Genomic DNA, 286,224 nt, shown 5'->3' with positions numbered 1-286,224 from the left:
TTTTTTTCATGGCATCCATGATTTCAGTAGATGCTGGAAAGCTACATACCTTAGAGGATGTCAGCCCTAAGGCATGAAATCATTATGGCATGTGTTTAGGAACTGAACTCTCCTTCAAGTCAATGGATGTAAACTCTGAAATGCCTTCAAATCTGACATATGGGCTTTGATCGCTTCTAGAAATAGAACTCGAGTTTCTAAATCACTTAGACGCTTGAAAATTAGACTGAACATGAACTCGATTGATGGTGATGTTTTCAACTTGCTGATTTAAACGGTTACTCTAGAAGAAAAAGGAATTTCTGTTTGCAGAAAATAGGACGGATGAGCTTGGAGAAAAGGGCCATAAAACAAATTAACACAAGGCCCCCAGGCATTGGCTCAAAACATTTCATTCCTTTGAGATGAGGTACCTTTGGGGAAACAGAAGCAGCAAAACAAACGACAAATGGAAGCCAAGGGATGCAAATGATAAAACAAGAATGCTGTAAAGAAGTTAGACAGTATTTGAGGACTGGATTTTTGTTTTGTACATTATCCAATTCTCTGTGCAGAACAAGACTTCAGACAAGTCCATCTAAGCATTCATACTGGAAGTAGTTCTTTTTTCTTTTTTTTTTCTTTTTTTACAGGACTATATCAGATGGGGATATTGTCACACACTGGAAGCAGTGCATTACAGAATGGGGAATGCCCTGTAGGCCTTGATACCATCGCAATTTGCTGCTCTGGTCCTGCTTACCAATTTTTGTGTTCAGTGAGAAGTAGGGAATATAAACACTTGCATCTACTGGCCATGCAAGACTGAAATCTGCAGAGGATATATAGGAGAGACAATAGGAACACCAAATCTCTGACTAGACCTTTCTCGAGGAGCAAATTGACACTGCAATCAATATGAAGTGCACAGACGTGGCACTAGCATATCCAGCTGTGAGGGACAGAAGCCCAATTCAGAGTTGAATTCAGAAATCCAGAGACAACATACTCCAATGGCTCAGCGTGAAATAAACTAAGTCCCTGCCTAAGTTCAGCCACGGTACTAGGAAGCCTTGCTTTGCTAGTGATGGAGAATACTTTTTTCTACGCCATTGCCGCACAGGAGCAGGCTAATGAAGACTGCCTTCGCCCTGCCCAGGCCTGCACCGGGTGAGGCACTGAATACAGCTAGCTGCCACCGTCCCCTCTGCTTAGAGAGGACTAACAGCCCAGTTTATTCTTGCATCCTCTATTAGAGCATTCAGTCCTTATACAAAGGGTGGAAAAGGCACAGGCCTAATCTTAAATGGGAAGGTAGGTGGGATGGGCGGTTAACAGCTAACCCTCAGTCAAAGGAGGAAGTATCAGGTGACAAAATTGTGAATCACCTACAAAAAATGTAGATCACAGCCACAAAAAAATATCCAAAAAACACCCTACAGGGAGTTTGAGAGTATGAAGAGTTCTGGGAAGCATCTCTTTATTCAGATTAACTAATAAATAAATTTCCTAAGTAATGCATTTAGCTAGCATAAGTCTCCTGTGGCTGGTTACGTCATCTCTTACTGCCTCTATAACTCATTAACTTGCAGCTTATCTCTGCAACCCTTTCTGTGCCCCTAATGCCAGGCAGTGTGTTCTCCCATAATATTCACTGGGCTGAGCGCGATGTGCCAGGCACGGCTGAACTGGAGAAACACAGCGGTCCTGGGCTGTGTCAGGGCTACGTAACACCCACCAGCCCCCTCCTTAGAGGAGTCCCGCTGGCCTGAAACCTTTTACCAGCACCTCAAGTGCCACCTTCCCTAACGGGCGACCCTGCTTTACATATTGAAGCAGAAGACGCTTGAATGGTTCGAATGCTGCAGCACAAATACGCAAGCAAAGAGTAAAAGCAAAGCTTAGAGTATAAATGGGGAACAGAAAAAACAAATCTGCATCAGTAAGGGAACCCCCCTGCCTCCCAGCTACAAACACATTAATGCGCTGCTATGCTTTCCGTCAAAGGTTCCCGTCTGGTATAAACCAGCACTGCTCTCTCGTGTCGGCAGAGCTTCACTGTGTTACAGCCCTCAGCCCAGTAGATAAGACACTTCCTAAGCACTTCTTGAACTAGTGGTGCAGCAGAGGATGTTTTTTTAGGCACTTCTCTTTGTAGCCAGCCTGATAAGTACCCACCCAATCACAAGACAGTTTGTTCAAGAGCTTCCAAAAGCAACTCCATTGCTGCGACCACCCCTACCACCCACGCTCCAACCTGGGTGGGAAAGCTGACCCCAGGGGAAGCACCGCTAGCCTTCCACCCTCCACATTTACAACACACCCCAGCGAGCAGGGCTTATCACGACATCAGTTCCGCATCCTCAATTGTGGAGAACTGTGCAGCCCTTCAAAACGACAAGGTCTTTTCCTAATTCTGACAATTGGGAGGGGAATAATATAGAGGCAGACACTGATTCTTCAGCTTACGTTAATAGTTCAAAATAATAGGCTCAGTTTCTTTCCAAAGCAGAAGATAGGAAACTCTTGCGACAGGTCACAGCTCAGTGGTCCTTCCTCTGCTCTGGTAGGACTGAAAACAACGCGGGGGCCTGGCTGGAATTTCATTGAGGATTTATGCAAAATGAACAAGTGTCTTGATCTCAGACCATGCAAGACTGTATGTTATTTTGTTTATTTTTAAGGGGGATAGTGGGAGGAACAGGGAAAGGGAAAGACAGGTAACAGGAAGAAATGAGCATGACCCACAACTGATAAAAGAAGGTTGAGCTGCGCAGAATCCAAGAGGGTTTTTCTTTTTGTTTAGTTTCTTTGGATTTTTTTTTTAAAACACCTTGAGGATTTGTTCCATTATGTTCAGACTATTTTCTATAAAAGATTTTAATATTAAAACAAATATTGCTGTGCTTATGCCTTCATTTGCAAATAAAACTCAGAGTTACTGTAAATCATAGAAAGAAGCTGTGATTCAAGGCCATACTATTCAAATTACTTTTTGGTTATGAAATGCTGATCACTGAGCTTAGATTAGTTCTGATGGGAGCTGTTGATATTCTGTTGCCATTTCTTCCACCTACTGTCTTTGTTTCAGAGACACCTGACAGGATATTAATGTTTAGTTATGCAAAGTGTACCCTTATTTCCCATGTTAATTATTAGAGCCACTGATTTCCTTGATGACTTCTCAAAGCAAAGTTAGAGAAAGATATTCACAGGAAGACAAGTAAAACAGGTGAGATTTATGTCCTTTCACTGAAGGTAAAAGTTAATCTCTCTGCCCCTGTGAGTTTAAAGATAGACAACGTTCTATTGACTTTTAAAGCAAGGAGTTAAATATTGTAGAACTTGAAAGCTGTGGCTATATTATACCCCCTGGAGACATTTACCTTTGCATTTATGGCACTGCTACTAAGGTTTTTTTGGTTCCCTTTCCCTCCAACCCCCTGAAGAAGAGCCTCTGCTGTTAGTGGGAGGTGAACAGGTGAAGAAGCTAATTCCGCCTCAGAGACCAACGCTTCAGTGCTTCAACATCCACACTACCTGGTTAAATATAACAGTGCTACCAAAACTGGACCAAAGCATCTCAAGCGTTCCCCTTCACTCAGACACTTCAGTGAGATTTGCCTTATTCAGATCTACTATATATGTTTCTGAGCATTCCAGGTGCTATTTATTCAGTTCTAGCAGCAATTCCTTCCAAAATGATTACATGCGTACGACAGCCAAGTGTTAAGTATCCAGACTAGTCCTATGAAAGAGGTGATATTAGGTAGGGTGATAGGGACTTCAGGGGTTTGGGTTGTTTGGGGTTTTTTTTGCACACCTATCTTTTGGGTATTCTTCAAGTGGAGCAGGAGAAGTGAAATTCACTGAAAATGGAGATCATGTATTTTAAAAATTCATTAGCAATAGCTAGATCGCAGTCTTTAAATCGCTTTCGCCCCCTCCCCAAAGACTGGGTGGCTTCCTGGCCCAAATATTTGGATCTGAGCTCAAGGCTGTAAGTCCTGGCTACAGGCCAGATGTAGGTTCAGCTGCCCCTTCCCCACACACCAAAACAGTTTCCAAATATTCTGTCTCAGTCTTTAAAAGTCTATCATGGTTTGAACGTGGCAGAAATAATCACTCCATGCTCACATTTCATGGGTCCGGATCCAACTTCTACTGGCATACCGCTGTTGATTGATTCCAATGGCCCAACACAACAGCGTTACGTGAACAAAAATAACCAAACATCTGGCTCCATTCTAAAAGAGTGCACACGGGAAAGTAAACCTAGGTAAGGCAGCTGCTGTTAACTCCACCGCTACAATAAACTGCAGCAAAGGGGATGATTTAATAACCAAAGGAGCAGAAGATAAGAAATCTTCAACTCCCATCTAGTCCTGCAGTGTCATAGTCGGGAGAGTGCCTAGACCACAGTACCCTGAGAGGGACTGGGAAGAGAGAGGGGTGGAGCCCACACCATGGGAAGCAGTTTTAGTCTGCTTCATGTTCTCTATTCACAGCGACTCAGGAGTTAACCAGCTGTAGGCGCCTGCACCTTTTATTTGCCTTGGATTTGCACCAAGTTTGAGTCATCACGTTCAAACAGGAAAAAAAAAACAAACAACCAAAAAAAAAAACCCAACAAAAAAACCCCCCCAAGCTTCGTATTCCAAAAAGGACATTCCCATACCAGGGCACTTTCAAGTTCTTACCGAGGAAAGAAGCCTTTTTGAATTAAGGTGGGTACATGCCTGTCTCCTCCTCTGAAGGAAAACCGGGATCTGTTCAGAGCACTAAATAATCACAAACACAATTTAGATGCACTGGAGTCTAAATGAGACAGGACAGGACCTCTAGATACACTATGTCATATCTGCCTCTACAGAAAGATTTAGCTTTCCTGTAGCTCCCTTAAACTCATACTGTAGGTGGGACTGAGGGCTTTTATAGTAGCAGGCTATCAAAGGAACGTAAGGAATGCAGGGTGTAAACAGATTAGATCTTTTCCATCTCTTATAGAAAGACCTAGATTTTTTCCCTTTCCTCTGAAGCTTTAGAAATTTAAATGAAACACTGAAGCATGCATGTTACTCAAGTGCACCCTGTCCTCAGTCCAGGATTCAAAGCCAACAAATCACAGGTTTTTCCTGTTTAATCAGGGGTTGTGCAGGAACTTAACCAAGCTTTGGAACCGGATTCACTGGCAGTTTGGGTTGAACTGGAAAAAAAAAAATTGACCTACAGCACATTAACCCCTCACTTTGTTATTTCACCCTTACTGAAGTGTTTACCCTACAGTTACCAATGATATCCACTGGTCATGTCTCCACTGACTGGGTTTACTATCCTAATGGTATAGAGTTTGCTGCACTGGATAAATAACAACAAGGGACCAAGGGCCAGGCTTGCATCTAGAGTCAGTCTGGATTATTCTAGGAACCTTTCTCAACAGAAGCTACATCAGCTGACATCTCACCTCAGTTATATGAACTATTTCACTCGTGATTCAAATAACAGTCTTAGGGGAGCTAATGCACTAGCAGAAAAGGAATACATGAATCACTAAAGAATTATTTACCCATCCTCCATTTCCTGTCTGTACTGGACTCCTGTCATTGCTTGATTGGAGGTTCACGTTCAAATGTCTCGCTGCCTTTCCTAAATCAGTATTGCCAAAGGTTTGGCCCTTTACATGTGATATGTGGGATTGGTTTTCTCATTTTTATACTGCAATCCTAAACCTACATTCACATGTAGAGGCAGTCAGCCTTTCGCCAAGATGGCTATGTCAGTCGAGGAGAGACCAAGGACTAGCACATGAAAAACGCGTGTAAGGTATATACCTCAGATTCAGAGATGTACTTGAAGTTCAGCAGGAGAAAGCAGGACTACTTTAGACTAGGAACACAGTCCTTCCACAGAGCTCAATTAAGACACAGGAAGGAGGTAGCAGATATGTTTAATGCAAGAACCGAGGCAGACAGCTGTATCTGCAGGTGAGAGTTAAGGACAGCAGAAGTAATGCTAACCACGATGGAGATATACTGGCAAAGCTGTAGCTAGGTGGAAACCTAGAAGCTAAATTTCTTAGCTAATTCATCCAAACGTTCAACTGGAGACTGCCTGCAACATCCTTTGTATGAACAATGCTACAAGAGCTGAAGTAGGTGGCCAATGAGTGAATAAGTCTGACAAGATTAACTCATCTGAAAACTTACCCCACTAAGAAAGATCATTAGCACATATATTCAAAGCAAAGCAATTGCCTGGAAAAATCAAATACATACCTAATGAGTTAGAATATTAACAGAAATCTAGGGAATTATAACGGTAGTAAAATCAAAGGTCCCATCTGAAGAACCTCATTATCATAATTTTTGAACCACATTCATGTTGCTCTTTTGCACATTCGACAGCACTTGACATTAAGTAGTGAATAAGTATTAATTAGCATTCCATCCTAATCAGGGCAAGAAGGTTAAACACTATGCTGTCTTCATAACTAATCTTTAAAGAAAACTAAGAATTGCCTGAAACTCTAAAAGGGGAAAGATTCCAAGTGTGTATCCTGGTAGTAGAGATTGGAAAAAGGAACGGTGTGAAGCCTTCCTTCACTTTTCTCCTTTCTGTGTACAACTGGGGGTAAACTTTAAGCCCACTGAAATATCATTTAATTGGGAGGGACTGAGTAGATACTTCATGTCTTCTGTTCTCATTCCGGGAAGTTTTTTAGCTAAGGATTCTTGAAAGCCTGCATGAATTTCCCTCATGTACTTGTTTATATATTCTGCCCACATCTTCATAACAGAGAGGTTACACACGGTCTCTTGATCCCTATTCTTAACATGAGCACCCCACTTAAGAACTAATATAGTCTAGGGTTCCTCAGCTCCCCGATACAACTGTTGTTTTAACTGAGGATCAGGGTAGAAATTCCTATCAGCACTGCAAACATGCACCATGAAATCAGACAAAAAAAAAAAAATCCTTTGTCAGACCCTCCCTCTCCCTCCTCTTCTCCAGGGAACAATTCAATGGAGGACTCTATAGGGGAAGCTTCTGTGAGTTTGTTTAGCTTTGTTGTCTTCCTGGGAGTTTTGCAGCACATACTTTATTCTGCTACACAGTTCAGCAAATGTTTAGCACCTTCAGAGGGTTAAAGGGGCATTTTCTCAAGAGCCAAAGCCTCTTTTGTTTTAGACAAATTGATTTGGTGTTAAAAGCTGTTGAAAATTGAAGTTGGAAAAACAGACGCTGGAGCAAGAGAACAAAAAGTTTGAAAGTTTGAAAATGCTCGTGATCGCTGGAGCCAGTTCTCACACATCTCAGTCTTTTTAACTGCTTGGCAGCTGGGCAGAGAGCTTCAGAAGCCGATCAAAGCAAAGAATACAGCCTTCCACACCAGATTCTTTCCCCAAGGCCTGTAGAACCTCTCCCCATAGATGGACTAACTGGGAACAAGAAGAAATGGAAAATTTTTTTTTTTCCTGTTTCAGCTATAAAAATCAAAATTTACATACTCTACCCAGAGACTTGAGCCAAGCCTGATTTCTCTGTATGCTGATGAGAACAGACATTTCAGAGAGAATCCCTGCCTCCATCACGGGCTGCAGGGAATCAATAAAGTGCTTCAACTATCTTGTTTTCTTGAATTTATGTTCCTTACCAACATGCAGAACAAGCATATCTGGTTCAATGCAGACTGACAGGAGGCAAAGCAATTGTTTGGGGGCTATTCAACACCATCAGACCTTGTAACAAACCTATGGTGTATTTTCATTAATGAGGTTTCAGCAAAGGCTGCATTAAAAAGCAGTCCCAAAGGTAGAAGATACAGAAGGATTAATTATATGATGCAATCTTTGCCTAACTCAGTCCTGCTACTAGGTTCAAATCCAGAGCAGACACTAAGGTAGGGAAAAGATGCCTTTAGAACATTTGTTTGCCCAGTTACCTAAATGCAAACGCTGTAAGGTTCGTGTGAGTCACTGCAATCTATCAAAAGGGCTAGTCCCACCAGGATAACGCAAGAGCAACCTGAATCCAGTAACCTCGGACTGAGAGTGCAGATCTATACAATCAGGAGGAAGAAACCAAGTGAACTAATGCTCCAAATTGCACATCCCTAGCATGAATCACCAGAGATTCAGATCAGTGTTTGCCATAGTCAATCCCTTCTCCCTAAGTCTGCTTCTCCTACGGCAGACCCAGATTTACATGACCAGCATGAAATCAAAGCATCCCTCAATCTACATAACTTGAAAACTAGGAGTGACTTACTGTAATGAACTATTCCGTTAATATAGCACCACACTCGGGTTGCTTGAAGTGCAGATCAATAGATACAAAATGGGAGAACTTTAAACCTTTGATGCCATTCCCAGAAAAAGGAAGTTAGGCCCAGCTGGCAGCCCATGCAAGCTGTTAATTCCAGAAAACCTATGTGCACGCTTAGTTTCATACTGCCCTGTTTGTGAAACAGAGAAAACATACGCTATACATGTTATTTAAATATTGCTGTATTCCAGGTCTTACATGAATGGGAAGCCTTTACAGAAGCTCGAAGTTTGCCCCTTAGTATCACAACTTTTACCATTCTTGTCGTTTGCAATGCTCCTTATCTCTCAGGAAAGGAGCATCTCTATAAAAAGATGAACCCTTGTTTGTTAGCATTCTGAGCTGGAAATTCCTCTAAAAGGCTGATGAGATTCTGAAGAAACAGGCAACACATATGTAACATATAGTGCCACGAGTAGTTCTGATACCGTGACAGACCCAAAAGTAACACCCTGGCAGACAGGTGCTCGTAGATAGGGAAGGATGTGGATTTTATTCGTAATTGCAAACTCCATCCTATTATATCTAACTACATCTAAGAAACAAAACTGTCCTCATTCTTCATTATATTACTTGAGCTTGTAAAACCAAAGACTATTTTGTTTTTAAGTACTTGGGTGCAGATTAGAGTTATTTTGTATGCTGTTGCAATATTTTACAACAATAGTCATTTCTGAGTTGATAAAACAGTGTTTCGTAGAGGAACTTCTAAAGCTTCTCTGTCTGGGCATCCACTTTCATTTTGATTTCTAGTTACTTTATTTTATGATTAGATTAATCTTATGGCAAGTTTCACACTATTATCTCTCATGACATATATTCTTCTCTTTTTTCTTTTTATAGAGCGTCTGCCACTCATGATCAACATCAGCTTAAAATATCACAAATGCTCTTTCCAGCTGTGATTCATGTGTTCTGAAGCCTTGTTTCTTCCTGCTGGGGGACGCTTCCCAAAAGAAGGGATTAAAATATGATCCAGGCATAAGAGGGCATGCATAGTAACGTTTTTCCTTGGGAAGGCAGAAACTGCTGGTTAAGGTTTTAATGGGTAGCTGTAAGAAGTAATTAAAAGCAGAGGGGTCTATGAAATACACAAATCTACATTTGTGCACAGAAGGAAGAGAGAGTTCTCAGGTTTCTAAATCTCTAGGATTTGGGCCAACGAACTGCTCAGCTGAGTGCACATCACATAACTACAGTGATTTGCATTGGCCAAGAAGCTGTTACAAATATTCAACCTGCTTTAGGTACAAAGAGGCAAGCCTCTGCACTAAAAAAAAAAAAAAAAAAAGCCTTATAGCTGAATTTTAATAATAAATATCAAAAGGTGAAAAACTTCTTAGGTTGCAAACATTCAAAGAAGAAACATGTACCTGTTCTTTGTAAGGAAGGAGTACTACTTATGAGGCAACTACGGGTGCTTCCTGCCCACCAGCGCTGGGTTTCACACCAAGGCTGCTGATTCCGAGCAGACACGCATGTCCCTGCTATTGGCTGGCCACTGGGAAACATGAACTACACCAGTGAGTTATCAACCAGGGTGGAGGAACGTCTGAGAGACAGAAGACTAGGTTTTTAAGGCAGTTTCCTCACGTAGTTTCTTTAACCCCTGAAGGACAAGCAGCAACAACCTGTTTCTATACCCTGCCAGCACAGCACAAGAAAGACTGCTTAAGATGTTTTATAGCGCACCAGGTCTCTCCCATTGCTCCGTGGCCCGCCAACAACAGCAGCGGGTAGCGGTTGTACCAGGAGTCATTTCTGACCTACGGATTGTACTCCAGCTAGTAGCTGAGGATCAGAAGATCCTGTCCGTGCCTCTAGGTCTGCTGCTTATGGTCCCAGATGCTGGCCTTCGTGGCCTCAAGAACCATTTCTGTTGCTTTTAAACTTTGAAACAGCTCCTTTTGGTGTTATCATTACACTCTTCTGGATTCTTAAGCGAGGGAAGAAGCCACCACTATTTTCCCAAGCAGACAAGAAACTTGACCTTTAAGAGGCTCTTGGCAAACCCAACACATTAACTCGGTTCTTCTAAGTGGAAGATGCTGGTGTGAGACATGATACCACCAGCCTGGAGTGTCAACAAAGGTCAGCTCTACGTTATCTTATTCATTTTATTGGTGAAAAAAAAGAAACATTTGTTTTTAACATACCATTCTACTTCCCCAGTAGGATTAACAATCAGGAACACTGCCCTGAATTCCTGAATTCTTGCAGAGAAATTGTCAGAAATGGATGTGGAAAACTATCCCAAATTCCGCTTGTCAGTAACAAGAAAGGAAAAAGATGTGACTTGGAGGTTCCCAAGACACACCAAGGGATGTCAAAAGATGTGTCCCTGGGTACCCCCCTGCCCCAGACCAGCTGCTCAGCAAGGTCAGAAAGCTCCTGAGTGTGATTTCTCCCAGAAAACATTTTGCCATGCTTTTGAAATGTGTTCACATTTTACCTCTCACTGCCCTATAAATCATTAGCAATAATTATCCTTTTCACTTGAGCCAACATGAAAACAAAACACTTTTTTGTTAGAGGAGAGATAGTAGATATTAATCAAAATCCTGGTCCAAATTCCAGGGAAGTGGGTCAGAGCTTTTCTGTTGCCCTCTATGGGCTTTCGATCCACTGTGCTTTTTGAAATTTTTATTGCATATAGCCTATATATATATATATATTACATACAGCGTAGAATCCTCAGGGGTGATTTTATTTAAAAAGTCAAAAACTTGAGTAGTGCAAAGTGAAGTTTTATCCCCTGCAACTGGATGTGGCCGCATACGTTCAAGCAAAGATCCCTGACGTCACGGTGCAGACAGAATCGCTGATGCTACTTTCATTATTACCACCCCAGTTCAACTGAAGGCCACAGTACTACAAAGAAAGGCCACGACACCTGAGGGCAGGCTGTGGCACAGCCTGCCTAGAAATAACGTGAAGAGACCCAGAAGCAGAAGAGCGTATAGGAAAGAAAGAACGGAAATTAAGGAAGTCCTGCAAGTCCAGCACATCATTTTTAAATGTTGTCGTTTTGAAATGAAATACGTGCAGTCATTAGCAATAAGCAAACACTTCCTTAAAAGTCCTGGCTCCTTTGACGTTGTGATTTGCCTCCACAGTATCTGTGCCCTGCTCCTGTTGTGGAACAACATGAAGCCATTGTGCACAAGTTGCCCTGCTAGAGGGTCCAGAGAAGGCACCACAATAAGAAGGGTGCTTATCACTCTATCTAATAAAGCCCAGAACATTTTTACAGATATGCACAGATTCCCAAAAGGAGGGGACAGGCACTTGGTCTTTTGAAAATTTCCCACTGAAATAAATGGCAACTATTCCTATAGTGTTCTCAAGGGCAATCTGAAGCGACCTTAGGGCTTCATTTGTTTTTTCAAGTTGCCCCTGAATGCTTGGCACCACATCAGCAGGGGCTGCAAATTATTGTTGCTATGTTCTTTTTGATGACTGTATTTCAAGCCCAAACCCACATTTGTCTCCTGCATTCTGCTATAGTATTAACCTGAATTTGCAATTTACAATATCTAGCTTTGCTAAGATTTCAATATCTTTTTTAAAAAAATTCATTTCCCTTCCCCATGGATGTTAGACATTCATAGACGTATAAAAGTATCCCATAAAAGAAGAAAATAGTACCTAGTTCATTTTCAGACAGCAAGCTGGAAATACTCCTACAGCTTAACCTTTGCATGCATTTTACATCTGCCTAAGACCTGTACCCCTCTATCCAGCCACATTTTTTTTTAGCTATCCACTCATTAGAAAGAGCACAGCTTTTGTATTAGGCCTCCTTTGTTGAAAGATTCACTGCATACCTATTGCCACAAAACCTACACAGCAATGTAAATCTCCTGACTTCACTGCTAACACTTGTTCAACAAATCTAGGATCCCTCTGAATAAGAAATGGGTTTCGCAGGCTGACCGGTGGTTACGGTAATAAGCCAACAATGGAAGTTCACATCCCTAAGTAAATATCCAAGATACGATTACAAACAGTATCAATCACTACAGATCCCTGTGTTTAAAAAAAAAAAATTAGAAAGTGTTTTGTCTTTTTCTTCCACCGGTAATTTCCCTCCTGCTTCTCAAGCAACCATATCAGCAGCTGAGCATTTTCAGAAATTATCAGAAAGCTAGGAAGTAACTTGCAGGTAGCTCTTTTAATACACAAGTCAGCAACAAGAATCACCTTGCTATAATCACTGTCTCAAGAAGTCACCTTGGACCAGAGAACTGTTGCCTTTCAGCCCTATTTCATTTGACTTAAATGTCTCAAAATTCAGTAATTTTTACCCTTTTGTTCCTAAACCACTTTCAAAACTGCATCAAAGCATTGCAAAGCACAATCACAACTGTCCCTCCAGAAAAGTCTTCATTAAGAGAAGATAAAGTCTAACCACTTACTTGTTCTCTCCAGTCGTTGTCATTTAAATGCGAAGAAAAAAACAACACCAAAACAACAACATCTAGCTTCATTTGGCATTGTTCGCATTAAGGAAAAAAGTCAAATCAAATATCAACTCTAAGTTCATGCAATACCTTGTTAAGCAAAGGAAAAACAAGGTGGAAGATGAACACCCCGATGGAATCTCGGAACCGTAGATTTATTCCACCAAGTGCTTTACAGTGTCTGTTATCTCAGCCTTGGCTAAGCAAGAGAATGCTGGTGAAAATCTTTGCCTGGTACAGTACGGAGCCTCTGTTTCACAGGCCAGGAATTTTACATTGAATAATTTTTAACCTCAGCTCTGGGAGGAAAAACAGGGTCTCATACACTCTGTCTGCTTGATTAGGTTTTATTTATTTATTTAATGGAAAGAGAACTCCTAATTGGGGAGGGGGGGGAACACATGCACTACCCCTTCCAGCTGCTGCCCTGGGGTGGAGGGAACAAGGGGAAGAGTTAGCACAAAGATGATGAACTTTTCTGGGAAAATGAAAAGAGAACCACATAGCTGAGAGACTGTATCCTTCAAGATCTGTAGATTATGTGATTTCCCAGTTAATTTTCCTTTTTTCTTTAAATATAAATAATTTTACTGATCTGTGGCTAATACAACCTAATCCACTCAGAGCTGCTAAAACAACAGTAGTTAGCAATTCTAATCAACTATATTGTTGTTTGTATTATGTTACCTCTGTAGAGGGCCAGCTGAAATTCAGGCCCCACTGTGCTAGGCACATTACCAACACAAACTAGGCGAGTCTACCTTAAGTCACAAAATAAATATGCAAAAATCTAGGACAAGAAACAAAGGAACAAGTCACCTCAGCTCTGGAAGAAGTTATATTTCAAACAAGTGGGAGAGCTGGGAATAGACCCCATCTCCTGAACTGTACCCAGACATTTCAAAGATCAGATTTGCAAATGGACTGATGTTCAAATAACTTTGTGTAATGTGAATTATTCAAGCCCCCTTCCATCTGGCAGTGTGGGGCAGGAAACTGAGAAAGAGGTATAGCAAACTGCATCATTCGGTAAGACAGCTCCAAGAAGCCACCGAATCCCAGGCCCATGCTCATTCCACCAGTCCGTGATATTTCCAAGTGATGTTTTTTTAATTCCAGGGTGATGAAGTCCTCAGCAAACAATCACAACCCAATCCAATGGCTGCGTAGAACAGAACAGAATACTTCATTCAAGGCTTTCAGAATCTATTTCATCATCCCCGTTTTTGGCCTCAAGTATAGTTTACCATCCTTCTGGTAAGAAATGTCTATTCTCACAACAAAGCCTAATACAGAAACTGCCTCCTTTCCTGCAGGCAGAAGCACATGCAGACACACTAAACCACAAACCTGGCAATGCCATCTGAGCCCCATTGCAAATATCTCGGTCCTTTCATAAGGCACCATGTTATTATTGCGTACGTCATTGTTATACCCAGGTCTGATTGCTTTTCTTCAACACAGCAGCTGCCCTTTCTACACTGAAAGCTGTGGAGTTAGTAATATAGTTGCTGAGCACCTGCACAATTAAAGCTTCATTAAAACAGACATTTAAAATCGCTGTCTCTGTTGATTACATGTTGTTAGACCAGAAAAATCAGTTGAATAAAGCCTCTGAGTTGGTCAGGAAGAAGCAAACAAAATTCTCTGTTTTGTTCCCATCTTGCTTTCTGTAGTGAACATAGAGAACGTGTGTAATTCAGTAAGTTGAAGCGTCTGTCCTCATTAGTGAACTGGAAATATAGCATAGCCAGATATATTTCAGAGACGAGGCAAACGTTCTCTTAAAACAAATTGTCAACGCTCTTAACTCAAAAGAATGTTTCTGTATACCTATTGTCACACACATCATTTATTGCACAACACGGTTAAGCAAACACCTGTCTAGGGTGTATAAACAGGTATGCGTGTAGTTATAATACAGACTGATGGGCTTCGTTGTTTAACTGCATCAAAAGCATAAAAGCAACAACCTGGATGAAAAAAATGTGGAAGCTTCCAGGTGGAAAATGCAGTGGTTCTGGAAAGGGAATTGTTAGGAGCACTTGGATATTGGATATGGAGCAGATAACAATGTAATTTACAGCTCTTGTGTTTGCAGAAGGGGGGGAAAGGGCTTGCTTCTAAACTCAGGCATGGACTTACTCTGTCTAATGAACAACGAAACGGCTTACTGTAGTGGCAATAGATGGCACAATGCAAGAGTCTCAGATGCTTCAGAAGAATCCATCCAGCCCAAGAAGAAATTGGAACCATTATTTTCAAAGCACTCAGCAGCACAGTTACAGATAAATAACGTGTCGAAACAGGATTTGACCAAAGCACAAATAAAATAGAAGAGTTTAGAGAAATAATTTCCAACTCAAATACAGCACTACCAGAAGCATCAAAATTTGAGCCTATAGACAGTTTTTATATGTTTTAAAAGTTACTTTATATTAGTATTGAAGTGTGACTTCAAAGACACTCTCACACACAAGTACAGACAAATGTTCACAGTCAGGCTCAATGAAAACTCCAAAGATTTACCGTTTAAACCCGAAAACAATAAACTTCCCCAAATTCAACTTCCTGATAGCCATTAAAATTTGCATCAACTGAAAATAAAGGTCTGCTGGGGAAGGGCTGAAAGACCGGCTGGCCTGTTTTTCAGGTAGACAAACAGCAGCATGAATAACAATGTACATTAGCTGAAAGCACTGAAACAAAAAACCTGCAAAACATCCGTGACTGACGCTGCTGAATGTAAACCTAATCACGCCCATCTCTGGACAACTCAGTAACACGCACACAGGTGTTTCTTAAACAGATGCTGCCCATAGCAATTGGAAACTATCACTAAGCAACATCCATCATAGTGAGTTCAAAGTCACAGCTCACTTCCCCACCCACACAGTTGATGAAGGACAAACACCTTGTGTTTCTTTTATGGATACAGAAGGCATGGAGGTATTTAAAATCATGCTTACAAGATTAATTACAGGAGCTTAACTTTCCTGATACGTACGTCCCAAAGCAGGGCTACTTTGTGCAGCACCAGCAGATAGGGAATCTTCACTCTGGAAAAAGCAGCTAAGTAACATTTATAATAATAATTTTCCGCCTTTCTATCTATAGCAGAGTAGAAGGTACAGCCAGAGCGGTTTGCCCTCCAGTGATACTCGGCCACCGTGTTCTCCTGCTGATGCAGTTAGCCGTTAGAGCGGTCTTAAAGCTGCTCAAGGTTACAGTGGGAAACAAACAGGTCCAGCATGGATTACCTTTGTCTGTAGATTCCTCACACTGAGCATAGTTCACGCTCACCACTAGGTTGGTATAGCTTGCACCAGCTAGTTTATTACATGTGCCTTCCCAATCACTCCCTTCATCTGAAATGCATTCATGTGCCAATAAAGCAGAACAGGAGTACCTAACTTAACCATCAGCTCAGGTCTTCAGCAGGCTGAATCACAGGCAGCTGACAGCCTACCTATTGTATACAGCAAAGGCAACCCAGTCGTTTTTATGTAGTCCTGAGAGGGGAAAAAGAAAAAAAATTCCTAATTTCAGGTAAAATTAGTGCTCAGAATTAACAATAACCTTGAACAATTCAAGAACTGATTGACCTGGAAGGCAAATGCAATGTCCTCCTTTTTCAAATGCATGCAAAAGCCTCCCATGTTCCTCAAAAAAAAAAATCTTTCGCCAGCAATCCTCATGTCACAAGAAAACCTCAGACCTGTATTTGTACAATACTACCCCTTCCAAAGCAAACAGACACCATCAAACTGCAGCAGGCATTTCATATTAAGATGCATCAATAAAATGTGATTTATAGCAATGTCACAGGAACGTTTTGTACTTATCAAGCTCAAGATAAGATAGGAGGCATTGAGAAAGGCTCATTAAAGCACAGTCTGGCAGTCAGCACATTAACGAACTTGCTTTTCAAAGCTTATTAGCAAAGAGGCAACCGGTATAAATGAACAGCTTGCAGGAGTAGGTGTGCGTTGAGAGGGGAGGATTAACCTGCTGGTGATGATTATATGAAAATTCTGGTTACAACACAACTTCTATGTTCAAAAAGTCCACTTATTTTATGACCCTGAAATATTCAAAAGCTCCCATGAGGATGAAGAGCTTACCACGCTCCTCCCATCCATATCTATTTCTAGTTCAAAGTTTAATCAGAGTATTTCAGAGACTAAGGTTTGGGGTTTTTTCTCCTACAGGAGTGCCCTGAAGTAGTACTTGTATTTTTCAGGAGCACACAAACACAATACAGCACCAGCATCAAAGTTAACTGCCTATGATTAGTCTCCTCTAGTCTTCGGATGAGGTAGCAGTTGGACCAAAATCACCAGCTGAAAGCCAAGTGGTGGATGGAGAAGCAGGTAGTACCAGGAGTTACTGCTGCTGGGACACCCAGATGGGTCTGGCCAATGCTGAGAGGCAGGTGTGACACCACTAAGAGAAGGGACTCTCTTGGCTGCAGTCCAGGTGGGGTCCTTTGTTTCTTCTCCCAACAATGCTACAAGCCAAAAATTAACCTCTTTGGAGAAAACCCAACCTTGTAGAAGAAGAAAGGCTTCAATTCTCTTGCTAAGATTTTTTTTTTATTTTTTTTTTTTTTGGTAAATTGCTACCAGTTTGTGTTTGCCAGCAACCATCAAGTTTCCTGACACTCAGAAACTTGACCAAGCCAGCAACACTGACTAAAGTATCTCCTGGAAGACGAGTTCCCCCCATTCTTCTCACCCCGCTGCTTTGCTGGACAGCCAAGTGTGTCCTGGGCAGGAGGACACTACGCCTTGCATTCTAACACCCTCAAGTGGCCACAACGACAGGGTGCTACTTGCTCTGGGTCTATGGATTTCCACTGCCCAAACACTGGAGGGGGCAGAGAGATTGTACTGGGACTGCAAAAGGAAAACTAAAATAAGGAAAGAAAAGAGGAGAAGGGGAGATACGGGCTTTTCACAGTAGAAAGCCTAAGTTTTTAAGGTAGAGGCAGAACTGTTGAAATAGCAATAGACTATGATTGGGAAGGTCTTGATCGGAGAAACCCAAGATTTGTACCAATATAGAACAAAGGGTAGAATAGTCAACCGCCTGGAAAGATACATCCAATGCAGTTCAGTCTACTTCAGCAAATTAGTGACCTCCTCTTGTAGCCATGTCCATTTTAATTGATGGACTGCTACGTCTTTTTCCCTCTTCAGCTGTGTATTACATTTTCTAGCGGAAGTGTTCATCAAGACTGACAATTTTGTGTGCATTACAACTTAGATTCCTATGTCTCGTCAAAGACACGTCCGAAATCCATAGAGCCTCCTGCTGCTGAGGTATGCTAAAGACACTTTGCTGTGTTGCAAACTATGAAAAGCTTGTAGCTTTACAACCAAGGCACAACTGCATTGCAAAGTGACAACACCACATTTACGCTAGTTCTACCTAGAGCTACATAAAGAATCATTGTCAGCATTCAGTGAAATTAAATACAGCTACAGCAGTCAGTGGCTCTATGCAGCTTACCCTAGCAGCAATGTGATATTCCACATGCATCAAAAAAATTAGCAATTAACTGCTAAAAAGTTCCCCAAGACTGATGGGGGGAGGGAGGAGTGAGGAAGGGAAACAACAGCTCACGACTGCCATGCATTTCCCTGGGAGACCCAATTAAAACAAAACACACCAAAACAAAGCCATGCTCTGAATCCTGCAAAATCAGTTCCTTTTCGGTTGGGGTGCTGTATTTCTCACAGAACGAATGGGCACTGTTGTATACATCTATTTAACACCAAGAGTTATTGACAACTATGCACGTAAATACTTGTCCAGTGTGAAAAATACCTGAAGAGGGAACCTATGGCTTAAAAACATCTGTACCTGCCCAAGGATAAATGGCTCATATACCACTTCGGGTATTTAGAGAAACCAAGGCAAGCTGACAGTGAAGTTGTACGGCCTACCTAAAATTCAGAAGTGCTGTAATGGTTTACTTTTCTTGAATACTTTAGAAATACTTACAAGCACCTTCTTCACCTGCCAGCTTTCACTAGGAAAAGAACAATTACAGACACTATCAGTCCCGCATCTAGTCCTACCACTGATCAGTAATAACACTTGTTGTTTCACCTTCTCCGACTCCGTTCCTCCTCTCCATCAGCAATTTGAGTCACAGCTAGGGATACTTCCAGCATGAAGCTTGTCACATTTGAAGCCCAAAAGACTGCTACCATGCAACTGTAAGTATAAAAACCAGACATCTAATCAGACGGTAGTCACAGACATTTATCCAAAGAGGAAAGTAGTAAGAATACACTTGTTCTTCTAGTTCTGCTACACAGAATCACACTCATAATGTGTTTGCCCAACATTTAAAAAAATTGCCTATCACCAGCAAAGCAGCAAGAATGCACACTATCCCAGAGCTCGCTAGTCCACTACTAGCTAATCAAATAATAAAACACAGCTCATGGAATCGACTTCCATATTCACACATCTCTCTACCAAGTTCTATTTTTGCACTCCCGTTCAAGGCTCATTAATAGCTAGTGAAATAAAAATACCTTTAAACTAGATAACACCACCAAAGAAGAGAACAGCATAAGTAAAGGAATGTATTTTCTGCTGTCTGTAATGCTGTTACAGCAGAGGAAACCCTAACGTGTATTTTCAGAATTATTTGACCGTGCCAGTCAATGTGCCACATCCGAAATACCCTTAAAAAGGGCTTGATATGGAGAGAACGTTAGCTATTTTGGGACACGCAGTCTTATACACCGCAGGGACAGCAGCGACCTAAAGCATTCAGCTCCACCTACCCTGAAGGATGCCAGCCTTCGGCCTCTGAGCCCCCTCTAACACCAGCAGAATGCTGATTTAAATCCTCGAGGTTTGGGATATTCACTTTATAAGCTGCTTCACTGCCGTCCCTCTGTCCTCTGACTTCTGCCCCTTCAGCCTTTTCCCTTCCTTCACAAGCCATCCTTATCATTGCCTTCCCATTTTTGAGCATGCATTAAGATAAGGCAAACAGATAAGTCACCTCTCCCACATAGATTTACTTCCATAATCTGATAATTTACTCCAATTAGAGCACAAAATACTTCAGTTTCTCCATCCTGTTTAACCCAATTTGTAAAGTAAATATTTGCCTGGTGGTAGCTCCTATTGCCGAGGGCACTGGGGTGGTACACGAAAGACATCAATAAACAGATCACTCTTCATCTTGCTTTAATTTGAAAGTGGTCTGCAGATGTAAAAGCACTGCAGAAGTCATCACAAGAGAAACTAAAGCATGGGAGCAGTTTACCTAAGAACATAAGGGATTCCCCCATTTGACATCTTTGGAATCAAGGCTGGGTGTCTTCTAGGAAGACATATCCTAATGTAACTGGAAGTTTAAGCGGGTATCACTAGTTCAGGGTTAGGGCTTGTTGTTTACAAGAGACCAGACTAGCTGACCATTATGTTCCCCTCCGATTTAGAATTTCTAGCCCTCACTACAGATTCCAGCAGTGAGCAGAGCTGGCAGAAGGAAGAGGTTCAAGCAACTGAGTAAGATGATGGGTCTTAGTGAAACTGGTTTTTTTCTTGGTTTTGGTGGAACTTTGGTAAGATGACAAGATACATGCAAAAAGTATGAAGCTAGGTTCAGCATGTCAGGCGACACAGGGTGTCACCTGTTGCATTTTGATGGGAACAGTACCAATTTTTATTTCCTAATACGCCGACCATGAGACACATTTTACATACGCTACTCTTCCTCTCCTTCCCAAAATCTTGAAGTATCGCAGAACTCCTGCTGTACATGCTGCCTATCAGCCTCTCTCATACTCCTATTTATCAGCTGAGGATAAAACAACTGCAATAGAGACCACTGCTGCCAGCAGAGTTTTTACAATAAAGAACACAGAGAAACAATATTAAAAAATATTTTATAAAAACTACAGCAAACACAGGCCTTCAAATAATCCTAGACATAAATATCCTTGAGCTTTAAGTGATTTCATGTTTGGAGCAGAACCTCTGAACAAAGAAAAGACCATCTCCAACGAGACGTGCTGGTATCATGCTCTCTGCATTTAGCCGGCCCACCCACCTGAAAGCGTCATTAACACAAGGCCAAAGGGAAGAGAGCTGGCCTTAATATATGACTTTTCCCCACTGGTTTTCAATACTTGTTTGCACATCTATTCTCCAGGGCAAAGCACAGACAATAATACTTACTGATTTGCAATTGTTGACTTCCCACTTCTCACATTGGCAACGCTCATGGCACTAAAACATTTTTTTGAGGATGTTCTATCAGGTAATACACAGAAGTAGAGAGAACAAGAAAAGAAATGCATGAGGGTTCTTATATAACACAAAGTTGAATTAAATCATGCAGGTTCAAATAACTGTTGCTTTCCAAAAGCAGTTAGTTCACATGAAGGAGTCAAAGACAGCAAACAAATAAGTTCACTAAAAGTAGCAAAGACTCATCTTTCATTATAAGTGGGATGGGCTGAGTAGATATGAAAGCTAAAAGAGTAGGCTTCGTTCTTCTTATGAAGATAAATGAACCCAGTATGTTAGCTTAGTGTTTCAGCATATCGCCGTGAACTGGTTGGCAAAGGTTCTCTTCCCAGTACATGCTCAACAAACCCCTTAACTTCATAGGCTTATGAAGGACAGGAAGAATACCTTCTCTCATCATGGCCATTTTTAAAGATGTTACTTTTTCAAAAGAAAAAATGCATAGGGGAACTTGCTTAAGTGAAAGGCACTTCTGTGACCCAAACCATCCATGATGGTGCAATTCTGGGGCCAGAATGAGAATGCTAGTGCTCCATAAATGAGAAAAGGGAATAGCTGCCTGAAGGCCCATTTTCCACTCCCTGCTCTTCCATGAACTTTGCAGGTGCTTTTGCTTTCTGGTTGTTCTGGTAGGAGATGGTACAGTTGCCAAGGACCTGCCCAGGGACAGCCCCTACAGCTTTAGCATCATTAATACTTGTGACAGCCGGTGGTGAGGTTTATGAGCCTCAGATGTGCAATCCAGCAAGACACTACCTAGCCCAGATTTCTACATGGGTCTGCTCCTCAGTTAATCACCTGTAGGCAGCAGAGGTTGACTCAAAAATGGAAGAGTCTTTAGAGGTTCTTATCAAAAATGCCTGCTGACAGATGGGGTACAGATCTGTTATCTGGAAATATTGCAGCTTTAAGTAGATCTGATTTCAAAAAATTGTCATACCAGACACCTTCAGGAGTAGTTACACATCTTCTTTAGAAGTCACCGTCTGTATGTTGAACTCCTTTGTGGCTCTTTCCACTATTCTGTACACAGGGAATAGATATTCTGATCTACTAGACTGCTTTAGCAGTTGCGTTGGATTTAATACGTAAGCTCAGTTTGTCTCAGCTACACTGAGTTTGTCTCAGCTACAGCTGACTTCATAATGTAAGCAATTCATTTTACAATATAGCAACATAGGGCGCTCTGGTCCATTCGGTGGATGTATAAATATCTCAGCATCTCAGATATGATATATGTTTGGATGGCTATACCTGGAAACTGGTCTTGAAGTTATAGAGCAAGCCAATTAGCCAATCTTACAGAGTGTGGCAGTTCTGGATTTTCAAAAGCCAAATCTGACACCACAAAGGAGTTGAGGATATTGTGTTGTTAACTTCTGAAACACCCTGGAAACAAGCCTTAGACAGCAGCCACTTGGGACAGGGGACAAAAATATCCTCCTGCCTGCAACAGCAGACAAACATCCCTGTTTAACCAAAGTGCTTAGGGAAAAGAAAGCAACTCCAGACAAAATATCTTTTAAGGGGCTTTAAATTCCATTTTATGTATGCTTGGAATTGGGAGGAATAATTATGAATGTGAAGTGATTAGCAGAACACCCATATCCATTAAGTATAAAGGCAAAAGGCAGACCAAAATAACTGTCAAAACTTTGCTGCCTTTGTTGCTTTATAGTATGTTATTTGAGCTAGATAATCATTTGCCAAAACTCAATCTTAGATCTTTAAATTAGCATATGGTAAGGAAACAAGAGTGAAAAGCAAAGTGTTTATGCCCAGCTTTATATGCAGAGAAGGCTTTGTGTGATCAGAGCAGAGAGGTTGCAAAATGTAAACATAGTAATTAAGGCACTCATTCTAATTGCAGGCAGTTAATTGTACTGTATACTGCCTAATTGAACCACTCTCTGAGCTACAAGCCCTGCATTATTACAGCCTCCTGACAGATCACTGGAGTTTACTTGGGAGAGGTGTTAATCCCCTCACCCGTTTATTAGTCTGACTTTTAGGGATCCCCTACTTCCACATCAGCTTTTTCATTATCATTCAACTCTAACCGCTGTCCTCTTCAGTATGAGAATTACTTAAAGAGTTAAAGAACAGCGTCCATGGGTTAAGGAAACAGATGTGAAATGGGATTTGCGGAAGCACGTTTTATAGTGTTGGAGAGAATGGTGCTGTATTTTCCTTTTTCTGAGCAGTTTTATACATTACGTAGCACTAAAGTGAAAAATACTTTATGAGAAAGTCCCCCAGCTAGTTAAGGTTATAACTCCATTTCTTCCAAAATCAGTTTTGGTACTTCCTGAAAGTGGAAACAGAATTCAAAGGAGTAACATTGCTTTATAATAATAACAAGTTAACAAAGGCTTCCCTGCCCAGTAAGGTGCTGGCATTCTATCATAAATATAGCATACCAGTCCCAGCATTGCAATAGAAGCAGAGTAGCATACCTATAAAGCGTATTTTGGTACAACGACTGAAAAACACTTTTGAAAAGTTCACGATCCTCTTCCTCCAGTCTCAAGACAGATGGGGTCTGCCGTCCAAGAGATTGTCTTCCCAAAGACAAGGCGGGGGGGAATCACACTGACTGTGAAAAATACACTTGTATTCGCTATCCTTAAGTCTGAAGACACGGAAATGCCAACCCTGCTCCAGTGCAGCAACCAGCAGCCGCACCCGTGCTGCTGTAATCTCCCGAGGTCACTATTTCAGGCACAGTCTACTCATGGCCTGAGCAGCCTCTGAGGTACCGTCGTGCTTCAGAGGGGATTCTCCAGCCGTGTCAGGGGAAAAAACGTAGCTGCAATAGATTCTGCTTGGGCACAGACTCAACAAGATGCCTTCCCCAAGCTGTTACCCTTAGGCTGCTACCTGAAGTGTTTTCTGTGTTATTGAGTCCTCCGAGTATTAAATAACCACACTTTGCTAAACCATTCCCAAGACTTAATCCTGACAACTGTGGACCAGGTCTGTAGGTCAAAGACTTTCTTATCTGTTCTGTGTTTTGGCTTTCAAGCTGAAGCTGCTTTCATCCTCTAACAAAGATGAATTCGCTGCCAAATTCAGGACAAGACCAGCTCTGCAACAGATTTGTTGGTCTTGGTTTTGAGGCAGACCAACAAATATCTGCTTCCTGCTCTGCATAAATTCACATGCAGTAGAGGGGTGTCCTTCTTCCATCCTCACTTAATCATTTAGATTATTAATTGTGACAGTCCACATATATTAACTATTTCACATTCTGCAAAATTCCCACCAATACAGTAGTACACAAAAAGAAAAACATCAGCATGGATTCACCATCAGGGAAAAGGTCCACAGATAAAGTTTTAAGTGGCTTTCCCAGCAAGATTCTCTCACCCCAAATCTGCCCTGTGGCACATGCACTGAATACGTGGAGATACCATGGCAAAATCCACTGTCCAAGCTGCAGGAGAATCCCCTCTGTGTTCATGAATGCTAAAAAGAACTAAACAAGCAGCAGCAGGGACACTCAGGCTCTTGAAGTGGGTTTGTATCAGCCTAACATGCACTATTAAACAGTGATATTAAACATTTACTCCCTTATAAAAGCGTAATTACCACAACCCTTGTATACAGAGAACTAATTTTAAAGACCGCAGCACCAAGGAAGAGCTACAATATGTAGATTACTGGTTTTATGTTTTTCCTTCACAGTAGTCAACTCCTGAACAGCAAGTGCTTGGCTAACCTTTACCAAAGGCTCGTGTATTATCTTCTAAGTTTAGAGCACCAGTAGTTCAGCGGGCTGTCTCTCACTACAGATGATGCTTTTACAGGGGGTTACATTCTTGAAAGAATAAGGTCAGAATAAAAGGTAAGGCAATAGCAGAATGCTGCGGCTAGGACAGCGGAACAGTAAAATAGGCCATTCGCTAAAGCCTACCACCAGCGTATCAAGAGTACCGTGGCCAAGTCTTCTAGGCCCGAATGTCACAAAGCCTTCCCTAGCCTGAAACAACCACCACGGAAGAAAAGGGCACTTTTTAATTTCTGTTGCAGTTTTGGGTGCCCTAGGATCTCAGCATGTAGGACTGGAGAGCTCAATTCACGTCACACAGACACAAACTGGATCCTAAACCTTTATTGGAAGGTTTCTGCTTCATTTTGGTGTTGAACAGGTAGCGGCCATCTACGAAAAGTGGGCAGTGAGCAACCGGCAACTCTGTGTGGTTGAAGACATTTGGGATTGGCGACACTGACAGCTATCCTGTATTTGAGGGCACTGGATCCCTTTGGACAGAACATTAATGTTCTAGATTGCCTAGGCTGTTCCAATAACGGGGCAAAAGAAAGACAGAAACTGTTGATTAACCACATCTCAATTAACGAGATCCCATTCCCATCACCCTATCTCACACATCTCTCTGCAGCGGTGCAGCGTCAGAAGGACAATACAGAATTCACGTTGCTCAGACCCAAATCTACTCACCTTTTGTTTAGAAAAATCCTGGTTTCCACAGAAAAGCACACTCAGAAAAGATTTTTTCCTTCCAAATGCACTGATTTTTTCTGCAGTTAGAATTTGATGCATTTCACATCACATATATTGATTTGCTTACATCCCCATTCTCTGCTGAATAAAAATTCAGTTCTAGCAACTCTTCAGTAACTTATATTCACTGTGTTTAACTGACCTTTAGTCCTGGTGGGGCAGATATTCACATCACAGGAGAACACAGGCTCATAAACTAAAAACCATATTCACCTGGGGTGTGCTTACACTGTTACCAACCATACTTTCTGGGCTCCGCCAATATTTAGAAGCCTTCAAGCCAACAGTGTTATTGAGAATTAAAATTTGTTTTAAAAAATCAGCACTGCAGATCATGAAGGTTCCATCAGAGAGTAGTTCAGACATTCGTCTCCCTTTGGAATTAGATAAAGCACTCTCCCTGATGAATCTGAAGTGGGAATGTGGATAATTCATGAAATTACACGCTCAGTTCATCTTAATCACCGTTCAGCTCTGAATCTCCTGAAAGGATATTTACCTGTAGAACCAGATTAGCTCTTGCTGTGTTATCTGAGGGCAGCATATGCTTTGAATTAGCTTCTCAAATATTATCTCCCCACTTGTTCTCTTTGTTATATTTTCCAGTTGAGAATTTCTCATGAAGTAGAAGATTTTTGACAGGTTGCAAACTAAAATTAAATGCAACGTTAGGGCTTTTTTCTTTCCCATTAAACATAAAGCCCTTCTCCTATCATCACAACAGATAATAAGACTCTATTTACCAGTCTCTCTCAATCAGAAATAAATTTTCTTACTGAAATTGTATTGTAGAATGAGGAAATAATCTGTAATGAAAAATAAAGCAACCACCATTATTTTATATCTGTGGTGTACCTATTCAAAATTATTCACAACCAAGCCAGTTAAAATATCAAATACTTCTGCTGAACCGATTTTGTGATCTGCTATAAAAATGTAATCCGGAGCCTGCTACTCAGAAAGACTGGATTCTTTTTGATGTTTAATACTTTGCATCTTGCCATTTCACTGCTGTGAGGTGCTACAATGTGCAAAGAATCAGCTCTGGAGCAGCACCCAGCACATTCCAAAGCCCAAGACGTGATTCTCTTTTTCAACAACTTCTGCGCTGGCAAAACTCCATCAGCAGCTTCTACTTTGGCCTTAAGGGAGCAAACAGGCAATGAGATTTTGGCGACAAATCCATCAGGCTAGTGTGCGCGCACTTCATGACAGAGCAGGGAGCTGTGGACTGGTTCAACATTCATTCTGCAGATGGGCAAGATGAAGTGTTTTTTGAGATTATGCCGTGTGCCACAAGGTGTCACTCATATACCATTTACTGTCCCAGGAAGGCGCCGCAGAATGAGTCTTCTCTTCAGAGCATGTCAAAGTTTTGACAAGGAGCAGTTTTTGAAGGAAGGGTGGTCCAGAACATGACGCGTAGGATCTCTGTTTTACTCAATGGTGATGATAGATACCCCAATGCTTTCTGAACTAACTCTGGCACAAAAACTTTTACTGCCATCAGAAGTATGCTAAACTTTGGCAAATCCCCACCAAAACCCCCTCAAAACAATACTGGAAGTTTTCGGTGTAGCTGACCAGCGTTACTATTGGCTGAAAAGAGGAAAAACAACCTTGCAGAAACATGGAAACCTGAGCTTTCAGAAAAAGCTTCTACAAAAGTTTTGCACATCCGACAACCGTTATGATGCAAGTAAACACGAATAAGCATACAAGGAAAGTGCTATACTGCATTGCTTCCTTTCAAGTAGCCTCTGCTAAGAAAATTTGATTTGCTTCTCCCAAGCATGCTAGCAGGATATATTAAGACTGTACATTTTACACTAATGGATGAAAACCAGTGAAGGTGCCTAGCTGTCCTTTGAGAGGAAAACCCTCTGACAGCTGATCTATGCCAATTACAAGAGAGCGCTACATCCCCAGAAGTTTACCAAGGAGATATTTTAAATCAAGATAGTTTGGGCAATCGCACAGGCAGGAAGCTCAGGGAAACGGAGAAAATCTCTTACAACTTCAGCATGAACAGGCTTTAAGGCCCCCTGCCTCTTTTTGTCCAGAGCCTCTATCAGCTGGGAGCAGGGGCAGCGTTCCTTTATTGCCTTTGTTGCTTCTGTACAAATGCTTCCTATCACATCCTCCTCTCTTAGTGCTCTTACAGCGCTCTTCAGAAACACTAGACACCAACTCCATCAGGTAGTAGAGTGCATTAAACTCTGATTAGAGACTGCCTTCTCCTTCCCCGGGAGACAAAGAATCCTCGCGTAAGTGGCACTCACTCTCTTCAGCTGCCTGGGGTTTTTGAGCAAGCACTGTCCAGGGGATGTTTAGAGCATGAAGCCTTTGACAAGCCTCTATTTGAGCATGTAGCACAATGCCAGCTTTGTCTGACTGAACAGGCTTGCCTTTCTTCCTGCATATAAATATGACTGCAGGACTCCGCACCTCCCAGGAAAAGCAGAGGCCTCGAACACAGGGCTTGAGCAGAGAACCAGAAAGAAGCCCTGTTATGTGCTGCAGAACAATGGGGAACGGGTGGAGCAACAGCCATGCGAACATCAAATAAAGAGCAACCTCTCCTCTACAGTACGCCCCACCTCCTGCTGCAGACATGCAAGATGCACAAGCTCTGGGAGGAAACTCTGCCTAGCTAGTGGAAATAACGCTCTTGAGCTCTCCTAACTCCCACTGAACTCTAAAGGAGAGCAGGACTGAGCCCCGAGGTCTGAGTGCTCAGCGGAATGCTTTAGCACATAATCCATCTTCTGCTGAACAGACACTGGAAATCAAACTGGCTGGGGTCTAAGCCAGAGGGCTTGCATGGACAAAAAGTCTCCTGCTCTGTGAAAATGGGAATTAGCTCTCTTCCACAGCCTGATGAAGGGCACCAGGAGCCTAAGGAAAAAACATGCTGCATGAAGTCCTCAATATCTGACACCCTACTTGCATGGGCCATCACTTGCCTTCCATCGGTATCAGCCTACAGCTTTTATTTTAAAAGAAAGAGACACCAAGATCTACACACAAATAAAAATACTAACTGGTGCAAACTACAATCACTAGAATCGGTTTCTTGCACACATCACAGCTTTTACACACTCAGCATCACAGCCCTCCTATAGTTTTCATGTGAACGTAATGAAAGATCCTTTCCTTTTAGTTACGGTAAACACCATTAGCACTAGAAGCTTATCAGAACCCTTGCTCCTTAGATGGGCATGAACAAACGAACACACATGCTCCCTGTCTACCCACCCGCCCTTTCAGGCAAAGTGTTCTTAGAGCCCAAGAACTGCAAATCTGGCTGGAACGTGATTTCGCTGCAACAGGACCTGTTATGCTGGTCATAACCAGCCTTTTGTTTACTTGTTTAAGTCAGGGGTTATAAAGAAAGCACTTATCTTTTCAAGCCATCATTGTTAAAGGAAATTCATTCAAGAACTGACGCAGTTACAAAGTGTTTAAAATGTAAACAAGAACAAGTATCTCCAGCCATCTCCTCCCTGGGATTTAGCTGTAAAACTTGTTTTCAGACTGATTTAGCTCTTTTAACAGGAGGAGCGTTCTTAGAAACAAGTCATGAGTGAGAGCACTTGTGAGCAGGACCAGCATTTGCTTTGAGCTATATCTAGTTAGATATTATGACAGCAGAGAAGAGTCTTACCTCCAGAAGGGGCAGAAACTGCCCTTCCAGCAAGCATTCAGTTAAGTTTTTTCAGTTTGCTCCTGCATGAGGACTCTTGAAATTAAGTTTTGGGTTGGAGAGGCAAAATTCTCATTCACCTCCTTGTCTTTAGAAGGTGCATTTTTAGCAAAGCATACCTATCACATGGAAAGTATGTAAGGCACGAAGGGGATCTTATAGCTGGCATGAAGCACGATTTTCATAAATCAAACTTAAAACAGTTTGACAATTGCTCCAAGTCAGTTTTGAAGGAAATGGAAGCCTCCAGTATCAAGATTTTAAATAGAATCTAACTTTTGAGACACACAGATCAAGTGACAGCCACCACCAGATACCTGATACTTCACTGGATAGAATGCTATTAAAAAAAGAAAAGAAATTAGGCAGGGGACTTGTTCCCCACTGCTTAACTGCAATAATCAGCAAGAAAAGTCAGTGATTTACTCGTGCAATTCCTTAGGGGAGAGTGAGAGCTTTCCAAAGGTCATGGTCCTGGACTTCATGTCACCCAGCAATAAAGAGCTGTGTGGCGTGCTGTAAAATGGCACATCAGTAATATATACCTTGTCTTCAAACAATATTTACTGGGATGCTGGTAAAAGCAAGAATAATCAGACAGGCCTCACAGATAGTGCCGGAGGCAGTGGGAACTGCCTTGTACAAGAAAGGGGTAGGGTGGCAATGCACAGCAGATTAAAGAGTTCCTTGTTAGCAGCAAAGCTGAAAAGCCAGCATCAGCCTCGGTACAACAGGCCTTTGGGCTGTGTATGCACCAGCTGGTCAGAAACCTTGTACCCGGTGACAGACTAGAGGTTCTGTGTAATACAGAAAGCTGGTAAACAGCACAATTTGCCCACATGCAATTCGGTAAGCCAAAGGCAACTGACAGGGTTCTGGTGCGGAAGAACAGAGCTTAAGACTCCAACATAAAAAGTCCACCACGTTTTCAGAAAGATCCTGCTATCGGTATTATTAGGGCTGCAAGGCCACAGATTCATCACTGAAATGTTCTTTCCTCACATGCATTTATTTCAGGAAGATGCATGCAAGACTCCCAGGTTGTAGCTGGACAATAAACATAATCCAATTTCATCATTTTCTGTGGTGAGACTGGGTATTCCAGATTCATTATGTGCACATATGGTACCGGTCTCACAGAGCTTCTCAGACTCTTCAATTTCCCTTGCCAAATACCGGGAAGATTAGCAGAGGAACCAGGTTCTCAAGCAGATACCAATAGCTAGAATCTTTGCCCAGAAAGACAGATATAAAGGACATGCCCTCTTCTCTCCTTGAGCTTGTCTGGCCTCAGTAAAATCAATACACTCACAAGCGCATTTCTGCTGTTAAAGGACAAATCTTAGTTCAGTTACGTAAATGCCACGGACAGCTCGAGAAATCCTCTCTATACATGCTGTATTTTAAATACACCAAACCACACATGTCCTAAGACTGAGTCTGCACCTAATCCCCTACCCTTGTGTCTGAAGTTGGGTGCCATCTGATCAATCTGGAGATGCTGTTCCGCAGCCTGGCTGCGTTACAGTAAGCCTTAAAAACAAACTAGCACTTGTTTGCTGTGATATAAGAGAGAAGATTCTAAGTGTACTTAATTTATAGTGATGGACATTTTAAACACCAAGAGCAACAAAACAGCTTTGTTTTAACTTTGACCAACAAGCCAGGGGAATGCAGGCAATGCTTCAAATGTAACGAAGTAATCTACAAAGAGCAATATTATAAAGAAGCTTCAACAGTCCTTCTCATTTTGGAAGTCCATAGAGAGTTGAATGCATACAGGAATAAAACTAGCATGTCAAATCTCTTCTGCTAAGTCACCCAGTCCCCTCATCATAGACCTCCTCATGTGAGATCTACTGAGAATTTGGGCTGGAGCATCTCTTAAGCGAGGAGTATGGCTTTTTGTGCTTTGGACAGAAAGTCAAAGCAATCACACTGAGTATGTGGGAGAGTAAAAATCTGCTTTGTATCTCAAAATAGTTACCTGCTAAGTCCTGGTTTAAACCTGCAACCCATGCATCTTAGGAGTCTGATGTATGATATGCATGTTACCTATCGTTCTCCAGATCTCCTGCCCATTTTTCAGATCAGCACCAGAGTCCATTCTCCCAAGGGGAATCTCTGTCAGAGTACAGCAGTCCTCCATAGAAACATAAGCAACTACAACTCCTCAAGAAAAAGCCACCTCCCTCAAGTCTTTGCTTTGTGACCTGGCTCCCTGGGGAGCAATATGTTAACTTTTGTTTTTCTGTCCCACTGCCCTGACTTCTATTGTTGGCCTAGCACTGGATTTAGCAAGCTCCAGAATAAGTTGCTCTTGTTAACAGATCTTCCTGTTCACCCTCTTTCTTCACCAGTACTTCAGCATTCCTTTGCAGTTAAACCAGGACTCAGATACGTCAAGGAGGGCAAGGGGCATGGGCTCACAGACAGAGCTATTGTGAGATGACGCTCTTAGGCATATGTGTCTGAAGCTGTTCCCATTTACTCCTTCACTCCCTGAGTTTTCAAGCGGTGCTTAAATTCCATATTTGCATTGCACTTTCTAACACCATATAGCTATAAAGTCTAGATACCATGTCACACACTTATGTAGAGCCTGAGCACTTCTCAGCCCTTAATGTGCTCTCCAGTAAGTCTGAAAATAATGCTGCCTTTTTGTTCTCATGTAACGTGTTCAAGGCCAATGAGGAAAGCTTAAAGGAAAGACTCTTGCATTGCAGTCACAGTCCCTCTGCACACCTTGAATCTCTACAGAAAAGCAATACGCTCTCATTCATTCTGGATATTGTTCCGAGCATAACACAGTAACTCTAACACTGAAGCACAATGGAAGGGATAAGAAAGGGGGTGAAGCTTGCAGGCTACATTTCCCAACCCTGACCTGAAGGCACAAATTGCAACACAAACAATAGTTTCAAGACAATATTCATATCAACAGGCATGTAAACTCTCTTTAAATTCATCAGCTCATGAACGCTGCTGCAAACTTCCATCAATGCTATCTATCATGAGTACAGAGAGCCTGATGTAGTTCTGTATTTCCATGTTTCTTGCCCAGCCTAAACCCTTGCCCCATGCTCCAATGGGCTATTAAAATGATAAAACTTCACTGATACACACACACACACAAAGAAAAAGTATTGTTGAGAGCAGATTTAAGCTGATGTCTCTCAAGAGATGATAATTAAAATGTCTCCCACATTATGAAAGCAGAACTACAACAGTACACTTAGTAGACTGGAACATCAACTTCCATTTGGAATTTCTTGGTTTCCCTGGGTAGGTTTTTTGGTTTGGTTTTTTTTAAACAGTGCTTCTTTTAGATTGAAGTTACTTCAGTTTAAACTGAAGTTTAAACAGTGCTTCTTTTAGTTAGAAGTATTGAAGATGAATTTCTTTCTTTTTTTTTTATTAATTATTTTTAATTAAAAAGGAGGAAAAAAGCTAATGCTCCAAAGGTTTTCAGCAGTGAAATACTCTGTGTGGTTCAGAGCGCACCCTAATCTATCATGCAATTAACTTAGTTAGGATCTTTGCCATCCTCCTTGGAAATTGATGAAAAAGTAATTAACAATGGATGCTCACTTACAGCCGCTAAAAGCTGCCAGAGTGATTGACAGCCTGTAAAGAATGGAAGTACTTCTGTGTACAGAGCAGCAGCAATATGAACAGAGCCTATTGCTTTGCCAGCACCAAAATTTGTGCCTTACAGGGGATAAAATCCATCCCATTTGGTAGCCTACCTGATCTTTGACCATGGCTGAGACCACTAAGATAGGAGCCAGCAAGTTATTCATAGTTCTCACTTTCACAGGGAATGAATCTGGACCCTGTCTGAGATTCTCAGACTCGATCCCTGCAGAGGTATCGAAGATTAATGCTGCACTGGCCCAGCCCAGGTTTGGGCTGGTAATCCAAGCCATCCAGCACCGTCAGTGATTTGCAGGAATGAAAAGACCCTCACTGCTCCTTTCTATACCATGTTCACAACTTGCTGCAGGGCAGGCAGAACCACTAACAGCACCTTCATCACAAACTCCAGAGAAGGAAAAAGGCACAGTAAATATTTCAACACTGTCAACTAAGTGCCCAAGTCAATAGAGCACATAACAGAGCCTTCCAGCTACATTAGGACAGCACTGCCTGGCTACAGGCTAAATTCAGGACACCCAAATCAAGTGTCAGGGATTTTTTTCCCCCTTCTTTTGTAATTAGCATTAAATTAACTACCTTTAACTAAGCACCTCCCCTTCACCTAATTTGAAGAGCTAGAATATTGATATCTAAAGGATTGGTTGATACTACCCCTGGTGCTAGGGAGTTCAGCTATTTTCTACCTTACCAAAATGAGATTAGGCAGTCAAAATGAAAAGTAAGCTCTCCTGCAGTCATATATTTGCAACAGCATGCATTTCTCCATTAAGTCGTCTTATTCTTTTTTCACTTCCCATCTTCAAGATTGAGAATATTAAGCCTAGACAAAGAATTACACCATTACTTTCTGTGAGTCAGCCTTCGATTTCTACCAGGAGCATAAACCCATCATCGGCATTGGGCTGACTGAACTTCCCAGGGAGTTCCTTAAGAAAACATCACCCTACTTTATTTTGAGAAAACCTGTCTTCCTAATTACGTAAAACATAAAGGAATTCTAACTGCAAAACAGCAACCCTTTCAGATTCAGGATTGCCAAAGTAAATAAATTTGAAAAGGGTTTACAGTCAGCAAGACGTGCTTTCCCGGGATTGGAAAAAAGCCGCGAGCCCTTTTGCCCAGGAATAACTGTGCTTCCTAAAGCCAGGCCCACACAAAGACACCACCCAGCCGGAGACAGATTCAAACCCAAAAGAAAGTCCAAACGAAGCAGTGCATTCGGAAGAAGAGTGACATCACCCAGCAGTAATTTTCCTGATGCCACCCATCAGCAACACCTTAGAGAAGAGCATTCGCCAGCTGTTTTCCCTGCTCTCTCCCCACACTCCCTCACCCTACAAAACGCAAGTGCAGACACAAGAGATTATATGGCAAGCACAGCTAAATGCAAGAAAAATGGGGGTGTAAATTCTGCTGTTGTTTCTTTTTTGGGGGGGGGAGGATAGTGCAAGTACTCCAACCCAAAACCATTTTTGTCTGGATGGATTTGGGACCTGCTCTACAGCTCAGTGAAACCAGCAGGCAGCTTTGCTTTACTTCAGTGGGACAAGCCATTAAAAACACCCAGACAGACGCAAGCAAACCTACAGGGAAGCTAAAGCATGCCACAAACCAGAGCTGCCTACCCCGCCTAGGGCTGTCTAGACTTCACAGCCACCCCGCAGCCACGCTCCGTAGCTGCTTGCAGTTCACACAAGAGCCAAGGGAAGGCTCCAGGCAAGCTCAGGCCAAGGGAACGCAGGCAGGCAGGCTGGATCCACATGGCTAAACCCACCTCACGGATAAAGGGACGGGCACAAAGGTGCTTTCACAGCCCCTGGCAAGTTACCACAATCTCTGCTCGTGTTCTTTGCAGCCTCCCGAGATACCTCCTACCGCTCCTCAGCCTCGCCAGCGACTCAGCCACCCTCAGCAGGGATGAGGCCAGGCCACAGAACAGCCCAGCACCACCCTCAGACCCACAACCCGCCCCAGCACCGAGAACGACACGAAGGCACAAGCCAAGCACCCCGAGCAGTTTTACCTGACCCACTCCATGCCCCACAAACCAGCCTGTGGTGCCTGAGGAGCCCTCCCAGGGACCGGCTGCACCTGAGGGATCTGCCCCCACCAAAAGCCACTGTCAGGCCCAGCTGGGGTCACACCTGCAGCCCCACAGCACCAGCCTCAAGAAATCGGGCTGCAGACACCAAAGGGAGCAGTGAGCCCCTTCAGATCGAGTCCCTCGTGTTCTCAGGACTGCGGCATTTGTGCGGTTTTTGGAAGACCAGTTCCACAACACTGATTCCAGTAATTCTCAAGGCCCGCTTTGCTCAGCGACAGGTTGCGGAGCAGGCACAGCCCTGAGCTGAGCGAGCAGTGCAGGGTTTGTTGTCAGGGCAATCTTTATTGCCTCGGGGACAAAGAGAAGCCTTCACATACTGCACCGAACAGCACTTGGAGCCTGCTAAAGCTCCACTGCGCTGCCTGAAAAAGCCATACATGTCAAACAGGCAATGCAACACAGAGCACCCGGACTGCCTGCACTTAAGCGAATATGGGAGGTTCGGCATCCCAGATCCTCCTCTGCTTGGCCTTCTGCTGGTAGGAGGGGTTGTCCCACAGTATGGGAAGCTCTACTTCTGTGCCCACGTTGTGGAAATCCACACATAGGATGCTCCAAACTCTTCAAGACTCAGATTAGTCTGTGCAAACTCAACAGAAAAGCCAGAGCTATTTTTCTGGTTCATCTTGCTTGGGGATCTAAAAGATGATAACCCAGAACGTAAAAAACAAACAAAAAACCCAAAACACCACACCCTGACCACCCCCCTGCTCTCCCCCCAACCTCAACTACAAAATTCAGAAGAGTCTGATGAAGTTAGTGTCATGTAAATAATACTTAAAAACACCTACAGGAAGCTCAGCACGTGGCTTGTGACACCAGCCACTGGACTTAAGGAACACAAACCATACCAAGAAATCAGGGCGTGATCAAAGCCAAGATACAAGGTTTAATCTCATACCGAATTGCAGTGTGTAACACCATATTCCATCTAGATAATTGTCTTTATCACTCCAGCAATAGAAATATAACTATCTGGCCTGAGTAAAATCTCATCCTCCCCTGCTTTAACTGGCTCTTTAGTTAAGATACAGACCATAAACTCTCATCAAATGAACATCCAGTTCAAGTAACACTTAACCTTCACTGGCGCTCTTTGCATTTTGTCAGGTATTTGACCACTAGAATTGCAGGTTCAACCTATTCCTTTGAGAATGAAGATACATTTTACTTCATCCAGTTGATGGCACATATATACAAATTGATTATCGCCGTTGGTATCAACTGTTCCATAACTGAAATCTGTTACCGAGCTTTCATCTATTTAGTTTGTCGGCACAAGCAGTAGAGAAAGCTAAGTCAGCATGGATGCTAAAGGCTTAGTGAGAGCGCAGAGTGCTGTGGAGCATGCTTTTTCTCAGCTGCGTGGATTCAAAGCACAACATTAAACTAATCATACCTCCTGCCTTTTTTACTTCTACTGAATGCGGAGAAGGTTCCCAATGGTTTAATTTCCTAGGTTTAATTTCATAGGTATGTGAAGTATTATTATATGGAGACTCAGGGCTGTACACATGTAGCTCTCATTAGACGGGTATGTAAAACTGTGTATTAGCTCCCGCCAGCTCTCTGAGCCAGCAGGACAGAAGCCAGCACTGATTCAGGAATTGTTTACCCACAGAGCTAATAAGAACCCATGCCTCTCAGATGGATGTGTTAGCATGGGCACACTTCCACACTATCAAGACCGCAGGGGTTTTGGAGGAGAAGTTGTTCAAATCCTGCTAACAGCAGCAAAGCTACTGAAGGACTGTTTGCACCTAACTAGGTAAACTTGCCCTTATCAGATAAGGTCATGCTAAAAATAATTCTGTGGTGATAGGGGTCCCAAGGCCTGGAGAATCTTCTGTCTCATCCATAATTCTGCACTGCCCAGACTGATTTGTGGCTTGCTTCTAATTTTAAAGGTCGTGGTCCAGCCAACATCACTGAACTATGACTGACTGCCATTTTTGTCTTTTCTAGAATTTTTTTTTTTCTTTTTTGCCAGCTATGATGTATGCTCAGTTTTCACACAGCAAGGGGTGGTGGTGATGGGGAAATCCCACCCTTATTTTTGAATGCAGTAGACATGCTGCAATTCTGCTGGGAGGGCAGCAGCAGTATCAACCAAATTATCAAGTGTCCCAGTTCTGGCAGCCTGGGACGTGGTCAGTTATGTGCTGGGAAGGGGACTGCCAAGCTCATTTCACAGCAGTCAGACTGCAGAAACTTGCAGTCAGTAATGATTTGGGCTTGATGTGAATTGGCAGCAGATGCTGATGAAAAGCATTTTTCCCACATTGTAACACATCTAATCACAAGTGCCCTCAGTCAAAAGTAAGGTCCTAAACCTTACTACTTACGGCTCATTTCTCAGTACATTATAAACTAGCAGTTCATTATGTAACATATAAAGTTGCATGCAAACAAGATGCCTCCCTATAGTTAACTTATTCCTAAATCGTTATCTTTGGCACAATTACTGCTAAAAACATTTCTGTAGCTGTTTTAAGCTCTGCCAAAAATAGTTTGAGCAGCATTTAAAATTAGGTTCATTTTGTGTCTCTGTGTGTATGTATATATATATATATATAAAAAAAAACTTAAAATGAACTCTTTTTGCATGTCTCCCTTTTCCTTACCCCCACTGAAAGTTTCAGATTTCATAAGTAAGTCTAGGAATTCTTCATATCATAAGGAGCACATACAAATGTTGGTGCCATCTCCTGTCCTTTGTAGGTTGTATCTCGGGGGCCTGCAGTGTGAACACAATGGAGATAAGAGAGAAAGTAGCAGAACAAGGTTTAAGTTTGTAAGGAAAGATGATGCTCTAGGAAAGAAGAGTTACATATTGGTATTTAAAGGGGAGTAATTGCCATCAGAAAATATTGGAGTTTTACAGGCACTGACAGCAAGGTACAGTAATTGGATGAGCTGATGGACTATACACCACCATTGTGGAACAGCCTGAGCGTTTCAGGAAGCTGAGCACTCCACTCCAAATGGCTGCATTCCTGTGGGGACTGGGATTGTGAAGCAGAAGAGAACATTACAATTTGATGGATGTAAAATTGCAACAAAACAGATGACTTATTTATAAACACCACTCATTACAAAATCAGTATGACATGTCTAAAACCTAACCCCTTCTATATTAGTCCTGTTACAGAATACAGCAACCTTAATGGTAAAGACCTAATCATTTGGAGCAAATACCTCAGAGCTGCATCACATCTTATTGAAACTATCATTTTAAAACACTTTTAACACTTTACTAAGGGACATAAATCACCAGGCTCTGAAAGAGGAAGTGCAATTATCTGAATACTGTTGCTTCCAATCAGTTAGCAATAAAAATATGTCAAGGCTATTAAAATGATAAACACTATGTAGTTTCATTTTTTTTCTCACCAGGAAGCATTAAAAATAGATGACAAAAATGCAGAGCAGCCTTTAGACATTTCAACAAACCTCATAGTGCTGGTAGCAGAGCAACACAAGCACACTTCAGATATTGACTATATCTTAAGTACATTCTTTCAAACAACTTAAAATGACAACCAAATTAATCCTGAGTGCAAGCAGGTACAACTTTTGTTTGTGTGTTTGTTTTTTAAAATCAAAGTTACGATCACACCATTGTAGGCACTAGCTTGGCACAGCACAGCTACATTTCCCTGCTAAGCTCAGCCATTTGCAGCAGACAGCATTTCTGTGCAGTCACACACCGCTAAATCTCTCCACCCAGTTATCTACAAATCTCAAGTACATGAGAGAGCCTCACCTTTCCTATCAACTTACGTATTCTTTCCTACTCTTCCATTCTCTTTGCCCATGCAACTTAGATGGCATCGTGTGTAACTGTAGAGGGACAAGAGCAAAAACCTTATTGTTCCTTTTTCCCAGTTAGCACCAAGTTGTCCCCCTGGCTTCCTTTTCCACTCCCCTTCAAATTCTTCTATAGTTTAACAGCTTTCAGCCTTCAGATCTTACTGTCAGGAAGTTACAGACTTGCACCCGTAATCCCAGGTGTATTTCCAAGCAATGTTCCCAAGAAGCTTTTGATGGAGGCAGTGGAAAGAGGAAAAAAGAAAAATAGAGGAAGACACAAGAGACAACCTCAGGACAGGCTCTGTGAACTTTGATTAATGCCTGGGGGAAGGTAGGTTGAACCTAAGTCATTCTGTTTGCACAAAGCTTTATCACTTAACCTAGCAAACTGCATGCAGTTTCATACAGCAAAATACTTTAGAGTGTCTGTATGCAGTATCATTTCTGTTTCATTCTGTATGCATATGACAACCTTCTGGAGGGCTGATAACTGGATAACAGGTTTTAGTGAAACACAAGGCTTTAGACTTACAATTTTAAGAAATTATTGTCACAGTCTTCCATCTATGATGCACTCGCCTTCAGATGGTGTCATATGGATAAGGGAGACAGCTCCTCTCAGGTGTGCAAAATACAGTCTCAAATTGTTCCCTGTTGTTGTACAGCCACTCACTGCTCTCCCCAGTTCACTTACTGCCAGTTTCACCCACTGAATTCAGTCGGGTGACTAATGGCAAGGACACTTAGTACTACTTCTTCCCAAAGGCTGTTATATTTTGGTGTGCATGGTGGTCAGAGTCCATTTAACTGACAAATCCACTTTTAAGTCTTCCTCTCCCAGTGGGATAATTTTCCAGGTCAATTTCTCTCTGTATGCAACACTGTCACCTTGGCTTTGACAACAGTTTATGAGACTTTCCACAGTGCATGCACAGTAGGCATTAAAGCATTTGGCTTATCCTTCCTCATCAGCATACTTCACCAAAAGCAGCATCTCTCTCACACATCAGGCTACTTCAGCTAGTTTTGTGAGGGAAAAGAGTATTGCCAAATTTAACTCCTAGTATTTCGGACCATACGGCTCAGCATCCCAGTTTCCTTTGGCTCAGCTCTTGTTGTTATGGATTGTTTTGGCAGCTGGAGTTAAGAACACAAGATACATTTGTAAGAAAAAAATCCAACAAGAGTACCAAATTCCCAGTGAGCAAAGGGAAAGGAAGAAAAAAACCACACTTTTTTAAATTAACCAGAGATCAGACAGGGGAAGATATCCAAACTCCCAAACCCAAGACCATAATCTTCCCTTCAATTGATAAGAAATTATACTGATTCTCTCAACTTCTGGTACATTTGGCACTGTTTAGCAGCCTCCTCTTTTAGAGTTTTCTTGCTACTCCTGCTACCTTCTTCGAAGGAGATTTAAGTAAACATACCCGAATGTAAAAATTCTGTCATTTACTAAAGCTACATTCTCTGCTAAAGAGTTACTTTCACATCACTACAGGGAAGGCCATTATGGGTGGCTTTTGCCATATGGTTATAAGGTGTGAAGATACAGCCTGCAGAAGAACAGCCTGGCTATCCTACTGTAGAACTGGGCAGGATCACTCAGCAGACTTTTTTTTTTAACTTCAGTTCTGGTGGAGGTAGCATGCCATATGAGCCGAAACAACTATCTACTTCGGGTGCTAATTTTGCTCCCTTCATTCTGTGCTTGAAAAGGAAACACATGAATGACCTCCACAGTCATTTAAAAAAAGCTCAAATGTGTTTATTTTGGCACAATTTAAAAATATACAAATACATTCAATATCAGGGTTCATTAAAGCCAATTTTTTTAAAATATATATCCATATGTATTATTATTTTGGAGGGAGATGGAAACCAAAACACCACTTAAACACCATTTAATTTGACAGTGCAAATGAATGAGAAACTGTTTAGACCAGGAGTCCACTGTGTCAGACAGCAATAACAAAAGCTGAACAGTTCCTGAAACACACAAAAAAATAGTAAAAATACCTGCTGCACTTAAAAGACTTTGCTGGGGGGAAGAGAGATGTTATCACTGAGAAAAACTTGACTGCACAGAAGTTAGAGCATTAGACGCTTGACATTAAACTAAGTTACAATATGCACTTGAGGATAAGACAGGGTTCAGACAGTACAATGACAGGAGTGATTCTTCAATAATTTATGTGTAGAAAGAATATATTAGCAACTAAGCAATACAAGAATGCACTATCATCGACAGATTCGCAAGCAGAAACTCCCTGCTTTCAAAGGTGCAGTTTCTTGGCATTATTTGCATAGTTACTCCTTTTCCTTAGCAGTTAGGAAAATATTCAGCAACTAAGTTCAGGAAAAACCTATGACCTCCAGACATAATTTCTACCTGTGGAAAATCGCAGCAGTGCAAAGATAAAACGACATCAAAATGACAGAAACAAAACTGCCACCTCCTGAACTTGGAACATACGAACTATAAAGCACATGTCATTGAAAGCTGAAGGGTCTCAAAACGGCATTGTCTGCTGTCTTTAGTTTTGTCCAGTAGAACAAAAATTTTATTTATCATTGTGATAGAAAGACAATCTTAAGTTTCTCCATACAGCAATTCAGGCTTTTTTTTTAGCACGGGGGCCTCTTCATGGTTTGTTCTTTATCTGCAATCTTTATCCTAGCTTGTTTGGATGCTACAAGAGATCTCATTACCTTGTAAGGAGAGGGATAAGAGAGAGATAAAAGTAAATACCTCTGCACTGAAACTTACATAAAAACAGGTCTATTCAGCAAGATATATTTATCTCCTCCCATCCCAGTTCTCATCTTTTAGCTGTGAATAAGCTTTTAACCACAGAGAAAAGGGAATCTGGATCACAAGGTTTGGACTCTCCATATGGGTGTCATGTCAGCTCAAGACAGTTATGTTCACATTTTCCTGAAAAAGAGAAGCGACTGTTCCAGTTTATGTTCATGCCAGTGGATGCTGATGAAGAGCTTCCAAGTAATTTATTTTAGGAGCATGGACCCATAACGGAGTGCCAGCTAAGCCAAAACAGGCAATAGCGACACAGGTAGGTGGGAATGCACAAGCTGCATAGTTATAGTTTCACATATGGTGACAGTGACACTGCAACCAATTTAGCAACCTCGGGTTTTTCACTTATTTCCCAGTCACCCACTCTTAGGCCCATACCACTGTGCCCATTATGCTGATATATGTGTTCACATGGCAACAGAGTCAACCATGCCAGGAAAAAAATTGGTGAAGGATAACCTAGCCGAAAAAAAAAAAGTATTTTACAGCTACTTTAATTTCCTGATCAAGTGACTACTCAGCAACACAGCTGGTATAAGATGGGCAAGAACAAGCATCTGAGAGTGGGGGCTATTTAGGCTGGCACTTTCAATAAGGAAATACTTGTTGAGCTCTGTCATAAGGTGCTGGCCTGCAGATGTCAGGCATGTTAATGAAGGGCTTGACCAAAGAAACCCCTTATTGCATTGGCAGAAATTCACCTGACCTCTCCAGTTCATCTCGATACTCACTGACATGTCTAACGGATGCATGGCTACCCTGCAGGAATTTTGGTTTTCCTTCCACTGCTGTATTAAGGGAAGGAAGCTAGCGGAGACAGTCTTTGCAGGACAGACATAGCAGTCTATCAGTTACAAAGCCATGGCAAATGGCTCTTTATCCAAGGACTGAGCTGAAGCCAATTGGAAAAGCTTCCCAACAGATTCCCACACTTGGGATTGGACCCATACTGACCACAGCCTTCAAAAGCACCAAGAACAACAGTATCTGGATAGCAGGTCTATATTCACAGTTAAAAACCAGGGTCAGCTATGTCATAGGCTGAAGAGGATGCTCCAGGAGACATCATTTTTTTGCTTCAAAAGGATACTGCATGTTAAGTATTGTTATATCGTCCTACAACGTTAAAGCAGTGGCACTTAGTGTTAGCATTTACCAGTGGGTCCTTCAAACCAGTGCACATCCTTGAGTAATCCCAGTATTTTGTGTTGGCCTGCAGCACCGCGACATTCAGCTCTGGGGACACAGAACACATCACAACACAGGAAGAACTTCTTGCCAAAACTGAAAGTATACCAAAGAAAGGCAGAAAATCTTTAAAGATTTTAAACACAGCATCTGTAGGAGACAAATGAAACCACAGAGCTGGAATAGTGCATTTCAAGATCACCAAAGCAGTTCACCGAACTGGATGTAGCCTGCCACCAGTATCTTTGCATTAGTTCATTTCTCTGTTAACATTTGGCACAAATCCTTGGACACAGTAATTTGGCTTCCATTTAGGTCAGCTGCTTGCGATGTTTTCCTGGCACTTCAGTGGATTCAGAAAAAGTTTCTTCGACACTGTGTACACTTATAAAGTCCTCAGTCAAGAATGAAGGCTAAACATTGCTGACCCTGGTTTCGGAAGAAGAGATCATAGCAGCAGATGCAGACGTCACTAGTGACCGTTCTCGTCTGACATATCGTGGCTTCCGAACTGAAATGGTGGGCACAGAAACATCATTAGCACCTGCTGTATAAGCATGCCTTTATCATTCATTCATAACACCACATGCCATCCAACAATTCGTGAGTGACCAAAGTCATTCTGGACCGTAAAAAAACCCCACCAAAACAAAACACCCTACATAGAGCTGATAAAAAGTTTATTTGTGGACTTTTGCTTTAAACAAGCTTCTAATGGCCTACTAAATAAGGTACTCATTACAAACTGCCATTTCCATTATTTGTAAGTGTTTACAGTACATGTTATCTTTCCATTTTCAGCCCTAACAAAACCCCCCACAACTGTACTTTCTTTTTAAACAGATGTATAAATTAAGGTAAGGAAACTAAGACTTTTCACAAGCAGCACTGGCTGTCAGTTTAACAGCCAGACCCAGACCAAGTTTGGAACACATCTAAAAAACGTTTAAAAGACTGCATTAATAAAAATTAAATTTTAATTATACCATCTTGATTAAAAATGCCTACGCATACATGAGAAGTGAGACCAGAAATTTTGCTGAGCTTAGAAGGCCATTATTTCTTAAGTTTTTAGAAGATTTGGTCTGTCTCACTTTTAAGTCACCACAAGTTCTGTCATTGTCTTGAAAGTACATGGATCAAGCATAAAGACAAGCTATTTCACTGTATTACCCTGACCAAATAAATCCACTTCCCTAGCCACTCTAAATTAATTTCATGTATAAATATAAAATTTTGTCATTTGCAAAATATATCCTTTACTACCTACTTCTTTTCGAACTTTGTTACATGGTCAGAGACACTTAAAAGAATGCCTTGATTTGATTAGGTGTAATCCATTGCCCTTTTAAATATATATTGCGGGAGAGTAATATTTAGATATTTCATGCTTTATTAGGCTCTCACTGGCTCATTAATAATGTAAGAACAGCATATACTATTTCCTAGAAGTAGCACAAAGTTAGAGGCGCACCAAAAAGCAAGTTTTTGCTCTTGGATTACCCAGATCTGGTCTAAAACAGCAGATTAGAGTACGAACTGCTCCGTAATATTTATAGGTTGAAATTATTAAAAAATTGGGGAGGAAAATTGAGACAAGCCGATTAGATGAAATCTTCCCCATGAAATACATTTCTGCCCGAGTTTCACATGTATTAAAAACCCACCTTGCCAAAAAGAGCCAACCTACAAACACCCGCTCCACACACAAAATGGTATATTCCAAAAAGTCTGTGTTATTTGTTTCAAGAAGCTGATACGCTTCAAATCCGCAAGCCTGAAAATAAGCCAACCTGGCATTGTCAAGAAGATTACAATCCTGAAAATAGGTCCCAGACTGAATAATTTATTTTTGAGCACTTATGAAAAAATATTGCATCTACTTGTAAGACTTCTCTATTAGGATAGAGAAGTCGAAGATCTATTTTAGGAGCTGTCAAAGATCTATTTTAACATAAAGTACTCCATCAATACTGTATGCCTACATTAATTAAAGCAATAAATCCTATCAAAAAGGTCTACTAGGCAGATTTCATTGGATTTCTGTCCCCTCAACAGATTCCACAGTTCTATACCAGACTTTACAGGTAATTGTTTTGACTCGCTGTGTGTTCTCAGCATATCCACTTTGAGATAGTTTGCCTGCTTTTCAGTAACGAGATGCATAAAAGGGAAGCCAACAGGTAAAAATATTTGTAACAGCATGCCCCAGAGAACAGTTCCTCACCTGAAGAAGCTGGGGGAGGTATCATGGATGCCTGCATAACAGAAGAATGATCATGTCAAACAAAGCACCTTTTGTCTTCACAGTCTTTCATTAAGAAATACAGGAACATTTTAGGGTTCCAATAATATTTACTGCATACATAGTCTTTCTTGGAGAAAGTAACTCAATAGAATCCATGCGGTCAGTATTCATCTTTCACCTTTTTTCCAGTTTGGACAAAGAACCCCAAAACATCTTTTATTTTTATTTCAGTCTCTCATACATCAGATTAAGTAGCTCCCTAATGAACTGTTAAAACTAAGTTATTGTTTACTTGAGGTTTTACGCTTGCTTGTTCCTATTGGAAGGACAGAATTTACTTACTGTTTCACTAGGCTGGAGAACAGATGCTAAAAGAGAGAGAAAGAGAGAGACTAACCATCATTAATCTAGAAGGCTAGAACTGCTAGTTTTCTAAAAATACATGTGTGCAACAGAACAGTTCTATTGTTAGAAAAATAGTTTTGTCACAAAGACTACCAAAACAGATCAGAACATTCAGAAATCCCATTAGTAGAATACATTGTCTGTAGGACTCTCTTCAAGATTAGAGATAAAGGGTTGCAAAGGTCTCCAAGAATGACTTATTTTGCTTTCAAAGAAGGTAGCCACAGCAGTATCTCTTTAATATGAAGACACTTCAACAGGAAAAGTGGCACTTTGAGCCAGCTACCCGAAAAAGCACAAATAGAAAACAATTGAGCAGTGAAAGATGCAACCCCTTTATACAAGAGGTTGCTGCCTTTATTGGCCACATGATAATCATCATCCAGACAGAATGAAAGCTAACATGATATTAAGCCAGAGAAATGTTTCTAATGCTTCTCCTTCAACGGAGGACACCAATGCTTTAGCCTGCTGGACCAGAGGGAACTATCAGTACAAAATATGGAAATCAGACCAGTATCACTGAAGCCTCAAGAGCAATCTGGTGTCCTGCCAGCTTAGAAATGTCATAGCCCAACAGCTCTTGACCCACTTAAAAACTGAAGGAGAATCTTGTACTAAATTTACTTGAAGACACATGCAGAAGCAACCTAGAGGTTTCAATATGGCAGTTGTGATTAGGATACTAGCAGTTCCTGCGGCACTGATCAATTCAGACCTTCGGTAGCTACTGTTGTACACTTTTACATGAAATGATACCACAGAGACTGGAATTGTGATGGTCCATGAAGTTACTATGACTAGATACAACATTCTTAGCCAAGCAATGGAATTGTATTGCTCCACCCACCCCGTTCTTTTTCTCTTTTTCTCTTTTTAAGCTTATGTCTATTGTGACAGTCTAGCTTGAGTTTGGTCCTCTAAGACATGAATGAAAATAACAGGAGGTCTATTTGTTTAGCAGGCCTAACCAGTAAACAGCTTGCTTTCAACAGAAGGAGCTCTAACACAGCAAATGCTGTGCTAAGGTTGTCATGGGAATCATTCGAAGTGACTGCATAGAAGGGGCGAGACAGAGTCATAGATCAGCCTCAGTTTCATGCAAAACACTGGGCAAAATGGAGACATCACCTTCCACATATTTTGTTCACCACCTCCCAGAAATTGAAGACCAGTAAAATGTGGACACATAGAACAACTTCACAGAAATTGAACCATCTGAAAGAGCCAGACATCTTCATAAAGTCTTGGTGCCCTATGGCTAAGCACACCCCAGATGTTCTTTCCCTAGCTTTTCTGGAATCACTTTGGCATGAAGTCAGGTCACTGCATTTTAGTTACATGGCTTCATTTCTCAGTAACAAGGATGGCAGAAATAAAGAATACATTTCATTATAAGAAGAAAAGCTAAGGGGTATTTGCTTTAAAAAAAATAATAATCAGGCAGTTAGCTCTTCCAAGCCCCAGTAAACCCTGCATTTAGAGGGCAAACACAGTTGAATGAGTAGTGCAATAATGAGGAACCTCAAATTCTATTCCCTTTTTCCTGCTGCTGACACATCCATGGTAAGTACGCTGCCCTTTAGTATTATAGTTCCCTTCTCTCTAAACCAAGAATAAACAACAACTGCTTTTTGTAAGGCTTTATAAATGTCTGGCATTTTGTGTACTGAAATAAACAAGTATTATTAGGTTCTATAAAAATGCCCTCTGTGCAAAAAGCACTGACTGATTTCTTTTTTTTCCTTTTTGAAATCAGATATCTAATATTCAGTGACAGCTAATGTCAAGTACTGTACTCTGGCAAATCTTTGAAAGCTACAAAAAACAATAGCTGGGTTAGTGAGAGGTACTTAAGCACACTTAGACTGGGAAGAGACATCCTCTGCACTGCCATGAAAACATGATACTGTAAACACAGAGCAGGAGAAAATTTGTCATTAGTTTGCATTGCTTTGGATGATCAAAAGAGATAGCAGTAGCTACATTAAGTTAGAACACCGACATGAAGAAGTTTAGAAGGTTTTAAATTAAGAAACTGAGCAAAGGCCAAAACTTTAGAGATTAAATAGACAATTACATATATTTTACCTTTGTTTCTTCTGTAGAAAACATTAGGAAGTTTATTGGCACGTTTGAGGTAGAAGAAAGAAGCAACAGACAGAATCAGGAATAAACTTATGAAAAATGTCCCTAAGATGAGAGAGGCTGCCACTTCCGGGCCCCCTGTACAGGAAAAAAAAAATATAAAAAGAGAGAGAGAAAAAGAGACTATTATTCACTAGAAATCTCTTCTATTAGAAGGGTTAAACAAGATAAAGACCAAGTTCCTGATATCCATAGGAGAAAAACAACAGTGGGTTGTGGTGTTTTTTTAATATACAGACAGACCTCACTGAAACATTTGCAAAGATCTTTCAATACTCATTTTGTTATATGAACAACTTCCCCAACCCCACCTGCCAAATGTCAGGAAAGCCTTAGCCTCTACTTTCCTGAAGATAGCCACAAATTTTTAATCCATTGTTCTGTTTCTTTTATATAACTTTCAAAACCAATGCTGGGAGGCACTCAACATTGATATTGTTCTTTTATTCCTTAAGTGAAGTCTCTTAAAGACAAAACTTGTCAACAGACAGTATAGCACTGGTACAGTACACCCAGTATTATGTTTTCCACAAGTGACTGCCATAGAAACCATCCCAAGGAGACAGACATTAGCGAAAGGTGCCCTTCCTCACTTCTATTCTGCTTTCCCTGCCTCAATAAATGCCCTGCATATTTATTCTGCTGTTTTATTTATTTAACATTATGATCCCAAAGAGCCAGTATTTTAAGAAACAAAAGTTGTTTATGAACTTGTTGCAGACAAACTAGGACAACAGATCTATCTGACAAGCTCTGCCCGAGAAGTCCACATTCTGAAGAGCACTAGATACTTCAAGTCAAGTATACACACATGACAAGACAAATGTTAGGAAGGGATCAGCAGCACCCAAGTTTGACATGGCTGTTTAGCTTTCCTTTTTAAGAGCACTGATGATAAGCACTCACCCTGTATCACTAAATCACTTCATTTGGCATCCTATCTCTTGCTGAAGCCTGCAATGCTGCTATCGGAATATTCTCAATTTGTATTATTCTTACCAGTGTCGAACAAGTATTTTTAGGAGATTAAACAGAAATGACAGAAATGACTAGTCAGCAGCGATAAAAAAATCAACCTACAGAAAGGCTAACCAAGATGTAACATGTTGCCTCACCCCTAAAAACCAAAACTCTTGCAGCATAAGGTTCAAAACTCAAGTTATGGTGTTTCATAAATAACCAGCTCAGCCTGTACCAGAAAATCACTTCAAGATCACTAGGGACAAGATGAAAGAACCATTCAGTAAAATACAGTTACCTCAAAATTCAACTAAGACTTTTAAAAGATTCTTGTTGAGAACAAGCCAGAAAAAGTAAAAATGGCTACTACATTTAGAATAAAACCTATGCTACAGAAAAACATATTTTACAACTTATTTCAAATGCCATGTCATGAAGGGGCTGGTATGCAGTGAATAATCACAAAGCTTGCACTCAATAGCTATTTCCATTTACTCACCTATGTTCTGTATGAAAGGAGTTACGGTGCTTATATTCATTTGGAAATTCATTCCTCTGGTACCAGCTGTAATCAAAAAGAATTTTTTAAAGTAAAATCTGACAAAACCTACTTTAAAAAAAAAAATCCCAGTGAAAGGCTATTATACTTCTAAGTTATTTGAAATTGTATAAGAATCCTGATTTCTCCCATGAAAAAATTCATTCTTTACATCACTTTTGAGAATTTCAAAAAAGGAAGTAAACAAGCATCATCATAATTTGTCCAAAAAGAAAATAATTCACTAGTGCATCTCCCAGAAACTTAGATCAAGTTCATCTCTTTCATTAACAATATTTACTAGGAATTGAATGGTTCTTAACTCTCAAACAAAGCACATGTACAAAATGAATCTAGCCTTCTTAATATAAATTTTTCAAGAACTCAAGTACAGTCTGAGGTATGTTGTGCTCTGGAGAAGACCCTAGCGAACACCCTCAGCAAATGCCTTTTTCTTACAGCAGAGATTAAAGCAGCCACAAAATTCAGTATTTACTGTATGTTTGATACAGGTCCTACCCTGTAAGTTTTATCATTTTGATGTTTAGGACTTTAAAGAACTTTCATTGGGCAGAATGATTTTTTTTTTTTAAAATGTTTGGCTTCACAGATTAGGTACTCTAATACATAACAAGATTTTTATCTTTGATTTTTTGCACACACACCCCCCCCCACTAGACTCCTAGAATGGTTCCACAGCACTCTGCACAGTTTCTGCAAACTACATTTCAAAGTTTCCATAGGTTTTGTTGCATGTTCAAAAGCTCTAAGTTCTATTAGGACTTTGGAAAAGGTTGAAGTTTTACAAGGGAGGGGAAAAAAAAAATCTGCAACATTTGGTGCCTTCTTGAACAGTCTTTGCTGGACCACACATGCAAAGAGATCTCAGTACCAAAAACCACCCATCAAAATAAAGGGATGGTAAATGACTCACTATTTCTGCATTCAGTCAGATTGTAAACAGATGAAACAGGAAGAGTTTCATTTTTGCATTTAATGCAGCTGCTACTACCATCCTCATTCCATCGTCTGTAACAACCTGCATCAGAATAAGTACAGAGGTTTGAAAACAACAAAAGCAACACTGGAAATATTTCCTAGTCTTCAGAAAGAGGTAGAGGCAACAGAAATTCCCTCCATTTGGTCTACTGGTTACAAACATCTCCTGCTTCCTACTATACACAAGTTAGGAGGTTTCATTTCAAAGTGTTTATTCCAGAAAAGATATAACCTTTCAAGGGCCAAAAAGGAACAAGAGTTACAAGCAAACAGCTCCCAAAGGGCAATTTCAACATAGCTCCATTCACTGCTTCACATATTTTAGTTTTGAGAAAAACGGGAAGTGTCTAACAACCTGTAGCTACCCTCAACAATACTAAAGAAGCAGCAGAATTTTACCATTTTCAGAGGTCATACACTGTCGAAACAAAAATTCATGGCATTTTAACATATAGTATTGAAAACAGAAGTAGGCATGGACAAAGATGCTAAGAACCAGGAAGAGCGTACTTGGATGAAAAAAAGATGCTGGCGTCCCTATAGTCAGTCGCTTGAAGCATGGCAAGCTAAAAAATATGAATACTGCCATAGTACAGTCTTTTTCCCATGCCTCAGTCCTCTCAAGTATTGTACTATTTGTTTCACTTTAAGAAGAACCCAAGCCCATTTAAACTATTCTGTGACAGATGGCAAGTGTTTTATATCAGTCACCCTACCATGCAGGCTGGAAACTGATTAAACTTCCATCTTGGCCTATGTCTTCAATGTTGAAATATCTCAATTTATGTTTAAATGCACATACTGCTATGTTTTTGTTAAGACAAAAACATTTTAGGGCACATCTTCAATAACAACTTTATTTAATACAATAAAGCTGTGGTGGTTTCACTGAGGCTTAGACTTGAGACGTGACGCTTAGAAGGATATTCCTACTACATCATATTATAGTCTACATTTAAAGGAAAAAAGCTTACTGTGCTGGCTAAAATCCAGTTCTATAGAGTATTGAGCCAAACTGGTATCAATTATCCCATAAAGCAAACCATTAGTAAGGTGCTGATTTGAAAACAGCTCTGCTACTACGTTTTCCTTAGAGAGAAGCAGCATGTTTGATGCCCATAGCAATAAATTACATCTGACACTTAATCTAAACACAAACAGACCCAATGTAAGGGCAAAGACTTTCTACAGTAATAGGAAGAAAGCATCAAAGCACTTATCTGACACCAAAGATATTGGTAGATTATCAGGTTACCACAATATTTAAGAGAACACAATCCCCTAACTTGGAGACAATTGTTTATGCCATATCTAAGATCATTCAGAAACAACAATGAATGCATGAAATGAAGCAACAGTTAAGGGAAGCTAACGAAGCAGTGAAAATAGATAGGCTTAAAATGCTTTAAGAACCATCACGAGGAAATGACTGAACCCAGAAGTGGACCCCAATTTTTAAGTCACTAATTCTCTTGTTACTGTGGGCTCTGAAGCAGTTTTCCCACTTTTACTCTCCGAATTTAAATAAGATGGCAATAAAAAAAGACCACCCTTTTGCTACTGCTGGGAAGTGACAAAAGAAGTTTTTAACTCCATTTAGAAGAAAACAACTCTACATATATGGTACAAGGAAGAATGAGGCATTCTGTGCTAACAAGACAATACTGAAATTATTCTTAATGCTCCCTTAGATACGCATTATAGCATTTTTGCTTTTTATGCTCATTATATGGGCTTTTAGGGCTTTTAAGCATTTACAATAGCTCTTACATAATTCAACTGCACACTAAATAAAAAAGATAAATAACTACCTTATTAATAGTTGTCTATTGTCCTTACCATGCAAGAACAACATTTGTGAGTCATAAGAAGCATTACCTTGTGTATATAGAGGAAGAAAAACTTCAATATGTACATGCACTAATTATTTTGTTTTCACTCCCCAATTAATCACGCACTGTATTTTGGTGTTAACTGTCAAAAACAATCTGGAATTTTATTAAAAATGACACACGATACCTGGACTGCACTGGTTGGTTACTGGACAGGAACTGTTAGAATCCAACATATCCACACAGCATTCTGTTTCTGAAACCTAAGAAAAGAAATTGCATTACATTTCACACAGCTCCTAAGTTTACAAAATGATTCAACAAAAAAAAAATCCACAGAGAACATAGGGGAATAATCAGTAACTGCAGTTAAAACTTGCTGTAACTTTTTCTTTTTGCATTAAGTAACCTTACAAGGACAGAACAAGCTAGATGCACCATCAAGCTGATTTTGACCTGGCAGCTGCTACCCAAACTAACACTTTAAGAAGAAATGCACACTCTACTGTTGACATTGGACAAATCCTCAAAAAACCACTTTAGAAATGTACTTGCTAAATTCTTCAGTGAAGCACCGTTCGGGGGGGAGTTATCCTTCCCACAGCACCACACAAATGCCCTAACAGACTTGCTCAGAAATACTATTGGCAAAATGACTGGCAAAAACCAGTTTTCACTGAATGCCCACATTGCAAGTGATGATAACATCTACATTTGGCAGAGCAATCCAGCAGAACTACAAAAGCTTCTTCCTTCAACATTTAATATAAAATAACTTCACGTATCCTGAAGGCACATAGTTTATTTTTTTGTTTGTTTGTTTATACAAAAGCCAGTTTCAAAATTATTTACAAATTACAGCAAGCTGTGACATAAGCTTAGAGATAAATGGTTGTTAGAAACTCTGTGGTTCTTTTGCTAGATATTAGTAACATCCCATATAGACTTAGGCATATCCACTCTCTGAATCTGTACAAGAAAAATAAGCCACAAAACTCCCATGCCTTTTGAAGTTTTGCAGCTACATTCCCCTAAAGAATATAGCAAGTCAAACCAGTCTTAAAAAGGGATGAAGTATTCTCAGTCAAAAGTAACAAGACCTGATCTATATTCAGCCATAGAAGTAACTTAAATATACCTAACACATACCAGCCAGTATTACTCTGCTTATCAGCAAAACCCATCAAATCCAGGGGTGACAAAGGTCAAAGCTATCAGGAGAAATGGTTGGAACTGTCAAAACTGAAATTAGTAGGCTGACGTCACACTGTTAGTGCATCATGGGGAGGCAGACTACAGTAAAGAACCAGAAGATCTATAGATAACATGCTTAAGACCAGTTTCTTAAAAAGTTTTGTTGGTCAAACTCTTCTGCAAGCAGGATTTTATACTCTGACCTTTTTCTGTGACTTGAAGCAGTGTTTGCTTCAGAGCTTCTCAGTCATTTGAAAAGTTAACTTCTGGGTTTCCATGTTTCAGATTGTTTGTAGTTAAACTGCCAAGCAGCTTGAAAAGTGTTTTTTTGATCATCAGGGTGCTTTTTCCACATGGTGCGAGGGATTATCAGTTGCATCCCTGCTAGCCTACAAGCACATGACTAGGAAGAATTCAATGCTTTAATAGGCAATCAGCCATCATAGCAAATTGACCCACTGTAAAAGTTTCAGTTAATGACTGCTAGCAGCATAGGTCATTTCTGTTGGATTAGAAAGCCTTCTATAGACTGCAATCTGAGAGGAAAATAATCTGATCCTTCTGTTTTTATAGCGCCTAGCATGACAAAAAACAGGAAGTACCTACCGAACTTTCAGTAGATTTGCTGGCAACTTCTGCTACAAGTCTGGTTAAGAGAAGGACATACGGCACCTCCATGCCCAGGAAAGACACAGGTCTAAATAAGAATAGGGAAAGAAATTAGAATGTCTTAGTAATGACAGAGAAGTTATGCTTTCCCTTTGTTAAAGAACTTTTGCCAACACATTCCTTTTATTTGAATGCAAAGGCCTTTATATTAAATATGCCGGGGGGAATGACTTACCTTGGTTCAAGATACAAATTTGAGACATTCAGAATTTTCCCTCCAGCTGCAGAGGGGCAGGTTCCTGGCTATGGCAGGCTGTGGTTGCTAAGAAACAAGGAGCCTTATCAGTCTGCTCCAAACTGAGCCATGCAGAGACTATTCCACACCCAGAATCTAAAAATCAATGTGATTGCAATAGAACAGTTACCGCCTGGCACCACCACTGATAAGCCTCCCCACAGCTACAGGCTTGTCTGGCTGCAGCATTGAACTGTGATGGATTTGTATCGGGACAGAGAACACACGCCACTTTGAAGAGGCAATACTGCAATTAATTTCTCCCATGACAGCACAGTCATGAAGCATTAATGAAGTCTGTCTGTTAATAAGTAGTATTTCTCAATTGCCTTGAGAACAGACCTTCTCAATATGGAACAGAATGTTGTGGGCAGTCTGCTACAAGCCTTGCTTTTTCCCCCCCTCCACTTTTGCCATATAACTCCACACATAACCTAATGGAAGTCCACATTTCTTACATTAAATTGTTTGGATAAACTAAAGGGCACTACGTCATGCTTGATCTGCATTGTTCAGACAATCCCTATGGCAATTTTATAACATCTGCCTATTCTCTAGTCAATATAATGTTGGAAGCCACATCCAGTTCTCAGAACTACTGTACCTGCAGCCTGGTAGCTTTAGGAAAACAGTGTCTTTCATGTTATAAATAAAACATGGGGACAGACAAGGACCTCTAACCAGAGCTTAATAAGAGGAAAGTATCTGAAAGAAAGCCTTCAACTGTAGGGGAAAACTCCTTTAGTGACTCATTTCACAAACTGAAATGTGTTACTATTTTTGTTAAATAAAAATCCAGTCGATGAGTTTTAAATTACTGCAAAATATGTATCGTGACCCTTGGCAAGTTGTTTTTCTGAAGAACAAAATCACTGAGCAGTTCCTATGATTAATTTCCGTTCAGTTTTTTAAATCACTTACACATAGCCTGTTGCCTCAACTTCAAAGTAAGATTAGTTCAGCTTGGTGGGAAAACTTATTATTATCCCCTGCTATCAGCTGAAAGCTCCAAGATCAAGGACTGAAAATCCTGAAAACCAAACCCCAGTCTTACTGCTACAACTAATTTGTACAGTTAGTGAGGACTGGCACAGAGCAGGAAAAGCTTGCACTGTCACACCTTCCAATTTAAGCATAACAATGGACGTCAAGCTGCAGTATCCATGATTTCATCAGTTCACATTTACATACATGTAAATAAAACGACACCTGTACTAAAATGAGAAGCAGACAGTCAATGTAAGTGCACTATGCATGCGATGCTAGCTGACAAAGGCCGAGACAGTGCCCTATTAGCCTTGCTGTTGGCAAAGTAGATTATAGGAATCAAGAAATGTAAGCAGCAAGGAGCCTTTGTACATACAGAGATTCTCCAGAATGAGATACTAAGAGCTAGTTAGCTTCGGGAATGGTACCACCACCACCACATCCTGGAGTGAAAATTAAGATGGATTATGGCAGTTTACAGAACTGCTGGAAAGTGATGGCACTGCCAAAAACAGCAGGGAAAATTTAGCTTTGGGAATTTTACACAAGGATGGAAAGATACATTTCCAATCTACAGCTAGGCTCATAAATTGCTGCCTAAAAAGCTTTCATGTTATTTTTCAACAATAACCTGAGGTGACAAGATACCTCAAATGCAAACACCTGTTTTAACAAAAAGGTGAAGTCACCTCAGAAGATGACAGGAGACAACCTTTCCAGAGCACAGCACATACCCCCAGAAGCCAAGAACACCTAACTTACAGCTTTGATGGTAACAGCTTCTTCTTGAGCACATGTGAGCAGAACAGAAGCTACTTACAACTCAGTAAACGATTGCTGATGTAGGCATTCACTTATCTAGTTTGACAGAGAGCTTTCCGCTTGTCTATGACAGTATAAGAGTACTTATATAAATGCTATGAATAATTCTGTTTTAGATCACATTGGGTGTAACTTTAATTTACACATTTAACCTTTTAAAAACAGAGTTTTTTTTCTTTTTATGCCTGTCTATTGCAGTAAAAGTTGAGTGACACACCTTTAGGGTTTTTTGAGGCACTCCAGCGGGGTCTAATGTTTAAACAATCCTCAGGATGTGCATAGGGATGGATGTATTTTAAACAAACAAATGAAGATACTAATCAACATTACTGTTGCATTTATGGGCAGATATTTTTTCACAGCCACTAGTGATTCTAACAAACCAGAACATCTGCCCTGTGGCTGTTCTAGTAGAAATAGGACATGAGATCTATTTGCCCTCAAATCATCAGCCAATATTTTTTATTTCTAAGAGAGAGACAATATCTAAGCTTGATATATGTATTTGTTTGGTTGTTTTTTTGTTTGAACCAGTTTTAACTGCAGGAGAAGGAAAGCAGAGATGAACAAGCTGCTTTATAGCTTTCAAACATATCAGACATGTTATATTTACTCAATTTACATTTTACTCCAGGTCCCAGAACCACTTCCTCACATCCTGCTGCATTCTATCGGCCAGTAAAAATTAGAAGCCTATTAATACAGTATATAAATAACATCTGTCTGAATGAGGCAGAAATTCAAGCCATGAAAGTAACACTAGATATCTACTCTTTTAGGGTAATGCCCATGAAAGATACCTGACAGACTTAATCATCCATATTCTTTTTATGGAATAATACAAAAAACATACTAGTGTTCCTAAAGTCTGGTTGTGCCACACCTCAGCAAGGCTGGAAAGTGCTTGTGACTTGTAAGGCAAAGAATAAATCAAGTGCAGAACTTCCAAACAAGACAGCAACTTCAAGTAGGCATTGGTACTGTTAATTGGTCTCCCTGTACAAAACCACAGAAGTAACACAACGCATTTTAGTGCTTTCCAGCCACAAGTCAATCATAACCATTCTACTTCCAACCTGAATAATATTTTACACCATAATTTTAATTTTAGAAAGGAAAAAACCCTAGACCCTGCAAGACATTCAGTATACATGAATACTAACCATGCCTCTGAATGAGGTAGCTGAAGTTTTAGTTTTTAAACTAAGTACATGAATTTGATCAGGATCAGACACCCACAGCACAACAATTTACAAGCCTATGGAATATGTTTCATGTTTGGCAGAGTTTTCTCTTTGGATTATGGAAAAAAAAGATAATGTCACGCACAAACTGCAGCCGAAATTAGAAAGTATTTATGCTTGAGATGCCAGCACAGTTTTGAGAACACAGACATTTTAATTAAAACAAGTATTTCACGCCAGAGTTCCACATTTGAAACAAATCTCAAATCACTGTCAACTTGGATCTCAAGTGCCACAATACACATAAGCTAAACACATAGAGATTCACTAAGTGAATTCTTCCTCTTGTTGCTTTTAAAAAAGAATGCAAACAATTCATGAACACTAAGCACTAGAAGACTTTTTCCTCCCACTCCTGGAAGCAAGTGTTCTTTAATTCATCTTTATGTCTACATTTTCCATACATACAGCTGTGTATCTATTATTTCTGTTGTATTATCAGTATCTTGCTTGCTTCCAGTGTTGCTGGAACACTGTTTGAGCAAGGTAATTTTTTAAGGTATATGGACAGAGATGGCAGTAAAAAGAAACAGTGCCTAAATTTCAGGTATTTCTATAATTCACTCAGCAGATCAGAGTTTGAAACTGCATCACACGCATTCTGCTGCCAAAGGCTTCTTAATTCTGATGTGACCTTGAATTAGTCATGATAAAACAGAAAAGTCAAAACAGTCTCACAAACAACAGACTTGTAAAGACATAAACTCTCACTTACCAGCTCCTTCAGAAGTATGCACTAGAACCCTGCATCTTCCTTCGATACCACTGAGCACTTGTGGTATGTGGTTTACTGCTAATTCCTCATTGATGCTGCAACTGTTTCACAATAAACCTGCAATGGTAGAAGAACAGATACAGGTTGTGCTTAGAATATTTTTTTTATGAATTAAAGCTGAAGGAGGACTTGTTTTTCCAGCTTTCTTAACATGCACCCATGAAAAGAACTACTCTCCCTACCCTTACATCAAGATGATTATGTAATAGGCCGGCAACCAACAATTAAAAATACACACCTTCGGCTCAAGACAACGAAGATACCTACTTTAAGCTAGGCTTTGCTTCAAAAGCAGTTACACACCTGGAACGTGCCTAGAGCAAACACTAGTTAACACCAATGTTTACCGTTGTTCAGTTAACAAAAATCTGGTAGTAACACGTCCTGCTGTTACAACAGTCATCGCAGCCTTAAAAACCGAGAGCAGAAATGAACACTGCTGCAATTTGGTTGCCAATAGTATAGCTATATTCTACAGGGAAAGATCCTTTGGAAACTGAATGTACACATGGCCTGTTTAGGGGGGTTGGGTTTTTTTCCCCCCCCTAAACAACGCAACAAAAATCTGTGTTACAGGCATACATATTTGCTTGACGTTTATCCAGAAAAAAAACAAAACAAAAAACCAACAAACACCCACAACTCTAAAGAGTCTTAGATTGCCAAAACCTGTAGTAAACCGTGTTAGTTTATTAGGAAAAAAGTATTCAAAGTTTTATTGGACCATAAGAAAGAGATGATTCGTTTCCAAATGCGTCTCGAGAACACCGCACTTCAACGTAAAATGTATCAGGAACCAAGCAGCGTTGAAAAAGCTGGGCAAGAAGGACGAACGAGGGGCGACTCTTCCCCAGCTTTACCCTACATGGCGAACCACGGCCGCTGCTCCCTCACCCCCCGGCCCGGCCCCGGCGAGAGGGTCGGGGGCTTCTTCCGCGGGAACGCGCCCTCCCCGCCCGCTCTGTGCTCCCGCCGGCTGCACCGCGCGGTGAATACATTTCTGCCGCCCCTGCCCACCCCCGGGACGCCGCTCGGGGCCGGCCCCAACACCCTTCCCCACACCGCCGCCTTCACCGGCAGCAGGACAGCGGGGGGGGGCCGTGGGCCGCGGCTGGCAGCCCGCTCCCCGCCCGGCGGCGCCGGCAGGGCCCGCTCCCGCCTGCGGCCGGGCCGAAGGCTGCAGCGGCGCCCTCAGCGCCTCGCCTCACCTGCCCGGCGGCGCCTCCCACGCCCCGAACAATGGGGCAACGCCCGGGGGTTCGCCGCCCGCCCGGGGGCTCGCCGCCCTCCTTCCCTCCCGCCGCCCCGCACTCCTCCGCCGCCTGAGGGAACTGGCCGCCCTCCCGCGCTGCCTCCTTACCTGAGGGAGCAACCTCCGGCAGCACCGGCGGCAGGTTCCCTTTCGTACCCCCCGCCCTCAGGCGGCGCCCTGCCCGCTCCTTCCCGCGGCGCCCTGGGAGTTGTAGTTCTCCCTCTCCCGGCCGACACGCAGGTTCCCCCAACTTGCCGTTCGCTCGGAACTACAAGTCCCAGCGGCCTCCGCGCCGCGCCCTACCTGTGCCCTCCTCCCTGCAGGTAAATCCCCTCCCTCAGCCCCTTCCCGGGGCGTCTTCGGCAGCGCCGCTCGCCTGCGCGCGGTGCCTCCTGGGAAAGGGAGTCCCGCGTCCGGGGACAGCCCGAGGAACAGGCGGGTCCCGGCACTGCAACTCCCGGCGTGCCTCGCGCGGGCGCGGCCATTTTAGGGGTTGCTTGGCGACGCAGACGCCCCGGGAGGGAGAACGAAGCCGTAGGTAGGCGGGCGGGAGGCGAAGGCCTATTCACCGGTCCCTGGAGTCTTCTGCCAAGTGGGGGCTATAATGATGAAAGGATTAAATATTTGATTAAAGAAGTGTCAGGATAGGGGACACAAGGAAGCTACGGCACATCTGGACTCCTCCCAAGCCTTTACACGTTAACACAAGTGCTTTGCGTGTGCAAAGAAGGGCAATGAAGCTGGTGAAGGGTCTGGAGCACAAGGCTGATGAGGGCCTGGGGTTGTTCAGCCTGGAGAAAAGGAGCTAAGAGGGGAGACCTCATCACTCTCTACAACTGCCTGAAAGGAGGCTGGAGAGAGGTGGGGTCGGTCTCTTCTCCCAGGTCACAAGTGATAGGACGAGAGGAAATGGCCTCAAGTTGCGCCAGGGGAGGTTTAGACTGGATATTAGGAAATTTTACTTCACAGAAGGGGTTATCAAGTATTGGAACAGGCTGCCCAGGGAAGGGGTTGAGTCACCATCTGTGGAGGGATTTAAAAGCCGTTTGGATGAGGTGCTTAGGGACAGGGTGCAGCGGTGGGCTTGGTAGTGTTAGGTTTATGGTTGGACTCGATGATCTTAAAGGTCTTTTCCAACCTATACGATTCTGTGATTCTGTGATATCGCCTGACGGCAGCAGCCTCCTGACAAGCACTGGGATTTCAGAGGAAGAAAGGAAGCCTTGAGAAATGCAGGGCAGCGCTCGGGTCCAACAGGATGACACCCACCGCAGAGTTGCTCACCTAACCATACTGATACCATCGAGTCTCAGCCCAATTAACAACTACTCCTGAAATGTGGCAGAACCGGCAGGATCTCTTGGCAAAACTAAGAAATGAAACGGGAGGCAAGATAAAAGCTGCCCTTCTGAGCTGAAATCTAAGCCTTTGTGGAACAGAAGTCACCTAGCTCTTGAAGAGGAGAATTAAAATTTGTTCCAAGTTTGAGATGGCAGTACATTTTGTAACAAGTTTAAAATGCAAAGATTATAGACAATGCCATCATTTGGGTAAAGATATCAATTCTATAGAGTGCTTTTTTTTTTTAATGAAAGATTGACATATTTAAATTCTTTGAAAGTTGCTCTCTGCTGGGACACATATGGAAATATTTTTTCCACTGAGGAAGAAACTACCTAGTTGAGTGTAATAAAGAATAAAAATATTTACCAAGAAAATTCATGTTCAGTTTTACTGAATATTTATATAACTGTGCAGATGAAAACGAAATGCAGCTCTTTACAAATTTCCTAATCTGGATACCTCAGAAGAACTGCAATTTACTGTGGTGTTTTTTTTTTCCAAAGTAGGTGCAGTGTCTCAGAGCAGAACCTAGAATCTCAGAGAAAGACTTAAAGGCACTACTTATTCTCAAGACTGAAGAAGTCAGCAGGAAAAACTTTCACTGAACTTTTGATGCAGCAGTCCTAGAGTTTCTCCCACAAAGTGTGGATATATAGTATAATTCAGTACACTTTGGTAAAGAGAGATGAAAATAGGGAAAGTATTTGGACAGACTTGTTTGCTTTCTGCTCTCTGTGTGTAGCACCCAGCGATACACAGAATGCAGCTTCTGATAGCTAATCTGTGTATTTAAAGTGCTGAAACTGCAAGCAAATTGTTATCATGGGTTTCATTTGCGGTTACACAGAACTTTCAGAGATGCATAATTCGCACGTTAGCAGAACAGTTAAAACAATTCTCAAATACCTTTGGATTCAGTGAGTTACTGGATGCAAAAACACACACAAAATTATACTATGACAAAGTTCTTTGACTTAAAAGTACTACTTCATCTCAATATCAAATTCATCCTTATCTCTTCACAGATTAAGCCTTCTGCCTTTTATTCTGTTCAGTAGCTATAAAACTTACAGTGACTTCATAGCCAGGAAAAACATTTCTCGCCTTCTTTTCTTAGCTGTGTATTGTGGTTTGCATTACTTCGTAAATGTGTCACTTGAAATTTGTTCTGTAGCTTCGTAAGCTTTTTGTGATCCCTTCCCACCCCAGCCTTCTATCCACATTTCACAAAATAGGACACTTGGCTGAATACATAGTGTGAGAGTGTGATTGGAATTTTTCTTGCCTAACAGATTCAATGCATGTAAGAGGCTGTGATTTAAATCCTATGAATAGTTCAGTAGTTGACACCCAAACTTATTACATTTCTCCATAGCCAGTTATGCTATAAAACTCAGTATCTTTTTCTACAACATGCCTGTGCAGGACAAGGTATGCTACTTTCAAGTTTAGAGAGGAAGGAAGGAAAGGTAGAGATTGTGAGGTTTGAATTTAGGGTCAACAAACATGTTAATTTACAAGGCAGAAAAAAGTTCTGCACATGGACAGGCATAACTAGTTTTTGGTGTGGGGCTTTTTTGTTTTTCCCCCATAATTCAGAGGGCAGCACTGCTGTGAAATAAAATTGCTGGAAAAGAATTGTAGATGCTGGCAAAAAAAAAGAATACACTAAATGTCTGTCTTTCTGACTGGTCTCATAGTTATTGCCACTGCAGCACTAGAACTGAAGTGCAGACCTTCAAAACGAGGTTGCTGCTCACGAGCACATATTTTACCAGAACAAAAGAGTGAGTAAATGAACGGGACATGCAGTTCAAACAGCTTTTTGCAGTGACCTTTCCAATCCGAGGGTGGGGGAAAAGTGGGAGATTATGGAAAGTTTCATTGTGTGAAAGTGCAAGCTACTATGACAATTAACTACAACCAGATACATGATTAATAAAATCTTTTCCAAATGTGTCTACTATACCTCAATAGTGCTTTTAAAATAATTCCTACTGTATTGAATTATTCCATTAAGGTTTTCTTACACAACATGTCCAGACATCTCTTTAAAGTGATGTTGGCAGGCATAACTTTGCAGTGGTTTTAACTGTTACATATTGTTTTGAGTGCTTGGCAGAAAAGGTGTCGAAATTAACATTCCTTTAATAGACAGAATTACAAATTGCTTCAAAATAAACAACTATTATTGCATGTTACTTAATGGAAAGATGTAATCTATCAACTCTATTGTCAGGCTGTGCGAAAGGCAAACAAAATACTCTTTTAGATCATATTATCCTTTTTCTCTGTAGGGTATTTCCAGTATATCTATGTAATATGTAGGCATCTCCAGAAGTCTGTATGGCTGGGAGGAAACCACACTGTTTCTGCTATGTTTAGGAGGTACTTCAGCATCCTGCACGCTTAAGTCTAGCCTGGCTTTTGCAGTGGTTATATTAATTCGATTTCTCTACTCAGCTTCCTGACTTGTCTCTGCACACAACTGCCACTGCAGGGTTCTGTCATTTAGACTTCCTGATTTGTGGCTTTTAACAATTGGTTGAGGCAGTTGCCAAGATTTCCCCTAAGAGACAAAGCGAAAACACTCTCACTTTGCGTGTTACATAGCAGCTCTGAAACAAAGCAGAAAATACAGTGCACAGTTATTCAGGCAATGGTTTTCTTCTGAGAGACTTCTGTTCTCTGCAACAGCTGCTGTTACAGAAAGCGGTTCTGTAAAGTTGCTGAAGGCACGCTAGCAGGTGACCTGATTCCTTTCATCCACGGCAGAGACGACGACCAACTGCTTTCTGATATTGCTGTCTGAAAGGACGCTTTGATAAATTTGGGGAATGGGGATGAGACTACAGGTTACTGTAGAAAGCTGGATGCCTCTGAGCATACTCTATTCCTTATTTCTTCGACCAATGACGTTTTTCAGTGAATACCATATCCTTAAGGAAAAAAGCTTGGAATATTGACTCATGTGGAGCATAACACCATCTGTACCACTGCTGACAAGTTTTCCCAGATCTGACCTACTATACTTCTAGAAAATTAAAGCATCAGTTCTGATATGTACTCGCTCCTATTCAAACTGCCCCAAATTAGTCACGATCTTTAATCTTCTACTCTGGAATTCTATCTGTTAGGCTGTTTGCCCTGACAGCACATCTAAATAACATCCTCTCAAATATCCAGGGTTTCTCTTCAACTAAGCAAGCACTGCTGATTCTATATTGACAGTTTCAAAGGTCTGCTTTTGATCAAGCAGGAATAGGAAGGCTTAAGCTTTTTCTCTTTCAAATCAGCTTTAAATTATAGAAGTCTAGCAGTAGATTTGCATTAATATTAAGGAAAAGCTCAAAAGCTTTCTGTTTTTAAGAAGAACATACAAGTTATTTGTAAAATTTGCAATAGGACTCAAACAACACGTACCAGATGGTAAACGATACTCCCTTTCACGACTACATTTGCTCATCCTGTACTTTTCCTGGAATATTACCTGGGTGGCACACAGCTAGGCAGTCAAGCAGAAAGTCATTGCTCTTGAGCAGATATGACCTACATACCAGAAGTAAAAACATTAGTTGCCTTGTCAAGAGAATCCCTGCTAGGATTGACATAATTTTATGGTCTGCTAATCCACCGGCAATATTTTGGTTAACTGGGGAAACATCTTGATATATTCCTGACACATACAGCAACCCTGCAGGAGAACTGTATTACCGGTGTAATTGGATAGATTGAGGCAGTTTAATAGTTGTCATTCTGAGATTACTTAACCATTAATTGAGAAATACGGAGAGGATTCCCTGACTTCTCATTGTATGATTTATGGGAATTAAAGACCTCCTTGAGAAACACCTTTCAGTCAAGCCAAAGGATATTTCAAATGTTAGCCATTTGAACTAAAACATACGGGTCTGTCCACTGCCGTGTATGATGTTCCTGTCAAGCAGAAGCCCTTTGCTTAAGATTTTCTGCTCCCAATACACCCGTTGCTTCTTTAATTTCCTAACTTTTTGGGGAGAGGGGAAGGCAGGGAGGGAGCAATTCCAGACCAATTTTCATGGACAGTTTGAAACTAATGTAGTACCATCAAAGGAACTTGCTCTACTATTATTGTTCAGCTGGGATTTTTAATACTACCAGGATGAACATCCACATCACTTGACTTACCAGCTATATTTTATTTACAAGTTTCCTTTAAACATTTTTTCCTTTAAGACAGTGCTCTAGAAAGGAAAATGAAATCACAATTGCTTTTTATGGTAAATCCTGAAAGTTTAAAAGTAGAAGATGAATGAAAAGCCGTCACAGACTTGATGCATACAGAAGATGTTTCCAGAGTTCAAAAGAAAACAACAGATGGGCATAATAGCTGTCTGGGTTACAGTGGGGTATGAGATAAGCAATTCACAGGCTACATGTAGTCTGATAATGAACAAAAGGCATTCAAAACCAATAAGAAATTATTCTTATGTCCAAGGTTGTTATAATTTATGACAGAAGAATTCGAGTCCTTTTTTTCCCCAAGCCAGAACCACCCTATATTACCTTCCTGCCTGTTAATTTCACAGCGCAAGCTTAGAAGTACCTTTCCATTTAAAATATTTTGTGAGTCTGTGTTTAAGATATACCAGCTGAAATTCAAGTTTTATCTGGAGAAATACAGCCAGAAAGAACTGAAGATAAAAGCACGCAAGAACAAAAAGCAGTTCAAGAAAATTTGATCAAGTATTAATAAGAATATTGCATCAAAACTGAAATTGTTCCTGTTTAAAAAAAAAAAACAAACCAACACAACAAAAAACCCCCAAAACAGTAAGGTCAGAAGCGTACAATATTGTCCTTGTTGATGGTAAACCTTCTTTCTGTTCATAATATGCAAACCAATGCTCTAGAACTATGTTTACTGTGAAAAGTATTGCCACACTCGCACTGGCAATCTTCTGCTGTGCTTGCGGTTTTATCGACACCAGTGGAAAGCGAGGAGTTACTGTAAGCATACCGCTTATCAGATAGCTAAATGGCTGTGCCTGTGTAATTACCCTGCTCTTATTCCAAGTAGAGAATAGAAGCTTGAAAACCTCTGTTTTGTACAGTGCTTTTCAACCATTTCTGATTTTCTATTTTTTTCTCTCTAATGGAGGTGTAAAGTCCTTTATGAAGAATTCCTGCACAGGAGAAAATACCTTTGTTTTTCTTAACTAAATACTGATATGTAAATCCCTTAGAAGTAATCTACACATTCTCAGATAGCTGCAAACCACAGATTAGGTACCATAGGCACAGCAAGTTTATTCTGCAAGGGCCTGTCATTATTATGGCTTGCTTTTTTGTGTGGTTTGTTTTTTTCCCCTTTAATCTGTTGCTATTTTGCATGTATATGAGGACTAGCAACCTCCCCAATTCTGGCCCTATCCTACCACTTTGGAGCACATATATATTTCAATTTGGCATTTCTAAGTCAACTACTCATTTGCATCAGATGTTTTGCCATTAGGCAACAGCTGCAGGTTGCCAACAGAGTTTTGGCATGCAAATGAAAAACGTTTTAGGCTTCATCTGGAAGGCAGACACGCTGGGAATTGCTCATCACCTTTATCTTGCCTTTGCCCTATACCTGCAGCATGCTAGCAAGACCCAAGAGCTGCTGGCTCGCCCAGATGCATTTGTGACTGCTCTTCCATACCTCGTCCCCCATTCTGAGCGCAGCTATCGTGCTGTAAAGTGTAAAATAGCGTAAAATACACTGTTGCCCAGTGTATGACCTTGGCAACAAGAGCCAGGCTGGGAGGAACCTAAATGTCATTACATCATGACTCGGATCGTTCATTCCTGAAGCAAAATGTTATTTGTTAGCTTTGTCTAGATTTATGATAGAACCTTAGATGTTAGCATCTATTTCTAGTAATTTTATAAAAATTACTCCCATATTGCAATGCAATGATCCTATGGGCTTTTTGACCAGATAAATGCTGATATACAATATGGAAATTTTGACACCGTATAAATGACAACTGTAAAATGCTGCTTTTAAATGCATTAAAAAACTAATAGTTGAAAGTCAATACCTGACAGGTAAGCGCTTTTGTATTTTCTTTGGTAAGGAACTATAATTTCAGCTTAGAAGTTTAAGACCATAAATATCACGTAATTTCATCAGTCTGAACACCTATGTGTAACCAAAGGACTATAACCTCCAAAGCAGATTGTCCCACCCTAAATATTAAAGATAATGTTTGCCTGGAAAAAAGTAATAAAAAGAATTAATCAGTGTCGTGGTTTAGCCCCAGCCAGCAACTAAGCACCACCCAGCCGCTCTCTCACTCCCCCCCGGTGGGATGGGGGAGAGAATCGGAAGAGCAAAAGTAAGAAAACTGGTGGGTTGAGATAAGAACAGTTTAATAATTGGAACAAAATAATAATAATAATAATAATAATAATAATAATAATAATAATAATAATAATAATGAATTATAATGAGAAGGAATACAATGAGAGAGAGAAAGAGGAACAAAACCCAAGGGAGGGAAAGAAAAGGGAAAGAAAAAAAATTAATAAAATAAAATAAAATTATACAACCGCTCACCACCCGCTGACCGACGCCCAGCCAGTCCCCGAGCAGCGATCGCAACCCCCCGGCCAACTCCCCCAGTTTATATACTGGGCATGACACCATATGGTATGGAATAGCCCTTTGGTCAGTTTGGATCAACTGTCCTGGCTGTGCCCCCTCCCATTTCTTGGGCACCTGGCAGAGCATGGGAAGCTGGGGAAAAAAAAAAAAAAGAAAGGTCCTTGACCAATGTAAATACCGCTTAGCGACAGCCAAAACATCAGCGTGTTATCAATATCATTCTCATACTAAAATCCAAAGCACCGCACTATACCAGCTACTAGGAAGAAAATTAACTCTATCCCAGCCGAAACCAGGACAATCAGGTACAGAATTAGTCTATAGAACTAAGCAATTTGTATAGAGGAATGTCATACTGATTGAAAATTCTGTAGATTCCACTGTATTCCCCCTGCCCCCAACTATCTGCTGATTTGCAATATGAGGGGAATCTAGCTTTCCACTTCACCTGTTTGTGTGTGGACGTGAAAGAGATTCATGGTGATTTATGATGTCTCTGTTAGCTAAACTTTTCTAGCTCTAGGAGTTATACTCTGCAAATTGTACAAGTGATACTATAGATTTGGGTTTTTCTCTCCTTAGGTGTTTGTTCTTTGTTATAAAACAAAGCAGTGTCTCCCTATGCAAATATTTGTAAAGCACGCAAAGGTAGGAGGTGGAAAAACATAAATATTCATCATTCTTAATGAAACATTTATTTCTGCATGTTTAGTTGAAGGTAAACGTATCCAATATGATAATTATATGAATTACAGCTAATAAGGTTTAAATCTTGTTCAATTTCCATGGCTTTGCAAACATTATCTATACTTTTCACACAGAGAGAAGGGGAGGGAGGGAGAAAAAAAGGGGTGGGGGATCATGCTTGAGGCTCTTGCTGCAGGTACAAAGACTAAATATAAGCTATATAAATAAACGTGAAAGTGTATTAAAGTTTTAATGCTTCCAGTAATATATAGCTTTAATTACTATCACATTGAAAAGAGATTTTCAGTGATATATTGGCTTTCATTTAAGTTTTATTAAAAAGTAAATTGCATTCTGCTTTGGTAGGATTTTTCATTTGGCTTGATAAGCACAAAAATCGATGTCAGTGAAAGTATATCTTAGCAGTCTGAAGAGATCTGTGTATTGCATAGGTGTCCCAGCATGTAATACGTGCTGGCATGCATCACGTGCTATAAAATTAACTAGAATGTGTTTGTGAATGAACGAACAGTATCTGGGCAAGACGAACAGCAGTGGGTCTTACTAAGTTGAGGGCAGGAGCAAGAGCATAATATTCTTGAGCAATCAGAAGAATTGCTACTGCATTTTAAAAATATAGTGTCCAAATTTCTGCAGCCCCTGGAGTTTTTTGAGTTTGTTTGGTTTTTGTTCTTGGTGACTGATTAATTTACTGGAGAACTGCTTTATGGAGTAGTACTTTTTAAAGAGATAAACTGTGGTCTTAAGATGGAAGACCTGCGTTTGCAATTTCACTAGCCATTATCAATGCAAGATTATGGGTGAGCCTGTGGAGCAGAGGCTGTAGAAAGCTAGGGAGATTACTCTTGTTTCGTGGTCGTTCCTAAAGGCCTAACTGGATTTAGAAGCCTAGACTTGCGAGAAAGTTTCCACAAGAAAAGTAGCTCTGCAGCTCTACGGGCCTCTTTTTTACTAGTTTGAGTCCGTTAGAGGAACGCTGCATTTATTTCTCTCTCTCTCCATGTGCTCCAGCCATCTTCCACTCTCCATGTAACAGGATAAACCGGGCTTCTGCTTTTATTTTACAAACTCTGTAGCTCCACAACATTCTACAATGCATTCACAACATGGCAACACTTGCATTTGAATCGAAAGCATCCAGAAGTACTGTTAAATACAACCAGTGCACACAGGGTACCACCAAAGTCACTGCTCTTCAGGGACCGCGGGCTATGAGGCCATTTGTGCTATTGGAGAACACAACTGTTAAACAAGGTGGACATACATCTGCTGCATGCGTATTTTTATCTCCCCAGCAGTTACTTAGAGCAATGATTCAGTAGATAGCAACTTATTTTTTATATATATAAAATATACATATATGTAAAACCAGAAAAGATCACAAATATGTGATCTTTCGCTATGTGAAGTATATGGTCACATATGCAGAAGCAACTCATCTTTCCTTTTACACCAAAGAAGGGAGTCTCAGGCATCCCAGGCACATCTGAGCAATTATCAGAGCGGCACAACGTCAAAAGCTGCGAGGGAAATCTGCTCTACTCCCCTGAAGAACTTCTTCATCTGGACTGAGGTGAACTCCTGCATTTTCTCACTGCCTTTTGCCTTGTCACAATTCAGTGCATTCCTCCTTTATCAGGACCTCTTTCACATCTGGGCTCTGTTCGCAGAAGACTCAATTGCTGAGTCACAGAAAATCAATACTTTTCAATACTCACAATTCAATACTTAAAAATTTTCCGGAGTGAGCAGAAAGAGCACTAGAGCGTCTTGGAGAGAACAAGCTTGGCTTTAGGGTTTCTCAAAAGGACCTAAGAGAAAAATCAAGCAAAGAAGAAATCAAGACACAGCAAAAACTCAGTTCCCTCAGTCCTTCACAGCATTCAAGAAATGGATTGTGTCTGAAAAAAATTACAGCACAGGAAGTGACAAGGAAACAGATTTGCACAAGAGGATTTCCTGCCAGGAGGCTTCTGTCGCAGCCACTGCAACTGGGTGATTTGATGGCTCTCCTGCTTACAGGACTACGGAGTATGAGGTTTCTGCCATTTATTAAGCTGTCCCTGGGGGCTTACGTTTTCCCTTCCTGAGCAAGCAGTTAATGCTTTGTACATATCTTTCTCATATCCAGGAAATTCACCACATACTTCAAAAGGCATGCATGAAAGAGGAAGGAGTCTGGCATCTTTTTTTATTGCTTTTATGAAAGTAATTCCCATAGTTTTTGAGAACAGCAGCACATGACACCCAGCCGCAGATCCATATCTCTGGATCTCTCCATTAAAGCTCAGGGCATTTTTCTTTTAGCTGTTCTCACAGCTGAAAGCTTAACAGAATTTGCCAAGGAAAAGCTCCTACCTCTTCCTACAAAACCTCACTTTTGTCTTCCCAGACTCTCCCACAAATTCAGCTTTAAGCTGTTGTCTTGAATAACAGGAGAAATCCATTGCTAGCTTTAAGACTTGTATTTTGATTTAAATTAGTTCAACTTATGGCAAGAGAAGCTTATAGAAAATAACCTGTTCACTAGGTTTAGCTACCCAATGCACATACTAGAAAGGACATTCTCTTTGAAGAGTCAGTCGGACAACATCGTGCTATTGTCCATAAGACTTTGCTGAGTGACATAGCTTCCATAAAATAGAATTCACCACTAGCTTCCATCCTGCAGTTCACAGCCTGTCAAGTACGACATTAATGGACATCAAAATTATAATTACAACTCACTTGCTGCAAGTTAATCTTCCAGCACTTGATTAACACTATTCTGTCTTCAGTTCATGAAAAAAAAAAAGACACGAAAGCAAGAAGAAAAAATCCTTCCTAATATTGGGCTTTCTTACTAATACTCCAGTCCTCCCGAATTAACACCTACTCAATGGGTACACCTGCAGGAGCTTGCTAATCAGATCTCTGAGCTGGAATTTTTTTAACCCTGTGCTTGCCTTATATTAAGCAAAAGATACAATGATTTCTCTCTCCCCCCCCCCCCTTCTCTTTTATTTAACAGCTATTAAAGATCTCATTCCACACCTCTGGTTTTCTGGGTCCAGAAGCAACATGTCATCTCCACATGCAGCAGTATTTAAATACTACTTTGTTCACAGTAAATACAAATAAATAAGTAAAATAAACAAAAAAGATGTTCTATGAGTATCTGAATGTTGATAAAGATTCTACAAGGAAAAGTAAATAACTAGACCCAGGGAAAAGCATAAACAAGAATAAGGCAAATCAGTATACGCAATAAAAAAATCAAGGCATTCATCTGCCAGTTTATGAAAACGTGTTTAACCCTTCAGAGAATGAAACCGAATGCTCACCATAGTGTAATTTTTAGCGTTTTGTCTCAAGAACTGAGGATGGGATGAGTGATGGGGAAGGTATGTTGTAATCATGGCTCTGACAAGCTCTTCTGTGCCCAAGGCCACAGCTCCACAGGGCCTGCAGAGGGGTCTGGCGGGCACTGGCAACTTGTGGACCTTCTGCCAGCTGCTTGTTCCCATTCTACAGGTTGGGCCAATAAAGCCAGTGAGCGCTGGGAACCCAGATCCCTAAACCAGTCTGCTCCTCCTTTCCTACCGTGGTATTCCTTCCCCATCACCTGGGGGCATGGGAGAGATGAAGCAGTGCATGTTTATCCAGGGCTGGAAAGCCAGCACGTAATGTGCGTCCTTGCAGACACACAGGACGTGAGCAGAGGAACCAGCAATTTTCCAGACACCCACTCATGGCTGTAAAATCCGTACTGTACAATACTAGAACATGGCACTTGTGATCTCCCACTTGCTGGAGGCTACCACGCTCCGAATGACATCTTTAGGGCAGTAGTAGTTTAAACTGCCTCAGCACACAGTCAACAGTGTAGGTTTAAAGAGCTCTCTTACAACCGGCCACATCTTCTTATAAACAAAAAAGCAGAATGAAGGGAGTTGTATTTTTGTTTTCTGGGGGTGGGTGCTTTGGGGAGGTGAGCGTAGGATCAAAATCTCTGAATCGAAATGCTCCATGCAAAGAGGAATTTCCTAAACAAAAGACGCTTGGAGCTTGTCGTGTTTGAGCTCCCAGCTTGTGCATTGAACGGCTTTGCTTTTCCTTTCTCTTTCACTGTAAATACTACAGGGACTAGCCAAGGCTTTCTGTGGGTCTTGTAGCTCACCACCTGTGAGCACCACAGTTACAAAACTAAAAACTACTGCAATTTCTCTCTGTAACTACTAATAAGACTAAGTAGGATGTTCCACAGTTTGAAGAAAAAGCATGGAGATGACCTGTCTCTTCTGGAAACGCTTCATCTATCTTTTCTAAAGTGATCAGGCAACAGGATCTTATTTTTATGACATTGCAGTCTGTTTCCAGGACTATAATTCTCCCGTCAACTCAGCATTGTGATTGCACTACATTTGAAACATGAAAGGAGTAGGTATTGTTGGGTGAGGAAGGCAGCTGTATGTCATTTGAGCTATCTCAAGGACATTTACAATAAATATGAATGATGCACAAAATACAAAGTACATAGCAAAAAATTGTTACAATATATTTTGTTGTAGAGTTCTCGATTATAGAAAACAGCAAAAAAGCAAGAAATGGAAAGACAAATCTTCCTTATGTTTGAGAAACTGAAGCCCCAAGGTTCTCACCCCCCTTCAGAGATGCCAGACCTGTCAGTAGTTAACTTTCCTTCTGTAAAGAGCGTGCACTGAAGTTAATAGAAATAGTAATTGATGTATCAGTTTGCATTTGAGTATTAATTTGAAATATTAGGTTTAATCTAAATTGCAACTCAAAAAGTTGCCATTGAATATTATGCCAATCATTTTCAGGTCACAGAAGAAAAAGAACAGCAGCTGGTTCTAGAGCTTTTTAAATTTTTGTGTCTCCTTATCTATGTGAAGAGGTACATGATGGACTGAACAGTGCTAATAAAGCAGTCATTTAGCCTGGCCAGTATGCCCATTACTGGACCAGTACTGGAGCCATGAACCAATCCAGGGCCAGTATGTCCATTACTGGACCAGTACTGGAGCCATGAACCAACCCCTTTAGCACTGGAGCCGCACTTTCAAGAACTGTTTTACGCATGGCATGGAGGACTGAGACACATTTATTATGCTGTAGATCTGAAGAAATACAGAACCGATGAATTTGTAGTGCATCCCACAAAACTGCAAAGCAGTAGACATATGCTTTCTTTGTTTTCTTCTCCATTTTTTGCCACCGTTGTCACAGTTCACTGAGACCTTCCTAGGTTTTTTCCTCATCTCTCTCTCCCTGATGTCCGTTTTGATCAAAGGCCCTTTTGTAACACAGAGACCTGCCCCCTCCTGACACCTGCATCATAGCCAATATTTATTTCCCTAGTGGAAACTGCGTTAAGCCTAACTTAGGCTGTTCACAGGTCAGGAAGCACAAGATGTTGAAAAGAAAGGCACTCAGGAGACCCAGGGAAGCTTGATGCTCTTCAAAAAAAATCATTTTATGTCATAAATACTGATCATTAGCAAGAATGGCAAGAGGATTAGAGAAATTTGATTATTTATTCCATGTCAATTGTACAAACATTTAAGATTGCACTTAGGAAAAGCAAATTGGTGCACAATTAGTTTAGCTGTTAATATCATACCCATTGCTAAAACACTCGCTGTCTGCATTAGGTACATTAAAAATACACCAAAGTCCCTCCAGAGGAGCTCTTCTCTCACTTCATGTTCTGATCAGTGAGAACTATTTACTTGTGGACTAACTAAATCCAGGTATTGACCTTCCAGGGGGATGTTGCCTGGGTAATCCTATACCTGGGAGAAAGTCCAGACAAAGGGATGGGAAGCCTGCAACACAAACCGATTGTGGGAAGGCTGGAGGCCAGTCCTTCCTTGGCATAAGTTCAAGCGGCGTGTCTGTTCTGATATTTCCCTTTCACAAAAGATCTACAGCTAAGCAAGAGAACTTAAATATCTTCACTGATGTATTTCACAGAGATGGAGTAGTGGTAGGAGGAATCTCTAAGGCATGCAGTTCATGCAGGGCATGTACCTCCATCCGTATGACATCCTTGAAAGTTGAATTCAGACTCAGGTCTCTGGGGGTTTGCTACCTGAGATCCGCAATCTAGAACTTAATCTTTCATCCTGCTAACTAGATGGAGCATTTCTATGGAGAATAGGCAGCAATTATATTTCAACTTTAAAAGATTTCATTCTTCTGTTGGAGTGCATTTTTTTTACTCAGAATGAGCGGCAGGGCACGACGCTGAATTTGTCTGAGAGCCAAAGGTCTGTTCCCGGAAGCTGCTGAGCATCCTCATTTTCCACTGAACTCACTGTTAGTTGTTGTTTAGCATAGGATTAGGCTTGAAGGAAGTAAGTGTAAAAAAACCCCACAAACATTTGCATTTTTTATGTAAACTAGAGTTAGTATCTGTATTAACAGATGGAAGACGGTTTGCACTGTGAATACAAATACCGTAATGTTCCTCTGTGTTTTATCGCATGCATAAGGGATTCTGCCTTTCCATTACTTGTAGAGGGCCAAATCCCACAACCCTCTTCCAAGTTCCTACTTCCACTATGCTGGGACAGACAGCCCTGTCTGGACAGAGTTCCTGTCCAGTAATTACACTGGAATATTGTTGTTATGCTAGGACTGAAAGGAGCCAGTGCTCTGCGCTGTGCAAAGTGCTGAGCAAAGGATATGGGGCATAGAACTTAGAGCACGCGGTGTACAAAGACCGTGGCAGGATGAGATAACCGGAATGAGAGCAGCACTTACGTGTGCAACTGTACGCATGGCTGCGTCTGCGCACTGAAGGCAAAAGAGGAGACCCCAAGGCTGCGCAGGTGCCAGCCTGCTTGTTCCTCTCAGCCCTGGGTCCCCAGTGACTGTGAGCACACTGGGGAACTCCAGGCTGGCCCTCTGTAAAACCCACTTGTACCCGCTGAGTATCCAGTGAGTTATCCCCTAGTTTAGTTCTCTCTAGTCACACACTTACGAAACACCAGCTTTTGTGACTCCACCAGTCCCTAGAGTGAACACCAAGTGACTTGGAGCCCGAGGTGAGAGCTGCAAAGGGCTCTAGTGTATAAATATGTATATGGAAAATTGTGGAAATATATTAAACGGACATCACTCATGATTGCTCTTTCCCTTTGAATCATTAGCTGAAATGATGTCTCTTGCTGGAACGCTGAGCATGAGAGTGGCTCTCCAGCTCAGATCCATATGTCAGAAAGTGTTTGGGGACAGAACCAGACCCAAGGATGAAGTTATAAATTAAACTTTTATGAAGGCACAAAGAACATCCTTATGTTCTTTTTATAACTCCATATAAGGGCAATGGTCATAAATTATGTGATGCACTAGAAGGACGTTTTGCCTTTGTGCCAACACTGACTGCTTTTCACTTTGCCTGATCTTACTCGAACTCGCTTTACACCTCCGCGTCTACTAATGTATTTACAAATTCGTATGAGGAGATGTTTTGCATTCTTGTGCCACCACATTCTTTAGGATTGAAGTATAAATTGCTCTCTTCAGCATGGACAACTCACTCAGATATTTTTCTTACTGTACTTCTAGCCAGTCTCACATCTGGGATATTATCTTATACTCCCTTAAGCAGTTGAATGATTAACTCTATACGTTAGTAACACAAATGCATACCCAACTGCAGTTATAATTACAAGAACTAAACCAATTATGCACCAGCCGTAACTGAAGTGTCACACTTGAAAAAGCATTCAACCACTGTCAGGAGAAGATCAACTCTATCAGTACTTCAGAAACTCAAGGAATGCGAAGCAAATATAGACACCATATATAAAATAGGGATATAAAATGATCAGAGTTTAAAAAGGACGGTGACGATACGTTGTCCTAAGTCTATTCATCACATCCCTCATTTCTATGTTGGGTAGGTAGAGGGCAAAGAAGGAACAATTGCTCTCTGGGGCTTTAGAGAAAGAAAAAAAAAAAAAAAGAAGATAAGAAGCATTTGCCCACTGCAAAGTTTGAAGACTATGATATGGCTCAGGGATAATTAAGCTTCTGGGACGGGAAAGGGAAGGAGACAGTAGGTGGAGTCCTGTGCTTGCTCAGTGCAGGAGAGATACAGTGCCACTGAGACCAAGGTGTGATGGTGTCCTTCACACAGCTGGAAGTTACGGAGGTTACCATGTCCATCATTCTGCTTGCTTTGCTGAGCTTTATGGAAAAGTGTCGTTACTGATTTCTCAGGTCATACATAGGGACTATGGGATTACACCTGTGGGGATAAGAGAAGGAAGACTGCTGGTTCATCCTTGGGAGCGGGGAGAACATGACAGAGAAATAGAGAGCTTAGGGTCACGCTTGTCCTTGGAGATTGCTGAGAAGGTGTGCCCATCATCTGATCCTTCTCAAGGTGGTAGACCCGTGCAGGGTGAAGAAAGCAAAAGGGATCAACTCAGAATGTGCCATTTGCAACCCAAAAAGATCAGTACTAGTGGAGAGCTCTCAGGGTGTGAGCACTTACCACAGACACCACAGAGAACCCTGTCCCTCATCGCCATCACCATCAGATCCTTTTTGTAGTGATCTGATTGGGAGCCACACGCTGGAATTCAGGTCTGGTGTACAAGAAAATGTCCCTGGTCAGATGCCTTAGCATCCCAACACCCCCTTCCTGGCTGGATGTGTTCTGATGAGAGCAAACCACCCCCACTGCGGGGTGAGGCATCTGTTCCGCTGTATAGATGCAAGTCGAGCTGAGCACAGTTCACGCGTGGAAGGGGAGAATTTCGCCAGCAGAGGGTAGGTGGCTTGTTACGTAAGGAAAAGTCACTGGAGAGGAGAAGCAAGACATCCCTGCAGACATTCACTCCTCAGCTCTGACATCACAGGCCGTTTCCCAAGTTCATCATGTCACCACACCGGGCCGGGAAGTGAGTAACACTGCCGGAACATGACCTCTGTGGGACAGTCATGAGAGCAATTAACAATGTGTTGGTGAGAGCTTGTTACATTGCCCTTCACCTTGCTTCTATTGCCATCTCCTCTAGTCCTGCTGATAGTCTCCCTCCTCAGCAACATGCTGTGACCGCAGCTGCCTCTGGATAACTTATTCTAGGGCTGGCAACAACAGCAGCTACCTTACTGGTCCACGGGAAGAGCATCTCGTTTGTGTTTCAGGAGAGTAATTTGGTTCCCATGCCCTTTACATGCACTACATCTCGACTCCAGCTTCACTTGAGCCACTGACAGCATCAAAAGGAGCTGGCGCTGCAGTTCTTGGGAACATCTAACGACCCTTCAAGTAGGCCCACGCCTTTTAGGAGCCACAGTGTGGGTATCATCTTAACTGAAAGAACTGCCACACTCCACAAATACTTCCAAGGACCTTAATTCTGGTGTGATTTACTCTTCCTTTGAGCCACTGTTTATGATGGTTGATATCAAACTTTCCTTGCAAGCCACTATAGAAGCAGCATAGACATTTGGAAAGCCAACAGTCTCCTAGGTATGGTGTCATGGATCACCAATGATTTGTAGACCACAGTTTAGCCATTGGTCCAAGTCACTTACTCCTTCAGCAATAATGGGCTAGAAAAAAAAAAAGACCTGACCTTATGTCCGGGGAATGGATGCTATTCTTGCTATTTGAGAACCTAGCCGCAAGTGGCTGAATCATACAGCCTCAAGCCGCTGAAGAGTAATAGTCACATGAGTAGTAGACTATCAGGAAAATTGCTATTTTGCATCTGTACCTGGTAATGATTATCTAATCATGGTGCTTTCCTGGTGACTACAGGAAATGAAAAACAGTGCAGAGTTAGGTGCCAGGTGGATCCAGTGTTTGAATGAGATTAAACTACAGAGGCGTATGGTTCCAGAACTTGGGCTTGGCCTAGTCAGTAAAGATGGGCATCACTTAGAGGGCAGGAGTCACCTGAGGGGTACAATCTGCAGCTCTAACAGGAGCAGTTTTTCTCTAAATCTGCATCAAGCTACCTTAGTGGACGTTTATCGGTAATGCACAACTCTTGATGGTGTTTCCCACTCCAGCGCTGTTTAAAGTCTTATCCCTCTGCTCTGGCAAGTCACTCTGCCATGCTAAGGGGCACAACTTGTCCAGGCATTGCTGCTTGCACAGAGGTCACAGCAGCCTTTCTCAATGTTGCCGGGCTTCCCATGTGCCACAAAACTTCCCCAGCTGTGAAATGAGATAACGTCCTCGATAAACAGAACTATTGGAAGGCTCAGTTCACTATGTCTGTGAGGTGTCTTGAGATTGTCTGATAGAAACAGTTAGAGAAGGATAAAATATAATTATATTAAAAGTATCCCACAGTGAGTTCCTGTCTAGCTTATCTGATGACTCACCAAGGCTCTTTCCTGACAGTACATAATACATACTTTGGAACTTAAATAGCCCAGTCTAGCCGTAGGTGCAAACTACTGCAACAATGATAAGACTTCACAGCGAACACCTGGTTAGGCAGCTAGCTGCACGTGAAGCCAGACAAACAAAAGAGCTCCATGAGTTAGCATGGGAAACATCGCTTAACGATGCTGTTTACCACCCTGGAGCATTAATTGCATAGAGCATCAGGCCTTCTGACTCTGAGGAACGCTGTAGGATCAAAAAGTGATACTAGCTCGGGGCCAAAGAATTGTTTGCCAGGAAAACTCAGGCAGTACTGGGTCTCATCACTTCTTCTGCATCTGATTAGCAGAAGATAACAGTGTAAGGTGGAGAGCTCAGCTACTGAGCTAGACCCGTGCCAAAAGTCACAGGAGCTGGGGGGGGGTGTATTTTCACTGGCTTTCAGTAGCTTGGGAGCAGGCACATGAATGTGTGAGCTAATAGAAAACATAGTCGGAGTAGTATCCTCCTGCTGTAAGCATTTAACCCTGCAGAGACTTCTATTCCATGTTGCACAAGGGATTTTGATTTAGACAGGCTTGTTCTCACCCAGTTAAAACCAGCACATCTGTCCTAAGCCATACCCTTCTTTTTTCCCTTGAAAGTAAGGTGCAGCTCCATGAACCTGGTAGACATGTCTTTTGTAGGCAGGAATAACACTGCAAATGTTGGAGCTTTGTCCTGCAAAGGCTGAGCCCAAAGCAGTTTGGCTCTTGACACCTTTGTGCTTCTGTAGCAACTGCTCCCTTGGGTTTCGCCCAGCACGAAAGGCCTTCTAAAGCCCTTCCAGGCTTTACACATGGCCTTAGGATGTAGCTCAACAAATCAGAGCTGTAAACAATACCCAAAACATGAGCAAAAAGGCAGCACCCTCAGATGTGCTAAGTGGTACATAATAATGAGAAACTAGCTAGCCTTGGATGAAGGGAGAGAGAGATCAGAGGAAGCATGTTGCTCATTGCCTGGTGGGTTTTGATTTTGATTTTTGATCCCCCCCCTCCATCTTTATTTGGTGGCTTTAGGTTATCTACTGAGATGAACTACACAGAGAATGAAAAGAGTTTTATACTTGGGCAGTGGTGGAGGTAAAGACAAGCCAAGGAAACAGCCTATAGCTATAATTAGCAGTCTGTTTTTATTACTCTGCAGTATATTTTGCTTCTCTTCACACTAAGGAGCCTGGCTTGCAAGTTTTTCAATGGCCATGTCCTCAACCAGTTGGTAGTTGTTGTTAGAAACAATCTTTTTCATTACAAACCTTCCTAAATCCCCCTGAAAAGAATACATACCCTTTAGAAGATCTCATAACTTCACCTGCAGTCCTGGACGAGATGGTAACGGTTACTGATGCTGGTAAAATAAGGAGAGGTGATGGTGGGAAGGGTCCAACAATTGAAAGCTTCAAGGTTTCAATCACAGTTATTCACTGCAGGTGGGATCCTACATCAGGTCTCTGGCTGGAGCCACTGTGACCAGCCCTATGTACTAGGCAGCACCCATCCCTCCCAGGTTCCCATCTAAACACACAATCCAGACAAAGACTATGACCAAAAAGGAAGGCTTATAATTCCTTTTCTTAATTTTATTTCATTTATCTAATTATTTCTTTATTTAGGAACTGAGCCACAGGAGTCCATGGAAATTAAGTATTTTGCTCAAGGTCACAGTGCTTATACCAGAGATATGTATCTCCTGCATCTCATCCCAGTGTTCCAGTCACATCATCTTCATTCCTGCGTAGCTTAGCAAAAATCAATTTAGAACAAGTATTTTCAGACTGTTGTTGGCATACCCCGACACCTGTACGCAGAGAATACCTTTGGGAAGCACCTGAGGTGTGCATGTGTAATGCGAGTTCAAGGAGATAAGAGTATTAATAAAGTAACTGTTTCTACTTAGTACCACTGTTCCTTTAAGTGCAAACATGACAGTATGTGCTCCCACAACCGCTTGCTCCCAATCCTCTGGGATCCACCCAAGACCAGCTCCTAACATGCTCAGTCTAGTCCTCCAAGCAGAAGATAAAAATAACAGCAAGCCTCCCACTCACTTTTGGAAGCCAAGCCCTGATCGTCATCCCAATGCGGTGCTAGGTCTCGGCACGCTCAGCGCCTTGCATACCCAGCGTGTCCTTGCAGGGGGAGGAGTGTGTGGGCATGGGGGGGGTGGCCCAGTTTGCCCCAGGCTCTCAGCTTCTGGGCTGGACTCAGCCTGTTCCACACAGCAGTCACGTTGAGGCCGATGGAAAACCAGGCTCAGAAACAGGGAAACAACGGCAGTAAGTCTGCTCACGCTGCAGGTCAGCAGTCCTGGTCTTGTCAGGGGATAAAGGGCTTAAAATGTGCCTATGTCTTTCTTTAGAGCATGATTAAAAAGTGAATCAGTGTTGCTCCACTGACTACCAGGGCAGAGGGTCTCAGCTAGACCCAAAACCAGGACTGTTGTTCCTCAGTGTGTTACCGAATGTAACATACCCCCGTATGTTACTGAAACGTTGCTAATTTTGAGCCCAGTTTACCAAGTTTACCAGTTTACCCCCAGCTTATGCAAGCGACTAAGTGAGCAAGACTTTTAAAAATCTGCTGTACATCCATTCATCAAACATCCTGCTTTGTCAGCTGTAGACAGTGTTTGCTCCCAGCCTCACTCATCCCTGAACAGCAACATAAATAGATGGGGGAGTACAGCGTGCTGGTACTGCGTGCTCAGCCTAGCGTATGGATTGTTATTCCTATGGTATACGTGCACTCCACCGAGGGACCTATACCACTGAGGTGCAGATCTGGGAAAGTTTAGTCTTGACCTGCATTCTCCATTGAGGTGTTTGTCTTCTAGAGTCACCCATGGAGCTCATCGTGAATCCACTGGAGGAAAAATGCTCTAGAGCAGATCCTTCTAGGTGTGGAAGGATCAGGTAACCTTAGTTGTAATCCTAAAACTGATTTAAAACTCTGGTAATTGCAACACGCTTCTCTTATTCTTCAAAGCCGCCTTTTGGACTTCAGCTCACTAGAACTGAACAGGGTGACCTAAAGCAGAGGAATGTGGAAGCCAAAGCGAGTTGTATCTGACTGCCACTGAAGTCTATGCGATTTAGACACGTCTCTGTCCCAAGAGATGAATACAGTTCCATACATTTTTAGAGTTCCAACCATTTTTTTAAGAAGGGACTTCCTGACACCATCCCGAAAAAATCCACAGACCATCTTGTGTTGGTTTTTTTTTGAGAAACTGAACAAAGAAAAGTAGTATTTGCAACAAATAAGAACTAGACTAAATTTTGAATGTTTGGCTGTTACTTCCCGCCCCCCTTCCCACACACACACTTGTTTCCTTATCTGCACGAGTGTAAACTCGTTGGCTCTTTTTTCCGGCTCATGGACTGATGTCCTTTGAACCACAAAAGGTTCGCAGGTCAAATAATATTTCTCTGTCAATTACTACCAAAAGCTGCAAAGAATGAAATTCCTCCTCTGTGACAATCCATACAGTATTATTTTGAACAATCGTATAGGAGCTTGAAGCAGACGTACGATTGTATCTAGTGGTTCAATTAATTTATAAACAGCTTTCCGGCTTTCAAACTTATACTGGATTTTTCTATCGCAACTATTTTTTTCTCACCCAATCACAGGAATTTTGACTGTCAGAATCTCATTTCTGCTGTTAATCTAAGGCATTTTCAAATTATTTGTCCTTCATGAAGAAAAAAGAGAACAATAGCTGCCATTTTGAGGTGTCCTGAAATTTTCTTTCGGAAGATTTGCTGCCCTGTGAAAACACGCCCGGTCCATCTGCACAAACTGGACCAGATTATGAAGAGCGATTAAAAAACCCCCAAAGCTAGCCGAAGAACTGCGAGAATTTGCCAGAAAGCAGAAGGCAAGTCCAGTGAAGGCAAGTCCAGAAGGCAAGTTCTTCCCAGTCCAGAGAAGATGAAGAAATCAACATTTCTCCCATCGCTTCCCTAGGGCAGACGCAGGCGGGTGTCCTGGGCAGCGCTGCCCCTTATCAGGAGCATTCCAGCCTGCCCTGTTTGTCATAGAAACCGGCCGGAGCAGGAGCGGGAGCACGCTCGCAGCCAATGGAGTGATTCAGCGGAGATGGGGAAAGGCAGGTGGAGCAGGTAAATCACCTCTAGACAGGAAGGTATAAAAGATACTTGAATTACAGCGGCAGGGCCACTTGCACACAGGGAGCTGTTAGAGGTTACTGGTCTTGCCAGACCTACCGTGCTTGCAAACGACTCGGGAAGCTACCGGGGAAGCTCGAATACCAGAAGGCAGCTAATAAATACAAAAGACCCTGAGCCTAAGACTATCCTCTGGAGAGAAGACTCTTCAGGGGTTGAAATCAAGAGCCCAGAACATGCTTGTCTCCTTCTGAACAGCACTCTGAACAGGTATTTATAGACTTTATCTGCTGTACACCTCTTAACTTGCCGTGTATTCGGTTGCTCTGAGTTAAAGATACCATTCGGGAATCATATTACAGAACAGTGTTGGCCGCAGTCTTAACTGCGGGTTCTCTTTTGTCTGGTTTTACGGTGTGGAAAGAAGTTTTCTAGAACTTGTTGGGAAGTAAAAAGTGCTTAACTACTTAGCTTGAAATCTGAGTTTATGTGTCTCTCCTGAATGGTTTAGTTATTTACTGACATTCCCAAAGTTTCTGGAAAGCCCAGGTAAATAGCTGGGAAAGCAAGGTAAATAGCTGCAGGGTCTGAGGAAATGCAGTGTGACCACGGAGGTCTGAACAACTGAAGGCATTGTCTTGTATTTAAAAAAAAAATCATGTGATTGTGTAGTAAAAAAAACCAACCAGAAAAACAAATAAAACGCCCAAGCCCTAACTAATTCTATTGAGATGCCACACTGCGTGTCTTCATCGGGACTCCCCAGCTCTAGTGACTGGCTCCCATTTAGCCCCGGAGGAAGCCTGGTCCCTGCGTTAGCTGCTGCCCAAACCCAGTTTAACTTTCTGAGCATCACCACTATGGCATCAAAAGACACAAGAAGCAGGCAGAGGCTGACCTGTCCCGTGGCAGAGTATGAATTAAAACTGTCTTTCCCATGTCTCGGCTCTGTGCCCTGCTCTTCATCTCTTCCCAGTTTAAGTCAACTACCTGCGTCATGTCTGATCAAGGCAGCACATAACACCAAGATGTTGATAAAAATAAGTAGACTCTAAGTTTATTAAAACTAACAAGCCTCTATAGTGTCACGACCATCTTTAGCAAAGGGAAAAAAATGTGGGCAAAAGCTTGTATCTTCATTTAAAAGCAACTGTTATGAGTAAACTTCCTCAAGTTTACTATCAAGATACTGCTGTTGCTATAGCTGTCATATTACAAACTAGTAAAAACCCAACAGAACAGCTTTTTCACATAGGTTATGAAATTACAGTTTGCATAAGCCAGGCTCGCTCTTTCTGAGGTTACCTTCTGCCACTGGTTTTGCTGCTCATAATTTCTGACAAACACTCCAAGCTGAGGGACTGCAAAGAACTGGGTGTAGGGGATGGAGTTCTGCAAAACAGAAGATTTGGTTAAAAAAAAAAAAAAACAACCAAAAAAACAGGGGTTTCCCTCATCTCTGTGCTAACTTGGGCTTGGATTTGTAGTTCATCAGCATCTGCCAGATTGTGATAAAACATGCATGGTGATCTGTAGCCAGAAAAAAATACATTAAAAAAACATTACAACTTGCTGAAAAGTGCAGATAGTCTGTGACTGAAAATTTAACTTGAGGAGAGGCTTCACAAAATTTTCTTCATTTAGAATAAGAGAAGAAAAAGAAGGAAGGTTCTTAAAGTTGGTTTCAGCTCTGGCAATGCTAGCTGTGATGGGAGAGGGGAGAATACTTCTTTCTTAAATAATGGAGACTTTTTTGGTGCAATGTGAGGAATACACCATCTTTCTGATACCTTAAATTAGCCTTTTAGGCTGAGATGTGGAGTCTCTAGTCCATGCTGGTGAGCCACTGCTGGATTGACTGGAGACCTATAATTACAGCAGCAATCTGAACATCTCTGGCTTGTCATCGGTAAATCTCCCAACACAAAGAATCAAGCCTAGCTAGTTCAGTGACACATCCTAAAAAAATGCTCCCCAGGCATACAGCATCAGGGCTGTTGCTGGGAATTTCCTCCAGCTAAACACTTGCTTTCAGGTAAAAGTGCTCAATAGCTGAAAAGTCATATATCTGAATATCAGAATGTATGCGAAGCTGCATGTCTAGCCTAGGATAACTGGAATTCAAGGTCATACTTAGGTTGCTGAAAAGGCTGGAGTAAGTTGTAAACCGATTTGCTAGAACTTTTTGCACACCACGTGGCAGCACACAGCAAGGCTTGGGCCGTGCTGGCACTCCTGCAGGGCTGAGGGCAGGGAAGAACTGTGTTTCCCTAGGGAAACCAGAGCAACAAGGAAACAGCGGAGAATTCCCCTTGCTCTGGCACCAAGGCCATTTCCTCCATCATTGCTTTTCTTGCTGTGTCACGGTGATAAGACAGAGATGCTTCTTGTGCTGCCGGGGGCCGAGGATGGAACAAACTTTGCACGATAGCAGTGTTTCCTCACCTCCCTTGGGATCTCCTGCGACACGAGGGAGTTTGGATCCCGCTGTGGATAGACAAAACCAGGCAGCATCGTTGAGTGGTTCCTCGCTTGCCTGCTAGGCAGCATGCAGAACCATGATTGAAGGCACAAAGCTCTGTCTGAGCACACCAAAGAGAAGAGATTCAACCCCCTGCTACCTCCACAACTGAATAGTGTTATCTGTCTCTTAGGCCTTGCTCATGCTGCCACCATAATATGAGTGCCTCCCAGACTAATAGACTGCCATAGCGAGGTCCCTACTTGACCTCATGGAGTCTTCTGCTCTCCTCCCTGCTCAGGTGTCGGGGAGCACCAGCTGGGGTAGGTTTTTGTTGTGTTTTTTCTGCCCAGAGGGAGGTATGTACGGGGAAAGACTGCACCCATCTATAACGCCATGGTGGTTCTGGTGAAAAGGCTTTGGCTGGATGGTGGATCTCTGCTGGTTGCTTGCTTCTTTGCAGGATGTTTATCTTCACCTTTGGTATGCAGCTTCGAACAGGCTACCTCATTCTCACCTCTAGCAGGGATCTATTCCAGGCTCAGGATGCAGCGGAAGTCATGAACTTGCTCTTTGTTCCTTTTAGGGGGTTAAACATAGGTCTGGTGATGGGTGTCTTCACATTGTTTAAAATGAAGGCTGTGGTTTTCTTCTCTTCTAGAGTCTCCCAGGGCTCTATTTATTTCCCCGGGCTCCGTCATGTCGTGCTTCACGCAGCTGTGGCACTCCAACACGCCAGACTCTCCTACCAGCCCAGTCCCTGCATCTCCAAGTGAAATCCCCATCCCCATCAGCCCCATTGTTGTCACCTCGCCAGGAGATGGCAAGAGGAAGGCGAGGTCCCCAACCGACAAGCCAGGCTCTCCAAACCCAACATCTCCGAAGCCAGCCTCCCCTGTTGAGTGTTCCATTTGCTTCAACACCTATGACAACACCTTCAAGACGCCCAAGCTGCTCCAGTGCTCCCATGTTTTCTGCCTGGAGTGTGTTGCCCGCCTGAGCACAGGGTTGCCCGCAAACCAGCCAGAGGACCAGCTCCCCTGCCCCTTCTGCAGGCAGCTGACCAGCATCCCACTGGAAGGTGCCCCAGCACTTGAGACCAGCAAGGAGCTCCTTGCCACGCTGCCTCCTGAACTCCAGCAGGAGAAGGTGCTCTGGATGGAAGGGACCAAGCTCTGCTGCCGTCAGTCATCTGATGACCCGGAGAATCCAGACTCGTGTATCTCCATCGATGTCGCCATGAGCAAGCCAGAAAGTCCGGAGGCCCCCCCGACGGGGTTAGCTGGGAGGCTGTCCCGCTGCGACATGTGCGATGACTGGAAACGCATAGTCCTCCTCTCTGCGTTGATCATCATCCTGTTCTGCATCATTCTGTGGCCAGTCCAGTGTGCCCTGAAGACGGGGAACCTCCGCTGCTTCACAAGGACTGTTGCGATGAGCAGACCAGAGTATCTTCCCCCTAAACACACCACGGTGGCAGCGCCGGTGACACAACTCCCTTCCCAGTAGCAGCCAGGCAGCCCCTCGCTCCCGTCTAGCGAGGCCGTCGGCTCCCTCCCCGCGGCGCGGCGGGGAGGCAGGAGCAGGGGCTACTGCCCTGACGGCATTCCTTGGTTTGCTGGCAGACCCCGTGGCCCGCTCCCCACACTCCTTCTGTGCCTGCACTTGAACACGCGCATCCGCCTCCAGGAGCTCTGCTGAAATACTTGCCTGCCAAGCTGTCTCCAGCCCAGGAATGCTCCAAGGAGCTGCCTCAGCATCCTGCTGCCAAACTCTCCATGGAAACCAGAGCTTTGACAGGACCAGACAGGTTTCTAGGACTGTTTGCCTCGAGTGGCACACGGCCGTGTGCTGTCTTGGCTGGATACCAGATGACAGTGGGTGCCGTTCCTCTATCTCCCTTAGGGAATAAAGGGCTATTTTTGCAAACTGAAGGATCTACATGATTATTCCTAAGAGGAGCTGGGATTGGGAGGGTAAAGACATGTCAAAGTCATATAAGCAGATGAAAATTATCCTTATTCCACACGCTTGAAACATTTCCATTGTGTTAGTCAATGTTGGGGGTGTAAATGCTGCCTCCTGCTGACAAAACATGGATCTACCAATGCTACTCACCACCCGAGTTGTGTTACCACCCTGACGAGCTTTGGAACAGAGCAGAGTAGCAATTCTACTCGTTTTTCCTAAGAAGATGCTTAAAAAAAGTCACTCATCCCTACCTGGGAAGTGATTTTGAACACAGGGGGTGAGCCCTGTGCGGCACATTGGCACAGCAGTATAACCCTGCCCCTCACGTTACTGCACCAGCGAACTTCATTCATATTCTCACAGGCAAACTGTTGCCAAAAGGATAGAGGTTCCATCTTTTGACAGCTTTACCCTCCTAATCTTAAAATGTGTCAGTATTAAGACACAGGCCAGTTGCTTACACTATATTTTTATTTAATGCAGTGATCTTCTGACAGTGATTAACAAAAGTCTTCATGATGAAGGCGGCTTACAATTAAATGTTTTCTATTCAAGCACATGGATGTAAGACAGTATTGTATGCAAGTACCATATGTGTATGTATTAAATTATGTTTTATACAATGCGAAGTGTCAATTTGTAGCAATTACTCCACATTTCCCTTCTTACTTGCAGTTGGAGGTGTTCATTTAACAGTCCTGAGTCCAGCTGCATTCCCAGATCACGGAGCTACACAGCGGGCGGCATGTCTGTACTCGGGCCCATGCATCAGCTGTCCCAGCGTTGTACAATCCCGCACATGTGGACAGCTTTATCCTGTAAATTCATACTCACTACCATCTAGGCACTGTCGTCCCAGGTGCGACTTCCCTCTGTGTTTACCTGATTTGACCTGAAAAATGAGAAGCTGCAAAGACTGCTCATCTTTTGCTTCTTCCCAGCTGGATGAAAGATGCTTCCAGTCTCCCTTTCCAGAAAATTTAATTTGAAATAGAACAGGCTGAAGCAGTGGCAGAAGTAACTCAAGCCTGTTGCTATGCAAAACTTCAGTGGAAAGCTGCTGCGTGTGCTGTATCTGCAACACCTCTGTTGTTTGGCTGCAGGCTGGTATTATCTGTGCTAGCCACGCGTCTCCAGAAACTACTCCAGGCACTGTAACAACTTCTGCCAAAGTCATTGGGCTTGACAGGGGTTTTCCCGTGTATCATCCTGTCCGTTCCCCCGTGCTTGCCACTGAGAGGATATCTTCACAGCACCAACTGAAGTATGTCCTTGGAAAAAGTGACTCACCAAGACTTAAGGCAGAGAAGGCACTTCCATTTTACCCAAGGTGCATTTAGGACTAAGCCCAGCAAATAGACACTAGTAGAGATTAAGTGCTTTCTCATTACATCTTTGCTACCATTCAGCTCCCACTGATGAGACCTAAGGGCAGGGGACAGGGAAATAACATCTTCAGCTTCATAAAAATCTATTGTTACGGTGGCAGACGGGCCACAGAGATGTCCTCACAGCTCCAACTGTTCCTAGTAGTCTGTCACAGCATCCTTGTGGGGGCTGTCCCTTTGCACGTCCCCTTCTCACCGTGTACTTGGAAGCAAAGGTTGAAGGTTTAGCTAACACGCAGCTGAACCTCTCACTCATGCACAGCCAAAAGGAAGATTCAAAGCAAGTGAAAACAGGGCCCTGAACAGTCGCATTTGGTGATGGGAGACATTCAGGATGTCCCATCGTCCACACCAACCGTCAGTCACTTTCCCAAAACGCAAAGTACTTAAAAAAGAAAGGGAAAAAAAAAAGCCTTGAGAATATTCAACATTTATTAAAAGTGCAATAAAAATAAACAGTTCTCCTGTCCCCGTGACACGGGATCAGAAAGACCAGCCAGGAAATACAGCCAAGGTATGTCACTGTGCTTTTGTTCAACCCCTTCTGCTCAACACGTGGAGCCGGCACTCCAGACACTAATACCCCAACCACGCAGCAAGTCCCTCCAGTTCCAGAGACCGAGGAGGACTTCAACATCAGCCCCACGCGTGCTCTGGAGGTTCGGGCACTGGCACTCAGACCCGAGGCTCCCCACAGAGCACACTTTCAGACACGGATGAATCCTGTAGGAAGGGGTTCTTTAGCAGGACTCTTTGCAGGCCTTAGGGCTGGAACAGCAGGAAGCACTGGCAGTCAAAAGTCAAGACTGATCAACAGAGCTGGAATACTCCACTCAGCGACACACTCATCTTCACGGCACTGGTCAAGTCACAAACACTCCTACAACACCCCTACTCAGCAGACACAACGCTTGCCTTGTCATATAGTTGCAGGGGGGAAAAAAAGAGGTCATGCAGCAAGGTAGTGGCAGAGCTGCATCAAGCTTAGAGGGGCCCAGCTCAAAAAGTTCAGCTCAGATTAGTTCAGCTCCTAGGCTGTTACTCGCTAGGGGTGGCTAAAAGCACAGCGCACAGTCAAAGCTGCTTTCCTACTCTTCGGCACCCATCAGCTAGGTGAGATTTCACTTAGCTCAACATTCAGACCCACACAGTCCAAGATGGAGATGCTCACCCCTGTCTCTCAATTCTGCTACGAAACCCACGTGCAGAGCAGCTAGCAGACTCTCAGGCACACACACACGCGCGTCTGCTGTACTACAGCAGCAGGGATTGCTCCGTGTGCTTTGGCAGGGTTGCATAGAAATCTAGAACTGGTACAGCCAAAAGGAAGTGTGAAAAGAGGAATCAACAGAGGTGCAAAAACCTGGGTCCAGGCAGTGCTCTCTATTTCTCACCCTCACAGGCAGCAAAGTTACTCCAGGATTTAGTCTAAAAACACTTCTAGCTTAGAAATGATTGACCTAATGAAAACATTAAAGTGTACTAACATTTTACTAACGCCCTAAGTGGGCAACCCTGGGAAAGCTCCTAAGCAGATAGTCATTTCCATTCCTTTTAACAATTTGTGTGTAAAAAATAAGAATCTTAAATTAAAAAAAAAATTTAAAACTGAGCCTTGATGCCCTAATGAATGTCCAGAGGCACTTCCACATAAATATCAACATACTGATACAGGGGAGAATGGGAGAAGATTCTTCTTGTGAATAAGTTAGGTCAAGGCATGTTCTTAGGCGCAGACTCTGCTTGCTTCTTACAGGCAGCTTCTTACTTCCTTGCTGAATCCAAGGTGCTTGGGGAAGGCAAGACGGGCAAAAAAAATTGTCCGCAATTGCAGAACTTGGAAAGGGTGGACGTAAACACTGTAAATCCTGCATTCCAAAACAAGAAGGAAGAAGGGTGGCATGGTTTATAACTGGGAGAGAAGTGCATTGATAAGGTTACAGAGCTGAGACGCTCCCAGCGTGTGAAGTCTCTCCTACTTGTTTGCGTACATAGCGCAGTCTGTTCTTCGAGTCTGACAGCTTCCCGATATAACAGCCCAAAAAGCAGATCTCCCCCACACACTGGTAACGTTGTAAACGTGTTTCCCTGTTGAGATCTCATTACCCCATTTCCCCCTGTTCTCCCAACAGCAGCTGGCCACGGCCACATCTTTAGGCTCCATCAAATCTCATCAAAGCATAGCTGCCTTCCCTGATGGAGGCAGAGCCACAGAGACCTGCATAAGCCGAGCTCAAGAGGAGCTGGGTCAAACGCAATGTAAACAGACTGCGGTGACACTCTCCGTGAATCAAGGGAAGCATTCCTACCTGTACAGCCTCCATACAGCTCACCTCCGGCTCCTTTATCGCCCTGTGTTACTCATCCCTGAAACCTTCGGGCTTTTGATGTTGAGGTTCTCGTAGACGGAAGCTGACTCATCGTCAACCCTGTCAAGAAACAAAGCCTTGTTATTAACAGCCTCACTGCTCTGGATCTTTTCCCAGAGGCAGGTGGCCAGTGGGAAGCAGGTAATGGCCCGCCCAAGCTCCCTTTTTCCCTCCCCAGCCTTGTAAATAAGACGACATGGGGTTACCCGCTGTTCTCAATCCCTGTTTTCTCTCCCTCTGGCTGGGCTACCCCTCCTAGGTTCAAATACAGCTTGGGGATGGAGCCTTGAACCTTCCTCCACACATCAGCCTTTCATGGATGCAAAGTTTCTGCAGGATCAGCAGATACAGTTCCTGGTATTTCCTACTCTTAATTTCTCTACGTACCCAATTTCTCTGGATTTTCCAAAATCTAATGGAAAGAGAGAGCTGCTCCGAAGGCCAGATCCAAGTATCTCTAAAGCAGGTTTGACACCCAAAGCTGAACTCACGGGAGATCTCTGGAGCCGACGGTACCAGCCACGTAGAGCTTGCCTTGCTCGGCTCAGTCCCACACAGTCCTCCCCACCCTCATTTATTCAGAGCTGCAGTTTCAAAGTTGGGCATTTTAAACAGGACACAAACATTTCTGGAGTCCAGCAGGGAAGATCCCAACCAGCCAGACCCAGCAGGGGCTGGAAGGTCCATAATGCCAGCGAAGGATCCAGATTTCCCTTTAGCACTGCAAGGTCTTCGCAGTTACTAATGCACCGCAGGACCAGAGCGGCTCTGCCCGCGCCTGCCCGTGGGGTACCACGGGAGCCAAGCAGCACCCGTTCCTGCCTCCTCCTGCCCTCTCCCAGCTCCCAGGGCGGCAGCTGCCCGAGCCCCAGCCCGGAGCATCCCGGCTGCTGGCCCCGGCTCTGCCTCTCCCCGCAGAGGCAGCTCTGGGCACGGTGCACGGCTGGGCGCAGCGGGCAGGAGCCACCAGCGCTCCAGCGGTGGCCAAACGTCCAGAGAAGAACGTGTGTCGTCTCCTTTTGCCCTCTTCTCTTCAGTTGGATTTTTTGTTCTGCATGAGCCCAGCAACAGCATTTCTGCCTCCACTTTAACGCCCACTCCTCTGCTCCTGCCTCCTAGCCATCTCTTCTTTCAAAACCGATCCCGCAATTCAAGGTGCCCAAAAGCTCTGATATTATATAACTGACATATGTCCCTACCCACTCACCTGCAACTTATAACCCCCTCTCCATCACTCACTGGTATCCCATCACTTGGGACAAGAGGGAAAAACATAATTTGGGGTATTTTATCTCTGCTTATGTAAGGAACTCATGCTACTTAGCACATGCTCCCTCTCCCCATGGGTGCGAATCCACCTCCCTCTGCTCTCTTCTCATCTTCCTTCAGATCTTGCTGTAAAACTCCCTCAGTGGCAGCAGCACAGTTTCACTCTCTAGCAGATTCTCCATAGATGTTCTCCAGAGCCAAGGATATGGGGCACTAGTCACTAAAGGCTAGGATCTATTTCCTCCTCTCCTTTCCAAAGCAGCTGCAGAAGTGTAGCACATAAGCAAGGTGGGCTGCTACCACCACTGCTGACAGGGTGGTGGGATCACCGGTTTATTTTTAGCCATCCCCATACGATAGCCAGCAACCGGTCAGGTTTCAGGTATGGGAGAGACAGGCTGGCAAAGGATAAATACTGGGGCCTTTGCTCAAGGTGTTCTCTCTACTGCTGCAGAAGTTCGTAGCCCTGGCAGAGAGACATTCAGCTTACACAGACTGGGCCCGCGGTGAAGGGGGCTGCCCTTTGGCTCTGCCTTTTTCCATAGGAGCGTAGCCGATATTCAAGTAGTCTCGCTCCTTCCTTTTATTCCTCTGAAAGAGAAAGCAAAGACAATAAAACCTCGCTCAAAGCCGTTACAGAAGAAAGCCTTACAAGATCCCATATGCCAGCGGGGGAGCAGTGGGTGTGGGTTTATTTCCGTGTGTTCAGGGCAGTATTGGAGTTCCAGGGAGAAGGTGGGAGTGGAAGTGGTTGTTGGTGGGGGCCAAGTTCTGCCCTTGCTTTTCCAACCAAGCCGAACGGAACTCACCTGTTCTTCTTCCAACCTCTTCTGCTCAACCTCAATGTACTGCTGAACAGCCATGTAAACAAACTTGTACTGTGCCTCTGTCTGCACCATGCCCGAACGCTGCCTGCGTACCATCTGGATAGTTTTGGGGATGTCAATATCGCAGTCCAAACCTGATCAAGAGTGAGAAGGTGAGGGTTAGGGAGTGGGAATTTGGTTGAAAAATTATTTTCTTAAGACAACTTTGAAAGCTTTCAGTATCTCTCTGAACACAGCGTCAGCGAAGCCCTGGAATATTGTGAAAGGATTTGGTGCATCTCCGTGCCCAGGAGATTTTTAAAAAAATTTTTTTTTTCCTCCCCCTGCCAGAGCACCTTGGACTGAGAATGGCTGAGGCAGGGCTGATCTGCTTGGAGCAAGGGGAGAGGGAATTAGCTCTGTTTTGCAGCAGCTTCTACAGATCCAGACTTACCACCCTTGCTTGGTTTATGAAATAGATAGAACCATTGCTGAAGAGGATCCTCCTGCCTCAAGGCTTCCAGACCAGACCCAGAGATACCACGGAGAGTTCCATAACAGCTCTAGAATTTCAGGTAAGGGTAAGAGCCCTTCTACACAGAAGAGTTTGGGGGATTTATTTCTAAAAGGGCTACTGGAGTTACATCCTTACTGAACCTGTTTCCCCCCACCCCACCCTCAATAAAAAAGGGTTTTCCAGGAGACCTTGAAATCCTGGCCCCATTGATGCCAATGAGAAGACTCTCCTCTGCTGTGTTGCTGAAAGCATCTCCCTTAGTAGAGGGCTGTCCACGCGCACACCCGTTTGGAGAGGGTTCACATTTCATTACGATAGAGCTCCATTTCTTGGCCCACGGCAAAACGGGGAACTGGGCACGGTGCACAAGCCCTTCTCGCCCTGCATTCAGGCTAAGCCCATGCCCACTGTTTCCCGGACAAGTCAAACCCCCTGCTTGGAGAGCATGTACCCACTGCCTGCACAAAAGCAGGGTTATCCCATAACTGGTCAGAGCAAGGCAAACGGTGAAAGCCACGAGACAGGGAGACATACCCTGCCTGTGAATAATATCCACCAGAATATCTATCACTATGATGGTGCCTGTGCGTCCTATTCCAGCACTGGAAAGAGAAAAGAAAAAAAAAATCATTGCAGGAAGAAACATTCCCCAGAGTTAGTCAGCGCAGCTCCAAAACTCATCTGCATGCCCGGTCTGTCCTGGGCAGATTTGGAATGGCTGCTATAAGACAAGCCCAGCCAAATGCTGACCCTAGCAGGCTGCATCAGAGCTACGAGCTCCAGATCAGGCCTGCTCTTCCCTGTGCTATCACCAGCGAGGCTCTGAAGGAAGGCTGCATTTTCCCATGTGTGTACTTATATCCCAGTTGCCCACCATCAGCTCACATGATGACCCAGCTGCAGGTGTAACAAAAAAGAAGAGACACACATTTTTATTACCCATCCCTAGTGCAGTGCCCCACTGACAGCCTACTGGTTCGTACCTGCAGTGCACTATGATCGGCCCCGTGTCTGGAATGCTTCGCTGTGCCCGATTCACTTGGTCCAGAAAGCTCAGAACCCCTCCTGGTTCATTGGGCACCCCGTGGTCTGGCCAGCTAAAATACTGATAGTGCTTCACCAGTCTCGGGCGCTCATCCTGCAGGGAGCAGAGACCCACCACCTAGTCAGAAAACCTCACCTACCAGGAGGCTTCGCCTTCCTTTCTTTTTATCAAAGCTGGGGCAAAGTGGCCCAGAACTTCAGCAGTGGGACCATTAATTAAAAAAAAAACCCAAACAAAAAACCCCAAACCAAACAGAAAAGCCACAGCTCCCTCCCCGGGGGTTCCAGCACCAGCCCTTTCCCAGCACAGCGGGCAGGCAGCAGCAGAGGACTCACCCTGTCAGTCCGCAAGATCTCCAGCTCCCGAAGGTAATAGCCCTGGGCCTCACGCTCGCTCACGTTTCGCACGCAGATGCACCCGTATTCCTTGGTGCAACTCTTGTCTGGCCAGTAACGGAAGCATTTGTTCTGCAGCAACATCAGATAGCTGCTCATTAGTCGAGACTGGGGAGCTGGAGGACGAACCCCTGAACGCCTTGCTGAGGGATGCTGCTGCATTCAAAGGGTGTGCAGCCCCAGTGTAGAGGTTTAAAGGAGAGCCATACACACAGAACATTTCCTTTGAACCGGGGACGTACCAGAAAGGGCCATTCCTATATGAAGGACGTGGTCCCTAGGGGAATCTCCCTCCTCAGCTCGCCCCAGCCTCAGGTAGGCATTGCTTTGCCAAAGGCATAGTCTTGACACACGGCACCTGAGCTGTTGGTCTGGTCATTGCCTAACTCCTGAGCCAAACCTCCATCCCAAGGGGCTACACAGCCTGCCTATACCCCTCCTGTCCTCCAGCCCATCCCCTCTTTGCTACAGTGACTTTGCCAATACAAAAGAAGGCTTGCGAGTAGAGCTATCTGTATCTCATCTCTGCACTAGGCTGCTGCAGGCGCAGCCTCCCCCTCATTCCTAAGCAGAGCTGCTAATGCCAATCATATCGGCTCCTCTCTTTACTAGGGAAGGCTGTTCTGGTAAGTGGCTCTGCATGGAATTTCACTGTGTTACTTGGCCCCTATCAACCCACTCTTAGTGAAATGCATACAGGTGGTACACAGATAGGCTGTAGAATTACTTTTGTCCCTCACACAGCTTGCAACACCACCACCCCCCCCGCTTTGCAGCTTGCTGTAACAAGCACGATGCTTTCTCTCTCTCTGCCACCTGCAATTCCTCAGAGCCTTGAAGCAAGTCATATGAGGGACACCCCATTAATACTTATGGGGCTGGGGAGACTGGCAGAGCAAAGTGCTATGCTTCTTTCATGAAGAAGAGCTAAAGCAACATTACAAGACAGAGGAGAAACGAAATGAAAGCTAGCCAGAGACAACTTAACGAAACACTATTAGTACTAGCAGCTAGTACTAAGGTACTAAGGTACAAGGTAACTTTCAGGCTTGGGGACAGCACCCTACAAGTACTCACCCTGCCCCGCTCCACCTCCTTGGTTGTCATGACAATGACGTGACTGTTCTCTTGATACACCATGGCCCAGAAGTCATTCACTGTTGTCTGCAGGCAGCCCTGGGTGGCTATGTAGATCTTGCAGTGCTCCGAGTTCCTTCCATCTTCAGGGATGCTCTGAGGAGCAAAGGAGGGGGGGGGGGGGGAAGCCAATGATGCTGGAATCAGGAATTGAGAATTGCTTTACTTTAGCAGCAAAGGCAGCGCACCTTGCCGAGCAGGATTTCTGAGCTGGCTGATTTTCCTCTATTCATCAGACCTGTGGACACAACCGCTCTCATCACCAGCTTCAATAGAGTCGCCAGTAAAATGGTCTGCCTGCCCTCAGGGACCTTTATGCTGCTGTAATGCACATTACTGCACAACAGACTCTTGCCAGCAGGCAGCTGCAGAAGTTGCAGGTGGACATGGCTGGAATGAAGCCACCTTGAAGGTTTCCCAAAGGCTGGTGCTTAAGTGCCAGAGCAGCATTGCTGGAAATACAGCTTCAAGCAGCTCTTAGCTTACAGATGACAATTATAATTTGACCTCAGAGATAATGTTCACTGACAGAGAGTCTGGGTCAGTCCCCTAGGACCTCCTGAACAGGTAAGAAAAGGAGGGGATTGAGATAAACTCTTAGATAGGTGCAAATAGGACATGGTAGAATGATGCGATCCCTTGGGATACAGCAGAAAAATCCAGTGTTTGGCCTGGACCCAGTGAAAGATACTGGTTCTGACAGGCCATTCCCTCAAGACTTACACCGTTATTGCACTTACCCACCAGAACCACAGCACTGGGCTGAAGCCAGCCCCCACATGCTCTCTTCCCTTTCCCAAGTACCTTGATATAGTTGGCGTTGATGTAGTCTGACCCAGGCACGCTCTCATCGACGTCTCGGAGTGCCACCCGCGTGGTATCAACTGAAGGAGAAGAGAGCCCAGAATGAACACAGGAGCGAGTCCCATGCACCAGAGCACGGATGGGCTTTGCGGCAGGGCAGAGTAGGGCAGTCACAGTGGCTCCCAGCAAGGGCTCTCACAAGGCTCTTACTACGAAGTCAGATGGGTAACTACTGCAAAAGAGGGTGTAAAATGCTCTCCTAATGACAGCAGTAGTCTACACTACCTGTCCCACAGCTATGTTGCCAATCTAGTAACTTGGATGGGTATTAGTGATACGCAGTGTTGCAGACTAACCTGAGCTCGAGTTTTCCAGTATTTCCTTTGGAGGCTCTAGCTCTGGCTCCGTATGACTTTTGAACTACACTTGAGATCTGAAGCATATTTGGACTCACAGCACAAAAAGAGGAGAGCAATTTACCAGTTGTTTCCCATGCAAAAGGGAATGACCGGGTTAGAAAGGGGATGGAGAAGGCCATGAACTAACTGGAGCACTCCACTAGGACAGTGCACACCTCTTTCCAAGCCAGCTATGATCAGAAAGGGTTAACTAGCCCCAGAGAAGCTGCAGAAATTGTGGTGAAGAAAACCAAACCAGTATTCAGTGTCTCCTTACAGGGAAGGATGTTCTTGTAGCGATTCTTAGCCTTATTCTCTGGTCGCTGTCCCTCCTTCCTGGGGTAGAGGAGCTTGCACTCTTGCTGCTGCAGCATCTGTGGAGCAGAGTACACAAGAACAAACTGTTCTGGGCAGATAAGGAGAGTCAGAGGCAAAGGAAGGGCTCTTTTCACAAGCTGCTTGGCTTCCTAATGCTGAGAAGAGCAGAGGGAGTGCTGGCAGGAAGGGAAAAGGAGCCAAGAAGCAGCTTGATGAGAGAGTTAATGGGGGAGAAGGCACAAATCCCTGCAGGGAACAAAAGGTATGCAGTTCTAGGATGAGGAAGGAGAAACTGCCTCGGACACGAGAAAAGGCAATGAAAAAAAGGACCAGGAAGTAACTCAGTTGAACACGGAAAACAGGGAAAGGAGCAACAGTGTTGAGAAGAGGTCCTCAGTGCTGGAAAACCACGACAGTCCCATGCAAATAGCATATTCTTCACCCACAGGCACAAGTGGGACAGAGCACAGGAGCATCCTGTACCTCAAACTCTTCCCAGAACCCTTGCTTGGCCTTCTCACTGTGATCTGCCATTTTGTTCAGCTCCTTCACTCTGTTTTCAATGTTGGCTGCATTGATGCGCGTGGCATTGAATGGCTGAAAGACAGATGAAGACAGAATAGAAATCACTTTCAATAACAGAAAGACAGAAAACTTTCCCCTTGAAAACACAGTTCCTGAATCCCTGATCCCTGGGGGTATTGGCAGGAGTTGGGTCCATTCCTGAGGCCTTGAGTGCGGGGCCAGGGACCTCTCTGGCAAGCGTGAGCCTGGATAAGCACGACAAGTAGCCAGCGGGATGTTCTGGGGGCAGGGAGTTCCCAAAGAGCAGGGGCAGATCTATGCACTCCCCCAGGAGTCTGGGCAAGCCCAGAACCAACAGATATGTGCTAGAGCAGCTATTACCTGCTTCAGATGAACCACAGCTCCAGATTTCTCCACCATGGGGTTTTTTTTATAGTGCTCCACCAGGTCTGTGAGCGTGTCAAACCTCTCTCCTCCGCCCACGTCATACTTCCCATCTGGCTGCAGGAGAGAACGACAAAACCCCAGCGAGACTCCAATGCACAGCTCCCAGCGGGGTCACCCACCCAGCACCTATCGCAGGGTGAGCGGGGACAGCACATCTCCTACCTGGTAGTGGATCATCACGTGGGTCACGTGTGGTTTCCGGTCTCCAGTCTCCATCTTATCCTCATTTGTCAGCACGGACAATACAAAGTCTCCCGGTTTGCTCTGGCTCTCCCGCACCAGAAAGCTACCTGGTTTCCCCTTCTCTGTCAGAAGCTTCTCTGCCTCCTTGCCAGTGAGGTGCCCATGGTACCACCTTGGGGAGCAGCAACGGAGAGCAAGGTCAGCTCAGAAATGCACAGAGCATTGCCTTCAGACAAGAGCTACACTCACTGCTGGGGATGGTGTTCATGGGAAACCCATTTCGAGGCTCCCAGTCTGACTCCTCTCCCCACTGGCATGACACCGGATTGAGTTATTTTAGAAACAGTCCCCAGTGACTTTCCTCCAACACTTTGCAATGTCACATCAATACCTTAGCCTGAGGCTGGAAGTGTCAGGACTTTGCTCAATCCTCCAACCAAATGTGAAATGGAATATTAAACCGCCATTATATAAATGGCAGTATATTAAACTGCCACGTGATGTATAACAAGCACTGTCATCTAGGGATAGCTTCTGACGAAGCTGTAAGAAACATGATTCTGGCAGTTCTTACTTGAAGGTGGCTACGTTTTCCTTTATTTTTTTAATATGGAAGAAAAAGCAGAACACTTGGAGTCAGCAGGCTATAGTCAGACAGTATCAGACACAGAGCATGGACAACACTGACCAGGAACATGATGCTTTGACACAGTTTGGGAAGGATTTTCAGAAGGGCCCTCCTAGCTGTAGTTACTCCCCTCCCAGGTCGCTAACCTCAGCTCAGGTCCGGCTGAGGGAGAACAGAAGCGCCCCGCATGCTGCTCGGAGTGGCAAAACTGGGTTCCCCACTGTCCCCTCCAGCCCTGCCCGCAGTCACGTCTCTGGCCAGCGGCGATTCCAATGTGCAGAAGTTTGTGCTCAGCTCTTGCCAAGCCTCACTGCACAGGCGTGAGTTGCTCCACCTCTCCGTCTGTGTACATCTTGCATGCACGTGCCCCTATTTCTCCATCTAATCTCTCATAATCCTTTCTCTTGGTCTGCTGACATACTTACACTGCAGTCCCTGTGAAACGCAGGCTATCTTTCAACCGGCTCGGTCAGAAGCCTGTAGCAGCCTTGCCACAATGCCTGGGAGTTAAGCACGATAATCTGCCCACTCCTGAGCTGCAGAGGGCATGGCCAAACCGCAGCACTGCGTGCTAGCCCTGTGCTCTGGCCAGGCAGCTCACCTGGCCTTTGCTGCTGTCCTGGTTTCAGCTGGGATAGAGTTAATTTTCTTTACAGTGGCTGCTATGGGGCTATGTTTTGGATTTGTGCTGAGGACAGTGTTGATAACATGCTGATGTTTTAGTTGTTGCTGCACTGGCCAAGGACTTTCCAGCTTCCCCTGCTCTGCCGGGTGCACAAGAAGCTGGGAGGGGGCACAGCCAGGACAGCTGACCCCAACTGCCCAAAGGGACATTCCATACCATAGGGCGTCGTGCTCAGCATAGAAACTGGGGAAGGAGAAGGAAGGGGGGGACGTTCGGAGTGATGGCGTTTGTCTTCCCAAGTCACCGTTACGCGTGATGGAGCCCTGCTGTCCTGGAGATGGCTGAACCCCTGCCTGCCCATGGGAAGGGGTGAAGGAATGCCTTGCTTTGCTTTGCTTGCGTGCGCGGCTTTTGCTTTCCCTATTGAACTGTCTTTATCTCAACCCACGCGTTTCCTCACTTTTACCCTTCCGATTCTCTCCCCCATCCCACCGGGGGGGAGTGAGCGAGCGGCCGCGTTGGGCTTAGTTGCCGGCTGGGACTAAACCATGACAGCTGCACAGCAGCTCAGCAAGGCAGCGTCTCTCCCCTACCCGCACAGCAGCCATCCAGGGCAGGCATACTTCATGGGCTAGCACTCTGCTACAGCCTTCCATAGATACATATAACAGTTTGGAGCGAAGCAGAGTTTCTTTTTGTCTCAGAGCCTTCGATCCCCACGCTCCATCAACACTCAGCTGTGGCTCTGGGTAGACGCCACAGGTCCCACTTTGAAGATGCTGGCTCCTGGCCAGCCAGCCAAGCTGCCAGGACTTCAGAGAGGCTCAAAATAACCTTCCAGGGGCGATGCAATGGCATCACGTCACGTCTCAGCAACTTCGTCCCAGAGGACGAAGTTTATAGAACAGCAGTCGGTGATGCTGGGCCTTTCAAGTCCCGACTCAGCATGCTGCAAAGGCAGCCATTTCAAGCCTGACTGGGAAGACCCGTGAAGAGCAAGACTCTTTCCTGAAGGCTTGAGAAGGCATTGGGATCACGGGGCTGCAGGAGCTGTACTGCTGCAGAGGGCAGAACGGCCCGTCTCTGGAGAGGGACCTCAGCCCCTGCTTACAGCACTGCTGCTAGTCAGGCCCAGGTCTTGGAAACACTGCTACCCTGACGCATCCCGCTATATTCCGACACCTTTTTAGAGGACTTGGACCCTTTTCGCCTCTCTTCTCCCTGATGCCACCAGATGTGTGGTCTGGAGCAGAAATCTTTAGGGAGCTTCCTTGCCAAGCCAGACTTTCCTTGGCGGGAGAAGAGGGGGAAACCCAGCTGAAGGGCGTTTCTACTTTTCCAGACCTTCTGCTAACGTGAGCGGCTGCCAGGCTGCTTTTCACACTGCAGTCTGGAAGGAGCAAAGGAACCTCCCTGGCAACAAGGGAGCGCATGAGCTGGAGGGACTTCCCAGCGCCTCGGCCCAGCCGGCTCACGTGACGGCGTGGAGGGGATCGCCTCTGCTCCATTTCAGGAACCGAGACCAGTCACCGCTTCGCCTTACCCCGGCTGCTAAAGTTAGAGTAAATAGGGGCCTGCTTGGGCATCGCCAGCCGCCTGACTAGGCGTTCCCCTTTCCAACCCACCATGGCAGCCGCTGCATATGACACTGGGGAAACTGAGGAGGAGGAAAAGGAAAAAAAGGGGTCACTGGAGTGTCGCAGATGAAGGGGAGGAAAGAAGGTCACTAATCGTCTGGTGGAAACATCCTGAAGTAGCCCGAGGCAAGCTGCTTCTCACAGCGAGTCAGCCATCCCCTCCCTGCAAGACACCACTGTGTCGCTACTGGGATGAACAGCGGTTACAGACTGGGATGGGATGGGAGAAGGCTTTTTTCAGGGCATTTCTACCCAGCGTTCTGCAGGCAGACACAAGTCACTTGCATGTGTTTTGTTTCTTTTAAAGCCAAAGCTGCGTGCCTCCTAGGATACACCTGCAGGACCCTTTGCAGATCCCAGTTGCACGTTCCCAGTTGCCTAAAAGCTAGAGAAGGCTTATCAGCACACGCTGACCCCGAGCAAGTATCAGCTTCTGGGCCTTGCTAATGATATCCAGCCAGCTTCTGCACACAGAGCAGCTAGGGAACCATATCCCAGAGATGCGGAGCTTTTGGGTCACGAAACCTAAATCACACCCAAACACACTCTGTTTCGGGCTCCTTTCCGAACCCCGGCCAGGTGCAGCTGTAGGGTCTGAGCCAGCTGGGAAGACAGCATCACCACCACCGGGAGAGGCTGTCAGAGAGCGTGGCTTACCTCTCCGAGGTGGGGTCCTGGCAGTTGAGAGGGTACTTCAGCTCGATGACATTGCTGTTCTTCTCCCGCAGCAGCCCCTGCTGCTCAGTGTAGTACTGCACCAGCTCTGCAAGGGTGGCAAACTTCTCACCTCCGTAGAGGTCATAGTAATCCCCTGTGTTCTGGATCTTAATGTGCGTCACCTCATCGTTTCTTCTGAGGAAGGAAGGCAAACAAGACCGTAAGCATGAGAGAATGGAAACCCAGCACTGGCCTTCAGAGTCCAGATGCCTCCTGAACACCTCTTTAAGCCGCACCACGCACTCTCCATTCACTCAGATGCCGCTCATGCTGGCCACGCTTCTACAGTAGGGGAATGCTTCTACAGTGGGTTCTTCTACAGTGGGTTCTACAGTAGGGGAATGCTTCTACAGTGGGTTCTTCTACAGTGGGTTCTACAGTAGGGGAATGCTTCTACAGTGGGTTCTACAGTGGGTTCTTCTACAGTGGGTTCTACAGTAGGGGAATGCTTCTACAGTGGGTTCTACAGTAGGGGAATGCTTCTACAGTATGGATGCTCCTTGGCCAAGGTTACTCAGCCAAGAACTGGCTCTGTACCTCACAAGCTCCCAGCCCACTCCGCTTCCCAGACACCCTCACACAAAGGAGGTGGATAATGCCTCCTCTGCCATCCCTTCCACTTCCTACACTACTTACCCTCTCAGCTGGATGAGGGCCTGACCTCAACTCTGGTTTACAGTGAACGGTTCTCTATGCACAGATGTACTTTCTATCATCTAATTAGTTTAAAAAAAAAAAACAAAACAGGGAAAAAAATCACCCAAACCAATATATTGCCTGGCATTCGCAAACCCTATAAACTGCACCGAAAGGGTTAATGCTTTCCCCTCTCCAGTGCTGCCCTCCAGGCTCAAGGGAATATGGCTGGGTGCCTTTATCAGCCTCTTCCAAGAGTCCCCTCACCCCAGGGAGACACGGCTGGAAGGCCATTGCCTGATGGACGAGCTGGGCCAGAGAGAGATTCATAAATCTGGGCAAATGTCTTGTTCTTTACCGTGCTGAGCTGCTCCCAGCCTCTCTCAATTTGTTGCCAAAGCAACCGTGACAGTGAGATGCAGGAGACTCAAGGTGGTATCAGCAGTGTACCGGGTCAGACAGAAAAGCCATTTCACGGGGTGGGGAATCAGAAAAGCTACAGTGGGTCTGTGCACGAGGTTAAATGGAAGAGCCGGATCCATGGCAGGGGCTCTGGGGCTCTCAGAAGTGGTACTGCCCTCATTTCTGCTTTCTGCAGCCAGGTACGGCCCCTGGAGCAATGCAGTGAAAGACCAGATACCCGGGTGGTATTGGATATCTAGCCCCAGCTCCACAAAATCATCTCCTGTTTAGTTTTCTTGGGCTGTAGGCACTGTCTGCCTCAGAGTCTGGACCCTGCCTCTTGATTTCAGAGACAGGTTAAGATCCGACCCTCAAACACAAGCGGTGGCAAAAGGCTCTGTCTGCCTTAGGGGATTCTGGTGCGGCTGCAGGAACACAGCCAGGCTGTGTCAGCCGGCTTTGCACACCAGGGTGTGTGCTAGCTTCATTTCACCGCATTGTCACTCACCGAGGTTCCCGGTATCATGCTAAGTCTGCACAGGGTTTACAGCGGTGTCATTTTATTTGGATACCTTTGTGCAAATTCCCTCTAGTCTAGACAAGCGCTTGGAGCAGCACCAAGGTGCCCGCGTTCTTCTCTGGCAGAGGGGATCCAGCTGCTTTTCCATCCTGCCTCGCACGTGCAAGACAGACACCTCGCTCCTCCGGGAAGGTGAGAAACGACCTCCTCTCTCATACCTCCTCTTGAATATTACATGGAACTATGCACTGCAAGGTCTAATGAAAGTCCACCTGGGAGGACTCTGCAATAACTCACTCTCCTAAAAGGCCTGGCAGCAGAGGACATCAAATTCCGTGAGCTGTGTATCTGCAGGACTGCGGGATGCCCGCTGAAGGGCACACAGAGCACTGTGAGAAGTACAGCAGCCTCGCACAGTGACGGAACGGTCGCTTCCCTCCCTGGGATGCACTCATTGCCCAGAGGCACGGCTGCCTTTATGGAACTACTGCCATGGATTTTGCTGCTTCCACATATCTTGGGGATTTTAACAGCCGCGACTTCTGGCATGCGAGGGGCTTGTCACGTGCACCAGCAGATTAAACGCTGACTGTCCAACGAGCTGTGCTAGACTACACAGCAGCTCGGCAACAAGACGAGGCCAAGCTGGAACTTGGCAATGAGATCTCTGCGTTGTAAGCCTTGAAGAGCCCACAGAAACATTAACAGCAGTGTGCTAGCACAGCCACTGTGTGCCTCTCCTCCAGACCTGCCTTTATTAGAGGCATGCCTTACGGTTAGACGGCAACGCTCTTAGCCACATTCAAGGCACAGTCATCACGTCATGGGGTTCTCCCTAAAACACTGCCCTGACAGATGGCCGTATTCTCATTGACTCCATCCCAGTTGCTAAAGAGGACTTTGTCAATGTAGAATCAGCAATCCCAGTTCGTGCTCACACAGCCCTTCTTGGGTGCTTTGTCTGGCATTGAGGTGATTGCCAGTTAGTGCCAATTCAGTGGCAGCAACCAACGGAGTGTGAACAGACAGAGCCAGCATCCACAGCGTTACCATCATCCCACATTAATAGTGGAACAAAACCCAGCAAAATATTGACAAACAGGCCTGAGGCGTGAAAATCTGCATCTGGATCCTGAACAGTCACACCACACCTTGACAACACGGTCTTGGAGACAGAACCCAACTGTCTGTAACATCGGAAACGGATGAGTGGCACTCCTGGGTATTTGGGGAGACACAGTTAACTCTTCCTGGCACATCTGGTAGGTATAGTTCTGAGCTGGCCTGCCACGCCAACTCCAGCTGTCCTATGGGCAGAGACTTCAAAGTTTGGCAACCTAGGGTATGAGCAGAACTCACTAGATGGAAATGAAAACTGGCTGTGAAATTCTGATCCCAGCCAGCGCTCCAACGACAATGCCTCTTCTCCGAGAGGAGCTGGCACATGAAGCGCTGCGGCCATTCGCGCCAGCAGCTGGAGACGAAGAGCCTTTGTGCAGCACAGAAGGCAGCAGACTGTGGCAACTGCGTTTTTGCCACTTGGCCTGAGGCTCAAAAGCTCCCTGCTTTCCACAGCTCAGTCCCCACATCCCAACCCCATTACAGACCTACAAAGGCTCAGTTCACAGACCCACCCCCCCACCCCCAAGGCCTTTGAGCACTTCAGGGATGAAAAGCAGAGAGATAATCAGGGTCCTTTATCCCATGAGCCCTCAAGGTCATGCTAAACACAAAGGGCATTGATCGATCCCCAGTTCCTTCCCATTTTCTTCTCTTAAAGCTTGCGTCACCTCTGCAGCTCCAAACTGGGCAGCAGAACTGGACTGCACAGTAGCAGCATCCATTAAACTGTGCCCTCGACATGCGGGCTGGTGAAATAAAGCACAAAGGAGATGCCCAAAGTACTCAGCTGCCCTGTGCCGGAGGGCACGGCTACTTCTGACTAACAGACACACAGCTCTCATACAGCGATGCGGCACCGTTTAATAGCAGATGCCGGCTTTTTTGCCAGCTTCAGAGTCAGCAGTCAGACAAGTGAGAGTTGCCTCCATTCCAAACTAAGCTTCTTTACACTATCAGCCCAACTCCTTAGCTAGATATCCAGGAGGGTTGCTTGATCCAAAATATTCCAACTTGTGAATCTGTTGGTGACCACCAGTGTAGATGCAGTCTGCTCTTCTTCGCAGTAGAGCACAGTCAATGAGAAGAGGACTCACAAAAAACCCAAACAGACCCTTTTTTGTCACTGAAGGCAGAAGACCTGCTTTAAATGTCAGAAATATATTCGCCTGTTGCATCCCCAAAAGTCTTTTTTAGTCATGTGCTTTTCCTGCCTGCGTCAGACAGAGAAAGCCTAGAACTTCACAGCATGTATATATGACCTCTCTGACAAGCTGCAAAAAGCAACCCAAAAAACCCCAAAGTCTCTCTATGGAAAAACAAGAAGAATCTCGCAGAGGGTTTAGAAACTTCACTGAATGTTTGCTTTCAATTAAATGATAGTTTGGGCTCTCTTCTTTGAGAAAACTCACTATCCACTGATACAACACAAGAGAACCAACCGACATCTGCATGCAATTTCAAATATACAACGAAGTCAATTCTACAGATTAGGAACGGGCTTCAAATTCTCATACCCGATTCCTAGGAAGAAGCAATTCAGCTGACTGCCTGCGCCCTACTGCTCACTTAAGGTGTTAAGAGCTCCAGAAGGTGCATAGAGGAGACCAAGGACATCCAAGTACTCGGTGAACTCGCACATTGGCACTGTTTCCCTCTACGACATTTATGCTTTTTGCATTCCTGAAGGTGTTTCCTGCTCCAAAGAGACCCAGCCTTTTGCCTTGGGAAGTGGTGTGAAGCACAGCCCATTTGCCAACAGGCTGCCATCAACAGGAGGCTTTCAACATACTCCTCTGCCTTGCCAAACTTGTAAATAGCAGCAAACATGAGCACAAAGAAGCCAAAGGTATCCATTTGTTAGTATTACATCTCTAACTGAACGATGTGCTTCCAAGCAAATTCAAGCTACTCCAGGACAAAAGTAAGACATTCTTGTCAGAGGAGAACATGCTTTCTTAAGGGAAGAAGGGTCTTGTGATAAAAGCACTTAACCAAGAGTTGATGATCTGATGTTCAGTGCCTTCTCAGAGGCTCTCAAGGTGGCTTAGTCAGCTGGCCTACCTTGGGAGAAGCAGAATCAGGTATACCTCTCACTGAATATCTGTGTAGGCCTGGATTACAGGGCCTTAACAGGTAGGTGCTATTATGATGAGACACAAGAACAACTGTTTTAGAAAAGAGCTTCTTTCAAGCCTCCATCCATTCTTCTCCAGACCCAACTTTCTTCCTGTGCTGCATCTGTATTATCTGCAGGCAGCAACTCAACCAATGTAGCACACCTCTAGTACCGATTTACTCCTTTTCATGGAATATGTATTCTATAGGACATAAAATCCTCCTTCTTGATTGCATGTCTTAACCGGTACCCAGAGTTTATTTGTACACGCCTTTTGGGGGGGAGGCGGGAAGTCCGGTTAGTTAAATACAGGAATGCTCAATGGAAGTGGTAATAGGGAAACCACTCTGGGAGACTGTAGCTCTAACAAGATTTTGCTACCCAGAAGCACGTTGTACTGTATCCCATGAATGAGGATAAGATCCGTTCCCATAAAACAGGATGCAGTTACCAAGTTAACGGGGTCTCTAACGGATGGTTCTTAACTGTCTTGGCATTTGCATCACTGTCGTGGCCACAGGCCAAACACCACTTCGGCAAACTTTTAACACGCCTTTGCCTTTTGTTCAAGCTATTTACCCAGCCCTGGCCAAATCTGTAAGAAGCTGTTCACTTTCTTCAGAAGTGATTCTAAATACTTGGTCTTCTGAAAACATGCTCTGGCAGATCCAGGCAAGCACTGAAGGCTGGAAACACGGGGCATTTCCTGCGTGGCCTCACGTATTTCTCCCCCAATAGCCCTCACTTTCAAAAGGAGGCCTATTTTCTTAAGAATCACAATTAATATTTGGAAGACTCAATATCAAAAGCAAACCCAGTACCAGGTCCCTCTAGGTAACGAGATGTGACACAGCATACAAGAAAGGCAAGGAAGCTTTTGTAACAGCCACTCATCAGAACTGCAACAGGCAAATAAACCCTACTTGCATCCTCCAAAACTCCCCTAACTAGCAGGCTCTGCTCCCACCATCCAGAACGGCTTCCACAGCTCTCCTGCAAGCCCAGCTCCAGTTCACAGCCCCTTCCAGGCTCAAAAGCTGAGGCATTCCTCCAAACAGTCCCATTCCGTGCAGGTTTTGTGAGCCACTCTAAAGAAAGCATGAAGTGTTGGAGTGCTGTCATTACCTTTGGCAAACGCTAGCGCTCATAACCTGCGGGAGCCAAGCCCTGCAATGAGGAATATCACCCACGTTAAGTGACCCACTGATACAGAGCTGTCTTATTGTCTGGGTTGAGGCAACACTGAAATACCTGCAGAGAGCAGTGCTGCAGCAACTGCATGGAACGAAACAAGACAGCTCATGTATAGACGCAGCGGATATTACTACAGCCTTAGTCAAAATGACTTTCTGTCTTCATTACACTTCAGCTGAAGTTGCCAGACCACCTTGCTCCATGTTGATGTGCTCCACATATTTGCTGAAGTGCACAAAGAATAAGATGAGCCAATAAATCCAAATTCAGTATCTAGTACTGACGTACCACCAGCACACCAGACAAAGACTTCTCAGAAACACAGCCCTCTTGGCACTGGACTAGGGCAGGTGTGTCTGATCCTCTGGGTAGAAGAAGCTCTTGAACTTATCTGGAGAGACGTCCCAAGAAGGAGTGTGTTTCAGAAGAGGAAGGGCTGATGAAAGGAGCCAGGTTTGGCCGATTACAAGCTGCCAGCAGTTTGGCCTCAGAGCTGAGGATTTTTTGAAGAGTTTTATTCTATTATTTTAAGACCAGGACAAACATCATCCGTTCATTAACCGTATCATGTTCTCTCCATGTGGCTTGCCTCTTTCTCTTAAGAGCTGAACAAACCAAAGCCCTGCGAAGACCCATTGCTGTAATGGTAAAGGCTGAAAGAGTGCACAGAGGTAAAGAAAGAAAGGCAAAGCAGCCACAGAGTTTCATGGAAACCTTCTCATAACTTCTGCAATATTATTTCCTAGCCTCTCTTCAGGGACACATAGCTGGATACACACCAGCACACGGTCACTTGGTGTGTGGTCTGGTCAGCCAAAGCTCCATCGCCTGCTTTCTTTTCAGCCCACATCCTCTCTGTAATTAAAAGGAGCTGCCTTTCTCCTCACTGGCTTTCAGAAACCCTTGAAGAAGCTGAAGGAGGGTTGAAAGAAGGAGGAGGAAGAGGTTTTGATTGTTTCCTAAAGGTACTTTCTCCCACTGACACCTCTATTTTAGGTACTTTTTCAAAGATATCAGTATTGTTTCCTTTGCAAACATTTTATTTCTCAGAAAGGAAAAAAATATATAGACCTGTCCAGTTCAGAGATTAAAAAAAAAAAAAAAAGCTCTGTCAGGATACAATTCTAGGTGAGAGTAATAACACATTGTTCCATCTGCATCTGTCTACTGTAACAGGGAAAGGGGAAAAACATAGGGGGATGACAGCCACCCAAGTTTTCAGCTTTCATAGCACATAAAGCTACTCATTCTATACTCTATTTGGTGTTGCAGCTCTAGTTCCCAAGAACATTTATGCACATGTTTTGGGGCCATCATCAGTGGGAAAAGAGCATATTGCTCAGATAAGTATATGCAAAACTGGTCTACCTAACCAGTGACAGTGTCCAAGCAAATTCTCCATACCCGAGACTATAGGAGAACTCTTGCCTCAAGTCATGGAATAGAGATGGGATGAGCCAGGAAGGAGCAAGGACTTGCAGGTAAAAGTAGCCAATGAAAGAATTCTTTCTTTCCTTGCCTTCAATTCGTGACGCCTCAAAGCTCAACACATTGCCTCTAAGCTTGTGTGTCATGTTTAATGTGCTTTCCTGGAAACATGGTATGTGTCACGGCTTTGGTTTACTCAGAACTGTGAGAGTTGGTCAGACTTTCCACTGAGTTACAGTCTGTCAGTGGGCTGTGGTGGTATTGTTCGATACTACAGTATTAAGGCATGCTGTATGGCTCTGCTCTTAACTTGCATCTCATTGCTGCAGGGCACCGTTCATGCATTAAGGGCATTAATTGGCTCGATCTTACGGCCAAAACAAGACTGTTATTAAACATTTACTGCAATATAAAGGTCTCCCTGCAGTAGGAAGTGGTCCAAGCCCCCTCTGATAATCTGTCACTCCGACAATTCTGCCACAGAGAAAGCAGAAAGGAGTAAAGAAATAATGGCAATAATAAAACTGCTCTGGGACTCCGTAGCCAGCCGTAGCTGCTCCGCGGGAGGCCAAGCTTTTATCCACTCAGCCTCAACACGTGCCACAGCTGGAAGGGGGGAAGCAGTGGACCAGCCCAGGTGGAAGGCCACAAACCGCAACGGCGGAAACACACGTGGCCTTTGGCTGAGGCACAGGGATGGAGCGAAGGGAAGAAAACTATTCAAACCTGTGGACTGACTCCACGGCACAAGGCACGAGCGCGGTCACACAGGTGTGGGAACTGGCTCTCCTGGCAAAGGCAAGGAGATTGCCTTTTATTACCCTGCGATATTAATTACCCTGCGATTTCTGGGTAATCGTGCTGCTCGCTGAGTATCTTTCCACATCAGGATGCTGTTGCACAGCCATAACCTGCATCTGCTTGCACACTGCCTGGCTAAGCAGGTGCTGTCAGTACTTCTCTATGATCAGACAACACCCTGACTCACAAAATTACATGAAAAGAGACACTAAGCGCACATGAAGATAACCCCCCATTTTACACGTATTCCCTTGCTGTCATAGCTTGCTCAAGGCAGCTCGCTGTGACTGAGTTTATTTTCCATTCTAATTAGAAGCACTTCCTGCCTCTCTCATTAACTCACAGCCACTTCTGATCGCAAGATTACTGGGGAGCTAGCGAAGTCAGATCCAAATACTCCCCACCCAGGCAATGCACAGGAAAAGCTGGACGTTTTCCCTTCCGCTGTGTTGCTCCATAGTGTGAGGAGCTGTGGTCAGAGCCGCCTGAGCAGCAAAGGGTCAGACTGCTGGCTCGTATTCCCCAACACAAAAGGAAGCGTTTAAAAAAATAAGGCAGCTGCAAACCCTCCCTCTTGGCAAGCTAAGAAATGCCTGCACTTGGCAGAGAGGAGTGCAGGTTCGGGTCCAGCGAGAATTGCAAGGGGCAAAGAAATAAGGCCAAGAAGGGTTTCATCTGAGCAGTTAAGGCAACAAGGAGAGGGTAGAGTCTCACCAGAGCCAGTCGGCATTGCCATGCTGCTCTGACCCGGCAGCACCCGGCTGTGGGGGGAGAGGTGCACGGGGAGGGACCGAGGCTCAAACCGCGCTGGTGTTGCTCACATCCTGTTCGGTGTCGGTGCCCTGCCAGGTGGAAACGCTCCGTCCCTGCTATCGTTTGCACAAAGTTTCTCTAAACACAGTGTTGGTCAAAGGATTTATAAACTCACTGGAGTTCCCTAAACAAAATGAGGGTGGTTTAAATTTAAACAGAAGCCACCACAAAAAAGAGGTCTGTGTTACAAGTGCCTGGAGAGACCTTTGCTGAGCTATTTCCCTGCAAGGCACCAGCCGGATGGCGCTCATGTGGGTTCATGCCTTGAACCCACAACCTGCTCCTTTTATCTCAGGGACTCATTGGGTCAATGTTGCTCTTTGCCTCTTCCCCTTAGTTCACGTTCTGAGAGTTCTACCCAGTGCATCTGCTCCACGGCATCGTAAGGGGCTACCTTCACAAAGACCATCGGCAAAACTGCAGCTTTGCTTTCTGCAATTGCCTTGGTCCCAAAGAACATGAGAGCACTTTAAAGGTGATGCACATGATACTGTCTAGGAACACAGCCACTGTGAGGCTGGTCAGCAAGCTCCCTCTCTTATGGAGGTGCTCCTGGGACCCCTTCCAAACACAGAAAACAAGTTTCTCCTAAAGGCAGCTACGTTAAGTTCCTTCGAAAGTGGAGTGAGATGATTCATCCCTGCTGGGATTGAACGTGCTCTCCCCAGAAATGTAAGCGAAGAAAGAAATGTAAGTTATCTTCCCTCCTCTGGCAACAACGGCTCCAGAAACCCATGCCACAAGCACAGAGCCAACCCCGGCAGGACAGGGGCATGTGCAACCCACAGGGATGAACAAACCGGGGGAAAGCAGTGTGTGGCTCTTGGCACAGCCTCTGCAGCAATGGGGAGAGTTCAGAGACCCTTTAACTTCAAGCGGTGCCACAGAGAGGTCATCTCTGTGCAGTGCCTCTCCCCTTGCGCACACATTACTCGGAGCAGGGTGTGCTGGAGAGTTCGAGACAGCCCCTTCCTCCCGTCCTCGTCCGCTGCTGTCTGCTTACCTGACGGAGAGAGTGAAATCTCCTGGGTTGCTCTTACTGGGTCGAGCCAGAAAGCTGCCATGGACACCCCTGGTCAGGAGCAGCTTCTCTGCCTCAATTCCGCTGATGTTGGGATGAAACCACCTGCAAAAGTGCAAATGCGACATGTGAAACGGTAATTAGCCTGAGCCTGCCCCGACTGCCTTCCCTGCTGCCCGAGGGGCAGACACTACCTTCCTACCTGCAAGGCAGGCACAGAGCCCCAGTCCTGGCTGGCAGCACTCCCGCCTTCCACCCCACCACGTCGCAGTGACAGCTGCCACTCAGAAAAACCCTCCGTTCAGATGTTAGCATGGAGAAAGGTCCATCAAGAGAGGTCTCTTTCCCAAAGGACTTTGTCCTCCTCTCCCTCAGCTCAGGCAAAAGCAGGAGCCCTGCACGCTTTCTGCAGCACAGATGGGAGATTCCCTCTCCGGAGGAAACCACTGGCTGAGAAAATAGTTTTGACTTTTCTGGCCCCAGGTCTGATCCTGGCCGGCTGCTTCCCACCCAGCACTTACCAAGCTGATACCCTCTGAGCTGTCGCGTTGCCGGCAAACGAACTGGGCCCTGGGATGAACAAGACCTGCATCCCTGAGGGCACTTACGGCATTTCTTTAAGGGCTTCCCGGCATGCTTCACGACAGCAGAACAGAAAAAGCTCCAATATCAAGAGTACTAAACCTCTTGTTCTCCCCAGCAAGAAGCCTCAGGCCTTCGTCTCTCCCATTTAAAGTCTTTTAGGAAGAGGGGATGCTCAGAGCTGGAGACAAGAAAGGCTTTCCTTCAAGACTCTGTCCGAGAAGGAAAGGCCCGCTCTGGTCTGCGATACGCTGCGGCCGCGATGAGCCCTTATGCTATGAGAGGATTTCCTAAGTGTTGGTGCAAACACAACGGCAAGCGCACGTTCCAGGATCTCCCTCTTTGCCCAGGCCACAGAAAATAACGAGTCTGCTCCAGCCCTAGCTAAGGCAGCTTTGACTCTTCAAGTTAAGGTGAAGCAGCTGCTTTTTTAACTCTAATTAGTCCTAGCTCAAGCTGTGGTGCCGCAGCCACCCTTTCCCAAGAGCGCAGAGGAAAATGACCCAAACCGCACCATTGCTGTGGCAAAAGCAAAGTTCTCCGCACAGACCAGCACATAGCCAGGGAAGCGGCAGCAAAGGAAACGCTGCTTTGCACGCTGCTGGAAGGCAACAGTGAGTGGTGTACATACCTAACAGGACATACTAGGAAAGGAAGAGAGACAGCTCACCCTAAGGGGAAAAATGTTTCATCACGTTGTGTGCTACTTCAATGTAATCTTTGTATTTTAAGTGTCATCAAACCATCTGTTGACCTCATTTCTGATGCTATCGGCTTGATCAAGTTCTCTTGATGGAATCGTAAGGACTGGTGTTTCCCCAGGCTTTAATGTGTACTAAATATACATGCCAGACCAATGATTTCCCAGGCGGCACCAGTTTTATGGCTCAATTTTTCAGAAGCCACTGAAAATCCACTTTCTAAATGCCAGGCTCTTTTGAGTAATCTCACAAGTCACACAAAGAGCACCCCAAACTGCGAGTCACTCGGTTCTGAAAGTATTGCTCAGTTTTAGATCATGCTCTGGCAGACATTTCGGCATGGGACTGCTATATTTTTCATGAGCAAAGAGCAGAAGATGAGCCACAAAAGATGAGCCGCTGTATGATAACAAAGCTAGCTTATTGAGTGTTTCTGGGCAGCACCAACTGCAAGAGAACAGGACTCAAAACTCCCTTCAGAGTAAAGGATGATGCTGTAAGAGTTCCCGCACGGGTCTCTGAACCAAACGACTCAAAACTGCAACACTTAGCTTTCCAAGCAAAGTGAAATGCGGGTTCTCAAGAGGAGCGTATCTGGAAACATTTAGTAAGCTAAGTTTCTTGTATACAGCTGTCTGTGGATCAGACTAGCTACCACGCTGTCCCCCCAAAGGGTTTGCAGGTTTTATCTCGATCATTGCAGAGAAATGCATAACCTAGCGTCTCGCTGAGTGCCTACGCTAGGAAATACACCCAAAGACTAAACCTACAAACACAAGCACACACACACTCATTAGAGCGTGTTTGTCTCCGAGATACACATAGAAAAGGTCAAGAAATGTCACCATCTCCTCCACAATTTGGGATTTCCTCCCTCCCACCACAAGCCAAACAGTTTTGATTAAAGATCCTTGAATTCTGGAGGAGGAGAGGTCTATTAGGGAAGGGCCATGGAAACAGATGGTAAACAGGAATCCCAGCGTTTCCAAGCCTTGTATTCCTGAGATCACAAGAGTGACACCCTTTCATAAACCCACCGTCTGCAGGGCCAGCACTTAACTGTGCCGCAAAACTGCTGCTGGCATAGGAATGAATGCCTCTAATGGAGCTTAATGGAGCTCAGGGACAACGCAAAGCTGCCAAAGGCCACACATAACGTTTCCACAGAATGCCTAATGGCAATAAAACCAGCACAATATTGCTAGCCAGAACATAGTAGGAAAAAACCTAAGGAAACATCTCTGGTAAGACAGTGGGATGAGAGCTCTCGTAGGCACGCACCCGTAGCTGCGAGCACACACTGTTTCTGAGCATATGCCCGTCAGTGTGACAGCAGTGTCCTCCCAAGGACCCCCTCATGTCCCCTCGTCCCCCTGTAAATACTTGTTGTCCTGGGATGCAGTAGCCCAGCCGGAGCCAGACCTGTGCGATGCTGAGAACGGACAACTTCGTGCAGGTTGTCAGCGTCAGGAAGAGGGCGGAGGTGCTGGGGCTGTAAATCGTCCAGCATCCGAGGCACGGGGCTCCCACGAGGAAGAAGGCAACAGGAACAAAAGGACCTTGTGTCCAACAACCCCTCCGAGTGGAAGGATGGGTGCTTGGGAAGGGAGGACCGTAACCCTCTGCCTTTCCCACCGCAGCAGCTGTGGACCACAGCTACAAAATCGATTTGCCTCAGTCCCTTTTCAGCATCTTTTTCTCAGTGAAATACTGAGAGGGAATAGCAGGGGCCGCTTACAAACTCTCTGCAAACACTCAAGAGCGGGACAACACTCTCTAACAAGAGAGAGGGAAGGAGTATATTGGGGGCAAATTTGGGGCTCTGTCAACTTTGATGTTGTCTTTCTGTCACTAAACAGAAACCTAAATGCTCTTTCGCTTAGTGACTCCCACCGCTTGGACAGGAACCAATTCACACACGCATACACGGACCGCTTGTTATTTAGCTTGCAAGAAGCATAAACAATGAGCTGAGGAGAAAACCTTTGCAGCCCTCACAAAGAGAGGAGGGAGGAAAGGCAATTTCCAAATTCAGCAGCAAAAGAAAAGAAGAAAGAAAAAAAGGGGGAAAGCCCTCTGCGAGCATAGACCACCACATAGACCATAGATCATGGATTTCCAGAACAAAGAAAACCTTCTTGCAGAGCTCATCTTCGGAGGGCTGCGTATGGATGGGAACGTATTGCTTGGCACTGCCTCGCACAGGCTTCTTGAGCCAGCGAAGACACCACAGGCCTGTGGCATGAAAGGGGTATTTTCAAATTCAAGGTCATCTCCATTTGGGAATTCCGGTCCTGAAATTGAGCGCTTGCTCCCCGGAGGCTTTTCTGCCTGGACTACGCGAGAATTTGCAAAAAAAACCCCATGAGGTTTGTTGCAGCGCAAATCCTCAACCCCTCCTGCAGCCACAAATGACCCAAACCCCACCTCTCCCACTCACAGGATATTCTGGCACACCTACTTCCAGGTCCCAGCTCACTCCCTGTTCCGGTAAACAGCGGAATAAAAAACAACAGCAAAACCTGCCAAAACTGAACTTAAGGCTCTTTGGCTCGTGACGGTCGCCCCATCCTACTCGGCGTACGCCAAGAGCCTGCCTGCTCTAAAGCTCGCTGCCGCTTCGTGCTGCGGGTGAAGGCACAACTGCCACGGCCACTGCATAGCCCGAGGTGCTTTTATCAACGCAGCTTGTTTTTCTCCTGACCTGGAGTAAGCTGTACTTGCAGAAAGCATCTTTAGAGCTGTTTTTCATTATGGTTTTTACTGGAGTACATTTGTTAGTAAGCAAAACCAACCCACAACAGAGCAGACAAGAAGAAAGCACCAACCCACACGCCTCTCACTAAATGGCAATGCGAAAACCTGCAAAGAGCCGTAGACAGTCCCACAGGCTGCAAGCTCCAGCCGTGTCGGGGGAGCAGCACCCACCGTTCACTTGCAGGTGAGCCCTGGGCTTCGACTCAGACCTTTTGGACTCTCAGATTGTTTATAGGGAGATCTGCAATATTCTGAGAAGAAAAACAAATAAAGAGGCTCCAAACTAGATCCCCAGCATGGGGGTGGGGGGGAAGCATTATTAATATCACACCGTTGTTTCGCTATCAGCAAATGACAAGCATTATTGGGCAGTCGGTCATTCAGGCAACCGCTCAACTGTTAGTGCTTTTTGCAGAACTGAGTCACCCCTAAAGAACTGCTTTAAGTCAGCATGGGGATCTAACAGCTTTTCATCTCTAGCACTACAAGTAAATTTACACCGTCTACTTCAGGCAATACTGCTTTCCTGCAGAGAAATGCATTTCCCTTCTGTCGTTCAATCCATCTAAAATCAAACTTAAATTAAAAAGCCACCCAAAAGTGCCTTTCAGGAACCAAAGGCAACAACCAAAGCTACACGAGGAAATTTATTAAAATAAACAGAGAGAAAATGGAGCGCTCAGTCCCCAACACAGACCAACAGAAAGAAATCGCTTGGGCTGCGGGAGGGAAAGAGGGTACGATTCGGTCAGAAGGGGAGGGTACCGAAGGGGAACCGACCCCGCATGGTGGGAGAGGGCTCTGCGTCGGGTTCAGGCCAGGCTGACCAGCACACCAGAGCACGGCACGTTCAGAAGCAGAAAGGTCTGCTAGCCCCAAGAACCCCAGAAAGCCCATCGTGAGAAACCCAGCGTGACCAAGGGTGCCACGGGGGTGGTAGTCACTGCCGTGGGATGCCCTCAACAACACTTCCCTCGCAGGGAGCCCCTCAGAACACCAGCTCCGGCTCTTAACTCCTCACGCTGCACCAGCTCTTTGCCAGCTCTCGCACCCCTACAGCCGGCCCTTGCCAAACGGCTCCTGCCCACCACGAAAGCCTTGTGCACGCAGGGCCCCATTCGAGCACTCACTTGCCAGCATGAGCAAATCTGGGCACGGGTCACACGAAGGCAGATCGGTTTCTCCAGCTGTGATTTACCCGCTTACACAAAAGGGCAAACTTTAGGCAGATACCAGCCGTCCCCCACCTACGCCCTACAATAAGCGCTGACTGATGCAACGGCTCCAGACCCTGCCTGACCCTGTGGGCACCACGATAAGCAACGGTGGTGGCCCAGGTAAGTCAGATACAGAGACCTCAGGCTTCAAAACAGGCCCTTGGGTGCGAGCAACATTCCAGCAGAAGCTCTGGAAAAGGAAACCTTTCTCCATGTTAAAAATTATCAAATAATTTCTCTTTAATTACTGAAGAGTTGTCTTTTCCATACAGCGTTACTCATTTCCTCCCTAACATGAGCAGGAATGCTTTTTTCTGCTGGAATGCATCCTTGTACCCCTGTCTTGGGATAAAACAGAACAAATAGTTGAACACCACCGTTACACCCTCAGAAATCTATAAACCAAGGCATTTTTAAAAGCCTAGCTGGGAATCCCGCTATTCTAAACAGCTCCAGCAAACATCCCACGGATAAAAAGCACCATACCTGAAGTGACATTTCTGAAATGATTCAGAGGCCGCTGAATGCGGCATCGGGGCAGCAGGGTGCCAGCATCCCAATCCCCCAGCAGATGAACTCTTGAAAATGTCTGGCTGGGGAGACAGCTCCCAGCTAACACTTACAGAGCTGCTGGGGCCTAAGACTCTTTAACCTATAGGCAGACAACAAAATTCCTAAGTGAAGTCCCAAAGGAGATGGAAGCAAGTTATTCCAGATCACCACCTTTTTTTTTTTCCCCCTTCTCCCACACAGCTCAAAGAAGGCACAGCGTGCACCTTGCACAGAAGAGAAGGCTGCCAAGCGAACACAGTCGTAGACCCGCACCCCTCCGAGCAGACACAAGATGTCTACCCCAGAACACCGCACACGTGAAAGCCAGAGTCGCCACTGAAGACCTGAAAGCAATTGCCACCGGGCTCGGGAAGAGCACGTGCCCAGGGTTTCACTGCACTTATTTTGGGGCATCCCCAGAGAAGCCGGGAGCGGGTGCACATCTATTGCAGCCCCGCTAGTGCCTGGGTTTGAAGGCCAATTTAGTCCAGCGTCAGCAAGAGAATTTGGAGCATTTGTAATGGTAAAACTTCGTTTTGTTAGGCTTGGAGAGGATCAAAGCGAATGTGGCTCAAGAGACAACGCCTACGCGCTTTGTGTGTGGTTAGCACTGTTTGGTTCAACACAAACTCCAACCCAGCAAGCTGAGGTGGTTAAAGAAACTGGAAAAGGGGGAGGAGGGGACCAACCGCCACCAGACTTCCCTTCTGCTATGCTACAGCCTCTCGACGCTAGCCAGGAGCAAGGGTCAGTGTTCACAGCAGATGCTGTCGATACAGGGCAAAGGGCCCCCCCGGGTCCCAGCCAGAGACACCCCGCCTCCCACCGCAGCGAAGGAAGGGCAGGATGCGGACCCTGCCCTTGGAGGCAGCCAAGCAAATAAACAACTGAAGCTTCTTCCAGCAGAGAAACGAGGAGGCTGACTTGTGAGAGCAGGCGTAACTTGGGGCAATGCAGTGCTTTGCAAGGCTACGTTTCCTATTCAGCAAATCGGAAGAAATTTCAGAGCCGCTTAAAGGATCCAGACGCTTGGTAACCATTTAAAGGGAATATAAAGACCCATCAGTTTGTGTTTGCACACAACAGGGACACTCCTTTCAGTGCTGAACAGCGAAGGGTACATAGCTCTTGGGCTCTCATAACGTAGCTGAAGCAGAAGTGAAGCTGGGACAGTCACAGAACCAATTCACTCTGTAAGGTTATTAATCCTTAGAATGGGACTAGTAGGTGCAAACTTCTGGGTTGAGTGAATGCTGCTGCCCTGTTCCTGCGAGAGACCTCTGGTATGGAGGAGGAGGAGGAAGAACACTCAGGAATCAGGATCCTGGCTTGGAGAACAGAGAAGCAGCTCTTTTTTTGAGGGAGATGTAGTTTTTGAGGGAGATTACTCAGACCCTGCTGCCTCTGGGAACAGCAAAGGTTCCACACCGCATGGTTTGCTCTCTACAGCTTGCCTGTGGTCGGGGAATATCATGCCCACACACTCAGCAAGGCCACTTTGGCCTCTCAGCTGCCTGGCAACTTGGCCAAGGTACCAGGTTACAGTAGGAGACCCAGAGCTAACAGTAATATTTAGACCCATTTGCCACAGGAATGCTCCCTGAGGCATCTCTCATGAAGAGACCAGCATCCGGCACATTAGGGCTTTTTGCAGACATGATTCAGGGTAGGAGGCAGCTACAGCATTGCAGCTTGCCGAAGAGCAGCAGAAACTTGCTTGGGTGAGCAGGCTGTTCCTCACAGACCACCTGGGGTCAAGCCGAACGAGGAAGCTGTACTGCGAGAAATCGTCAGCGGACCACGTGCTGCCAGCAGCTCTTCAGTTTATAAACCCCCCAGGCTGCAAAAGGAAGAGCAGACCTTCTAGAAACCGCTCAGGACCCCATGCAAAACAGAAAGCATCCCGAGCGTCAGTACTGCTAACTTCAAGCATTGAAAAGAGCGGTTAGATTCAAAGTGTGGAGTTGACGTATAAAACAGACAGTAAAAGCAAGGCTGCGTTCTCCTCATTTGAAGACACTCAGGGTCACCTTGTCCAAGCTCTTCTCTGCATCCACCAGGGCTGAAAGTTTCCTCTGCCCAAAACACAGATGTTCTGCTACTTGCTTGATAGGAGTAGAGACTCCAAGAAAGGTGCTCCATTTTGCAGCAGGTCCAGCAACAGTGCACCATACCGTGACACCGACACAGGCCCACCTGCGGGATGGCACTCGGCAAGATGCTAAAACATTGGCCATCAGCAAAAAAATCCACAGCAAGGTGCTTGCATAGCACGGCATGGCATTTCCCAGACCTTCTGGGAAGGAAAACCAAAAAAAAAAGGACAAAAGGACAGACTCTCCTCAAAAGATGGAAATAAGCAATTCCATGTTAGTTGAGGAGAGGTCATACTTGTCCTGCGACATTAAAGCTTACTTTAGCAAACTGTGCATTTACTACACAGCAAGGCTGCTGTCGGTTTCAAGATGTTTCCATACTGAATTATTAGCGTTCACATCTTCATTGAAAGCAGTTCTGCACAGGCATGGCTGCATATAAAGCACTTCTCAAACCTGACAGAGCCGCAGCAGCTTCCTTTGTTGGTTCTAGTCTGGTTGAATTCAAATCCCATCAGAAGACTCATTATACCAAGTGTAGCCTCAAAGGAGGGTATTAAATAAATATACCCTGCAAATCTATTCAATTCTACATACAGGTAAATATTTTCATTTTCCTAAAGCAATTAGCATTATGACAGCTAACCGTGCCAGTGCACATCATCTAATATCCCCCAAGACGTCTGTAAACAACTTTAAAAGAAACACAAAAAATTCTTACTACGTTTCTAAATCAGCATACCCGTTTCCATAGCAGGTACAGAAGTCTGAGTTGCATTGTTTGGGGTGCAACAGTCACTTCTATAGAAACCGGCTTGCTTCCTTCCCTATAGATATTACAGAACATTTTCCTAATGGTTCTCATACTCTGGTGAGAAGGGTTAACTACTTTCTCTGAGAAGGTACACACCTTATTTTCACCAAATTCCAGTAGAATCTAGATGTCTAACATCCTTTGGCTCATTTAAAGAGTCCAACTTTTGCACAAACCGAGTCCTCAGCACTAGCACAAACAGGCAACTCAAAGCAAACGAGGTGTTTATGCAGAAAGCCTGGGCTGTTTCCACAAGCGGTGCTGTTTACACCAACACTTAAAGACAAGGCACAGCACCAGCAATAGCAAAGAGCAGATGGACTGGTTGCTGAGGCCCTGACCCTGAATGGAGGTTGGTGGGATTGCTCCCAATAAGCAAATTCACAGTTTTTACCCACTTCTCAAATTGTCTCGGAGAGAAGGATGGTGCCTCCAGCCTTCCCACAGCCACCCCCATCACTCACAGGGGCAGGGCAGAGGGCCTTCAAGCCGCTCCATGCCCCTTTGCCAACAGGTTTTGACACCCAAAAAAACCCCTCCAGTGATAAATCTGGGACAGGGAGGCACAGAAGCCTGGGTCACGCAGCACAACCCATACTTCACATGTCATCATTGAGGTCCCCTAGTTCTTGACGAACCCTTCAATAAAAATAACACAGGATCTCAGAGTAACCGTGCAAGAGCAGGTAAGTAGGATAAAACCCTGCCATGCTTTTGACATGAGTAGCCAGCTTCCCCCACCCCTACCCCATAGCTGGACAATGGTTGAATGGTTGAAAGGAGCACAATATTAAACAGCAAGGGTGAAAAGGCATGCTGGGTTGGAAGAGGCCAGAGACCCTTTTCTGCTGCAAAACAGTAGTCAAGCTCTCATTCAGGAGGAGCAGATTGGTAGTTTTTTGCAGGCAAACTCTGTAGCTATTCACAGGGGTTTGTAGACTTCTTTTTTAACCAGCTGATGTGCCCCACTGGATTTAGATACCACGAGAAAGAGCTGTGCTAGCAACCCCTTTTGTGTGCAACAGCCAGCCTTGGCTGAGGACGCATGCACATTTCCAACCACCATCCCCACCTCCTTGAGAAAGGCCAGGTTTCCACTGACACCCTCTGAAAAGAGCCGGGGTTTTGCTCAGCGGTTTTTTTTCCCCTTTCAATTTCAAGGCATATGGTTAGTGAATGTGTGTGCACAGAGGGAATTCCCCAGAGAAAACACAACCAGAACATTGCAGAGCACTATGGCGGAGGGAAGAGATGAGGCAAAGTGGCCCAGCAGAGGCTCGGTGACGCGACAGCAGCGGGCACAGACAGCTTTGGGGTGCCGATTAGCCTAACTGTGCACGGCAGGGTCCTGCAGAACTCTTCTGCCAAGCTCAGGTCAGAGAGGGTCTCACCCAGACCCAGCAAAGCAGCAGGAGAGACAGAGACACAAAACCCGGAGCCCTGGTCCTGCATACCAGAGCCCAGGCTGCTAGCCCAGCCACAAGCCCTAATGAAGCCCCTGGTGCTGTTTTCAACAGCTACCAACATTGCCATGAAGGATGAGCAGCACTGCTCAGTCTATACGCCTTGCTGCACCGCTGAAACTGTGCCGTAGGAACTGCTCGCACCCCCTCGGCAGTTTGGTATCAAGCCCTAACCCCCAGGGAAAGCCCTCCCTCTGTGTCTCTGGAAAGCCACATTCCCTTCCTAGCAGCCGCTGCCTTCCCAGCAGCTTTTCAAGCCAGCTAACATGTCAGAGCTCGATATCAAGGCAAGGGCAACTTTTCTCTTTCGTTCAGCAGTCTCTGGGCTCAGTCCTTCCCGAGACCATCCCCAGCCCACTGCCTTTCTGCAGGATATGCCACTGCTGCTTGCGCAGAGTGGGTGTGAAACAGCTTTGGCTGCAGCAATGGAAACCTCAACCCACATCTCTGCCCATTAGATGATGACCTTCATGAAAGACAGAGCAGAGCTGCTTCAAGCTGCGGAGCAGCGGCGTACCTAACGCTCCTCTATGTCACATTCAAAGAGGGGTTTTAATTCACCACCCACGTTTTGGTTTGAAACTCAAATACTACAGTCAGAAACGGTTTCATATACAGCTCTTCAGAAGAGCTTTTCCACAGATGTCACTTGCAAGACAGTGCACTGGGCAGGGCGGTTTCAGTCTAAGAAGCTGGTTTTAGCAGGGGATTAGCAGTGGCCTCTGACTACATGGGTGAGGTCAGTTTTATGACTTTTGTCATTTAATTCGAATTTCAGTCCTGGAGACCCGAAGGAAGGTGGCTGGACAGACCCACAGCTGCCATCCTGGGGGAGGGGATGGCTTTTGCTGAAGCAGGAAGAGGAGAGTACACGTACAAAACCCAGAGACAGCAGTAAAAGCACTCCAGGAGCTCTTTCCTGCAGGCCTTACAAAAATAGGAGCAGGCAACACCCTCCTGGCAGGGAGCTGGTGCAGTTTCCATTTACTGGCTCTAGAGCCTCAGCTGGCATTAATTGTTAATTAATATAAATTCACATCTGTCCTATCTCCCTGACACATGCAAGATTCTGCACTCATCTACTCCCTATGATTCAGTCCCTTTATCTAAATTATTCTAGTCCGTGCTTGCCATTGGCACATCTTCCTCTCTTCACGCGCTGTCCCATTCATTCACCTTCTGAGCCATCCTCCCTATCTCCCCCACCTCCTAAAAGCAGCAACGCATTCATGATCTGTCACAGCCTCTTAGCAGAGGGTTTCAAGTTGGTTAGGTGTCTAAAGCAATGATTTTGCCTAAGAAACGAGATAGCTTGTTAAATCTGGCTGACATCAGAACGGAGAGAAATCACTCCAAGGACAAATACCACGAAAAACTCCTGTCACATAAATAGCAGCCAGTTAAGGCTATGCATCAGTTCCGCTGCCTGGGATGGATGCACAGGCAAACACATCATCCAGAGGACCTGGCACCTCTCTGTGGCCCCAGACTCTCTGCTTCGCAAAGTCTGCAAGGGTTCACTCTGCTTCTCTGCTTTAATGTGAAACTGTTAAAATGAGCGTTTTGACTGATGCTCTTTCCACTTCAGAAAGAGACCCCACTCTTTTCTCATCTCTCACTAATACAAACCAAAGCACACAGCTACAGCATGCCCTCCTTCATCTCTGGAGCCAGTGGCTGGCCACTTAACTGCGGAGATGTAGCAGCTACACTGTCCAAGACAGCGTTGCTCTGGCTGTGTGCAGGAACAACATTTTCCCTTCACTAACTTGGCTACCGTGTAGCTTGGCTAGCCAGCTTTGCTAGCCAAGACAGTCTGGACTGATAAAAGTGTAGCCAAGTCCTTCTCTGAGCTGCCTTCAGGTTCAAAGCCTGCAGTGACAAGGGCAGGCACAGAAGCCCTTCATTCCAGTGCGTTAAGGGACTTCTGTTCTCCAGTTTAGCTCCCTTTATAGCACAGTCACGATCAGGAGCAAAGCCCCACCGTGACAGAGACTGCAGAAAGCTCTCAGAGGATGGTCCCTGCAACAGCATCTCACAATGTGAAGCCCGGGAAGAGCAGCGTGGGAGACGCCAGAAGTAGCGCGGCTTGCTGAACTTCACCCCGTGAGACCAGGACTAGGACTGGTGCTTCACGCTCCTATTAAATGCAGCCTCCAAGCTGGGCCTAATTTCCATTAAGGCTAACCAGCCTGGAAGGACAATACACAGTTGAAAGAACCTGAAAAGGACTGAAAGCTTGCAGGCTGACCTAGTGACTGCCAATGGCGTCTGGCAGTGACCTCTGTGCTCTGCCACAGCTCCCTCGGACCGGTCTCCATCGCTGGCTGCCCAGCCTGTGAAAGCAGCTCTGCTCCATGCAGGCCAGAGCATGAGCACTGGGAGAAAAGAAAAGTCTGGGAGCACAAGATCACTTCTCTAAAAAGGTTATGATCTAAGATGCGGAGAGTCAAAATGCAATCACATGGTCACCTGTTATCTCTCTGGGGAAACCCAAGACTATTAATCAGGTCATCAGCTCAAAAATAGCAATTTCCAGAAGAAAAGCCAGAAGAGTATAAAGAAACTGCAAATGCAGACCTTCCCTTTGTGGAGAATACTTCTATTCACAGTGCACCGCACGTGATTGTCACTCTCTGTGTTAAGGAAGCCGGGGTGAACTTTACAGACAAGAGACCATGTTATTACCCTTCTCACTCGATACCCAGTATGACAGCCTTGCTACGGGGTGGGGGGGAAGGAAAAAAAAAAAAAAAAAAAGAGAAAAGATGCCCACATTTATATTCTTCCTTTTGACCCGAACAAGCACTTGCCAGGCGGGAGGCTGTGACACAAAGCACCTCAGCCGAGTACCCTCCTACGGACTCTCCTGGCTCTGCGGAGGCTATTTGTCCCAGCCAGGACACAACAGCCATGGACACGGACACGGGCAGCTCGGCCGCTGCAGGCAGAACAGCCCGTCAGCACGTCTTTTCTGCATCTATGTTCAGCTGCTTGCAGGAAAGCTAGGATGATTTCCTACTGACAGTTCAGCAAGAGCCTTTGGCATACAAGCTGCCCCATTCCTGACACTCATTTAGTCGCACACCTGTTTCAATGGCATTTCTATCTGGATCTTTCAGCTCGAGTTTGAGAGACACAGCTCATCCTGGCTTCAGGAATGATGGAGGAAGATCAGCAGGTCTAAAAGGGAGGACAGCTCACGAGAGATGCTGATTCCACAGCTACTTGTCTCGGTGATCCCTCCAGCAGTCAGCGTTACTCTAGGCCATATCCAAGCTGAAGTGGCTGCAGAGAGCCTGATCCCCGCCCCAGTCTGCAAACACTTTAAGCCAGAGCATTGGAAGGCTCTGCCTATCGCAGGGACTTCCTCACAGCCCATCCAACGCTGCTGATATGGAAAACCTCTTTCACCATCATGTCTTGCACTCCCCAGATAAAGGCCCTGCAGCGCCAAGGAAAGGAAGCCACAGACAAAATTAAGGTACAGGACACAAAAATACATCATCTGCAGGCAAAAAGGACGGCGTGCTCCGCAGGACTAGAGCAAACAGTAAGGCACCAGAGCATGAGCGTGTGACCTGGCCTTCAACTGCAGTGCGAAGCCGAGTTGCGTTACACGCTCGCATGGGTGCACATGAAGGATGTGAAAGAGATGGGCACCTGCCTGCCGTAGTGCTGGCTCCTCTTCACCCATGGCAGCGAGCAGCTGCTGCCATTTCAGCCCCGCCGAGGCCAGCTTCTGCAGCGGACAAGGGGCCGTGCACCCTTGTGCACACGTACGAGAAATGAGAGGGGTTATGCCTGTGTCATTTTGAAGGTCTACCATCGCTCATGGTCCAACGTTTTGCAAACACTTGGTCTAGCAGCTCTAGTCCTTAGAGCAACAGCTTGTAAAAACTCGAGCACGTATATTGCTCAAGCTCTCCCCTTGCTAAAAAGACTTCCTGCAGCAACATCCTAATATCCAGCGTGCTGTGCTTTCACTCAGGCTGGCTGCAGAAGCAGCAGTTCTGGATTTCTCTTTGGCCAAGTCATGCAGCCAGGAGAGTCTATCCAAAGGGTGTAGAGCGAGCATTAGGGCACAGTGATGGTACAGGGGACATGTACCACACATCGGAGAAAAGCCTAAGTGACCATTCCACTCTGTTGTGGAGACAGACAGTGGATCTGTGTGCCTGTTTGCCTTTATGCTTGGGTATTCTTGCGCCCACATTGCCTTGTGGCTACCGTATGCAGCATGGCTAACTATAGCCATGGAAGGACACTGTCAAACATCGAGCTCCAGCTGGCCCTCTCTAGCCACAGGAAGAGATGCTTCAAACTAAGAACTGAAGGCAGGAAGGAAGGAGGAGTTGTTAGAGAGCTTGGCCTCGCACCACAAGTGCAAACTTACATTTTCACTTCCAAAATAAGATATTACATGCTCTTGCTTGGATGCAAGAGTTCCTTCTTTAGAGCATCACAGGGTTATCGATCCCACAAGGGCCTATCCCCACCAACTCACACGTGTTATCAACAGACCCATGTCAGAGCACGCTGAGGACAGAGTCACATCAGAAAGAAGACGGTAGAAACGTTGGCATAGGAGCCATAACAGACGAAGAAAATCAGCCATTTACAGACCAGCTCCTGTCAAATCTCAGAGATACTTACTGTAGGCTCAGCTAGTTCCAGGCAATAGCCAAGAGAAGAGCACACCTTGTGAAAAGGTTTCCCCTATGCTCAGTTTCTTTGGGCACAGCAGAGCCCTCCTAGCATGGGCCACCAACACCTCAAGGTAGCTTTTTTCTGCAGAAAGTGAAGTCTGAGCGTGCTCTGCGAGATGTGGGGTTTCGGCCCTCACCTCTGCATCTCAATAGTTTGTGTTTGGAGGTGGAGGATGTAGCATCTTGTCAACTCTTCCTCTTGGCCTGAGTAGCATGGCCTCTCCAGTTGCACCTGAAGCCAGATATTGGAAAGCGGCATGGGGAGTATCCCACAGAGGTTTGATTCAAAAGAAAGAGTAGGAGAAAACAAGCCCCTGTTCTACCTCAGGGTGTTAGGACAGAATGGACTGCCCTACCACCACATTGCAGTATGGCATTAAACCATATCCCCCGTGCTCCCCCAAAAGGGCTATGCAAAATTCATAACCAAGCTAGAGCAAAGTATTTCAGCATCTTGGGATACAGCAGACCTGGCATGATAACACTTATCTCCACATGTAAATCTGTCAGTGAAGTTTCCCGTTCTTGAGCACTGAAATTAGACATAGTATTTCCACTTGTTGTACATTTGATTTAAACGCATGGCCACCTCAAACGTTGGTTTGGCTGCTCAGGAAATGAACTACGCACACAAATACAGCCCCTCTTTACTGCCAAGAATGTGTCCCCGTTACAGGATACCCCCATGATCTGGGCAGAGGGGTGTTATATAGACTTTAACTCAAATTCTATGACTAGCGTAGTAAAGGCTTGGGGCAGAGATCGCAGCATAAGCCACCCGTCCACCTTTCCTGAGAGGACAATCTTTGATAAAGGACAAATCCTAAACCTGCCACCTCTCCCTTTGAATCATTCATACCAGCAAAGGATTTGGCTCTCAGCTTAGCACTACAATTTATAGCTGGTAAAATCCAGGTGTGAAGTAGCTGGGGAGGGAAGACCACAGATTAGCACCTCTCTGTGTCATCTGCAGAGAACCACCGATGGGACGTGAAGAAAAGACCACAAGAGGCTGGAACAGGCATCAGCTGCTACCCCGGGAAATGGTGCCTATTCCCACGGGCAGCAGAGGACTTCAGACACCGGGTGCCTTTACAGGCGTGTGCGGCCAGGAACTAAGGCCGCTTGGTAGGTCAGCAGGAGGCTGCTCCAGGAGGACACGGCAGGGTGCAGCAGGCGAGGAACCCTTAGGCTCGGTAACGCTACCCGAGTGATTCGCCCACAGCCATCCCAGCCTCCGCGCTGCCTGCACGGGTCTAGGAGCAGCCGCAAGGCCAACGGGTGCTTTCAGGCGCAAAACCTATTCCTGCCCAGTCCCCAGCTGCTACAAGTACGATCCCCACCGATCTTGCTGCGAGTTTAGGGCCAAATACCCCAAGGGCAGAGGCTCTTGCTGAGACAGTTTGGGTTTGTTTTCAAAGCAAGCGTAAAAATCCCTTACAGGATATGCACCGTGCTAATTTCCCCATTCAGATTCCAAATATTTGCTTGCTCCAGAAATAACATTAACATTCAGCACGCTGGTTCCTCAACAGGACGCTCCGCTTCCGTGTGCGCAGCGAGATCTCGGTTAGCATGGTGGCGGGCAAAAAATCAGCTGCTAGTTTAGTGCGTGGGTTTAGCACATGCTACGCGGAGGCCGAGGACAGGAAGCACAGCACAAGACCGAAACTGCTGGGAAAAAGACACAAATTTTGCCTGACAATTCTCAGTTTCCACAGAATGGGAGAGGCAGACCTAGGTGGATCGGGCCAACATGCATTTCAACACCCACTTATACTCACCTGCACCAGCAGGAAACTGGCAGCTGGGGCTCTTCCAAGTTGCCCAGAGGATTTACACCCATGTTCTCTTAATTAAAAAAGGTGTAGCTAAGTCCCTCAAGCTGTTTTGAACACATCAGCCCCAAAGGTGTGCGAGGTTATTATTTTCAGCTGCAGTTTTCAAGTTTTCTGAATTAATTCTCTGAATCGAACTTATATTTGAATCAGCCTTTTCTACTCAAAGGGTATTCCACTGTTAGGACCACCATAAACACTGAGCTACACTTTAACCTCAGCCAGAGAAGGTCTTACCTACTAGCCTCAAAAGGTCTAATAGTAGGAGAAATCTCTTTTGAACTCCCTCCATTCGTGGAATTTTACTGGCCTGTATATTACAGATGTTTTTGTTCTCATAAAGCAAGTTAAAATTAAATTGCAGGCCCACCTGCCAGACAGTTGGGGCATTAAAAATACATATCGCCAGCCAGCACCGAAACTAGCCCAGCTGCTGTCTGACTGGCAGGCTTCCTCCTGGAGCAGAAAAGTATTTGTTTAGCTGCTTTGCCGTGATCCAATGAAGCAGAACACACCCAAAGAAGAGACCAGAAACTGAGAAACCAGTCACTTCTGCAACACGTGAAAGAACAGCGTTGAAATGAAGTGAGTGCAAAAGCCTTGGGATGCTCTTGAGATACAAGGGAATGTAAACTACCAACAGGCTGTAACAACTCTCATCATCTGAATCCCTGCAGAGGGCTGCGGACCAGCCCACGCCCTCTGCACGCCCATGGAAGGAAGGAAGGAAGGAAGGAAGGAAAACCCAAGGCATGCTCCACATTACGCTCCATGGCAAAGAGCCACGGCCGCTTGCACAACCATCCTATTGCATTTAACAGCCTCAAACACGGCTTCAGACACAGCCCAGTTCCTGCCCTGGATCCGTTCCCTGCGTTTCCAGCAGACAGGATTGCTTTCTTCACACATGCACTTGCCTGCTGTGCCTCCCGACCTGGCAAAGGGATCATTTCACACTCCCTTCCCTACTCCAGCAGACCCTTTCCCATACAGCTGCTTTTATAGTTCGTGCCCCGTATAACCTTCACTACTTTACAAACTGCCATTCTGACTAAATGTTGTCATTTCGTACAGTTTGTAAGTACCTACAAAATTCAGCTAAAGGTGTCCAGCACCTTGAAATTACAATGCTCCAACACAGGCAAGCTGGTTATCAGCGCATGAAAGCGTGCTCAGCTAGAGACACGGCAAGGCGAATGAAGAGATAAGCGAGTAACTATTAACATAGCATTGCTAACAAGGTAATACAAGATAAAAATCTAGTAACATCACAAAATAACATACTGCTCACAGCAGGGATAGCCTCTCCCAGGCTGCAGTCAGCACCAAAAGCCTCTTCGGTAATCATATTAACTGTAATCATAGTAATCATATAAACGAAACTGCTAACGCACCGTTTCCCAGTGCTGAAGCCAGCACAAGGAGAAAGTTACCATCACCCATGTGCTGCAGAGGCATCTGAAGGGTAGTTTCCACTGGAGAATCTTGCACTTCTGCAGAGAATTTGCTAGTCTGTGGCTAACAAGCACTGTTAATCACCATTCCCACCCTAATAGCACCCACACCTTCGTAGGTGCTCTATGACTGTTCTTAGCTCACATCCTCCTATAGCACAAGTGGAACCTTTCTGTGCAATCTAAACTACACAGATGATCTCCATGCCTTCTCCCCTTTGCTTTGTTCCCACTCAGAAATATCAGCTTTGTTAAAAATAGAAGCTAGACATACATGGAACAGATATCCTACCTCACCATAACTGGTCAAGGCTCCTGACCCGGCAGAGTATGCAGAGAGATTCGTTAGTCCACAGAAACCACAGGACAGCTCAAAAGGCAGTAAGATTCGTAGGATATGGGAGGTGGGGAGAGCTTGCTCTAGGATGCGGAAGGCAGTTTGCTGCCCGATAGGAACGTTCCAGCCTCCAGCATCCTTCAGGAGGGTTGGCCAAGGTGGTGGAGCCTGGAAAGTTTCAAGCGAAGAAGTGACAGCTAGTTATTTACCAAAAAACAGCCCAGCTTATTCTGGAAGGGAGTGGGGGTGGAGAGAAGAAAAGGAAGTCATCTCGTTCTCTTATCGGTACAAAGCCAGCAGCTGTGAATTGAGTGTTTAGAAGGGGACTGGGGAGGGTAACCACGACGTGCACATGGTACGTGATGACATCGGTCTGTCAGTTTATGGGCAGCCAAAGCTAAAGAAAGAGAAAGAAAAAAAGAATGGCTAATGGGCAAAGTTGTGTTCCATGGAGCTGCTGTATCCGAACAGCACTTCCTATGAAAACCGGGTCCTCCATGCAAAGCAGCAAGAGAGATTTCTGCTCCAGGCCTCCCCTGCTGAGCGACTCTGCTGAAACAGCCGTCATCGCCGTCCGCGCGGCTGGGAGGGGGGAGCACCAGCTCCCGGATCTGGGCTCTGCTCCTGTCGGGGACAGGGCTGCCACGCTCCTTCAGGACGAACCTTCAAGATACTCACAAACATCTTTGCACCCCTGCTTGCTTTTTGGGTTTCCTAATTTCAGCTCAAAAAGCAGACCCTTCGTTTGGCTCCGACTCGGTTCCTCTGCCCTCCGAAGCGGAGATCATAACCCTTCACTCGCGCACCTTATCTCTCCGCCCTGCGAGCTCTTTGGGGAAACACGCTGCCCTGCTCTCCATGTTAAACAGCACGTACTGCTGGGCCCCAAAGACAACTGCACCTCAGGCAGAAGCGTTTCTACGCAGCCCTTCGGAGCTAGCTTCTTCTGGACGGTTGACAGGAGCGTGTAGAGCACATAGCTGTAAGGCACCCAAGAGTCCAGTCCCCTTACTCAGGCGTGGAGAGAAATAGTCACGTCCTGCGGGTGGTGCAGAACAGAACCCAATTCTCCCTCCTGACTAGAGAGGGACACTCACCTCAGCCACTCAGCACAGGTGCCTGAAGTTAGACGGCCCAAGCATCTCAACGTGTCCAGGTCTGGGGTTTAACGTGGAGAGATAGCAAGGTTTACAGGGAGAGATAACATCTTTTATTAGATCAGTTGGTATAATTGGAAAATGCAGACAAGCTTTGAGGCACACAGACCTTTCCTCAGGCCACCCCTGGGCAGAAAGAACTTGTGTTCTCAGTCCTGCAAGAAGCCAAAGGCTGCGGCGAGGGAGGACAACTCCACTCTTCCAAACAGAGCCTAAAATCGCCACCGATCTCCCGCTCTCGGCTCAGCAAGCTAGCAAAGAAGGCCACAACACCCAGCCCTAGCAAACCTGGGATCATTACAGCCCTGTACTGGCCAAACAGCTCACTCCTGCCTAGTTCTTTAAGATCCTTGTGTCACCAGCTTCATACAGCAGGAGAAACAAGAGCTCCGAAGGCTGTCCTCCTGCGGGCTGGCAAACAACTAAATATACATCAGTCAAGGTATTAAATAGCTGGGAATGCGGCTGCCTCTGCAATCCTGAGTATTTAGTCCATTATCCCACAGACACTTAGCACAATTATGGTTGCTTTGTGGCTAGCCTTTAATGTGCCAACAGAGCAGCTGAGGCACGGAGGAGATTAGAGATCAGCAACAGTCTCAACCGCAGAGCAAAGCCGAGCACTCTGGAAGCCCCGTCTCGCCACAGCGAGCTCGGAAATGCTGGGCAGGAGTGGGGACTGACCCCGCAGAGCCCGGCTGGTCATAAAGAGGGGGAGCAGGAGGTGAACAGCACAGAGCTTGGTCCGCTTTTAGGGTTTGTCCCCACCCAAGTGGCTCGTAGAGCAAGAGCTGGGCTTGTCACCCTGCGAAAGGAGGAAGAGTAGCTCTTATGCTCGAGAAGGATGCTCACTTCCAAGTCAGTAGGCAAAGCTGACAACCCCAGAGGGAGAATCAGAGCAACTCAGGGGCATCATTCCCGCTAATGGAGAAGATCCAGGCAAGCCTCCAGTAGTGCCAAGCTTCCCCATTTGCTCCCCGGGTGCCTGATGCAGCTGGTGGGAACAGCCCTCGGAATAACGCTTCCTGCAGGGACCTCAGAACGCTGCGGTCAGGTGAGGTGCTAAGGATGAAACGCTTTGCCCCAGGACATGCAAGGGGTCAGTGGCAGGGCAACAGCAGCCCTCCATCTTCCCTTCACTCAGCTCAGGTCAGTACCGCTTCTGCACAATCTGCTGTTCCTGCTGCTTTGATGGTCAAAATGGAGGTGTCCAGACTAGAGGCAAAGCTTCAGTGTTTCCTAGGTTAACTGCCACGAGACATCTGTTCAGCCAGAACCTGTCATCCTGACTTTCTCCTGCCAGCATTGTAGCATCCATGACAATGCCACCACCCTGAACCTATGCCATCCTGTACCACAGTCACCAAACGGCACCCCAAAGGAGCAATGTTCCTGCCGTGGTTTTCAGTGGATTTGGTGAGATTCCAGCATTCAGAAACTTCCAACTTTTTGCTCCATCTTGAACACAGGCATCAGACACTGCAGAGATGTCAGAGGGTAAGAAATACCAAAAGCCATCTCCAGCAGGTATGCCGACATCCCAGTTTGACACAGCTGGAGCCTGGAGGGAAGAGTGCTACAGAAGTGCTACTATACACAGGGAAAGTGCCACAGAAGAGCATTGGAGATGCTCACTCAGCCACGAGCTGTACGTGCATCAGAACCACCCGCAACAGCCAGGCTGACAACTTCCCAGCTTCCTCCCTTGCCTGCACACAAACCCAAGCAGTTTTCAACATGAGGGACAGCCCACAGGGCTGATTTTGCACGAGGGCAATTCCTTGCTTTTCCCTGGACAGATGCTCCGTCTGCACTGAGAACGTGCACGCGTGGTTCTGCTTACTCAAAGCGGGATCAGCTAAATCGCACGAGGGACCTCTGCCCAGCCAGAGATGCCGCCCCGCGTGCACTACTGACTGCTCTTGAAACCCACGCTCCATCTCATCGCACATCACTGCTCCCGGCGGCGAGTGCTCAGACGGGGGACCAGCTGCTCCCATGCCAACTGCCTGCCCTTGGTTCATACGCTAGCGAAGGCTTTTAAGCTCCCATGGACCCTAGAAGGCCTTAAAGTACCAGAGAGGCTTAGCGTGGCCATTCTGCACAAGGCTGTGCTGGCTCTGAGCTCCTGGCACTGCTTTGTCGTCCTTTCACCATTTCGCCAGGTCATTCCCTAAGCCCAGCAATGTTGCTTTTAGTAATATGCAAGTCCTGGGGAAGCAATCCTAAACCATGGCTCATGGCCAACCCTGCACAGTACTTATAGATCCAGGAGGGCTCATGGCCTCTTTTTCAGGGGTATTTCTGCATCTCTTCTCATAGAAACCAGTGCTGCGCTAGCAGGAAAAGAAGGACTCTACACAGCAATGAAGCCTCAAAAACCTTCTATTCTGTCTCTGCAAAGGGCATTGCTTGGAACTGGCACTTGAGCCCTCTTCTTATCCCTAGAATACAAACAGAAGACAGATTTTCTACTGAGATTACCCTAAAAGTCAACAGGCAAACTCTTCCGAAGACAGTCAACAAAATATCCAAGGAATAAAAACGCACCCTATCTCTCTCTCTCTGTCATCATTCCAAGGCGGAAAGCAACACTGAAAAACAAGCCATGTTCTGCCAAGGAAGAGCTGAACTGGCGTCTAGCAATCAAGGGCATCAGCGATTTCACAACTAGAGCAGGACTTTCCTTTGTCTACTGCCAGCACTTCCGTGCAAACCTGTGCTTTAAAATATACACCAGTTTCCTACTTGACACTCATACACTTTTCCTCTGCTCACGTAGGCAGACAGCACTACCCGCCAATGGTCGGACATCAGAGATGCCAGAGATAACAGCTGCAATGATACAGCAAAAAGGGGGAAAAAAAGTAGGTTACACAGTGCTGGCCCTCTGTGGAGCTGTGTCTTCCCTTTCCACAATACGTACGACCTAATGTATTTAGATATACCGCCCACAGGGCTCTTCTGGCATCATGGCCTTGGAGCTCAGCACTAGAAGCAAACTAACATGGGACTAAAACTTTTGTCTCATGAAATTCAGCAATGTCCAAACCGCGTCAGTCCCATATACAGAGACCAGACTTTTATTCCTTTCCTCTGTGAGCGGTGCACACGATAGCAAAGCCTATGTGTCGAAGATGTGCATCTTCCATGCCTACTGGGAGCTATTGCTGCGAACTGCTACACAGCCCCTGCTCCCTGCAGCTTCCACGTTGCACTCCATTGCTCCTGGGCTGAACGAGCCAACCTGCCACCAGCACGTGGGCAGTGACCACGCAGGATATCCATTGCGGGGCCTGGAGGAGAACGCTGAGCGAGGAGACACCTCTGCTTTCTTCACCATCACCCAGACTCACTGATGTCAAAAGTCTCCTGTCTACTCGGCACTGGAGAAAAATATCTAATTGGGCCTTCAAGATGCTGTGCTTAAATATAACCCCCAGGACAGTTATCGTTTGAAACCAGATTGCTAGAGCTAGGGCCAGCTGTTTGTGTGAGATCCCACGCTGTTTTCCTCAAGCTCTTTCCTCTACACTTCATTAACGCGCTTCATTGCTGCAGTAAGGATTCTTCACAGAGATCAAACTACATCTCAGCTTTCTCATGTAGGCACTACCTGACAGTATCATGCTTTCCACTGCTTTTTAGCCATCCCTTCATGCAGAAACCTGTTCAGTGTTCCCTTCTCCCCCAACACGCTTGCCAGAACCCTCTGCCATGAGCCAAGTAAGCCTACAGCAGCTGAGGCAAGAGCCTTCTTCTGGGATAAATATTTGTATAAGCCACAGAGGAGAGAAGACATGGCTCTCTGCCTTTACATTAGATAGAGTCACTGCCCAAACACCCGTGCATGAAGTACGAGCAACAAGAGGCGGGAAGACTGCCCTGGCTGCTGTCACCATGCCTGCTGCGGGAGCTGATGGTCTGTAGGATGGCTCATCACACAAGAGGGACCATATGCAAACAGCCTGCACCTCTGTTTGTCCTGAGACCACCAGCTGCCTGCTTCGAGGTGCTCATCTAAAAACCAGCCATGGGAAATTCCAGCCCATTTTCGCTTGCACTAGTCCAAAGATCCTTAATTCTGTGGCTTATGCCCAGCTCTGCTAAACACCAAACTAGAGGTTTAATGTTTGGAGAAGCCTGTTCAAATCCCAGAGATGCATTGCATCCCTTTTCTTCCAGAGGTCAGGAGGGACACCAAAAAACCTGCCGGTTTCAACCCACTCAAACACTTCAAAACTATGCCTTCCTCACTAAATTGCACTTCTCAAAGTACACCAGTTCCTCTGAGCTTTGACCATCGAGATCACAACACCGAAAGTTTCCACTGCGTTAAAGCTGCAGCAGCAACGAATACTGACACCCCTGCCCGCCAGCCCTCCCCAGAGCAGGACTGAAACTCTGGTGTGAGACACAGATGACAGCGGGCGGTGGGTTGGTTCAACTCAGAGAGCAAACAGGCATTGCTATTGCAGCACGTCCTTCCCTTGCACTGGTTGGAGTAAGTCCTGACTAAAGACATGCCAGGGAACGGCAATCTGCACGGCAGGTTACGACCAAAGGGCAAGAAACAGGCTTGCCACGCACGTGCAGCTGCACCTACCTGCCATCTTGCCAAGACAGCCCCTAGGACAATCCTGAGCCCTGCTTTCCAGGGAAAGGCTAGAGAGAAGGAAGCCAACACAAAGCCTGGCAAGGTGCAGGTCCAGCAGCTGCCCACAGGGCAGTGGTTACACCTCAGTGCCCAATGGCAGCCCCTGGCCAAAGTGCCAGGCATGGTTGTTTTAAGTTCCTTTGCTCCATCTGGTGGTTAGAAAGTTTTCAAAGCTGCGTAGAGCAAACGTGCGCTGCTCCCTTGCATGGCCTGCTCACCTTCTGGGCTATCTGTCCGGAGAGGTTGAAGAGAAGCTTGGGATGAGCCACTTTAAGTGCAGGGAAGCACTTTGAAAGAGCAGAAGGCTGCTGAATGCTCGTGTGAGGGGATCACCCCCACATTGGATCACCAGGGTCGCTGTGAGTATGAGAACCTGAAGAGTCAGTCAGGCTCCCACGTGCAAATCACAAGGATGGCCACTTTCTACAGCAGCAGTGCTCAGGCAGGCACTCCAGAGAAACGTTTTGTGAGCAAGTAAAGCAGCAGTGGTAGGGCCAGAGGCACTGCACAGTCCAGCACCTGACAGCATCAGGGAGAGGGAATCATTTGGCTCCCACCTTTCACAGAATCACAGAATCGTATAGGTTGGAAAAGACCTTTAAGATCATCGAGTCCAACTGTAAACCTAACACTGCCAAGCCCACCACTGCACCCTGTCCCTAAGCACCTCATCCAAGCGGCTTTTAAATCCCTCCAGGGATGGTGACTCAACCCCTTCCCTGGGCAGCCTGTCCCAATGCTGGACAACCCTTCCAGTGAAGTAAAATTTCCTGATATCCAGTCTAAACCTCCCCTGGTGCAACTTGAGGCCATTTCCTCTCGTCCTGTCACTTGTGACCTGGGAGAAGAGACCGACCCCACCTCTCTCCAGCCTCCTTTCAGGCAGTTGTAGAGAGCGATGAGGTCTCCCCTCTTAGCTCCTTTTCTCCAGGCTGAACAACCCCAGGTCCCTCAGCCGCTCCCCATCAGCCTTGTGCTCCAGACCCTTCCCCAGCTCCGTTGCCCTTCTCTGGACACGCTCCAGCCCCTCAATGTCTCTCTTGGAGTGAGGGGCCCAAAACTGAACACAGCATTCGAGGTGCGGCCTCACCAGTGCCGAGTACAGGGGCACGATCACTGCCCTAGTCCTGCTGGCCACACTATTTCTGATACAAGCCAGGATGCCATTGGCCTTCTTGGCCAGCTGGGCACACTGCTGGCTCATCTTCAGGCGGCTGTCGACCAACTGCCCCAGGTCCTTTTCCACCAGGCAGCTTTCCAGCCACTCTTCCCCAAGCCTGTAGCATTGCATGGGGTTGTTGTGACCCAAGGGCAGGACCCAGCACTGAGCCTTGTTGAACCTCACACAATTGGCCCCAGCCCATCGATCCAGCCTGTCCAGGTCCCTCTGCAGAGCCTTCCTGCCCTCCGGCAGATCAACACTCCCGCACAACTTGGTGTCATCTGCAAACTGACTGAGGGTGCACTCGATCCCTTCGTCCAGATCATTGATAAAGATATTAAACAGAACCGGCCCAACACAGAGCCCTGGGGAACACCACTTATGACCGGCTGCCAACTGGAGTAAACTCCATTCACTGACGCTCTTTGGGCCCGGCCATCCAGCCAGTTCTTTACCCAGCGAAGAGGACACCCGTCCAAGCCATGAGCAGCCAGTTTCTCCAGGAGAATGCTGTGGGAAACCGTGTCAAAGGCTTTACTGAAGTCCAGATAGACAACATCCACAGCCTTCCCCTCATCCACTAAGCGGTTCACCTTGTCGTAGAAGGAGATCAGGTTGGTCAAGCAGGACCTGCCTTTCCTGAACCCGTGCTGGCTGGGCTTGATCCCTTGGTTATCCTCTACATGCCGTGTGATGGCACTCAGGATGATCTGCTCCATCAGCTTCCCCAGCACCGAGGTCAGGCTGACAGGCCTGTAGTTCCCCGGCTAAATCATCATGTTGGATGATGGGAGCAGGATAACGCTTAAGCATTCAGACCTGGGCTATGGGAAAACAAATGTGCTCCACTCAGGCAGGAGTAAAACGCCTTCTTGTTAGGATGATGCCAAGGGCAGAAAAACCCTGAGCCATTCTCCCAGGAGCAGAGGAAACCCAAAACCAGCCCCCAAGGCAACACAGCCAGCCAAGGAGCCCAGGAGCTTTCACCATGAACCAGGCCCTTCCTCATTCAGCAGGTTCCTCTCCAAGTACCGCAACGAAATAAATAAATAAATAAGGCAATAAAGAAGAAAGGCAAGAGCGGAGCCTGGGATGAGAGGGACCAGACGGGTGGCCTTATGCTACAGCATCTTGGCTTCCCCGGGCTCCCTCCCACTTGGCAGCAGGGCCAGGAGGAGGAGAGGAGATTCCTGCTGTGTCGCCCCAACTCTGACACACCACCTTTGCCTGCCGTGATCTGCCCGAGCCCCCAGCATCACGTGCGTTCTCGCTGAGCCCAGAAATCCTCAGCTTTCAGGATTATATAACCCGACGAGCTAATTAAAAATGGGGAGGTTTATTTCGGACCCGGGCAGGGTGACAAGACAAAAATATAGCCCATAGCAGGCCCATGTCCCCTTTGAAGAGTCGCCAAGGCTATTTTTTACCTAGATACATCATGAAGAATTGGAGAGAAACAAAAATACCACGGCTATATTTAGAATTTAATCAGTGGCAGGGCTTGTTACACTTCTTCGAGAGGAGACTGATGGGGATATTTCAGGAGGGTGGGAGGAAGGGGAGGGTGGGAACAAACAAACAAACAAACAAACTACCCCAAAAAACAAACCAAGGACAAATATAGCCCTGGCAACTACCTTACATGGTAGGGATGCTGCTCAAGGGTGTGAAGGGGGATTTTTTGTTGTTTTGAAATTAAATCTTTGTCACTTTCCCACCCTCTTGAAATCCCCAAGGCCAAACAACATGTCCCGAGGGATGGGCTCTCCCCTGCCTATGTCAAGTATTCATAGTCACCCCAACTCCCGAGACTGTGCAAGCTGTCCGTTTCCCTCTGTCACATGCGCCCGGCATGCCGGGCTGCGGAGGGGAATGGCAAGCCGCAGCGAGCCGTGGGAATGGCAAGCCGCAGCGAGCCGTGGCTGGAGGAGCTAACAAAGTCCTAGCCTGCGAGTAACCTCACGGCTACCCTGGAGGTAGCACCTAGCAGAGAGCCCCAGTGCAATGGCTGGTGGTACTGCCAATTGCGTACACTCCGGTCACGGCGAGCAGGTCTTCCCCCAGTTTATCCAACTGGAATCACTCTGTTTTTAAGAATACATCAAAAGCTCGTTGGAGCCGGGGGGAAGTTGCATGTTCCAATCTCTTGCCTGTGTCCTGTTCATATCTTTAAGGCAGGTCTTTTACCATTGTTTTGTCAACCTTTTTACACCCTCTTGGCACCCACAGCGCCCATCTCCTCAAAGCCATCTCAGTGTCACGCCAGACGGAGAGCCTGAGCTGCTCAACGCTCCGACAGAGGCGAGCTGCACCCCAGAAGGCGAGGAAGAAGAAATGGGATTTTCGAAGCAGGGTGGGAAGGGGGACCAAAGACACTGGCTGGCACGGCTGTGCCACCCTGGAGGGAGCGCGGGGCAATGGCGGGGAAAGGGAACCATCTCCTTGGTGCTGCTGGGCAGGCTGCCCTCCATCAGCTCCTCTCTCCCTTGGCTGGGTTAAAATAGCTGGGGAGAGACAGTTCCCTTGAAAGCTAACCGGTACATTCAGTCTGACCAAAAAGGGAACTTTCAAAACATATCATTTGGGGGGGGAAGCTGCATTCCCTTAGGCACCACAGATGTGAACTGCAGTTTGCAGCCCTACTCGCAGTTTTGACACCACAGGGACAGAGCTAGGGAGCTGCCCAGTGTCGAAGCAAGCTGCAGCCCAGCGGGATGGAGGAGCATGGCCGGGTACAGAGAAGGGCTCTCTAGCCCAGCTGACTCCCCCCAACAGATGGGGGACAGCCTCCCTCCTCCTGCCGACTCCGGGCGGCTGGTTCTCCCCTCGCACGTAGCTCTCCTCCACCCCAGTACGGAGTGGCAGATTTCTTGTTTAGCATCTGCTCACAAGGAGAAGCTTCTCCCTATCTAGCTGTTCTGGTGCGGGCTATTGCAAGCCTGAAATTTATTTAAGTGAAAAAAAATCTCTTTTGTAGCACCCACAGGAGATTAGCGGACAGCTAAACAGAGTCATGCACTGTCCAGATAAATCTAATGACTGTACATCGGGAATGGGAGGAATTTCCAGACCTTATTATCCTAAGCCCACAGGCAGGTTCTTGCTCAGCTGGACAGGAAAAAGGAAAGGATGGGGTTGCACGAAAGGCCCTTGCGCATCAACAGCACAGGTATCTTCTCCCCCAGGTAATACAAAAGGTGATGCCAAGGCATGAAGATTGCCTGGACTGTAGGAGGAAACCCAGAACTCAGCCTGCCTCAGCATGGCAGTGGAGGCTACTGCCAAAGATGCTGGCAACCTGCACAGCAACCCCGTCTCTGTGCATGAGGGACCGTGTGGGGGTGCACACTGACACTGCCTGTATTTGGCACGTGCCTTGCCCTGCTGTTGGTGCCTTTTCTCCCCGGTCAGCAAGCGGTCCCACATCTGTGCTTGCGTCTTCCTTGGGAAGATCAAGAGACACCAGCCACAGCAAGTACAGGCTGGGAACTACCCCCCCCAGCTTTGTGCACAGGAAACCTCAAGTAGATACTTGCTACGAGACAGGCTCTTCACCTGATAACGTAATCAGGACAGTTGCAGTGAACACCAGCCCAGCTAGAAAACTCTCCTCCCCCAGTGCTTCTTTCAACACCAAGAAGCTGCAACAAGCAAGATAAACTTAATCACTCCTTGCTGTGAGAGGCTTCCCTGGCCGTAAGCCCTCATGAGGATGGCAGCGGGGAATGCTGCTGTGATTTGCCCTGGGCATGCACACTCTTTCCAGCAGGCACGGCATGGGTGCCAGCAGCCACGGCTGGACCAGGTGACCTCCTCCTTGAGGCACTTATTAGGGCTCCTGCTCACTGCCCCGGTGATGGGGCCAGAACAGAGCTCATCTGTCTCCCAGATAGGGGTCCCTGGAGGCCCCGCAGCCCCGTTCTGCAGGGCAGATCGAGGGGCCAGACAGACAGAGCAGAGCAGAAGGGCTGGGGCTGTGGTATGGAGACACTGAGACCATCCCATCGTTAACAACCACAAGGGCATTTCAAAGAAGATGCAGCAGAGGATGAGGCTCATCTGTTTCTCTTGTCCACGTGGAAATGTCTGGGGCTTGACGCAGAAAATCTCCTCCAACACAGAGCCAAGGGGGGCTGCAAGGTAGAGCCCCCGGTCCTCCCGAGGCCCCAAAGCCTGACACTCACAGTCACGTGCTCCCAGACTACCCGACCGATGCTTTTACTGCAGCTGGATCACAGCAACATCCTTTCCACATGGGACCTGCCTGGGACACCTGTGACAGCCACGGCATCTGCTACAGGAGAGCAGCAGCTCAGAAAGCCCCGGAGGAGATGCTGAAGCGTACATCTCTTCCAAGCATGTCCCTCAGCCACTGCAAGCAGGCAGAGGTCTTCGGAGAGCACCACTGATACAAGCACCAGCACGAGCTATTTGCAGAAAAAAAAAAAAAACGCATATACAGGAAGCACACAGTTCCTGATTTCCAGCTTGGTTTAATGCAAAGAATTTCCTTCTTCCCTTCAGACTCATGCAGGAAGCCTGCAAACAGACCAGCTCCGTAATGAGATTAGGCCCCATCCTACGCACATTTCCTGGAACACGCAATTGGACTGCAGGAGCCGCTTTCCATCCCTCCCCACCACTCATAAGGTAGCAAGTGCAGCCCTGCCCAAGCCACTGCTTTTGGTCAAGGCAGTGAAAAAACAACAGAATAAACCCATTCCTACTGCCGAAAAAAACATTAATCAATGCTTAAAGAACCACAGCCTTAGGAGTACTTCTCCCACACACACCCCCCAGAGGGCATGGGCCTGTTTTTAGCTTGGAAATAGGTATTAAGAAATAGGTATATGTTCATCCCTCAGGGCAGGGATGGAAACCCAAATGTCAGCATTTGGGAAATAAGGTTTTAGTAAGCCATTTGGGAATCAAATGGCAGCTACACTGCAAGGCTGGGAGGGTGAATATCACAAAGACACTATGGAGATAGGTACTAAATCAGCGACCCAGCTGGGAACAGAAAAGCTCTCAGCTCCGCGTTTCCCACACATAGGACCCTCCTTAAGAGGGACCAGGCTGCTGGTTTGCTCCTGGAGCGACTGGCACCAGGGATAAAGGAGCCCTTTGGCTATGCCAGTCCTTTTCAAATTGAGGAATACGTCAAAGCCCCCATTACAGAACACAAACTCTCCCTCCAGCTGCCTTAAATGGAGTCAGCGAGAGATCCAGCATGTAGCGGTCAACATGAAAAGCCAGCCTCTGGGAAAGCTCCGTGAGAGCAGGGTTTGCCTTGCTGAGCAGAGGGAAAAGCCAATGCCCACCTTTTCGCACATGAAGAAGCATCTCCAGCCGGGCTTTGGGGCTGCCGCATGAGCCAGGTTTTCTGTGGCGGTGCCAGAGGCACCGAGCTCTGTTCCCCTTTCCGAGGAGCAGCAGCCCGCAGCCGCAGGGCCACAGGCATGCTTCTGCTGGGCCCCCACCGCATGCCTTGGCCAGCGGAGCTGTCCTTGGGGGGGAAGGCTCTCACTGGGGGGGCAGCTCAGGTGCTGGGGGCACCGGGAGCAGCCTTCCCCACGCCTGCTGGCTCGCTGGCAGCGGTCACGCAGCTCCGTGCCAAGCAAAACCCGCACCCGGACACCTGGGAGAGTCCAGCTGGCTATTGCTGCTCTGCTGGCAGAGCTCCGCCGCTTCGCTGGAGCACAAAGCTCCGATTCTTTCATTCAGGTGCCTCCGAGGCTCCTGAGAAGAACCATCTCCTAGAAACCCGATTAATTTAAACCCTGCTGGAAGCAGCAGCGAGCAGCTCCGGTACCACCCAGCCACAAAGGAAACTCGCCCTCAATATAGCTTTGGCAGTATGAGCTGGAAGACTGGCTTCCTCTTCGGTGCTCTTTGCCTTACCCTGCCCCTGCAGACGGCGAGGAATTTTCCTTGGCAGCCCGCAAAAGAGATACAGCTGCATCCGAGAAATGTGTTCCAGGGCCGAGCGTGCTTCATTTGTCTTGGGACCATAACGAGAGCAGCTCACTCTGCCTTGGGGGAAACCATAGGATACTGGAAAAATCACCCAGGGCCTGATCCAAAATCCTCTTCTAGGCAAGGCTAGTTTTCTCTCTTTGAGCGAGGCCGTTAACCATTCTCATTCCATCACCAGAAAAGGGGAGAGAACAGCGTATTTATGCATTTCATGGCCTGCAGTAAGGAACTCACCCTATCTGGAAATAAACAGTAGGCTGGGGGCTTGGAATTGAAGTGTAATTTAAGTTGCTGCCAATGTTCTCATCCTCATTTACCATAGTAAAGCCTGGTGAAAAAGCATGTCTGCTCCTTTCACTGCATTTCCCATCTCTCACCTCCCCGCCCGTCCAGGCAGAGCACGTATAGACAGTCTCAGCACAACATTTGCGCAAAAGCCTTTGAGCTTTGATTCTCCCGTGCTGCTGCTAACAGAGCCTGTGTCCAAAGACATCTTCATGTCTGAGAGAAAACCAGGGAAGATCGCAGCTGAGATTCAGGTGCAGCAACGGCAAAGGAGGGAAGCAAAAGGCACCAGCTGCCTTGCTGGGAAGGTCTCGTGAAGCCTGTTTATGTGAGCAAGCCACGGCAAAGGAAACCAGGGTGTGAATTCAAGCTGCTGCTGTGACCTGCCTCCGGCTGCCCAGGCCGACTGACCCTTTTCGTGCCGGAGCTGAGCACAAGTCAGCGCCAGGGCCAAGTGCTGAAGTACTGCCTGAAGAGGTGGGAATGAACAGCTCGCAGAAAATTGCCAGAGGATGTTTCTGAGCTTGCCACTCGGGGTCTGCACTTCAGAGACACAGCAGCCGTGGGCTTGAGCACGCTCCCGCCAGCAAGATCTGCAATCATCCTGGTTCCTGCCACCGTTGCCCTAAGCTCTGCCCACGATGCGTTGTTGATGAGTATCCAAGATGCCAAAACACTGACCTGGTTTTGCTTCCTGGACGAGAAATTACCACATCCCCACCACCACCCAAGTTGCCAAAGTAAGCAGCTATTGCAAATACTTAAGGTTAATATTTACATTTGGATTCAGCACAGGAAGCGTGTGTTTTCTGACTGGTGAAGGCAGTGGGAAAGCTGGGACCACAGGCTGCTCAGCTGGTCAGGGGATGGCATTGCATTGCCTGGCACTGCAGCAGATGCTGAAGGTGGGACTGCAAGCAAGGTTTCAGGGTCCATCTGCATGCATTTGATGCCTCAGATGTGCAGCTACGTGGCCTGCAGAAGCACGGTAAACCATCTTGGAGAAAGCATTCGCAGGACTTTGGCCAGTCCCAATTTATCAGCCGTGCTGGAGCAGCCACTGCTTCCCACCCTGGTGGCTGCAGCAGCCCTGCTTATGCTTGTAATTACAAGCGATCCAAGACTTCAAAGGGAACCACCCACAATGTGCCATAAAATCATTGTGGATAAAGTAATTCAGCTAAGCAGTAAACTAGATTTTAAAAAGATTCATCTGAATGCAGGGAAAAAGTTGTCAAACAAAGGTACTCAGCTCTGGATATGGGATACCACTCAGCGGCTCTTTGTCAGGTCTGCTACAGAAATGGAAGCCTTTCACCAGAGTACCAATCCCCCCAACACCATTAGCCAGCTCTTGCATTGCCCTGAAAACTGGAAACGTGGTCCCTTCAGTCTCAGTGTTCCTTTCCAGGGGCAGTTTCACGCTTACGGTGCTGTAAGCTGCCTGCCACGCTACGTGTTTAACTCCCCGGGACAGGAGGTGTGCAATCCAGCTGGGCTCCTGCGAGCTGCAAGGCAGCATCTCTCCAGCCCACTTGGAGGGCAGGGAGATCAGTAGCCAAAGGGGGTTTTGCACAATCACCGCTGCTGGCTAACACGCACGGGCCCGTTATGGCCCTGGAGCCGACAGCACTGTTTCACTGCTACCATGGCCTCGGAACCAAGAAGGAAGGCTTCTCTCATACGCGCGCAGGAAGGAAAGAAGAGCAACTGTCTACTCTGCGCTGGGACCGGCTTTATGGGTGGTAGCGATACTCAAAGCACCAGAACCACGGTGCAGAGAGCAACAAGGTCTGTCACACACAGGCACTAATTCTGTGACGGTACTGCTCAGCACTGAATCCTGCAGAACTGGGGCAACCCTTGCTTTGGAGAGAATCAGGCTCCAGAAGCTGGCATTTACTCATTTCCTCCAGACTCTCCCTTCCTCCCAGCCATAGCATCCCAGGAAACCCGCCTGTAAAGAAAAAGCCTGCCCTGCAGACAAGGGCAAGGCACAAGCCAGCTGCCACCTACCAAGTGCTCCAGACGCTGTGCAACTCCTTTCTAGGCAAAGAAACAGGGCATTTGGGATCTGCAAGCCACTCGTCCGCAATGGGGATGTGAGGTTTATCCACCAAGATCTCCACATCACAGCAAGAGGTCTCTAATCGCACCCCAGCAGACGCAAGCACCGAAGCAGAGGAGGGGCAGCAGTTACTCAGATTCCTGGGCTCTCGCCGCTGCAGAAGAACCGTGATTTCTCTGTCCTCGCCGGGGGGTGGTACGTCCCTGACCTCCAAACCTTTCCTGCAGTTGAGAGGTCACATGCCAGTAAAGCTGGGAGAAGGAAAGAAACGCTCATTCTTTCAACAAGCTGTTTTTAAGAAATAACACAATCAGGCCCTGGTAGCAGCTCGGAGCTCAGTATTTGCACCAGCTTTGTGGTTTAGGCTGACGGCAACAAATTTGTTTTATTTCTACAACAGGGCTTGATTCTCCCTCGTGTCACACACGTGCGCGCACCCCCACACTGACACGCGGCCACTGCTTTCCAGGCTGGACCCCTGCGCTCACTAGCGTGGCCTTTCAGAAGACCATAAGCATGGTGACCAGCATCCGCCAGTCCTTGATACCTCTCCCCACGACACGGCATGGCCACTAGGAGAGCTTACCAAACAAGTCAAACACTCAGAAAGAGGTTTATTTCCCTTTCTATGTGCCGCCTTTGAAAAGAATTAGCACACGCAAGTACCCTAGGTATCCTAGGGTAAAGCTGTTCCTCCCAGCTAGAGTCACCCCATCTCCTCCCAGTCCCTCCACAGATACACTCCCGTGCAGGGAGGAGGAGAGGCGTTAAGCAGTGCCCAACACTCCGCTTCAGTTACTGGTCCCAGCGCTCATATAAGCCTGTGCTTCCCACGAGCCTCTCTTAGCGAGCATCACTTGCTAAGAGACACGTGCTTATCCCAGCAGCTCTCACGCCGGTAGAGTCACACAGCCCAGGAAGAGGAGTCAGGGCGAAAGATAACCCTTGGGTGATGAGATACGTCACTCTCACTACAGGCTTGCGGCCCACCACACCTGCTCCCGAAGCCATTCCCCCGATTCAGACATCCGTATTACCTTGCCCCTGTGCCAGGGTAGAAAGAAACGCAGCATCCTTCAGTCCCAGCAGATCCTCTTAAAAGCTCGACTGCATCCACCAGAGCGTCCTACCTTGCAGCTACGGGACAGTGCCGTGGCAGGGGGACAGTCACGGCAGGTCACACACACTCCAGACCTGAGTGACAGTCCACAGTCACACTTGTATCCACACCAGCTCCCGGGATTTTCAACTGGTGACAGCCCCACTGCAGCCCACTGACGCAAAGCGAATACGCAGCCTCAGAGGTGGTCCCTGAAGAGAGGAACCAGCGCCTCGGCTGGGATGGAGCTCCTGAGAAATCGCTTCCTCACAGATTCCCCCGCTTCGCAGTGCCCTCTTTCAGCACAGCAGGCCAACCGTGCACTGGCTTCCAGCAGCTCCACACCACCAGCCTTTGTAAGTCAGCCTGTAAGCCTATTAATGCCAAAGTGCCCTTAATTCCAAGGGTTCCCATGCAAGCCTGAACAACCTGCAAGAAAGGATGCAGCTACAATGCTGACAGTACACAAAGGATCCACTATTTAGTATTTCAGTTGGGCCTTGCAGGGACCATCCCTCCTGAGGGACTGCTTGAGCCTCTCCACACTCCACCAGCGCAGGTCGCGATCTCAGTAGATCCACCTGGGCAGAACCAGGCCACGCTTTGAGCCAGAGGGAGAACAGCATCGGCCAGGGTTCAGGCAGAAGAGAAAGATGCCATCCAAATCTGGTAGGCACCCTACCTGTTGCTAGGCAAGAGAAGAAAGGCTGGGGCCAAGCCAGTCTTGCCACAACGCGGGGAAAAAAGGACCTGAGCGGTGTTACAGAACCAGGAGCAGCAAATCCAGTGCACAGGTGGAAAGGATGGGGGCAACAGATGCTGGGAGCAATCAACCCCCTATACAAAAGCCAGTCCACGCAGCTCTGGCCCCTTCTCAGCAGCAGTGCTACTGGCTAGCCAGGTTTCTCAGGACTCCTGCAAGGGCTGAGCTGGCAGCGCCGTTACCTCCATTCTGCTGTCTCTAGCAGTCTGCTGCCCTAGGTAACTGCCCCACAGGGTGGAACTAGCAAGGTATAGGCAGTGTAGACAAATATTGACTTGCCTATGGGCACAGAGAGTACTACCAGAGCCGAGAATGAAATCCAGGGGCCCCAAGTCCCAGCCCTCTGCTTTACAATCCATCACCCATCAGCAAGCATGTTTCGTAACTTAACGGGGCACCGCCCAGATGAACGCTGTCTCTTCCTAAACTTCTTCTGCAAGTTTTGAATCAGACACTCACAAAACTCAGCTCAGCACTTGTACAGGAGAGACAGCCAGTGCTGGATGGCAAAGAGAGACCCCCAAAAAACAAGCCCCTGAATCCTGGCGTTGCAGGAATGTGCATGGAGTTATTACGTGTTCAAGAGATGGTTGCGGAAACCCCACTCATGACCTGCCCGTGTTCGGTCCTGTACCAACACCAAACAAGCACTCCCTGTCCTGTAACCGATCCCATTTCTCAGCTTGAAGTGACCGTCAGCTGTACGGCTGCTCCCCAGCCACCACCCTCCTCAGGGTTTTTCAAAACACCCTTGACTTCTAATAGCAACAAACGCTTTTTCAGGTCACCTTAAGGCTGTCTGAAAGGACAGACAAGAATGAAGAACCCCCAAACCAGCTATTAAGAGGGTCCCTGCACTGCAGCACGTGGGAGCCGTGCATGCGACCTGGTGCTTGGAGCTGGCTGCTGAACAGGCAGAGAAAGAGGCCATCCACTGGACGGCTATTTACCCCTTTCGAAGCCATAGCAGAGGAGGAGGAACAGCGAAGGGACGATGTCCCCAAGTCACACAGGCTCCCGCCGCCACTGAGAAAGAGAGGCTGAAGCTTTGAAACAGCTTCTTCGGAAGAAGCCGGGGGAGGCACCAACACCACACCAGATGCACCAAAGTATCTTTTTTTTCAGCTCGCAGCCCACAAAGACATTTCAAGCAAGTTTTAAAGCTTGGTCCCATTTTGGCGTCCCCTCTTCAGCATCTCTAGCACAGGTTACGGAGCCTGCTAAGACATGATGCTTTACGGCTGCAGCCTTCTCCCGCAGGCACGGAGAGCAAAGGGGAAAAGGGGCGACCCGAAGCAGGCTGTGGGCCAGGGGCTAGGGCCAGGGGCTAGGGCCAGGGCTCCAGCAGGTGCCCGGGCAGGGGCGCAGGCTGCAGCTCCAGCGGAACCTGGCCCCGAACCCGGCCCGCCCGCTGCCGGCACATCCACCCCCCCACCCCCGGGCACGGCCGGGCCAGCGCAGCCCCGGCCCCGCCGCTCCTGCCGCGGGGGAAGGGGGCAGGTCCGAGCCGGAGCCGGAGCCGGTGCCGGAGGAGGAGGAGGAGGAGGAGGAGGAGGCGGCGGTGTCCGGTACCGCGGGTGCCCCAGCCGAGCCGCGGGGAGCCGCTCGCCGCGGGTCGGGTCGGGTCCGGGCGGGTCGGGTCGGGTCGGCGCTCGGCCCTTACCTGCGGGAGGTCATGGCTCCGCGGAGCTCCGCGCACCGCAGCGGCCCCGGCCCCGGCCCCGCGCCGACTGCCCGCACCGCCGCGCCCCGGCGGGGCGGCTGGGCCACGGGCCGGCGGGGAAACCCCTCCCTGTGACGCGGGGGAATCCCCGCCCTCCGCCCCGCCCGGCTGCCCGAGCGGCCGTACCGGGGCGGCAGCGCCCCGCCGCCCCCGGCCCGGCTCCCGCCCGGCTCCCGGGAGCGCCCGGGGCTCCGCGCCCCCTGCCCCCGGCGGCCCCGGCCCGCGGCTCCCCCTGGCCCGGGTGAGCCGCCCGGGCGGGACGGCAGCGTCCGGGCTGCCTGCTCTGGAGGGCGGGTCGCAGAGCCCCCTGCCCTGCCCGTTCAAAGGCCGCACACAGGGCACTCCGCTGACAGGCGCAGCACCGGGCCCGAGCAAGCAACGCGCAGCCTCCCCTCCTCCCTCCAGCCTGGAGCCCTTCCCCTTCTGGAGCCGGCGCTCCTTCGCTCTCCAGGCTGGCAGGCGTGCTCTCCGTGCATGGCGCATCCATGCTGCTCGCTAGGCAGCTCCACAGTACCCGAGTCTTGCCAGCTTGCGAGATTTCACGCCCCCAGCAATGTCAGATGGCACGCGGTGCCCGAACACCACTGAAGGTCTAGATTTTGGTGCTGAGTTCACAAAGACTTGAGAGTCACGCTACGCAGAGAACGAAGCAAGCCACCGGACGCTGAGCAAGGCTCAGCCACGTTTGCTGTCATCCCTAAACACCCCCAGCTCAGGGGCCGCTTTGGAGTCAGGAGGGCACCGTGTCCCCAGAGTGGGTTCCCCGCTGTCATCCCAAAGTCTAGGGTGAGACAGGGGTGGTGACACCCAAACCTTCCACAGGGGTAAGCTGGGGTCAGGTGTGCTATACACTTCATACAAATAGAGCACATTTCGCCATCTGAAGTGTAAATAGAGAGGCCTTTAACAAACTCATGTCGAATATATGTTGCTTCACATAAAAGACAGAAATTAACCCAAAGAAATGCCCTGAATCTGGCACCTTTCATGAATGCTGGGTGAGAAAACAAAGCCAGCTGTCCAAGAGAGAGAAAAAGCCAGGATACAGCCAGCGAGCCCCCCCCAGTCTACCCGTAGTGGCAAAAATAGCAGTTTTATAACTATAATAAGACTCAGCGAATTCCATGTCTATTCGGGGAATACCCAGCGAGCTGGCAGCAGGAGCCAGCTCATTTCTCAGCGAGGAGGACTGGCGGGTTGCATAGCTTTCCTGCATGCCACTGGATTGCTCACGGGGCAACAAGGACCACAGCGGCCAAATAGCAACCCTGATAACAATGACCCCTGTCCTCTCCTTCCTCATTTCCCCTGCTATCGAGGCTCTTCGTTACTGGGACCTTCTTTCATAGCACTGAGACTTCATTGTGAGAGACCAAACTGTGACTTCTGTGTGTGCCTGTCTCATACGGCGGGGGGAACAAGACCCCTTCTCAGGGCAATGCTCATGGTCAGGGAGGGACTGCTCTTCAGCTTCTTGGTTAAAAAAAAAATCAAAAGGAAACCCCTGGAACAGATCTCCCCACTTCTTGTAAGATCCTGGTTTCTAGACTATGCAACTGGGATGCAGATAACTGGTGAAAATGGTCCCCGCCTGTGAGATCTTAGCCGTCCTGTCTCCTGTCCATGGGAATTCTTTGATCCCATGGAAATACCCAGCAGAGAAATCCAGACTCTGGCCTGGGAGCTCTCCGCGGCCAGAACATCCCATTTGGTCCGTGTTGGGATGGTGCCTGTCCCTCAGGGGACCTGCTGCAATAGGAACGCACCGTGGCACTAGTGGACGTGCTAGATGTCTGCGTGACCCCATCTGCTCTCTAACCTGCTCAGTCGCAGCTGGTGGCTGGCTGGGAGAGGTTTAACGGTGGCCGGGCTCTACCCTGCTACACTTCCCCCAGCAAGGAGAGATGTTTCAGGCTGCCGGGTGGTTGCTGGAGGCACCCGCTCTGCTGCGTGCCCCAGGAATGGGGAGCAGCCGGGCTCCTGTGTGCCCGGCATAGCTGGCCCAGAGAGCAGGAGAAAGTGGGTTTCGGCACCCTACTCGGGAGCTCTGGAGTCTGGTGTTTCTGCCCCAGCCCTGAGGCATTTCCTGCTGCAGGCAGAGGAGAGCACGTTTTTAGCTCAATCTATACGTTCTCCGGGGAATATCTACAGGGGTGGGAGAGCGGCTGGGAATGGCACGTGCTAATAGCCAGGACAATACTGGCAGCATGTCTAGCAGTGAAGAAAAGCGAGAACACTCCGGGGGGGGGCATAATGTTTGTCTTGCAATTACAGAGCGTGTGTCTGGGCTGGAGAACTCCCAGGGGACAGGGCAGAAGGTCCCCAGTGAGAACAGGGTTGACGTACCACCAAAATGTTGGCCACTGCTGGAGGGGAGAAGCAGTCGCACGGGACAGGAGACTCAGGAGAAAGCTCATCAGAGCCTTTGTGTCCAGGCTGATCTCTGGGTTAAGACACCAGACTCTCCTCAGGGAGTGCCTCTGAAGATGTTTAGTTCTGGGAACAACACTCCCAGGTGCCTTTAATGTCTGCAGGGAGGACAGCTATAAAGATCCCATTTCAGCTGCGTCAGTCATCCCGAGGAGCACCCAGTGCTACTCAAAGTCACTTACTTACAATTTCCTCCTGAGCTCTCCGTTAATATAAGCACAGATTCACAGGCTTGCTCCTCTGTTTGCAGGCTGGAAAGGGCTAGCTGGGTACCGGGACACAGCCACATCACATAGCTCTCCAACAGCTGGTGCTGGGAATGCAGAGGAAGCGACTGGGATTCCAGCCTGACGGAAGGGAATTCCCCCAGGTGTACTTTGGCCAGACACTGTAAACTAGTCCCGTTCCCTCAGGTCTGCACGGGGCCAGGAACCTCATGTTACATCCACCTGAGAGATGGCAGCTCAGGCAGCCCAGCAGCACTGCGTGTGCTCAGGTCTGGGAAGATGTTTGCACTCTCAGCCACAGCTGCAAGAGCTCCATAAACCCTTAAATTCAGGGCATCTACGTAGCCCTGAACTGTGGACCCCGTGACTGGCTCCTTTGATGAAGAGCCAGAAAGACCATGTTCATGGGCCAAGTTGTCTACTTGCAAACATCACAGCCCGTTTTCTCTCTGAATAATCAGGTTTGCCCTGCCAGAGACACAGAGGTACATTACAGAGCAGGGTAATGGATCATTACGTTGCTTTGGCAGGTGAGGAGAGCGCAGCGCAGGGAGTGGAAGCGACCAGCCCGAGGCACAGGCTGCGTCAGCAGCAGAGCAGGGAAAGAAATCCACAGCTCCTGCTCCCCACCCCACACGCTGCAAAATGAGGCCAAGCAGCCACGGAGCCGAGGAGTCCACATCTATTAACAGCCACTACCCCGGGCTACAGGGGAAAGGGATGTGGGCCACAAATAACACTCAGCAGAGATTTAGGTCTGGTCTGCCATATTCCAGAAGAACTCGCCCCCGCCAGCCTGGCTAGCAGCAGCAACCTCAGGAACAAGCAAGCTAATCGGTCTCTGACTTCAGACAAACCAGCTGAGCACTCAGGAAGCGGGCAACTGTAAAAGGCGATACACCAGATCGAGATCCCATGGGACGGCCCTGTGAGACCATTCACACGATCGCCAAAGCAACACAGCCCACTGCCCTTCGCTTCCCCCGGGTCCCCCCATCGGCTTCCCCACCATCCTGCTGAAGCCTCAGCTCAGTGGCTTAAGAAGAACGGAGTAAGCTGCTTTTAGCCCCGGACTGAAGCTGCTGGGCACGGGAGAGGCTCACAACTGGCTGTCGGGGTTAGCTGTTCCCAGGGGCTAGGGGTGCCAGAGCAAGCCGAGGATGGGTAAGATCATCCAACCCCAGCTGCCCTCTCCTTCTTGACGGTACCGCCTGATTGCCTGTGCTCCCAGTGAAAGCAGACCGGGCAGTCAGGCTTCATGCACACATGGCGTGTTCCCGAGAGCGCTGAGCAGGCTGCTCTCAGAGCAAGGGCTGCCAGAAAGTGTGGCCAGGTCATTCCCCTGAGTCATGCTTGCTGCCTGCCCAAGCGTGCCCCCAGCGTGGCTCCTGTCCTTCTTTCCTTCCTCTTTCCCCTCACAATGGGTTTTTCCAGCCTGTAGTAAAAAAAAAAAACAACCAACCCATCCAGCTGCCAGAGCTCAGCTTTTCCTTCTGGCCAAGACAACGACAGCTTTTTCTCCTACTGCTTTGCAGCAAGCTGGCAAAACGCCTGTGAAAGAGGTACCGACTTTGCAAGTCCGTGCCTGTTGTGGCATAATAAGGTCATTGTCAAGAAGACGCTGCACCAGGAGGCTGATCTTGAGCAAAACATGGCCCCAGTTGCGAGTTGTGCAACCCCTGCGGCTGTTCAAACACTGGCCTCATTGTTCCCCATTGTGAGTCTTCGGCGTCTCGTTGTCCATTGAAAAGCCGGTTCCTACTGAGCTGGTGCAGACACCAATCAAATGTGCATCATTGCTGGATATCAAAATGACTCGGTTTGCTAAATTAGCTGCCTCCCAAATGGCAGGAAACCCACATTCTTTTCTCACTTCACACCACTTGGATGAACATGAGCTCTTGATTGAACAAAATTCTCCACCTCCCACCTTCTTTTCTTGCAGAAAGATGAACTGCAGAGATCAGAGAGCTAGGGCTCTGGCCAGGGGGAAAGGCCCCATTAGGAAGACCTGTTTAGAGCAGGAACTTAGACACTGGTACATCTCAAACCACATCCTGCTTGCATGCTTGCGACTGACTTTCCATGGCTCCTCAGCTTACAGAGGGTAAACCCCAGGGGAAACTGCTGCCATCAGTGAGAAGCAGGCCACAGAAGCATCACTTCGGTCTTGTTGACATGGCATGACGTCAATGGGATACAAAGCCTCGTTTGAAAGTGCTACCTAAGAAGAGGTGATAAAAGCCTGCATGGCAACGAAGGAAAAGCTAGTGGATACTCGAATAGATGAAACCATTCACAGCGTGATCAGATGGCCACAGAGGAGGGGAAGTAAAGACACAGAGGAGTCTTCCCCCTGCAAATATTGGGTGGACAGGACTGAGGTTGGCATTCGTAAAGAGGCTGCATTTAGAAGACACAGCGGGTACCTGCATAAGCCACTCTGGTTCTAAGGGAGATAGAGAGGGAGATAGTGGTTTGACTTCACACAGTACCTGCCCAGGAGACAGATACACACCAGCGAGCAAGCGTGAGGCACACAGTACAAAAAGAATAAAAAAGCAACAGGCCCCTTAAAAACATATTTAATAGTTTTCAAACTTTATTTCATGGTGATTGACGAAAGACACAAGTTAGTAATGGTTATATCATGCTGCTCCTCTACTGTGCATTGCCCTTCAGAATTCATACAGCAGTTCACAATGGTCATTAATTTACCCTATAAATGAAGCCACATGGACATCTTTTTCTTAAAAAAAAGCAAAAAAAAAAAACAAACCTCAATGTCTTTTTTTTGTACATACATGTTATAAATGCTATTAAAAATAAAGCCGAAGTTAAGTGCACAGCCCCTAGGGAGCACTGCTGAATCTGACCTTGGTTCAAGATGCTTGACAACGAGGACGCAAGGTCCTGTTTTAAGGCATTTCCAAGCCCCAGCAAAAGCAGACAGAGTTTTTGTTTTTGTTTAGTTGTTGGTTGTTTTTTTTTTTTGCAGTGACCCTGGCTTCATTTCAGTGGCATTCTAGAAAATTAGCAGCTTCCTCTGCGCATGCCCCTCTCCCTCCGGAGTTGGCACATTTCAGCCCTCGGTCTCGGCCGACGCGGTCTGCATTGCCCAGCTAGAACTCACGTTCTCAAAACACAGATCGAGGGTCTCACGCTTCCCTCCCATCCCACCCCATCCTGCAGTCCTAGTTAGCCCCTGTCTATCTACACCTCGTGATCAAAATACAGCAGTCCATTCCCTTTCACAACACAGTCACAGTACTCCCCACCAGGAACCACGATTTATATACAGTCGCCACTTAAAATGTGGTATTGCCACACACACACACACACACACACACACACACACGCACCCCCCCAGAGGCTCCATCCCACAGAGGGAGCAGCCCCCCGTGAAATATTTAACCACTGGCTTTTTAGAGGAATGTCAATAGATTAGGCATATAGATTTGGCGGGGTGGGGGGGCATAGATTTCTTTTAATTTAAAAAAAAAAAAGAAAGAAAAAAGAAACCCAAGTGGTTTTACACTACATTCTTTCCCTTATTACATCTGTGTTTAGAGCTCACCCTGAGAAAAGTGACTTGACTTTTCACGGCTCAAAATGTAGTGCCAAGAAACAACATTTTTAAAGGGTGCACTACTTCGTAAAGGTACGCTACAAGGTGTGCTAGAAATTTATGGTAAAATCGCAAAATGATGGCACCCTGGATATTAAGTAACACTCGATACCTGGCGGGATCCTTCAGATTAATTCTGTACGCTCCACAAAGCTGGTTTTACACCAAACAATGCCAGCTGCCATCTCAGGGTGGGAAAGGGACACAGTTGTGTCCCAGTGGTGGCAAGGGACACAGATGCTACACGGCCTCGGTAAATTCTTCCCATGGAGAAGGAACCTGAATGGAGTGGGTCATTTCTTTCGTAGCTGCGATCCGTTTGTTCTTCTCCTGCTTACAGGAGATTCAGTGTTTGCATGCAAATGCGTGCTGGCTGACAGACACTCGCAAACACACGTACATTCATTCAGAAACACACATACTGGCTTTGAAACTGGCACCACAGTATCTGCTTTCAAGATTTGCATGGAGGAAGAAAATACTTAAAAAAAACCAAAACCAACCCCTCCCAAACACTACTGCCTTGACAGCGGACTCGCACCCCATTCCCATTTCAGCTATTGCTGCTGGGCTGGCAGTATCCAGAGGAGCTTTGATCATGGCGTGGAAGACCCTGCATTGCACTGGGCATTGCAAAAACTTGCAGTCAAAGGTAAAACTCCAATTATTCTTCACGGGAGAGGCTCTAACACCAGCTCTACAGAGATTCACGTGCTGGCCAGCTGCAAGCATCCTCATGGTAGACAGAGGGCAAGTCATGCCCGGAGGCTGGAAAACAGACATGGGTCGTGGAAGGACACATCCAACAGATTATTTTTTTAACGTGAAAAGGGACCCAGTCCCTGTGCCCTGGCAGCCCGTTTGACAGCGCTGGAAGAGGGAGAGCACTTCCAGCTCTTGAAGACGTGCTGCAAGTTCTCACTGGTGCACGAGAGGGCAACGCTTGGTACACAGAAGCTCTTGGGAAGAGCAGCCAGGGCAAGCAGGTGGTTAGGACATGTCTGGATAAACACAAAGCGTGGAAATGAGGTTTCACAGCTGCTTCTGCACATGTCCAAGAGGAGGAGGAGGAGGAGAGCCAACAGAAATCAACATTTCCCCCACAGCACCTCTCAGTCCAGCAAACAGTCATAAGACAACCAAAGAGCAATGCTTTTCTGCCTGCTCAGAGCAGACCTTGGTCTCTCTTCCAGTGCATGGCATCCCTGATTTTAACAGAGCATAAAGGAGAAAAGCACTTGAGATTCTTACACACATAAATTATAGTGAGAGGAAAGGGGGGAGGAGGGAGATAGGGTGAACACAGGGCCAGGAGAAGGCTTGGCAGAGCCAGGCCCCAGAGCAGGGTGGCCATTCCCGCTCCTCTGCTGGCCGCTTCCCTGCCCAGGCAGCACTGCAGAGGGGCTGCTGAGATGGGAAGGCGGCGAATCCACGAAGGCCACACGTCTCGCCAGCACCAGCATCCTTTCCCCCGCGGGCGTGAACAACAACCCAAGAACACAAGTAAGGAGGGGGAAAAACAACCCAAAAAGAAGCTTCAAGTATGAATACGATTTACAATGCAGGTGCAATGGGGAAGTTGTTCTGTCACTTCTTGGAGACTTGGTTCAAGGTTTGTTCTTTGTTGCTGCTTTTGATTAGAGTCTGACTGACCTGGATAGACTGCAACTGAACAAATAACCCAAAAGAAAAGGTGTTTCCTCCCCTCCCATTCCCCCCTCCCCCCAAAATATAAAAAGCAATAAGTTTACAAAAATAGAAAATAATTACAGCAATAGGCAGGAGGGAGGGAAGGAGAAGGAAGGGTCCCTGGGGGTCTATTTGGCTGAGCAGTGTAATATCGTGGGGTTGTTTAAAGCGTCCTCCACCAGATGCAGTTCTTGGCGGTCGACAATCACGTCCCTTATGCAGCCAATAAAGCCAGTGCTGTAGGCCTTGGGCAGCTTGTGAGCCACACTCAGCTTCTCCATTCCCCCTGCAAGAGACAGCGCAGAAGGTCGGCTGGGAGGACGAAGGACACGCTCCCTGCGGGCCAGCAGCCTGCCCCAGGCAGCGGGGAAAAACCTCTTTCCTGGCCGGTATTTACTTTCACTTAAATCAGAGAAATGCCAGTTCCAACCACTACGTACAGGTTTCCTGAAGACACTTAAAACAGTAACTTGCATTCTAAAATACCCATTCAACTGAAAATACTTCATTTCCTTGGAGATTGGTCCCAAATTCAAACTGAATTTTATTTCACTTACTGAAATGTCGACTATGGCTCGTTCCAGGCCCTGAAATTATGAAAGGCTGATCGCAAACTAAACCTTTGGAAGAGCCAGTGGGGAAGCCAAGCAAAAATTTCTCATGGAAAAATCCCACTTTCCATATAACTTCTAGGTTGATTTCAGAATGAGAAATGGGATACTGTCTTTTCAGAGGTAAGGTTACATTTTTGAATATGAACTCTTGTAAGTCAGGTTAGACCTGAAACTAAAGGCTTAGACTGGGAAGATGCTTCTGAAAAGCATGAACAGAATCTAATTCACTGCTTCTTCATTACAGATGATCCAAATCCCCAGATGAACATTGATTTCTGTGGCCTTTGTGCCCCCTTGCAATCCTGAAGGCCAGGACCTCTACAGCACCTGCCTGAGGAGAAGCCCAGTCCTAAACTCACAGATGGAGAGCTGAGTCACCCAGAGACGATGCCCTGGACCCTGGACCCTCTCAAGTTCCTCCAGAGACGAACGAAGCCCAGGACCCAGAGCATCCCCTATCACTGGGCATCCTCCTTTCATCCCTCCAGGCTCCAAAAAGGACTTTACTATCCTCTTTGCTCAGATTAGTACTGGCTGTAGTTAAGCACAATTATCCGACACTTTTGGGTGGATTTCTTGCCTATTTGAGCTGTTACGGGACAAATCTAGCCTCTGTCTGCGCTGACAGATCTGCCACAGGCAGTGTGAGAGTGCAATGGGCCAAACTGTTTGCAGGATGAAAATACCTGTGCCAACACAAACGGAACTGACTCTGCTGCACACGCGAGCACGTTCTGGCATGTCTGCTTATTCTGTTATGCAAATAAAGCAACATTTACATTCTGGGTATTTACATATATTCAGACAGAAGTACCCTTCTCTCAATTCAGCCATTTCACCGTTGGGAACCAGAGTTACCCAAGCAAGTAACATCTGGGAGGCTCGTGAACTAAGGGAGGCTTCCACACGTGAGGGAATTTGGCGGGTGGGCACACTCCCAGGTGGAAGAGGGAGAGGGTGCTCCGTGCCATCGGCAGCAGGGGATGCAGAGCCACAGGCCAGCTAACAGCTCCCTTCAGGGGACATGGTGACATGGAAAGGGCTGGCATTTGGTAAAGCCAACCCTTCGTCCCTTAGCTGTCACCGGCATCCTGCCCTCGTAGGCACAGAACACGCGGGGGACTTTTTAGGTTAAACTTGTCAAAGCCACCTGGGAGGCAAAGGTGTCCCATTGAAACAAGAGAGGGAGCATCAATGTCCCAGACTCCAGCTCTGAGCTCCTCAGCAGGGGCGCAGAGGAGGTTCACCCTTTCCACCCCGACTTACCCAGCCACAGAGCCCCATCTGTATCTAGCTGTGTTGCACCAAGCGGAGAAGAGCCAGCAATGGGGGCTTCGTTGCCAACTTGAAGGGAACCTTCTCTCTGTACCCTGTTCCCGGAGAGAGGGAGGAAGAAACAGAAGGTGATTAGCAACCTTAGAGGAAAAACCCAGAGCTGCCCACTGCTTTACGCTAAATCCAGACACTGGGGACCATCAGCCCTTCTCCACCCGGAGAGGAGCGGGGAGCAGAGCTCTCCCTCAGGCCATGTAGCTCAGAGCAGCCCTCGGTGCAATGCCTCCCCGGGGAGCACCGGGCAGCCAGCAGCAAGCGCTCCCCTCCGGCATCCCCTGGGCATCCCACAGCCCCGCCGCCAGCCCTGCCAGCAGCCACAGCTTCCTCCCAGACCCATCAGCAGAAATCCCTGGCATGCCAGCCGCATGATCGGCTCACCACTCCCACCACCAATAAAAATAAAAGGGATGGCTCGGGCTCAACACGAACAGAATGTCAAACCCTCAGCCAGCTAAAATAAAAGGCACGAACCTTTCGTACCTCCTTGAGCCTGCCCCTTTGACATTTCCAGGCGTGTCACAACACGCACCCCTCCAACGTGGCACTGCCCACATGCCTCTCCTCTATTATTATCCAAGAAGAGGAGTGACCCTTGGGGATCACAGGGCATGGAGCCACGGCCATGACTCAGGCTCCCTAGTTCACAGCTTGCCCATCCCAGAGCGACCTGCCACGGTCCTGCTCTCCCCTCCTGCTAGCCTTCACACCTGTATGCTTTGATATGAATCCACTGGTTGGTGTTGACTGGGACCGTGGATCGTAGGACGACTGGCTTGGAACCGAGATCGTAGGTCATTTGTATGAAGCCATCCACGATGGCGAGGGCAATGTAGTCCGATCGCTCCAGCCCTTTCCCACTCCACAGGATCAGCCCCTGAGTGGCTTCTGTTTTGATGCTTAGTTCAAAGTGGTTCGATTGCAAGGCCTTCTCGCTGCACGGGGAGATGGGAACAGGGGAGAAGACAGAGCAGAGTTAAAAACATGGCTACAAAAGCAACAGGCAGCCAGTCAGCTCCTCGGAGCAGCCTTCTCTGTTCCCAGCCAACTAGCTCACCTGCTGAGGAGAACCTTCAACCCATCTTTGGCATCAGGCAATGCATGAGGTCTCAGTCTCTACCTGCTGCAACTTGAGGGGTCGCAGCCTTTGCAATATCCCAGGCCTGCTCAGAAGGCCTGGTGCATGGCAGGGGGAGCAGATGGAAAGCTCTGAACCAGGCCACGAGATCAAAGAAATGGCTCTCTGGAGGTCTCTAACCCAGCTCCACTCAGAGTAGGACCAGTGCTAGTGCTAGATGACGGCAGCTGTGGCTCTGCCCAGCTGAGCTTGGGAACACCAAGAATGGAGCTTCTCCATCTTCCTGCTGACCTGAGCAGGGGCTGCACAGTTCTCCTGGGAATGAAGTGTTTTCCCCAACATCCAGCTTGAACCTCCAAAGACACAGCCTGGGGCTACCGGCCTCTCGCTTTTGCCCTCCATGGAGCACAAGGTTCAGACACATCAACCCCTGCAAGCTGTGACACACAAGTCTTGGTTTGCCTCCTCGTATGCAGGCACTGAAGGAAGAGGTCTGCTACATGGGCTGGTGAACAGTACCGGGCTGGCCCCGATCTGGCCAGCAGAAGGGTTTTCCCCACAGAGCTGCCTTTGATTTGGGAGAGGTCAGAACAAAGAGGGCTCTGTTGGCCAGATCGGGAGGGCTGCGGGCAGCAGCTAAGCTGGGGTCAACACCATTTCACCATCCTGCTGGCCGGCGTCCGAGGTGCAAGCAGAGCTGGGGTGCCTGGGGACCACCGCTCCCCATGCCACCACCACACAGCCATCAGCCTTGGAGGCATTTGCTCTACACCGCCGCCTCTGTTTGACCAAAGCCCAGCGGGAACCTGAGGCTGGGGACTGCGAGGTGGTGAGCACCCTGCAGTTTGAAGGGGATGGAGACTGTCCACAGAGGCAGAAAGCCGCCTTTCTCCTAGACACGGTGTCTCTTCCCAAGGGAGGAGTGAAGGAAGGACAGGATTTCCCCCACATTGGCATTCCCATCTTCGCTCCGTCCCTTTTGGAACAAGCAAAAGGCTCTTGGCAACAGGTGACGTTGCAATATGGAGTCACCATCCACTCTCCTGGGATGCTCTAACACACACCTGACACATGTGCACACATAGACCAGACAACATGGGCAACACAGAGAGCTTTTTATTCCCAAGGGACACTGTGTCCAAAGGGCTGGACGAGGGCTGTACTGCCTAGGTCCCCCAGGAGCGAGGGCCAGAGCTGGAGCTGCATAGGAGCTGCTGTTCCTATGCTGGAAGGACAGGGCTTCCTTCGCGTTTACTCTCATCGTCTGCAGAGATGTATCCCTTATAAATAAAAAGCCAAGGGTATGGACACACAGAACACGCACAGAGACAGAGACATGCTGAGGCAGCAACAGCAGAGCACAAAACACAAGAACTGAAAGCCTGGCACAGACTCACCTGGGCTCCGCAGGATAGTCCAGCGCTTCAGGACTTAGATGCAGGAAGAAAGGGGGGGCATGCGATAAGCGCAGGACAGCGGAGGAGACCCTTCCCTCCCACCCTGCTCGCCGACAGGAAACAGCCCTGCTCAACAGCGACAGCTCTTCACCCTACACAATGCCCAGGCTGAGAAAACCACCCAGCGTGAGCAGGAAGCCTCAGCCACTGTCCTTGGGGCTGAGTTTCCTCAAGCCAGCGAGACAAATTTGCAAGTTGTTGCTTAGCCAGGGTGAGCGTAATAACGCCAATGAGTGAATACAGCCCAGTGAATACAGTCCCCAGCGGTGCAGGGACTCTGCAATGTTCTCCTGGGTCAGGACTATCGGTGTTCCTGCTAATCACCCATGCTGCCCTGCCGGGACGTGTATCCCAGGACAGGACAGAGGGCAGCAATGCTGGGGGAAGGGAGCTTTTGGTCTACGGCCCTGCGTAAGGACCCTTTCCTGGGCAGACCTGCAGGCAGGTCTCAGGCTGGTTCTTTGGGATGCCGCAGAACGGGCTCCCATCTGGGCAGCTAGCTGAGTTAAGGCCTCTGAGTCAGCCTTGGGGCACTTGGGCAGCAGGGCGTGCATGGAGAAGGGGAAACCCAGGACTACAGCTGTCCTGCTGGCACTGCCTGCAAGCGTTAGGGGCTACAGGCCCAGCATTACAATCAGCTCTAACTAGATGTATATATAAAAATGTACATTCCAAAAAAAAAAAACCAAACCAAAAACCAAAACGTACGGGCATGTCACGGCCAGCAGAGCCCCGAGAAGCAATTGGAGTGTTAGTCCTGCCCAAGGCACACCCCGGTGTCTGCCTGGAGGCAGAAGAAACTACTTTTTATGGGCAGCCCAATGGGTCTTTCAGCCCTGGCGGGGCTCGCGAGTGCCGCTGCCAAATCCCAGCAGAGGGATGTGGGGAGAAGTGCTAAGCTCCCTTGCAGGATGGGGCATGCACAGCCAAAATAGGCTGGCTCAGGCGGGGAGAAGGCTGGGAATGGTGACCTTCCCTTTGCAGAGCACTGGGAGAGGCAGGACACAAAGGTAGCAGCTTTCTGCTCATCTGCAGGGATGTGGCTCGTGTCTGTGCAGAGGGACAGCTGGGCACTCTGCCACGTGGCAGAGCTGTTGTGCAAGCCACTACATGCCTCGCGTTGCTGTAGGGCACTGTCTAGCTTAGGAGGATGCTTGGCTCCTAAAAAGCCCTTTCCAAAACACCAGAGCACCTCCCAAACCGTGGTGACCATGCAGGTGATGGGCTCTGCGGCTCCCCAGGTGTTGACATGCATGCATGCACGCAACTCAGCCCCCCGGCCTCTGTCCGACCCCAGCTCGTAGAAAATGAGGTGAAATGGGGATGTGACAGGCAGGTATCACTCAAACTCTTCCCCACGCAGCGGGGAATACAACTGCATGAACCAGCGCTTCTCTTCCACTCCTGCCGCTCAGCAGGACAGACAGAGAGCAAATCAACAGCTGTCAAGCCTGCTCTAGGGAAGAAGCCCTTCTCCCCGTCCGCATGCCCAGGCCCTTCTTCTGCTGCCCTGGCCGCGCTGCACATTGCAAGGGGTTGCCCACACACCCCTGCCTGGTGAACATTCTCCTAGCACCCAGCCTGGCCTCCTCGCTACGGCAGCAACACCACATTCGTGCTGGAAAAACCAGGGCAGGATTAGCACCCCTTATTTCCATCGCCATGCCTTTTCTGCCGACGGAAGAGGTAAGTCACGAGAACTTTCCTCCCCTAATCTCATCCGCTTAAACTAAGGCTAAGTTGCAGCATGCTGCTGGGACAACGTCTTGAGTGCAGCGGAGCCAGGCAGCGTAGCTCCTGCTGCACCTTGGCTGTGTTTGGGCCCCTGTACAGCTGCCAGAGCTGCGGTCAGTGCCCGTGTCCTCCTCGCCCTGCAATGGGAATGCCTGCCCATGGCAGACCCCTGGGAGAGTGCCCATATTCCTCCTCCCACACCTGCCCTGCGCTCCGCTGTGGGTGGGCTGGCGGTCAGGGTGGCAATGGGAGACGTGGTGGAGGGCAGATGGCTGCAGGGAGGAGCTGGGCAGCGGGGAGGACTGTACTTACGCGGGGATCTCATTGGTCAGGTGGCTTGAAAACAAAGAAACAAGGACATTGAGAAGAGACAGACAGACAGAGACCGACAAACAACAGCTCAACACAGACGCCCTCCCCAGGCAGGGTGTTAGGGCGGCAGGGAATCAGGGTGTAAGAGGCAGACGGACAGAGCCTTATCCAATACCCTGTCCCAGTGCCGTGGACTGGGGATTAACCACGGGGGCTGTAGGAGCACAGTGCTGAGGAAGGGTACTGAGCCAGACGGCAGCGGACCGAGAGTCTCCTGTAGGAGAAATATCCAGCCCAAAGGCTGAAGAGGACCTCGGTCAGCAGCCGTGTCCCAGCCTCTGCTTATCTTGAGAGAGAAGCCCCAGGGACCAGCCACAGACACCACAGGGTCCGAACACGTACCCCTAGCCCATGGGCTGAGGGTCGAGCAGACGCTGGAGAAGGCTAGCCAGGTCCTGCAGCAGCGACGGCCCGTCCCTGCTGGCAGAACCGACCCTTGCTGCACAAACAGCCAGAGAGACGAAGGAGCTGGCAAACAGGCGTGAATTAAACCACAGGCAGAACTACCTCTCCCCTCAGCACAGCTCACCCAGCCCACAACCCATTCCTGAGCACGTGGGCAAAGAACGGCACCAACCAGGAGCAGCGCACAGCCACATTAACCATCTTCATGGGGTGCACTCAGCCAGCTTCATCCCACCCCCAAACCAGACTACGCTAACCCAGAAGGTGGCCCACACGCTGCAGAACGAGAGCATCCAGACCTGAAGCTGGCCAGGCACTGCCCTTGTGGGAAAAGCCCTCTGCCAACAAGGCAGCTTTCGAGGTAAGGGCTGGAAGCAAGTACTCGCAGCCCCAGTTTGGCTTGCCCCTCTTTGAGCACTGCACTTGGATTTCTTCAGCCCTAGCTCTTCCTCCTGCTAACAGCCCTAACTCCTCGTTTTGATCTCGGTTCAGCTCAGCAGCCAAGTTACCTCTTTGTCACGGCATTGTGGTACTCCATATATGTCCTACCATCAAAAGCAATGGCCTCTGCATCTCCAGCAGCCTTCTCAATGATCACTGGAGGTGGGAAAAAGAAGAGCTGTCAGGCAACGTAGCATGGCCTGTCCGTCCTTGGAGACTAGGAAAATCCCCCTTTACACTGAGCATTCATAACAGGACAAAGGCACGCGCAAACCTGCCGTCCCTTGGGGCATGTCAGCACTGTGGCACTCTAAGCAAGCCCCTGGGAAGTTTTGCTGTGGCTTTAAAGCCCGTGAGTTTGGACCATCTCCCTGTTTTGCAGCCAACTGTCAAGAAATCTGCAGCCTTGGTGATATCCTAGCCAAAGCTGGGGAGGAACCTGGACTCGGTGATGGCCCAAGTGCTAATCTCAGGGCAGAAGGAGGAAAGAAACCCTCATCTGCTACGGCACCAAACCACGTTTCCCTGCCCCAGGCTGCTTCAAGTCAGCATAGCAACACAAGACAGGGTCAGAGTGCACTGACCGGAGGAGGTGGCAGGGCTGGGTGATCTACCCACGGGCAGCAGCATTTGCCCCGTTGCATGCAGTGTAACGCCTGCGATTCTGCGAAACGGCATTGCCTCGACTTCACAGCTGCACGACAGTGCCAGCCTGCAGGTGCCACAGCTTGTTTTCCCTGCATCCCTCCCAGCTGCCACAACAAGGGCAAGACCTCAGGCTTGGCCTAAGCAGCACGCTGTCCTGCTGCAACCAGCTAATCGTCGAAGCAGTTTCATTGCCGTGTCTGGCTAGTGGGCGAGGGTCCGTGTCCAGCCCTACCCTGGCAGTCTCACCTTTCTCACAGTGAGCCCCGGAGAAGCCCCTCTGGCAGGCACACTCGTAGCTCTCTAGCCGGGGGCTGCAAGTGCCTCCGTTCTGGCAAGGATTGGGTTTCTGGGTACAGGGGTGGCCTCGGAAGGGGGAGATCTCAATGGCGCTGCGGATGTTCTGCTCCTTCAGCACAGGCACCCCCTTGACGGAGATCTGACAGATGGAAGCAAGAGGAAGCACAAGTCAGCCTTCACCACCCCTCCTCTCTGCAGGGCTGGCAGGGGGGACAGAGGCCAGCACCCTCAGGGGACAGGGGAGATGGGAACCCAGCCCCAAGCCCTACGTGTTCGTGTGACGCACCCCTGCCTCCCCTTCCGCCACCCACTGCTGCCGCTTTTCAGTTGGACCCACGTGCCAGGGCAGCCTGCTCCCAGGCTCGTCCTCGCTCTCCTCCAGCGAGGCCGGCGCAGACGGCACGTCTCCCAGCCAGACCCCTGCCCCAGGCTGCCCGGTACGGCCTTACCCTCTGCACAGCTCCATCGAAGCTGGTAGAGATGGCGGCTGCTCGAGCTAGCTTGCTGAAATCAGGGGCTCCCCCCACATAAAATGGCTCCTTCAGGTTCAGGAAGGTGTGAGGCACCTGGGGAGGAGAGGGGAGAAGGTGAGATGGAGAAAGCATCAGGCTATCCCTAAGCTGCAAGCTGGGCACTTGGCCCAGCTCCGCGGGGACTAAAGGAGGCGGCGAGCAGGGCAGCGCTGCGGGCAGGGCAGGCACCCACGCACAACCAGAAGCTGGGCTGGTGGGAAAGAAAGCAACACTCGCCTGTCCCCCATGCTCCCCCACTCCCTGCCGTCCTCCCTCAAGGCACGGGCTGTGTCCTGGGGCAGGGCTGCTGTGGGGCTAGCTAGCCAGGCTGGCTAGCCATCTCTGCGGAGGCTGGAGCAGGAGAGCCCCTCGGAAAGCATGCCAGGGGCCCGGCACAGCCTGTGCCGCAGCTGAGTGAGCAGGACAGCCCTGCCCTAAGGCAGGCAGGCAAGGCAGGCAGCCCTGCCGGGCAGGGAGAGGCAGGCTGGGCTTGGCATCCCACTTGGGACCGGGTCCCCACCTTCTCCTCCGTTCCCTGTGCTGCTGCTCCTGCCCCAGCCCAGCTGCCCCGCACGCCCTGCAGCCCTCTGCCTCCCTGCCCTGCCACCGGGACCTGCAGCCGGCCACAGCCATGGCACGGCCAGGGTGAGCCGCTGCCGAGCACAGGGAGCGGATGAGCTGCACGTATCTGGCACCAAACCAGGCCGTGTAAAGGGTGCTGGGAGAAAGGGGCCTCCAGCGAACCTCCTCATGCCAAGCTGCAAGGTCATACCTGCCAAAAAGATTTTCCTGGGAATTTAATTTTGGGGAGATGCTGTTCCAATACGCTCAAGCGTGGAGGCCTCTGGCTTTGTGTGGCCCCCAAAACCAAGTAAGCAAACATTGCCTCAGTCTCGCCAGGGCTAATGTTTAAACCCAAACTTATGAGTCCCAGCGGGATTCAGTTTCGGTTCATCCGACTGCTACAGGTCCCCTACAGCAAATGGCTAGAGGAGGTTCTCCTGCATCTCACGTGGCTGTGAGTTTGGAGGAGAAAGACCCCCTCCTCGCTGTCACCCAACTGCACAGCACGGAAAGTCCCAGGTGAGTCTTCAGCCACGTGGTTCACCGGGCACACAACAGGAGCGATGTCCCCTCCTGTGCACCTGGGATGGACCCCGAGGCACAGCAGCGAGGCAAAGATGCAGTTATATGAATCACTAGCTAATGCTTTGTGGAGTTAACACGAGAAACATGACCGGATTAATTGAAATGCTTCCGAAACAAAATGTAACAACTGGCTGGAAATTAATGACGGAAGAGGAAACAAGTGTCTCTAATCTACAGAGATCCTACAGCTGCTTGGTCAGATGGGAAGGGGAGTGGGTGAAACACTGAGATCTGAATGGAAAACAAAAAAGAACAACGTGCCAATGGCAGATGAGATGGAGGTGCAGTGGGTCATACTTATCTTTACCTTACGGGATTTCTGGGATCCAGACAGCAGGGAAGGGAAAAATACAAATGAAAATCAAAGGGAGAGAGAAAAAGAGAGAGAGAGAAAAGGGAGATCAGTGGGTAACATCGTAACATGCAGGAGTGCAAGACCACCGCTGCCACCAGCGCCCAGGGCAGCCAGGCAAGGGGAGCTGCAGAAGGCAACAGGAGGGGCCGCTGCCACCCTGCCAGCCAGGGGTAACCTTCGCTTGGAGAGAGGCTTGGAAAGACGAGAGCGAGGGGAGGAAGAAATCCCTTCTTTTGCAGGAATGCTGCATAATCTTGATGCTGCACTTCTATGGGGAGCTTAAGGATGAGTTCAGCAGCAGTTGGGACTTTCCCTGCATCATCAGCTTCCCCGCCGGAAAGGCGGATGAAAGGAAGGGCAGTGGCCCTGCCATGAAACCCTGGGGAACCGCTGTTGGTGCAGAGACAGAAACGCAGAGGGGACAGGACACGGGAGAAGTCCGAGAGGTAAGCTGCCAGCTTGGAAACTGAGCAGAGAAGGCACTAATGGATTCAGCAGCAACAGCGCAACGGGGCTTTTACGACTCCATGACTTCCTCCCGGCCGAGCCCCCGGCGCAGCCAGCACTGTGCAGGGCTCTCGAGCCCAGCATCAAGGGTGCAGCCTCAAACCCACACGGGCCCAACACAGCGGCAGCACGGGCGGCCACCTCCCTTGGCTGCAAGGGTGCCTCGCGTACCTGCCCCAGCACAGGGACCCTCGAGGACCTGCAAAAAAAGGGGTGTGCGTGGGGGGCTCAGTCAAACACATCCCCGAAACCAAGGCTCGAAAGAATCAGGGCATGGGTGTCGCTGGCAAAGGGGCTGCAGCTCTGTGCGGTGGGGGACAAGGAGGGAGGAAGAGCTGCAAGAGGTGTGCAGTTGCTGTCCCACAGCACCAGGGCCAGGCTGCAGAGCAGCTAAAGGGGCAGGCAAGCTCTGCCCTGCAGCGTCCTGTTCTCCCCAGGTCTTGCCCACTCTTCCTCCACCCTTAAAGCCCTGCACCACAGGGATTAAAAGCCCACGAGCCTGGGAACTTCTCAGCTCATTTCACACATGAGAGGAGCACGGCTGGAAGCCCAGAGAGCTCTCCCTGGCCCACCAACTTACCGGTGACTCTCCCATCACCCTCTCGCCGTTGTTGATCCTCATTACCCCTTTGCGCCCATTCCTCTCCAACAAGACACTTATCCAGGTGTTGAGGGGAACTGGCTCTTTGCTCCTGGTGGTGAGAAGGGAGGAGAAGACGCACGGGTGAGAGCTCTGCCATCACCACCTGCAAACACAGCGCTGGAAACCTCCCGTGACCAGCTTGGGCTGCCCAGGCCACCGCAGCTTGACCAGCTTGGGCTGCCCCAGCTCGCAGCCGCGCAGACAGACCGGCGCCTGCTCTCCCCTGCTTCCTGACAGTTTTCTGGGGAGGGAAGCTCAAAGCTAGTGCTAGACACTGAAAGCCACCACTGTCCCTCTCCCGCCTCTGTTGCCACCACCACCCTGACGAGCAGCTCCCCAGCCTGCAGCCCACCCTACCTGAGCACAGCCGCCCCTTTGCCCAGGTCGTAGCGGTACTCTAGGTAGCCATCGTGTAAGGCCAGAGAGACAAAGTCCCCCTTGCCATCTGTCTTCTGCCCATTGTAGAAGATCATGCCGCTGGGGTTCTTGGCCAGGAACACAACTTCCATGGACATTTTGTCCCTGAAGAGAGAAGGATTACGGATACCCTCCAATCCAGCTGCCCACGTGCTCTCTTCCTCCGCCCCTGTGTGCCGAGCCCTTGGAAGACCTGCCTGGGACTACAGGTACGGCAGAGAGATGCCACCCCTGTCAGGCACCCTTGCCAGGTGATGCATCTGCCATGCTCAGGATACCGCTCCGCAGTGCCTATCTACACAGCCTGTTGCAATGCCATGCCCCCAGGGAGCTGGCTCTCTGCCTGCGGGGACTCTGGCGATGCCAGTCCCTCTGGACAAAACCTCCAAAACCTGTCAAAAGGGAGCGCCTCTAGGGAGAGCCAGCGCGTGACAGGCGAGGCTCAGAGCGCAAGCTCTCTCCCCCAAATCAGCCACGCAGGCGATGCGCTCGCCTGCCCCTCTCCCGTTCCCTGGCACTTACTGCAGGTCAGGAACGAAGGTCTGCAGCCCGTTCAGCTCCAGGTAGGAGAAGCCATTGAACTCCGGGAGGAAGGGCATGGTGTGGTCCTGCTCTGTCACTGGGCACAAACGAGGGAATGGTGAGGAAGAGGAGGCAGAGCAGCTTCAGCCAGTGCCCCAGAGCCACAGCAGGCAAGGCCTCCTGGCCACCCAGGCTGGGGAAATCAGCACCTTCAGTTCCACCCCCTTCCCCAGACCCGCTCCTCTGCCAGCTCCCGTCCCACCTAGCTCGCAGAAGTCTCCTTCCCGGCCCATGGGACAGGCGCACAAGGCACCTCCCTCTGGCAGCACCAGGCAGGTGGCAGAGACGTGGCAGGGCGTAGGGTCGCAGGGATTCCTCTCGTCGGCACACGTGGGGCCTGCAGCAGAAGAGGCAGCCCGTCATGTCAGCATCTCAAACCAACAGCCATCGGGCACGACTGGCCAGAGATAAACGTCTCCGGCGTCTCCTGATGGCCCTGCCAGCCTTTTTCTCCTGTTACAGGTTGGGTTCCCATGACCCAAGAAGCCCCCCACTGTGAACCCTGCAAACGGCAGATGATACCCTTGCCAGACCACACTTTGCGCTGCCCCTACAATGCAAGGGGAAATTTTTTTGTGCGTGAGAACAGACAGACCCCAGCCCTTGTCTCACGCGCGTACAAATAGGCCTACATCCTAAATTTATGGTCTTCACTGGATGCAGCATCATCCTACGCTTCTCCCTCTAACCCACTGCTGACACCACACCACGTCCCCCCCGCACTGCAGCTCACAACGTGAGCCCCAGAGGCTCTGGCATCCCTCAGGGCCAGCCAGCGGGATCAGGAGCCCCAGCAATACGCTGTCTGCAGCCCCCTCCCCGTACCGGTGTAGGTGTAGAGACACTCGCAGTGGAACATCTCTGCCTCCTTGACATGGCAGATGCCACCATGGTGGCAGGGGTTGGGGTGACAGGGGTCGTTGCCGCACTCGCCCACCCCGCTGCCATACAGCACATCGCTGCCTTTCTCCCGCAGGTCGTACATCTGGTTGTTCACGTCCAGGAGACGGATGCAGCCCTTCAGGCCGGTCGTAGCCGCGGTACGATCTGCCACCCTGAGGGGACAGAGGACAAAGTGGGCGGGGGTTTTGTCCCCAAGGACAAAAATGCAGAGGCTCTCCAAGCATCGGGGTCAGGCTGCGCTCCCCAGCAGGGCGTTACGAGGCCCCCTCGCTCCACAACGCTCCCCCAGCCACCGCCTGGAGCCTGCTAGCAGGCAGAGGGCTGCAGCCACCACGGATGCTCTGCCCACAGCAGCAGCAGACGCTGCGATCCCCAGGGCAGCGGTCCAGCACCCTCACTCACACAGCCATTTGGTCCTCCGGCGCTCCCCCGATGAACAGGTCTGTGTCGAGGTTGAGCCCGTCAGTGCCCGTCGGGCTCTCCCCGCTGACGTGGGGCTCCCCGTCGACGGACAGCATGCCGCTGCGGCGGTTGCGGTTCACCACTAACTGGTGCCACTTGCCAGGCTCAACGCGGACCTTGCTGGTGATGATGCCCGTGCCGGAACCGGTGTTAAACCTGGAGCAGAAGAGGGGGAGGCCTCTGTCTGTGCCACCCTGCAGAAAGGTGACATCTGCGCCATGGCACAGGGGCTGCTGCGTCCCAGGGAGAAGCTGGGAGCACTCGGGAGCCCCTCTCGCTCCCCAGCTCCGGACCAGTCTGACTCAGAGCATACAGCTGTCCCCTGCTGAGCATCGGCACTGACTGCCTGAGAACTCGTCCGGATTTTGCAGTCCCCAGAGGTCTGCCCACCACCTCATCTCATTCTCAATCTGCACTTTTGGAACTGGAAAAATCACTTCACCTCAGGTTTCTAGGGCCTTTCTCCTTTTCTTTTTTCCCCTGCATTTCTTTTTCCAGTACAAAAATAGACCAAAAAAAGGCCTCTCACTTCCTCAAAAAACCAGCCTCCCATGCCTTTTAGCTTTTCAAAATTCAAACCGAAATAAGTGAGTTAACTTTGTTGAGAAGTGCCACAGGGAATGAGTCCCCTTAATATTCCTGTTACAGCAGAAAAAAAGCTCCTCTTCTTGTCCATTTGATGCTACTGTTTCTTAGCCTGCAAGTTGGAGCCCAGCATCCTCCTGGTGTTCCTGCAAGGACCATCCCGGCAAGAGCGGCTGCTCTGCTTCCTCCACAGCACACAGGGCTGAGGGGAAGGGCACCCACCTGAGCTCCACGAAGCCGCCGACCAGCGCCAGGGAAATGAAGTCTTTGCCACGGTTCTGCCCGTTGTAGAGCAGCAGCCCGCTGAGCTCCACGGTCCTGAACTCCATGGCGATGCGCACAGTGTGGTATGCCTTCATCATCTTGAAGGCCAGGTAGGACTTGCCACCAAAGCTGGGGATGAAGTACCTGATAGCTGCAAGAGCCGGCAGGGCGGGTAGAGAAAGGAAGAGGGGATGAAGTAGAGGAGGGAACAGGAGGACAGAGAGCAGATAAAGGCTTGACATGAGCCTGTGAACACTTTCCTGCCTGCACTAGCAAAGAAAGCTCTTGCGAAATGGCAGAAAGAACCTCGCTCTCTCCTCTGGGCCCACGCTCCTGTGTGGTCACCCCCGTCACCCTCCCAGACATTCGTACTGGCAGCAACCAGCTCCTCTCGTGATGGCATGCTCCTCAAAGATTACTCCCAGTCTTTAGAGATCTGTGGTATTGCTCCCCCAGTACTTAGCTTCAGTGGTGTCCCAACCAGCTCCTCCCAGTTAAGGACCAGTGCTGTCGGTCCTTTCCATGCCCAGCTATCACATCCCCTGTGCCCTCAGCTGAGCTCTGCTGCCCACACAGTTCCTCGTAACTCAACTTCCCTGCTCCTTAGGTAATTTTTATCTGTCCTCCCAGAATCCCGCAAGACAGATCTACATTCATCACTCCAGGCTTTTATTTATTGCAGCTGAGATTTTCCAAGGGATCTGGAAGGCCAAACCCTATTAAAACTAACAGGACTGGACACCCACATCCAGTAGCAGCTTTATAGCTTTAGGGACAAAGCTTTATAGCTCCAGTTTATAGCTTTAGGGACAAAGCTTTTCAGGAATAAGCACTCACAACCACCCAGAGCTCCCGGCGTGACACCAAATTGCCAGCGGGAGCTCACAGTAAATAACAGCAGCTCTGGTTCAGCACGCTGCCAGTCTGCAGCTCTTTGCTAAGCAGCTCTGAGCGCCGGGGGACAGAGCCTGAATTATCAGCACACACCTCCCAGTGTTTGAGAGGAGAGTTAGTACCTGTCTCTCTGTTACACTAACTAGCAGTCACTAGCTGCAGGAGCTGCGAGCGACAGTGCCACGAGCCGAGACAAAAAAGCAGAAGCTCACAATCCCCGCGCTTCGGGGCACTGGTATATCAGAAGCGGAGCCAGGAAGAAATTGCTCCTGGCACCTTCTTACCCTGAAGCCTTGCCGTGCTTGCCTCTTACAATGCACAGTGCATGTACAACCTGTTCTTGGCAGAGTTAAGAAAGCCGGTTAAATTGACCCCTGCAGTGCCTCCTGCCTGGTGCGCGTGCAATGCCAGCACAAGTTATGGGGCTGGGTTTGCATGTGCCCCCACGTCTCTCCATGGGCACGAGGTCAATGCCGGAGTGTGGATGGACACAGGAAGGACCACACTGCGTGAAGCCCAGCCCTTCAGCCCTGACTGTGCCCAGCAGCACATGCTTAGGGAGAACAGGTAAGAAAAGGGACAACTGCAGAGCAACGCTTTCCCAGTTGTGTCCTCCCACCTTCCTCGGCCGGAGTTCCACTCCTCTAGGCGGAACTCAAAGCTCCAAGAGATGTGGTTCCCCTGATTGTGCTGTCCCTGCTTTTGGCCCTCACCCTCCTACGGCTGTGAGCTCCGCTACCGGCACCCAGCAGCGTCGCGGCCGCGACGGGTCAGAGGCACATACGTTTCTCACAGACGGCTCCCCCTTTGCCGGCCGGGCAGCTGCAGGTGAACTCCTTCCCATCATCCTCGCAGGTGCCACCGTGCAGGCAGGGGTTAGAGTCGCAGGGCCGCGAGGGCTTCTTCGTGGCGGGGGGCTGGCGCGTGGGCTTCCGCCGGGTGGTGGCAGGGAGGGTGGAGGTGGGTCTCTTGGTGCTCCCAGCTCCTGCCAGCTTGGTGCTGGGTCGACCCGCAGCATCTGGGCGCAGGACGTGGATGGTGGTGGCAGCGGCGGCCGTGGTGTACCTCCGGGTGGTGGCGGGTGCCATGGTGGTAGCCGTGGTTGTGGTCACAGTGGTGGTGAAAAGCCTGGGGATCCAGTCTGAAACACAGCAAAATTCAGGTAGAGGCTGGTGCTTTGCAACCCTCTCTGGGGAAGGGAAAGCCGCTCGGGCTTTTGGGGTGAGATGGCAGCAGAGAAGCTTGGACGGACGGCTCTCGCAGGCTACCGCATGCCCAAAAGCCCAGGAGCCCTCTCCCCGCTGCTCTCCGAGCCCCAGGGCTCCCGCCACACGGCCCGGCTTAGGAGTCTGGCAGCTGCCTGCGCAGGGTGTGTTTCTGCACAGGACCTTCCTCCGCAGCACCACGATGCTGCCTGTCCTCCCACCCTGGCGTGGGGGTAGACATGCTCCCAGATAGAGGTGCGTGTCCAGTGCAAGTGTGGCCATGCCCCTTTCTTTCCTGGAAAATCAGCGTTTCGGGTTTATCAGCGTGGGCTAGGCTGGCCACCCCCTCGGGAGTCCCAGGAAGGGTTCACTTTCCAGGACTGTGGGCAGTGGCACATCGCCACGGTGCAGCACTGCCGCTTGCCATGCGCTGTGGAAGAGGGGAGCAATTTTACCCCCTTTATGGCCTTCCTGAGTTGACAACAAGTCCGGGCACATGGACTGACCTCTGAGCCCTGGCTCTGGAGGCCGCTGTCTGTGGAAGCGTTTGATGGGTTACTGCTACAGATGAAAGGCCCTGGCAAGACCAGAAGAGCCAGCCTGCCCGTTTGAAAGCCTAAACCAAGACAGGGGGACTGACCGCAGACAGACGGAGCTCACCAAAGTCCATGAATTTGACATGCTCCTGCTGGGGCTTCTTCACCAGTATGGTTGTCTTCTTGGAAGCTTTGATCTGCTTCAGCAGGGCTGCTTGGACATCAGCTGCCGTGTAGGAAGTGGCTGATCGTAGCCAGGAGGAGAAAGAAAGGCAAGAGTGAAGATGCAGGCCCACCTAGCCGTTTCCCTCTCCTGACCTCCCCACAATGCATCCGAATCATTCCTTTCCCTAGGAAAATGCTTCCAGCCTTCCAGGCACCAGCTTAGGGTGCACCTCCTCCCAGCTCTTCTCACAGCATCCATTGATTTTGCTGGACAGAAGACCATAGCCCCAGCAAATTTTAAGAAGGTTCTTTCACGCTCCTTGCCGCACGTGTGTTTCTCAGGCCGGCACTACCTGCTCCCTCCTCAGGCAGATGCTGATGCCACAGTGAATCAGCACCGGGAAGGCTCTTACCTGGGTCAAAGTGGGACTCCACAATGACACGGACAGCGCTGCTCTGGCCCAGGTCTCGGACACGGATGCTCTTGAAATCCTTCTTAACATCAGAATTGCGGAAAAGCTCATCCAGCTAGTTGGTTGGAGGTGAAGGAGGAAAGATAAACAAACTGAGTAATGGGGAGATCCTAGGGCATAGGTCCTTTCAGTCAAAGATCTTGAGTCTCAGCAAGTCTCCTTGGTTTCAACCCACAGGGGTTTGCATCCAAATGTTTGCAAGACATCCCACTGACACATGCAGAGAACAGGGCTCCTCTGTGTAGGGCGGTAATTTCAGACGGTCCCTATTCTTTACAGCCTGCAGTCAAAGCTAAGAACAGGATCCAGCGATAGTGTGGGGAAGGTGAGCTATCCCCATCATACCCGTGGAGAAGAGTGGAACAGAGCCAGACCAGAGACACCTTGCAGTTCATATAGGGATTTTCTATTATGTGGCATCTAAGTCTTACTGATCTCTTCTAAAGCTGTGTAAACCTGCTTAGGCACTTTGGAAAATCCCATAAGGCACCATTCTGCATCTTTAAGTACCTGACTGCCTTTTAAAACTGGGCTCTCAGACATTGCAGGATTTGTCTGGAGTCACATGAAGGAGACAGTGACAGTCCAAGGCTTACAGCAAGCCAGGGCTTTAACATCCCTGCTAGCTATCTGTCCAGCCTCGTGCTGGACCAGCAGTCATCACAGCTAGAGGCCACCACTTCCTTCCCTTGGCTTCAAGGCAAAGAGAGAAGAAAGTAATTAACTGACTGATGGTCCCATGGTATAGTCTCCCTCTATACATTTGGGCATAGCAATCTCAGAGGGGTAGAGGAGCACATCACATCCATGGGTATGGGCAGGTGGGTTGCACAGGGACAACAGGTCTCTGCAGCACAGGGCCACGGCAGGAACTCTCAGCCCAGCCACAGATGGTCTCTGGGACAGAGGGCCTGTGCCATGCCTTCATTTCCCCCAGCCCTGGAAAAACAGCAATCAGCACAATCTCCTGCCTTCTCATGGGGGGCGAACGGATGAACCAGTGAATGAAGCTTTTGCGTGCATGTCTGCATCCTCAGAGAGAAACCACTGTTGTACTGGGAAATATTGCTATTGTGATACAGAACTGCACGAACCATATGGTCCATATGCCAGGCACACATCTGCTTATATGACTGTACTGAGGGCTTGCCAACTTGTAAGCGCAGCTTGGAACCAGCTCTAAATACGTTAATCTCCTTGCAAAGATGCTTTGTATTTGCTGTGCCACACTGCAGGCTACAGTATAATGTTGCTACCCCACCCAGCGCTTCCTTGGCATACCCATATGTATACATCGCCACGCAAAGTCCGCCTACTCCAAGAGCCGGCAATGCAGGGGGGCTCTCCTTAAAGATGGGAGACCGGATTTACACAAGCGGCTTCCCAAGTTGTGTAGCTGAACTGGAGGGGCAAAGGGGTTTTGGACACGTTTTTGCCTAAGGGCTTTTCATGGAGATAAGGACACTTTGGGAAATCCACAGTGTTAAGGCGGAATCTCTCGTCTAAACAGCCCCACCACCAAGATCAAGCTGAAAAAGGATAATTTTTGACCCAGCGCATCACAAAGGATGGAACCTACTGACACAGCATGTGGTAGAGGCTAATAACACATGTAGATTAAAAAGAGATTAAACAAATTCACAGATGGTACCTCTTAGACATAACTGGTGCATCATCTCCGTAAACTCTTAAGTGCCCACCCCATAAAGTGCTGGCCCTGGCGATAAGCAATGTTCACTCCCAACTTTTGTAGGTTAAGCCCATCTCAAAAAAAAAACCAAAAACCAAAAAACCAACATGGAGCAATGCTCCTCCAAGGCACTCAACACATTTTGCAGATGGGTCTCTGCGCTCCCATTTGACAGACAGCAATGACAGCCCACGGCCTCCCCCGAAGCCATCACGAATGAGAAGGCAAAGCAGGAGGAAACCCACAGCGGTTCCCATGGTCGGGACAACAGAGCGTCTGCAGTTACAGAGGGTGGTGTTGGCACAGGGGACTGTAACAGGCACCCGGGGAGCAGCGCTCAGAAAGCAGACAGCGCTTGGTCCCTGCTTCAGCGAGGGGCTGGAACGAAGCGAGCAGGCAGGCAGCCTTCCTGCAGAGCGCCGGCACCTCGGAGGCCAAGTGGACACAGGCAGGAGAGCGTGCCGTGGGCTGGCTCCCCGTGGAGCACAGCCGCTTGAATGGACAAGCCTGCTTATCAGCAGCAGCTTGGAGAACGCCTGCCCGCTTGAGAAGGAGAGGACTGTGTTTCTGGAAGTGAACATTTGGGGTTTAGTCATCTGTCCACCACAGTGGGCAGGGTCCTCTCTTCTTTTGGGAGACCAGAAAAGTCTGGTCCTCTTTTGGGAAACCAGAAAAGCCTTACCCAGGCCCTAGATGAAGTGCAAAGGACTCACCGCGCTCTCAATGCTCCTGGCCGTCTCCCCAAAGAGCTCTGACTTGGGGTCAGCCATCTCAGGTGTGTAGAACAGCTCCTGGCCTTCCACCTCCTCCAAGATGAGGACTCCTTGGAAGACTTTGGTAGCTATGGGAGGGAGGGTAAACAAGACAAACGCCTTTAGTCGGCTTGTGGGCAGGGGACAGGCGTGTGGCTGAGAGCCGCAAGGAGTGTTCGAGTCCCTGGGGGGAAAGGGTGATGGCAGTGTGCGGGTAGTGCCAGTGTTGGGGTTAGTCTGGATGGGTCTGGGAGAGCGCCATGGAGGATTAGTATCAGAGGGTGCTGGAGCAGATGGCAAAGACCAGGCTGGAGATGGCAGCTTTTACCATACGGTTTCCTCTGAGCTCCGGCCCGGATAGCAGCCCCCCTGCACCGGCTGAGTAACAAGAGAAAGACGTTAGCCAGAGCAACACATAGTCAATACGGCAGGATCAGACACGGGCATGCAAACAGGGGGCAGAGGAGGGCGAGATGTGGACTCTGGACAAGGAGAAGACCTGTGCCGGGAGAGGGAAGTAGAGAGCCTGCCAGCTAACAGGCTGCGGCCAGCCTTGCAAAACCAGACCAAAACTGCAACAGGCACCCAAGGTGTGGTTCCAGAGGAAAAGGGGATGTCCTGCTGGACATCCCAAGGAACAGGGACAGTTAAGAAGGACCTCAGTGAGCAATGAGGAAACATCTGGGAGACGGCCCGAGAGCAACAATTTTTAGGGTAACGAGGATGTACGTACAGGGCAACCAATCCTCTGACCGAGCCCAGGTGGCTTTGTGTGTCCTCAACATGGACAGCGCGAAAGGGACTGTAAGTGGGCAAGACTAATCCTGCCTAGGTCATGGGAGCTGTGTGCACCCCTGGGAACCACAGCATGAGGCAAGAGAGCTCAGACTCCCCAGGAAGCCCAGCGGGGACAGTGGGGCTACAGCCGCTCTCCCCACCTGCCCTGGCACAGAACTGGTCCCAGTCAGCCCAGCTCCCTTTACAGCCACTGACACAGATAAAATGGGAATCCAAGCAATTCCCTCATCCCCCCTAGTGCCAGTCGTGAGCTCTGCGGAAGCCTGAGAAAAACACTGGTCAAATTTTTAAGGCTGTAGCAGTCAAGGAAGAAAGTGCTCAGCTAAGCGAAGGAAACCGCGGAGTGCCCTGGCTCCCCGTGTGAGCAGCAGCACCCACCCACACACCAGGGCTGGCTGCTGGGGGCTGCGGCAGGCGGGCACAACGTCTGCCAGCCACCAGGGCTCAGCAGGTCCCCACGAACACCCCCTTGGGGACACGCCAGCCCCCAGACTGGACACAGGAACCGTGCTCACTGCTAGCTGGGCAAGCGCAGCACCACGCTGCTCTCCCCACTGGGCAGCTCTCAGTGGCACCTCTCCCTCTCCTGCACCCTGCAAGAGCTCAGGCTGACTCCTGCCCACCGAAAGGGAGCCCAGAGCCCAGCCCCGAGCACAAACTCACCCGGACAGTTGCTGCCTTCCGCATCAGCGGCCGCAGTCTTGCCATCGGAGCAGCATCCCAGCGGGGTGTTGTAACACGTTGCCCTCTCGATGGCTGGGGTGGAAGTTACTTGGCTTTCCTCCACCTCCTCTTCCCCTGCAGGGCATTAAGAGGAGCATTCACCAGCAGGAGGTAAGACCTAACCTCTGTGTTAGAGAATGAGGCTGAGACACAGGTTCATTTTGTCATGAGAGACAGGGTATGGTTTAGCCCGCAACCGACCTGCCAAGCCTAAGAAGCGCACACTCACCGGCAGAGCCTGCCCCACTAGATTCCTGGTCTCCACTGATGCCCATCTCTTGGTCTCCACTGCCTTCTGCACTGCCTGATTCAACATAGGCAGGCTGGGTGGTGGCCAGGACCACTGGCGCAGTGGAGAGAGGGCGGACGGTGGTCTTATACACCCCATGGGTCATCCATGGTGTAGTGGCTGGTCTGGCAGTCGTGACGCGCCTTGTTGTAGATTGACCTCTTTCAGTAGGCCTGGCTTCCAACAGCAGGGAGCTGGTAGCCAGCTCGGTGGGTTCTGGAGCCCGGGTGGTGAGCCGCAGTGGCGGAGGAAGGATTAACTTGTCCAGGGGCAGTGTGGGCAGCGGTGTGGGTGGTGAGGTGTGGCTTGTGTGAGTGATGGACTCTGAAAGGAGCAGCAAGACAGGGTAGGTAAGGAGCGGCAGGTCTGCGAAAGGCTGGCCGTGACACGGGGAAGCATGTCGCAAACCCTCGGGCACCTGCCCTAGGCAGTGCATCTGCTGTGCCATGAAGAGTCACAGCACAGCGAGGAACCGCAAAGGAAGGCAGCGAGACCCAGGTCCAGTGTCAGGCCAGAGAGCTGGCGCTGCCCCAGCACCGAGAGCTGCAGACACTCACCGTGGCACTGCCCCACGTGCTTCACTGAGATGACCTGTCCCTGCCGGCAGGCGATGGTCTTCAGCTGGCACTGGTCCCCATAAGTGACACCATCAGAGCCACACACCTGGGAAGCAGAGGGGAAATGTGAGCTGCACCTCTGTCCTCCTCCAAGCCCCGGGCAAAATAAACCGGTTTCTAAATGCTGGGAGCAGAGGCTTTGCAGGGGTCCCTCTGAGGCAAAGAGGTGATGGTCTGCACAGAGGGACCCGCGGGCAGGCTGCAGAAGCCCCGGAGCAGAGCAGCTCAGAGGTGCCAGACGGGGCACAGAGCACCCAGCTCCATCGGGAGACATCTACGACTCGCATGTCACCCTTCCCCACGCATCCAAGACTTGCCTGCCTGCCTCTTGGGCAGGCGGAGAGACATCAGACTCCCACACCGCCTGCACCAGCCCGATGCAGCTGAGCTAGCCACACGTCCCCACGCACGCCGCTCAGCCCCCCACGGCTGCCTCTCCCGCAAACCTTGGTCATGTTGGCCTCCGAGCAGAGCGGAGATGGGCACTCGCAGTGAGCAAAGCCGTTGACTTCCACACACGAGGCCCCAAACTCGCAGCTCATTTCCTCACAGGATTTTGGGGCTGACGGGTCTGGGGTAGGGAGAGAAGGGGGAAGAGATGACCAACAAAGCACGTACCAATGATACAGAAATAGGCTATGCTGAATCAAAATCCCTCTCTCCTCCCAATGCATCTTCGCTCTCCCAGGGACTCACCAGAGCAGTTCAGACCCGTGGACAAGACAGACTTCCACCAAACAAACAGAGAAACAGTCCCTCATGCTGTGCCTGAGTGCACAGATAACGGGAACCCAGCCAGGAACGGAGGCCAGGGCCCCTTTCCCCCGAAGCACCAGCACGCAGGGTGGGAGGGATGCATTTCTTTCACAGACCTATGTGTGGACCTGCAGCAGTACCCAGGCGCCCATTTCTTGGCACCCCACACAACCCCTCTGGTACGTGGCTCCCTCACCTTTCTCACAGCCAGTCATGCCCAGCTTGCTGCCATTGGGGCACTGGTTGCATTTCATGCCGGTGATACCAGTCTTGCAGGAGCACAGTCCAGTCATCTGCTCACAGTCATCGCGCACTGAACCCACCGGGTCACAGTTACAGGCTGGGCAAGAAGGGAAAAAAAAAAAAAAAAAAAAAAGACACTGTTTTGCTGGTGGATTTGCGGAGCCAACAGCAGACTCGGGTCCCCCAGCAATCCAAGAGAAGAGCGAGGAGAAGGGTCCAGGGGAGGACCATAATGCTGACTGCTACCCTGTGCTTACTGACCCCACACCAGCTGCAGGAACCTGCCTCCACCCGCTACCCTCTGACCGTGGTCGTATGGCTTGTGATCCCACATCCACCCCACAGGCACACGCGGGGACACCGGGGCTCATTCACGCTGGGCTCGAGCAGCCCTGCAGAACATCTGGTGAGGGAGCAGGCCCGTGGAAGGAGACACCATCTCCCAGCCAAGCTGCACTACGGGGGAGCAGCGGCACCTGGGCAATGCTTCAGGCCACCCCGTCTCTCTTGCGTAGAGCAAGTCATCAAGCTTCGCAAAAACAGCCACTGGAGGTGACTTACAGTAGGACCAACATTAGGGCTCATTGTTTTAAATAGCACAATACCCTGCCGTGCCTTGAGCCCCGCGGAGCAGGCCGGGGAGCCGTGCCAGCGGAGAGCTGCACGGGACGAGGGGCACCGGCCCAGCCCTGCCCGCACTCACGCGTGCAGCCGCTCTTGCTGTCGGTGACGATGCCGCGGAAGTTCCAGAAGCCGGGCTCGCAGCGGTCGCACTTCAGGCCCCCCACACCTGGCTTGCAGGAGCACTGCCCTGTTGTGGGGTCGCAGGCTCCCCCGTAGGAGCCGTAGGGGTTGCACTGGCAGGTGCCTGCGAGCCAGAGAGAGAAAGCGTGAGGCTGAGTCCTGGCCGAGGAGGTGGGGGGGTGCTGGGGGCTGCATCAAGGCGGAGGGACCGACGGCTGAGCCACCGGGCTGCTCGGCCAGGGCAGGAACGCGGTCTCATGCTGGGCAGGAGGAGATTTCACCAGCTGCTCTCAACGCTTCTCCTCTGCCCCAGCTCCAAGGGGGAACTAAACCTTCAGGGATTAACCTGCCTGCTTTGCTGTCATCACGAACTCCTCTCTCATTAACATCAAAGGGAGAGGAAGCTATTAGAAGTTTATTATTAATTCATTAATTAGGAACTTGATGGACGGAAATGATCCAAAGATAGACAGAGAGACGCTCCCTTTATCCACAGGGAGCAGTAGGAAGGGGACATGGGGAAGAGCTGGAGAGAAAGGGAGACCCCGGGAGCAGCAAGTAGGGTGCACACGCACATCCCCAGACTGCCAGAGGCAGGGAAATGGCATGTCCAGAACAGGCAGCAATGGATAAATCTGCCCTAGGGGCTCCAAGCTGCTGGTTAAGTGGTAATTACCTCCTGAGGTATGCTTGCTGCCACCACAGGGACACAGGTGGGACAGAAACTGGTGGGATACTGAATCCCCATCAGTTGGGAAGCTGTGTCCATGGATTGGAGGGCAGGGGACAGGACTTCCATCAGAGACACAGAGGAACATCACTACCAACCGCCACTGGCAGGGCGATGCCGAAATGCTTGTGTCCTCCCTAGCGTCACTCTGACCGGCTCCTGCCTGCTCCGCTGGCCCCTCTTGGCCAGCCCACACCACACCACCGCGCGTCTGCTCTTCCAGCACCCACCTCGGCCTGCAGCCCGCCCCGTGCACCCCCTGCCAGGAAATCTCTGGACGTTCTTTGAATGCTGCTGCTTTTTAAATTATACGGCACATTAAACAGCACTACATCCTCATCAAGCAGGCATTAGCCAGGCCCAAGCACGGCGTGAATCGTGTCTCCACGGGGTGATGTGTTTCCCTAACAGGCAGTCACAGCCTCAGCTGTTAAGAGTTTGCTAATGCCTTTCAAAATGCGCCTTCTGCTGAAGTGCTGACTCCAATAATTATTTAATAAATATTAATGAAACATTTGCCAGCTCAGCTTCCTACACGGTGCAGTCACCCACTAGTCACTGGGTCCTGGGGTGGCCTGCAGAAGGTCCCGACGTGAACCCAAAAGCTCTGTTCCACCTCAGCCTGCAGTGGAAGGATACAAGCAGTATTCTTGTCACTCAGGCCGGTGAAAAGCCCTAAGCCTCTAGCAAGGGGTTGAAGGCACAGAAGGCATGGTCTGGCCCTAGGGGCACCTTCTGGGGTGACCAGCATGGACTCAGCACCACACAAGTTCTGAGCCACCATCCTGTCTTCTGCATTTCAGAGGGACTTAGACCTGGAAGTTGACTCAGGGCTTTTGAAAGGACAAGGGCATCACTAGTAGATACAGAAGGCGAAGCATGCGTGCACATCTCCATGTGTGCAAGCTGTGAGCTTGGAGCTGGGGATAAATGGAGGCTTTCGGAGCCTGGGAGGTCACTAGTTAGCTAAGGAATGGGGAGGGTCCACCTTCCTTTGTTTCCCCTGGGATGGGACCCCAAGTTCCCCCTCCACCTGATCTCTCCTGCCTTCCAGCCATCCTTGAAGATCCTTCATGCCCCCTCAGGTGGGAACACAATATTCACTCACTTGGGCATCCCGCTGCACCCACTCCGAGCGCCAAGGTCATGTTGTCTGGGCAGCATCCATAGATGGTCTGGCTGCAGTGCACAACCAGGAGAGGTGGCAGGGTTGTGGCAAGGGCTGCAGAGGAAGGCAGAGACGTACAGATTATCTTTGGCACGCGGGCTGCCACAGGACGGTATTGCCAATGTATGGATCGAGCAGGTAGCAGCATTCCTGCAAAACCATGTGGTCCTTGCAGAGATGCTGGGAACAGGTGATGAGGTGAGGTCCTACCCTTGGCCAGGGAAAGCGCAGGGCATGAAACAGGAAGGATGCAGCGGGGATCAGCAAACCAACACAGACACTGCTGTGTCCTCAGTCAGCGCTTCCTTGCTCAGCCCCAGGGAAAGGGCACAAGTTACTGCTGGGCACCAGGCTGGGGACCAGCGCACGCAGCTTGTGTCAGCCTGGGGGGGGCTGGCTGCCTTCGGGGGACTCACCGCGGCAGGCTCCTTGGCTAGTGACATAGAGATCCTGGCGTTTTTCACACCGTGTCTTCTTCAGCTCACACTCGTTGGTGTAGGTCACACCATCAGAGCCACACACCTGCCAGGACAGGGAGGGAAGCTGCTCAGGGCAGTCCCTGGCGCAGGAAGGCAGGTTCTCTACCCGTGGGATGCCCTCTCCTGCCCAGGAAGCATGCGGGAAGGGCACCAGGGAGAAGAGAGGAGGGGAGTGAGGACTGCAGCAGGCAGCCCAGAACTGCTCAGCGTGCTTACCGGGTTGCGTGGTACTGCCAGGCAGGTGAAGTCACACACACAGCGGTCATCCTCTGCATCCTCGTCCCACCAGCCCCCATACTGCCGGCACCGGTCCTGTTCACACTCACTACCATCGCCGGAGCCCGAGCCCCCTGAGCCACACTCTGGAGCGAAGGAGGACCATGGTGAGAAAGGGCTCACACCCAACAGGGCAGAGTTAGGGGAAAACACAGGGGATGGGGTTAAATGCCCCGGACAGGGGAAGCAGCCCACAGCTGCACAGGCCCATCCAAATCACAGCAGATTTAACTTTTCAGCACAGGCAACCCCAGAATCCTGGGCCCACATATATTAGGATGCTTACGCCTAGACCTCAGAGAAGATCCCTTTCCCTTGGAGAAAGCAGATTCTCCCACCGCTGTCACAAGATTGTGCTAAGCCTACCTAATGAAACGGCACAGGGATGCTTAAGCAGGTGGCCTGAGGTCTTCCTCTCTACAGCATCACCGCAGGAGCAAAAGCAAAGATCCTGTGGCTACCAGCACCCTGCAGGCTACCTGGCGATCAGACATCTAATAGCCATGCACAGGAGGAAGGGCTGCCACTTGGCTTAGCGACAGCTTAACTCCATGCTTTGATCCAAGTCCTTCCCCTTCTCCTGCCCTCCCAAACACGTAGCGCAGCAGGGAGATTGCTGCTGCTAGTATAAACATGGAAACCAGAGCAGAAGAAGGGATGGGGTTTGGGTTTAGTCTGAAGTTCAGTTAGGCAGATATTCTTAACAATATATAAGCTCTGTCCCTAGCCTGGCTGCCTCTCCATAAGATGCTCAGAGCTCCAGCAGCAAGAGAGAGATGTTGCTGATTTCAAAGGCTTCTTAAAGGGGAAGGGGGGGAGGGAAGGAAAACCTGGCCCTTTTTATTGAGTGATCAAAGGCTGGGATTTGGCATTACACAGAGAATTATTTAAGATCTTTTCCCAGAGGGACATCAACCTGAAATTCCCCAAGGAGGGCTGTGATCAAACACCATGTTATGTCTTCCCCTCTCCCTAAGCTCTGCCATAGCACTGAAGTCCTGTCCAGCTAGACTACATGTGCAATGAGCCAGAGAATCTCAGCTCGCCAGGTCAGCACAACAGAGCGGCAAGGTTTACGGGCCTCCTGTATTCGGATTCAGCCAGCATTAACCCACAGCTTTCCCCCTACAGTGGGAAAACTCGGCAGGTTCTTAGTTCTTAGCCTGGCCAAGCAAGGTACAGCCAACCCTGCGACCTTCCCAGGTGCTCAGTACCAAGTCGAGAGTGGCCACGGGCCAGGCCCTTGAGCAGCCCCTGCGGCAGAGGGAAGCAAAGCAGCAGCCAGGCTCCCTGCCCCAGGCACCGCTCTGCTTCCCCCAGCCAAGGCCTGCTGAAGTGTGAAATTAAAGCAGCGATAAACTCCTCGCCCAGCCGATTCGGCGGCGTCACCTCTCATTACTGCTGGATACGGAAAGACCAAGGGGAAAGGGAGGCGGCAGGGGTGCTGGGTGACAGCAGCCAGCTGGCCAGGAGGGAAGGAGAGGCTGTTGGCTGTGCTGGAGACACCGGGGGTGTCAACAGGGCACTATGCCCGAGCTCCACGCAGCAGGGCTCACGTGGCGGCCGGGCACAGCAGAGCAGCGAGGGGAAGAGCCCGCTGTGTGCAGCCTCCGTCCTTCCTCACCCTTTCCCCCACCTTTCGCACCCGTACGGCCAGAGGAACGGCGGCAACCTACCGTCCTCACACGGCCCCGTTCTGGCAACCTCAATGCTCTTCTTCTGCTGGCAGGAGGCCACCTGCAGTTCGCACTGGTTGTCGTAGGTGAGGCCATCGCTCCCACACACCTGAGCGAAGGGCTGCCTCTCGCAGCGCGGGCACACGCACTGCCCACCCACGCACTTGCTGCCGAAGGAGCACACCGTGCTGCCGCAGGACTCTGTGGAGCGAGAGGGAGGAAGCACAGTGAGATGTCGCAGGGACCTTTGCAGCCAACTGCCCAGTGTCACACAGCTGGGGACCACTAATGCCATGCCCTCAGAGGCAAGGAGAGAAGTCCTCCTTCCCCAGAGTGCTTTGTTATTGCTTATTTAAACCGTGCAAAGACTCTGCCGTGGGCAGGTGACAGTCCTGGGCATTTCTGATTCCCATCAGCACCCACAGGTGTTGTGTCCAACAGCTTTTTCTAGGACACCAGGAAGAAATCCCATTTACTCTCATGGTGACTTCAGCCTCCTCCTGCTCACAGTGCCCACGGAGCACTGAGAGTCATCGGTCACACTCTTCTCACAAATTTAGAGAGGATCTCCATGCACAGTTCAGCCTTGGAACACAGACCCAGCTGGACAGGCTTTGTGAGGCTCAAAGCATTGCTTTTACTGTAGTAGCATTTGTCCTAATGAAGAACCTAGGCAGGGCTTTTAATTCATTAATTCATTAAGAAATTAGCACAGACAGTGCCCTGTGCTGGAGAGCGGGGAGGAAACATATGAGCAAAGAGGAATTAACCCCAGGGGATGGAGGGAAGGGAAAGCTACTGGGATTAACTGTGTGATCAAACAGACCCTCGATGCTTTCAGTTCTGGTGGTAGCTATTAACATATTTTTAGCCCAATTTCTTTGCTTGGCTCAATGGACATTAGCCCAATTTCTTTGCCTGGCTCAGACAAGCAACAAAGAGGGCAGATACCACCTATGATGCATAGCTGGGGCTAAAAAGGAGAGGCTGCTTGACAGACTCGAGATGCCCAATTCTTATGAAGCCGAAAGGGAAGACCACGCCAGACAAGGTGAAAAGCCTCAGGCAGTGTCTCCGAGTGACCAGCCAGGATCTGCAGCCCAGGGCCAGACTGCTGGGTGTCCCTGGGCGAGCCCTGTTACTCTGGAGCTGATACACTCCTGGGAAGTCCTGAAAGCAACCAATAAAGGCACCAGCACCAGGAGGAGTGCTGGGACACCCTCCACACACCCCAACCCTGGGGCTTCTCAGGTGCCTCCCAGGGCTGGCAAACCCATGGGCTGCGAGTGCTACAAATGACCGGTGAGCCTTGGACGGCCACGGCCAGGCAGCTCAGCGGGGCCCGGGCGGCCAGTGAGGCTGAGCATCCGCTCTCTGAAATGCCACCAGCGGGAGTGAGACGAGGGAAGAAGGGGACCTTGCCAGACTCACTGCAGTCTCCTTGGGCAGCCACCAAAATGTTTGTCTGCTGCGTGCACGCCCGGACGTGGAGCTCGCACTCGCTGCCGTACGTGTTGCCATCTGTGCCGCACACGGGCTGAGAGGAGGGAACGCACTCCGTGGGGCACACACACCTTCCCGTCTCCGCCTCGCAGATGGCCCCAAACTGGCACTTGCCACAACGGTCTGCGCGGACAAAGAACAAAAGCGGTAGGTTAAAACAACAGGTCAGGAAGGCATCGCTGCCTAACGAAGTGCCAGAGCAGAAATAAAACCCCACTGCAACCTCCTCCCCCAGGTTGAGCCCTTGCAGATGCCGGCAGCCCTGTAGGGAGCAGGAGCCCCAGGGCACAGTGCAAGGGAAGGAGCCGAGGTGAGGGCTGCAGGAGGAGGGAGAGTCAGGCTTGGAGGCAGAAAGGCAATAACTACTCCTAAAAGCTGTCAGGGCCAGGAGTAACCGTGATGAAATGTCAGCAGAGCTGTATGCCGTTACAGCTAAATAGGAGGCAGGAGAGAGCACGGGGCTGACTGCAATTACGAGGAGCGATAAATCAGTCCCAGCCTTGGGAGGAGGAGCGCGGCATCGCAGGCAGCACGCAGCCAGTCTCCCAGGGGAGAGAGCTGGCAGGATTCACACGTGGCGAGTCGGCAGGGTGGGAGAAGGTGGTCGGCCGGGAAGGGGGATGCTGTCTTCCCCTAGTTTATGAGGGTGCCAGCAGTGCCGGGCGCACGTATAACATAGCACCGATTCAGAGCGCCCTGCCACCTCCCCCAGCAGGATCCTCAGCCTGCCTGCTGCAAACACACGCACAGCACACGCAGGCTCAGGTCAGAGAAGATGTTTATCTTCGTAATAACTCACTTGCAAAGGAGCTATCACTCGCTGCAGGAGAGACCGGACTCCAGCCAGCACATCTCCTCTCTTCTGACTCCTGGGTATTTAGTGATTCACGGCTTCATTTTCTCCTTCAGACATACACCCCTCTTCCCTCCCCGCCATTCAATTCACGAAGAATTTGGCTCAAAGATGTTTTTTTCTTATTTTTCTTTCACACAGCAGCTGCTGCCTTTGCATGGGGGAGGGAAGATGCAACAACCCCCTGCGTGGCTTGTGCAGACTGTTGGCTGGGAGGTGTCCATCTACAGCACAAAGCTTGCAGCCGTGCCTGGGCTCTGCGGGTCGCGAGAGGGGCTGCTCAAGGCAGCCTGTGTGCAGACAAGGGCAGCCCTTTCCTACAGAGCACTCAAGTGCATGTGCCTGACAGCTGAAGTATTCGCATCCTTCACTTTTTCTCCTGTAACTGCGTGGAGTTGGTACCAGCATCTTCTTCTGACCTGAATCCCACTGGGCCCTCTGCTATGCTGCAGGAGGGAGCTCCACAGGTTGGAGGGGGTCTTCCTTTTCTGGAGGAAGGGTCTTCCTTTTCTCCACTCTCTCAAAGCTCTTACAGCTCAGGAGCATGTTCCCCAAGTAGGACTGCACAGTGCAGCTCAGTGGGGAAATGACTGTAAGGGATTAAGTCCAGTTTTGTCAGGGGCACTGCTATGCCACACCAGCCCTGGGTGGAAAGCCAGGCACCAGCTCCTGATACCCAGCCTGAAGGTTAGGGGCAGAAAGACTAAATTTTGACAAAATCAGAGAATCACAGAATCGTATAGGTTGGAAAAGCCCTTTAAGATCATCGAGTCCAACTGTAAACCTAACACTGCCAAGCCCCCCACTACACCCTGTCCCTAAGCACCTCATCCAAATGGCTTTTAAATCCCTCCAGGGATGGCGACTCAACCCCTTCCCTGGGCAGCCTGTGCCAATGCTGGACAACCCTTTCAGTGAAGAAAATCGCAATGAGCCTAGCCCTACCTGACCATCCCGGCAGATTTTGTCCCAGGAGAACCCAGCCAGCTCATCTGCAAACACTTTTTGACTGGCGAAGCTGTGCTGGCACAAAGAGAGCGCTTGCAGACGGAACTGCTGCGTACGGGTCTGAGTTGCACACGCTACGTGGTGCCAAGCAAAGCGCAAAGACACCCCAACAGCCCTATCTCCCCGTGGCTGGGGCCACGCTCGTGCTTAAGACATCGCCTGCCCCCAGCAAGCAAACCCAGCTGTGCCCAGCAGCACGAGGAGGAGGAACCCCCAGAGATCGGCTCTTACCGCAGGGCCCCTTGTGTTTCACTTTGATCTCCCTCTTGAGGACACAGGCCATGGAGTCAAGCTCGCACGGGTTGCCATAGGTGCGGTTGTCGCTGCCGCACACGGGGTCGTAGCGGCCCTGGCACACCTGCTGGCACTCGCACACGGCCTCCTGGTTCTTCACCACGCACGTGGCCCCGAAGGTGCACTCCACGCTCAGGCACGGGCTGGGTGTGCCCAGGTCTGCAGAGGGAACAGGAGAGAAAGGCACGGGTGTCAGTCCGCTGCTTCCCCAGCTCCCCCAGGGCACTGTGCACAGCAATGCATGCCAGCATCCCCAGCCTCGGGCCCACGCCTGCCTCCCCCAAGCCGTGGCAAATGCACAGAGCTCCTGGCCTTGGCACCAGCCCAGCCCCTGCACCCTCCATGCCACCCCAACATGCCCGGCTCAGCATCTTCCCCATGCTTGGCAGAGGTTAGGGATGGGAAGCAGGCACGAGATCTTCTCCCTGCACGCCATGAACAGGACTCCTGCCTCGTCTCCTCCATCCCATCCCCATCCCAGCTACATTCCGCCCCGAGGGGCCGGCCAGGTGGGATCAGCCCTGCAGGTTTCTGCACCAAACCCCCATGTCTGGGTCTCCCCATCAGCTCCCAGCCTGCATCAAGAACGAGCATCATGTGCTGAGGGAGGGCAACACGGACTGAGGCCCCTCATTGCCAGGAGAGGAGCCGGTACTTCTTCTCCCAGGCAGCAGCGGTGCCACGAGCCTGCCTGGGAAGTCAGATCTGAATGAGCAGCCCTGTGGCAGAGGGCAGGGCAGGAGGCAGCAGAAAGCCCTCCTCAGCGTGGGTCTCGGTGCCTCCAGGACACTCGCTACGTCATCACGCAGGACCTGGCACCGGCTGCCGAACCCTCAGTAGCCAAAAAGCCCACATGGGGATAGTTCCCTTCACTGAGGCCTCACATCCTCAGAATCACACTGTCCCCTGAACAGCTCATCCTAATACCCCCGTGGCCATACCCAGGAAGATCTGGCTGGAGAGGACACCTGCATTTGGCTTCACCACACAGCCTGTCTCTCCTTTCCCCAGCAGCTCAGCTCCCTTCCCCTCCTCTTGCAAACTGGTGTTGGAAAGGCCAGGGAGCTGCTGTGCGGCAGGATGAAGAGACCCGGTGTCCTTGCTTCAGCCCAGCCCTCGGGCATCTGGCTCTAGAAGCAGAGCCCTGAGGCTCCCTGGGGACGGGTGATGCCCGGCAGCGGGGGTTGCGGGCTGAGAGGCACCAGTGCCCTCTGCTCACTCGCTGGAGCTGCTTAACCGAAGTCAGCCAAGCAGGCGGCACCTTCCCTGCAAGATGCCCGGCAGTGATGAGGTGAGCAGCCAACCCTGATGGTGACAGCAAAGAGAAAAGGCTGGGTCTGACTCCCTGGTACAGCTCTGCAACTGCTCGCAGGGAAAGCCCTGCAATTCCACCCGGTTCCCAGCCCGCTTGCTGAAGGCAGGCATGCCCCTCCAGGAATGCCCTCCGCCATCACAAGCCAAGACAGGCAGCTAAAAGGCAGGACTGGCTGCGCTGCTGGGAAGAGACCCAGCACTGCCCGGCGACCCCTTCTTGTGGCTCAAGAGAAAAGCCCTGAGGACCTGGGGCAAGGAAAGGACACAGATTTAATCCGTGCTGAACACTGACAAGGACACACGACACAACAGATGTGGGGAGCAGATGATGCGGCCAAGGTGAGATGGATGCAACAGGCAGACAGAGCACAGCCCCACCCACACCAAACAGCGAGGCGGGCACAGAGTCGGAGTGTGGTGGGAAAGAAAAAGCCCTCCGGAGCCTGCTGGCGTGGCACAGAGCGTGGACAGGACAACAGGTCCGCTTTCCTCCCCTGCTAGGACCAAGGCGGCATATCTGCAGAGCAAGGGCAAGGCCTGAGCCCTCAGGAGTCTGCTGCATGCTGACAACCAGTGAGAAAACGGCCCGTAGCACGGGCACAGGCAAGTCGGAATTTTGGATTTGGCTCTTTGGGAAGCACCCGCCAAGTCAAAACTTAGAGCCGACGGTCTGCAAAGGAACAGGGAAGAGGGGGACAGTTCAGGCGCGTGGCCAATACTTCAACCCCGCCTTTTCAACGGTGTCCCCAACTTCCCTGCGGTGAAGAGTTTGTGAGCAGTTCCCAAGGACCAGGAACCGCTCCCTGCTGTGCTTAGCCCTGTGATGCTGCTCACATCTCCTGCTTGTGTTTCACTTTTTTAAAAACAACAACTGTACCACGATTATGCTCCCCAAACCGAGACACACGCTTGCATGGAGGAAGCACCTCTGCTGGACACAATTAGGCAGTAAGGATGCAACGAGCTAGGCATGAAGCACATACGTTTGTTCATTTGAAATCCAAATTCACACTCTTGTCTTGGGGAACAAGTGAGCAGTGAGTGAGAGCGCAGGGAGGTGCCAGGCCTGAGGGAGAACACTGCCCGGACATTTCTCGCCCTTCTTAAGCAAGCAAACCTGCAGAGATGCTGTACGTGAAGTTCCCTCACAGCCTGAACCTCAGCCTGTGAAATTTCCCACACAGCCCTGAGCACCTGCAGATGTCAATGAGAGTTTTGGCACCAATTTTGATGTGGGCGGATATAATGAGGACCCACTGAGCAAGGACCTTAGGCTGTGCTATAATCAAGACCTGCTTTGATTCCGGGCCCTTCTCCATCTTGGAGGCAGGGAAACTGAGGCACAGAGCAAAAATGCTCATTCTGCACCCTGACTGATTCAAGGGCATGATCCCTCACCTGCTGCCAAGCTGTGCAGAAACCTAACCAAGCCCTGGGGACGCTGAGCTCTCCTGCAAGCCTTTCCTGGCTTGGGGGAAGAGGCTCTGAAGCTGCTTTGTAACCCATCACGCCCCATCGATCTGTGCCCGTGACACCCAGCGGGCTCCAGCACCAGCTCCACAGGGACATAGGGGAATATTCTTAGAGAAGAACCACATCTGAGCACAGACAGCTCCTCAGTGCTTCCAAAAGGCACACGGTGCTTTGCTGGACACTGGGGCGGGGAGCTGTAATCCCTGCAGAGCCCCTGCCCACTGGACTTGCACAGACAAGCGTGACACACACTACGGAGAGCAAAGGGACAAGCATCACAGTCCCAGGCAGGCAGAAGTCTCTGGGAAAGAGGAGGTGGGGAAGAAAGGGGGGTTAGTCGGGGGCAAAAGGAGAGGTAAGATCAACCAGGAGCAGTCCAGACTGATGTATCAGCCAAAGAGGAGCTTGCTAAGGACTGGGGGGCTCACAGCACCCACCTCTGCTCCCACTCTCATTTGCCTCGAAGGGTCAAGCCACAGCAAGCATCAGACAAGACCTCACTGCACTGCAAGGCATTTCCATTCCAGCAGGAAGTGTTTGGGGCGAGGGATGGGAGCAAAACCAGGGCAACCTCTCCATCCCAGGGGCTCTCAAGCAAAACTAGAGAGGAGGGGAGCAGTGAGAAGAGGCCAGGACTGTCACTGGCTACGGAGAAGGGGAGAAAGCCGACCTCCTAGCAGAGATGTCCAGGTAGGGAGCAGAAGGATGCTGCGAGGACACAATTCCTTCCTCCAAACAGGCAACACTGTAAAACACAAGACACAGACGAAAAAGGAAAGAGAGAGAGAGAGAGAGAGAGCAGAGGGGGGAAGAGAGCGGGGGGGAGAGAGCAGAGAGAGGCAGGGAGGAAGAGACAGATGCAACTACAGACACCTTCCCTCCACCTCCTGTCCACACCGGTCTCATTCCATCCCTTCTTTCTCAACTGCCCCATCATGGTGTAAAAGTAGAGAAAGATTAAAAACAAGGCCTAGACTGTTTTGTTTGGCTTTGTCTCCTTTGCCTTGCTGCTGGAAAAGACAGCAGCAGAGCTTAGAGTTCATTAGACAGGTACGTGTGAGAGATTAAAACACTGCAACCATACTAACGGCCCGCCTTTCTTTTCCTCCCCTTCCCCAGCTCCGTCCATCTCCCGTATCCTCGCGGCACAGAGGCGTGGATGAACTCACCACGCTCCCTGCCATGGGTGCTGGACGCAGACAGAGCCTGCAGCTCCCTCAGTCCCCGGTCTCGCCCGCTGCCGAGCGTCCCACGAGTCCCGTCCCAGCCTGCGCTGGTGGACTGCACCCTGCGTCCCAAGGAAGCCTCGGCCAGGAAGCCAGCCAGGAGAGAAGGTAGTGCCACCAGCAGTGCTCACGCTGAGAAGACCTGTCTTGACACACAGGCTGGCAAGCAACATCACCACCCCGTCCCCGTTTCTAAATCCAATTCCCACCTCGCATCGAGTGTGAACTGGTGACACAGAGGAGGACGTGCTTGCTTCCCAAAGGGCAGCACTCAGCTCAGAGAGAAGATGCTTTCCTAAGCTGATGGGGAGGCCAAAGGCTTGCCCACACCTCGTGGTGGCTTGCTACAGGGCAGCCTGGAGCTGTCGTGGACTTTGAAATCCTAGGCTTTGGCAGACAGAGCCCCGGCTTTGATTTACTTCCCCCAGATGACAGGCTTTGCTTGCTCCTACCCCACAAGGATGCAGCTCCTGAAAGCAGATGTGTGCATCCGCTGTCCTTGCCCGGAGGAAGAGAAGTTGGGGGAAAGCTAAAATAAAAGAGAGTAAGATGGAGAGAGGAACGGCAGATGCATAGGGACCATATCCTACTGTCCACTGGCCTCACTCCACTGAACGGGGTGGAAGTGATGCGCGTCTGACAGCAGGGTAACTAGCGGCACGAGTTACTCTCGCCCTCGAAATGCAGGAAGCCTTAGCGAGGGCCTGACTCTAAAGGAGGTACAGGGAAGGGTTTGTAGGGAGCCCAGGGCACCAGGGCCCAGCCACCCAGCTGCAACCGACCACCTCCTGGCCCCACTGCCCCAGAGCTGCCTCGGGAGCCCAGCGCAGCCCGGCCACGGGCACCTCACTTCGCCCCCACCCTTCCCCGCGCCAAGGCAGCCTGCCTCAGCAGGAGCAGCCCTGGGCGATCCCGTGCCAGCCCCGGCGGCCGGTCACACCTCCTGCAAAGCTTTGCGGCAGCACAACAGGGCAGGAAAACGAGCGCCAGACTTGCCGGCGTGCACGGCTTCCTGGCAGGGCTTGCTGGTTGCCATCCAGCACCAGCTCCCCGGGGCCCGGGGAGACAGAGGACTGAAAGGTGCCTCTGTTGTCCTCCCTATAGGAAGGACTTGGGGAACTGACTCCTAATCAGTCAGCCACCAGAAACACAGTGAAACAGACAATTAAAAATAACAGTTGTGATTATACTGAGTGTGATTTTGGGAGCCTGACAAACAGTTTTCAAGCAGCTGGGCCTGGCAGCATTAAAAACCTACTGCAGGAGCACAAAGCCAACAAAACAGATCAGCAACATGGGGCCTAATTTCCAAGCACTTCAGAAGGTTTGATACAGCTGATACCTTACAAAATATCAGCTTAAAATAATAGGACACAGTTCTAGATCTAGTAAAAACCAGTTCGAGCTGAAATGAAGTCCTTCCAACTCGTACAGATCAATCCAGTGATCGTGTTTAACCTCCTTCATTTTCTGTGCGATAATTTTAAAATCGGACGTTCCCAACATCCTAGGGCCTCAAAGCCCCATCCTATCACATACGCCTGAAAAAACGTCCATTGGAAAGGTCAAAAGCTTCTCCCAGAGATGAGACAAAGACACGGCGAGACCTCCGGAGAGCGGGCGCGCTGGGAAGAGTTCCTTATGGAGAGTACCTGGAGCTGAGAGAAGCAGGCAGGCATGGAGGGGGAGGCATGGAAGGAGCTTGGGGACTGGCACTACCCTGGGAGGGGAAATGAATGGCGTGGGCTGCACGGGAACTGCGTGGTGGCGAATGTGCACCTGGCCGTGGCGGTGAATGAGAGAAACCAGCTGGACATCACAGACACTTCGGTACTGTTTAAACACAAATGATTCTTCCCCGTGTTACTGAGCACATCAGACAGAGACAAGACTCAGGAGGAACACATGCACACACACGCACACACAAGGACTGCTGACTGCTGGAAGGAAAAAGAACAGGGAGGAATGGATATTCAGGGCTTGTCAGCCACAAGACTGAAGAGAGCCTGGGGCTTGCTCAGATGGTGCGCGCCCAGTCACAACTTACCTGCAGCTTTCCAGCATCAACACGAGCACCGTTGCCTGCACGGAAGGGACTGACGCAGGCTGGGCTTAAAGTGGCTGCTGGGGCTGGGAAGTGAAAGGTGTGGGGGTACCAGCGTTCCTGTGGGCAACCAGCCCGGCGGCACCAGTGCTTACCACAGGGTCCACTGTGTTTTACTGGGATGGCAGCCTTCTGGTGGCACTCGGCCTTCTGGCGCTCGCAGTCGTTGCTGTAGGTCCGGCTGTCCCGGGCACAGACAGGCCGGTAGGCACCATCGCAGGTGATGCGGTCGCAGGAGCAGCGAGTGGTGCCGCGGCGGTTCAGGCAGACAGCGTTGAACTTGCACTCATCCTTGCATTTGTCTGGGAGGAGAGAGGACAGCACCGCTCTCACCCACCCCGGGGGACAGGGGAAGGGTACACTCTCATCGCCAAGAGCATGGCACGGAGCGGCGGGGAAGGTCAGGAACCCAAATGCTCCTGTTCCCCAGGAAGCAGAGAGGTACTTACCCTGATGCTGGCACTGCCCTGAACGCACCTTCTGGATCTCCAGTCCCCGGATGGCCCCCGAGCGCCCCATCACGCACTCGTTGTCGTAAGTCACCCCGTCGTCACCGCACACGAGCTCCCTCTTTGGGGGACAGTTCTCGGGGCGGGAGAGCAGGTCCACCCTTCGGGTGCGGGGGTTCACCCGGCAAACACGATTCATGTCATTGAGGACGCCTTTACAAGGGTCTGCGCACAGAGACAGAGCAGATAGTTCGGCACACTCACGCCCTGCCCAGAGAGGCCCTTCCTGACCTGCCCTCCTCCCTCCCAGCTGGCCCCAGGAGCCTCCATACCTTCCCCGGTAGCACTCAACGTGTGCTCATCTCTTCCTCGGGACTGGACATCTGCAGGGCTCCGCACATGTAAGGACTCATTTTTTACTGAGCTGCACATACTGAGGACACGTGCCCTTTCCAAAGTGACCACTGGATATGGGATGAGCTCTGCCTTTTTTCCCCATCCTGAGCTGCCTTCACCCCCCTCTGTCTAGAGGACGGGGCTCTCTCCCCCCACCCAGCTGAACGTTCGCTGGGTATTTCAAGATGCTTGGTACTCCCATCCAGCTCCTCCCACTCTCCCTCCCTGTCTTCTCAAAGTGCTGGAAGAGCCCCGAAGGCAGCCAGGGCCACACGCTGCCTTGCCCCACTGCTCTAATCTAGGCTTATCCGGATCACCCTCTCTGATGAGCTGAGCTTACATTAGCATACCAAAGACATGGGCAAAACAGGTGCCGACTGTTCACTAATCCCTACTCTAGCCCTGGGTTTCTCTCTTCCTTGTCAAGCACGGTACCTGGAGAGTGCTGATTCATTTTCTGCAATTGCAGAAACACGATCGAATGTTTCCACCCTTTAATCCTACTAGTCTGAAATCCCTGCGTTGACCGCAGTCCCAGGCTGACAAGGAGAGGAAACAATACAGTACCCTGTATTCCCAGCCTCTCGCAAGCAGGCAAGGGACCTCCCTTTCGGCCGCCCCCACATCCCTTGGAGAAGGCTGGCCTAGGACAGGGTCGCAGCTGAAGTCTTTTGCTTTGTCCATTTTAGCACATGCAGTAATCATGGAAATGAAGCAGACGAAGCAGCTCCCGCGGGACCTACCCAATCCATCTCCCATTCCCCCTCCAGCAAGAGCTGCCTGCGCTCGCTGCTGCCCTGCAGTCACACCAGCAGACAGCCAGGGATGTGTTACCTCCTTCGAGGCCTCTACAAACCCCAACAAAATCACAAGAACATCTTGCGTGGACTCAAGGAGCTGTGGGTAAACAAGGCTGCTGTAGGGAGGCAGGGATGAGGTACAGCTGAGGCGATGGGGACTGCATCAGAGGGGTTGGGGATGAGGCCAATGCACAGACATATCTCAGGGACTGCACGATGAGGATATCTGAGATGTGCTCTGCCTGCACTGCTCATCCCCACCCTCTCCCCTACCTTGCAGTACATCCGCAAGCCTTACAGCGCACCCAATAGAGTCCAAATGCCTTCAAGTATCTTCAGGTTCTATAGCCCGGCTGCTCAACCCAGACTGCCTGAGTTTCTGCTCATGCCCAGCTAAAAATCAGGAAGACCTCAAAGGAACAGTGAGGCTCAAAGCCTCCTCTCTGCCCTAGAAACCAGGAGCACCCAGCGTAACATCACCTCTTTTGCACATCCCACTTGCACCCATCTCGCCCTACTTGGGACTGAGCAGTGAAAGCGTCATTAAAGCTCTTCCAGGTTTGCAGCCTGCCCAAACACCCTCCCACACTCCTTCCCCTGGGGACAAACACTGGTCTGGCACGTGTCCTGGCTGATCTCATGGTTTTCCTAATGAATACAGTTGCTTTTAATTACAAGTATCCACAGCCACCATTAGCCAAAGAGGAAGCCATCCTCGGAGTGGCAGGACTGTGTTTGCGCTCTGGGATGTGTGCCTGTCGGGCTTCTTTAATGAGAGGGAGCTGCCTGCCCGCGAGCCCCGGGACACCGGCTAGCTGCAGGCTTCTTGCCAAAAGCGGCAGCCGGGGGACTCCAGCCAGGGGAAACGGCAGGAGGGAAAGGAGGTGGCACAGATGTTGCCACTGCTCTCTAGGTCACTGGGTCCCGAGCAGAAATGCCCACAGCCAAATGCCATGGGGGAAGCGCTGTCTGGGTCTGACTTTCAGAAGCCATCACCCACAGACTGACCTTCTTCTGCCCAGCCCGTGTTTTCGAGCCGATGACAGCAGGCGGGCAGGCAGGTTTTTCTCCCCAGCCCTTGCCATTTCCCACTGGCCTGCCCTCGATACTCCTGATGCAAGAGGAAACCTTTTTAAAGCAATACCCCCAGGAGGGCAAGGGACTCACCACAGGTGCCATCGAACTTCTTGAAAACATTCTCCTGCTTGTCGCAGGCGTGCTTGTTGAGGTCGCACTCGCTGCGGTAGTCTTTGCCGTCGCTGCCGCACACCGTGCTCTCGGGCACGCCGCTGCAGGATGACGGGCAGACGCATTTGGCCGACTGGCCGTCAGTGGAGCGGACACACGTGCTGCCAAAGCTGCAGGTCACCTCTGCGCAGGGGTCCTTGGAGCCTGCGGGATAGAGGAGGGGGCACGGCACAGGCGTGAGCACAGCGGCCCGCGCTCCTGTGCCGCCCTCTCCCGCTCGCTCCTCTCACAGGACAAATAAGCCTGACACACCACGATATCTACCTAGACAGCCCCAGTCCCTCCAAGTGCCCAGAAACGTACACGACGGCAATGGATGTCCTTCCCTCGGCTTCAGCGGATGCTGGAACCAGTGCCATGTACCTGGTCCCGCAGCAGCGAGCCCATCCACCCCGACGTCCGCAGAGGCAGGCAGGACTGTGAGGCTGTAGGATCAGCCCCGAACCCACGGCACGCGAGGAAGGGAGCTCACTCCCCAGCTGGCACTTCAGGCAGAGCCCCTCCTTTCTAAACCTCTCAGCCTCACTGCCGTGAGCTCCCTTCCCTGCACATGCTCTCCCAGATCCTCTTGCTTCAGTGAACGAGCAAAACAAGGGTCCTTAAGGCACCTCCTGCAAACCATAATTAGAGGAAGAGCTCAAGGAGCAATTTCCTCATCGATGGGGAAGGGCCAAAATGTCTGTGCCAGCTTTTTTTGCCTTTTTTTCCTTTATTTGTCACTTTTTTATGATTATTATTTTAAATAAATCACTCAGCACTCTCTCCCCTCTGAGAAGAGCCCCAGCAGGAGTGCCGGGTGCAGATTTATTGCAAGCCAGAGCGCTGCATGAGAGAAAGGTCAAGTTAATTTACTCTGAGATGAGGAGACTGGGGTCTCATTTACACAGCTCCTTGCTCACAGCTGGTGAATGCCAGGCTGGGGAAGGGCTTTCATCAGCCCACCCAGCCTGTGCAGATGCCTGGTCCCTCCAAGACCAACTTCTAGCTGTGGCAGATGTGACCCACTCTGGGGAGGCAGCGTGGTGCAGCAGGCAGAGCTGCCCGAGACAGAAGGCTGTTCTCCACCGTCTGCCACGCACCTCTTGAACGGCCTTCGGCCATCGGTTTGCCTGCTTATTAAACTCTGCCGATCACCAAGGCAGAGCTGCTGATTCTCTCACAGTGTCCCTTCCCATCAGACCTGTCCCCAGCCCCCAGGACATCACCAGCACCACAGTGATGACACGAGCCTGGGCCAAGTCTCCCCGGCCTCACACGGTCACCTCCTGAAAGCAGGAGAGCCTGCCCTTGCACTCACCACACGGTCCCTTGCTGATTACTTTGATCCGTCTCTGCTGGTTGCACTGGGCCTTCTCCAGCTCACACTCGTTGCTGTAGGTGGAGTAATCAGAGCCGCAGACAGGAGCCACCACGACAGGGCAAGCTGTCTTCTTGCAGACGCAGGAGGCCTGGGAGGGGTCGGTGGAGCTCCTCTCACACACCGCTCCGAACCCGCACAGCATCCCTCGACATGCTGTGGGCACAGACACGGAGAGAGCGGTGAGCCATGGCTGCTCCTCTGCAAACAGGAGGGATGCAGACCAGCGCCTGTGCCTCTCCTACCTCCCCTGGCAGGGCCGCTCACACCACCCAGCTTGGGGGGGGGCTGCAGCCCTCCGGGGGACCAGGACTGCAAGGGCAGGGCCAGCGAGGACGATGCTCTAGGCACAGCAGAGTCCTTTCCTGGCTTAGGGCGAGGATGTCACCATCTCAGCGTGCCACCTCTCACTGCCTGCCAGGAACCAGGCGGTTAAGCTGGGTCCTTCTCCAGGGATGCCTAGGGTGCGTTTGAGGTTAAGGGGGTGTGCTGGTTTCAGCTGAGATAGAGTTAATTTTCTTTATAGTGGCTGCTATGGGGCTATGTTTGGGATTTGTGCTGGAAACAGTGTTGGTAACACAGGGATGTTTTAGTTGTTGCTGCACTGGTCAAGGACCTTGCAGCTTCCCCTGCTCTGCCAGGTGCAGAAGAAGCTGGGAGGGGGCACAGCCAGGACAGCTGACCCCAACTGCCCAAAGGGACATTCCATACCATAGGGCGTCGTGCGCAGCATAGAAACTGGGGAAGAAGGAGGAAGGAGGGGACGTTCAGAGTGATGGCGTTTGTCTTCCCAAGTCACCGTTACGCGTGATGGAGCCCTGCTGTCCTGGAGATGGCTGAACCCCTGCCTGCCCATGGGAAGGGGTGAAGGAATGCCTTGCTTTGCTTTGCTTGCGTGCGCGGCTTTTGCTTTCCCTATTGAACTGTCTTTATCTCAACCCACGCGTTTCCTCACTTTTACCCTTCCGATTCTCTCCCCCATCCTATTGTGGGGGGAGTGAGCGAGCGGCTAGTGGGGCTGAGTTGCCGGCTGGGGTTAAACCACGACAGGGGGCCAAGCCAACCCTGCCAGAGCCACCCACCCCAAAGCCACGTGCCTGAGAGGACGGGTCTGCCCAGCGCAGCCAGGGAACAGCGCGAGGCAGCCAGGCTGCCCGGCCGGGGCTGCTGCGCCCTGAGCCCCCATCTCCTGCCTGCGCCCGGAGCACGGGCATTGAGCAAAGGCACAGGTAACCTCAGCGCCTGCTCCACCGTGCTGGTACCGTGCGGAGCAGACAGCACAGAGGCCACGGGGATGGGCAGCACAGACAGCGGGGTTGGTAAAGCCTGTGACCCAGAGAAAGCTTCCTCTGAAGGGAGGCTGTCATGGAAGGCAGCACCCTCTTTGCCCTCAGGCACCGCACTGCCGTCCCCGTTGGCTCTACCGCAGCCTCTCCTGAGGGACTGAGCCCTGCTGCCCTTTGAGAGCGGCCGGGTAAGGCAGGATATGTGCTAGGCACCTTCATCCCACGCACAGACAGGGAGGGAAGAGGCTGGGGTACAGCATGGTCCAAAAGGAGCTAACAAACCCATGGTCAGCCCTCTTGCCTCCTCTGTGCCCCTTCCCACTCCAGGCTGCCCGTTCTGCTTATTGCCAGCATGAACTGGAGAACGAAAGGCCTGTCCCCAGCTCTGCACCACAGCAGGGAGGTCAAGGCCCAGGCTGGGAGCAGGGAGGTGCCTCCAACCCCACTACAGACATGGAGGAGTGTCCCCAGGGCTCCGGAAAGCACTTGCTCTGCCCAGGTTCCCTCTGCTCAAGCCTTTGGGAGTCCTCCACAACACAGCGTGTTTTCTGCCAACCAGCAAGAGAAAGGAAAGTCAAGGAATGGAGAAGAAAATGTCCTCACCTGTCCCAGTGTGGGACAGATTGTCCCACATGCACACACTGTTTTATGTATGCCGTTTATGCAAAGCAGCTGAATCACGTGGCTGGAGTCTCTCTAAAGGAGATGCACGAATCTCTTTATCACATCCACTAATCAGAGCAGCCAGCACAGACCAGTTCAGCATCTGAATTGCTAATGTGGTAGGAAATGTAATTCTTCAGTTGGAGGGAGGAAAGCAGAGGACAGGTGTCTCCAGACTCAGCCGCCTGCAGGTGAGACGGCGAGAGCAAGAGATGCCAGAGCTTTCTGCCCAGCGGTTCCCGCCACGGGCACAGCCCTACCCTCACAACACGCGCCACTGGGCAGGTACGCAGGCACACGCAGGCGGGCGCGCACCGCGCACCCGCTCACCGCGCTCCACGCACAGCCGCTGCGCCAAGCGTAGTCCCCGCACCGGCACCCGCCGCACCGCTCCTGCGCCCACGCGCAGCGGGCACCTCCCGCCACCTCCGGGTACACCTCACCGCCCCGCGCTCTCCTACGCACACAGCATACGTTAGAAATGGAGACTGACCTACATAACGAGAGAAAGAAATAATAAAAGGCAAAATAAAATGCTCGACAGCGGCTCATTTACACTTCAATTCCCGGGCGTTTGCCTTTGACTGCCTTGAGATTTTGAGCTCATATGCACAGCGACAATATACCACTAAGAGACTAATATCATCAAATAAAAAAGAGCGCTCTCTCTCTCCTGCCCAATATCTAAAAGCAATTCATCATTTTTATGAAGCGCTCTGGATAGTCTCTCCTGCTCTTTCCATCGCTGTTCTTTCTCTCTCTCTCTTTTTTTTTTAATAAATGCAGATGAGCCTGTTGAGCTCTGAGATTAGAGGGTGCAGGGGAGGTGTGCAAGTGAGGAATGTGAAATGCAGGACAAGCAGGGATTCATCCTGTCCCCTCGCCCCGAGGCGCAGGTCTGTGGAGCAGAAGCGTAACCGTGTAGTGCATAATCAGCTGCCAGGCGCAGGGGACGCAGACGGAGCTGTCTCAGCGACCAGACCGAAAGGAAGGGAAAGGAAGGGAGCTGGTGCGTGCAGCAGATGCGGGACGCAGAGCCAGCTTGGAGCGGAGTTCAAGCAAGTGCCTGCTCAAAGGCGAGAGGTGCCTGTTCGCACCGGCCCGGGTTCAGCAGCACACTTGCAGATAGGGAAACCAAGGTGGGAAGCGTGTCCAGGGTTTCAAAGTAGGTGTCAGGGACAGCCCTCTGCTTTCTTGAGCTCTTCTGTTCTTGCCTTTTGCCTCAGAGTATGGGAAAGGAGCCTCACACATCCAAGGCAAGGGCTTCCGAAGCAAACAGCCGACCCAGCTCTGGTCCCACCCAAACTGAGGACGTTTTCAGTGGGACCCAATTCACCGAGCACTTCAAAAACCCCATCCTAAGACACTTGTTGCTGTTTTCAGGTGCATTTTCTTCCCACACAGCTCATGCACCAACGGCACTTTTGCCTTCGGTCCCCTGCCGTCCACTTCTCCTCCCAGGCCTCGCAGCGCTCTGCAGCAGCCAGCCTGCGAACCTGGCAGGAAAAAGCTTTCAGCACTGGACAGGACTTCTGAAGAAGTTAAAATATTGCTGATGGTTTTGACTCTTCTTCAAAGAAACTTTTAAAATTGTTCATTCTGATTTGGAGCCAGACTGGGTTTTGTCACCTTTTAGGTGATCCTCCCTGGAATTGTTTTGCCCACACATATTTAAGAATCTTTTAATTTGACGTGATAAAAGCAATGGTAAATGACAAAAAGGCCACAAAGTATTAAAAAGTTAATTGGGTCAAGCCACATAAAGAAAACTGATGTTTTATCAGAATGGAAGTTTCAGTCTATCCTTGCGCCAGAACCATATTTCATAAACACATTAGGGACATAATAGGCCAATATGTGAGCAAAAGGGATGATATAAAGGGTATGTCTTTACCTCCCATTCCGCATCAAACGGATGGTGCAGAAGCGAGCTTTTACAGCACCGGTGTTTGACAGACACCTTCCCACTCCCTGCCAACGACCTCCGTCCCCAGGAGAGAACCTTGCACGCTGCGGAGCCTCCGAGCTAATCCCAACTCAAGGGGATGGCCCAGCTGCCCCGCAGACGCCCGGGCAGGACAGAGAGCGGGGGTACGGCAGGGTGCAACCCCCAAACCCCGTGCTTCAGTCCTTCCTGTGGACGAGGACCCGGCTTCACTGAGTTTTGGTGATCAGGCCGAGAAGCAGAGAAAGCGAGAAAGAAAAATGCTTCGAACCAGAAACAAATTGTGACAAGCAAACTGGCTGTTTAAGTTTCTTTCGCTTCTCATCGTCACTGGTGCTACTGGTGAAGAAGCCTATTTGTTCACAGCAGATGATTTTAAAAACTCACCCATCCAATGCTGTGATGTGGTTGGATGATGCAAGCTCAGAACACTGATGAGAATAAAACAAAATGCCTTCGTTCCCCTGCCAGACCCAGGAGATGAAACAGGTTTATTATGCCTGCTAAGATGACTCAACCCAGCAAGCTCTGAGAAGGACAAAATTCAGAGGGAGCTTCCTTCTTCCCCAACATCTCTGTCTCTCTTCCTCTCTCCCTAATTTTACTTGGAAGGATTCAAGAAGTGTAACCATCGCTGGTGCAGAAGGAATAAAAGTTGGGAAATTAGAAGCAAAAAGAAGAGGCTGTCAGCCCAGTTCCAGAGTATTCGGCACTGACCAAGCCTTCGCATCCCATTCCCCGTGCAGAGCCACTACAGACAGAAGCGCTTTGCTGGGTCTGGGCAGAAGGCAGCAATAAGCGAGGCACAAAGCGCTCTTGTCCTAACGCTTGTACACGACAGCCCAAATAAACTGCAAACAGCAGATAAAGTGTACAGAAGTGCAAGGACCTCTTAAATTTGATTCCTGACAGTGCTGGTGAAGACCAGGCTATCAAAAGCATCCCACAAGCGAGGGGCTGCAGACCGCTCTCTATTCCCAGCGCCGCTGCTATTTCGGGCACCCAGGGGTGGGCCCTGCTCTGCTGGGCGTCAAAGGGACCAGCCTTGCCTTCACGCTCCCGAGCTTGAGACGAGACAGGGCAGGCAGGAGTGCAGAGACGGTTCTCTGGCAAGGAAATGGCAAGGAAATCGTCCACCTGCCCACCCAACCGGGACAACACCAGAGACCAGGGACGTGCAGAGGGACCAGGGCTCTGCCTGCCTGCTGCCCCTCTAGTGACATCTCTACAACATCACCAGGATAGCGACCATAGGAGAGCTTGATAGGACAAGAGGAAAAGGCCTCAAGTTGCGCCAGGGGAGGTTTAGACTGGATATTAGGAAATTTTACTTCACGGAAAGGGTTGTCCAGCATTGGGACAGGCTGCCCAGGGAAGGGGTGGAGTCCCCATCCCTGGAGGGATTTAAAAGCCGTTTGGATGAGGTGCTTAGGGACAGGGTGCAGTGGTGGGCTTGGCAGTGTTAGGTTTATGGTTGGACTCCATGATCTTAAAGGTCTTTTCCAACCTGTGTGATTCTGTGATTCTGTGATTCATACATTTTCCTACCAGTGTGCCTTCTACATCACCTGACACGCCTGGATAGGGCAGAAGTAGCCCCTGCCACGACTGGTTGAGACCAAGCCCAAAGCCTGCCTTACCCACAGCAACACTGCAGCTGGAGGCTTTTGAGCCAGCTATGACGGACACCTCTGCAGGACGGACACTGGAAAGCAGTGGTGAAGCAGAGTCAACGTGAGCTTGCAGCGGACGGAGCCCCTGCTCGGGACGTTGGAGGCTGCAGCCTATTGTGCCTGTTCCCTGGTCGCAGAGGGGAGGTGGCATCTCTCAGCACTTGTTTAAGACCATGCTTCAAAACTGCCTACAAAGCACACGGCAAGGCTGTGCAGCAAGGTCAGAGAGCAGACTAGATCTAAAGCGAAGCGCGGCTCTGGTTAAATCATCCTAGCGCTGCAGAGCCGAGGCGCAGCAAGGCATTTGGCAAACAATGAGAGCAGCACTTGTCTGGAGCAAAAAAAAGCTACAGCTAGGAGCTGACCTTTCCCAAACCTCCTGAGCCGCCGAAGATGAGGGAGAGAAACAGCTACAGTGAGGTGTCTATACAACACTTGAGCAAGCTGTACAGAACAAAAGGGAGGGCTTGGGCTTATTGTAACCGTACTGAATACCAGCCAAGCCTCGCCACGTCTCTTAGCAGCACTGGAGCAGAAACAGGATAATAAATAACAATAACAACAACAACAATAATAATAATAAAAAAGTGCACTTGCTGGAGAGGAGGGGAAAAGCAAAAAGGTGTTGCTACAAATAATTCATGGTAACGTGCTTCCCGCCACAACGGAGTCAGCATGACTCTATGGGTGGACAGAGCAGCCTCCTCTTCCTCAGCAATCCCAGGCTGAGCCTGCAAAAGCAAGAAAGGCTTTTAGAAGAGATCGAGGCTAGGGGAAAGACCTGACCGGGTTGAGAGCCCTGCTCCAGCTCACATATGCTATGTTCTGAGGCTCTACCTTGCATCCTGCAGTCACCACCTGGTTCGGGGCAAAGAGCACGAAGGAACGCTAATGAGGATTTCCTGTCCTCTGGCTAATTGGGGAAGGTGAGGGGCACAGCAAAGCGCTCTGGCCTCTCCTCTGAACAGCCCAGAGCAGAGGAAGGTCAGGGCACTGCCGCAGCCCGGAGAACGGGCCATGCAGCTGCATCCTCCAACGGGCATGGGGAGCGTGCCGGGCAGCTCCCACCCCGCAACAGCTCGAGCCCTGGCTGGCCTCTGCCTGCCTGCCAGCTGCCTCCTGGGCCCCCAAAGACGAGCAGATGGGGGAGTGAACTTGGGTGTCACTACGGTGTCCGTTTACCACGCAACTGCCTCCAGGGCAGACCTGGCCTGGCCCGGGGGCTGCTGTTCACAGAAAACACCGAGGCGAGGGGATGGCTCCTCCCAAAAGCCTTTCTTGCTTTTGCAGGCTCAGCCTGGGGTTGCTGAGGAAGAGGAGGCTGCTCTGTCCGCCCATAGAGTCATGCTGACTCCGTTGTGGTGGGAAGCACGTTACCATGAATTATTTGTAGCAACACCTTTTTGCTTTTCCCCTCCTCTCCAGCAGGGCAGGGGCAGGGACACAAGCCAGGCACAGCAACCAAGTGACAGAAGCCACCTATGGAAACACCTTCCCCAGCCTGCCAGTGATCCTCTGGACCGACGCACGGGAGGTCAGGGTGGGATGCCTGCGTCAGTGAACCACAGAGTAGAAAAGGGGAAAGGAGAGAGATGACAAGCCTCTGGGAGCCTATCTACGCTGGCAGCTGAAACTGGGGTGGGAAGAGGGAGAGTCAGGGTTGCAGAGAGCTTCTTACTGCAGTCTGGGCCCAGAGCTGCCAGCATTCCTCAGAACCGAGCCACTCCTGCAGAAAGAAGAACGACTACCCATTGCACCAGGTGTAATGACACCGGTTCAGATCCAAGCCTCCCACCCCATCCGTGACACTTCCTCAGGCAGCCCCTAATTAGCACCAGGGAGGGAGCGGGATGCTTCATTACCAGGGAAGCCCCTGCCAAGGCTCAGCTCAGCATTTCCCCGAGCAGGCTGCGCAGGCACAGGTGGCTGGTACTGCACGAGTAGCTGCCAGGGCAGATGGCACCAGCTCCACCTCCTCGCGTCCAACCGTGCCTGCAGATGCCCAAAACGGCTGGAAGGACAGCTGAGAATAGGACGGCTCCGCTGTGGCCAACAGGGAGGGCCAGAGCCACCGCGAGAATGCCCAAGAGCTGCTGAGGCTCCTCGCACACAGCTCCGCTCTGCAGAGAGATGCGGGAGTCGGTGTGAGGCTGCAGGCGGCTCGGGAGAAGACTGCCGTTGAAGTAAAGGCCCTGCTTGAGCTGGGCCCAAGAGACTGGGCAAAACGAAGATGCCGCACAGCACACACGTGTATGCTGGTCCATCCTGGAGCACTCCCAGGCCAGAGCTGGCAAGACTGTTCTGGCAAGACTATTCTGCCAAGTGAGAGCCCGTGACAATACGTGTATGCAAAGGGCTTGCTCTGTGCTTCAGCAACCCTCTCTGACCCCCGCCAACACACAGGCTTGCTCTGCGCCCTCCTTCAGTCCCCTGCATCCTAAAAAACGCAGCAGCCAAGGCTTCAAGTTGTGCACTGGCCCCCCCCAGCCTGGACCTCCACCTCTCTCCCAGCTGCCAGTTCTGGCCACGCTGCAGTTTGCACCAAGTGCTCCAGACAGAGCTCTTGGGTGAGCTTCTCAATCCATCCCAGCCTTCTTCCGAGCCTCCCGGACCGGAGCAGTGAGAACAGGCAGCGGGGAGCCAGCAGCCGGCTGCAGGCAGGGCGGGTGGAGAGCAGCTTCAGCTTCCAACTTCAACTCCCCATCCGGTTCTGCGCCTTGGTTCTCCCATTTACAAAAAATGCGGATAATAATAATCACCAAACCCCCAAGGTCAGTAGGTAAATAGCTCAATATAAGTAGTAGGGATTAATAACAAGCTGGCTTTGTCAAGTGCTTTGAGATCTTGAGGTGAAGAGCTCTATCTAATAAGCCCCAAGCATTCACATTAAAATGCTTCTCCAGCTTAATAACAATAATCATAAATGTAATGTCAAAATTGCTCTTTTTCACTGTACAGAAAAGAAAAAAAATGCTCCTGGAGCAGCTTGCTGATTGCTTATTGCACCCTGCCAGGCCCTCTGCAGTGTGTGCCTGCCTGCCCGCCCCGCGTTCCCCGGCAGCGCCCGGCCACACAGCCGGGCCACCGAGAGGAGCACGTGAGAGGCCACACGGTTGCCTCCCAGGACCGAAGCTTCGTCCTCGGCAGGAATCTTGCCAAGGGAGGAGGAAGAGGAGGAGAGCCCTGAACACCTGCAGAGGAGGGGGATGCCAGGAAAACGCGCCTGCTGAAGGCAGAACCCCTGTTTGCTGGCCTGGACCCGCTCCACATCCCAGGGGAGTCTGTCCCTTCTTCGAACAGGCCGAGAAAAACAATCAGAAAAGCACAGCCGGAAACTTGATTACAGCTCGTGGGTGGGAGACAGGAGGGTGGGATGTACCTGCTTTCACGGCTTAAAGTGTCTCCAGTGACAAGAAAGGGGTAGGAGAGAGGAAAGGCTAAAATCGCAGGACAGCCACGCTGCCGTGCTCCGGACAGACACAGCCACGAACCCCTACAGCAAGGGCCGCAGGCAGGAGACAAAGAGAGGAAGACACTTCCCGGCAGCACGCCCACGAGGGTATGGGCAACCTGCACCTCTGCGGACCCGCGAGCAGCTGAACCGCTGGCACTGGGTGTTCTTGTTCATAGGAAAAGCCTGAAATTGAGGAATGAGGATGTCCGTGCTAAACGTGCAAGGTGGCTGCCTTTTAATCTAATGCTATTGGATTAAAAACTCTCCCTCTCTGGAAAGCGGTGGGTGCTCCCTTGCTAAAGCCATTTAAAGCAGACTGGACTGGGGAATCCAAAGTGGAGAGCAGCCCCGAGCTGGCCAGGCTGGACAGCAGAGGGAAAAAGCTGTGATGCTCACGTACATCTTTCCAATCCCTAGGGCACACTGACGGGCACCGAGCCAACGTGCACCTCTGCGTGCCACCTACCACCGCTCCCCACTTGGTCCCCGAGGTCACTAGTGGGTCACACTGGTAATCTATCCTGTCCCAAATCCTGCCTCAGAGCAGTCACTCCTAAATAGCTGTGTTAGAGAGGAGAAGCCACCCTCACAGGGTAGGCGAGAAGCCATGAGAAACGCTGGGCAGCACCCTTGGAGCCCAGCGGGCTGGGGGAGAACGGGCTGGCTGAGGAGCCTGCCACGGAGAGTTCCTCGGCCAGAAGACAAGAAGCCCAAGCGAGGCAGTAGCAAGCAAGCACACGTAACACCAAAGGGTGAGGGCACACGCACAATAAACCCCGCGGGCCGAGGCCGAGGCTTCCTTTTGGAGAAGGGGCAAGGCCCCACCACGACAACCGAAGCAAGCCTGCCCCGCTGCCATCCAATACGTAGGGACACCGCTGGCGCAAGAGGCAGGGGAGGCCCGCAAAGAGCAGGGCAGAGCTGCTTTTGGGGCTTCCTTCTGCCGAAAGGGCAGAGGGAAATGCGAGGCCCCGGGGACGGAGCCGCGTGCGCGTGTCAGGACAGCGAAGGCCGGCATTAATTCTGCATGAGCGCGAGGTGCCCGTTGCCATGGAGACTGGTTATGCCGGCGCTCCAGCCCAGACGCTCGCCCATGCACATTTACTCCTCTTCCCGGGCCCACCCTCCCTGCCATCGATATTAATTGCATCAGCCGGGGCTTGCTCGGTGAGGGAGAAGGAGCCGCCTGCCCTGCTCAAAGGCCTCTGCCGCAGGGCCGGGAGAGCCACACGCAGGCACCGGCGGCAGAGCCGGGGTCTCCACACCACAGCCCTGGCTAAACGCCAAGATCAGCATCGGCTCTCCCGGGAAAGAAACGCAGAGCCGTCAGATCGTGTGTCATTAACACCACACCGCTTAATCCAGGCACTTTTGCTCAGAGCCCCTAGCCCCGGCACAGCCAGAGCAGCATTAGGGGCACGCTAGCCCTGAGTGCTCAAGCCCCAGTTCTGCCCATCTTCACCTACTTTGTGCCCTGTCCCTGCCTACAACGTGGGACAGCGAATTCATGCAATGCCGCTGACATGGATCTGGAAAGCTGCAGGTAGCCTCACCGGGCAGCGGCAGGCCAGGGGCAAACGCTGGCTAAAGGCACTGCCAGCAGCCCTGCATACAGCCCTACAGGTACCAAAGGGGACGGGGAAGGCAGCACCCCTCCAAGCTCATCAGGATTGTGCCCATCTTTACCTCCACGGTTTAGCCACGGAGCTGAGCTACACTGCAGCTGCAAATCTGTGGTCCCCAAGGCCACAAGAACCTCTCCAGAACAAGTCACTTAAAGTTTTCAAGCCAACATGTTCTAAGGATGGAAGGTCCCTTAGAAGCTGAGAGAATGGCAGGCACCCACCATCCAGTTTGGGAGCCTCTGTGACGCTCTCAGCTCTCCAAGGATCTTGCTTGCACAGCTCTACCCATGACAGAGATCTCTGGGAGAGCAGGTATCTCCTCCCGAGACCACAGCATGGTCGTTCAGCACCCCCAAACACACTCTGCGCTCCTGCGTCCCACAGGGAGACAAGGAAGGGAAGCCCAGAAACATGGTCATCACCAGCCACAAGCTTTTACAGCCCAGCTGCCTGAAAAAAACTCATCACTTCTAAAAGCCACCACGATGGAAATCTAACCTGCGAGCAGCAGCAGCAGAGCGGCCAGCACTGCAGCCCGTCCCCACCCAGGAACGGGCAGCCCAGCACCTCGCAGGGCTGGCACCAGCAGTGCAGGCAGCAGGGGCCACGGCAGAGAAAGGAGGAGCGGGAGGAGAGCTGACTACACAGCCTATAATTGGGGGTCAGGAGGGGTAGGCAGCAAGGAAAAAAGTTGATCAGTTGGAAGATCTAAAAGCAAAATCAGGTGCTGGAGGCAGAGAGATGGTAGTGAGCAAGGCAAAGGCGGTGCTGGTGGCAGGCAGGGCAGGGCGGAGCAGGGAGGAGTTGAAAGCATCGTGTTCTTGGGTCTAAAACATCAAAGTCACTCTTGCAAATCAAACATCATCTTAAAAGACTCTCTCGTTAATCTGTCACGAACCCCCTGCGAGAGCGGCTCTGAGCAGGCTGTCACAGCTCCTCATCACTGGAAGAATTCATCAGCCTCCAGAAGAGAGAGGAGCAGTTTGGAAACGCGCTCCACGAGGGCTGCGAGCGAGAAGCCAGCCCCAGCAGCAGGCTCCCGCCGCCCTGCCTGCGCACCCCAGCACGCACAGATCCCCTCAGCCTCGCCACAGAGCGAGCGGCCAAGAGCAGGAATCTGCCCCGAGGAGCCACACCGCAGCAAAACACCCAAAGCTCAGCGCACACACGGAGTGCACCCAGATGGGACGGCAGCCCGTACATAGCCCACGCAAGGGAGGGAGGCAAGGGCAAGAAGAAAAAATACTTGGATTGTTTTAACCGCCTCCCACCTGCCTGCAGAGGCCACGCTCTGCAAAACAGAGTGTTTACAAATCAGGGAGATTAGAGAGCTCAGCAAGGGAAGGAGGGCTGCAGCAGCCTCTGGATGCCTGGAGGGAAAGACGGCTCCTCCGCAGCCGCAGCAGGTCCAAAGCCAGCGCTCAGCTGCACGGTGGGCAAAGCCAGCACTCCGCCCTTTGCTGACCTTTCCCAGGCTGCCGGGCACTCTGCAAGGTCTGCTCGTGTTCTTCGCAAGGAGCTTGCTCGTACCCTGGGTGTCTCAGTCAGCTTCATGCCTCCTGCTGTCCTTTGCTCTCCCTCTGCACTTCATACGAAGTATTAAACGTAGCGACTGCATCCCTAAGCCGCAGGGTCTGTGCTAAGCCCGGCCTCCCCTGGCCTGCACGCCGCTCCCACCGCACAACAGCGAGACTCCTTGTGTCACTGTGACCTCGGCGCACGTTCCTACAAAACCAACGTTCGCTTGGCAAGAAAGCCTCTGCCACAGCGCAGCGCCAGGCAGTATTGGCAGTGGGCTAACTCGGGAGCTGGCAGTGATGCACCAGCTCTCTCTGAGAGGTATCACGAAGCTTCAGCGTGACACGGCCAAGGGGAAGAGAAGACAAAGCAAGACGAATGCTGTTTCTTTGTCACAATACCAGAAGGATAGTCTTGGGAGACGTGAGGCAGAGATGTGGGGAGAGTGAGGTAAGCTTGGTGATCTGCAACCTTAGCAAGGACCTGATACAGGGAAAAACAGGAACACCTTAGCAGTTCTCCCATCGACTCCTCCTCTAACACTTAAGCCACGTAACATGAAAGTGCATAAACTGATCCCCAAGAGAAAGCTCAAACCTCACTGTAAATGGAGAAGAAAGTGCTCTCAAGAGATCAAAAGTGGTGTCTAATAACTGCTGCTACCTTATCTACCGTTCAGCTTTTGAAGAGCTATGTTTAGCATCTCTCCTCTCTCCAGAGCAACCCTGAAGCAGTCTGAGCTGGTTCGGCTGAAGCACTTTGCTACGGTGCTCAGGATGCGGACCCCAGGCAGGGAAGTCAGGCGAGCGCACGGGGATGAAGCTCCACAAGCACACCCCACTCCTGGCTCCCGAGCTGTTGCCTCACTGCCATAGGGTGCAAACATGAGCAAGAAAAAAGGAAGGGGAAGCCAAAGACCTAACCACGGTGACTTCAGTGCAGGACCCCCTGGACCAGCTAGGGGACAGCCAGCTTCACCCTGCAGGCATGAATTGCCCAGGATCCTGGGGCAAACAGAAGAGCACCCCAGGTCACCCCCATGCCCGGGAAGGCAGCGGGTGCAAGCGCCGTACCGGCAGCGCAGTAGGTCAGCGTTTCAGTCTGTGCTGCAATGAAGTCTTAGAGAAGGAGTCGGCACGATGTAATTAAAAGGGAGCAGCTGCTGAGAAGCCTGGTACAAAAATTTCACCTTGCGCAGAGAGAGTGATTTTTTTCTGTTCCATGATGTGTGACAAGACTTCCCACCACGCTCCAATGCTCCCAGTCCCTCCTCGCTCAGCAACGTCAGCCTTGGCCCGGCCGCCCACCGGCTGACACAGCCAGAGGTGCAGAAACATCACCACCGCTCCCGCTGCTGGAGCCAGGGGCTGGCTGGGCTCTGGGCTACCCCCAGTGCCACGCAGTGGGGTGCGAGGCGTTCGGGCGGGGGGTGCAAACCTCTCCCTGCTCCCACCATCCTTCTCCGCATGTGGCCTTGGCGAAGGAGTCGTTCCTCAGCATAACGGGGCTTGTGACGGGAATACCGACAGCAGAATCAAGCAGGAGAGTATCTCCACCGAGCCACCATGGCCCTGGGGCAGCCCGTGCCCCAAACAAGCGTGCCTCCATGGAGCAGCCCTTCCCCACACACGCCTCTTCCACTTCTCGACACGGAGAGGAGAGGTGACAGCAGCCCAGCAGCCACTGTGGGCTGCAAGGAGCACCAGCAAGGCTTAACATCAGCTCCGCTGTCCGTCAGCATTTGCTAGGTGGGGAGCTGACACGGGTGGACACCACGGCCCGAGGCCGTAGCAAGATGGATTGCTGCTGGAGCGGATCACTTTCCCCGCTCCTGCTGCTGCAAGTCAGCTCCCGACTTTTCAAACCACACGTGCGGGAGAGGGCTGGGGCCAGGAAAAGCACGGGTGTGAAAGGAAGAGAGGGTGGGGTGGTCAGAAAAGACCAGGGGCTGCAAAATGCATCTGTGGTCTGCAACACCTTCCCGTTCTACTAACTGAGATCAGCCCCGCCACGAAGCCTGCGCTATGAATTCATTTTGCGGCATCCAAGTCTTATATTGGCTTGTCTCAAAAGAGAAATAAGCTGGGATTAGCAGCCAAAGCCAGCAGGGTGTTCCAGTACTGCCATGCACAAAGGGTACAAAATTGAAGAGCTTGTGTTTTATTTTAAGTTATATTTTCATGGCTCTCTTCCCAGGGCAGCCAAGTGTCCCCTCCCCTGTCCCCCGAGCAGGCGCAGAGCTGCCTGGAGAGCCACCTGGCTCCTTTGAGAAACTAAAAGCCCGAGCCTGCCTCCCAGCATTCTCTCCAACAGGGACTGGAGAAGGAAGGGCTCAGCGTGAATTTGGCAGCGGGAGGAGGGCACGGACAGCACCCACGTCTCCCGAGGGGTGGGCCAGCCCCAGCCTTCTCCCCGCCAACGCACTGCAAGGTTTAACTTTAGGGCTGCAGGTAGGCTGTGGGCAGCAGGCATAACTAGGCAGAGCAGGCAAGGGGAGGTAAGCACCTCTCATGACTTCTAAGCCCAAGGCAATTATTTCCCCCTCGCTACATCTGTGCCACTAGGTTACTGGCCAGAGGAAGCTGTTCATCAGAGTTATAGGATGTTAATTTAAAACGAGCAAATAAAAGGAAGGAGCAGCTTTTCCTGATGAAGTGTCAAACAGGAGCAGCAAGACCAGGACCTCCGATACGCAGCTGCTGCTCAGGCACAGCCAGCGCTCCGTGCCGAAGAGCACCGCAGCCCGGTAAAGCCTCTCCCCGCACGCTACCTCCCCACGCCGGGGCATCCCCTCCTCGGCTGCCAACACACACAGACACAGGGCTGGAAGAGAGCAGAGAGGTTGTGAAACACCACTTCCCCACACCCCTTGGCTGTCCCCAGCAGAATGGTCCCCTTTGCAGGGCGGCAAGGCTCCCTCCAGGCTCTCTTGCTGCCTCAGCACGGCCAAGGTACCGCTCAGTCTGCCCAAATTCATTGAGTCATCTACAGCCGGGGAGTATTTCCTAACGTTCCCCTGGCACGGATCAGATGCTCCGTAAGATGCGGCACCGTTCGCACCCCGTGAAGGCAGAGACGGCCGCCAGCAGGGATGTGGGGAACCAGTCCTCCCAAGGCTGCAGGTGGCTGTCTCTCTCTTGATGGCAGAGGGGACGCTATCTGGAGAGGGAGTCACTGCGGGGGAAAGGGAGCTAGACCTGAGGAGGCCAAGCCATAGCAGGGTGCTGAAGAGAGGGCATCCAGCAGCCACCTGAGAGACAACGCCCAGGACTGAGAGCACTGTAGGATTAATCCGCTAATCGATTTCCCATGCAGATTTGAAAAGCCACCTGCACCAGCATTTTCTCTGCCTAACCCCATGCCTTGACCAGTTCTGCAAACCCTGTATTTATGGGGCTGCCAGGCACAAGAAAGCATTTTTCCCATATTTAATTTCTCAGATGTCCTCATCTCATGCGTCACTGCTGCTTTTATGCATCCATAAATAAGCGTTTAGCGCTGCTCCCTTGGCCTGGTGTGACAGGTTGGGCCAGCATCACTCTATCCATGCTCGCCAAAAGGAAATGGGTGTCCAGCCCTCTCAGCCTTCTTGGACGTTTCCAATCCCAGCACAGACCAGACCCACAGCCGGTTGGTGCCATTAGCACATCTGCAAAGGTGCACGGATGCCAGCAAAAGGGCTGGCTCCCACCACCCTGGCGAGCTATCGTGACTCTCCCCGTCCATGAAGGCTGCTTGCTCGAGACAGGCTGAAGCAAGAGGTAGCTCTGAGATCAGGATGCACTCCTGCGCTTGATCCAGAAAGCTGCTGGGGCCAGCAAGAAACCCAAACCGGCCAGACCAAAGAGCTGGTGACAGCAAAAGGGACTAAACAGGCTGCCCAAGCCTGTGCTGCATCAAGAGGGCTTCTTTCTCCCTAGCAGGGCTGGGAGAGCAGCACGGTTGGAGGGCACTGCCCGGACCCTGCCGGAGAGGCCCCAGCTGCAGCTTACCCTGCACTGCTCCACTCTCAGCCCCTCACCTCCGCTCGCACCGGGGAACGGGGAGGAGGCTTCCCCGCACCAGGAACAGGAGCGGAGCGTGTGCGCGGGCACGGTCAGAGCCAAAAATGCCACCAGCGAGGCAGAGCCCTGCTCTCCTCCTCCAGCTCCCATGTCAGCAGGACGGCTTTGTGTCCTGCTTGCTGCTCTCAGCTCCAGAGCTGTCTGCTGTTGGTCCACCCGGACCTCGCTAACAAGGACCCCAGCCGACAAGGCTTTCCACACCCCTGCAGAGCACCCAGGGGAGGAAGGTGGCAGGAAGAATCACAGAATCACAGAATTGTATAGGTTGGAAAAGACCTTTAAGATTATCGAGAGGGATGACGGGGAGCTGACCCCGAGAGCCTGGTGCCTCATCCTATCGATCCACCTGAGCAGCCAGCCCAGCTCTCACCAGCCTGGCTTCGCAGCTCCGAGAGGGCTTATTGTTCTCCCTGCCCTCCGCAGAGCAAACAACAAAACCAATCTTGCCTCCCGCACATGACTCCACCAAGGGATGCTGCAAACAAACAGAAATCAAACCTCTCATGACAGATGCTGCAAGAACAAGGAGAGGGGAGGAGGTAACCTCCAAATCCTCCCCCATCATTTATTTCACCCCAGGGGATGCAGGAAGGCACAGCCCACCCTTCCAGCCCCCTGCACTGAACCTGCCAACCCCCCCTCCAGAGCACTCCTGCCCTGGGGGGCCGCAGCTGAGCCAACATCCGCCCCCTCGCCAGCTCCCCACGCAGCCGCTCCCCAGCTCCTGCCTACCACTGACAAGAAAGGAGAAGAATTAGCCAGCTTGGATGCCACGGGCCAGTCCCTCAGCTGGGGAAAAGGCAACGAGCCTTCATAGAGCACTGCATTTAAGAAAGCCAGGCTTAAGACCTTATCAAGCTTAACAATCCCCCGGCCCAGCCGCGGGAATGCCAGCGGCACAGGAGATTTGGTAGAAAGTGGTGAGTTAACAGCATTAATGGCCTTGTTTCAAAATGAAGCAGAGACCACTCTATAAATCAATGTGTGGCTGAAGAGTTTTCTAGGGTAGAAACTGGTATGGGAAGAAATGGAAGAGATAAACAGCACGCGAGTGCTAACTGGAGACACCTCCCTGCTGCCTTTCACCTCCAGCGTCACTGGAGCACCAGGGGAGCGGTCGTGACCGCAGCACCTTTTCTGTACGCAGGACAGGGTCTTTGCAGAAAAGATGCCCGAGGTACGGGAAGCCACATCCTTCAGACAAAACCTGAGGTCTGACATTGCCAGGGCAGACGATGATTTCTGCCTAGCTTTGCACCACCGTTTGGAAGGGGAAAGGGCCACAGCAAACCTTCCAGTAGCGGGGTTTCCCGATAGAAATACCAAGTTGCAGATCCTCAGCTGGTACCGGTGGGCAGAGATCTGTTGGCTCACGGCGCAGGCTGCCAGCTGGTGGCAACCCACTGCTCACCACAGAGCTGTGCAGACTTGTAGGAGATGAGGATCTGGCCCAGGAGATAAAGAGGTGACAATCCTCAAGCAGCCCAGCTGGAGAAGCAGCAATCGAGGGGCCCTGCTGTGCTCAACACCGGCACTGTCACACGCACACTGCCGGCCGAGACCCACCAAATCCTTGTCCCCTGCCTTTGTCACACCACCAGGTACCACCTGGGGAAAGGAACATGGGGCAGCGAGGCAGAGACCCTCTCCTCCCTGTCCCTCTCAGACGTGGCTGGTTAGGGGAAGGGAGAAGGGTTCGGCAGCTCCCCAACCAGCCCTCCCCAAAAGGCCTGTCGGTCGGACGGCCGGGCACAGCTCTCACCAGCACATCTGGTCCCACCAAAGCCACCCTGAGAGCAAGCCTGGGACGGGAGAGCCATGGCCCTCGCCCAGCAAAGCTCAGCCAAATCCCAGCGCTTTACAAGCGTGGCCCCGTCTAAGTCAGCGGACTGTACACAGGACCAGAGCCACGTCTCCAAGCCAGCCCAGGCGATGAACGCTGCCAGTCCCTCTGGCACAGCAGAAGCAGCAGGGACCAGCCCCTTCACCCGGGGGGACCCCTGCCCCATGCCCCGTGCTCCCCTCTGCCCAGAAACGCTGACGTGAGGCATTCGCACCGTAACAGACTTGCAAAAGGGGGTGCCTCATTTGGCAACCCACCAAGGGTGGTAGTTTTCCATCTCCTGTGGGGACCAAAGATCTTTTGGAGTATGTCATCTGGATGGGCTGGGCTGCTAATATTTTGGAGCCCTAAGCTAGGAGTTACACCTACGTTCATTTTTATTTTTGCTTTAGATGTCTTCTCTGGTCCAATTATAGATTAATCACATTTTATCTAGCATCCGTTTCTCCCCCGCCTCCTTCCCCACCCCCATCAGAGAAGGAAAGAAAGAAAGAAACAAACGTGTTATTAATTGGCTGCTGTTTTCTGCTGGGTTCTTATCTGTGCACGTGAAACTAGGGAGGCTGGGGAAGGTGACTGAACAGCCTGCCAGCAGAAAGCAGGGCATTTTAAGCCTCATTTTCAGAGAAAACAAAGCTCCTATGATGACATTATCTGAGCATGTGCTTGCCTGCCTGCATCCAACAGCTTTTAAAGCCATTGACTGATAACAGCATGGCCTTAAAAACCACAGTTCCTCCAGGTCTGTGGAACCAGAAGGCTTTAGGAAGCCCAGAGAAAAGGTGTGAGGTGCTGGTGAGTACACTGCTCATCAGACACCAGGGAATCCATAGGCGAGGGCCACAGGTCCAGGGCAAATGCAAGTCCATAGCAAACCCAGGTGCTGTCCCATCTGCTCTGCCAGGGAAGGACAAATAACTCTGCAAGATGACAAGGAAAGCACCATACTGCCTTGTGACTGGCAAGGTGAAAATTTGGAGGTGGGGAGGGAATTGTTAGGAGAGCCCAGAAGCAGAAACCTGTGGGACACAAGCAAGGATGGGAAAGGAAGGAGGGCTGCGCTACAGTCCCCCAGAATTCACATGCCCACACCCTTTCTGGCCAGGGCAGTGGAGATACCTGATGGCCAGCTGAACACCAGCTTCCATTCTGCTCTTGATGCTGATAAAGCTGAAACCTTTTGCCAGCTGGAGCACAAGCCCAGCAGATTTTCTGGTAGCATTTATATGGTGTTAGTAGCCAAGTGATCCAAGACTGGATGGGCTGGGATGATTCAACTTTGGCTGCACAGCAGAAGCAGTAATTTAATGAACAGCCAACAGCATCTCAGCAACCTCTGCTAGCCTCAAAAATCACCTCTCCCTGAGCTGCTCAGCCCACATCCCACGTACTTGCACTGGAGAGATTCCTACCTGCTTTGTGCCCATTTAACCCCCTGCTGCCATGAGCCAGCACAACCCACTCCAGTCCTTTCCCAGCAAGACCAAGACCTGCTAAGGCAGCGGAGAGTCCTAAGACACCGCACCCACATCACTCCCCTGAACAGGCATCCCTCTCTGCTCGGCCTACCCCTGCTCTCAGGGCAGGGTGGGACGGCAGGGAGGACGTCTGCTGCCCAGGCCACGGTGAGATGCAGCCTCGAGCTCCAGGCCCCATGAGCTGAAAATACCTCCCTCACTGTCCTCCCCTGGGTTGCTCTGATGCTACACCAAAAAAACAGAGGGACCAAGGGAGGCACAACACTGTTTCTGGCTATTTCCTCATGCTAACAGCCCATCACCTTCTCATGGTCTTTCCCTCACCTGCCACATACCATGGGCACATATGCCATTTGCCTTTTTTTTAATTTTTTTTTGCTCTGTGCTTGCAGAGCAGCAAGACTTTCTGCACCTCCCTCTGCTTCCCCCCCCCCCTTTTGCCAACATCCAGGGAGACCCTTAGGAGACAAACACAAAATAGCCACTGGATTCAACACTGCTGCTTTCATGGATAAGCTCCCTTTCTCCAATCCCCTCCCTTCCACGGCTTCAGCAGAGGAACCAGTAAAGCTCTGCAAACTGCTGGAGCACACGGAAGATCCCATCTCCCTTTCCAGCCCTTCCCCACCTCCATCACAGCTGCCTGGGAAACCCTCTGCAGAGAAAGGGCTGCTGTGCCTCCCAGGGAGCACCGAAGGCCAGTTGCCCTGCCCTCCCTCCTCGCCCCGGAGAGCCATGCTCCTGCATCCCCAGGGCGGGGGCAAGGGCAGGGCGCGGGTGTGACGCAGCACTGCTCCGGGCACAGGGAGCAGCCAGTCAGCTGCAAAATAGATCACTGGGTCAGGAGACGCTGCTCCACCGTCAGCTGCGGAAAGCACGAGAGGCTCAAGCTGTTTGCTCTCAAGTGCATCCCGAGCACAGGAACCGAGCTCCAGCAAGCGACGGTGTACTTACCATCTCGCGGCGTCGGTGGCGTCTGAGTAAAATAACTATTGGGCTTGTCTGCAAAGAAACAAAAAACACGGGGCTATCAGCAGGTCCTTTCTGCACGCTCTCTCCTCCCCACCCCCAGACCTCTGTCCACAGCTCCCCAGCAGCTTTTGGGCCAGCGTTTCATTCCTCCAGCACGCATGCCCTGCACAAGCAGGCACCGGCTCCCAGGGAACACCCGGGAGGTCCTGCAGCAAGAAGGGAGCAGTAGGAACAGGAGCCAGGAGCCCCGGCTCTCCCACCTGTATCAATGGAGCATTTCTGGCTTGGGATCTGGCAGCAGCCCTCTTCTGCCTGGCAGGCTGGGGCTTGCCTGAGCCCGTTGTGTGCCATTTCACCAGGGCTGCGATGCAAATCGCGCTGCGTATCACCTCTCACACACACACACACCACCTGGGCACTGACTCACCCAGTCATTCGGGTTGAGCGGGACAGCAGCGGGGAACACTGCAGCCTCCGGGACAAGAAGGCAAAGGTGGGAGAAAGGGGCAGCCTGGGGCAGCAGATGAAAGCTCCCATGGACGTGACCACAGGTCCCAGAGCAAGGTGGCACAGCCTCGCCACCAGCCAGCCCTCCACATTTGAGTTACCCCTGATTAAGCAGGGGGGACAGAAGAGTTCCACTCAGGCAGTTAGCTCCACAGACCCTGCTATCCTGAGTGGGAAACACCCTAAAGCCAGCGTCAAATTAAGTGATGTGCCCAGGGCTGTGGCACAGGGCACACCACTCCCTACTGGCCAGGCGTTCTCTACCATCACCTGGGCCCTGCTCCCACCAGTACTTTTTAAAGGCATTTATGTGTTTTACAGTTTTATACAGCTTTTTTCTAGCCACGTACACACCAAGGGAAGCAGTGCATCCCAAAGCTAGGCTGGAGGATTTGCCTGCCCTCTAAAGGTTTTTCTCGCAGCGGGTGTTTGGCACTTTCCAGCATCAAGATTGAAGACACCGCTGCATGATAGAATCCTCCTCCACAGGCTGCGCCTAGAGAAAGCCAGGCGTTGGGAGGGTGAGCACCTGTGCAAGGATGAGGCAACAGGGCACAGTGCCTAGAGCAGCCGGCAATACGTGGATGTACCCACGCCCAAGTACGTGATCTACTCAGCCACACCAGGGATCAGATCAACAGCTTAACCGCAGGGAGAACTACTCTGTCTTGCCTCAACCCTCTGCTGATTCTTCAGAGCAAGAGAGCGTATAGAGAGCAGGGATCCTGGAGCAGCCTAGGAGACACATCTCCCACCCCTTGCATATAGTGGCAGGGCCCCGAGGGTCCAGCAGTTTGTAACAAGGGAGCAGCAGAAGCTCCTGGCCAGAGCAGGACTCACAGGAGCCCATCTTTTGCCCCTCATCCCCGAAACAGCCCTGCTAAGATCCCCACCTCGTAAACAGACTGACTGAGTCCCCCTGAGGAGCATCACCCACACTCAGACCTCAAGCAGCAGGTCAGGAGACACAGTATTTCGGGGCGGGGGGGGGGGGGGGGGAATGGCACACGGGACACAGAGGGTGCTGGCACAGCTGAGAGCATAAGCGCACCGTGCAAAGTGGGGAGCTGGGGCTGGCCCACGCACACCCGCCTGCGCAGCTCCGCTCCGCAGTTCTGGGCCAACATCATCTCAGGGAAAAGTGGGGCAGAGCTGCGGAGTGGGCTGTCACCTCCCCGGCTTCTCCCCAGACAGCAGCAGGCAAGCGATGAGCGCCCGGGCGCAGGGCAAAGCCCAGCTGGCGGCTGACAGCGTTGGGAGGGCTGTCCCGGCGCCAGAGCCCTGGCACACCGGCTGACCTAAGTCCTGCCTCACCCTCCCCTGCTCCTCCCACGCGCCCGAGGACACGTACAGTTGTTGAGGAAGAGCAGCACTGCAAATCCCAGCGTCGAGGTGGCCAGGAGGATAAGGCAGATGTTGCACGGGATCATGAAATACCGCACCACCAAGGAGACCTTGTGCTGGTACATCCGGTCCCGCTCCAAGGCCCCCGGCGCCATGGGGTACTGGCAAGCCGTCATGCTCGGCCGTCACACTGCGGGCCAAAGCTCAACCCGCCGCTGACCCATCCAAGGCAGAGTAGGCACAAGGCTCGCACAGATCACTCTTCCCCCCTCCCCGGTCGTCTTTGGAAGCCACAAGACCTAAGTTTTCCCAGAAGTTCCCATCCTCCACTCGCAGGAGGGCAGGGTGGGCCAGGGGCACCTTCAGAAGCAAGAGTTTGTCCCCACATTTGCCATGTCAGAGGCACAGCTTAGGGGTCAGGTCCAAGCCCGCTCCAGAGGAACACCCACAGTCCTGTGCTCAGCAATCCCTCTTCCAGCCTGGGAGATGTCAATCCACACCTGCCCACAGAAAGCAAACTAAACAACCCAGGCAAAAGTGCCGAGAGCTCAAGTTCTGTGCCCAAGCCCACTGGGATGGGGACAAGCTGCTACCAGCATGGGAACAGCACCAGCACCAGCATCAACACGCGACGGCTCCCGAGAGCAGGGCTGGGACAGAGACAGCGTGAGGGGTGCCGGCATGGGACCCCTTCTCTCAGGCTCGCAGCCTCGGCAAGGTCCGTATCCTCTTGGCGGGGATGGGAGGGGAGGTCTCGCCACCCCACCGGCGTGCAGCTGCCTCTCTGCTCCCCGCTCAGGCTCTGCACCAGCCTCGCTCTGGGAACGCTGAGCTTCCTCCGCTCTCCGCACGTCTCCTCCGGCTGCGGCCGCTCCGGGACAGGCGCTCCCACGCTCACCGGCTTCTGACCCTCCGGGGCAGGTCCCTGCAGCCAGGTACCGGGAGCAGCCCAAGGGTGAGGCGCTGAAGCAGGCGCTTCCCCTTCCACGCCGAGGCTCCTTTCACAGCCGCTGCACATCCATCCCCGCTCCGCTCCGGTTTCCTCCAGGGCAGCCGGTGCACGGCGCTCCCCCGCCGCCACCCCTCCCCAGACGAGCCAGCTCTCCGGCCCCCTCCTAGCCCTCCGGTGAGCAAGAAGGGGCCGCGGCTCGGCTTCTCCCCCTGGGCGGGCTGCCGCCTCGCAGACCTCGCCGGCGGAGAGCAACGCTGCCCAGCACGGGCACCGTCACCGCCACGGCGGCGGCCGGGGCAGGCCAGCTCCCCTCCTCACGCCGCTGTGACATGCCAGTCCTTCCCGCAGAGGTTCCAGCTCCCCGCGGAGCCCGGCATGGAGAGGCGGAACGGACGCGGGCGACAGCGATGGGAGCGATGGGAGCGGCGGCCGCCCTGGCTGGGTGGGCGGGCGGGCGGGCGGCTGGGTGGGCGTGCAGCCCGCGACGGCAGCTCGGAGCCCTAATTCCGGCGCCCGAGGTTCGCCCCACGCGCGGTGCCAGGGCCGCGCAGCATCAGACAACGGAGCAACGGGGAGAGAAGCCCAAGCCCGAGCAACCGCGTGAGCGCCCGCCCCACGCCCTGAAGTTTCCCCGCCCGCTCCCCTGCCCCGCGGGGGCCGGCGCGTCCCCCCCTTCCCTCCCTCCCTCCGCCGGCAGCGGCGGCGGGGCTCCGCGCCCGCCCCCGGGTCGAGCCCCGGCAAGCGGGGGAGCGAGCGAGCGAGCCCCTCCCGAGCGCTCCGGCGGCCAACAAAGGGGCGGCGAGGGCGAGCGGGGCGGCGCGGCGCAGACAAAGAGCGGGAGGCGGCGGGGTCGCGCTGCCCCGGCTCCCCCGGGACCGGTGCGCAGGCGAGGCGGGGGGGGGGGGAACGGGACCGCGGCGTGGCTCCGGCCCCCAGCGCGCTCCGCAGCCACCAGCGCCTGCGGAGCCCGGGGGGCGAAGCCCCTCTCCCCGCCCGCCCAGCCCGGGGGGGTGAAGCCCCTCTCCCCGCCGCGCCTGCCCACTCGAGATGCCGAGAAGAGGAGAAGACTCCTCACGCCTTCCCCTTCCCCGGCATCGCCCCCGCGCGGGGCTCCCGGAGGGGGCCGAGAGCCGCAGGGACAGCAGCGGTCAGGCAGAGCCTCGCAAGGAGCAGCCCCCAGTTACTATTTTCCAGGATATTTATTCTAGCTGGAGGGAGGCATACCTGCACAGCCCGGCACGCCCTGGGGACAGCCCCACCACAAATGCCCGGGAACAGGACCAGGCTGTGACCCGTGACCGCAGGGACCCAGCTGGAGCTGGAACCGGCTGCGTGCTCTGGGTCCATGCTGGCACTGCCAGCGAACCAGCTGGACCAGGGGGAGGAGAGCACGGAGGGGAGAGAAGAGGTGCTGGGACACAGATGCACCATCAAGCTGTGCTGCTCCCTTCCTTGCCTACCTGGGTATTCCTGCCCTCAGGAAGCCAGAAGCCTCTGGTCACCGCTTTCCTCGGGCAGGATGCTGCCAGCAAGGATGGGAAAGCTGCCAAGAGGAGAGCTGGGCTGGAAGCCAGAGGGAGGTCAGGGCCAAGAGCCAGATTTCTTGAGTGAAGGTCCAGCAACGGGGCAAGAGCAAACAGCAGGGCAGGGCAGCCCTGCTACAGCCCGAGCGCTCCCAAATACCTGGTGCCCACAAGACAATCCCAGGCTCACAGGGCCTCCACTCCATACGTGCTCTCCACAGTAGCTCTCCAGACTGAAGCCCCATCTCCGCTGAGACAGCATCCCTGGCAAAAGACCCAGCTCCTGGCAAGCTGTTTCCCTGCCCACAGTAGCACGCATCTAGAGCACCGTGACCTGCCGCCTCATTTCTAAGGCACCACGGTCCTTAGCAAACAGGCTAAGCTCTTCTTCACCATGGAGGAAGAAAGCAGCTCTGGAGACTGAACAAAACCCCGTGAGAGGAAGGCCCTCTGGTTACAGAGCCACCTGAACAGAAGTCCGGGCTGACTATACACAGCCCTGCAGTTCCAGAAGCTGGTTTATCATCCAAGCCATGGGACAGGAGAACTCTTGCAGCCTCCTCTGTCCCCCCAGCACTGCGGAGGGGCTGTCTGTACCCTGCTGTGTCATGTGCAAGGGAAGGAAGGAGTCCTCAAACACCCGTCCCGTGCTTGTAAGGCAAGACGAGCACTGTGGCGATGTGGCAGTGGGTAACCCCGCTGTGGTCAAACTGGGAAGCTCACTGCAGAGAAGTTCCTCCCGTGTCCGCCCGCTCGGCACCAACCGGGCAGCTGCCACAGCTGGGAAGGGAAGCACCGCTTCCTCCTGGCCACTGCTGGCGGCCACCACGCAGGCCCGGGCCACGGCGCTGGCCCACAGCTCGGCAGCACTCTCCTCTCCTCTCCTCTCCCACCGGGATGGCCGGGTGCCGTGGCTCCAGGCGAGGCAGCTAGAGCTCGTCTGCCAGCGACTCTGCCAGCGGGGGCTGCGCAGCCCTCTCCTCCTGGGGAGGTGCCCAGCTGGCTGGACAGCAGCATTCCCACCACCCACTCCTCCAAAAGGCACCAACAACTTGAGACGGGAGAATAACCCTCACTGGTGGCATGTACCCCTCCCAGCCCCAGCCTGCTCTTGCCATGCTGCCCCTCCCTCTCTCACCTTGGCAAATTCACCTGGAGCCCGAGGGACACAAACACTAAAGCTGAATCCACCCACGCTCCCCTCCAGCGGGGAGATGCAGAGGAGACTGGGTGGTCCTTCAGCAGGGCATCTCAGGCACCACAAGCCAGCAGGTTGCAGGATCTCCTTGTGGGATCAGCACAAGCTGCCCTACAGCCGCACCACAAAGCCATGCTGCTCCTCTCTGCTGGAGATGTGGGCTGGGAGCATCCTGGGCATCCCAGCACCGCAGCTGCAACTTGCCAAAAGCAGTACCAGGAAGAAGAAAAATGGAGAAGGGAGGAAAGAAATCCAAGTCACGTCCCAGACATTGCTCCTCTTTAAACCTGCATCGCTCCCTCCCCTCCCTGGGGACTCGCAGAACATGATCCCAGCTCGCTGCGAGGCGCGGGCTGCATCCTAACCACCCTGCCAGGAGGAGAGCCCACACGAGCAGGGTGCCTGATGGCCTCACGTCCGAGCAGTAAGGCAGATCGGCATGCACCCCAGGAGCCATTCTCCTCCCGACACATGCAGGGGCTGCGAAGAGCCCCTGCGAGCCCAAGTGCTAGGAGGGCTCAGCGGGAAACACCCTGCCAAGCCATCTCTCCCAAGCAGACCCCTGCTAGGAACCCATCTCAGGAGCCCCCTCACAAGCAAAGCCCTCTGCCAGGGAGAGTGCTGGTGAGCTGGGTGGAAAAGGGCTCCTCAGCCAGCACCAGAGGCCACGGAGCTGCCTCCTGGGACACGGCACAGCACTCCTCCCTTCACCAGGGATGAGGCATGAGGACTGGCTGAGCAAGTCGGAGCACCCTGGCAACTGGACGGAGACCCCCAACCTCACCACACACAGAGCCCCCCACCCCTCCAACCCAGTATTTTTCCCTCAAAGGGTACGCTCAAGTCCCTGCCACTGCTGCCCCATTTCCAGCACCCTCCCCAGCTACCGCAGCCCCCTAGGAATTTCTGGAGCACCACAGAAGCAGCCAAGACCTTCCCAAAAAGCGAGCAGAGTGGCCTGGCCCTCTCCTTTGCTTGGTCACTGTGTGGCCAGCTTGGCCTGGTTCTGCATCCTTCTGCTCTGCCCTGGAACACAGGTGCTAAACTCCTGCCCGATGCCTTCAGCAGGGCACTGCCACGCTGACGCTGGCCCAGCAGCACCCCTCTCCCCTCCTCCACACCCCCCCCTCCCCCCGGGTAGGGCTCCAGAGCCATGCTCCCCAGGCAATCCCAGCACATGCAGGCTAAGGCCAAAGGCTTGGCTTCGAATAAAGAAAGAAAAAAAATCCCCAAAGGGAAGTGAGGACATTTGCATCCTCCTGTGTGCATGTTTACACATGCAAATCAGCCACCACACAGTCCTCCCTTTCTTCCCAGGTCTGCAAGGACTCTGTCCCCTCCAGCCATTTAGGGGCCACTTTTAGGGGCAGCACTGCCTCAGATCTGAACAGCCTTTGTGTCCTGGAGGAGGCAGGTTCAAACTCCAGCATGGGCAGACCGGCTCATCACCCTCTCGGGAAGGACAAACACTTGCACCTTTGCCCCTTGTGAGTCTTTCAGATGAGACTTTATAACCAGAAGAGCCATTTGCACTGGGGGGACATCGCACTTGCCTGGTCCATCCATGTGGGTCGTCGTTTTTGTCTGTTATCCCCACCCCTCCCCAGACCTGGCTGCACATAGACACCCCCCTACAGCTACAGCATTTCACAAATGCCCGCATCCTTTTGCACCAGCTACAGCACACAGGGACAGCCGGTCTCCTACCTGCTCCCTCTGCCAACCATGCCCACCATGCACACTCAGCCCTTCCCTTTACACTTTACACCAGCGCACGAAGGACCAGGCGGAAAGATACAGCAAGACCTGACAAGGCAGAAGAGGGCATAAAAGCCACCTTTGGCTCAGAAGCGAGCAGCTCGGAAGAGCTGACCGGTGAGTCCAGCAGCACTGAACGCACACCACCAGCTTCAGGCCGGTCTGGAAAGAGGTGGCTGTGCACGAGCCAAAGGCCCCCGAGACACAGGGACAGCTCGGCCCCCCCGGTACCTCTATGCTTGGCTCAGTCTGCACTGGGACAGCCCAGCAGAGGGGACTCATCCCTCAGCCACGCCGAGGCTCCAGAGCAGTCCATCCACTGCTCATCATCCCCGCTCTGAGCAACGCTGCGTGCCAGCGCTGCCGGTATTTCTCCCTTTCCTCCTCCTCAGGACTGGAAGCAGCCTGGCTAAGGCTGCAGGTGTTCGGAGGAGGGTCACCTCCAGGGTGCAAGAGGCAGAAAGTCACCATGTCTACCAGGGAAGAAGAGGGAGGGACGGGGGACAGCAAGCCAATTTAACACCCTCAGACACAGCTGCTATTCCTCTACTAAAGGCAGGAAAACATTATCTTTGAGCTCATCCATATTCCCCCCTGCCCCGCTTTCTAAATGAAAGTGTTCAATGCATTAAGGCCTGCATGTGGTCACCAGCCAGTTTAAAGCCTGGTGCCATTAATGGGTTTATTTCTGGGCTTTCACAGCGAGGATGTCACAGCTGCTGCCAAAATGCAGCAGACAGGCAGAAGGGGCCGGGCTGGGTGCAGCTGGCTGTGCTCAGCGTGGCAGGACAGTAGTTTTATCCTCTTGCTTCTGAAGCACGGAGCTGGCAGGAGACGTACTCCATCATCTCGGGGCCTGGGCAGGCCCTGGCACACCAGCGCTGGGAGCAGCACAACCCACGCACGCTGCCCTGACCTCGGGTGGGGGGGCTCACAGGCATCTTGGGGGACCCCGCGCCCTCAAGCCACCAGTTACTTGGGAAGAGATAACACCAACAGGAGACACCAGTTTCATTTCCTTCACCTCCCCATTCCTGCCTACCAGATGCCAGATACCAGCCTGCGACACCAAAAAATCAGTGCTGCTTTGGGATCTGACTGACAGCTGTCAATCTCTCCCTCCTCACCGAGCTAGAGACCTTGCAGAAGTCCCCAGCTCCTGCTGTTGCCAGGCTGATTCCCCACCTGGCTCCCTTCTCGCTAATCCTGTTTGGCAGGGAGCTAATTGGGATTTATCTGACAGCACCCAATGCCTAGAGAGCCATTTTGTGCTTCCTCTGGGGAGGGCGAAGAGGAGGAGGAAGAGGAGGGAGCCTGCAGAAGGCGTTTGCACATTCTCCCTTCCCCATCCCCTCCTGCCGTTTTACAGGCTAATTACCAGCATTACAGAGAAAGGAGCAGGAGGGGGAGAAAGTGGGGATTTTAATTATTTCATTTAACACTTGGCAGGACCCAGCTTGACTCCTGCTGAGCAGCGCTTGGAAATAAAGAGCTTTTAAACCCTATCAATGGGAGATGAGGGAGCGGGTGCAGGAGATGGGACTGGGGTGGCCAGCCTCACGGCTAGGTTGGTGTGTGTGTGCTGGGAGTGGGAAGGGATGTTAATTCACATCATTCCTAATAAACAGCCATGCCAGGCGGTGCTGGATGAGGGGTGCCTGGCTCCCTCCTCTGAAGAGGGGGGGGGTTTCCCCACTTAATGGCTTTGCCCTGAAACAGCCCCCTCCTACCATGGACACTGGACCACGCAGCTGTCTTCCAGACAGGCTTAGGGATGCCCGAGCATGGAGCATTGGAGTGGGCCACACGCATGCGCCCCAGGGAACACGGGTCACCCTCTCCCAGGACCGCAGGCCCTTCTCCAAGCTGGTGGTCTGCACGCCACAGCCCGTGCACATGCTGCATTGCAACTGCAAGACAGCCCCTCCATTAACAGACGTTCCCCCGCACGCACTGCACGAAGCCCACTCCTCTTCCGCCTAGCCACCCATATGCAATGGTGAATGTTTTATGATGTTTCTGCCTCCCCCCTTAAAAAAGAAAAAAAAAAAAACAAACCAAGGTTTGCACACAGAACTTGGTGTCCAGAGCTAAAAGTACAGGACTCCTGCCCAAAAGCAGACACACAGCAAAGCAAAAGCAACCCCGGGAGGGAGGCGATGCATCTCAGTGCTAAGCCACGCAGCTCCCCGCTGTTCTGGCCGAGGAGCCCAAGCACTCTTTGCCCAGCCCCGTCATCCTCTGCCTTCAAGAGGGTAAACCGCTGCCCTGGGTGACTGCTCACACAAACTGCTGGGCCCCTGCTGGCACCCCCACTCCTGGCCCCGACTCCTCGCTCCCTGCAAGCCCAGCTTGCAGGCTCCAAATAAGGCAGCCGGGCTTGCACCCACAGCCTAAGAGGACTTTCCAGACCAAGGCACTGTGCTAGGGATTTCATGCCTTCTGCGGCCACTGCCTCCCTCCTCTGCGGTTCCCAGGAGACCCACGTTGCCCACTGGCTCACCGCGCTGTCAGGACAGCTGCCCGCTGCAGGACTGCATGCAGGAGCGGCGCTGAGAACAGCCCCCAGGGCTGGAGAGAGGCGAGCCAGGGTGATGCCGGAACCGAGGCCCCTCGAGCCTGTCGCCCCGCATTCTCCCAATACTCCGAGGGTGTCCGAGGCAGGGTGTGCACAGCGCTACGGCCCCAACCCTGCTGCTGCACAGACTGGTGCTGCACAGACCTGAGCTGCAGCCCGCAGCCCTCGGCTCCTCCGGCAGACTCACACTGCCACCTGCCGCTCCCGCCAACCCACACGGCAAGAAACTCCGGCTGAGAGTCGAGCGGCGAGCCCACAGCATCTCCACTGACATGGCATGGAGAGGATGCTGTTAGAGCAACACGAGGGTGATGAGGAAGGCAAGCCTCTCCCTCGCTGGGGGACAAACAGACCTTTCAAACACCTCAGGGGCTACACTGCCCTGAACTTACATTGTCCTGTGGCTACTGTTTCCCCGAGACAGCATCAACTCCCTCCACCAGAGGAAGAGCCTTGCCTGACTACTGGAGGGGCTGAGAGTGAATCATCCAAGCCTTCAGCCTCTCTATGTGCTAATTGAGTTGGCTGAGCTGTAAGACGTCACTTCTGCCTACCCTCTTCCAAACGCACACCAGTTGCTTTGCAAGCTGATGTAAACTTGTTCATCTGCAAGGGGGCGTGAGGATCAGCTGGTGTTGCAGAGTTCCTCACGGATATGATAACATGGGGAGGGTGCAAATAGGAAAAAACAGTAGAAAACAAATGATGAAACAAACCTACAGCACATTTCTGGAGCAAACACCCAGCAGGCTAAAATTAGCATGTATCCCTGGCACTCTGGATACCTTCCCACCGAGAAAGCAGCTGTCACCGGAGTGCTTCCAGACAATGAATGACATCCTTCAGCAACCCAGTATACCCAGTAACCCTTATACCCAGTATAAGGTATGCCTTTTATACTGGGTCTGCCTCAAAGAGCAGCATTGGCTGGAGTAAGGGTACTGCCCATAACCTCATACAGGCCTCAGAGTCCTAAAACCACATCAGCAGAGCCCGACTAGTGAGAAAACACATCACGCCAGTGAGAGAGGCGTGCAGAGGGTACGAAAGCAGAGGTACCTCCCTAACACACCTCAATTCCTACCCACCCAGCCCAGCACTCAGGCAGCTGAGTGGCAGCAGTGGGGTGGATGCAGGAATGGCCGGCACGTACCCTGTGCAAAGGCGAGGCATCCTGACAGCAGAAGCATCCCTTTGCCATGCCAGCTGTACAAAGCGCTGCAGGCAGAGGGAGCACTGTGAGCAATATTCAGGAAAGGGCCTGCCAGCCTTCAGCCAGCACCGCTCTAGAGAGCGGAACCTGAACGCCATGCCACAGGGCACCTGAACGCCATGCCACAGGGCACCCCGGCAGCTCTCTGCCCCCTCCTCCCTCCCAGGCAGGGCTCCGCAGGGGAGCGGCGGGTTGCCCCGCGTTCAGCGGGACGCCTCACGCTGCTCCTTACCCCGGGCCAGGAGCTGAGTCACGCCAGCCAAGCGCTCTCGCTGCAGCTCTCCCAAGAGGCAGTCCAGCCACGAGAGAGCCCGCACCGGCTAGGAATTACGCCTGCGCCCTCGAGTGATGCAGCTCTGTGCCAGTCGGCACCAGCCGCGGAGGCAGGGCACGGGGGTCCGCAGAGCGGCTCCGAGACAGGCGCTCGGTTCTGGCTGTGTCCGGCACCCACCGCAGACAAGAGCGTCAGCCCCGGGCCCTGGTCCAAGCCGTCTAGTGCAGCAGAGCTTTGTTAACCGCTTCCCATAAAGCGGACAAACCACAAGAGCCACAGAGCGGTGCGAGACAGGCCTCCTGGGAACGCACAGAGCCAGACTTAGCAGCGGGGCGAGAGGCAGCAGCATCGTCCCCTCCGGCAGCAGCAGGGGAGGACACGCAGCCCATCGCCCAGCTCCACAGCGGTGCTGCTCAGACAAACCCAGTGCAGGCCACTTCCATGGGGAGAGCAAAGCCCCCTGAGCTACACAGTAAGGTGAAAAGAAGAGAGCCCAAGCACATCACTAGAAAGGAGAAAGGAAACACAGCCAGAAAAAAACACGCTTGCACGTGCCCTCAGGGGAGGAGGGAAGCTGCTCCAGTTGGATCAGGAAGGCAGGGAGAGCCGCAAGAGCCTGGGGAAGGGAAAGGGGAAAGGGGAAAGGGGAAAGGGGAAAAGGGAAAAGGGAAAGGGGAAAGGGGAAAAGGGAAAGGGGAAAAGGGAAAGGGGAAAGGGGAAAAGGGAAAGGGAAAGGAAAGGGAAAGGAAAAGGGAAAGGGAAAAGGGGAAAAGGGAAAAGGGAAAAGGGAAAAGGGAAAAGGGAAAAGGGAAAAGGGAAAAGGGAAAAGGGAAAAGGGAAAAGGGAAGGGACACCCTCTCCTCTGACCAACTACGGTCCTGCTCGGAGATCGCTCGCAAGCACTGCGGAGGGGCTTGCACGTTGGATGGGGATACAGCAAGGGGGAGTGGGCAGTCCTGGGAACCCAGACCCTTTTTCTCCTGCCCACCTACTGTCCGGGAGAGACAAAAGCAGGCGGCATCCAGATATCGCCCTGTCAACCATGCACAGCTCAAAGTCAAACGTTTGTGCCAGTGTTGCGAGCAGCGAACAGCATCGAGCCGGTGGGGCTGCTGGCAGCAGCGGCCGGCACCCAGGAGAAGAGCAAGCAGAATGCTCTCGACTCAGTTTATGCATCTCAGGACTGAGAGGCATAAACCAGCAGGGGATGCTATCGGCTTGCATTGCTTCTCTCCTTGCTCCTCCTGGACCCAGAGAGGCCCAGGGTCCAGGCCAGGAGTAGGCAGCTTTCAATAAAACTTTTATGTCCCTCTGTTCCCTCTCCAGCGCCTTTGCAGCAAGGGCAAGTTTCCAAGCAATCCCTTAGCCTACCCTTCCTGATCTGCACAATACAGTCTATATATTATACGTAATGAGGGGCACAAAACAGGGAGGAAATACAGCAGTGATAGCTTTAAACAGCTCACCAGCCACAACTGGTCCAGCCCTGGAGTAACTCCCTTTTCCTCGCTCGGTTCAGTGGGGTTTGACACAGCCAGCTGCAATGCCCAGACCAAGGCTAGCTGAGCTGCCGCAGCTCCATCCCACCCCACATCGCACCAAAAAGCCAGCTGCTTATCCAATTACATACGTGGGTCAGCAGTGAGCCTAAAGGTCTCAAGATGAGCACAGTGCGGGCAGAGGTGCGGCCCCAAAGTCAAAGCTGGCGCAGAGAAGCGTTTTGATACCCCTACACCAGGCCTGTCCACGGCAAACATGGACCTGGGACCTTCTGCCACGGCAGGACGGCTGCCCAGGCGTGCTGGAGAGGGGCAGCAGCACAGGGAGGCATTTCGCTTGCCCCATCCTCCAGCCCGAGCCAGCCGTGCCGCCGGCGGGTGTGCACAAAGGTTTGTGCACGCAGGGGGAGGGCATGAGATGAACTGCCAGCCCCAACCGCATGCCAAACGCCTTCCTCACATACGCTCTGTATCCACAGCCACCAAACAAAGGAGCTGGCCACGAGGCTCCCGGGATGCCGGGATTCCCAGCACCAGGGATCAGAGGGAAGTGGGCACCCAGCCAGCCTGCAGCCGTGTACACCCTCACCCGTTAAGGGCTGCTCTCATCAGCCAGGGCACGCACACGGTTTGTTTTAATGACTGGGATGCACTGCTTAAAACAACTGTCTGTGCAGATGAAAGCTGAGGAAGAGATGAGCCACTGCTGACACGGTGCAGGGCAGGCGAGGCGAGGGGACCAGAGGAGCAGGGACAGGAACACCTTAGGGGCTTCGACCCGTGCCCACACTTCACTTGCTTTTGCCAGAGGGACGCCCAGAAGAATCGTCTGCGGTGTGTTTGCCCCACACCTGGAGCTTCACAGCTCAGCCAGGACGGGGGCACACATGGCCTCTGCCCTCGACCTGCTGGCAGCGATGCTCTGCCCTTGTTCATTAATCACATCAGGTGCAGCACGTGCCACAAAACCCCCAGGCCAGGTCAACAGGCAAACCGGCCCGTTTCACCTCCAGTATGAGCTGGCACAGTGCTCTCCCCCACCCTCCCCAGGAAGCTGGTGAAGGTGAGAGGCTGAGGATGGAGTCGGATACGAGACAAGCACTAGGTGAGACGCGTCCTTAGATCACAGTTTCACACCCATAGCACTCCAGGGGCTTGGTGCCGCAGCAGCTGTCGCTTGCTTTGTGCAAGGACACAATCCAATCCAATCCAATCGAGCCCAGGCAACAATGTCAGGCTGGGCAGTGTGGAGGCAGAGGGGAAAGCAGTTCTTCAAACTGTGATCTAAAAGCAATAGCTCCCTTTGAGGTGAGTGCACACTCCGCAGCCAAGAGGCCGTGGGGACGGGTGTGCCTGTACCCACCTCCAGAAGGTTTCTATTGCTCCAGCACATTCTGGGTGGATGGAAGAATGACACGGACTAACCAGCGAGTCTGATGGTGGATGGAAAAAATGGTATTTTTTTGCATGACACACCACCACTTACCAGCAAGAAGTTTCCTATGTTCTTTAGAAAGCAGGGAAGGGGGAGGAGAAAAAGGAGAGAACAAAACAGTTAGAAACAAGAAAACAGACAGATAACCCAAAGCTTTCCTACCCCCCCCCCCCAAGCCCCCTTCTCCAATGCTCCACTATCGACACCACCTCAGGCAGCTTCCATCCACCTCCTCCAGCCCTTTCCAGGCAGCATCAGGCAGTAGCTCCCAGATCACCCCAGAAGATCGTGGCCGGGTTGCTGGCCTTCTAAGCCCACTGATTTAAACACGTTTTCATGGCACAATGGGCTGCCAAATCTGCAGATAGCCATAAAACAGCAGGATCCTGATGTTACTGATGATACTGCACACTGCAACAGCCTAAATCATGCACAGCAAAACAAGGGAGAAATGGAGAGCCCCAGAACACTAAATACGTGCAAGCGACAACAACAAAAACCCCATCAGGAACACCTCAGCACTGACTGCTGACTATCAGCCACACAACACAAGCATGCTGGATTAGATACCACAGTTGATTTGATCCACGGAGAAGCCTGCACTCTTTCCTTACAAGGATGGCTAAAGGAGGTCCTGAAGAATGTGCAAGTGCAGCCAAAGACTCAGAAGCCAACATGCATTAACTGTTAAACTTCGTGGGTTGCCTTGCCAGATGATTTTCTGAAACCAAACTCACACTTTGGAAATGTTCAGGAGCTAAGCCTGGAGCTATCCGCGGCCATGCTAGCTTCCCACTAGGGGCTACCAAGGATCAGATGTTTCCCATCCAACTCAAAGGGGCACATCCTTTACCATCGCAGCTCGATACCTCCTATCAAATGCATCACCTGGGCTAGAACTACTTTTGAAGTCTAGGAAACCAGAGCACAAGATGAAACAAGGTTCCCAACACACATGATGAAAGAGAAGGTTAACAGTTAAACAGCTGAGCATTTTAATAGTTGTTACTGAGCACGGCTTATTTATCTGCAAGTCATCTACGGCAGTATAGAAGTCCTGTAACCATTATAGCATTCATTCTAGATGCCTATGGAAACAGGAGCTGTCCTCACAGCCAGGTCTGTGTCCCACCAGGACATGGGTATCTCCTAGCGTGAAATGCAACTCTTAAGCCTTCTTTCCTATTCCACCCAGACCGCTCTGCCTCCTCACAGGACCACGCACTAGCTACTAGATAGTTAAAAGCGGGGTGGAGTTTGGAGTATATTGTGCTTCTTGTGTGCTTCTCTCAGGGTAGACGCTGCTGAAAGAGGACAGACGCAAAGCCCCAGGGGAAGCACGGCCAGACGGGTGGGATGCAGGGGACGGAGGTGGGCGACTTCCCAGGGAAAGGGAGCATGTTGGGCCACACAACAGAGGAAATGGAGGAGGAGGACGGCAAGGATGCAGCTGGAACAGAGAGCCTCACCCACTGCCCCGGTACCCGGGCTGGGGAGCTCTGAGGCCTCCCCCCGTGCTCCGCATGCCACGTTAGCAGCAGCTCCCACAATGGGCTGTGGGACATGGGTAATGTGACACTGTGAAGGGTCCTGACAGCTCACTGAGACTATTAGGGGAAAAACAAAGTGAGCATTGAGGGCTGGAGACGGCCCCATGTCAAGGAAGTGACGTGCAGCCTTCTCCATTGGCAACCGGGAGCCCTCTCAGCTATAAGCTGTTGGGAGATGCAGGGAAGAAAGGAAGAGGGGAAGAACAGCTTAAAAATATCCCAGAGGAGCACAGTTATTTTGGGATTTTAGTTTATAAAAAGAGGAAGAAAAACAGAAATGAAAGCCAAGACCCCATGGCCAGCTCTGGTGCAGATGAAATACAAGTGCCTGGCTGCAGGACTGCAGCACTCCCTCCCTTCCTTTCCTCTGATGCCTCTAAATTAAAATTATGTGGATTACGCTATCTCCATCACATCCTTTTGTCACCTGGCAGAAGAGGTGGCTCTTCTGGGCCCCTGGACAGCACGGTCTGGGATTGCCAGAGGGAATGGGGCCCACCTCCTCTTCCTCCACTATTCCTGGGGAGCAGCAGGAGAGCCCCTTCTTGCCAAGGCAGCACCTCTGACGAGCCACGCCGTCAAGGTGAAAGGAAGGCACAAGAGCAGCAGCAACAACACGACTTGATTTTTGCCAGTGTGCAGGGAGGGGTCAGTGGCTTTTCCTGGGGCGTTCAGATCACAGAATCGTATAGGTTGGAAAAGCCCTTTAAGATCATGGAGTCCAACCGTAAACCTAACACTGCCAAGCCCACCACTGCACCCTGTCCCTAAGCACCTCATCCAAACGGCTTTTAAATACTTCCAGGGATACTTCCGGGGATGCAGAAGCCCTGGAGACAAGGCGTGCTTGGTTGGGGTTTCTACAAAGCTGTCTGCCCACCATATTTCAGGGGATTCGACTCGATCGCTATTCCTTGCCAAGGGAAAGGATGCGAATGTCAGCATGGGAGAGAGGCAGTCACTGCGGGGAGTCACTAGGTGTTGCATATTTTGGGGGACATTCCCGTTGAGCAGGGGAAGAAGTCTCAAGTCCCCCACCTTTGCTGTGTGGGTGTAAGGCAGCTCAGCCTGGTCACCTCAGGCACCGTGGCAGAGAGCCAGCAGCTGCCTGGCAGCAGCCACCGCACAACACTCGGTCACACATCATTTACTGCGCGCACAGCACTTCTCACCCCGCTGCTTCGCAGCGGACAGGTCCCTCAGCCGCTGGCACAAGCAGCACAGCCTTGGCACCCCTGGGAGCTTCCCCCCGGTAGGTCACCACGTCACTCCACCATGCCCCTGCGAGGCGGTCCAGACCACATCGCCTAATGCACACAGGATAAGTGACATGCCCGAGGCCACTGAGTGAGAAACCGTGGCAGAGATATATAGCGCACACAGAACAGTTTCCAGCTTGCTGGAAACAAAAGACCTCATTTCCCATGTGCAAAAGCACGCCATTCCCAAAGCAGCACCTTCTCTTTAAGGTACCCCTGCGGGTAGGTGCAACTGGGGTGTGGAGACCCTCCGGTCCAGCTGGGGCTTTGTGCTGGGTAATGTGGTATCACTGCCTGCCCACTGGATAGTAACTGAGGTGTTCATATGCAGATACCAAAACCTGATGTTCACTGGGACAGTAACAGCAGCTGCTTTTCAGAGAGTCAGAAGAAAACCAGAGCGAGTGAAATGGCAACAAAGAGAAGATGAAGTTGCCTGGCCAAGACCCCCGCAGAGCTGCCAACTTCAGTGCTGCAGCCCTCAGGAAATGCGAATTGCAGCTTTGTAGCACCAGGACAAGAGACACGAGTGCTGCTCCAGGCCCAAATGCCACCTGGGCTGCAGAACAACGGGGAGGAGCACATGGGATGAGGGCTGGGTGGAGAAAAGGGTCGGTGTCCCCTGTGAGTGCTGCTAGCTCTAGTTTACGGGTGGGGAACAGAATCCCAGAAGGGTTAAGGGACTTGAGCCGCACCCGCTCGGGCTGGTGTTGTCAGAGCAAGACTGAACACTTGACCCCGTGGAGCCAGAAGTCGCCTGTGACTTGCAGAGCCCTCCGAGCCCAAGGCAGCCCAGCCAGCAACGCTGAGCCCAGCTCAGCAACGGCCACCCACCCACGCAGCGCTGCTCCAGCGCCAGCGCCACCAGATGGAGTCCCAGACAGCCCAGCACCTTCCCACACATTCTGACCTGCAGAGCTTCCACCCCACAGCTCCTGCTCCTTCTTCCCAAGGCTCGGGAGATCACACCAGTCCGGCAGGGTGCACATGTTCTCCCTCTCATTTTTAGAATAAAAGCTGAATTGAGATGAGTAGCCCCAGAGCCTGACCTGCCTTTCAACCCAGCAAACGTCACTGTGCTTTGATTTTCCCTTCATCGTGCTGTGGCTCAATGAAGCAGCTGTTCACATCAAGAATGAGCAAATAAGTTTATTTTACTATATATTTAAAAAAAAAAAAAAAAAAAGGAGAGCGGGAGGCTCTGTTCCAAGGTCAGGCACTTGACTGCAGAAAGTTTTCCCGGACAAAAACACACTCGGAGCAGCGGAATACACCCGAGCTTTGCAGAGAAGCAACGCAGAGCAAGAAGCTGGTGCTCATGCTGTGCCATTCCATGCCTGGGGAATGCAGGCCAGGCCCACAGCCATGGCTGGAACAAAGCAGACCTACCTCTCTGGAGCACCCAGTACATGCTTTTTGACTTACTCCTGCCAGGGCCTGAGCCACTACATCATGAAAAGTGGTACTTCTGAGAAATCACATGTGACTTGGACAAGTCACTCCACACAGCTGTTGCAAAGCCAGAACTATGTCCTGTTCAACAGCTCAGTTCCCGAGACTCTCGGCCAACGCATATCCCAGACCATGTCCCTGCCGCTCAGGTCAGAAGAACTCACCAAGGCAAGCTGTCCTCTGGGAAAACCCCGCTTGGAGATCCCAACCTGAAGAGGAGGCCCTGTAAATGCCTCAACGAAGGGAAGGAGAAAGCCAGACAAGGGGCTGGAGAAAGCCAGAATAGCCAGAGACAGTTTCCATCAATTTAACATTAAATCCCTACACGAAGAAATGAAACCCAAATGCCTGGGGCACTATGCAGGGCAGGGGGTTTCATCCGCAAGTCTTCCTTCGAAGCGGGAACCTGCTGCATGCCAGTGAAGGGCACGGGGGGTGGATATTGCCCACCTGCACCCCACCTCTCTCAGTCAGATGGCAGTGCACCCAAGGGAGGAAGCTGGACCGCCTGCAGAACCAGAAAAGCTGGGCTCTGAGGGGCCACGAGGGATCCCTGATAGATCCCAGGAACCCGACAGCCCGGTGTTTTTGTTGCCCTCACACTAATGTCCCCGATAAGCCTGCCAGCAAGATCCAGGTTGGACTGTCTCATTCCCAAGGAAACAAGCCAAGGGTTCCCACGCCGCCTTCCCGCTGCTCAGTGCACAAAGCAACACAGACTTCCTGAAATCCCTCTCTCCGTGACCCTCCCTACTGTTTCTCTGCATCCTGCTCCAAGGCCACACTCTGTACTGAGATAACAAGGCACTTGGCTGCCAAAACCAGCAGCCAGAAAGGCCCAGGATCCCTGCAAATCTCCAATTCAAACAAAGACCTGATCTGAATGGTCAGAAACTGGAGCTGAAGCCCTGGGGCTCGGGCGAACCTAATCCACGTCAGGCCAGCGTGGGATCTCTGGAAGAGCTCAGGGACTACGAACCAAGGTCCCACTGAAGGCCAGGGGCACACAGGCACCCGTCTCCCAGCCGCGGTGGGCAGGCAGTGCCAGCAGCCGGGCAGGCCGTCGCTCCAGCTCAGCGCCGCAGGAACGGGCAATTCTGCCGCACCTCCCGCGTCCAGTGACCGAGGCGAAGGGCTGGAGAAAGCCAGAATAGCCAGAGACAGTTTCCATCAATTTAACATTAAATGCCTACACGAAGAAATGAAACCCAAGCAATCGCACACTAAAAAAGAAAATTTCTCCGTTTGCTTTGCAGTTGGCACTTAATTCACAAATTTTCTTAAGTCTGGGGCATCCAGTCGTCCCTGCTCTTGTAAATTACACACTAATTAAACACATTACACTTGCTCTCAAAAACATATCAATCAATTGGCATGCGATCAGCATCCAATAATTGCTGCTGCTGAAATTCAACCTCCCTGGAGAGGTGCAATTTTCTGTGGTAATTGTTTAAGCTTGGCAAGCAAGATGGGAGCTAACGAGCAGCCCAACTGCCACCTTGGAGGAGGGTGCTGCTGAAGGGAGAAGAGGAGGCAGGGATTTTCCCACCTTCCTCCATTCCCAAGCTCTGAAGAACAGTCCCCAAAACACAGCCAGAATGGAAACCAGATGTGTAGGAAGTGTCTCATTAGCAGTAATTGCTTTGCAAGGATTTGAGGTTTCCCCTCTGTGCCACCACCAAACACACTTTTAAGAAGCTGCCGTGGGTTGGGTACTGGGACGCACTGGTGGGGAGGGAGGAAAACACCCACAGGGCAGAGTCTCTACTACACTAACACTTTTATTGAAGCCAGGGAAAGTTTACTCAGACAGGGCTGGCTGCAGGCATCAGCCTGCAGAGGATCACCACTCCAGCAGATTAAGCTGCAAAAACTCAGCATCTCAAACCCCTCTTTCTTGAGCATGGCTCATCACGGCCAAATGATTCGTGAAATAGCCTCATGATTAGCTCCCTTGCACCCTCCCTGCTTTCATAAGGGAGAAAACAGGCACGAGACACTCCAGGAACTCGTCTCCTTCTCTGCAACTCAAGGCTGATTAGAGGGCTTGGCAGGGACGCTAGGCTTCCCTTACTCAACCATCCCTGCTTGTAATTTTACCTGTGGACTGATTTTCCTTGGATTACAGGGCTGAACCCAGAACAAACCAAAGCCAAAGACACAAATAAGAGCAGGTCAATCGGGTCCTTGCACAGAACTGCAGAGCTGTTTCTGTTCCCTGGAATAGGGAGACCCAAAACAAGGCAGGATAGCCACGAGCTGCCTCAGGGACTGGACAAGACCCGAGACCCCCTCTTCTGCTCAGAGTCCCTGTGGCATCAAGAGCCATTATTTTCTCTGTGCTACACAAGTTTCCCACCACGAAACTTGTACAGCCACGACAACTTTCCCACCACGACAACTTACCACCTATTCATTCTACTAAATCATCCCTTTGTTCTTGTGCTGAATTTCCACTTCTTCAAATAAAAGCGCAGGCAGAATCTGTGATTTATAGCAGACTATCTTCATAATTCTGCCTTCCTGCACCCCACACAGCGCTAGCTTTGATGACACCAGAAGGAAGCAGACAGTGGTTAAGCAGCCAGCACACCCAGCTGGGCCGTACCGCTCTCCTCCACGGCTGGTCTCGTCCCCTACCAGGGGGCTGAGCTGGCCCGCAGACCCTGCTGCAGGGACCCATGGTTTATTATCCCAAGACAGAAAACCCTGGGAAGCAGCACCTCGTCCTCTAAGCCCACACCAGAATCACCCGACGCATCCCTCAGCGATGGGAACGAGCTATGAGGATGCAAAGCTGAACAGGAGACGGTGTTACCTGCCACCCACAACACGATGGTCACCAGCCACAACACGATGGTCACCAGTGGCTTTGTCACCTCGCTGGAGAGAGGTGGGCAAATCCATGCCCTAAGCAATTTCCCTGTCCCAAGGGCCAGTCTCTACAACCGGGGTGGCATGAGGGACCCCAGATCCAGCTGGGGTACACTCCCAGGAGGAGATCCTTACTGCAGGACCACTCTTCCCCCCCCATTTCCTTCTCCAGCCCGTGCAAGACAAAGGACCCAGTCTTTGCTAGACATGAACTAACTGTAACAGCCACCCCCAGGGACAGGGTGGAAGAGCGATTCGAATGTCAAAGGAGGAGTAGGGAGCTGCATTATTTTTGGTGAGACGAGCATAATTGAGAGCCTGCAAATCTCCCGTATTCCTTGGGCTCCTTTCTCAAGTCCCTTTAGCATGCCGTATCCCCTCTCCCCCCCCCACCCAACGCCAGCAGAGCTCAGATCGCAGTCTCCGGGGCTAAGACAATAGCTGCTTATGTTCTAAACTAGCGCTGCTTTCTGGGAAGAGAGCCAGGCTTGGCAGCTCTCAGCAGCAGGGAATAAAAGACGTGTTTGTGCTATGGAGCCCCTCTGCACCAGTGGGGCACCCTCAAAGGGAGGCAAGGCATCAGCCTGCTGGGGATCCGAAACAGAAATGCAGACAGATGCCCTGAGCTTAGTGAGAGGAGAGCGAGAAAGACCACAGGACCAAGATAGAAGCAAGCACCTTGTTCGAGGAAGCGAGCTGTGCAACCAGCAGCAAGCAAGGCCCTCGGGCACGGGCAGACGCACAGCATCCCCCCTCCAAGAGCTGAGAGCGCCAAGGCTGCAGCGCATCAGGCTGCTGAAATCGGTGGGAATTGAGGATGCTCCCAACGCTGGGGCCACTCGAAGCAGGAGGCAGGGGCACGGCAAAGCACAGGCACAGGCCCCACCGAGAGCAAGCTGCATGTCCGCAGGGCCCGTCTGAGCATGAACAACAGGGATCTCCGCTGCAGCGGAGCTCCCTCCACCCCACGGCGGGGAGCAGGCTCAGGAGGCAGGCAGGCAGCCCTGTGTTTTGCCAGCCGTTTCTTCATGCTCGCTGCTGCCAAGCCTGAGCACGCAGTCCCAGGGGATCTCCTTCTCCGCAGCGTGGCACTCTGAATGCCTGTACCGTGGGCTGGATAACAAAGAGGTACCCTTTGCTTCCTCTAGAAGTCCCTGAAGAGGCAGAGGGTCCCACCCTGCAGGGCCCATGGATGTCCTAGTGGTACCCAAGCCCTGGCAGCGGCAGACCAGACCCACCCAAGAGCCTGAACACAGCTCCAATGCTTTCACACCCTGTCCATAGCTGGCCGGGAGGCGATGAAACCACACACTTGTCCTCTGCGCCATCACAGCCACTTCCATAGGCTCAGCCTCAGCTGCTGGGAGTGCAGCGGGGTGGAAAGCCCACCGCAACAGCGGCACCCCCGGCTTGGCTGCTGCCCTTTGTGGAAGGGCCCAGGGTCAGCAGGGACAGAGCCACGGGCAGGCATCACGCTCGGTACAAGCCATGGCTTGGCTCATACCTGCCCTTCCTAGGTCAGAAAGTGGGAATGCATTTCTCAGGCCAGGACTGCATCCCCTGCCTCCAGCCAGCAGCTGGGGACATGCCATCCAGCACTCCGAGACCAGCCGTCCTGCCTGCTGCTAACAGAGGCATGGCACGGAACCGGTGAAGCTAAAAAGCACAGGGGGCCTTCCCATGCAGGCAATTTTCTGGGTTGAGAAGCAAGTGCAGCAGCCAGCCTGCAACCCTATTAGCTGCCCAGTATGGATACCGCCCCATTAGATGCCCAGTATGGATACTGCCCCCCATGCCTTTGACAACACCAGCTTTTGCCCCACTGAGCTCTTTTGGTACCTCTCCCATGCCCCAGGCATTTCCCGATATCCTTCCTCAGCACTGCTGTCAGATGCAATAACCAACAGCAGTGTCTTCAGAATGCCCATGTTTCACTGCAGTGGAACAAAATGCAAATCAATTAATCTAAAAAAATAAAAATAAAAAAATCAAACTGGCCTCTTCTTTTCCTTTCTTTTTACAAAGCTTTAAAGTTGCTTTTTGACTGTCCTGAATAATTGAAGTTAACATGAAAATTTAAAGTCTTTCAAGATTTCATTAAAATTCATTCTCTTTCCCTTTGGAGAATTGTCATTGCCAGAGTCCCATGTAGGGCAGACAACACAAGCAGCTGCCTCCCTTCACAGCATTTAACTCCGTTCTCTCTGGCTAAAGAAAATTCCCTCTTAAGTGTTTAATGGAGACCCTGAAATAACATCCTTCACTGCTCCCCATCATCAGCCTACTAATCCCACTCCCACCCGATTCCAGCACAAATCTTGCATTTACCCTACCTCCTTCAACCCATTTAAGCTCCACCATTTCCCTACTGCTCCTCCGGTCCCAGCAGCCCGCAGCAGGAGCACAGCACGATCACGGGCTCCCGCACCGAGCCGGCAAGGCAGCTCCCTTGACCCCTTCCTCACACCAGTTAGGTGGTCTCCTCCCTCCCCAGCTACTTCTGCTTCGCATCGCGTATTCACTGGTGGGCACGGCACTTCACAGAAGAACGAGGTCTTGCATCTCCCAGCAGGAAGGATCCAAATAAACCCTCCAGCGTAAGCCAGCCTCTAGCAGAGGGCAGTAGGCAGACACGTGCCTCAAGGACAGCACTACTACCACAGTCCCTTCCAGGATGCCCAACGCTGATGGCCACGGTCCTTCTCAGCGTGCTGTGCTCCGGGAAGCCGTGGCTCTGTCGGGAAGACAGGACTGCAGCAGCATCCGGGCAAAGCTGGCCCCCGGAGCAGCAGGCAGGGGAGCGCAGCTTGGCACGGGGGAGAGGGGGATTCGCAGGGCACTACAAGGGGGTCCTGCACCCGGCAAGCTCTCCGTTCCCAGAGCAGCAGCGCGGGGCTTGGCCCGCTCCCGCCGCTAGCCCCAGCAGGCAGCTGCCCACCTCCTTCCCGACAGCAAACCGCCACGTCCAATCTTCATCTTCTCATGAAGAGAGCAACCCTAGCCCAGGAAACCTAAGACAAATGGCAATGTTTTTAGAAATATGTATTTTTAAGTTGCAAGACTCCAGGTTGTCTTTAAAAGGCCAAAATGTGCTTCCCCAGAGCATTTGCAATGCAGGAAGGGTGGCCCTTGGTTAGGCCATCAGATAAACTAACACACACAAGGAAAACAGCAGAGACTAGGAAAAAAAATTAAAGGCTAGAGCTGGTGTTAGTGCTCTTAAAATGATGCGAGGCTATCAAACCCTACTGGGCTTTTCTGCGAGAGCTGTTTAGCAGCACCCTCGGCGGCTGCCGGCCGCTGCTCTCCCAGCACGGCTGGGCTCCGGAGGCTGTGCAGGGAGGGTCAGGTTTCCCATTAAATCACAGCACCAGGCTAGAGGCACTGTTACCAATTAAGCATTATAACCTTCAGTGAAGCTCTCCCAATTTACCCCACTTGACCAACTGACCCTGAAGATTCTGAACAGCCTCTGTAAATCCTATTGATCTTTACCGAAGTCAAACCCATGCGGGTTTTGTTTCCAGAAGGGAAGTTATCAGGGAGCAAGAATGTTGTACTTGCACTGACCATTAACCTCACACTTTCCTTTTAAGCATAAGCTGACCCTTTTCTCCTCGTGGTAAAGGAGCAAGCTGGCACTTCAGAACAGACGTACGCTCCAAAAAGCTCCCAGCAGCAATACTAGCACTGAGTGTTCACTTCTCCACATCGTGTAACCCTTACGAGGAAAACCCACTGCCCCTCCAGGTGCAAGGAGAGCTACGGCAGAGGCTGCCTTTGCTCTCGGGGCTCTCTTCTCACAGCACAGCTAGTACATTCCCTCTTCCAAGAGGATGTAACGAGGACCAAACTACAGCCATTGTGCCCAGCGGTTAGTGCCAAGGCTGAGGAGTACGGCATAAGTCCAGGCTCAGGAGCCCAGGCAAAAGACAGAACACAAGGCAAGGATGCAGCGCTCCCCAGGGCATTTCCCCCCTGATCCACCAAGACAGGGCAAGTCCAGCACACAAGCAACTGGGAGGAGAGCACCCAAGCAGGACATCTCCCACTACCACGAGATCTTCTGGACCAGAAGTGGCAAACCATGAGAGATTTATAGTCCTTTCCAGGTACGTGATGTATTTAAGAGTGCAGCAAAATCCAAGAGACAGGTGCCAGGATGCAGAACAGTCTCTAGCTGCAAAATGCCATGAGCACACAGGGCTATTATAAGGGATCATTAGCATGAAAGGGAACAGCATGGCACAAAAGCCCACAGCCAGGTAAAGCAGGATTAGAGAGGCAGCAGCCACTCACTCCAAGCAAACAAGTTTTGGGCCAGCAACAGAGGCCAGCAGAGCTGGCAGCAAGGTTCAGTGAAGGACTTGTAGCTGCCCACGCCAGAGCCTTAGGGGTAAAACAAGGGAAAAACAAAATAAACCTCATTAAAAACTGCCTCCGCCCTACTTCTCTAAGCCACCATACTGCTGGTGGTACGAAGCAAATGCCTGACAGTATCCAACGGCACCAGCTCCCTTCTGCTTCAGAGTCCTGCAACTCTTGGCATTTCCCCTCGCCTGCCCCTAACGTGCTCTTCTGCAGAACTCAGAAGGCTCTGCATCATTTCTGCCTACAGGAGGGCCAGGAGACAAGCTGGGGTCTCTTCTGGGATCCCAGAGCATTAGTGGTCCTAGCAGGAAGCTGAGAAGGCCAAGATCTTTATTTTTTTAATCGAAGATTTAAAACTGAGCAGAGAAGAAAGGTTCAATCCATCCACAAAGGATGTCTGGTGTGGGTCCCAGTCACGCAGTGGGAATGTGGGAGCATCAAGAGAAGCCAGCCCTGCCACGTTTCCTAGGATGGAAAGCATCACTGCCAACTCCAGCTGCTGGTGCAGAGACACAGGAGAAAGACAGCCCCTACTTAAAGCATTCCAGGTATCCTTATCTCCGTCTTCATGATCCTTCCCCAGCCACTGATGCCTAGTCAACCAGGTGATACTCAGACACAGCCCATCCCAATTCTGCAAAATGGAAGTTTTATTCACACCCTTCTAACAAGGAGAAAGGGGCAGAGGCGGTTTCTTTTATGCCAGGGGGCAAATGGGACAAGCTCTTTCTATCCCCTCTCCACGTATGCTCTGCTCACCCGCTACCTGCACAGGAGACCTCCCTTCACACTGAAAAGCCCCCCAGGCACCCACACACACTCACTGCTGGCTGGGCTAGCGACTGCCCAGGAACAGGCTGATCCCAGTAATCAGCCTCCCACGCACACGTACTCCGCTCCCTTGAAGCCGTAAATTCCCATCGCACAAGGCGTCCTTGTGTGTCAAGACCAAATGCGTCCCAGCCTCCCCTACCCCACTTCCAGCCCAAGAAAGGAGATAAATGCTGTTCTTACCTAGTAATGAATAATCCAGAATCCACGTGGGAGAGGACAGCACATGCAAAAAAACAGAGCAAAAACAGTTGGTCAGACCAGAGTAAACTCTCTTCTACAGACTTGCCAAGCAGAGCCGCTCTGCCCCGCTCCTCCCTGGGCAGCGCAGGCTGGTTCCACTGGCCATGGAAAATAGTTCACCGGAGTCGGGGAGAGGGAGGGGTCACCATGCTCAGCCAGCCCCCGGGTCTGATTCCTCACCCCCTGCACAAGAGGTTCCCCACCCCACTTTCGCTCACCCCCAGAAGCCTGCAGCCCCCCAAGAGCAGCCATCTGCTCAGCAGACCTGCAAAGCATCATCCCTCACCCACCCTGACTCCAAGCCAGAGAAACAGTGCGGATCAAAGCCCCACGAAGAACAGCCTGGATAAAAGCAAGGGAGAAACCCTGACCCTTGCAGATCTGCAGGGACTCCAGCGGAAGGCAGATAAGCCTTATCAGCGGCACAGAGGACAGCGGAGTCCCTGGTTCCTGCCACGCTGCTGACAAGCGTCTCAGGGAGCGGGCCTGATCCCTGCAGAACGAGGCTGTGCAGCACCCCAACAGCAGCCTAGCCGCACCTCCTCGTCTGTGTGCTACAACAAGAGTTAACCCAATAAGGGAGAAAGACAAAGTGGAGGAAGAGTTTGATGAGCTTGCCTTTCCCCAGGAAGGGGAGATGCCCAAACAGTGCTTGAGCCAACCAGAGAAGGAAGGAGGCACCCACCAAAACCTACGTAAAGAATGTATTTGGTGGCAGGGAAGAGGCACGGTGCGAAATGGGTCACACATCTCAAGGGAAAAGGAGCCATCTGCCAAAGAACCATCCGAGTGGCATCGATCAGGAGCCCTGACAGGATGGAGGGGTATTGCCAAGGGTACAGCCCAGGACACGGAGTAGTCAAAGGATGCACACCCAGTGAGGATGGGGAGGAAGAAAGCAGCAACCGAGTTTGTCTTCTGGCAACTCCCCTCACGCTAGATTTCCACAAAGCCTCACACCTCTCTGTGCCGAAGGCACGCTCTCTGCAGTGTAGCAGCCAGGTTACACGGGATCTCGGCAGAGAGGAAAGAGACCCAAATGAGACAGCGAGCAGACTCTCCTGCCCTCGAGTTCCCAGGTCCATCTGTCTTGCATCACCACAGGCACCAGACACGTAGCTCGTACGGCAGAGGCTAGCAGGACCTCCGAAGGCTGTTGCTGGGAATGCCATTATCAGCTCTTCCTCTACAACCTCCCCGCAACATCTGTTCCATACAACAGTCAGAACCCTCTTCTCCTCTGTCACAAGGGATATACCCGAAACGCTCCGTGGGGGGGAACGCACAACTATCACAAGAGTCTTATTCTGCAGTCCCCTCCAAGGGCTGGGATCGGGTGGGCAAAGCTCAGGAGACTTGAGGGAGCCAACGCACCACAATCAGCTGGAGGAACTGAAAGCAAGAAACTACTGCTGGCCCACGCCGCATCAGTCGTATTTCCTAATAGCGGGTTTTAATCCCCTAAGTGGGCTGCAGCAATGCTCCCAACACAGGGACAGGGTTATGCAGCTGAAGTCACCTGGATGGCTCAGAAAAAGCTGAGTAAGGAGCCAGGGCTGGAAAAGCCCCAACACCTCCACCAGCACTCAGGACAACCCAGCCCTCTCTCTCCCCCTCCCCTGGAGACAGAGGGATATTGCTCTGCTTAAATCAGGGGAGAAAACATGGGACAACAGGGACTCACGTGAGGCAACCTAAGGATATAAATGGTAGGCACGAGAAAGGTGTGCTCCTGACTGAAGAGCGCAGCGTGCTGGGGATAGGCAATACCCCTTCCCCACCCAGTGCTGGCATATAAAGCAACAGGAACAAATACAGTTCTTGTGTTAACTGCGCAGAGAAGTGACAACAGAGGAGGACTTGAGCCTGCACTTGCTGATCCTGCCCCAGCCCTGGTAAAGTAGTTATGAACCCTGATAAATCCCCTTGCTATCTCTTTCAGGTGACCGCTTATTTGTCCGCTCCTCCCATAAAGATGCAGCGTGTCCCTGCTTTGCTTGGCTGAGAAGATACCTGCAGACAGGCAGCTCGCCCTCCCCGCAGGAGGACAGACCTAGATTAACTGTCCTCTGGAGAAAGGCAAGACCTAAGACCCCAACAGCCCAGGAAGCAAGACACCAGTAGACGCTCCCCTGTGTTTAACTGAGGGGCCAAGCCACAGGGCGGCCTGGCTGTTCTCTCCTTACAGCCCGGAATGTCGTGCTGCAGCAGGGAGCTGGCTGGTGCTGTGTCCCAGCTGCAGGACGGTGCTCTGCCCCAGGGACCAGCCCACCCACTCACCCAGTTGGTCCCTCCGGGCTATGGTGCAGCAGAAAGAAGCTCTAGATCAGCAGCTATGTCCCATCCTACCGGTGGGCACGCCCTTGGTTGATCTTACTCCGTTTTAACGTAAGGTCCTAAGCTGAGGGTGTCATTCTTGCAGCTTCCCTCCTCCGCAAACGAGGACATACCCCTCCAAGAGGGTGCCAAGACTGAAATGCAGGTTAGAGGCGCTCCAAAATTCCCTTGAGATGAGCATGGTGGACAGTACAGACTCAGAGAGCAGGGAGAAACGACACCAACGTAAAACGCCTGGAAGGGCTTTGGGAGCAGCAGACCAGGGGAAAGCAGAGTCACATACCCATAGCACATACCCTGGCTCCCATAGCGAGGGAGCGGGCATCTCTCCCAAAGCGGTGAGGCCAAAAGGGCAGCAAGAGCCCAGCAGAGCCAGGGAACAGCAGCAAACAGCTGCTGCCAATGCTCCGGCCAGCAAGGGTTGCCAAGGCTGCTGGGCTCTGTATATGCAGCAACAACCTTTGAAGTCAGGGCAGAGGAATGTGCCCTGCTCCTCTCCGCCAAGGCAGGGCAGGAGAGACCATGCTCCCGCAGCCACCTCTCTGCTCTTCACCTGCCACCATCCCCACGGTACACAAAAGTGGGGGTCCACGCTCCATCATGCCTTTAGGCAATGAGCCACGGCAGGCCAGAAGGAGCAAGCTGTGACCATAAAGCATCTTGCCCTCTAAGCACTTGCTTCCCAGGATTATGGTGCTTGGGAGCCGGAGGACAGTGCCCACCAGCCTGGCGGGTCACATCGCTTGCCTCGTGACACCAGGTGACAACTCTCCCCTTTCCAGCCCCACGACTCTCCCGTCTTTAAGCAGCTCTGACAGCCCCTTCTCTGGGGGAGGGAGCCCACTGCACACATCCTTTACTGATTGAGGCCACGGGCTCCTTCTGAACAAATTCCAACAAATTTTGGGTGTTGATTCCCACGTAGGCAGTTTTCTGCCTGTAAACAATTATTCCTGTATTTTGACACCCCCATAGCGTAGTCAGACCATCTGTCTGAACTGCAAGGCTGTTAACTGGTGTTAAACTGCCATTAGCTGCAGATGCAGAGCTAGTGCTAGGATTAGTTTGAAACAACCACCAAGCCCCCCGAAACGCACATACAAGTTAAGATGTGACTGAAATGAACCGGCAGAGACAATTATCTGTCCCCTACGGCCATTAAGTGCCACGCAGACCCCACACCCTCACCACATAGCTTCCACAGCCCGAGCTGTGACTTTGCCCATCCCGTTGACCAAGACTCCCACATGGCGAAGCCAATTGGTTTCCACCCCACTTGGGAGCAGCATCCAGCATGACACCCAGATCTCCCATGTCATACACAGGCATGATTCCCGTAACAGGTCAGCGTTACAGTGGCCGGTTTCCAGCCCTACTCCAGGGCAAAGAATGTAACACGTTAAGATGTAAGACATGCAAGATTTACTGTGAAGGGAAAGCCTTTAATCTGAGGCAGGCTTCAAGCAAGTGCCAGCTCCTTTCAACTCTATCCTCACATACGCTGCTAGAGGACCGGCTGTCGCTCAGGAGGAGCATGGCAGCGAGGGTAGTGCTTACAAGACATGGCAGTGCAGATTCCCAGCCCCACCAACTGCTGCGGGGCTGCTGATCACACAGGCTGGAGTCAGAAGGGTACATGTATATATGCTCAGATGTAACGCTATCTCACATCCCATGCCGTAGGCACCGTGATGCATGGAAAGGCAGGCATGCACCATCATGAGCTGCGTGCGGGCCAGGCGCAGTGAAGCTGCTTCTGCCAAGCCTCTGAGCCACATGTTTTGGTCGTGAGCCACCACGACCGCTCTGTGAGCCATGTGCCACAGAAACCAGCCTGTCTGGCACAGCAGGGAGCAGAGCCCCTGCATCCCACCTTATGTAAGTCCCGTTACGCCCCGTGTAATGGAGCGCAGAAGCCACAGGGCTTGGAGGAGGACGAGAAACTCCCTCTGACAAGTTGGTGTTCCCTGTGCGAAGCTCCGATCGTGCCAGGCTGTGCCTGAGGCCCTGCTGCAGGGTGCTCTCCTGCAGCAAGGACAAGCCCCGCAGCCCTCCTGTTCAGGAAGAAATGATGCAGGTCCCACTAACACTGTGCACATCCCCGGTGCCCTTCCACAGCATCCTTCCTCCTCCCCCAGTGCACACTCCCAGCCCGCCCCTTCCTGTACCTGGAGCTGCAAAAGGCAAGTGGGGTCTCCCGCATAAAAGCCCCAGTAGCCCAACCCCTCAGCGCTGTCCCTCTCCTTCCCTGTGACAGAAGCCACCGCCCCGCCAAGCCAGAGGTGGCCGGACCCACAGCCCCAGGAGCCCTCCGCAGCAAGAGGCACTGCTCTGCACAGACAGGCTAACCCATGGCGGTGCAGGAAGCGCCCGGCCTCTGCAGCCGAGTCCTTGCAAATCTGCGTGTGCAGGGTCAGAGTGCAGACCTCTGCGGTGGGGGAGGAAAAGCCCCCGCTGGAAAGCAGAGCAAAAGGCACAGAATATGTGTGAAGGAGCCAGCCAGCCACCAGACTCTGCCAGGGAAACAGAAGCCCCGGAGCAGTATTTTCTCTTATCGTGACAGATGCAATGGCCAGAGGGTCCCTAGGGGCTGGAGGCTCACTGGCCGGGTTCACAGGGCAGGGGCTCCAGCCCACACTGCTGCTTCCCTTCATCCTCTGGCAGAAAGACACCAACCCGCTCGGGGGACCGATTTCCGGGGACAGCACTTCACCAAAGGGTTCCCACGCTTCGGCTGGGCGGAGGGGTTGGGACATCCAACATCCTTGCGTTGGGGAAGAAGCAAGCGCTTATCACACGCTCCTCTTTCTGCAGAGGTGGTGTAACACAGCACGCACGGCCGCTGGCAGACGGGGAGCAGGCAGCTCCCTTGGGGCACACGAGAGCCCAGCGCTCCCGGCGCTGCCGCTAGCCGGCCCTGCCGCTAGCCGGCCCTGCCAAGCGTGATGTTCCCGGAGAGCGGGACCAGGCTCTGCGGGAGTGAGAACGCCGGCACGCTCGCCAAGGTGACACATGCCAACTTGGGCACGGCCACCACCCCTCTGGGTGGGAGGGCAGGCAGCACAGCTGTAAATGGCAAGGCAGGAGGGGGGCAGAAGCACAGCCTCCTGCTTGCAGAGGCAGCTTGCCCACAGGCCTGCACCAGCAGGAGTGGTCCAGCTGCCATCTTAAAGCATCTCTTTCCTTTTGTTTCCTCCGCTCTTCTGGTCGCTCTCCTGTAGGCAGGGTTGTAAAAGCCCAGCCTGAAGCCCAAAGGCAATGCTCCATGGAAAACGAGCATGTGGGGAAGGTGGGCTAAATCCAGATGGACCTGCGGTTCCTGCACTGGACTCTGCACGACAGTAGCACATGGGTGGGCACGATGTCAAGTTAAGATGAGTTCAGAGCAGCTACACTTAATGCAGAAGGCAACACTGCACACCCTATACTTCCACTGGCAAGGCTGCTCCCAGAACTGTACCCCTGAGCAGAGGATGCTTCCAGATTTTGTAAGACTATACAGCACCATCCATGTACCCTCACGTCACGGCCAGCTTCTCCCACCAGTCCTGCCCCGCTCCTTTCTGCCTCCATGGCATTTAAATCCAGATGCCACAAGCAGAGCTGCGTGACGGGACATTGCTGAAGCATCACTCGCAGCCTCAAGGGAGCCAGGCTGCACTTCCACAAGGCCTTTGCAGAGTCTAGAAGAGACTCCCTTGGGCAAAGAAAGTGCAAGTCCAGCTGGCTAGGAGTCTAACAGAGCTGTCTGGGAGAAATTATCAGTCTAGAAAAACAATTCCAGCCTGGGTTTCTTTAGATTCCCTCCTGCTTTAGTGCCTGGGAACTGGGTCCCAGCCAGCAGCTCTGAGCTCAGCAGGCAAGGGTTCTCATGAGCCAGAAGAGCATGAAGTAGATCAGCTGGTGTCAGTAGGAAGCTCGGGACGAAGGCAGAGTTTAGGAGGAATTCGACAGATATGCCCCTCTAGCTTGAATCCAAAGCAAAGATGCTCCCAGGCAACCAAAGTGTCATCCACTAACAAATCTCCGAGCTATTTCTATCTACCATCAGCTTCACTTTCACCCGCAAATGGAAGGGTCGTGTTCTGTCCAAACCAATTTGCTCATGCTGCTATGAAACCCTGCTGAAAACAGACTCCCAGTGCTTCACCCCAAAGATCACTCGAGATCTGCATATTTGCCATTCTGATGCAGCCCTCTACAGCAAGCAAAGCAGCAAGTGCCGCAGCACAACCAAGCACCAAGAAAGCTGCTGTTTCGCTCCCCTTTGCTGGGCAAACAAGGTGTTACCCTGGAGAAGGCAGAGCAGGTACCTGGGCCGGTCTGCAGCACACCGCCTCTTCAAGCGAGCCCAGGGCAGACTCCCTTTGCGATGAGACTAGCAAAAGGAATGGCAGCTTTAAAATAACAGGCTGGCTCAAGATGTATGCCTATACCCTTCATACCACCAAGGCAGCTCAGAAATCCTTCCTGCAGTTTGTTAGCAAATAAACCCTGGAAACTGCCCTGCCAAGGAGAGAAATGCCCTGCAAACCAGGGAGCTCTCAAAGCCCCAGCGAGATCAGAACTTGTGGCAGGACCCTGCAGGGAAGGATGAGGAAGCAAGACGGCTGCTTTCCCAGGGGATGAGAATGCAGCATACTTGGGGAGAGAAAAATCAAGTTCATCTGAAAAGAAAAACCACACAGTGTGAGATTGGGAAGTACATGTTTACCCTGCACCACATCAGACAGACAGCTCCTACAGAGCACCCTCCTAGGTTTCTACGAGGAAGCCATTAGTAGCAGGGTGTTTGGTTTTTCACTAGAATCGCAGGCTTATAACAACAGCAGTATCAGCATCAGCTAGCTGGAAAGCCTTGTCGTTCAGTCCCCAGCTCAGACAGCACTGCAGCTAACAGCCCCTGGAAATGGGGCGCAGCCCGGCCGATCCCTGCCTGCAGTGGCAGCTCAGCATGGGCAGCCAGCTTGCAGCAGGGAAGCAAACTCAGGGAGGACACGACGAGTGCAGCTGCACAGCCCGAGCCTGGGCTGCCATAGGGAGCGCATCTCATCTCTGCCCGGGAAAAAGACCAAGAAGGTGGCAGGTGAACCTTAGCCAGTGCAGGGCTTGATGAGCAGATGCAAGAAGAATGCCTCCCCGCAGGTGAGGTGGGGAGAGGCAGGGATCCAAGCCCGTCAGCCCATCTGCACTGCCAGCCGCGATTCACCGCCCCGGAGCCTCCTAGCTCCACGCAGCTCAGTCCAAACAGAGCCCGATCTTCTCTCCAGCGGTGGGAAAGCTGCTGCTTACAGCTGGGGTGAGGCCAGCTGACAGACCAGTCTGGGACTGTAAGACCCCCTCAGGTCTTGCCATCCGTACCTCGTAAGCCAGGCAGCACCTCAGAAGCCATGAGAAGCAGGACTCTGCCACGTGCAGGCTCTCCAGCCCAGCGCTGCACAACTTCTGGGGCCAGCTCCAGCTTCTCCCCGTGCTGGCGAGCGGCCCTTGCCAGGCTCAGCAGTGCCAGCCCCCGTGGCCCTGGGCCCGAGGAACCTGCTCCGATTGCTCCCCAGGCAGGCAGGTAAAAGTGGCCTCAAATCTCGAGGGGTGCCCAGGCACCTACAGCTCCCACCCCTCTGCCCCACCGGGGTCCATGTGCAGTCTGACATCAGGACATGCAATTTGATCGGGGGGGCCAAGAGTTTCTCAATGGAGTCCAAGGGCTCAGCCTTCACAAACCAGTGAAAGCATCAGATCCCTTTAATATGGGGTCTAAACTTTGACATTCTTTTTTTCTATTTACTAGAGCCACTTCTGGAGGGAGAAGCTTCTCTCTCTCTCACATTCCCAGGTTTGAAGGCTCGGCCAGGACTCTCTGTCAGTACCTTTAAGGCTGGCCTAGGTTGTTGCTCGAGATCCCTCAGCACATGTAGAAGCGAAGCGGGCACTTGCTCCGATGGCGGCCCTTGCTTTACCATAAAGCAGCACTGCCCCTAGGCTCAGCCAGCTGCGTACTTCCCCAAATAAGTGGGTGGGAAAATCCAGCCTTTGATGTTCCACTGAGCGGCTCCAAAACAAAGATGGACTACAGGAGATAAAAACACCAAACAAACTTCACAACAGGATATATCCGGTAGATAAAGTGGGAAAGAATTTCATTTCCATGGAAAGCAGACTGCATGTGGTCCATGGAATAACCAAATGGCAGCTGTTTTCCACTTCCAGCACACACTGCCTTTTACAGACGTTGCACCAGCAGAGCACAAGCTGGGTGGTACATACAGAACACCCAAAACCTGTGTTAGAGCTTCAGGAATAGCCATCCCAACAAAGCTGCTCCCTGCACGCATGCTCAGCAGGTAGCGGTTCTGGGCAAGGCAGCTTCCCCACAGCCTTATCTCAGCCTGCCCAGAGAGCAAGAGCCTTTCCCAGGTACCTGCAGCTGGACATTATCCAGCTCATCATTCGCGTGGTCAGCACAACAGGCATCAGACACAAGTAAGCAGGTTGAAAAATAGTAGCAATCCATTGCTAACGTGGATTTCGGTCCTAGAAACCAGAAGCAACGACAGACTAGCCCAGACTGAAAGAGCCATGGCTACTCAGTCTAGAGGAATGGCATCGGAGGGGAGAGGCGATCAACTGCTTTCAAGTACATAAGCAGCTTCTAAGCAGAAAAGGGAGCAGGCTGTTCTCCATATCAGGGTGGACAGGTAAGATGCCCCGTGCAAGTTGCTACCATTGATTCAGACAGGCCATCCCAGAAAGCAAGTTTCCATCATATTTCTGTAGCCATTTTCCCCACCTTTAATGATCTTTGAAGCCAGAGGAGCATTGAGAAGCTTAACAACTTTGGCTCCATCCTCCAGCAGCCCAGACCATGACACCCTCCCAGGCGGCACAGCGAAGAGAGGAAGGTGCTTGCATCAACACCATGCTCCAGCCAGGCATTTTCTGGGTTGACGGGGCAGCCTCACAAAGCTGCTTTTCTTCCCAGCTCCAGCAGGCTCACAGCCACCCCCTCCCCACTTCCTCTCACCATCCTCTTCCCCCTGAAAAGAGCCCCAGAGCTCAATAGTGACACAGATGAGCCCAGCACATGGGGCTTTGCTGCTGCAAAGCCCAGCTTAAGGCAACAGGGAGGGAAGAAAAGAATAATGAGTGACAAGCCTCATTTGCAGTCTGGCAGTGCCACCTCTACTATCTAAGCTGCAACCAGAGAACCCTCTGCCACCACATCTATGCAATAATTAAAACACATAAAACTGGCAGAAAAGGAAGTTTTTACAAAGCTGAAAGAAGGGCTGTCATGCGGCAAGGCTTTGTGCTGCCAGCCCTGTCGTGGTGGGCCCAGGGCTCTGTTCAACTGAGACACAAGAGGGGAACCAGCCGGCACAGCACGTCCCTGCGAATATCAGGGCTTGCCCAGGAAGCACGCAGATCCCTCCGCCGCACGTGGCTGCTATTCACCGCTCGAGTTCACCTGTCGAGAGAAGGCTGCAGACACCCTAGACACCAGCGTTACGCAGCACTGCTCCAAGGAGCACCGCGTCCCCTGCTATCACGTCTGGCCATGCAAGATGTACCGGGGGCTCAGCCTTGCAGCACCTGCTCAGTCTAAGGCAACGGTTCTCACGAGTGTTATGAAGAGACAAAACCCTCCACTACTAGAAGCAGCGGGACCTCTACCATTGGCATCCCTCTCATCTCAGACCTCCACTCACACACCATGCTGAGCACCCATGAATAACCATTTCTGACCGGATCCCATAAGTTCAGCTTTTCTGCACCAACATGGGCCCCTAGAGAAGTCTGGGAACAAGTGACCACCTGAGTTCAGCTTAAAATAGCGAGCTGATTTGGGACCTTGCAATTCTGCCTTAAGTGACAACACAGTCCAGAGGCAAAGGTGAGGACTTGAACCACCTAACCTGAAAGATTTGGTCCAAGCAGCGGAGCACAACCCCAGCCAATGAGCAGGAGACCTGGCCAAGTAGAGCAGAATTCTGCTTTTCATGAGAAGTACCTCCAGGGGCACGGGGTACTCCTTTGGCATCCTCCAAGGAAACTACCTCCAGCCACACTATGCCACCAAGCAAAACAGGGCTTGTTCCGAGAGCTAAATATATGCCTTGGTCCCTAGGGGTGACTGACAAACCCTGGCAACAGGACTGCAGGAACCCTGATAATATTGTAGGATTTGCCCAGCCCTCTAAGAATAACTGCACTGCCTATGAGAACATCACAGGAATTAGCTCCCTCCTGCCCACTACACCCCTGGTACCACGCAGGAGCCAGGAACCCGCTGCTCTGGGGCAGGCACTGAAAGAACATGGATTTGCAGACTAGTTCAGCATTGCCTCAAATGGAAAATTGCTTTTTCTACAGGATTAGAAGTTTCACCCTCAGCTTCCTGCCGAGAACAGTGCAGCGCTGTGCCTGGCGCAATCCCGCCTGGGTGTCAGTGGAAAATAACCAGCAGTTCTCTCCATAAAGAGATTAAAACCTTTTTACACGAACAACAACCGATGAGGGAGGGAAGGGGAACTCTGTGGGAAGCATGTGCGCACAGGACATCACGCTTCTACTCTTCAGGCATGAGCTGCTAAGCCAGCGGCAGCCGCCTTGGGAGGGCAGAGCCCAACTCTTCCCCAGCAGGGACCGCGCCGCGTTTCCGCAGCCATGCCAGGGCAGCGCTGCCTTTCCTCGCTGAAGCTCCACAGGCACTCTGCAACTCCGGCTCCGCTGCAGCTCCCCACCCCACAGCCTCCCACACCTCCCGTGGAGGGAGAACAGCAGCTCCCAGCCTCGCAGCACCCGAGCAAGTTCTCACAAGAAGCCCCCGGCAAGGCAGGGACGCTGGCTGCTTTCCAGCAGCCTCACACCCTTAACCACCAGACCCAGCTTTGCACCAGCACTGCTCTTCAGCTGGGTGCCTTCCCCAACCCGGCAGAGGTGCTGCCTCCCAAGCCTTCCCCTCTCACATCTTTTGACAAGCTCTGGCATTGCCCAAATTCTCTCCGAGAGGCACCAGCGCTGCCGGAAAGCTACTGGCACGTTACAAGCGGGTGTCTGCTTCTGCATCCAGGGGCGCTCAGGGGATGCATAGCTGGCATTCCAGGCTGGCAGAGCTCTGCCCCACATAATCCACCTGACCAGGGCACATGCCAGAACAGGTTACGCAAACAGAGCACACGCACGCCATGAGGGAGAGCAGTCTTGGGCAGGGAAAGGGGAAAAAAGGCTGGAGAAGGAGCTGCATCTTGGTCCGCATTTAAGGGTCCTCAAGCCAAATCCTTCCAGCTGGGATGCAGAGCACTCTGACCCTTCCAGCTCACCGCCAGCAAGTCAGTATGACAGAAATTTGTCCTTTCTGTGCACTGCAGAGGGAGAAAGAAGAGATTCAACCCCATCTCCTCGTCTTGCCCTAGTTCCCCCAGAGGCAGGAACGGAGCGGGGCTGTTCTGCCAGCATTGCCACCCTTGTCTGGGCACTGCAACCATGAACGAGGACACATGCTCAAATGGGACTCGCTGGGATGCTGCTGCATCCCTCTTCCTTCCTCCCAACCTGCAGCGCGGAGCAGCGCGGGGAGAGGTACGCTGCAGACGGAGCACTGCCCACGGCCCACTTGGCCAAGCGATCACTCGCCCCAAAACCTGCAGCCTGCTGGGCTGACAACGCAGGGGAGGACAGGCACAACTGAAGGGACAGCAGGCCAGGAGGGGACCGGAGAAAGAGAGGCAGCTTCTTCGGCAAGTTTTTGCAGCACGAGGACCTGCCCAGCCTTGCACTGAGGAAGCCACGCGCCCGCCCTGCAAACAGAGAGCACCCAAGCATGCACACACAGGCAGGCATGCAGCCTCCCCACTCCCCACAGGCTGGGGCACTCCAGGCCACCCCAGGAGGCAGCACTGGGGGGACCGAAGCCTTGGCAACTCCCATACGAGAGCCTGGCTTTGCATCCCCCTCCCTGTGCCTGGGGACGTGTGATATGCCACTGCCATGTGAGAGCCACTGCTCCAGTGCTGCAGCTCACCTTCCTCCAAGCCAAGGTGACAATGCTGGAGGAGAGACCAGAACTGGAGGAGAGACCAGAGGCCACAGTGGCAGGACCACCAATCTCTCTGGTTCATATCCTGCTGACAGCTGCTGGTAGCAGATGTTTAATGGAAGAGTGCCAGAGCCAAGCAAGGGCTGAGCAAGCTTGCCTATACCCTATACTGTCCCATGATCTGGAAATTAGCTCTTCAGGGACTTCCTCAGCCAGAACTGGCTTAATTGGCACAATTGCCAAATAACTGATTGACCCACCCATCATGATTTTGCCTAATCTTTTTTCAGCTCCTTAATACTTCTGGCTCATACACCATCCATTGGCAATAAATGCCTTAGTTTAACTTGTCTCCATGTAAGAGTGGCCTCCCTTTGAGCCTGCTGCCTAGTTCCTCCACCCCTCCAGTCTTTAACAGGAGAAAACTCACCTCTTATACACTAATCTGCATCGTGCCCCTTTACACCGACCTTCCTTTCTACGTGAAAGCCTGCCCCAAGCCAAGAGGCCCCAGGACCTGCATGGGCAGAGCTGTGGGCTGCCCCGTCCTGCCGAGACGTGCAGACAGCAGCGCGCAGAGGCCGGGGAGATGCGCGGTGTTTAGCAGATGGGGACATTACTCTTAAGGCAGGGCTGGAAGCCCCCGCAGTGGGCAACCTCTGTCAGGATCTTTCCTCTCCCTGTCATGCGCCCTTGTGCCCAGAGCCACCAAACCTGGGACCTGCCAGTGACACAGCAGAGCCGGTGGCCCAACTCCAGCCCCACGGCTTCCTCCTCCCCTGGCCCATAGCAGCAGGCACAGGGGACCGTGCACTTGGTGTCCCCAGGCACAGAGGCAAGAAGCCATGCTGAGTGACCAGAGATCTCCCTTCCCCTTTGCCAAGCTTGCAGGGACCCAGAAATTTGGCACCCAAAGTGGAGACTTCACCAAAGGCGAGGGAAACGCGCCCCAGAGAGCTGCCAGAGACAAAGGGCAACCTATGGAGAAGGGGTCTCTCCCCGCCAGGGTTACGTCACCGTCACCGTATAGGGACAAGCATCTCTGTGCCATTGTTTGCAGGCAACCTCACTGCCCAGGAATGCAGGGGCCCGTGGGGGCTGGGAGATGCGCCGAGGGTGGGAAATGCTTCCTGCACAGAAGCGCTCGCTCCTCAGCACATCTATTAAACAAAGCCACAAGTGACCTGGCTACTTAATCTGAGGAAACGCCAGCCACCCCTGGAGTCGAGGGCTGCTAGACAACAGCAGCTCCAGCACTCAGCTCCAGGTCTGGCTGCAGGACCCTGCCATCAGAGCACCAGGTCACACAAAGCATGCACAGATGCAGGAGCCGTATCTGCACACGTCTGGGGCCTGAAGCTTCCCCATACCTAAATCCACCTTTTATCCAATCCACTTAGTTATACATCCTCCGAGACTTTCAAACACTAAGCTGATGCTTTGCTTGCTGCAGAGATGCCCTGTTAAGAACTACCTGAGCTTTGTTTTATGGCTTACTTGGCACTAGTGATGAAAGCAGCCCCCAGGCTTTCATGACACATTAAAATTCCTACCGAGGAACAGGTTGCTCCCTGCAGAGAAGCAGGGATGGGGTAGGAGAGAGGGAGCAGCAGGCTGTGGGGTGGATATGGGGCTGCAGGCCACTTGGGAGACACAGCCCGTGGTCACCGCACCCCCAGACGCCAGCCCAGGCAGAGGCCACCCCAGCACAGGCAAACACCTCTCTCCTGAGGCCCTGCACCCATCGGCGTGCCTCCCCGCTGCACTGATATTCCAACCGCAAGGCAAAGGCGGCAAGAAAGAGGGGATTTCTGCAAGTCTTGGTCTCTGTGCTTAGTCTGGGACAAGTTTGTTAGGAAAGCAACCACGCTGAAGGAAGCAGAAGTGCTCACCTAGACAGAGCTCAAATGGCTCCTCATCACAGAGTTTCCCCATGCAACTGCCAGGAGCTTCCACTGATCCTAGTTTATCTCTTAGATAAACAGCATCAGTTAAAACAATTTGCTCAGGGATTTTATCACTACATAAACAGACAGCCCAGTGTAACAAGGAAAGCTGAGAGAGAAACTGGCTGTAAGCAGGAGATGGACAAATAAAACAGACAAAGAACGTGTTTTCTCAAAGGCTGACTCCCCAACAGCACAACTGTCCCAAGTGAAGCTACAGCCTACCCCAGGCCAAGCTCTCGCCAGTCCCAAGCCACACGAATGGCTCCCACAGCCTAGCCAAAAGGATTTGCTTGGGTAATTAACTGAGGAAGAGAACTCAGTTCTGACTCCATAGCCTTGATAGATCTGTTGATTAGTAAGGTTTTCAGGTACCAACAGAATTTGAAGTAAGGGGCAGAAAAAGGATTCAGCCCGAACAAATCCCCTGGCAAAATATCACTGCAGAAGAGATGGAGCCACAGTACAATCCCGCACCTCCTGTAGAAGAAAAATGCTCCTCGGCCACCATGAGAAAAATGTCACTGAAAACACTGAAGAGGATCCCAATTACATACAACATGACAGCGAAGGAGCCATTCCCTCTGGGAAGGCACACAGGGAAGAGCAGACTCCCCAGACCCTTGCCCCGGTCTGTAACTGGACTGCAGCACCCCGCAGCACAGCCAGGCGGGGTGCACGGCCAGCCCTCTCCAGCTCCTCTCCTGCTGGGTGTCCGTTTCAAATGCAGCCATCCGGGAGTTACAGGATCGGTCCCAAATTCAAAGCAAGGACCTTTCCGGTCTCCCACGTAATGCCAGGCGCTGGGTTTTCCCCACCAATCACTGTACTAGCATCTAAAAAAATCAGTATATGTCCTCTTCTACCAGCCACCAAGAGAAAGAAGGCAGCACTGCTTAGCATCGCAGAAGCAGGGACCCAGAGAGGAGAGGATCAGCAAGAAGAGACCACCCCACCCACACCGGGGGAAGGATGCCAGCCCTGCCCGCAGCCCCGGGCGGTCAGTGCCACCACTGCCGCTGGGCCAGTGGCCCAGCACAGCTGGGAACGCCTTGCTCCCCACGCCGCCCCTTTCCTGCGGGCAGGCTGCTCCTCCTACACCTCGTTCCGCAGATCCCATGGAGCAAGGCTTCTCCTGCCAGCCTACCTGGCTGAGCTATGACTGGAATGCCGCCCCTGGCTGCCCGCCCGGCTGCACAAGAGCGGATTAAGGTCTATCGGCAGAAAGGTGCAAGGGGGAGGGCTGGTACTGCCAGCATGCAGTGCCCAGCCAAGCCCAGGGAAGCACCTCTCTCCCCGGCTGGCTGCACAGAGGGTCAGGGAAATGGCCTCCAGACAGAGAAAACCTATGAAGGGGTCCAAAACCACCCCTGCCCACCCGGCTCTCAGGGGTGCGAGATGCACACCTCACCCTTTGCTCCCTCCCCGAAGGTTTCTCACTCAGCCTCCACAGGTACCCGTGGGACGTGCTGCCCAAGGGACGAGGCCAGGGCAAGCCCCAGCCTGCCCTGACCCTCGGGGGCAGCTACCGACCCCCGGCAGAGCCCTGCAGATACCGCTGCAGGCACTGGGAGCAGGGGTCTCGGCACCGTAGAAAAGGCAACAGACCCCAGCCCATGGTACTGATAAAGAGAGCCCCAGGTACCGAGGCACAGCCCCCAGAACATGCTCTAACCTCTTTTTCGCTCCTCTTCTTTCTTCCCAAGCTCAAACAATCTTTGTCTTCCACAGGAACGAGGAATCTCACCACATTAACAGAGAACACAGAGAGCTGGAAACACACCTTACAGCTCCAACGGGTCAGTTCAATTTTCTGCATCCATACCCATCGCTGCCAGCTGCCTCCTGAGCCACACAAGTCAGGAAAATTTGTTTGGGACTGTCCTGCCGAGGTGGGAAGCCAGGATCCAGCTTGCCTTACGACTGCAGGCGATTCATTCGGATCACCTTTACACCCTCACCACCACTTCTTTGGGGCTGATGCTTCCATTGTAATGCAGTTATTCCTTGATTTTACAGAAGTACTCAAAGGCCTGAACTGACCCAAAGCCCCAGAGCATTGTTTTCTTCCCAGAAACAGAGCGAGATACAGTGCTTCTTGGCCAAGGAGAACAGCTTCAGAGCCAAGACAATCACAATTTGGCAGCTGAATCAGAGTTGGCAAGCAATGTATTAGTTGATTTTTTTCTCCCCCTGCTCTCCAGTGACTTCTCTTCTGCAGTTTGGGGGTTCAGAAGTACTGCAAGTGCTGGAAGGGCAAAACTTACTCAGCCCTTTGGTTACCAAAGCTGAGCACCCAGCAGCTTCTGTTCTGGTAGGAGTTAACACACACCCAGACAGGCTCAAGGCTTTGGCTACAATCCTCCACCTCCAACAAACATTGCCACAGCACAAGAGGCTGGGAAAGAGCTTAAAGACTAGTTTTCAGAACATGAATTTAGCCTCAGATGGGGACGTTAGTTCAACACCACACAGCACGCACACAACAGTGGCAAGCGGTTACAAATAAACTCTTGAGCATCCCTCCTGGCCTTGGGGTTCTGCAGCATGAGCTGTCCTTCCAGTCTGCACCTCTATTTCAGAGGAATGGATAAATTGTATTGGTGGCATTTATGCTAGAAGGAAGAGAGGAACTAGCTCTAGCCATGCTTCTCTTCAACTAAAGAGCTGAGGAAGTCCAATTTCAATGCCTCTTCTATTTGCTTACTCCTCTTCTATTTGCTTACTCCTCCAGACCAGCAAGGATGCTAGGATTATATATAGGCAGAGAAAAGAACAAGCCAAGTTATAACATCCAAGACCATTTTTGGCAGCCCACCTCGGCACCATGCATGCACGATCAGCGTGCAGCCCTGTGCTCTTGTTGCTGTAGATGGAGTCAGGGACAGGCTGATTGTGGGCAGCCTAAAAGGCCGAAGGAAAAGCCGGCAGGAGGAAACTCAAAGCTCATCTACATTGCCAGTGCATCCAAGGGAGTGTCCCAGGGAATCCACAAATAACAGGAAAGAGCCCCCAGCGACTCAGTGCTATGGCAGCGAGGATCCTGAACAGCCCCTCAAGGGAGATCTCCCCTGCCATCAGCTCTCCTCCCATTTTAGGCGCCAACAGCCTGGCTATCCATCTGCACAGCTCTGGTATTCCGGCTGCGGCGCGAAGTGTCTGCCCCATCCATTCAGAGTCAAGATGCAGGGGGGTAATCCCAGTTATCCTGAGCTTTCCCCTTCTACTGCTGGCAGCCATGAGCAGCCCACTGAGTTCGAACTCCTGGCTCCCATTCCCTGCTTGGTCACAGACTTGCTCTGCCAACTGGGACCATATTGCTGCTTATTCTCCATACCTGTCTCAGTCTGCAGAAACGCAGACAGCACCAAGGGGAGTGAAATGGATTGCTGACATGGGCAAATTGCTTTAAAGCCCTTAAAGGAAAGATAACTCGCTTCACTCTGTTCTCCAACAAATTCTGAGGGTCCACACTTCCCTCTCTCCTCAGGAGGAGCAGTCTGGATGAGACCAACTCCAACCCAAAGCACTCCTGCGTGTCTGAAGAGAGTCACGAGCCGGTCTCCATGCTGGTCTGGCCCTGCTCACCTGAGACACAGAACTGAGGACTAAATACCCAAAGAGAGGCAATGCACTTAGCAGTGCAGAGATCAGCAAAAGCTCCCTCAGCCTTTTTCTGTTCCCCTTGTTTTAATTGAGTATCACCCACAAATCAAAGATGCTGAGGCACAGCCAGTCCTCCAGTTCACTTAAGCTAATTAGCATCCCTGCAAGACAGAGAGCACAGTGGTCTAATATTAGACAGAAGATGCACTTACAGCCCATCAAGATGACACAACATCCTCTGGGAGCGTGCAGCTCTCTTCTAACATCCAGTACTATGCAGGGGGAAAAAAAAAAATGGGATAAGAAGAGGCAGTCAGTCATGGAAGATGTTAAGGTTTGTCTCCTGAATCTGGAGAGGGGCAGCAGAGCCATTTTAACCTGCTTTCCTTCTCCTGAAAAGGCAGCCCAAGATGAGATATTGGAATAAGCAAGCTACAGAGCAGGGCTACAAGCAAAGCCCAGCTGTGAAAGAGCACCACTAGTCTCTAAACAGCGAGTAGCAGTGCCGATCCTCTTTCAGGGCAGAAATCCACTAAATCCAAGAAATCCAGCTAAATCCACACGGCCTCAGCTTGAGGAGAAAAACCACTGCCTAGTTACTCTAAGAATGACACACGCAGACTCCCCTCTGCAGCATGCCAGGCAAACACCAGCCACGGCTCCTACTCCGCCAGCTACTTAAAGACAGAGTTAACAGACACCGTTACAACAGCGTCTGTTGCAAAAGACCTTTTATCAGCAGGCTTCTGCGTGATCCACAAGATCTCTGCTGCCTGGCATTACCTCTGGGACAGGACAAAGCAGCTGTGTGTCAGTGCAAGGCAACACAAACAGGCGGCACATTTACCGACCAGAGAAAGCAGCTTTCAGGTGAAGCTGCAATACGGACCTAAGGAGGCAAGGGGAATTAACAGGGCTGGGATCTGGGCAAGGCACAAGAGCTCATACAGAGGTATCGGTCAGCTCAAGGCCTCAGCTGCAATGCTGGTGGAGATCATTCGTAAAGCAACCAAGCAACAAGAGAAAATGGGCGAGACGCTGGGTGGGAGAGCGCGACCTTCGGAAGAGCAGCAATTCACACCCGCACACCCGGCCACGCGGTTCAGCTTGCCATGGTTTAGCAAGATTAACAGAGACTGACGTGGCTGCTGGACACGGGAGGAGCCAGGGGAGTAAAAATTAGAAGCGAATAAGAAAAATTGGTTTGAAACCTCACACATTCTTATTCACTTTGTAGTCTGTGCTGCAGCCAGACTGAAATTAGCCAAATTGGGTATGAATTATTGAAAACACTAGAGTCCCATTTCCTTTGCTAATCAAAGAAAATTATTCCAGGGAGCTGAAAATGCAGGAAGAGAAGCAGTTTTTCAAGGAAAAAAGAAAAAGGCACTGCTAGAACGGCTTTTGTAAGGAAGGAGCAGCTTGCAGAGCACCGTTCACCTCCTCCAGGCCATCAGGGAGAGGAGGCTGTCCATCCAGTCCTGGGGCACAGGACCACTCTGTCCCCACCCTGGCCACACAGCACATCAAAGAGCTCTCCTGCTCCTGGAAGTCATCCCAAAGGAATGCAGGAACTTTGCAGAGTGTTTAATAGATAAACAGACCAAAGTCCCACTCTGGGTAAGGATTAGCAGCGAGCAAGCCCGGGCGGGCGCTGGCAGTTCTGGCAGGCGCCTGGCAGCTCTGACGGGCAGAGCCCCGCGGTGCTCATGGGCAAAGGCTGGCCCGGCCGGTGCTGCCCATCACCGCGCCGCAGCTCCGGACAGCCCGAAGGCTGGGGCAGGTCAGCTCTGTCCTCCCCACCAGCAGAGCCCAGCTCCCAGGCTTCGTATGGAAACCAGATGAGTACTGAGCCATTTCCCTCGCATCCCTTCTGCTGGGATGGCTTCTGTGGATACCTGGGCTGACCTGTGCGCCCATATGCCACAGCTCTCAGCCAGACAGAGTCCGAAGCAAAACAGCGTGAGCCTTGGTAAAGGGAGAGCATCGCCTGCCTTGAGCAGCAGGACCCGGCAATTTGCAGAGAGAAACAGAACATCGAGTTCTGCCCCTGCCACAACGGCAAGAGCCACTCAGTCCTAGATGGCTGCAAATTGGTTACAGCATTAAAACAACCCAGACTGATACATGTGACTGTCTGGCTGCATTCTGCAAGCAGCCACACCTGTACACTTAATTTACGCTTCCAGCACATAGAGTGTGACAGGGCTGACTGCTCCCTCCCATGTTTGATGCTGTCTGAAGAGAGACAGGGAAACAAGTGACAGGGAAGGTTTGGACAGAAGCAGTTAAAGCACGGCAACACCTTTTGTTAAGGTTACCGATTCGTGGCCTGGTGACACCGTGACCAAAAGCAACAGTCAGCGCATAAAGGCTCACGCAGCACAGGCTGTCTGCAAAGCCTGGCCCCACAGCCTGCAGCATCAGCAGGGCCGACCTCCAGCACGTGAGCTAAAGCAGTGTGGGCCCAGGTGTAGGACAGGTCCCAGCCTCTCCGCCAGCTGGAGGAGGGAGGGATGCATGCAGCTCCCCGTTTTACACGCTGGCTGCAGGATGGGGGCAAGGGGGTGTCAGGGAGAGACAGTGAGACAGAAAAGCTGCACCCGAGTCCTGCCTTGCGACAGGTTATCGAGGAGTCTGAAAAACAGCTCTGCAAAGTCAGGGAATGCAAAGAGGATGAAGGAGATGCCAGAGTCCCAAATCTGCAGGCATTCGGTTTAGGAGATGCTCAGAGGGGGAGATTCAGAGCCAGCCTTGTCAAGAGGAACAGTGACGCCTGACAGCAGGAAGTGTCACTCCACTGGCACCCACTCCCCGCAGCCCCCGCAGGGGGATTTGCGGGGGGATTTCCTCTCGTGCACGCAGCCCCCAGCACCACCACCAAAGGCTTCACGTGCCCACGGAGGAGCTCCCTGCAGCAACCCCCTGCCTGGGAGCACTGCAACGCAGCTCTCGCCAAGTCCCCTGAGCAAGGCTGATGCTGTGCAAGCATCCTGCAGCGGGAAGCACCGAAAGGAGGCTGCAGGGACTGAGAGTGGGACACTGAAATGTTTCAGAGGGGTCCCCTACGGGAACTCACAATACCTTTCCCACTCCCGTATCCCTTCCCTTCTACCCCACGTCTGTAAAAGAAGGATGAAACGGAGAATGCTGCTTCCCCGTGCATTCCCACCAGCCAGGAGGTGATGTACTAGCCCTGGATCAGTACCTAGCAGTTCAACAGGAAAACACACTGCAGAAGGAGGCACAGAGCCTGCCAGAGCCTGCAGCAGCAGCAGCTCGCCTCCGCAGCACAGCAGACAGCAAGCCCCCAAGTTATTAGAGGAGCAAACAAACCAAAAGCAGAACCAAGAGCACATGGCCAGGGCCCAGGACTTGTCATGACTGCACAGCCGGCACCGCCAAGAGATACGCCGTCTGTGCTGCTGACCAAGAAGCCCTAGTCGATCCCGCAGAGAAATGCAGCAGGATGTGCCAGAGTGGGAAGTGGGGCCAAAGGAGCCTTCCCAGACCAGTAGCCTCCCCCACCACATTAAAATTCCATACGAATTTGCTAAACAAATCAACTCTTAGCTACTGCCATAAACCCTTGAGATGTTCTGCATTACTAGCATAAGGGTGGAACCAGACCCTTATGCTTGGCCCACCCACAGGGCCCCCCACGCTAGCGGCGAGAGCACCTCCTGCAAACGCTGCTCCGGCCAGCGCGGCAGGGCCAGGCTGGCTTCTGCAGCATCAGCCACAGTAGCCAGCTCCATCCGCCCCTGAAGCACCAGCACCTCACCCACAAGTAAGTCCCTGCTCTCTCTCGTGCCAGTCTCCAACGTGGCAGCCCCGAGAGGAAACCTGCTCCAGCCCCAGCAGCCAGCTGAGCTGCCTGCTGTGCCCGTGCTGCCCCAGCCCACGGACGGGGGGGCAGGAAGGGGCCCCCAGGAGTGTTCGATGGTGGATTCTCTCCTCTCACTTTACCACATTTTACAGCTGCTGGCTAACTCTCTCACCCTCCCGAGACAGAGGTGTTGATGCTGTTCTCATTATCTTCAATTCAAAACAGAGCCAAGAAGGAGGAAGGGAAAAAAAAAACCCACCAAACTTCTTTAAAAAGAAACCCACACACTAACCCTCTTCCAGCCCCCCCTCGCCTGTTCTGAAGCACAATGAAATGCCAGGGATAGATTAAAAAGAAATAGTTGCAGGGGTGGAGAAGGGCTGCGGAGAGACCAGAGCATGGGAAGTGACCACAGCCCAAATCACCTACCACAAACCCATGCCAGCAATTTCCTTGCTGAGAGGAGCCTACTGTGCATGCCTTACAGTCTCTGTAAGGAGCCTGAAAAGAAAATTTTGCATGGGCTGGTTTACAAGAACAAAAGGTCTCAGCAGAGACCTAAAAAGAAAGAGAGGACAGAATAAAAGTGTACAGGCAGAAGACAAAACAGAATGGACAGTGTAACTTAAAGGGAGATGCTTTCAAAGCAGTCCCGCTCTCAAGTAGATGTGGAAGAACTGAGGCTGCAGGACTGGATGCAATTCTTCAACAGGACTAATTAATAGGGTTGCCACAGAGATGAAAAGTCAGAGGAAAGTTCTGGACTGGCTAGGATCAGAATTTCAGTAAGAGCTGAGTGATATTTTTAAACATATGGAGCATCTGCAGCACACTGCATGTTGAACAGAAGCCAGAGTAGCTAGCTTTACGATGGGCATCTATATGGAAGAGAGTTTCAAAGGCCTGCACGCTAGCCTCACAGCCCCGCCCCGAGACACCACATTACCCCCTCCAGTTCCTAGGCTGGGCAACATACAGCACCCAAACAGCAACCCATAGAGCACCCAAAGGTTACCATCCCAGCACAGCACGCGTCCGCCTCGCTGCCCACCCAGAGGGAGCAGCCCCAGGCCCACAGCCGCACCAGGGCTGGGGGAGGCAACAGAGAAGCTACCGAGCGCTGTGGAAGCACAAGCACAGCACTAGCCACGACCAGTAGAGTAGCCTGGGAAGCTAGCAGGTAGCCCAGAAAGGGTTTGAGATGGCTGCTATGTGCGCACATACAGGGTCAGTCCTCAGCCTTGCTCTCACTGCTGGAATCATTCCCATTGGGGAGGCAGAGTGTCACCCCCAAGACAGGTAGATCCGTCCTTACCAAAAGGCTTAACCAGCCCCCCACTTGGTTCATGGGGCCTATTTTCCGTGTCAGCTCAGAAGCTGAGGTGACACCGCACGAGTTTAAGCACAGAGCAAGAGTTTCTTCAAGATATGTTGGACATGCTGCTCTGGGACGAGGGTCTCAAGCCACCAGCAGGACCTTCTGTTACAACGGCGTGTGCTTACTGTACCCAACGCTACCCGGTTTCACCATGCGCTGTACTTGTAAAGCCAACGTATATGGCTTTTCCCAGGAGGTTCAAAGTCCACGCACATCTCCAAAGCTAGCAAAGCAGTCTCGGCTGCAGCAATTGCACCAGCGTTAATGCAAATCATGCCACAAGCAAGGCATTATTTAAGAGGAACTCTGGGTTCTCATTAACCAAGGCCCTAACAAAGGTTTAATCTGAACTTCCTTCCACCCAGATGGCTCAGTAGGGAGTCAACACACAGCCCCTCCCACACCATACACAAAAATCTTGATTTTCTTCAAGTGCAGTTGCGATCAAAGTGAAATATGAGACACACACACAAGGGCAAGATCTCACAGGGATTAGTCAGCTGTTGAACTCCAGAAGAGCGTGCTTGATGGCGATGTCAGGGGAGGGCAAGGAGAAGAAAGCACTGCACCTAGCACGGAGCCTGCTGGTGGTGTGCCTTGGGAAGCTCTAACACCTGCGTAGTGACTCCAGCCCTCTTCATGCAGTACCAGCATTCAAGGCACAAATACAGCGAGGCTGTGGCTTATCAGGCTAATTCTTTCGCCAGAAAGCCTCATCCAGATGTCTTGAAGAACAAGAGGAAATCCACTCTCGGTGCTACACAGCACTGCGTGCTGCTTGGGGCCAGCTCCCTTTCCATGCATTCCCCCACAGAGACACCAAAGCAAACATCCTCCTTCGCCCAGGGACCCAGTCCAAGCCTTGTCCTAGCCTCCTGCGCAAGCCCCAGAGCCGCTCCTCTGCTGTTCCACACCAAAACACTCCCCTCCAGGCACCCTCAGTGCTGAAGCCAGTTTGCATTTGCCTACAGCTGGTCAAAGCATTTTTACCACAATTAAGCATAATCAAAACACTCTGGTTTTACTCTAACCTGAGCTGTTTCACAGAGATGCCCTGGTTTGAACTCCCCTCTTAGACAGGCAAGATTTTGATGTCTAGGATTTTTCCAAGCTGGAGCAACAGGAGATGAAGATACTCAAAACATTCATGTTTTTCCACTCAGCTGCCACCATTCTTCCAATTCTTTCTGCAAAAGCATTCAAAGGTTTGTTTTTAAACTTAAAGTGCAGCAAAGAGCAGGGTCCTGGGCAGCTTTGCTTTGAACCCTCCTGTGAGGAGCTGATGGGAAACAAGTCCTGGAGCTAAATTCTCAGGCTTGGAGCTCAGAAATGGTTCCCAGGGTGGCAGGAGCAGGTTCTCATGCCTGGTTTTGCAGGGCCTCCCAGAAGCCAGCAAGGCAGCTGTGCTGAGCAAGGCAAAAGGGACTTTCACAGACCTCAGGAGAGGCCTGAGCTTTGGGTAGGGCTCGAGGGAAACCGAGGTTTTGGGGTCAGTTTGTTCCACGGTCTCTACAGCAAACCTGCTAGCACCCAGCATGTACGATACTCACACGACCAGACTTCCAAGATGTAGGAAGAAAAGCAAGTCCACTGGATATGACAAGAAAGGCGGGTCTATCAAGGCAAGAGAAACAGCTGCTAAGTCAGCCATATGCTAAAATAAGAATCACTGCATCTCCCCCAACCAACACTTTTTGACCTACCCGAGATATTAGTAACTCAAGGTTGTCTTGTTTTTGTCATTTCTCAGCAACACAGTCTGGACAGGTCTCCATCAGTTTGGAGAAATCAGGTCCACCACACCTGGCGAGCTGGCTGCAGGCTGTTTTCCAGCCCTCTCCAGTCCCCGCTCAGGCAGGCTGACCCTATCTCCACATGCCAACAGCATCCTGGTGAGCCATCGGGAAGAAGGGCCTAATTAGTTAAAGGAAGCAAGCTATGCAGCAAATGATCTTCAGAGAAGAGGGGAGTCCCAGAAAGAGTCATCTCCTACCTGGCATCAGGAAAGGTTAATATAGCAGGGAGAAAAGATAAACCCACCTATAACTGCATGGACCTGCAATTTAAGCACACAGGAGGGAGAGAGAGAGTTTAGACATGCCCAGCTTTAGCACCTTCAACTCCTTGCACAACAGCATGGGAGCAACACCAAGCAAATTTTTCCTATGTTACTGCATCAGAGGGCATGCTTATAGACAAACACATCCGCTTACAGCCTGGTGCACGCAGGCACTTCACACCCCTCCCCTCCCGGGACCAGGACACCGGTACAGCTGCAAGGTATAGCACGCTGGGAATGAGTCCCATCACCACCCCGACCCTCTGCAAGGAAAGCTGTCCATGGCTGGGATGTGTCCCCGACTGCAGCAGGTCCCAGCCCAGCTCACCAAACACAGCCAGCCCCGACACACCAGGGGCTGTAACGAGCATTACACCAATGCAACACAGTTTTGAATCCTCCCCCACTAAAGGCAAAAGCAGGAATGGGTCCCAGTGATAAATTCTACATTGAATCTATAGTATTAGCAGGAAAACGAAATCTCTCTTCATCTCCCAAGGGCCTTAAGGGACAACATCCTTCACCACAAGTGGGAACCACCTAGCTCAACCACCTCAGCTCACGTCCAGTGTGTGCAAAACGAGCATGCCAAAGAACACAGCAAAGTAGGTGAAGACAGAATTCTTCCAAATGTTTGCTCAGGTTTAACAAAAACAACCACACGCACACTCTTCTTTCTCCTCCCTCCCTCTCCACTAGGTGCAAGTAAGGAACAGGACAGATACCTTTCAAGTGCAAGATGGAATACATATATATAGGCAGAAAACCTCCAGTGTCCCTCCCTCTTACAAAAACCACTCGAGACGGGTGCCTCTTATGAGCCACTTTGCTGAACTAGCCCTGTCCCAGCTTTCCAGACTGAGAGTTCGGTCATTTACCTCTGTCAGCATTCACAGCTGGAAAAAGGGGTTATGGCCTCTCCTCTGCACGTCCAAGGGGGAGGAGGGAGCCAATCTGCATGTTTATTTGTTGTCTGTGCAGAATTCCTGCATTCCTTCCCTTGTTTACTCATCTGCTCTCAGGACAGACTCAGACCCCAGCAAAGGGCTTTTGGGGCACCACATTCCCCCATGAGCTCGGAGCGCTTGCCAGAACACAGGACAAGCATAAAGGGGGAAGAGAGAAGCCAGCGAATGGGTTATTACAGAAGTATGTTTGTTTTCAAGGTGGTTGGGCAACAAGTAGAAGACCAGTTCTCTCCAGATCTGCTCTCCATAGAGACTTCTCCACACCTGGAGGTCTAAGACCCTATTAAAAAGCACATATGGGCTGTCTCCCCCTCAGCTCTTCCCAACAGCTATGCCGTTACACCCACAGCAGCACCGGTAACTCAGCCACTCTCTTTGGCAGGGGCATGTCGGCACTCCCCACGTCGTCCCACAGACAGCTACAAGTCAGCCCACAGTCCCTGTGCTGAGCATCAATATGGTGCACATGTACTCCGTAAGCACGGCACATTACAACCCTCCTCATCTGAGCTCTTTTGGGAGCAGACGCAAAGGCTCCAGAGAGATTAACATGCAAGGGATACAGGGCTTCGCCACCACAATACAGAAGCACAACCTCATACCCCCAAAATGAGTTAGCCGCTCGGCTTGGTTCTGACTTAGTTATACCTCGGAGAAGCAAGCTTTACCCCCAAGCAGAACTCGGCTGGCTTCTTGGATCCCTACAGGAGTCCGCAAGGCTGACTTGGCAAGCAAGGAAGCTCAGAGACAGAGGACACTAGGGGTGACTACCATGAAGGACAGGCCTTCACCACAGGATTAACCCCTTAACTTATTAGCTGTAAACCTACAGGAAAACCTAACTCAGGTGTGAGGAGTCTGAATTCCCTGCCACACACTTGTGTCAGAACAGGACTTGCAGTGGGGATGCTCCCAACCACATCAGACTCATCACAGAGGGGAGTGAAAACCGGCATCAAATCTGGAGCAAAAATAAGATAAAATAACTTTGCTTGGCTGTACCTTGGTTGCAACCACTGCCTTTGACAACAAGGTCAGTGCCAGGCACTGTCCCTGTGACAAGTGAGTCCACAGAGCAGCATGACTACCCCAGACACATGTAGAACAGGACTGATCCGCCTCATCACCAGCGGGATCATTTGCCCATCCATCATTCACAAGCTAGGTGCACAAGGTGGTCAACAGAGCCAGGGCTTGGCCGCTGCTACGTCTGCATGCTCAGAGCAGCCCAGGGAAAGCCAGGCACCCATGCTCCAGCCTCACCTTCCACGCAGTGCTCCACCTCCTCCAGGTTGCGCAGCGTTATCCGCATGAGGCTGGAGTTCAGCATCAGCTCATTGCGGTGTGCCGGCCACATGTACTGTGGGGCAGGGTTGACGAAGAAAATCCGTGTGTCCCCAGTCGAGACTTGGTTGTCACAGATTAACGGGTCCCCGAAGCCACCAATAACCACCTTGTTCCCACCATCCAAGAGGATCTCGTGAGTGACGATGTCTTTGCCTTTCAGATAACGCCAGACTCTCACCTTGAACGAGAGGGAGAAAGAGCACGTGAGACCATTTCACAGCCACAAACAATTGCCACCTTCCAGCCCAGTTAATTTTTATCACCTTGTCACAAGATGCGCAGGAGCGGTTCAGGCTGGCAACACCTTCCAGCAGAGCTAATTTCATTAGCCATCCCTCTAAAAGCACAAAATGCGTGGGCAACGAAGACTAAAGCACATACTACTCTTTCTGCCAAAGCTGCACCCAACTCTCCAGCCCAGGTACTTGGCACCCCGGCCCCTTCCCCACACAGCCTCGTGGGGAACGAGGGGACACAGGCCTCGTGTCGCAAGGGGCCCCTCAGCCACGCGGGTTCTCCAGCGAGGGACAGAGACCCCTCGTCCCCCAGTGCCCATCTCTCCCCTTTGCACTGGGACACGCTGCCCTTAGCGCCGAGACCCAGGATTTGCCTTCGGCTGGGCCCAGCGCCTGCTACCAAGCACGCTGCCGGCCCAGTCGCTGCTGCTAGCGGCTCACACAGCCTGATGAAGAGCTGCCCCGCACCAAACCCTCTCTCGAGCCACCTCGGCTCACCTCCCCGGAGACCCTCTCTGCCCATGGGGGCAAACGAACCCAAAATGGCCCCCATAAGTCTGATGATGAGCAGCTGAGGGACCTGGGGTTGTTCAGCCTGGAGAAAAGGAGGCTGAGGGGAGACCTCATCGCTCTCTACAACTGCCTGAAAGGAGGCTGGAGAGAGGTGGGGTCGGTCTCTTCTCCCAGGTCACAAGTGATACGACGAGAGGAAATGGCCTCAAGTTGCACCAGGGGAGGTTTAGACTGGATATCAGGAAATTTTACTTCACTGGAAGGGTTGTCCAGCATTGGGACAGGCTGCCCAGGGAAGGGGTTGAGTCCCCATCCCTGGAGGGATTTAAAAGCCGTTTGGATGAGGTGCTTAGGGACAGGGTGCAGTGGTGGGCTTGGCAGTGTTAGGTTTATGGTTGGACTCCATGATCTTAAAGGTCTTTTCCAACCTATACGATTCTGTGATTCTCCTTCCTCTCCTCACCAACCCCAGGGAGGGCTTGCCTTCCCCACTCCAAGTGCTAACACCCAGCAAGCCGCTGGCAGGAAGGATCCCAGGGCTGGCAGAGGGTAGCAATGCCCCTTTCCTTTGTTCGGGCAAGAACAATGGCTCCAGATAAGCTGCCACTTCTCAGCAAACACTTGAGGGCCACCAGCAGGCACTGCTGCTATCTGGAGACCCAGAGACCAGCCCACGCAGCGCAGGGAAGTCCAGCAAGGCTGGGGCTCCCATGGGACAGCGGAGCACGAGCAGCCAGGCAGAGGTGGGGTGGGAGAAGGGGAGAGCAGACCCCGGCAGCCTCTGCAGCACAGCTCAACTCAGCCCAGGAAGGAGAAGGAGAAGCCTCTGCTGCTGTTTTGCCTCTGCTGTACACGACCAGTAAGGCAGAGGACGAGTTAATCAACCTTTTCCCTCTGATATTGTTCTAACCTTTATGGCCACAACAGCCATTTCAGTTGCCACATGATTAGTTATGGCAGGGAACACTGCTCTCCAACAAGGGACACTGCACTTAGCCAGGGGAAGCTGGCAGAGTATCAACCAGGAAAATAATTTATTTAAAAAAAAAAAATCACAACTGACCTGGTCCTGCCCATTACTAATAAAGAATTCAAAGTCACAGCAGGAGATCCACTCCTGGACTGGACACTTGGACAAAAGTGAGATCCACCTCCACTGACCCTTTCCACATACATGAGCTGGAAGCCTGACTTCTGCAGAGACAGGCGACAGGGTCAGGGACGCGATTCAAGCCCTGTAAGGGCAGCACACAAATCTCAGCCTTGCCAGAGGAACCCCCCCTTTACTCCCAGGCAGCATCATTCAAGGTGACAGACTCCAGCTGGTACAGTTCTCCCAGAGATATCATGATTTGCACCAAAAATCTCAGTGAAATGTTATCAAGGGAGAAGAAAACACTTCTGAAAAGAGCTTTGAAGGGAACATTAAACGGCTGGAAGCCCCCAACCAGGGAAGGCTGCACAGCTAAAGAGAGCACTGTCCATCCAGGGGGGGGGCTCTGAACGGTGGCACAAGAGCCTTAAAACAGGGGCAGGAGGCAGCGGGTGGGTTGGGTGAACGAAAGAAGGGAGTATTCTGGCTCTGACAAGGCACTGGTACCTTGGAAAAACAAAAGGCAGAGCAGATAACACTCCATGTAGAAACGTCAATGGCATCTTATGTTCCTATAAACGACTAAAGAAAACCCTTGCGTTAGCAGACTGAATATGCTAAAATACATGGAGGATTTGGCAGTAGGAGCCCATTTCCCTTTACTCATCCAAACTTCAGGAAAAAAAAAAATGAGTCCTGGCCACGAGAGTTAGTCCCACTCGCCTCCTTTCCACTGCCAGCAGTTCTACAGCAGTCTCCCTAGACCTCACTGCTGGCTCATGCCCCTGCCTAAAAAAGGAGAGATCTGCAGGCAACTGCAAGCCAGCCTCTCTCCAGTGCCACGCTCTCCGCAGCAAACTCCCCAAAAGAAACACCAGCACAGGAGGGAAGAAACAGCCCTAAAATTAATCTTTAGTGCACATGGGACACCAGAGGTATGTCCCCATCCACTCTCTAGGTTAGAAATCCTCCTCCTGCTGCTGCAATCCTGTTGCAGGGGAAACACAACACAGAGCAGAGTCGGCAAGTTGCATGTAATAGGAACAGCTCATCAGAGAGCTGCCTGAGGTTTCAGCTTGGAGCAAGGGCAGCTCACTAGCAAGGGTGGCTGCTGTAGCGCATGGGTATTACTGTGACCACAGGCATCCCTGGCCTGGAATGCTCAGAGCATGCTTCACCACGCTCCCTCCCAGCATCTCCCCTCCTACCGCAGCCTGAGTGCCCAGTCACCTGCGTTCCTCCGCTGTCTTCACCGCCCAAAGAGCACTTCAGCACACCGTGCGCCAAGCACCAAAGCGGTCAGGGAGGTGGTGGCTCAGAGATAAGGGGGCTCTTGATCCCCCTCTCTGAAACAGCCATGCACGTACGTACTTTAAGAGTGCAATTCCAAAGGGAACGCAAGGGGCAGAGAAAGGATGCTCACATGCACGTGGGCACAGGTCTCTCCCAACCTTGGGAGACACCGGGAGGCAGAGAGTTGTTCACACTACAGCTTCTACGCTTGACATAGGGGTTGCGGTGGGGGGACTTGTTACAGTTGAGGAGGAAAGCACAGAGCAGACATTATCCCACTCTCAAGTGAACCATTTTTACAGTTATCTGCAACTGCAGCTCACTGGCCTCTGCCCTGCATGGCCCTTCAAGTGCATTGTGTTCCCCTCTGGGCTTGAGACCATCCAGACAGAGAGACTCTTACTCTTTGCCAAAGACCTCCATCCCATTACTCAGTGACTACAGAAGACACACAAAGATCTGATACTGCAAAGTTCAAATAAGAGGGTAAAAACATATTGGGGGCTAAGGGGAATGCAAGATGACCTTCAATCAATCTTGTAATTTTTTGCCCTAACTCCAGAATTTCAGGGGTGAGAGCTCAGCACTATCTCAGTCCTGATCAAGAGGCTTCAAGGGCCACAATGATCTTGAGCTGAACTCCCACACACTGTCCCTGCCATGAGTAGGCAGCTACAGGCGCTGGGGCAAGGGAACAGGGCCATTCCCACCGCAATAGGAGCAAGCAGGCTGGGCTGAGATCCTCCTGCTCAGCACAAAATTCACCTGTCAAGCAGAAAAGGGGAATGGATTTACTGTTGCTGTACTCTACAGGTGCAACTGAGGGTTAAGAACAAAGTTTAGGAGTGTATTTTATTCTCAGATCCTCCCACTTCTCGCACCTTCTCCTGAAGGTGTAATATTTGCCCACCTTGGAGAAGGACTCTGGACTTGATGGGTCTCAGCTCCCACCCAGCCCAGCAGCTCCCGTGACCCAAACAGCAGCCCCTGTATATTCCTGAGGTGAGCCCTGTTCTGCATACCCGAGATCAAAAACCATCCCAGGTATAAACACCACCGTGACAGCTCCTCTTTGGAAGCTGCACATGCCTTAGCTGCCCCCCGACGTGGAGAGGTTAGCTAGAGACGTCGTACCCACACGCTCTCACACCCATTTATCTTCCAGCATAAAGGGGGAGTCAGCTCCCCTCGGGCCAGTGCTAAGCAATGCCACAGCAACCAAAGGGCAAGCAATAACTTATACGCAGGCTACCATCCCGCCCCACACAGCCCAAGTCCAAGCTGCTGGGCGGGAGTAAGAAGAGAGGCTGAGAAAGCAATGCCTTCAAAGCCACTTGCGCAGCCTATTTCAGCCCGAGAAGAAGCCTGCTTGGAAAGCTGACTGCTCGGTTGTACACAGCCCTGTCAGCACGAGCTCTTTTCTTGAGAGAGATGGCAGTCAACCAGCAAACAGAGGGAGCTTCAGATGGCAAGGAAGGGTAGCTGTGACAGGCAGCTTTCCTCCCCTCTGATCTTGCAGGAATCCCGGTATTGACAGAGAGAGAGACATCTGCTCCACCACATGCAGGCGATGCCACGCAAGGCAGCCCCCTTCAAAGAACCAGTCTGGGGCCACCTGCGAACACGGCAGGTAAGCCGAGGAGGCAGGGTGCTAAGGAGCACAGCTTGCACAGCTTTAGCGCAAGCCTGCACTAACACAAGCCTCCCGCTTCCTCACCCGGGACCAGCTGTTTCTCCAGCATTTCGCAGCAGCACAACTCCCTGTGGTTGTGCTTCTCCCCACAGTCAAGTTAAGACACCTTCCTGCAGCTCCACCTCCTCTTCCTTCGGCAGCAGCCTGCAGCCCGCAGGGCAGGCGCTCGCTGCAAGGAGCTGAGGTGCACAGGCAAACAGGGCCAAAACCCAGGAACGCAAAGGAGACAAAAGGAAAAAAAATTAAAAATAAAATACGAGAGGCAGGCAGAGAGCACAGCCTGAGGCTTGTGCCGAAAGGTAGCAGTCAGGCATTTTCACAGCTAGGTCTAAGGGGGAAGAAAGGCTAAAGCCTACCCTCTCTTCTGAAGCAGATGGTAATTTGAGTTAATTAGCATGGCTGTTCTAGTCATACACCTCAGAGCCAGGCCACAGCATTCACAAGCAACAGCAGAGTCCACCAGCTTTCTCCCCACCCTTATCCTCTCTAATGAATGGATGTGAAGGCACCAAAGACCAAGCAATTACCTGTAGGGCATCCCATTCATCATCACATACAATTAAGACTTGGTCACTGGTGACTCACTGGCTACATCAAGGATTGGGGAAGAAAAGGGAGGGAGAGAAAAAATTGGGCTGGAACCTAGTTCCAAGAGGTCCCTTCCCTATAGCAGACTCGCTCGCTCTTTCGCCAGCAAGCACATAAAACACTGGATTAAGACTCTTTTACAAGACTCCTGGCAGCTACAGGGAGGCAGACTAAGAACAGCGAAGACTTTATTTAAGCAGATCCTTGCAAGGGTATATTTTAAGTGCAGTACAAAACCAGAAAGTAAAAGGATTTTCCAGTATGCCATGGGGGTCCATCCCACAGTAGGGAATGGGACCACCTGTACACTGCTTGTGAATTCCTGCCAGGAAGATGCTTTGAGAAATGCCAGCCTTGGTCTGGTAAAGAAAGACGAGAAGTTAGAGGATAGTCTCCTCGGGAAGAGAGCGGTCACTCTGGACAGAAGTAAAAAGGGCCACCACTAGATTTTTGGCAGTTCTGAAAGATGAAGGGTACTGGCTAGCATCAGCTCTGCTTGCTCACCCGCAGCTCTGCCAAATCCTTCCCTCCTGACCGCACGTCATCCCTCTCCCCTTGCTTGTCACTCCCTGTACCTTCCCCTAGCAGAAGCCAGCTGCCCTTTCCCGAGGAGCTAGCAGAGCACCAAACCCACCTCCCCCAGCAACTTCCACATCCAACCCCGGCTGCAGAACAGCCGCCCTTACCCCCCAAAAGAGGGGCTCTATTGTTTGGAACAGGATCCACATCCTTTTCGACACTTCCTATAGCACATATAGAACCTGTATTTGTCCTATAAATAGGAGCTCTCTTCATAAATATCGGGTCAGCCAGAATAAGGCACATCAGAGGACCCAAAAGCAGGAAGGGACAATGCCAATGCACAAGCTCTAAACAGGATGAACAGCAGCACCGCAAGTTCGGGAAGACGAGCAAGCCCAGCGCCCCGGTTCCCACGTCAAATCCCTTGGTAAAGCAGCACATCAGCCCAGTTCAGAGTCAATTTTGGGAGTTCTGTCAGCCTGTTCTTCCTTATTATTCATCTCCTCTAGTAGCAAATGAATGGCTGGTAGCTATTTAAGGGTGTTTATCTAACATTAACTTCACATTTCTTCTGAGTTGTAATGTGCTTATCTTCATCTATCAAAGGCTTCAGCTGGGAGGGTTTAGAGTTTAACTAGGAAGAACAATACACTAATGCAGCACTCAGATATTCACATGCCCACTCCCTCGCAGACCACCCAGCACCAATAACACTTGCTATTTTGGGTGTGGGCTCTAGGGAACTCCTACCGCACACTTGGCCCTTGCCTCTCCTCTTCAGATAAAGAAGAACCTGACAAGAGATAACTGTGGTATTTGGAGGTAACCCCAGGGCCTAAGGAACAGTTACTGGAGTACGACAGCGAGAAAGCGGACGTGTTTTCTAACCAGCAAGATCCCTTCTGCGCCTCGGCTCGCTCCAGCTCCGCAGGGCACGGGGGTTCGTGCGAGGGCAGCAGGAGCCAGTGGTCAGGTTTGATGCCCAAACTGCCCTTTTCGAATCTAGGTGCTTGGTAAAAAAACAAACCAAACCAAAATGCAAGTATGTCTAACCCTGCAACCCAGCATCAGCAGAATCCACACCAATTTCAATACTTGGAGAGATCTTAGAGTGAAACAGGCCAACAGCTGTTGCAAAGCTACGCATTTACAAGTCATGAGTTTTACGCCCTGCTAAGTCACAGTTAGGAGAGATTTATCTGCTTTCAGGTCCTTAAGACACCCCAAGTCCCATTTCAAAGCTTTTTTCCTGCAAACACACAATGAACATACCATTAAAAATTACACAGAAAAGACTGATGTGTAAGTAAAGGGATTGAAGAACCACTGTTCTAAGAAAATTACTAAATGTCACAGCATAACTGGGAGAGCCAGCAGCACTCCCACAGTGAGATGGGATGGGCTCTCCCATCCAGGGTAGGAGAGGTTTTTCTCCTTTCACTTTCTTTTTTTTTTCTTAAAAAAAAAAGTCCTTTTTACAAGACTCCAGGACTGGAAAGGTATCTTAGGGGCAGGTTCTGGCCTTCAGGTGCTGCTATGACACTAGTAATCGGCAGAAGAAAAATCCCACAGTTAACTCCAGAGTAAGTAGCACAAGCCTTCTCCACAGCATTGCTCGGGATGGCTCAGGGAAAGGCGAGCGAGAGACTCTCTTCCCAAGCTGAGCAATGCAAACTGTGTTTCAAATACAGCCACCACCTGCAGACCAGGTTCCTCCCCACACCTTGCTCCCTAGCTGCTCTTACTGGGACTTGACTGCATCCTTTCTAAGGCAGAGCTGCTGAGCAAGCAGGTTTACCATCACAGGAGCACAGGCAAAACGCTTTTCCTGGCCCAGAGTCTTGCTCTGATACAGCAAGATGAAGCCTGGATTTTACGCTAGCCAGACACCTCGCTGCGTGTCCGCAGCGGGAGGAAAGAGACCCGTTTCCGAGATGAGCATTTCTGCCTCATCACTAGCCTCACTGGACCACCTCCTGCCTACTTGCATGGCAACCCCTGCCCCAGCGTCAGGTGGCCCACATCCATTCGGCCATATGTGCCCCAAGCTGCCGCAGGACACCGGCTGCTCGCAGCAGCTTATTAGTTTTCTACATAGCACCCAGGATGTGCCAGACACTTTGCAAACATACGGTCTCTGCACTAGCCTGGAGGGTCTGTGATCTAATTTACAAGAGCAGGGTACAGATTGTACCGTGCAGTATCGCAAGGGGCAGAGCAGTGGGAGCAAGCGTGAAGCAGCGGGCACCAGCTGGACAGACGGAAGCTGTTCAACTAGTTTACTGGGCTGAGAGATGCTCCAGACCAGAGGGCAATGCCATGGTATAAAGTTAACCTTCCTCTGCACCGGCAGACCTCTCCCACCAACGCACTCCTGCGCATCACCCCGGGCCCTGCTTAGCGCTAACCGCAGGCAGGAACCGCAGTACTTTTTAAGGATGGGCAGAAGAGGGGACGGGGAGAAGAGGAAAAGGCAACCTAGCAGCATGTCCTCACAAGCGAGATTCCCGCCCCGGGAAGGGTTAAGCCATACAACACGTTTTCTGACAAGCAGGCGGATGGTATTTCAGGTTGCTCAGTACTTTACCGTCTCTCAGCTTAGGGGGGAGAAGAGAAAAAAAACATAGCCAGAGGCCAGATTCGTAGTTAAACAATAGCTTGAGCTAGAGGAACTCAAGATGCTGCTAAAGTAAACAGGGAGCTGCGCGTAGAGCCAGCAAGCGGCTCCCAACACCTTCCCCGGCAGCCGACACCCTGCCAGGGCAGAAAGTTGGGACTCAGCTCCGCATCACGGAAAGGAGGGAAATGCCCATAAAAAGCAACCTTGAGAGATTCCCCTCGACACAGCTGTGGCAGCTCTAGCGGGGAAGAGACTCCGCAGTCTAAAAATACATAATTACACACCAAACCTCCAGCGCATACAATAAAACCCACATGCGCCCGCCCGAGAAGGCGCCTGCCGGGGGCCGAAAGTTTCCCGGGGCCACCCCCCCCCTTACCTTGCAGGAGTAGGTGTGGTGCACGGGGTCCACGTTCATGATCTCCTCCACCGTGCCCGTCAGCACCACGTTGGCCTCCTCCTCCCGCCGCTCCAGCTCCCGCTCGGGGCACGTCGCCCCGCCGCCGCCCAGCGCCAGCGCCAGCCCCGGCAGCGCCAGCAGCGCCAGCAGCGCCAGCCCGCCCGCCGCTCGCCCCCCCATGGCCCGCCGGCCGCGGCGGCTCGGCCCGGCCCGCTCCCTGCCCCGGGCACCCCGACGGCGTGGGCAGACAAAGCGAGCCCGCTCGCAGGCAGGGCTGGCGCAGAGAGAAGGGCTACTTTTGTTCGAGGAGGTGAAAAGGAGGAAAGAAAGGGAGGGAGGGAGGGAGGGAGGGGAGGGGAGAGCAGGGGAGGGGAGAAGGAAGAAAATCCCAAGAGGAGGAGGAGGAGGAGGAGGAGGAGGAGATATCTCTCCCCCGAAGCGGCGGCCGGGGAGAAGCGCTCGGTCCTCTGCCTTGCCCCTGTAAGAAAGCCCGCAGATTTGCATGCAATCTGAATTGCTGATAAGGGGGGGGGGGGAGAGGAGGGAGGCAGCCAGCCCTGCTGCCGGCTCTTATTGCAGAGCTGCCGAGGACGCCACCCCCAGGAAAGGGAGCTCGCATCAGGTTAATGGATAATCAGCGCGGCAACGTGAGGAGACTTTTAAAGGTGTAGGGACCGCTGCCGAGCGCAGCCTGCCGCTCCGCCGCCCGCTCCTCCCTGCGCGGCAGCTGCCGGCCTGTGTCCCCCCGCCGGCCCTGTCCCGGGGTCCCCCGCCCCGGAGCCCGCACCCGCGGGGCTCCCCTGGGCTCGGCCCCGCAGCGGTGCCCGCGGAGGGCCCCGCTCCGCCGCCCTGCGCGCAGCCCCCGGCGCGGTGCCGCTGCCGGAGGGGGTCGGGCCCCGGCGCTTCGCTCCCTGCAGCCCCCAGCTCACCCTTGGCATCGCCGGGGCGGGGGGGGGGGGGGCGGCTCTGCCAGGGCTGCTCCCGTGGTCCCTATGGGGAAACTGAGGCCCGGGGCAGCCAGGCTGGCCCTGGTCTGCGGGGCTCCCACGAGTACTCGGTGTCGGGACAAGCCGAGTCACCCACGCCTGGTCCATCGGGGTCTGCTCAGTTACCAGGGGGAGATGGCGCTCGGGGCTTCCCACACCTTGCCCCATGCACGGCAAAGCCACCCTCCCGTGGAATGGCCCGTGTCTGCCCCTGGAGCACCGTGACCTCCTGCCCTGGCTTTCTCCAGGGACTGGACGGCAGTTTTTCCAGATGTCATGTGCAATTACTGCAAATATAAAATGAAAAGTTAAGTGGCACCAGGGGAGGGATATTGTTTCTCCCCTCCATAAATTAGCCATCCCCCGGAGGCATTTTACAAGGCTGTTTTACTTGATGGCCCTAAACAAGTCATCTTTGTGACCCAGGGCCAAGCGGGTGAATTACCGATGGCAGGATGAAGTTCAACCGCCGCAATGCCACCATGCCAGGAGAGGACATGACGTGCCCCGTGTCGTTCTCTGATGGGCATGTTTCAATACACAGCAGCATCCTGCATCGTAAGGCTCTGCAGATGCCCATCCATCCTGTTTGCCCTCTAAGTGCTGAGCAGGGCTCTTTGCGCTATTTGCGCTGTTTGCCCCTGCAATTGTGTATGTGCCAATCCTTTTTTCTCTCCCCTGGAACATAAACAGAAATCAACTACAAGATAGGAATAAATGACTCTTACTGAGCGTTCAAAATGCTGTCCAAGCCTACCTTCTACCCTGACGAGGACGAAATACCAGAAATCGCATAAATCTGTCTGGAGATAGCACAACTGCTGTGGGTTTCACAGAGAAGGCATACTGTACATTCTCTGTCTTAAACCGTGCACTTGGTATTTATTTCCACGGTGACTTTGGTCTCAACACTGGAGCTGTTCTTGT

General features: G+C 50.6%; 4 protein-coding genes across 10 annotated transcripts; 1 reads left to right on the top strand and 3 right to left on the bottom strand.

The window, feature by feature from the left end:
- Nucleotides 1-40,627: 40,627 nt before the first annotated feature.
- Nucleotides 40,628-59,573, bottom strand: C19H1orf159 (chromosome 19 C1orf159 homolog). 6 transcript variants are annotated; one of them, XR_012045834.1, is made up of 11 exons: nt 59,287-59,402; nt 57,867-57,983; nt 53,801-53,891; nt 52,188-52,263; nt 50,104-50,208; nt 49,131-49,196; nt 47,615-47,749; nt 45,461-45,510; nt 45,098-45,128; nt 42,839-43,381; nt 40,628-41,576 (listed from the first exon to the last, which is right to left on the bottom strand). XR_012045834.1 is itself a non-coding variant. In XM_072884197.1 (10 exons), the coding sequence occupies exons 3-10, from the start codon at nt 53,870-53,872 to the stop codon at nt 43,284-43,286; spliced, it is 633 nt and encodes a 210-aa protein (XP_072740298.1). In that variant the 5' UTR covers nt 53,873-53,891; nt 57,867-57,983; nt 59,482-59,573; the 3' UTR covers nt 40,628-43,283. The 6 variants fall into 6 exon arrangements, 5 of the variants coding, with proteins under 5 accessions (XP_072740298.1, XP_072740297.1, XP_072740300.1 ...); XM_072884197.1 differs by lacking the exon at nt 59,287-59,402 and adding an exon at nt 59,482-59,573 and having other exon boundaries at nt 40,628-43,381; XM_072884196.1 differs by having other exon boundaries at nt 40,628-43,381.
- Nucleotides 59,574-82,427: 22,854 nt separating this feature from the next.
- Nucleotides 82,428-87,404, top strand: RNF223 (ring finger protein 223). Of its 2 annotated transcripts, none has more exons than XM_072884057.1 (2): nt 82,428-82,662; nt 85,515-87,404. In XM_072884057.1, the coding sequence occupies exon 2, from the start codon at nt 85,553-85,555 to the stop codon at nt 86,360-86,362; it is 810 nt and encodes a 269-aa protein (XP_072740158.1). In that variant the 5' UTR covers nt 82,428-82,662; nt 85,515-85,552; the 3' UTR covers nt 86,363-87,404. The 2 variants fall into 2 exon arrangements, with proteins under 2 accessions (XP_072740158.1, XP_072740157.1); XM_072884056.1 differs by lacking the exon at nt 82,428-82,662 and adding an exon at nt 85,003-85,176.
- A 1,213-nt stretch (nt 87,405-88,617) lies between these two features.
- LOC140661623 (tyrosine-protein phosphatase non-receptor type 11-like) lies at nt 88,618-149,576 on the bottom strand. Its single transcript, XM_072884055.1, has 16 exons — nt 149,436-149,576; nt 112,068-112,190; nt 101,973-102,167; nt 98,405-98,597; nt 98,177-98,296; nt 97,754-97,867; nt 97,230-97,326; nt 96,555-96,634; nt 95,691-95,846; nt 94,554-94,685; nt 94,157-94,311; nt 93,708-93,775; nt 92,660-92,811; nt 92,341-92,441; nt 90,522-90,641; nt 88,618-90,080 (listed from the first exon to the last, which is right to left on the bottom strand). Exons 1-15 carry the CDS (start codon nt 149,447-149,449, stop codon nt 90,557-90,559), a joined length of 1,785 nt encoding a protein of 594 aa, XP_072740156.1. The 5' UTR covers nt 149,450-149,576; the 3' UTR covers nt 88,618-90,080; nt 90,522-90,556.
- Nucleotides 149,577-155,131: 5,555 nt separating this feature from the next.
- AGRN (agrin) lies at nt 155,132-284,620 on the bottom strand. Its single transcript, XM_072883789.1, has 36 exons — nt 284,291-284,620; nt 275,270-275,531; nt 220,969-221,016; nt 200,406-200,621; nt 199,028-199,252; nt 196,665-196,889; nt 196,311-196,517; nt 190,036-190,257; nt 187,872-188,066; nt 186,441-186,641; nt 184,705-184,850; nt 184,426-184,531; nt 183,950-184,063; nt 182,071-182,235; nt 181,321-181,464; nt 180,815-180,939; nt 180,309-180,414; nt 179,692-180,075; nt 179,403-179,537; nt 177,903-178,030; nt 175,440-175,554; nt 174,986-175,105; nt 173,905-174,261; nt 172,185-172,377; nt 171,318-171,533; nt 170,838-171,067; nt 170,215-170,349; nt 169,953-170,049; nt 169,371-169,535; nt 168,951-169,062; nt 166,297-166,413; nt 165,797-165,986; nt 164,971-165,058; nt 160,126-160,350; nt 159,350-159,453; nt 155,132-157,755 (listed from the first exon to the last, which is right to left on the bottom strand). The coding sequence occupies exons 1-36, from the start codon at nt 284,489-284,491 to the stop codon at nt 157,598-157,600; spliced, it is 6,177 nt and encodes a 2,058-aa protein (XP_072739890.1). The 5' UTR covers nt 284,492-284,620; the 3' UTR covers nt 155,132-157,597.
- Nucleotides 284,621-286,224: the final 1,604 nt, after the last annotated feature.

The sequence above is a fragment of the Ciconia boyciana genome, chromosome 19 (assembly GCF_034638445.1).
Source record: "Ciconia boyciana chromosome 19, ASM3463844v1, whole genome shotgun sequence".
NCBI lineage: Eukaryota > Metazoa > Chordata > Aves > Ciconiiformes > Ciconiidae > Ciconia > Ciconia boyciana.
This window is presented reverse-complemented; position numbering and strand designations above follow the sequence as displayed.

Coding starts and splice junctions, on each gene's coding strand:
- C19H1orf159 (XM_072884197.1), bottom strand. CDS start 53,872: ATGGAGGTGCCGTATGTCCTTCTCTTAACCAGACTTGTAGCAGAAGTT. Junction 45,511..47,614: donor TTTCTACAGAAGAAACAAAG/GTAAAATATATG, acceptor AATGATGGTTAG/TCTCTCTCTTTCTCTCTCTT. Junction 45,129..45,460: donor TTCTCCAGCCTAGTGAAACA/GTAAGTAAATTC, acceptor TCTGTTATGCAG/GCATCCATGATACCTCCCCC.
- RNF223 (XM_072884056.1), top strand. CDS start 85,125: ATGGAGTCTTCTGCTCTCCTCCCTGCTCAGGTGTCGGGGAGCACCAGC. Junction 85,177..85,514: donor GTCGGGGAGCACCAGCTGGG/GTAGGTTTTTGT, acceptor CTTCTCTTCTAG/AGTCTCCCAGGGCTCTATTT.
- LOC140661623 (XM_072884055.1), bottom strand. Junction 92,812..93,707: donor GGATATTATTCACAGGCAGG/GTATGTCTCCCT, acceptor ACTCTTGATCAG/GTTTGGACTGCGATATTGAC. Junction 92,442..92,659: donor AGAGGTTGGAAGAAGAACAG/GTGAGTTCCGTT, acceptor TTTCTCTTTCAG/AGGAATAAAAGGAAGGAGCG.
- AGRN (XM_072883789.1), bottom strand. CDS start 284,491: ATGGGGGGGCGAGCGGCGGGCGGGCTGGCGCTGCTGGCGCTGCTGGCG. Junction 196,890..199,027: donor GAAGTTCGATGGCACCTGTG/GTGAGTCCCTTG, acceptor CTCTGTGCGCAG/ACCCTTGTAAAGGCGTCCTC. Junction 170,350..170,837: donor GTGTCTCTACACCTACACCG/GTACGGGGAGGG, acceptor CTTCTGCTGCAG/GCCCCACGTGTGCCGACGAG.